The sequence below is a fragment of the Plecotus auritus genome (assembly GCF_963455305.1).
Source record: "Plecotus auritus genome assembly, chromosome: 10".
Classification (NCBI taxonomy): Eukaryota; Metazoa; Chordata; class Mammalia; order Chiroptera; family Vespertilionidae; genus Plecotus; species Plecotus auritus.
Genome location: NC_137785.1, coordinates 12,638,041 through 12,902,001, shown reverse-complemented (window position 1 = coordinate 12,902,001; position 263,961 = coordinate 12,638,041). Strand labels below are relative to the sequence as shown.

At 53.1% G+C, this 263,961-nt stretch overlaps 5 protein-coding genes across 7 annotated transcripts; 4 read left to right on the top strand and 1 right to left on the bottom strand.

Annotated features, from left to right (window-relative positions):
• Positions 1-4,071: 4,071 nt before the first annotated feature.
• Positions 4,072-45,845, bottom strand: ZNF541 (zinc finger protein 541). The gene is made up of 16 exons (XM_080644438.1): positions 45,735-45,845; positions 33,000-33,401; positions 28,731-28,974; positions 24,898-26,761; positions 22,609-22,667; positions 22,186-22,345; positions 21,807-21,974; positions 20,534-20,858; positions 14,324-14,387; positions 13,614-13,756; positions 13,137-13,240; positions 11,690-11,765; positions 11,054-11,142; positions 4,850-4,990; positions 4,516-4,697; positions 4,072-4,401 (listed from the first exon to the last, which is right to left on the bottom strand). The coding sequence occupies exons 2-16, from the start codon at positions 33,304-33,306 to the stop codon at positions 4,233-4,235; spliced, it is 4,095 nt and encodes a 1,364-aa protein (XP_080500564.1). The 5' UTR covers positions 33,307-33,401; positions 45,735-45,845; the 3' UTR covers positions 4,072-4,232.
• A 26,568-nt stretch (positions 45,846-72,413) lies between these two features.
• Positions 72,414-154,155, top strand: BICRA (BRD4 interacting chromatin remodeling complex associated protein). 2 transcript variants are annotated; one of them, XM_080645722.1, is made up of 15 exons: positions 72,414-72,494; positions 129,147-129,247; positions 130,675-130,720; positions 130,811-130,853; positions 132,717-132,782; positions 135,967-137,931; positions 139,197-139,373; positions 147,885-148,523; positions 148,678-148,858; positions 149,077-149,186; positions 150,096-150,157; positions 151,144-151,292; positions 151,410-151,504; positions 151,664-151,766; positions 152,228-154,155. In XM_080645722.1, the coding sequence occupies exons 3-15, from the start codon at positions 130,680-130,682 to the stop codon at positions 153,298-153,300; spliced, it is 4,704 nt and encodes a 1,567-aa protein (XP_080501848.1). In that variant the 5' UTR covers positions 72,414-72,494; positions 129,147-129,247; positions 130,675-130,679; the 3' UTR covers positions 153,301-154,155. The 2 variants fall into 2 exon arrangements, with proteins under 2 accessions (XP_080501848.1, XP_080501849.1); XM_080645723.1 differs by lacking the exon at positions 147,885-148,523.
• Positions 154,156-163,082: 8,927 nt separating this feature from the next.
• EHD2 (EH domain containing 2) lies at positions 163,083-184,223 on the top strand. Its single transcript, XM_080643672.1, has 6 exons — positions 163,083-163,206; positions 165,582-166,074; positions 166,566-166,663; positions 170,358-170,770; positions 179,416-179,580; positions 182,484-184,223. The coding sequence occupies exons 2-6, from the start codon at positions 165,671-165,673 to the stop codon at positions 183,033-183,035; spliced, it is 1,632 nt and encodes a 543-aa protein (XP_080499798.1). The 5' UTR covers positions 163,083-163,206; positions 165,582-165,670; the 3' UTR covers positions 183,036-184,223.
• A 522-nt stretch (positions 184,224-184,745) lies between these two features.
• Positions 184,746-194,223, top strand: NOP53 (NOP53 ribosome biogenesis factor; the record flags this gene model as incomplete). 2 transcript variants are annotated; one of them, XM_080643673.1, is made up of 13 exons in its annotated part: positions 184,746-185,884; positions 186,312-186,376; positions 188,207-188,315; positions 188,970-189,169; positions 189,485-189,555; positions 190,457-190,552; positions 191,686-191,790; positions 191,886-192,095; positions 192,560-192,735; positions 192,944-193,010; positions 193,703-193,779; positions 193,887-193,943; positions 194,165-194,223. In XM_080643673.1, exons 1-13 carry the CDS (start codon positions 185,661-185,663, stop codon positions 194,169-194,171), a joined length of 1,464 nt encoding a protein of 487 aa, XP_080499799.1. In that variant the 5' UTR covers positions 184,746-185,660. The 2 variants fall into 2 exon arrangements, with proteins under 2 accessions (XP_080499799.1, XP_080499800.1); XM_080643674.1 differs by lacking the exon at positions 194,165-194,223 and having other exon boundaries at positions 193,887-193,947.
• Positions 194,224-211,544: 17,321 nt separating this feature from the next.
• Positions 211,545-216,470, top strand: SELENOW (selenoprotein W). The gene is made up of 6 exons (XM_080644537.1): positions 211,545-211,944; positions 213,593-213,617; positions 213,702-213,755; positions 213,928-214,002; positions 214,106-214,202; positions 216,105-216,470. Exons 1-6 carry the CDS (start codon positions 211,898-211,900, stop codon positions 216,110-216,112), a joined length of 306 nt encoding a protein of 101 aa, XP_080500663.1. The 5' UTR covers positions 211,545-211,897; the 3' UTR covers positions 216,113-216,470.
• The last annotated feature ends 47,491 nt before the right edge of the window (positions 216,471-263,961 follow it).

Below are 263,961 nucleotides of genomic sequence, written 5' to 3'. Positions count from 1 at the left end.
ACGGACTGGGCAATGCCTTCCTTCCACAGAGTCCAACATGGAAGGGAAGAGGACTAAGTGTACAGTGGAGAAGCCTGACAAACATTGTCCGCCAGGTGACTGAGGTTAACATCAACAGCGGTTAGTCACACTTACAGCACATACTCTTAATACAATGTGATGAAAATGGCACTTCACCTCTGTGGTCTTTCTTCCAGTCCAATCATGAGAAAAATACCATACAAATGCCAGTTGAGGTACATTTTCCAAAATACCTGATCAGAGTCCTCAAGACTGTCCTCAGAAATAAAAAATAAAAAGTCTGAGACACTGTCATAGCCATGAGGAGCCTCAGCAAGCATGACTACTAAATGTATTGTGGTGTCCCAGTGGGATCCTGGAACAGAAGAGGGACATGCTGTAAAAACTAAGGAAATAGGAATAAAGTATGGGCTTTAGTTAATACATTAAAACAAATATACCATACTAATGGAAGATGCTAGAAATAGGGGAGATTGTGTGGGGGGATTTGGGGAAATTTCTGTACAATTTTCTGTAAATCTAAAAACTATTCTAAGAACACTTTTTTTAGAAAAAAATTCAAGTTCCAGGGCCCTACCTCCAGTGATGCCGATTCTGACCATCAAGAATCTGTATTTTATTTTTACAGCATCCTCTCTCTCTCCCCCACCCCGATAATTAGAAAGCAGATACTCCAGAGGCCACTAGTTGAGAAAACTGTTACCTGGGTGTGAGGATGGGGCTTGGCAGAGAGGGCTAAGGCACACAAAACCTTCACCCGACTCTGTTCTTACATTCGAAGACTCTCCTGGGCCACCCACTGTGGCCGCCACTGGCTTCTGCCCACAGATCAGGTGGGGGTGAATCTGGATGACCACAAGCAGTTTCGGTTCTGTGTCTGTCTCAGCAACACTAGTATAAAAGCTCCCATTTGTTTTAAGCTGTTACATTTCAGGGTAATTTGTTATGTGGCAATAGACAACTAATACCACCCGACCCTGTTAAGCCAGAGTCTTTCACTTCTGGAGACATTGAGCTTAACTTGTGATTTAGGGTGGGATCCAGACAGTAATAGTATAGCCTGAGTGTTCATGAAATAGTAGCTGCTTAGTTATGATGGAGCGCTCTACCAAATACTTAATTTACATTTTCTCATTTAACAGACACATGGGGGTAGGCATTTTTCATCCCATTTCACAGAATGAGGAAACTGAGGCTCAACTAGGGAAAGTGACTTGCTCAGGGTGACAGAGGAGGCGGAGTCAGGATGTAAGTTCTGGTTCACCCGATGCCTGAGCCCTTTCCCTTAACCATAATGCCCCAACTGCTTCAAACTTCACTTCCACCTCTGCTTAGCTCAAACGTGGCCCCTCTGTGAAACCTCCTGACACTATGCTCCACCTTGCTCTCCCAGCCAGCCCCTCAGGACACAGCACTACTGTTAAAGACACAACTGATAGACCAAAGGCAGGTAGACTCTGTAGCAGCAGTAGCCCTACAGAACTGGTGCACTTTAGATATCTTGACAGCAGAAAAAGGGGGTACTTGTGTTTTTCTTGGGGAAGAATGCTGCTACTTTATAAATGAATCAGGAATTGTCAAAGATCACATTAAATCCCTCCAGGAGCTAGAAGCGGGGTATGCCATCTTTCACTCACTCACCCCATGGCTCCTCCCACTATTAGGCCCACTGGTATTTATTCTTTTAATGTTGCTCTTTGGCCCCTGTCTCGTGTGCTGTTTCACTAGTCTTTTGCAGAACAGAATGCAGGCGTTCGCCAACCAGAACGTGGGAGAGATCTGGCCTTGAATTCAGAACCTAGAGACACCTATGTCACCAGAATCCTTGAGACCCCAGGCAGATGCCCCTGACGATGTCCCCTCTCAGCAGGAAGTAGCTACGGAAGATGGACCTTCAACCCCTGACCTTGCCCGAACTCTCAATTTTTAAAAAATATTACCAAAAGCCTGGAATGATAGATCCTCCCTTCCCCCAACTGGTGGTTGGAGTATGACATAACCTGCTCCTGCGGCCTGGACATTCCCGAGCACCTAACCAGGCACCTTATATGGACTGTACATTGAACCACCAATCAGCACCTGCCAAATACCCTAAGCCCTTGATTCCTAAGTACCTAAGTGCCTAATCATGTGCCTTATATGAAACCACCAATCAGCGTGTGCCGAGTACCCTAAGCCCCCTCCCTTCCCATTCCTCCCCTCAGAAGGCGTGTTCACCTCTGCACGTGTTGCTGTTCTCCTCTTGTGAGACAGCCCGACAGGGTCCTTCTCTTCTAATACAGCCTGTGGTCCTGGTTTTCGGACCCCTGTCTCATCTTTCAACAACCACGCTCCACACAGTCAGCCCTCCGATCTGTCCCTCTCCCCATCTGAGTTAATGGCATCTACTCAGCTGCTCAAGCCCAAACCTCCCACACCAGCCTTGATCCATCCTCTCCTTACCACCTCTCCCCAAGATGTGTGACCCACCAACAAGTCGGAGCCTACTCCTGAATGCATCCCGAGTCCCAGCGGCGACCGCCTTCATCTTGCCTTAGGGTCTCTACCTGCTCTCCATGCTTCCAGTCTTGCCTCCTACCACCTCCAGACAGCAGCTGGAGGTTTCTGACCCCCTCCAGCAGTTTCCTGCAGCAGAGCTTGCCCTTCGCCACGCCCGTAGCCTGGAATCCAGACCTCAGCCCAGCAGCCTCCTCAGCAGGGCCTCCCTGGCCACCCACCTAACACCATGGCCACACCTGCCACTCCTAGGCTAGGGCTTGGCCCTGCTTTATTTTCCTCATGTCACTTGGTGTGGTCTGCCTACCCAGCAGTCATTTCTGCTTCCTCTTCTTTTCCTGGCAAACAGAATTGCAGCAGCAAACTCGAGGGAACACACTGGTTTTCCCCAGTCCTGTGGCCATTTCCCTTTCCCATGATTCCCAGGGATCCGTTTAGAAATAAGCATGGGCTACAGTTCTGGCCCATGAGACATGCGGGGCGTGCCGCTGGGGACTGCTACAAGCTTTCCTCACTCTTAAAAGGGGACACAAGTGCCCGGCTGGTGTGGCTCAGTGACAAGCGTGGACCTATGAACCAGGAGGACACAGTTTGATTCCCAGTCAGGGTACATGCCCGGAGTTGCTGGTTCGATCTCATTATCTCTCTCTCTCTCTCTCTCTCTCTCTCTCTCTTCCTCTCTGAAATCAATAAAAAATATATTTAAATAAATTTTTAAAAGGGGACCCAAGGAAGGGAGGGATGCGCTCTCTTCCCCGTGTGCAGAGAGGTGATTCTGGCTCAACGTCTGTGGCTGCCCTCCCCTGGCGGAGCTTGATTTCACGGCTGAGCCGCTGGACCCACCACACGACCTGACTGCTTAAACCTGTGGTGACAGTTCTGTTACTTGCGGCCAAAAGCACAGCTGTGATCCATTTCTAAAGTCTTTTTTTTTGCTTATTTCTGACCTTCCTGCGCCTAAAACGGAAGCTGCATGGGGAGAGGGGCCCTTCCCACTTGTGTCACTGCAGCCTGTCACATGACTGGGCCCTGTCGGGCACACAGTAGGGCCCTGTCGGGCACACACTAGGGCATGTGATTGCTGAATGGATGTACAAGGCCGCAGCTCCTCCAGGGCAGGGGCTCAGCTCACTCATCTCTGGGGCTCCAGCAAGCGGCAGGGGCGCGAAAGCCTCTCAGATCAAAGGTCCAGGGAAGCCAGAAGACAGCCGCTCAAGAACCCAATTTAATAAGATTTACAAGTCGACACGTACAAAAAACCTAACAATGTACAAGTCATTGCAAGACTAGGGGCTGAATCTGGAATGCAGAGAGCCCTGGAGGGGCCCCCACACGGTGCCATCTGAAGGTGTTTTCCCACTGATTCTACATCTTGGCCTTACCCAGCAATGGAACCAAACCTCAAACCGAGGCTAACATTTGAGAGCTCCCAGATCTAGGTGCCCCTCCCCCAGCCGCCCTGCGCCAGGAGTGGAACTGAGAGGAGGGGAGAGACTGTTACCCTAAAGGGACTGGAGCGGGGCACCCTCCGGCAGGGACTTCGCAGCTGCCCGATGACTGTGCGCCTCCTGCCTACTCATGGTCAAATGCCCACCGTGTCTGCAAGCTGGGCGGGCCCCTGGGGAGGGGAGGGGAGGCAGAGGGTGCCCCAAACGCCTTGGAGAGGCTGCAGGAAGAGATGGCAGAGCTGGGGCCCCCAAGCCACCTGCCCGGAATCACCACTGCAGGGGCCCGATGTCAGCCCCCATCTCCTCCTCGTCGTCCTCCTCCTCCTTCAGCTGCAAGGGCTTCGCCGGCCACTTCTCCCTGACGATGGGCTCCACGTGGTCCTGAAGCCGGTGCCGCTTCATGTGGGCATTTCGACTCTTAATCTTATCGAACACCCTGCGGAGGAGTCACCAGAGGACCGGGGTCAGAGCAGGGGGAGGGGTTGCCCCAGGGGCGAGGGTGGGAGGCAGCGCTTTGCGGTTTGCGCGCCCTGCGGGGAAGGGCCGGTACCTCTCACACTCTCTGCAGGGAAACACGCTCGGGCCCTCCGCGCTGCCCGGCCGCTCTGGGGTCCGCTTGGGGCCGGTGTTGGGGCTGGAGTTGAGGATGGACTCCCTCCTGTAGCTCTTGGTCTTTATCTTTAACTCGGGGGTTGGGCGGTGGCTAGGTCTCTCTCGAGGGCTGCACGTGACCTGCAGAGGGGGCAGAAGCCACGTGCGGTGCTGACCCTCCGCCCTTACGAGGGAGGCGCAGGGACACAGGGCACAGACACCCTCTGCAGGGAAACCCTCCCCTACCCCAGCGTGGAGGGCAGCACTGAACTCCCCATGCCCACACCCTCTACCTTTGCCTCTGTCCTGTCTGCTTCATCCGGCTCTCTCCTGAGCCTCTTTTCCAGCCCTGGGGCTCGGCCGCAGTCAAACTTGATCATTTTTTTCCAGATGTAATAATACTCAACACACTGGGCGACGGTCTTGGTCTGGATCTAGGAAAAGCAAACAGAAACTGGCTATGGCCGCCCCCAGCCGCCACTCGGACACGCTCCCTCTCTGTCGGGGCCTGCCCATTCGCTACAGGACAGAGTCCTCCCGGTGATGAAGGGCTTCAGAGTGAAGTGACCACGGCCAAGACCATCTGAGCTCTGCATGCTCTGAGCAGCAAGGCCGCCCCAGAGCGCTTCTCTGTGGGGAGAGGCACACGAAGGTGCAGGACGCTCACCGTGACGTCATGCCTAAGGGCCCCGTTCCCACCAGGGACTAAAGTGAATGCCCTCATGCAGTGGCTCTCACACAGCCTCTGCAAGAACTAGAGGCCCAGGAGGGGAGGAGGAGGTTTGGAGGGCACAGTTGCTCCTCCCTCCACTAAGAAGCGAGCCCACTAACAATAATTCCTGTAGAAAGCAAACAGAATGGGAAAGTTTAACTGCTCTAGGAAGAAAACGTCTCAGGAAAATGAACCTGCTCATCTCATCACACCAGAAAACACTTTCTCCGCGTGGTTTTTTCAGTGCTGTACGCACTCACAAACCAGGGGTCAAGCAGGCATCCTCTGCCTAAAGAATATCCCGACGTTAAGAAAAGGTGGGCGCCCTAACTGGTTTGGCTCAGTGGATAGAGCGTCAGCCTGCGGACTGAAAGGTCCCAGGTTCGATTCTGGTCAACGGCATGTACCTTGGTTGCAGGCACATCCCCAGTGGGGGGTGTTCAGGAGGCAGCTGATCGATGTTTCTCTCTCATTGATGTTTCTAACTCTCTATCCCTCTCTCTTCCTCTCTCTAAAAAAATCAATAAAATATATTTTTTTAAAAATGGTGGGCTTTTGTTTTCAAACAAGATGGGACAACAGGAACCAGATTTATTTCCCATCCGAAACAATGACAACAGTCAAGGTCTATGAAACCATGGTTGACTGTTGGGCTCCACATGGTCCTGAAGCAGGTGCCACATTGGTTGCCATTTTTTTTTTTCTGCGAGAAACTAAAATACCAGAGTCCCAACTTTCTACCTTGAGAGTGTGACCAGGCCACAGCCTGGGCCCGGGGAGGGGGGTGCAGGCAGAGACGGGTGGACTTCCTGAGTTGAGCTGAGGTGCAGTGGAGCATCTGGGGAGACCAAGGTGGCGAGAGTCCACAGGATGAAGTACAGTAGTGGAGAGAGTGCTCCTCGAGTGTTCAGCAAAGTGCTGATCAGCACGTGCATAGGAGGAGACGACCCAAAGTTGGGTAAAGAACCACGGAGGGGATTAGAGGAAAAGGTGCCCATCGCTCACACGGGGCAGGACCAGGGCCTGTCCCCCCAGCCTGGGTGGAAAACCTCGTAATTCATCAGGCATTGATAGTGTCATGAGAAGGGTCTTGCCTCAGTAGTGAGAAATAATGAACTCTAGACAAAATGCTGTTCTGGTCCCATCTAAAAACATTCTGAAAGCAATATTCAAAAGGAACAGTTGTTTCCAAGTTCAAGAATATTTATAGAATGCAACAACATCCAGCACCCAACCAGATAAAATTCACAAAGTCTGGAATCCAATGTAAAATTACTGGGTATGTGAAAAGGAAAATAGGACATGTAATGGGGAGAAAACGTAACCCATCAGAATCAACCCAGAATGAACACAGATGTTAGAATTAGCTGAGACAGACATTAGAAGTTAACGTCAGTGTGTAATGTATATTTAAAAAGTTAATAGAGTCATGGAGGATGTAAAAGAGCCCCACATAGAACTGTCAGAGATGAAAACACTGCATGGGATTAACATCAGATTAGACACTGCAGAAGGTCAGATTAGTGAACTTGAAGATACAAATGTGGAAACCATCCGAAACGAAACACACAGAGGAAAAAATAATCAGTAAAAAGGAAAAGGGATCAGTGCGCTGTGGCTGTGGAACAGCTGCAGGAAGCCCAAGACACACCTCAGTGGAGTGTTCAGAGGAGAAGGGGGGACACAAGCACTATGTGAAGAAATAATGGATGAAGTTTCCCCAAATTCAATGAACACCATAAGCCCACAAAGCCCAAGCACAAGAAAAAAAATGAAGAAAACTGCCAAAACGGGTGTGGCTCAGTGGATAGAGCGTCGGCCTGCGGACTGAAGGGTCCCAGGTTCGATTCCGGTCAAGAGCATGTACCTTGGTTGCGTGCACATCCCCAGTAGGAGGTGTGCAGGAGGCAGCTGATCGATGTTTCTCTCTCATCGATGTTGCTTACTCTCTATCCCTCTCCCTTACTCTCTGTAAAAAATCAATAAAATATATTTTTTTAAAAAAATGAAGAAAACTACTCCAAGCCATGTCATAAAATTGCTCAAAACCAGTGATAATGAGAAATTCCTAAAAGCACCCAGCCACAGAAAAAATACATGTTATATACTCAGAGAACAAAGATAAAAAAGAAGTACATTTATTGTGAGAAATAAAAGCAAGAGGAAAATAGAGCAACATCTTTAAATTACGTAGAGAAAAAAATTGTCAAGGTAGAATTCTATATTTAGCAAAGATATTTTTCAGAAATGAAGGCAAAATAAAGACTTTTTTGGACATACAAAGCTGAAAGAATTTATTATTAGCAAACCTGCACTATAAGAAATGTTAAATGATGTACAATGATTTGCTTCTGGAAAATGCTATCACATGGAAATATAGATCTACACAAAGGAATGAAAATGATAACTACATGGGTAAATATAGGAAACATTATTTAAATCTCTCTAACAACCAATTGACTGTTTTAAAAAATAGCAATGCATTGTGGGGTTTATAACATGTAAAATAAAATGCATAACAACAATAGTATAAAGGCCAGGAGGAGCCCTAGCCAATTTGGCTCAGTGGATAGAGTGTCAGCCTACACACTAAGGGATCCCGGGTTCGATTCCGGTCAAGGGCACATACCTTGGTTGTAGGCTCCTCCCTAGCACAGGGCCTGGTCAGGGCTCGTGCAGGAGGCAACCAATCAATGTGTTTCTCTCACATCAATGTCTCTCTGTCTTTTCCTCTCTCTTCCATTATCCCTAAAAATCAATGGAAAAATATCCTCAGATGAGGATTAACAACAACAAAACAAAACAAAACAAATTAAAAAAAAAAAAAAAGGCCAGCAGGAGAAATGGAAGTATACTACTATAAGGTATTCATTCTGCACATAAAGTTTTATCAAATTATTTGAAGAGAGACTGTGATAAATTGATACAATGTATAAACTCTAAAGCAGTGGTTCTCAACCTTTTAAATGCCGCGACCCTTTAATACAGTTCCTCATGTTGTGGTGACCCCCAACCATAAAATTATTTTCGTTGCTACTTCATAACTGCAATTTTGCTACTGTTATGAATCGTAATGTAAATATCTGTGTTTTCCGATGGTCTTAGGCGACCCTGCTAGCGGTTCTCAACCTGTGGATTGCGACAGAGCCTAAGACCATCGGAAAACACAGATATTTACATTACGATTCATAACAGTAGCAAAATTGCAGTTATGAAGTAGCAACGAAAATAATTTTATGGTTGGGGTCACCACAACATGAGGAACTGTATTAAAGGGTCGCGGCATTAAGAAGGTTGAGAACCACTGCTCTAAAGCAAACACTGAAGTAACAAAATAAAGCTATAGCCAATAAGCCAACAAAGGAGATAAAACAGAATCCTAATATTTAACACATTAATCCTCAAGAAGGCAGAAAAAGTAGAAAGGGGAAATAAAGAACAAATTGGACAATTGGAGAACAAACCAAAAAACCCCCAAGATGATACACTTAAACCAAACCATCTCAATAATTACTTTAAATATAAATGATATAAATACCCCAATTAAAAGGCCAAATATTTTCTATGGAATAAAAAAGCAACACCCAACACACATTGCCTACAAAAATGCACATTAAATATAAAGATACAAATGGGTCAGAAATAAAAGGATGAAAAAGATAACCATGCTTAAACCAATCATAAGAAAGCTAGAGTGGCTGGCTATATTAATATCAGAAAAAGTGTATTTCGGAGCAAAGATTAAGAAAATAATTTAGCCCAACCGGTGTGGCTCAGTGATTGAGCATTGACCTATGAACCAGGAGGTCACAGTTTGATTCCCAGTCAGGGCATATGCCCGGTTGCAGGCTCAATCCCCAGTATGGGGTGTGCAGGAGGTAGCTGATCATTGATTCTCCCTCATCATTGATGTTTCTATCTTTCTCTCCCTCTCCCTGAAATCAATAAAAATATATTTTAAAAAGAAAATAATTTAATTGCAATCACAGGGTCAATTAATCAAGAGAAGGAAAGATTCCTAGATGTTTATGCATCTAAGTCAGAGCTTCAAAATATGTGAAGCAAAAAATGATGTCACTGTCCTAACTGGTTTGGCTCAGTGGATGAGCACTGGCCTGAGGACTGAAGGGTCCCAGGTTTGATTCCTGTTAAGGACATGTACCTCGTTTGCAGGCTCAATCCCCGGCCTGGCCAGGGCATGTGCAGGAGGTAACCAATCGATGTGTCTCTCTCACATTGATGTTCCTCTCTCTCTCCCTCTCGTCTCTCCCCGTCCCTTCCACTTCCTAAAAAATCAATGGGAAAACATCCTCAGGTGAGGATTAACAACAGCAAAAAAGATAGAACTGGAAGGAAAAACACAGACCCCACAATTACACTGAAATATTTTAAATTTTTTAATCCTCACTGAAGGATATTGCTTTTTATTGATTTTAGAGAGAGAGAAAGGGAGGGGGGAGAGATAGATAGATAGATAGAGAAACATCAATGTGAGAGAGAACATTGCTCAATTGCCTCCTGTATGCGCCCCGACTGGGGATTGAACCCACAACCTTTTTGGTGTATGGGACAATGCTCCAAACAACTGAGCCACCAGGCCTGGGCCAAATATTTGGACATCCCATTTTGAGTACTTGCTAGAACAAGTGGACAGGAAATGAATGGAAGACCTGAACCACAATATTAGCCATCCTGAACTGACATTTATAGAACTCCACACAGCTACAGCAAAATACACTTTATTTAAAGGTACTCAGAACATTTACCAAGATGCAGACTACATTCTGGGCCATAACAAATGTTTAATACATTTAAAGGATTCAAGCCATACGAAGTCTTTCGCTGACCTCAATTACATCACATAGGAAATCAGTAACAGGAAAACTCTGGAAAACCCTCAAATATTTGGATACTAAATCAGGCACTTTTCTACATAACTCATAGGTCAAAAAAGAAATCAAGAGAGAAATTAAAAAGTATTTGACCTGAATACAAATGAAAACCCAGCACAGCAAAATTTATCAAAGCAGTACTTGGAAGGAAACGTATAGCACTAAAAATCTGTAACAGGGAAGAAGGATGGTCTCTGCCAAAACCGGTTTGGCTCAGTGGATAGAGCGTCAGCCTGCGGACTGAAAGGTCCCAGGTTCGATTCCGGTCAAGGGCACGTAACTTGGTTGCGGGCACATCCCCAGTAGGAGGTGTGCAGGAGGCAGCTGATTGATGTTTCTCTCTCATCGATGTTTCTAACTCTCTGTCCCTCTTCCTTCCTCTCTGTAAAAAATCAATAAAATATATTAAAAAAAAAAAAAGGATGGTCTCAAATCAGGGGCCTCAGTTTCCACTTATAGAAACAAAAAAAGAGCAAGTTAAACCCAAAGCAAGCAGAAGAAAGGAAATAATAATAGAGCAGAAATCAACTAACTAGAAAACAATCAACAAAACCAAAGGCTAGTTCTTTTTTTATAAAATATATTTTTACTGATTTCAGAGAGGGAGAGGGAGAGAGAGATGGAAGCATCAATGATGAGAGAGAATCATTGATCGCCTTGCCTCCTGCACACCCCACCCTGGGGTTGGAGCCCCCAACCCGGGCATGTGCCGTGACCTCCCGGTTCATAGGTCGATGTTCAACTACTGAGCCACGCTGGCTGGGCAACAATGGCTTTTTAAATTATAAACTGTTTACAAATGAGCAGAGAGGCACCCCTGCCTGGTCTCCTTCAGCTCTGGCTCGGCTGTGTGAGGCGAGGCCTTGTCTCCACAGCCCACCCACGTGCCTTACCGTCTTGTGTATCAGGTAAAAGTCCTTCTTGTGGGCGCAGAACGCCTTCTTAAAAAGCCTCTTCTCCATGGGAGTCCAGATGTCTGAACCTATCGGAGAAACAGTCAAGGAGGGGAAAGACATTTCTCCTCTGGGACCACAGCCGTGGCTGAAATGCTGACCACCCTCCTTTTCAAATTCCTGTCACCGAGCACCAATTATGTGCCAAGCATTCTGCTGAACCCCTGATCTGCTTTCCCTCACACAATCCTCACAAAGCCCTTAGCAGGTAGGGACATTACTATCCCCATTTTGCAGATGTAGCCACTGAGCCTTCCATTGGGTAAGAGACTTGCCACGGGTAGGTGGGGACCCCAGACCGCCTGGCTTCAACCCCTGACCTGAGCCCGCCTCCACCTCTCGGTGGCCAGAAGCATCCCCTTCCTGGCTGGGCAGAGCTTAGGAGGGAGCCACTGGCCAGGGGAAGGTCGAGTCCACCTGGAAGAATACAGTGCCCACTAAGTCGCCCTGCAGAGGGCAGGCCCTTCAGGAAAGGAAGGCAGAGCCACCAAGAGCACAAGCAGAGCTTGCCATCGCAGCTGATTGGTTTCGGGGTCTCAGCCAGGCGGAACCACGCTGGCGCCTCGCTCCAGTCACCTGTGTAGCGATAGTCGGTGAGTGGGTGAGTCTGCGGCTTCTGGGGTCCTCTGAGTAAGAGGGTCTCCAGGGCAACCTGGAACAAGAGGAGTGGCAGGCTACTTACTCACCGTCTCATTCATTCAAAACTGCGTCCAGCCTTCCCCACCCCAGGGCCGCTCAAAGCGTGGATGGTCCACGGACGGGCCACCACCTGCGCGGCGTCTGCGGGCACGTCGACTGGATCCTGAGCACGCTGTGGGGGGCGGCTGACACTATTTTTTCGTAGCAAGATTTTCTTACGGAGGAAACAGTGCGTGGGTTTATTCTGGCTCAAGCTCCTTATTTTCTTCAAGGACCAGCATTTGGGGAGCACCTGCCATGGCCCACGTTATTTGCTTCATAGCACTAATAATTTTTAAAGCACATTTCCTGTTTTGACTCTAAGCCCCATGAAGAGAGGGGTTTTGTCCTGCTCACCAGCACAGCCCTGGTCAGGACTGGCTGTGTAATGTGCAGGGCCCAGTGCGAAATGAAAAAAGGGGGGCCCTTCTATTCAAAAATGAAGTATTTCAAGACGGTGGCACCAGAGCCGTAAACCAAGCGCGGGCGGTGAGTGGCACCGTCATTAGCTAGTCAGTGGGAGCCAACTGCTGTGTGATCACCCTGCTGAGCACCTGCTGTGGCCTCTCTGCTGAGAAGCAGCAGGACTGTGGCTCTGGGTCCCTAACTTGTTAACTTGATTTTCCTCTCCCGCTCCTCGGAGTTGGACTTTTAAAAAATATATATATATATATATATATATATATATATATATATATATATATTGATTTCAGAGAGGAAGGAATAGAGAGAAAGAGTTAGAAACATCAATAATGAGAGAGAACCATTGATTAGCTGCCTCCTGCACGCCCCCCTCTGGGGACTGAGCTGACTGGAATCGAACCTGGGACCCTTCAGTCTATGGGCTGACGCTCTATCCACTGAGCAAACCAGCCAGGGCGAGTTGGACTTTTAATTTATTTTCTAAGCCTCAGGATTGTGGGGAGGGCCTTTGGAGACAGCGGAGGCAGTTCAGTTATACCAGAGGTTTTCACGCATGGGCTTGCGATAAAGAGATACAGCTCAATAAGTAAACCAGATCCGTGCAGGGCCAGGATTGCATCTAATAGGCTCCCCTCCCCATTGCCCCGGAGGGCTCAGAGGAACCCTGGGGCCTTGCTGTTTCCCTAAGTAAATAACTGATTTACTGAGCCCGTGTCTGCTCATTCCCCCTTCGGTGTTCAAGGGCCACACCAATCCCAGAGCCACGTGTGTGTGTGTGTGGGGGGGGGGGGTGAGTAGCCTTCCCTTCAGCTTTCATGGCTGCAACCCCCACGCAGAAAGCACGTGGCAGATTGGTGCAGCCCCAGCGCCAGGAGAGCAGGGAGCTCCCCAGGCTCCTCCCAGCCACCCCTGCCTCCCTCACCTGAACGCTGCCCTGGGCTTCGTGCAGGCAGTGCAGAGCGAGCTCCAGGTTGGTGCCCCCTCCCGGCATTACGCTGGAGCAGGCCACGTTGCAGAGCTCAGTCACTGTTTCCAGAAGTGGCCCCGGCATGGTGCAAGGGAGAGGAGACACAGGGAGTCAGCAAGGGCCAGGGAGGAGGTTCCCTGACAGCACAGATGGGCTCCCTCACATTTCAGCTCAAAGCAGGTTGAGGGAAGGGAGGGCCCAGGAGGAAGGGCAGAAACCCTGCTCCTGGCGCCTGCTTTCGACAGCCTGGCCAGCCACTGTGTGAGAAGAGAGGTGGGGGCAGGAGACAGCGGCATGGGAGAAGCAATACTGGACTGAGGGCTAGTTCTCCTCCCCTCTCCCCCTGCTTCTTGGTCAAGGTGAGAACTGGGAGGAGAAACTCCTTGGAGATGGGGGGAGGCCTTGGGAAACTGGCCCCAAAGCCCCAGCCACCTCTATCCTGCGTTTCCAGGTTGGTCATCACATCTCCCCACGGCTTCCAGACCAGAGAAGCTAAATGCTCATCAATTCCGGCCAGCAATCTGTCCTGGAGCTCCGGGATCTCAGCCTGAAACCGGCTTCCTATGTTGATGTGTCTGCAATGAGGTCACATACACAGACATGCGAGATACGCGTGACTAAGATGGGAACTGAAGATGCAAGGTGTGCCCTGCTCTGTGGAAACCCTCCACCATTTCCGCCGTGCTGAGTGTTGGTCACCCTGACCCACGTGCGGGCATTCCAGAAACCTCTCAAGGGGTATTTCCTTCCTTCCTCCAATTTCTTTTATTGCCAGATTTCTGGCCTCAGGTGTCTCTCTCGGGGTCTAGGACAAGGGACGTACATGCTGATACCTGACATCAACATCCATGGCCACATCCATTTAACCACTGTGCCATCACCAATTCTACCTAGAACCCCAGGGTCTTGGGCATTCTTTCCCGATGGCCCCAACTATGGTATGTCTGGACAAAGGAATATTGAGGGGACTTCCCACAAGTAGCTGAAGAAACCCACCACGCCTCTCCTGGGGAGGCTCCGGAGCTATCCCTGACCCCCCTGGGATGCAGGGGCCCCTGGGAAAAACTGACACTGGAATGCAAGGAGGGTAAAAGCAGCCCCACTTTGGAAGGACCTCAGGTTCTGAGTCAGTCCCAACTCACGGTTCAATGCTGATTTTGGTGTCATCCTTCACCACACAGATGCCGAAAGAACCATCCACTTGATCTAGAAAACACACAACAAAAAGTCTCAAGAAGACACATGAGAAGCGCTCCACAGAGCAGCTGAAAGCAGGCTCTGGAAGCCTGCACAGTAGAAAGGTTCTTCGGAAAATTAAGGATAGAGTTACCACAGGATCTAGCAATCTCTTTCCTGGGTATTTATCCAAAAGAACTGAAATCAGGATCTCGAGAGATACCTGCACACCCATGTTCATTGCAACACTCTCCATAATAGCCAAAATGTGTAAATAATCAAAATGGCCATTGCCAGTGAGTGGATAAAAAAATGTGGTATAGACATACAACAGAATACTATTTAGCCTTAAAAGGGAAATTCTGTAATATGCAACAACATAGATGAACCTTGAGGATATTATACTAAGTGACTAAACTAGTCACAGAAGGATAAATACTATATAAGTCCACTTATATGAAGTACGTAAAATAGTCAAAGCCATATAATCAAAGAGTGCAAGGGTGGTTTCCAGGGCCTGAGGGAGTGGGAAATGAGTAGTTATTAATCAATGGGCATTGAATTTTTAAGTAAGCAAGATGAGTAAGCTTTAGAGATGTGCTGTACAACATAGTCAAAATACTGTATTGCACACTTAAATGTTTTTTAAAAGGGTAAATTTCATGTTAACTATTCTTATCACACAAAAAAATTAACTCTTGAAAAAAGATTGCATGGAAGGTGGATAGGACTTCTGAAAAGTACAGTAAGGAACTCAGCACAACAACAAATTAACTGATAAAAATATTAAAAACAGTAAGTTAAAGTCTCTGGAAGTTGTCTTAAAGGCATACAGCATTTTAAGAAACACACACTCAAGAAAACTGACCAAATCTTAGCAAGAACAATGAGAATCTGTGACATCTGAGCCATGACCCATTCCCTTACCCACCTGGCCTCCAGCTCTGTAACAGACTCTACCCAGAGTACTCTCATCCAGGTAGGTGCAGCCAAGGAGATGGGGCTTACTCTCCCCATCATTCCCATGTTTACATAATTAAAGGGAGGTATAATAGTAAGGTCTCATCAAATAAAGAATACCATCAAGAGGCAGAAATTACAGAACCAAAATGAGGCTCAATGGATTTGAGCAGACAGGAGAAATGATCAATAAACTAACTTGCTGATAAATCAAAGGAGATAGTGGAATCTAAAAACCAGAAAAAAAGAATGAAGGAAAATGAAGAGAGCCTCAGAGAAATGTGAGCTATCATTAACTGCAACAACATATGTGTAATGGGAGGACCAGAAAAAGAGAAAGGGTCAAAAATATTTAAAGTGTTAATGGCTGAAAACTTCCCAAATTTGATGAAAAACAAGATATACATCTAAGAAACTCTATAAACTCCAAGTAGGATAAACACAAAGTGCTCTACATCCAAACACATTGCGGGCAAAATGTTGAAAGCCAAAGATAAAGATCTTAAAAGCCAAAAGAGAAAAATAACTTGTTACATACAAGGGCACCAGTAAGATTAACAGCTGAGCCCTAGCTGGTTTGGCTCAGTTGACAGAGCATTGGCCTGCGGACTGAAGGGTCCCAGGTTCAATTCTGGTCAAGGGCACATGCCTGGGTTGCGGGCTCGATCCCCAATAGGGGTCGTGCAGAGGGCAGCTGGTCAATGATTCTCTCTCATCATTGGTGTTTTATCTCTCCCTCTCCCTTCCTCTCTGAAATCAATAAAAATATATTTTAAAAAAAAGATTAACAGCTGACTTCTCATCAGAAATTACAATGGTCAGAAGGCAGTGGGATAACATATTTAAATTGCTTAAATTAAAAAACTGTCAACCAAGAATCGTATATTCAGCAAATTACCTTTCAAAATGAATGTGAAATAAAGACAATATAATAAAAATAAAAATTGAGAAAATCTATTGCTAGCAGTCCTTTAGTACAAGAAATATTAAAGGTGAATTATGGTGAAGGGATTAAACAAAGAAAAGAAAAAAGAAAAGAAAAGAAAAGAAAAGAAAGACTCATGGATACAGACAACAGCACGGTGAATGCCAGAGGGAAGTGGCTGGAGGTAGAGGAGGGTAAAGGAGGGACAAGTGGTGATGGAAGGAGACTTGGGGTGGTGAACACACAATACAATATACAGATGATGTATTTTAGAAATGTGTATCTGAAACCTATATAATTTTATTAACCAATGTCACCCCAATAAATTCAATAAAAAGAAGTGGAATATTATTCAGCCATTAAAAAGGAATGAGGTACTGATACATACTGCAACATGGGTGAAACCTGAAAACATTATACAAAGTGAAAGAAGGCAATCACAAAGGACTAAATATTGTATGATTCCACTTACATGAAATATTCAGAATAGCCAAGTCTACAGAGGCAGAAAGTAGATTAGTGCTTACCTAGGGCTAGGGGTGGCGGGCAGGGGGAAGAGTGACTGCTAATGACTGTGGGGCTCCTTTCGGGGGTTGTAACAATGTCTGAAAATTGATAATAGTAATGGTTGCACAGCTCTGTGAATATGCTAAAAACCATTGCATTATTTATACGTTAAAGAGATGAACTGTATGGTATGTGAATTATATCTCCATAATGAAAAATAAATACTAAAGAAAGTTCTTCAGACTGAAAGCAAGTGATATCAGATAGAAATTTGAACTTCAAAAAAAAAAAGAGCACTGGTAAAGGTAATTATAAAAGCCAGTGTAATTGCATATTTTTCTCCTTTCTTAATTGACTTAAAAAGCCCTTGCATAGCCCTAACCGGTTTGGCTCAGTGGATAGAGCGTCGGCCTGCAGACTCAAAGGTCCCGGGTTCGATTCTGGTCAAGGGCATGTACTTTGGTTGCGGGCACATACCCAATGGGGAGTGTGCAGGAGGCAGCTGATTGATGTTTCTCTCTCATCTATGTTTCTAACTCTCTATCCCTCTCCCTTCCTCTCTGTAAAAAATCAATAAAATAAGTATTTTTTTTAAAAAAAGCCCTTGCATAAAACAGTATGTAGTGTAAGCCTGTAACATATGGAAATGTAATATATGTGACAATAACAGCACCAAGGAGTGGAGCTGCATTGGAGTAAAGAAGTAACACCCAGATAGTATCTTTGAATCCACAGGAATAAATGAAGAGATCAGAAGTGGTAAATAAGGTTAATATAGCAAATTCTATAAATGGCATTTGCTTTCTTTTCTTTATTCTCTCTGTTTTAAAAATGATAAAAAATTATATGAAGTACTAATTATGACAATGCCTTGTTGGTTTCTAACATAAAGATATGTAATATAACAATAATAAAAGTGTTACAGAAAACAGAGATAGAGGGAGCAATGTTTCTATGTCCCATTCTTAATAGGTTGTGGCACATCTGCAAAGGTTCTCATATTTCATACGTATGTTGTAGGTCCTAGAGCAACCACTAAGAAATGACTAAGAAAAAGTGGAAAATTAATTAAAGGGATTAAAGTGTAACGCTAGAAAATATTCACTTAGTACAAAAGAAAGCAGGAAAGGAAAAACAAAAGGAGAAAAATACATGAGACTTACGGAAAAGAAAAAGAAAAATGACAGCTGTAAATCCAACCACATTAATATGACATTAAATGAGAATGGATTAAACAAACCAATCAAAAGGCAGTTTGTCAGACTGGCTTAGAAAATGTATGCTCCAACTACTGCTCTCTACAGGAGGCATGTTTTATGTTCAAAGACACAAATAGGTTAAAAATAAAGGAGCAGAAAAATACATACCAAGCAAACAACAACCCTAAAAAAGACAGAATGGCTATACTGTCAGACAAATATTGCTAGAGGTAATAAAATTATAGTATGAATGATAAATGATATCACAATCATATCATAATGATATAAGGTCAGCCATCAGGAAGATATGACTATTATAAACATGTATGCACCTAAAAACAGAATCTAAAAATACAGGAAGCAAAACTTGAAAGAACTGAAGGATGAAATATACAACTTAAAAATAATGGTGGGAGATTTCAATACTTTCAATAACAGATAGGACAACTGGAGGGTCAACAAGGAACAACACTATAAACTAACTAGACATGACAGATATCTACAGAGAATTCCACCGAACATCAGAATATACAGTCTTCCCAAATGCACATAGAACATATTCTATCTAGCCCATAATACATGCCTCAGTAAATTTAGAAGTGCTGAATTCATATATGTTCTCTGACCACAATATAATCAAATTAAAAATCAATAAAAGAAGGCAATTTGGCCCAGCCAGTGTGGCTCAGTGGTTGAGCATCAGCCTATGAACCAGGTGGTGACGGTTAGATATCCAGAGCACATGCCCAGGTTGCGGGCTCAATCTCCGGTGGGGGCGTGCAGGAGGCAACGTATCAATGATTCTCTCTCATCATTGATCTCTCTCTCTCTCTCTCTCTCTCTTCCCCCTTCCTCTTCCTTTCTGAAATCAATAAAAATATATTTTTAAAAAGAAGGCAATTTGTAATAATTAAGCAACACTCCTTAATAATAATAAATGTATCAAAGAAGAAATCAAATGAAAAATTAGAAAATACTTTGAGATGAATGGAAATAAGAATACAACAAACTAAAACTTACAAAATGTAGCTAAAGCAATTCTTAGAAGGAAATCTATAGATGTAAATGTATTTAAAAAGAAAGACAAATCTCAAATAATTCATGGTTCATTGACATTCAACAAGGGTGCAACACAATTCAATGGGAAAAGAAAGATCTTTTCAACTAATGGTGCTGGAACAATGTAAACCCACATGCAAAAGAATGAATTTGGATCCTAACCTTACATAGAATATAAAAGTTAACTTAAAATGGATCAAATAACTAAATATAAATTGGATCAAAGAACTAAATTTTATATTAAAATTATACAACTCTTAGAAAAAAAACATGGGAGTAAATCTTTGTGACCTTTGGTCAGGCAAAATCTTAAATACAACACTGAAAGCACAGGTGATGAAAGAAAGAATTGGACTTAATCAAAATGAACTTTTGTACTGCAAACATTGCCATAAATAAACGAAAAGACAACCCACAAAATGAGATAGAGTATTTGTAGGAAAATCATATATCTGATAAAGGACTTGAACTCTCAAAAGTCAATAATTAAAAGATAACAACTCAACATTTAAATGGGTGAAGGATGAATAGACATTTCTCCTGAGAAGATATACATATGGACAATAAGTACATGAAAAGATGCTCAACATCATTAGCTATCAGGAAAATGCAAATCAATACCATAAAGAGAGGACACTTTACACCTAATGTGGTTACAATAAAAACGATAGACAATAGGTCCTGGCAAGGTTGTGGAGAAACTGGATCTTTCATACAGTGCTGGTGGGAATTTAAAATGGCCCAGTCATTTTGCAAAACAGTCTGGCAATTCCTTAAATGATTAAACATAGTTACCATATGACCCAGCAATTCCATTCCTAGGGATCTACCCAAGAGAAATGAACACACATCCACACCAAAACTTGTACATGAATGTTCATAATAGCATTACTTATAGTAGCCCAAACGGGGGAACCTAAATGTTCATCAGCTGATGAATGGATAAATAAAATGTGATCCACCCAGACAGATATTATTCAGCCATATAGAGGAACGAACCACTGATCCACGCTACATGGATGCACCTTGAAAACATGCTAAGTGAATAAACTACACACAAAATGTCATGTATGATTCCACTTATACAAAATGTCCAGAATGGGCAAATCCATGGGGAAAGTAGATCAGTTGTTTCCCGGGGCTGGGGAGATTGGGGCGCTGAGGCTATGGGGGTGACAGTGCTTCTTCTGGGGGTGATGAAATGCTCTCAAATTGACTGTGAGATGAATGCACAGCCCTGTAAATATACTAAAAAACACGGTACATTTTAAATGGTGGTTCATATGGCATGTAAATTATATCTCAACAAAGCTGTTTAAAAAGTTGAGTGCAGGGTAGGCAGAAGGGTACACGGCTAAATGGCTCTATGGTTGTAACACTCTAAGCACCTACAAAGCTGCTGGCCACCGGTGGTCCTGTGATACTTATAATGGGATCCACAGCCATAGGCGGGAGAACCTCTGGACCAAACGCTAAAGGGAGGTCCGTAATGTGAAGGCCAGGAGCTCCAGCCCAGCCTCACTCACCCAGCGCCATGCTGATGAGCTTGTCGGGACTGGCCTGGGCCGACGTGGAACAGAGCGTGTTGAAATACAGCCCAGACCCCTCCCGGATGGGGCTGAGCATTGGGGGGGGCGTGTAGGGAGGGCACTGGAATAACCCCTTCAGGAGGCGGTCCACCAGGAACACCGGAGACCGCAGGCAGCTCTGGTGGCATCTTCCTGGGCCTGGCTCCCCGAACGTGGAGCGGGGTGGAGGGATGAACAGTGCCTTGTGTTGGGGGCGCTTCTTCCGCTTCCTGTGCAGGCCGCTCTCCCTGCTGTCTCTCTCTTCCATGTCTTTCTCTTGCCCCTGGGGAAGAAGAGAGTTCAGACCCACAAAGGGTCACTGAGGCCACCTGCCACACAGCTCAGTCCTCAAGTGGCCTGAGAGTGGGGGAAGGCAACTGACGCCGGGGACAGAGGGAAATGTGCCATGCACACCCCCTGCGTGGCCATGCCGCGAGCCCTTAACAAAGGAGGCTGGGCAGGGCCACCCACCGAGCCAGACCCTATGCTCTGCCTGTGATGTTCAAGGCTGGAGCCTTCTCATGCTCCCACACGCCAAGGAGAGGCCCCGACTCAGAGGATTTGGGAAACGTGTGAGGCCAGTTTCAATTGTTAACATGACTGGCACTTAAATAGCGGGGGCCAGAGACACAGAGTAACTGTGACAAAATGAAAATGTATCCCCCTCCAAGTGATCACAGCGCCTGGGAGATGAACACGGGATCCAGGCTCCCTGTCCCCACATCCAGCATGTGGTGTTCCGGGCAGGACCCTCTAGTGACAGGCTAAAACACGTACTGCCTGAACTTACTATGTCCTCTCACCTCCACACAATCTCCCTTCCTCTCTGCCCGTCTTACTCCCTCTTATCCCCCAGGTCTCAGCTCCCAAACCCCCACCTCCAGGAAGTCCTCCCTGACCTCCTCAGGCTGGCCCTCTGGTGCCCTCTCAGGGCTCCCCCAGCTCCCTCCCCCAGCCTGCCCTGCCCATTCTGGGTCATCGCTGTCTGGGGGTGGGTCTATCTACTCCGCTGAACTGGGAGCCCCAGCAGGCAGGGCAGAGGCCGTCACGGTCACCACGGTGTCACTAGCACTGCCAGCACAGGGCCCGGCACAGAGGAGGCTCAGCAGATGCCGAATGAGTGGATGAACACGCAAACCACACGCTTCCGGAGTCAGGATTTCCTGTGGCGTTTGGGCCAGCGGGTCGGGAGGGAGAGCAGCAGGAAGGACGTGGACTGACCAGCACCCACCTTGGCCGTGCTCCCCAGGACTCGGTGTGTTGGAGCCACAGGCACCGACATGGAGAGCTCCAAAGGGGCCGTGTTGTCCAAGCACTTCTTGGCTCCGGGCGGGCTCTGCCCATCCCCCTCTGGCCTCAGCACCTGTCTCGTTGGCTTGCAAAACTCTGTGCCAAACACCTAGACCACAGGAGACGGCTCTTTAGGAGAGACAGCGCGTGGGGAGCAGAAGAGCTGCTCCAGCCTGCGGTTCCGACTCCTGGCCCCTCCCAGGCTTCCCCCAGACGGTGGAGGACATCTCCATCCTGAGATAAATGGCCCCCAGCCCTTTACTCCCCCAAGCCTGGCAAAGACCCTGAAAGCACCGAATCCACTGCGCGTGCCCCTTCACCTGCTGCTCCTGCTTCCCTCGAGGTGACGGCCACTGGTCGCTGTGAAAGCACATGTGGCTGCTCAGCCCTTTCTCGGTGTAAAACATCTGGCTGCAATTCTTGCAGACGTACGTGCTCCTGGGCTCTGCCCAGTCTGCAGGGCCCCCGTTTTGCTGGTTACTGCGGGAGACATGGCAGGAGGGAAGAATGCGAGAATGGGACTCTGTCCCTGATCACTGATTCCCGTTTTTTTCTTTTTTAAGTCTCATCCACTGACAACTCTAGACGAACCCTAAGAAATGGAGACGACACCCCAATTCTTCAGGGCCTGGTGCACACCTCATCAGGACTGACACATCCAGAGCTCGCTTACCCAGGGCCAGCACATGGAAGAGAAGGGGTTGTGCTCCCCCAGATGTGGGGGGCGGGACTGCTAAACTTACCATCCACCTGCCATGTTCTCCTCCTTCATCAGATGGGGGAGCCGGTAGATATTTCCACCCTGAAGATAAAAATACACCTGAGCCAACATATCAGAAATGAGGTTTGCAAAAGCTAAAACTCTAAGACGCCTAGAAGAAAATACAGGTGTAATTCTTTGTGACCTTGAATCAGGCAGCGGTCTCTTGGGTGACACCAAAACAGAAGCCAGAACAGACAGCCCTGTGGGCTGGCGCAGTTGGTTAGAGCAGTATCCTGGTTTCGGGTTCAACCCCTTGTCAGGGCACATACAAGAAACAACCAATGAACGCATAAATAAATGGAAGGGTCACTGGTTTGATTCCCAGTCAGGGAACATACCCAGTTTGCAGGTCTGATCCTGGTCAGGAGGCAGCTGATTAATGTTTCTCACATCAATGTTTCTTGCTATATATCTCTCCCCCTCCCTTCCTCTCTAAAAAGTTAATAAAAACATATTTTTTAAAAGTGTATAAAAAAAGGAAAGTGAGCCCAGCCGTTGTGGCTCAGTGGTTGCGTGTCGACCCATGCACCCAGAGGCCACTGGTTCAAGTCCCGGTCATGGCACATGCCTGGGTTGCAGGCTCAATCCCCAGCAGGGGGCGTGCAGGAGGCAGCAGTCAATGTTGATCTTTCCCCTCTCATCAATGTTTCTATCTCTCTGTCCCTCTCCCTTCCTGTCTCTAAGAATCAATAAAAACATATTTTTTAAAAAAAGTGAAAAGAAAACCCACAGAATGGGAGAAAATTGTTGGAAGTCATATATGTCTGATAAGGACTTGTATTCATAATACATAACTCTTATAGCTCAATAACAAAAAGTCAAATAGCCCAATTTAAAAATGGTCAAAGACCTGGCTGATGGCTCAGTTGGCTGGAGCATTGTCTTGTATACCAAAAGGTTGCAGGCTCGCCCTAGCTGGTTTGGCTCAGTGGATAGAGTGTCAGCCTGCGGACTGAAGGGTCCCAGGTTTGATTCCGGTCAAGGGCATGTACCTTGGTTGCAGGCACATCCCCAGTAGGGGCTGTGCAGAAGGCAGCTGATCGATGTTTCTCTCTCATCGATGTTTCTAACTCTCTATCCCTCTCCTTTCCTCTCTATAAAAAAATCAATAAAATATTTTTAAAAAAAGATTTAAAAAAAAAAGGTTGCAGGTTTGATTCCTGATCAGGGAACACGGCTGGGTTTTGAGTTCAATCCCTGGTCAGGGAGCATGTGGGAGACAACCAATCAATGTTTCTCACGCACATCAATGTTTTTCTCTCTCTCTCCCTTCCTTTAAAAATCAATACAAAAATAAAAATGGACAGAGAATCTGAATAAACACTGAACCAACAGAGACCTGCGAATGGCCAATAAGCACACAGAGAGAGGCTCGACATCATTAGGCGTCAGAGCAATGCAAATGAGACCTAAGGAGAGGGCACTGCACAGCCATGCGGAAGGCTATGCCAAAACGGGACAACCTGCCCTGACCGGTTTGGCTCAGTGGATAGAGCATCGGCCTGTGGACTGAAGGGTCCCGGGTTCGATTCCGGTCAAGGGCATGTGCCTTGGTTGGTACATCCCCAGTGGGGGGTGTGCAGGAGGCAGCTGATTGATCTTTCTCTCTCATCGATGTTTCTAACTCTCTCTCCCTCTCCCTTCCTCTCTGTAAAAAAATCAATAAAAAATATAAAAATAAAATAAAATAAAACGGACAACCACGTGCTAGAGAGGATCTGGAGAAATCGGAGCCCTCGACTGTTTGTGGGTGGGAACGTAAACTGATGCAGCTGCTTTGGAAAACTGCGGGGCAGCTCCTCACATGGTTAAACATAGAGTTCCCATCTGACCCCACAATTCCACTCCTCGATGGTTCCTAAGTGAAATGCACAAAACATGGACACCCGTGTTCACAGCAGCACGCTTCACAATGACCAAGAAGTGCCCACTGATGAGTGGATGAACGAAATGTGCTGTGCCCGTACAGAGGAATATTACGCAGCCCTAAAAATGAGCACTGACCCGTGCTACAGCATGGACGAACTTGGAAACACTACGCTGAGTGAAAGAAGCCGTCACAAAAGGCCATGCAGTGTATGATTCCAATGATATGAAATGTGCAGAGCAGGCAAATCCAGAGAGAGAGAAGGTAGATTCCTGGTTGCCGGGGGCTGGGGGGATGGGAGATTGGGGGTGACAACTAAGCGGGGGTTCTTTGGGGCTGAAATGTCCTGGCAGAGTGGTGATGGGTGCTCAGCCCTGCGGCTATACTAAACACATGTGGTACCTGGATTCTGTTGAATATGGTCAGCTTGGACTTGGAGTCCCGGGGGGGATCCGCCGGAGGGCCGGCCGAGGAGAAGGAGGCCATGGCCACCTGGCTGGGAGAAGCGGCACAACACATGTCCATCTTCACCTTCTCCTTCCGGAAGCCTGAGAAGCGCTGGGCCCTGGCGTTGCCAGAGAAGAGCCTGTAGCCTCCACCCCGGGTGCAGGCCGAGCCCTTTTCACCTTTCGTGGCTCCTGATGCCGAGCCATTCTCAGCCTGGGTCTGCTTCCCGGGGCCCGGGGCTCCAGGTGGCTGGTCCCCACCCGCCTGGCTCTGCGGTGGGCCGCCGGGGGAGAATATGTCCCCCAGGTCCAGAGTCCCTTTTGCAGATCTCAACTGCTTGGCCAGAGAGGAGAGGTCCGGGTTTTCGGGAGGGTCCAGGGATGATGCTGTGAGGGCCGGTGGGGCGGTGGCCACCCTTGGTCCTCCCTTCGAGTCCCATTTCATGCTGCCAGGAGAGGCTGCTCTGGGGAGAGCAGGTGCGGTTTTTCTCCTTTGGACTGGGGACCCCTCCGGCTCCGGGTTTCCAGGGCCCGCGTGGAGGGAGTCAGCACTGGGTGTCAGTGGCAGGGGCTGCTGCGACCACGGACCGGACTTCAGGGCGGCCTGCTTGCCCTCAGGGCCCGGGAGCTGGGAGGACGCAGCTGCCACCTGGGCGTGGGAGAAGAGCCGCTGGGACTTGGTGATCATCTGGAACACCTGCATCTGCTCGTGGCTCACCAGAGACTCCTGCGACTTCAGGAAGAGCTGCCGGAAGAGCGGGGTAGCGTCCGACGGGAGCCCACCCGGCTTCTGGGCGTCCTGCAGGCCGGGCTCCCTGGGGTTCTGCCACGAGAACGTGTCACAGTCAAACTGGCTCTTTTTGGAAGCCCAGCTGTCATCTTCCCCACTGGCATGTCTGGGGTCCCCCGAGGCCTCCCCAGGCGCCTTCAGGAGTGAGGGCGCGAAGGGCAGCACATCCTCCAGGCCGAGGCCCGAGCTGGGTGAGGGCTGCCTGCTGGGGGAGGCGCTGCTGGGCCCAGGGCCGGGTTCCGGGCCCTCCGGGGACTGCACCGCAGGGGCCTTGTGGACCACAAACACATTGTTCCCTTTGCTCTTGGGGCAGCCGGGCAGGTTCCGGTTCCGGAGCCACTGGAAGTTGTGGCTGGATGGCTGGGAACTCGAGGGGCCCGTCTGGCCTCGGAACAGAGGCAGGCAGGCAGGCAGGGGGCCGCCCTCAGGCCAGCCCTCCAGGGTGGATGGGAGCTGGAGCAGCCAAGGCTCTGGCTCAGATGGGTCGGGGCCCCCGTTCTCTGCTGCCCTTGAGTGGATGGCCGTGAACATGTCAGTGCCAGGCTCCTTCTGCGGGGGATGCGGCTCCTCGGGAGCTTCAGTGCCCAGCGTTCCTGGGGCTGCTGGGGTGCTCACTGGGGTGCAGGAGGAGGACCCGGATGAGGGTGGGCAGGGACAGGCCGTGTTCCTCCCTTCACTGCTGTCTGAAGGCCCTGCCGGGGCCGGGCAGGGAGAAGGGATCTTCTGGTGGACGATGCTGCTCACGATACAGCGCAGGAGGTCTCGGTTGGGCAAGAGAGAGCCAGGGGACCTGGCTTCTGGGGGCATCAGGGACCGCAGGCCACCGGGTGCGGGCGGGCCGGCCACCTCCTGGGCGTGGGGGGAGTCCCCGCAGGCCTCCTCCTCCGCGGGGGCTTCCTTCAGGATGCACAGGCCGTGCTGCACCTCGTAGTGCCGGCGCAGCGAGCGGTAGTCGCAGTAGCTCTTGCTGCAGCCCTGCTCGATGCACACGAAGGGCTTGGTCTTCTGGTGGGTGAGCATGTGCCCGGTCCTGGAGTCACACACGAGAAGGAAGTCAGCACGCTCCACTAGGGCCTGCCACTGAAAGGACCCCAAGGTTGCCCCACGATTCAGAAACTGCCCTCAGCCCCCACTATGGTAGAAGCCATCTGGAAGGGGTGCTCCTCTCCCTCAGCTTTAAGTAAACGCCTTATCTGAGAAAAAAATCAGTGGAAGCCAGGCCAGAGTTCCCCAAAGTGGGTTCCCGAGGAACACCAGTCCTCCAGAGTTGCTCCCCGGGGACTTGGGCTCAGCTGGCAAATAAGTTTTGAAACATTAGATGCTCCTGGGAGGTTGACAACGCACAGGAGCAAAATTGAAAAGCCACACAGCAGAAAGAGAAGCATCTGTTTCACTTTCGATGTCTCACCCTTACTTGCCACAGAACCGTTTTCCCAAGGAGCCTCTTTGAGCATCCCGAGAACCAGAGTTCTGCAGGTGCACGGGGGGCGGGGGGGTGCTAGCCGGGGACACCCTTCCTTTAACCGGCACGTTTGCTTCCCCTTGGATTCCTCTAAGGAGACAGCTACACGGAACCCCCGCAGCAAAAAGAAAAAAGCACAGACGCCCAATCAGAACACTTTCTGGAAAACAGACAAATGTGCCCACAATTTCTGCAATTATCAATGAATACAAATGTGCATTATGTTTATATCATAGTTATATCTACATGAATATATTATAGACATAAACAAATAAGCAAGTCAGCCTCTGGGTTCCGACAGTCCCTGTGGACAGCTGTAAATGTGGCCTGTGAGGCATGTCCAGGGAATAGCAACGCCCCTCCCCACGGGCCGACCCGGGGCTTCCCTCTGAGAGAAGCAGCAGAGAAGGAATCAGGAGACCCCATTTCTAGCCCAATTGTTACCAACTTGTGATATGAGCACATTAACTTTCTTTCCTTTGGGTCTGAGTGGGCAAGAGGATAAAGGAAAAGATAAATGAATCAGCCCTGGGCAGTGTTTCCCAATGGTTAGAGCGTTGGCCTGCACACTGAAAGGTCTCAGGTTCGTTTCCCAGTGAAGGGCATGTACCTGGGTTACAGGTTCAATCCCCAGCCCTGGTTGGGGCGTGTGCGGGAGACAACCAATCTATGTGTCTCTCTCACTTTAATGTTTCTCTCTCCTTCTCTCTCCTTCTCCCTCCCTCCCTTCCACTCACAAAAAATCAATGGGAAAATATCCTCCATTGAGGATTAACAACAACAAAAGGTAAATTAACCAAAGCCTCCTGTAAGGGTTAGGAGTGCTGTACAAATGCAAGGGACTGTACTTCCCACGTGCAAGTCTCTTGGTTTGAGAAAAGCCTGTCTTTCCTTCCTTACTAGCAAGAAAAGCTCATCACTTCCCAGACAGCAAGAACAAAGGACTTCTGCCCCTAACTCTTATCATGGGCTTTCTTTTTAAAAATCAAGAATTAAAAATAAAAAATAAAATCCAGAGTTCTAAAACAAGAAAGGAGTTAAAAAAGAAAAACAAGAGTTAACACTTCATTGTCATGTTCTAGAAACAGGCGTTTCAGACACTCTCATGCCCAGTGTTATCCCAATACATATTCCTCATGGCCTGCAGACCCGTCGCCCCGCCACCCACCAGGGACTTCGAAGGGTACTCAGGGACTCAGAACTGCTTCAGGAGCGAGCCGCTATGTGTCTTTACACCACAAGGGTCCCGGCCACACATTGCAGCAGCAATTTCCTCACTGGTGTGAATTTGGGGGCTCAGAACAGTGACCCTCCCAGGGCAGTGCCAGCCCTGCCCCAGAGCACTGGCAGTGTGAGAAGGGGAGTCTGTGGCCAGGCACAGGTGACATCCACCTGGGGAACACGGAGGTGGGACGCCCCAGGAGCAGGTGGGAAACGTTGATCTGGGAGGGGATGGCCGAGATACAGGAACGCCCCCTGCCCCCTGCCCCCTGCCCCCTGACCCCTGCAGAGCTGTTAGGAGCAGACTCCTACGTACAGGTGGTCCTGCCGCTTAAAGGCCTTGCTGCAGATTTTGCAAACGTGCTTCCTCTCCTGGCTGTGCGTCAGGTAGTGCTTGCTGAGAGAACTGGCGCTGCTGAACACCTTCCCGCAGAGGCTGCAGTCCAGAAGCGGGTTCTGAGGGGAGCTGTGCTGCCGCTTCCCTTTCCTGGCACTCCCAGAGCTGGCCCTGCCTCCATCGTCAGTGTCTTTAGGCGCCTTAAGCGGGCCCAGCCCCAGGTCTAAACGGAGGAGAAAGCACAGGTTACAGACATGGGGCGGTCAAGGAGCAGGCTGGAGGCGCTGCAGCTGAGAGGCACAGCTGGCTTGGGGAGCGTGGGCCGGGAACTCCCCACTTCAGCAGCTTTACTCCAGAGAAAACAGGGTTTAGGACCAGGGGAGGGAGAGAAGGCACCTGGTCGGGCACCTGCAGGAGGGACCCAGTCTTGGTGCCAGGCTCCAGGGGACAGCAGCAGTCTGAGGCTCTCCTTGGGTGACCTGGGTGGGGTTTTATGACCACCCCATCCATTTCACTCTGAGAAAGGCAATCCAGAAATACATACTCCAAAACCTTAAGAGTCTAAATCCTATCTCCCAGCCAATTCTACTTTGGGTTTTTCATTAAGGAAATAAATGCAGACTTGTAGAGTTGCTGCAAGGGACTCAACGGCCACATTGTTTTTCCTGGAGAAATGTTAGAAGTGACCGATACCTGACAGGAGGGCATGCAGGTCACGGCATGGTGGTAAATGGTGTATGACATGCACACTTCAGATAAAACCATAGAAAAATGCTCGATGACACGAAAGGATGTTCATGCTGCACCAAGCCAGAAAAAAAGCAGCCTGTTGCAAAACAGGACTGTCCCAGTTTTAGAAAAAGAAAAAGAAATGTATTCAGAAAACAGAGAGAATCAATTGACTGGCCATTTTTATTTTCTTCTTCTCGTGTATCTGAACTGTCCATGTTTCCTGCATCCCTTGGGTAAAATGATAAAAGGGTATTTTTATGAATTATGTCATTGGAGGAACTGGTGAAGGGGCTGGAAATGTTCCAGGGCGAGAGGGGCGATGTCCTCAGACATCTGAAGGGCCAGCGTGTGGAGGAGGGTGGATGGCTCTGTCTGGCTCCAAGGGACAGAGCGGGGTTTGGTGACTAAAGAGTAAAGGGAGCTGGTTTCACATCACTGGAACTGTTCAGGTCATGGACGCGGGACTCTGCAGGCTCCCTGCTCCAGCTGCTGGACTTCCCGTCCGGGCACTCGTAGGTGCTCAATGACCATCTGCTGAATGGCTGAGTCATGGGAGGTCTTTCTGCCCCTGGGGTGGTCTTCAGGATGGAAAGGCCTGCCTGAGAGGGCGAGTTGAGAACTCACCATTTAGCTAGGAAGCTACAGAGGCAGGATCCGTGAATGTCACAGGCCAGGGCACAGGGAGGGGGTGGGGCGGCACTAAAGGACCCCAGATGGCAAGTCTCTGTGGCTGAGATGCAGTGTGAGAAACACAGCGGGAAGGAGCCAGACTTTTGTCCCAACTGTGTCTCTGGGGTGGACCATCTGTCACTTAACTCGCCTGGTTTACATCTTCTTCATATGAGAATTACTATGATGAGTGATTAAAAGATTCCAACAGTTTCAATGAGGAAAAACAGGCCTCCCTCAGGGGAGAGCCCTGGCCTTGCTGAGTTACTTTTAAAATGCTCATTAAAGCAACTATTAAACTAGAAAACAAAATCTTGTTTTGAAAAATTAGCAAGGACATTGAAAAATAGGCAAACAGAGTCACTGGTCCGGGGAGGCACTTGATCTTCCCAGAGAGTAATTGTTAAAGGAGCTCTACCACTGTATGTTCTCTGACGGGCAAACTGACTTAGAAGAAAATGTTCAGGCCCTGGCCAGGTAGCTCAGTGGATAGAGCATCGTCCCGATACACCAAGGTTGCAGGTTTGATCCCCTGTCAGGGCACATACAAGAAGCTACCAATTAATGCATAAACAAGTGGAATGACAAATGGATGTTTCTCTCTCTCTTCCTCTCTCTATCTAAAATCAATCCATTAACATTTTTTAAAAGATGTCCAAAGAACTAACTAAAAGGAAAACTTGATGTGCAGAGTTGTTCACAAACACTATAGCAGCCTAACGACAAGAATATGGTCAAACAACACAATAGGATAAATGACTGCTACCTGCCTGTAGGAAAGCAGAGATTCTCAGTTTTAAAAAGAGAAGGATACCCGTAATACACTGCTGCAAAACCATGTTCTTCTGAGTGACTTCACTCACATTTTAAAACATTGACATGTGGGAGCCAGAGTGGGGATTTTTCTTGTTATTACATTTCTTTATTTTCTAAGTTTTCTTTAATAAATATGCATTACTTTTCTAATTTTAAAATTCACAGAAGTATATGCATTTATATGGACCTAAATTTATGTTAGAGAAGTGTAAAGAATAAAAATTTAAGTTCAGTAGATCCCTTTTGTAAAAATGAGATGAAAACCTTCAAGTTTAAAACAAATTAGGGCCTAGTTGGTTTGGCTCAGTGGATGGAGTGTTGGCCTGGGGACTGAAGGGTCCCGGGTTTGATTCCGGTCAAGGGCACATGCCCAGGTTGTGGGCTCGATCCCCAGTTGGGGGCGTGCAGGAGGCAGTCGTTCAATGATTCTCTCTCATCATTGATGTTTCTATCTCTCCCTCTCCCTTCCTCTCTGAAATCAATAACATATATATATATATATATATATATATATATATATATATATATACTTAAAACAAATTAGGAAAAGCTGAGTTAGACTAATGATTTGTAACACTGCGGGGGAGGAGGTGCACAGACCCCTGTGAAAATCAGGGGAAAGTTACAGTGTTCCTGCCCAGCATAATGTGCACATGTCTGCACTTACCAGCACTTTTCAGGTGGTTTCTGTGGCCTGGGCTGAAAACCCTCATCACCGTACCCCGGGCCTAGCCTGCTGCCTACAACCCTCAGATGTCCCAGGGATCTAGGACTTCACGTTTAGCCACTGTTCCTACATGGTGCAAGACTAACACCCTGCCTTCTTTTTTTAAAAAAAAAAAAAAAAAAAAAAAATATATATATATATATATATATATATATATATATGTTATTGATTTTTTACAGAGAGGAAGGCAGAGGGATAGAGAGTTAGAAACATTGATGGGAGAGAAACATCAATCAGCTGCCTCCTGCACACCCCCTACTGGGGATGTGCCTGCAACCAAGGTACATGCCCTTGACTGGAATCGAACCTGGGACCCTTCAGTCCGCAGGCCGACGCTCTATCCCCTGAGCCAAACCGGTTAGGGCACGCCCTGCCTTCTACATCGCATGCGGAATGAGGGCTCAGAAGGCTTTCATTTCAGCGAGTCTTCAGGACCCTTTGGGAGCGGCCTGTTCCAATGAAGGTTAACATGTTGGCAGGGCTGCTGTGTCAGATGTGCCCTTCCACGCGCACAGGATGGCTATAAACTTCAAAGAGCTCTGGCTCAGTCAACCCATCTAAGCAACCTACCCGCGACCATAAAGAGGATGGAAAACAAACACGGAATTTATCTTGTGGGGAAGCCTGAAGGCAAAGCAAAAGGAGATTTAATGAAGGCCTGTTTTTCCTCTTAAACTGTCGGGATCTTTTAACCACTCATCACAGTAGTTCTCCCTTTTTCCTCCACCGCTGAAGAGAAAGATTTCGAAACGAACCGATGGACTGTCTGAAATGAATTCTAACCATGTGGGTAAAAATAACAAAATGACTCTCATCTGCCCAGAGCTTTAAAGTCTGCAAAGTGCATTTGCTGCGTTGCTTCTATTGCTTTCTCTTACTGGTACTCTGGGGGAAGAAGATAGGGTATGACTGTCCCCCCACTTTACGGATAACGACACGGGGCGTGGGAAGTTTAGAAGCAGCAGATGGACAGGCTCCCAGCTCATTCCGGAAGTGTGAAAGGGCCTCTGAGAAGTGGTAACGGAGAGGAAAGTCTCCCGTTCACGCAAAGGTCTGCCCACACCACTCACGAGATCAGGATATCCCCAAACAGCCACCTTTCTCAGCATCATTGCCTGACACCAGTGATAAGTTTTCTCGACTAGGAAGTTGGGAACAATTCCCAAGTGGGAACAGGGTAACTGCTCCCTATTCCTCTGTGGAAGAGACATTTCCATAACCAGTCATGCAGAGACAAGCCCCTGGCTGCCGCAGGAACTTCCCCGCAGCCCGCCAGGCCCTGGGACCCAGAGGGACAGCGTTACCTTGTAAGGAAGCCTGCGATTCCGGGTCTGCATACTCCTCCAGCACCTTCACGGAGTCACTGTCCTTCCCTGAGTACAGGGACACTGCATCTAAATTGTCCTCCAGGGCCTCGCTGGGCACGCCGGGCTTTGGGAGGCTGGGGTCCAGGTCCAAGCCACTCAGGCCAGCGTAGAGCAGGTCTCGTGTGCTGGGACCCAGATCCCGGTTGAGGGTGTCACTGCAGTTGAGGCCCTGGCTCTCAGATAAGGAAGGGAGGTGCATCTTTGATGGAAGGGCACCTTCATCCCCAAGGCTGTACTGGTCCATGGTTATCTGCCGCCAGGTTTTGCCCAAGAGTTACTCTCCAGATGAGCAGAGCCGTGTAAGGATTCAGGGAGGAGAGAACTCTTGGTCTCTAATTCCTGAAAATGAACAAGGAGGAATCAAAATTACAAGATGGCAACACAGTGTAGGGGATTGAACTTGGACTTGGAATTCAAACAGACCTGTATTTGGATCTGTTCTCTGACACTTAATAGCCATATGACCCTGGGAGTCACTTAAGAGCCACGAGACCCAGTTTCCTTATCTGTAAGTTGGGCATAAGAATAGCTTCCATCATAAAGTGGTTGTAAGGAGTGAATGGAAGGACTCCCAGAAACATGGTGGGCTGAACTGACCTCTTTTCCAGCTATAAACACATCAAAATGTGAGAAAAGATCATTTTTAATACACAGCCAAGCTCAAGAAACAGTTAAAACCCAAGTGTAGCCCTAACCGGTTTGGCTCAGTGGATAGAGCGTCTGCCTGCGGACTCAAGGGTCCCAGGTTCGATTCCGGTCAAGGGCATGTACCTTGGTTGCGGGCACATCCCCAGTAGGGGGTGTGCAGGAGGCAGCTGATCGATGTTTCTCTCTCATCGATGTTTCTAACTCTCTATCCCTCTCCCTTCCTCTCTGTAAAATATCAATAAAATATATATTTTTTTAAAAAAGTTATGATTCTTGGAAGATATATGGTTAATAATCAAGCATTGCAAGGTCAGAGCAGAATAAATAAAAACGAGTTCACTCCTTGGCACACAGCAGAACTGCAGAACACTAAAGACAACGAGAACACCCTGAAAGCTACCATAAAAAAACAAACAGGCAGACAGTCTACAACGGGTGATGACTAGGTTGATACGGCAAACTTCCCCACAGAAATGAGGCCGGAAGGCAGGGACATACAGCAGCAGAGGAAGTGAGGAGGAGAGTGAGCACAGAACTCAGCGCAGGAAAACTACTGTTCACGAGGGAGCAATACAGACTTTTTCAGACAAAATCTGAGTCTACCTCATAGACCTTGGCTCAAAAACTACTACAAGTTTTGAATCATTTGGATAAAAGAAAGAGATAATGATTAACTTCACACTTTTAAGTATCCATGCTAAGAGAATCTCACTATGGAACATCTAAACTGGCAGAATTTAATCCCAAAAAAGAGAGAGAAAAAAACCCTCAAATTACTAAAATTAGAAATTAAAGAGAAAATATCACTAAATGACCTTACAAAAATAAAAAAGGATTATAAAGGAATATTATGAATAAATACATGCCAACAAATTAGGTAAATTAGATTAGAACAAATTCCTAGAAAGATTCAAATTACCAAAACTGACTCAAGAGGAAATAGACTATCTCAGTGGTTGGCAAACTCATTAGTCAACAGAGCGGCAAACTGCGGCTCGCAAGCCGCATGTGGCTCGCAAGCCGCAGTTTGCCGACCACTGGACTATCTAAATAGACCTATGTAGGAAGCAGAGGAATTGAATTAGTGAATTTAAAACTTCCCAGCTGTGGCATCAAAGAAACATTATTGCAACTCTGGAAAACAGTCAAGGGTTTACAGCAACTAAGTGAACCCTCATTAAGAAAAAGGTGAATGACACCTGGGAGGAGAGCCCTGTGTCATTTTAACTCACCCCTGTCCCACCCCCCTTCCCTAGCACAACAGCGGTTTTGAAGACTGTTCTGGTGTGGGAGGCAGCAGGGAGGACCTTGTTCTCAAAGAACTGAGGTTGTCTGTCTTCCCCTGTGGAATGGCTCCTGAAGGTCTAATGCAAAGGTCTTGCTTTGATCTTGCCCAATTTGGAATTCTCTCAAGGCAGAGAGTAGCTATGGCGGGGCATGGGGTGGGGGTGTGTGGAGGGGGTGCTGAAAACATTAAAAAAAACCATGAACCGTTTGATACAGTTTGGGACAAAGGATATTATCTGGAGCCAACAACAGACCAGCCACAGAAAGCAGGGAGGAAGGGCTGGAGATTGAGATGCTTGGGGAATAAGGGCACCGAAAAGCTTCCACACCGGCAGCTTCTTACCAAGTTAAACATGGTCTTACCGTACGATCCAGCCAGCACACTCCATGAGTTAAAAACCTACATCCACACAAAACCTGCACACAAATGTTTATAGCAGCTTTATTCGTACTGCCCAAACTAGAAGCAACCGAGATGTCCCTCAATAGGAGAATGGATAAACAATTGCTACATCCATACAATGAAAAGCAAGGCGATCTCAAGCCATAAAAAGACACGGAGGAACCATAGATGCATATTGCTGAGTGAAAGAAGCCCGTCCGAAAGTGCTATATAGTGTATGGTTCCAACTATCTGACACTCTGGCAAAGACAGAACTATAGAGACGATAAAAAGATTGGTGACTGCCAGGGTGGGGGGTGGGGGTCGGGGGGAGATGAACAGGTGGAACGTGGAGGGATTTTTAGAGGAGTGAAATTACTCTGTATGATACTATAATGACAGATACATTCACCAAAACCCATAGAACTACACGACACGAAGAGTGAACCCTAATTTAAACTGTAGAATTTAGTTCATTAGCCCTAACCGGTTTGGCTCAGTGGATAGAGCGTCAGCCTGCAGACTGAAAGGTCCCAGGTTCGATTCCGGTCAAGGGCATGTACCTTGGGTTGCGGGCACATCCCCAGTGGGAGGTGTGCAGGAGGCAGCTGATCGATGTTTCTCTCTCATTGATGTTTCTAACTATCCCACTCCCTTCCTCTCTGTAAAAAAATCAATAAAATATATATATTTTTAAAAAAAGAATTTAGTTCATTAAAAAATAAATAAAAATCTACAAACCTTCTCCATATTTCAGGGAACCTAGAAGGCCCAGTGCCCAGGGTGGGCACATGCTCAGAAAAGACCCGCAAAGGCTCTAAGCTCGCACCTCCGGCTGACCTTCGTTCTGTGCAACCGGGAAGTGAAGGTGAAGGTTGTAAACTGCCCACTGAGTATTAAAAGCGTGTCCCGACACCCACAGAGCCCAGCTGCAAAGACTGGGCAATTTCTGTTTCGTTCTGGAACTCTCTGTCAGATCACTGACCCCGCACGGCAAAGAATACAGTCTTTGTTTTAAAAGTCTAGAAAAGTCACTAAACAAATAAGTCATTACAACCCACACGGAGCAGCAACAACAAACCCTGGGGTGGGGGTAGACAATCTACTCCGAGAGTGACATATTTTAATATTCACAATGTTCAGTTTTCCAAGAAAAAATGACGAGGCACGTAAACAAAGTATGGCCGTTCAGAGAGCCATCCACTTCATACAAACGAAATCAAACAGTATGCAGCCCTTTACGTCTGGCTTCTTTCACTAAGCACAGCATTTTCAAGGTCATCCACACTGGCATGTACCATTCATTCCTTTTTATGGCTGAACTAGTGACCCGATGCATGAAATTCGTGCAAGGGGCTCAGCCCTCGTAGCCCCGGCCTCGTCCAGAAGGACATCTGGAAGGTCGTTCGGCTGTCTGATCTAATTAACATATTACACTTTTATTATTATAGATAATATTCCATTGTCTAGTTATACTACATTTTTAAACCATTAATCTGTTGATGGGTATTTGGGTTGTTTCCCTTTTTTGGCTATTATGAATAATTCTGCCTATACCTGGACATTTAAAAAATGCTTGATGACTCCCTGAGAGCAAATCTAGTGGATCCTAGGATAACTGGAGTTTGGGCCTGGATTCCTAGGCTGTCAGTGTCTACTGTTTTTAAACTGTCCATGTTGAGATGTAATAGAACAGCTGAGCCCTCAACACCTGCATTTCACATTATGCACCTGTCTGCCTCTCTGTGTATGTAGCCTACTGAGGTTGCTCAAATGAAAGTTGAATACACGTCCACAATCCCATACCACAACTCTGCGGCCTAAATGAGTTTCAGAATTCAAAATTTGGGGGATTTAGAAAGGTAAATCAATGCATATGCCATCTTTAAATAACCCACATAGGTCTGGGGCAGCACCTCATAACCAAACTATTATTTCCGCTTTGACACCTGTGATTAGAGCAATGGAAAAAAAATAAAGAGCAACGTGTAAGTTCAGATTTGGCTACCAAATGAGGTTTGAGACATCTGGGCACTCAAAGATATTTTGGGGTTTCTAAATTACAGAAAAGGGAATGTGAACTATATAAGTTTATATTCTGAGGCAAAATGAATTTCTTCAATTCTAATGTTCTCCTGGAGCACTGCTATAAACTGGTTGAGTACTCCAAAGTGCAGAACCCATCTCTTTCTTCCTCTCCCAATAAAAACAAGGTAATAAAATATAAAGCATTATTTCCTGGCCAGGTGGCTTAGTTGGTTGGAGCGTCTTCCCATACACCAAGAGCTGCAGGTTCGATTCCCAGGTTTCAGGTTCAATCCCCCAGTCAGGGTGTATGTGGGAGGCACCTGATCCATGTTTCTCTCACATTGATTTTCTCTCTCTCCCCCCCCCCCCCCACTTCTCTCTAAAATCAATAAACATATCCTGCCCTATCTGGTTTGGCTCAATGGATAGAGCGTCGGCCTGCGGACTGAAGGGTCCCGGGTTCGATTCCAGTCAAGGGCACTCGCCCGGGTTGGGCACTCAATCCCCAGTAGGGGGCGTGCAGGAGGCAGCCAATCAATGATTCTCTCTCATCATTGATATTTCAATCTCTCTCTCCCTTTCCCTTCCTCTCTGAAATCAATAAAAATATTCTAAAAAATAAACATATCCTTATGTCCTTGAGTGAGGATTTAAAAATTATATATATGTATATATATAAAGCATTATTTAAAATAAAATATTAAGCCTTTTCTCCTCGTCGGGGATCACGCCAAGTACTTTACATGCATTAATTCACCCCTCACAACAACCCCAAGGTTGGTTCTATTATCACTTCCACTCTGCAGAGCAGGAGAGGGACTAAGTAATGTGTTCAAAGTCACGCACTAACAAGCAGTTGAGCGAGGTCTTAAGCCCAGATACTCTGACCTTAGAGCCTGTGTTCTTACCCACGCACAACACTGACTGCCCATAAATTAAACTGCAGGCCGTCCGGTGTCAGTTAAAAACACAGAAGTGCGGCAGGGAGGGAGGCAGAATGTCTCTGGATTCCCCAAATGCTAATCGCTTGCTTTCCAAGGCACTCCCACAGTCCAGAGGACAAACTGGTCTGGTCACAGCTTCCGCAGGCCAGCCAGAAGTCCAAAGGCCACGCTTTGATATTTACATCCTTTACCAGAGAGTAAAGCAACCCCATCACCCCGTCTCGAACTTGCTCTTATTCTGTCAACAGGTAAATTCAAGTCAACAAGTTTTGGCGCCTTCTGTGTACATAGCTACCTGCTAGCCCTAGTGGGGCTGGGTTTGCGGTCCATGGAACCTTGTAGGCATTCCCAACAGCCCAAATACTCTTTCCAAGAATTTTTTATTTTGTGTTTTCATTTTGAAAATAAGCTAAAAGAAGGAATCAGTATATTTGGATTACTGGGTTGTCACTTTATAATCCAGTACTACCACCTGGCTTCCACGCCCAGGGAATGTTTGTAATTACACGAATGCCAAAAAGGACTATTTGCTTGCCATGGGCCAACGAGAAGAGGAAACAGGTGGACTTAGCTCATAATGAGGCCTTTGGGCTCAACTAAAAGCCAACAGACATCATGGTACAAAGAGAGGTTTTGCTGCAGTTCGGAGAAAAGGGAGGGGAGAAATGAGACATCACAGGGCCTGCTACACCCAAAAGGGCCCAGTGTGACAGTATGAAAAATACTGTCTTAAGGAAGCACTTAAGAGCAACTGTCTCATTAATTTGAATTATATTGGTTTGGCTGCTTTGTTTATATTTAATTTACAAATCGATTTGGGCTTTCTGGAGGCACAAGAACTGTAAGCTTTAGGAACATATGTATCATTTATGCCTCATTTCATAGTTTAAAAACCAATTTAAGTCAACACTGGGGATCCAAAGCCAATTTAATTTTTTTTCTTTTAAAAAAGGCCCATCATTCCAGGACTGGTTGGGGTAGGAGAAGAAAAGGATTCTCCTGGGAAATGCTACAACCTCTTAGGAAAGTAACCTGCCATTCAGCTCTAGACTGTAGCCCTAAGTTCACAATTAGATAAATAATATTTACTGTGGCATTGTTTGGAGGGGAGGGAACAATCTGAAGACACCAGAGCAGTGGTTGGCAAACTCATTAGTCAACAGAGCCAAATATCAACAGTACAATGATTGAAATTTCTTTTGAGAGCCAAATTTTTTAAACTTAAACTTCTTCTAACGCCATTTCTTCAAAATAGACTCGCCCAGGCCATGGTATTTTGTGGAAGGGCCACACTCAAGGGGCCAAAGAGCCGCATGTGGCTCTCGAGCCGTGGTTTGCCCACCACTGCACGAATTTGTACACGGGTGGGGTCCTTCGGGGTGGCCTCCGGAGATCGGGCGCCAGCTTGCACCCCCAGCCTCACAGCCTTGCCTGGCACCCCACCTTGGCCTGGCGCTGCCCCCTCACCTGCTCCACCATCCCACCTGTGGGACGATCTATGGGGGCCAGGCCCCCCACTGCTGCTGCTGGTTGCTGTCTGCAGGGGCAGGGGAGGGAGGCATTGGCAGGGCAATGGGGCCTCTGCTCACACTCGCCTTGGCCTGGCACCTGCTCACCTGCTCCACCATCCTGCCAAAGTCCCACTCTCATTGGGGCCCATCGGGGCTGGCAGCGCCTCCACTGTGGCCCGCTGCCATTGCCATGCCGCCCCCTGGTGGTCAGTGCACGTCATAGTGAGCAGTTGAACTCCTGGTCTAACGACCACCGGAGGGGTCAATTTGCATATTAGGCTTTTTTAAAAATATATTTTATTGATATTTTACAGAGAGGAAGGGAGAGGGATAGAGAGCTAGAAACATTGATCAACTGCCTCCTGAACACCCCCTACTGGGGATGTGCCCGCAACCAAGGTACATGCCCTTGACCGGAATCGAACCCGGGACCCTTCAGTCCGCAGGCTGACACTCTATCCACTGAGCCAAACCGGTTTCGGCTATATTAGGCTTTTATTATATAGGATGTGCCTGTTCTACAAAGCTGTTTTATTTAGCTTACAGTAAATTTAAACATTTTTCAATTCATTATCAGGTTGAAAACCCTGTCAGAGTTCTTTTGGCCAGAGCATCACTGTCCAAAAGAATTTTCCGTGCTGATGGAAATGTTCTAAATCTGTACTGTCTACCGATAGCTACCAGCCACAAATAGCTAATGAGCACCAGAAATACAGTTGGTGTGACTGGGAACGATATTCTTTATTTTATTTTCATTAAATCTGAATTTACATAGCTACAAATGATAGTGGATACCACATTGGACACGGCAGGCTCTAGAGATTTCTTACTAAAATAAGGCTTTCCAGCCCTGGCCAGTATGGCTCTGTTGGTTGGGCGTCATCCAGTGCACTGTAGGGGACCAGGCGGCGTGTTCCCTCACATCAATGTTTCTCTCTCTCTCCCTTCCTCTAAAAATTAAAAAAAAAAAAAAAAAAAAAAACTTTTTAAAAAAAAAAGTAAGGCTTTCCAATTTCTATGTAAAAATGGGGTTGGGGGAAGATATTGAGGATCAGTCAACACTGAGTCCACATTCTTTTTTATTTTTAAAGAAAAATTTTTTTACATATTTTAATTGATTTCAGAGAGGAAGAGAGAGGGAGGGAGGGAGAGATAAAAACATCAATGATGAGAGAGAATCATTGATTGGCTGCCTCCTGCACACCCTACACTGGGGATCGAGCCCACAACCCTGTTATGTGCCCTTGACCAGAATCGAACCCAGGGCCCTTCAGTCCCCAGGCCATCGCTCTATCCACTGAGCCAAACCGGCCAGGGCTGAGTCCACATGCTTGCAAAGCAAGAACTGGCTGGAGCCGAGAAGCTGCAGCTGCCTTGAGACAGAGCACGGACTGTGCAGTTTGCCATAGTCTCCACCGCTCCCTATTCTCTCACACCTTCCCACTTCACTCATTTACGTGCCCTGGAGACATCTGAGTGTAGTTCCCTCATCGGTTTCCCCTGACCCAGCTCTCTTTACTCAGCTTTACCAAACTCTGCCCAATCAGGCCTACATGCCCCCTCTGCCATAGAGAATACTCCCAACATCACAAAGCCTGAGGTTATTTTGCCCTCCTCCGAACTCTGATAAGCACGTGTCTGATAATGCACTTCCCACTTTCTCCAGTGGCCTCAGAAGGACCTTTTGTAAGGTCTGGGGCTGGGAAAGCAGGAACTTTACAAACTTTGCTTTCTAGCCTGCTTGAATAATGAGGAAAATAAACTTAAGCTGTCTGACCTTGTAGGCCAGAGACTAGATATGCCCATAATTTCAATGCCATGCCAGGTGCATTTTTTAATTGGATAGAACTGTGTTGTTTTCAAGGCCAGCAGCGAGATAACCACCAAGTGCACATAGGGCTGGCTCTTTAATAAAAAGGGAAGTTCTGCTTGTAACCTTGCTTAGAATTTGAATTCATTTTCTCTAAGCCCACCGGTGAAGCCCACCGGTGAATAAGTGTGACTCCCCCGGCCTGTGCTCTCGGACCGCGGGACCTCACCCGAGAGCTTTCAATAAACGCGATTTTTCGCTTTTAACCTGCTTGTCTTGGTCAACTTATTGGTTTCGGTCGGGTTAAGTCTTACATCTCTGATTAAACCTTACACCTTTCAGGTTCCTCTATTTTCCCCAGGCCACAGCTCTAGGGTGGCTGTGAATCTGCCTTAGCATTTCTACTTCTCACAACATCTTGCCTGGCACAGAATTCTGATCAAAGGCTCTCCCGCATCCCTCTCATGGACGAGTGACAGGATTCCATTGTGTCACCTCTCTTCCTCTTTGAAAGGCCCCAACCTGCTGTTCTATCAGTCTCCCCGCCCCCACCCCCACCCCCACCCCCAGTGCCACCTTTTCCTGTTCCTCTCTGCATCCATGTTACCAGGGAGAGAGCGAACACGCCTGAGTGACATCAGCTTGTTGGAAACTGGGAGACTTGCAGCTTTTACTCCAGCTGTGCAAATTCTTTCCTTATTTTCCCACTCCAAACATTATTGTAAACTGCTGGCCTGTTTTGTTGGGCCTACACAGTGTTTTTAAAAATGGATTAGTCGCCCTGACCGGTTTGGCTCAGTGGATAGAGCGTCGGCCTGCGGACTGAAGGGTCCCAGGTTTGATTCCAGTCAAGGGCATGTACCTTGGTTGCAGGCACATCCCCAGTAGGGGGTGTGCAGGAGGCAGCTGATCGATGTTTCTCTCTCATCGATGTTTCTAACTCTCTATCTCTCTCCCTTCCTCTCCGTGAAAAAAATCAATAAAATGTATCATTTAAAAAAAAAATGGATTAGTCCATCAACACTTCCTTTAAATGGAGAGAATTCAACTAAATATGTGGATTTCTGGCTTCTCTTGAAAAGTAGTAGATTTGCTATTGCCTGACAGTTATCAATAGATAGAACTGAGGGACAACTGCCATCTCTGGAGAGGGTTATGGCCGTCAGCTCCCATTTTCCTCATTTACCTTCCTGCCTGGCCCCTAGCATAATCATTATAATAATAACAGTGGCAACAGACATGTATTGAGGTTTTATCACATGCCAGGCACTATGCGATCACTTATATATCATTTAATTCCCACAATACCCCTCGAGGCACAAAGAATTTTCTGTGCTGATGGAAATGTTCTAAATCGGCTCTAATGACAGCCACAGCCACAAGGAGCTATCTATTATTAGCCCTACTTTACAGATGAGGTAGATAATGTCCGCAGAAGTTCAGTAACTTGCCCAAAATCAAGGTTAGGATTCAACCCCAGGAAGTCTGACTTCAAAGCCCTCACACTTGCCCTGGCCAGTATTGCTCACTGGTTAGAGCATCGGCTGGTACACCAGAGGGTCCAGGGTTCGATTCCCGGTCAAGGGCACATACTGGGGTTGCAGGTTTGATCCGTGCCCGCCCCCCCGACCCCCCTCCCAGTTGGAGTGCATGTGGGAGGCAACCAATTGATATGTCTCTTTCACACCTCTCTCTCTCACTCTCTCCCCCCCCACACCCCCTCCACTCCCTTCCACTCTCTAAAAAAATATCCTCACTCCTTGGGTGAGGATTTTTTTAAAAAGCCCTCACACTTAACCACTCCACTTTGCTCTGACCTCACACGTGAGAGTGGACTCCTGCCCTAATTCTGCAACTACGTTCTTTTTTTAATTTCAATTAGCAATCACTTTGCCTCAGGTAAACCTAATTGGCTACAATAACTGTCACTGTGCAAATCTTGCACTTACATTCTTAAATTGAACCATCAAGGAAGAGTCCCTTGTCCCACCATGTAACTAATCTACTTCCAACCAGACAGTTGACTCATTTCCTCTGATAGCTCATTATAAGAGCAAATTTAAAGCTTACATTGGGAAAGAGAAAGCCTGGAGGAATGAGAAAGCCACCGTTGTACTGTCCAGGGAAGGTTCTTGCACAGAATTATCTAAATGAGAAAAGAGACACCAAAGTGTCTCACTCCAAAAGCTGATCCTAGCAGGAAATGCAAATAAGCATTAACATCTAGAATAGCGGTTGTCACGGTGCGGTGATGTGGGGCGAGCCGTGGGGTCCTCAAGACTATTTCCATAGTAATATTCAGATGTTATCTGCCTTTTTATTCTGGGTGAAACTTTCCAGAAGCTACAGGACATATCTCAAAGGCTGAGTGCAGAAGAGCTGAGAATCCAGATGACTCTAAACATGTAAAACTATTCTCACAAAATTTTGTGGTTTTATTTTTACTTTTTTGGTCGATTTTTTGTTCTTTTATTCTCATTAATAATTTTTTTGTGTTCTGAAATATACTCTTTTTAAAAATCCTCACTCGAGGATATGTTTATTGATTTTACAGAGAGAGGAAGGGAGAGAGGGAGAGAGGGAGGAAAGGAGAGAGGGAGAGACAGACAGCAATGCAAGAGTGAAACATCTATCAGTTACCTCCCCAAGTACACACCCTGACCAGGGATGGAACCCACAACCTACGTATGTGCCCTGACTGGGAATGGAACCCACAATCTTCTTGGTATAAGGGACAATGCTCCAAGCAAGTTAGCCACCTGGCCTGGGCTGAAATATACTCTCTTTAATAAAAATGTCAATGATCTTACTCTATAATGGACTTACTACTGCTATTTTAAATTAAATTAATAAATATTTTCAAAGCGTATTAAACTTCTAACACAACAAGTATCAGTAGATAGAGTTTGCAAGCACAAAAGCTCCCTGGGGTCTTCAGTGATTTTAAAGTGTAAAGGGGCCCTAAGACCAAAGTTTGAGAACCGCTGTTCTAAAGAGAAAAAGTCCTGCATGTACACAAGCAGGAGTGTATCTGTGTATGTGTGTCTCCCACAGAAAGGAACCCTAAACCAAAAATTCCAAACTGGTGGCCAGCAGGCTTTGTAAGGACCCTACACGATCTCTAAATACTTACTAAATTTGTTGTCAGCATTTAAAGATCAAAAAGTTGCCCTAGTTGGTTTGGCTCAGTGGATAGAGCGTCGGCCTGCGGACTGAAGGGTCCCGGGTTTGATTCCTGTCAAGGTCACATGCCCAGGTTGCAGGCTTGATCCCCAGGAGGGCGCCTGCAGGAGCAGCTGATCAATGAATCTCTCATCATTGACGTTTCTCTCTCTCTCTCCCCCTCTCTGAATTCAGTAAAAATATATTTAGAAAAAATAAAGATCGCCCTAACCGGTTTGGCTCAGTGGATAGAGCGTCTTGCCTGCGACTGAAGGGTCCCAGGTTCGATTCTGGTCAAGGGCATGTACCTTGGTTGTGGGCACATTCCCAGTAGGGGGCATGCAGGAGGCAGCTGATCAATGTTTCTCTCTCATTGATGTTTCTAACTCTCTATCCCTCTCCCTTTCTCTCTGTAAAAAATAAATAAAAATATATTTAAAAAATAAAATAAAGATGAAAAGGTTTCACATAAAGACAGTGTTCTGGTCTCTTCTAAAAAAAAAACAAAAAAAAAAAAAACGAAACACAAAAACATTAAGTTCTAGCAACACTGTCCTGGCATGTCCACACAGCCATTTTCACTGGTTGCCATCACTTGGATGGGACAGGTTCGCCACACTCCGGGTCTTTCGCTGCCTATCCCCTGTAGGTATCTAGGTTGCTTTGCAATAAACAATGAAACAAACACCAATCTAGTAAGTGTCTGCATTGTCCCAGAGAGTCAGCATGCAGGATAAATAACCCTTCTCCTCTGTGACTTCCCAAAGCGTCAACTTGCAACAGTCTCCCCATTGGTACTTAGAATCTCTGGGGTGGATTGGAAATCCTTCGGAGAAAGAAAGGAATCCATCTGAGAAAGGAGGTGGTGTCTCTGGACACGTGCAAAAGGAGGAAACTCACCAAGAGAGGAGCGAAATCTTCGGGGCACAGGAGGGCCCAGGTGAGGCCCCACAGGGAGGGGAGTCCAGGTGACAGTCAGACCATTGGCTATTTCCTCCTCGAACACTGGGTGGTAAATACAGGGCACTCGGCCAACTTCTTTCACCCTGAAAGCAGGTGGTGGGGTGGAAAGGAAGGGGCCGTCAGATCGTGTGTCCCCAAAGAAGCAAAGACACAGGTGTGAAATTGGGGAAAATGGGCAATTGTGAGAAGGAAGAAAGCAATAGTAAACTGGGGTGATCTAGGTGGAAAAGAAGTTTTGTTGTTAAGGGAAAGTCATTTTTTTTCTTTCTTTCCTTATTTTCACTGCCCCCTCCCTGGAGGGAACGGAAAGGTTTTGCTGGGAGAAGCCAGTTGGAGTTGGGAAAGAGGGTTGGAAAAATAAATATTAGATGAGAGAGAAAATGGAAGGTCTGAGTTGGTTTGTTCTCAATGAAAAGATACTCCAAAAGGGGGACTCTTGATGGGAAGAAAGGATTTTTGCTGGAAAGTGATCCTGAATGGAGGAAAAATCTGAGAACGAAAAAATAATCTTTTGCTAGGGGAAGTTCCTAAAAGGAGGGGGAGGGGAATAACCAAGGGAAGATAGGAGAGATATTTGGTTTTGCGGGAAGATCCCAAAAGGAAACAAATCTGGGTCCCCTAAGGTGGGGCTATTAAGGATGAAAGAATTTGTAGCAGAAGGGGCCTGGGAGCGGAGAGCGAATGCAAGGCCGAGATGCAGAAAGTGCGGAGGTCGGGTAGGGCTCGCGGCGCGAGCTGGGGAGCTGCGAGGGAGCAGTTAGGGCCTGGGGGGGCGGGGTAGGAAAAAAGCGGGGTGCAGCGGTTCAGGAGCCCCTGAGGAAAGTCTTCTCCAAGGCGAAGGCGGTTGCGGGGGTGCAGCGGGGCCCGGAGCTGTTGGGGTGCAGAAGATGCGTGCGTGACGCGGGGTAAGGGGCGCCCGCCGCACCCGCTGCGCCCTTCGAAAAGTAGATGGGCCCCCCAAAAAGAAATATATAGACGAATTAGATTTTAAAAGGGAGGAGGCGTTAAAAACCGAGGAAGGGCGGGAAAGGGGAGGTGGGGAGGATGGGGAAGGGATAGGGGCAGCAGCAACCGGGTTTTACCCGCCCCCGGGGGCTCGCGCGCCGGGCCTCGCGCCTCGCGGGCCTCCCAGCGGCCTCCGGCCTCCCACGCGCTGCCCGCCGGCCGGGCGCGCACGCGCAACCCCGCTCGCCCCCGGAGCGTCCCGCTGCCCCGCGGCGCGCGCTCACGTGCGCGGCCTCGGGCTGCCTCGCGCCGCCCAGCGCGGCCACGCGCGCGCCTCGCGCCACCCGGGCTCCCCGCGTGCCGCCCGGCTGCGCAGTCTGGACTCAGGCCGCCGGGGGGCGGGGCCGCGCGAGGGGCGGGGCTTGGCGCGGTCAGGTGACCCGCGGCCGGCGGGAGAGGAGGCGGTTGGTCGCTGTTTGGGAAGGAGGGCGGTTAGGGGCGGGAGCGATGAAGGCGGAGCTGTGGCGGGCGGCTGGGGGACTGGGGGACTGGGAGACAGGGGGCCCTTCCCGACCCACACCGGGGCTGGCGTCGCGGCCCTGGCCATTGTTCTTTGAGGGCCACATTAGAACGCAGCGCGGGGAACCCGGCTCCTGCGGGCCGCGCCGAGCTGCAGGCTCCGCGATGGGGGTGTGAGAGCCGCAGCCGTGCTCACAGAGTCGGGGGCCAGCGAGGCAGCCCTGCGTGTTCCCAGGCAGGGTCCCCAGACCCCTGCCCGGCCGTGGCTGGGAAGATGCGGGGCTGGAGAATCACAAACGGGACATGAGCTGCTCCGCCTTTGTTTAGGCAAACGCGGCCGTGGCCACCGCAGAAGCCGGGAAGAGCAATGGCCCGGGGCGCGGACTGGCCCAGGAATTTGCACCCCGGAACGGGGAATTCATTCCTTAGAAATTGAACACGTGGTAGAAAGCTCATTAGTGGGTTCCCTGGGGGTGAGGCGGGGGAGAAATGGGGGTCGACTGTAAACTGGCAGGAAGGGATCTGATAGGGGTGATGGAAATAGTGTAAAAATAGGTTATGGTGACGGTTACACAGCTAAACGTTGTTGGGCGGTACATTTAAAATGTTTTTATTTATTGAAATTGTACCTCGATAAAGTTGTTTTTGTTTCACTTGAGGTCTTTGTTTTTCATCGATCCCTGGGGTAGACGGTAGAGGAGAAGGACTGGCATCCTACGTTTGGATTCCGTCATTCAGGAAATATTATTTGCTGGGTTTCCAGGGACAGCAGGGTCTGAGTCGACACACATCCCAGCCCTCGCCTCCGTTCAGAGCAGCGCGTCTGATGGAAACATAATACAAGCCCCAAGGGCCAGCCATGTAATTTTACATTTCCTAGTGGCCATTTTTAAGAAAAGGTTAAAAAGCCAAATGAAATTAACTTTAATAATACTGTATTTAACCAAAAATGTCATTTCAACATGTAACCAATGGAAAAAAAATGTTTAATGTGATCATTTACTCTATTTTGGTCTCTTCCAAATCTGGTATCTATTTTACATGCCACCTCTCAAGGGCTCCATAGCCCCATGTAGCTAGTGGCTCAGGAACTGGACAGCATACCTGTACTGGGACATAGGCAAATACATTTATAATGCAAAGTGGTTGTACTTCAATGAAAAATAAAGGGAGCCCTGGCCGGTCGCTCAGTTGATTGGAGGGTCATCCTGTGCATCAAAAAGTTGTGGTTTGGCCGAAACCGGTTTGGCTCAGTGGATAGAGCATCAGCCTGCGGCCGAAACCGGTTTGGCTCAGTGGATAGAGCGTCGGCCTGTGGACTGAAGGGTCCCGGGTTTGATTCCGGTCAAGGGCATGTACCTTGGCTGCGGGCACATCCCCAGTGGGAGGTGTGCAGGAGGCAGCTGATCGATGTTTCTAACTCTCTATCCCTCTCCCTTCCTCTCTGTAAAAAATCAATAAAATATATTAAAAAGAATAAATTAAAAAAAAAAAAGAGCATCAGCCTGCGGACTAAAGGGTCCCGGGTTCGATTCCGGTCAAGGGCATGTACCTTGGTTGCGGGCACATCTCCAGTGGGAGGTGTGCAGGAGGCAGCTGATCGATGTTTCTCTCTCATCGATGTTTCTAGCTCTCTATCCCTCTCCCTTCCTCTCTGTAAAATATCAATAAAATATATTTAAAAAAAAAAAAAAAAAGGTTGTGGTTTGATTCCCAGTCGGGCACATACCTAGGTTGCGAGTTTGATTCCCAGTTGGGGTATGTACGGAGGCAACCCATTGATGTTTCTCTCTTAAATTGCTGTTTCTCTCAAAAAACAAAAATCAATTGAAAAAACATCCTTGAGTGAGGATTAAAAAAAAAAACAAGCTTCTTTAAAATAAATAAAAGGAAGAGGATAGAGAATGTTAGAAGATGCTATTTTAAAAAAAATACAGGTCTCTGGAGAGGAGGTTATACTGAGCAGAGACCTGAAGGAAATGAAGAAGGAACCTACAGAAATACCTGGGAGAAGAGCAAGTATGAATGCCCTGAGGCAGGACGGCGTGTGGGCCCATGTGAACAGGAAAAGCTAGTGTGGCTAGAACCATGTGAGTAAAGGAAAAAGTAAACCAGGGGTAGATCATATAGGTTGTGCCAAAGCAGCAATTATAAACACCTGCCTTCAGTGTAGGAGAAGTTCTTCACTCATTTAGTAAGCATTCAAAAATACTGAGTGTCAGCCTGGCTGATTTGGCTCGGTGGTTGAGCGTGGACCCAGGAAGCAGGAGGTCACGGTTTGATTCCCAGTCAGGGCACATGCTCCGTTGTGGGCTAAATCCCCGGTGGGGAGTGCACAGGGGGCAGCTGATCAATGATCTCTCTCATTATTGATGTTTCTATCTCTCCCTCCCTCTCCCTTCTCTCTGAAATCCATTAAAATATATAACAAAAGAAAGGGCCAAGACTCAGGAAGGAGGTGGTCCTGAACAGGTCACTTAGCAAGATGGGACTGAACCTCTAAGAAGGAATTAACAAGCATTCTTACATTTATTTAACAGACATTAGGAAATATTGAGAGTTTTTTTGTGGCTCAGTGGTTGAGCATTGACAGTAATATGTCGGCAGTAAATCTTATATCTAAGCTCCAAATTTTCATTACTAATACTTTAAAGCATTTTCTTTTTTAAAAAGTTTTATTGTTGCCGAAACCGGTTTGGCTCAGTGGATAGAGCGTCGGCCTGCGGACTGAAAGGTCCCAGGTTCGATTCCGGTCAAGGGCATGTACCTTGGTTGCGGGCATGTCCCCAGTAGGGGGTGTGCAGGAGGCAGCTGATCGATGTTTCTCTCTCATCGATGTTTCTAACTCTCTATCCCTCTCCCTTCCTCTCTGTAAAAAATCAATAAAATATATTTTTAAAAAAAAGTTTTATTGTTGAAAGTATTACATATGTCTCCTTTTTCCCCTCCATTGGCCCCCCTCCAGACCACCCCTGCCCCGTGCCCCTGGCCTTCACCACCCTATTGTCTGTGTCCATGGGTTATACATATATGCATGCAAGGACTTTGTGTTATTAATATTTAAAAGAAAAAAACTTGAATGAGCAAAGAATCATTTTGTTTATGTTCGGTTTTCTGTAAAATGTTCGTTAATGTCAGTCGTACTTGGTGTTACAGATGATCTATTGACAAACCTTCTATCTCATTGTGGCAAGAAAGGCCACCTGCTCAGGCGGGACTTGTCTGGGGGTTGGACCTCCCACCCAGAAACCTGGAAAACTTGTTCACAGAGGAGCAATACCCCACCTCTGCTTGCCAACATATGAAAAAAAAAAAAAAAAAAAAAAAAAGAATCAACCGATGAATGCATAAATAAGTGGAACAGCAAATCAATCTCTCTCTCTCTCTCTCTCTCTCTCTCTCTCTCTCTCTCTCTCTCTCTCCCCCCTTCCTCCCTCCCTCCTCCCCTTCCTCTCTAGAACCAACAAACAAAAAAGAAGAAAGAAAGGTCTGCTTCTTAATATTTGGCCTTTAAACGACAGGCACACAGAAGTGGATACAGTTTCCGTGGCTCGATGAGCACACAGTAACTGGTGATGATGGTGGAGGAGAAAAGGAAATGGACCAGCTGCCCAGCTGGATGATGCTGCGCGCCCACAGCACCGCTCCATTGGTGCCTTGTCGTCTTGCAGGTCATGCAACAGATGCCCTTGGACTGTCTGCTCTGCGCAGAACACTCTTTGGGGCACTGTGTGAAAGTTACAGCACCCTGTCTCCTAGGGCCGTGGTTGGCAAACTGCGGCTCGCGAGCCACATGCAGCTCTTTGGCCCCGTGAGTGTGGCTTTTCCATAAAATACCACGGCCTGGGCGAGTCTATTTTGAAGAAGTGGCGTTAGAAGAAGTTTAAGTTTAAAAAATGTGGCTCTCGCCAAAACCGGTTTGGCTCAGTGGATAGAGCGTCGGCCTGCGGACTGAAGGGTCCCAGGTTCGATTCTGGTGAAGGCACGTAGCTTGGTTGCGGGCACGTCCCCGGTGGGAGGTGTGCAGGAGGCAGCTGATTGATGTTTCTAGCTCTCTATCCCTCTTCCTTCCTCTCTGTAAAAAATCAATAAAATATATTTAAAAAAAAAATGTGGCTCTCAGAAGAAATTTTAATCATTGTACTGTTGATATTTGGCTCTGTTGACAAATGAGTTTGCCGACCACTGTCCTAGGGTATGTATTTGTATTTAGAGTAACGCTTCTAGGTCATATGTTATAAAACATTTTTCATAATTCTATTTTTGGTTATTTTGGTAATTCTTTTGCTTTGCCTACCAGGCTATGTTCTTGAAAGTGTGGTCTGGCCTCATCCAACAGTCTATCTCCCATAGTACTTAACAAGACATCATCATTGATTATAATAATCAACACTATTATTAATAAGATATACTTATATCAGAATGACCAACTTATCCCAATTTGCTCAGAACTTTCCTGATTTTGGCATAAAAATCCCTTTGTCCTTGGAAACCACTCAATTCCAGACAAACAGGGACTACTGGTCAGCTTAATTATAATCCTATATAATAAAAGCCTAATATGCTAACTTGTCTGGTTGCCTGGTCATCTTTTCAACCAATCAAAGTATAATATGCTAATGATATGCTAAGGCCACTCAACTGCTCGCTATGACGTGCACTGACCACCAGGGGGCAGATGCTCCAACTGGTAGGTTAGGTTGCTGCTGGGGTCCAGCCAATTGGGACTGAGCAAGTCGGGCCGGACATGCCCTGGAGGCCTCCCACAGTCCCTTCCCAGCTGGCCAACCTCCCATGTCCCTCCCCAGCCCTGATCGTGCACTGGTGGGGTCCCTCAGCACCGGTGGAGTCCCTCGGCCTGGCCTGCACCCTCTCGAATTCCAGGACCCCTCAGGGGATGTCAGGGAGCCGGTTTCAGCTGGATCCTGCAGGCCAGGCCAAGGGACCCCACCGGTGCACAAATTCATGCACCGGGCCTCTAGTCTATAATATAAACAGAAAACATTTATGGAGCTCTACTTGTATTAACTCACTCCTCACAACATTCTGATAAGATAGGAATATTATGATCATAACTATTTTCTAGATGAGAGAACCAGCTCTGAGAGGCTAAGTGACTTTCCCAAGGCTACACAGCTAGGAATAAGCCTATCCTTTTTACTACCATGGGAGTCGAGTAAATATTTGGTGGTTGAATGAATAGATTAAGAGTCCTCAGTACCTTAGCATTTAACCATAAAATCTAGCAGCACAAGTAAGACACTCTGTCTCATCTTTGATGTCTAGTAACCTGGCAGGGTCTGGCACATAGAAAATCAAAGCTGTGAAATCACACATCCTCAAACACTCAAAAAACACCACCAGCAGCATTTGGTTAACTACCAAAGGAGGTGCTTAGCTTCCATGGGCTGTTGGAGGAAGGAAGAGGTTGTGAGGACTGGAGCAGAGAAAAAGTTTCAGATCCCCCCAGCTGGTGTGGCTCAGTTGGTTGGAGAGTCATCCCATAGACCGGCGGGTCTCAGGTTCAATTCCTGGTCAGGGCACATACCCAGGTTGTGGTTTCGATCCCTGGTAGGGACATACGGGGGGGGGGGGGGGGGGGGGAGGGAGAGATGGACATATTTCTCTCTCTCTTTCCCTTCCTCTCTCTAAAATCAGTAAAAAACATATTTTAAAAGTTTTTTTAAGTTTCAGATCCAAACTGAGCCTTAAAGGTTAAATAGATTATGGATTTAGGTAGTAGAATAGCTAGCTGATCAATTGCTTACCATGTGCCAGACACTTTCCTTAAAAAGTATCACAGGAGTGTGTGTGTGTGAGGAAATGTTCCCCAACAAAGGGTATGAAAGGGGAAGTGAGCCTGGGAAACGCAGACCCGAGGGAGGGGCGTGCGATGGGTCAAGGAGGACTTCAGCATTACCAGTGAGGGTTTTAATTTTCTGCAAAATAAAAAAAAATGTAAATGTATTAAGTAAATTAAAATCTGTTAATTAAAATAAAAACATGATCAAATGAAAACTGATTAACTAAAATTGCATACAAACTTCTTTTACATTAAAACTTAATTAAAAGAAAACGTATTCATTAAAATCACCTTAAAACTTAGTTATTAATTGAGTCTGGACCTTTTGGCTAAGATCAAGGGTAGATATCTGTCCTGATCAGTTTAACCTCTGATACGTCCTCTAATGAAAACAGATTGCCTGGGCTTTGGAGCAGGGAGATGGGACAGGAGCTTGCTCCATCCACGCCGCACATCCACTCGGTATTGCAGTACCTCTGGAATGGCGCTCCCCCTCCAGGACAAACAAAAAACAAACAAAACAAAACAAAAAAACCAAGCCATTAAAATTAAAGCGCATTGATTTAAATATATTGATAAAATTAAAATTTATTGATTGGCCCTGGCTGGTGTGCTAAGTGGTTAGAACGTTGGCCCATATACTGAAGGGCCTTGGGCTTGCGTTTCAGTCAAGGGCATGTACCTGGGTTGCAGGTCCAATCCCCAGTCCTGGTCAGGGCGCATGCGGGAGGCAACCAATTGATGTGTCTCTCTCACAACAAGGTTTCTTTCTCTCTCTCTCTTTTGCTCCCTCCTTTTCCTCCCTCCCTTCTACTCTCTCTAAAAATCAGTGGGAAAAATATCCTCAGGTGAGGATAAACTGAAAACATTTTTATTGATTGGATTAAACTTAAATAATTATATTACAGTTTATTAGTAAACTTAAACTAAAAATTAGTAATTAAAATTAAAATTAAACTAAGCCCTAGCTGGTTAGGCTCAGTGGATAGAGCATTTGACCTTCAGACTGAAGGGTCCCAGGTTCCATTCCAGTCAAGGGCACGTGCCTGGGTTGCGGGCTCGATCCCCAGTAGGGGGCGTGCAGGCAGCAGCCGATCATTGATTCTCTCATCACTGATGTTTCTATCTCTCTCTCCCTTCCTCTCTGAAGTCAATAAAAATATTTAAAAAATAAACTAAAATTTTAATTTTAATTATCTACATATTATGTTTTACAATTATAATTCTACAGTTAAAGGAATTCATGTAACATGTATATGAGTTACCAAACTACGAGGCAGGCACTGTTTGAAGCACTTCATTCACATAAACTCATTGGATCCTTCCAAGCAGCCTGGGAGGCAGCTACTGGTATTACCCCCATGTTTCCGATGAGTAAGTTGAGGTGCAGAAAGACTAACCTAGGCATTGGATGGGTTAGGATCCAAAGACCTGAATTTGAACCTGCCCCCCAACCCACATGCTGCAGGGCATCAGGTGAACTTCAGTGGCTGCACCACAGATTGGGGACCGCAATCCCTCTGGGAAGTCAGGAGGAGAAAAGCCGAAGACCTTCAAGAGAGCCTCCCTCCGTGGGTCAGGAGCTGTCCCACCCGCACGCTGATCTCTTCAGTAGGCGGGAAACGTGCATCTCACACTGGGATCAAGGTTCACAACCGTCACCAAACCCGTGGAAGGGGTGACAGTGCTGAGGAAGCCCGGGCAGCAGAGGAGAGGCAAGGGGGCCCCAAATTATCACACTCTGAAAAGTGCAGGCATTTGAGAAGTCAATCAGTGAGGACACTGAGAAAACAGGAACCAGAGAAGTGGAAGGAAAACCATGAAAAGGGAAGTCCTAGTGGAGCGAGGGGGCAAGGATGCTCCGGAGAGAGCGAGGGAGGGAGGGAGGGAGAGAGCGAGGGAGGGAGGGAGAGAGGGAGGGAGGGAGGGGTCCACCCTGCCACCCGTCCCTCCTCTCCTAGCCTTCTCTTCACTTCTTCACTTACTCAGCTCTACGTTCTGTGATTCCTCCTTTGAATCACTTCCCTCAAGCACCCTCAGTCGCCTCGCCACTCTCGTGCTCCAAGGCACACACCTAGCCAAACTCCAGCCTCCTGCCTCCTGGGTGCCAGCTAAACGCTGCAGAAGGAAACCACCCAGCCAGCCCGACGGGTTTTACCTGAATCCGCAGTCCCAGGCCTCCAAAGGGCATGGGCCCGCTCCCTGCGTCTCTGGCGGCTGCTTTCTGCCGGATGGAGAGAGCACTGTTTCCTTCCAGGCTCCCAGCCCTCACCCACCTGCCCTCCGGCTGAGGATCGTGTTCCAAGCGGTGCTTCCCTGGGCAAACCAAGGCCGTCAGATGGGAAGCCCCTGGCTGCCCATCCCCAGAGCACAAGTTCTCTCATCTTCCATATATATATATTGATTTCAGAGGGGAAGGGAGAGGGAGAGAAACATCAATGATGCGAGAAACTCATTGATCGGCTGCCTCCTGCACGCCCCACACTGGGGATTGAGCCCGAAACTCAGGCATGTGCCCTTGACCGGAATCGAACCGGGACTCTTCAGTCTGTAGGCCGACACTCTTTATCCACTGAGCCAAACTGGCTAGCCCCCCCCCCCCTTTTTTTTTTTTTAAGAATTTTAAAATCCTCACCCAAGGATATGTTTATTGTTTTTAGAAACAGAGGAAAGGGAGGTGGGAGGGGAGGGAGGGAGGGGGAGAGAGAGAGAGAGAGAGAGAGAGAGAGAAGCATCCATATAAGGGAGGAATATCGATGTGAGAGAGAAACATTGGTCGGTTGCCTCCTGTATGCCCCCGTCTGGGGATCGAACCTAAAACCTAGATATGTGCCCTGACTAGGAATTGAACCTGCAACCTTTTCCTGTACAGGACGATGCTCCAAGCAACTGAGCCACCGGCCAGGGCTAGACTCCATCTCTTGATGGAAGGAGCTGCCAAGTCACAAGGCAAGGGTCTGCATCCGGGGGCGGGGGGAGAAGGGTGGGCTGGAGGCAGGCTGGAGGCAGGTAAGAGTGATGCTCACTATAGCTGCTCTCTTTCCCATGAGCTGGCGAAAATTGCCCCACCTGCTCTACATCCCTGTTTTCTGACTTTAACCTGTTCTTCACATCTTTCTGGGGTCCCTGTGATATTTTGGGGGGACTCTCTATCCCGTTCCTTACCCACTCCCCAGCCCAGCCTTCGCCCATCCACAGAGCCTGACGACCCCCTTCCCTTCTGGATCAGGCCTGTCCCAGAGTCTCCGCCTCTTTACTCCTTCCACCTCCTGGGGAAAGGGTTTCTTCTCAAGTGCTCTGTGAGGGTTCCCCCTGGCTCCGCCCACTCTTCCATCCCAGCCTGTTACCAGCCTATCCCCCTGCGGGTGGGTCCTCTGGTTTCCTTCCCCACATCTGCTTGTGGTCCATTCCGCCCGGGAGATGGCCTCTTGCCTAGACTCACAATAACAATCATACGAAAGGGCACGGGGAGGGGGACCTGGGTTTAATCCTGCTCTGCCAGTGACTAGCTAGGTGGCCTCAGGGGCGTGACTTCACCTCTCTGTGCCTCAGTTTCCTCCTGCTAGATACTGAATGTGTGTCCCTCCCCCCCACACACACAAAAAATTCATATATTGAAGCCTAATCTCCAATGTGATGGTAGGAGGTAGGGTTGTTGGGGGGTGATTAGGCGATGACGGTGGAGTCCTCATGAATGGCATTAGTGCCCTTATAAAAGGAACCCCAGAGAGCTCCCTCACCCCTTCCACCAGGTGGAGGACACAGCAAGGAGACAGCTGTCTATGGACCAGGAAGCAGGCTCTCACCAGACACCAGATCTGCCGGCCTCTTGACCTTGGACGTCCAGCCTCCGGAGCCAGGAGCAATGAACTTCTGTTGTTTCTAAGCCACCTCGCCTAAGGTATTCCGTTACAGCAGCCGGGATGGACCAAGGCACTTCCTCTATCAGGGGGATGATAACACCTGCTTCTAAGGCTGCTTGTCGTTAGCAACCAAAAAGCACCCACATCTGAAGGCCCAAAGCACTTGGGACTGTTCGGGGTCCTGGAAGCCGATGGGAATAGTGACGATGACAGGATGTGGGGAACTGGATTCCGTCCCACGTGCCAGGTCTGTGTCCAGCACGTCCCAGCCCTCACGGGGACCCGAGGATTTCGTAACTCCAGGCTGCAGTTACTAAATCAATGGGCTGTGATTTGAACCAAGAGCCATCTGATTCCTCAGTTCCCCTTTCTGACTGTGATCACCAGCTTCTCCCTGGTCTCCTCCCTTCCCCTCTTCTCCCCTCCCCCAATCTCTTCTCCCCACGCCAGCCCCAGGGATGAAGGAAAGGGTAAAGCTGATCAAGTCTCCCCCTTCCTGAGATCCCTCGGGGACACGACTCAGTACAATGATGATCTGGGACCAGATAGGGGTGATGGCTGAAAGGCATTGAGAACATATGAGAAACCATTGAATTGCACACGTTGTTAGTGAGCTTTGTGGTATGTGATTTGTATAGTAATCAAAAGGAACAACAACGGCCCTAACCGGTTTGGCTCAGTGGATAGAGCGTCGGCCTGCGGACTGAGAGGTCCCGGGTTTCATTCCGGTCAAGGGCATGTACCTTGGTTGCAGGCACATCCCCAGTAGGAGGTGTGCAGGAGGCAGCTGATCGATGTGTCTCTCTCATCGATGTTTCTAACTCTCTATCCCTCTTTGTAAAAAAAATCAGTAAAATATATTAAAAAAAAAAAAAAAGGAACAACAACGATGACAACAAAGCCTTCCATGACAGTGCACAGTGCATCACCTTTGGGATCGATCTCCAAATACCTGGTGTGCTTATAAGGCTGCCTGGTCTCCCGGCCTCCTGACCTCTCAGCCTCATCAGCCACACTCCTGACACGCCAGCAGCCTGGCCTGCCTGCTTTCTCAGAAGCTGTGCCTCTGGGCCTGCTCTTCCTGTCCACCTTTTCATACATATTCTAGAGGCCCAGTGCACAAAATTTGTTCACGGGTGGGGTCCCTAGGCCTGGCCTGCGATTATGGCTGATCAGGTTCCCTGCCTCCCCGCCTCCCCGCCTCCCCGCCTCCTCCTTCCCACGCCGCCTGCAAGTGCTGCCACCCACCCCTGGTTCCCCATCCCAGCCCAGGACCTGCCGGCTGCGGGGAGGGACTGGGAGGTTGGCTGGCAGACCCTGATGAGGCGATCGAGGCCTGCCAGCTGGAGGGAGAGGCCAACTGCCACCACGGCAGGTGGGCGGTGGGCGATTGGGGCCTGCCGGCCAGGGAGAAGGACCCAGGAGGTTGGCCGCTGGCCCTGAGGAGGGAGCTGGCCCTTGGACCCCCTGGGAAAGGGGCCGCATCTGCTGCCACCCTCCCCTGGTTCCCATCCCAGCCCAGGGCCTGCTGGCTGAGGGGAGGGACCAGGAGGTTGGCCGGCAGGCCCCATCAGTGATTGGGCCCTGCTGGTTAGGGCAGCTCTTGCATTGAGCATCTGCCCCCTGGTGGTCAGTGTGCATCATAGCAACTGGTCATTCCTGTTGTCTCGTCGTAATGGTCACTTAGGCTTTTATATATACTAGAGACCCAGTGCACAAGATTCATGCACTCGGGGGGGGGGGTGTCCCTCATCCCAGCCTGTGCCCTCACAGTCTGGGAACCCTCGGGGGATGTCCGACTGATGGTTAGGCCGCTCCCTAAGCCAGCAGTCAGACGTCCTTAGTGCTGCTGTGGAGGCGGGAGAGGCTCCCTCCACAGCCGCTGTGCTCGCCAGCTGTGAGCCCAGCTTCTGGCTGAGCAGCACTCCCCCTGTGGGAGCGCACTGACCACCAGGGGGCAGCTCCTGCGGTGAGTGTCTGCCCCTGGTGGTCAGTGAGCATCATAGCGACCAGTTGTTCTGCCGTTTGGTCGATTTGCATATTAGCCTTTTATTATATAGGATAGATATAAATATATATACATATATATGTATTGATTGATTCAGAAAGAAAGGGAGAGGGAGAGATAGAAAGATCAATGATGAGAAAGAATCATTGATTGGCTGCCTCCTGCACACACCTTACTAGGGATTGAACCTACAACCCGGGCATGTGCCCTTGACTGGAATCAAACCCGGGACCCTTCAGTCCACAGGCCGATGCTCTATCCACTGAGCCAAACTAGCTAGGGCCCTGTCCACCTTTGTCTGACTAACTCTATTCACCTTGCAAGTCATAGCTTAAAACTGACTTCCCTCTGGAAGACCTTCCCTAACCCCCAGATTTGGGGTCACAGGTTCCTAAAGTAGCCTTTGAGATAATTTCCAGGTGGCTTCTTTTAATGGTCATGCATTTATTTTTATTTATTTTTGTTAATCTTTACCCAAGGATATTTTTTTCCCATTGATTTTTGGAGCGTGGAAAGGGGTGGAGGGAGAGAGAAACATCAATGTGAGATACATAGATTGGTTGCCTCCCAGGTGCCCGAGGGTAGAATCTTGAAACCAGGTGCATGCCCTTGATAGGGAATCAAACCTGAGACCTTTCGTGTGCAGGCTTACACACTAATCACTGAGCTACACCAGCCAGGGTGGTCATGCATTTATTTAATGCATGTTAGGGGAAAAAGTAAGCAGTCCATCACACCTGTGATTTCATGACTATTTTTGTTTATGGTGAGCCTAAGGGAGCCCCTTGGGAACCCATTTAAGGAAAAAAGAAAAAAAAAAGATTGTAAGAACAAATTAAAGGTACAAAACAGTAGAGAATCAAAACTTGTGAAATAGTCCTTTAGGAATTAAAGAAGTTGGAAAGCCCACAGGGGCTGGGTTACCTCTGCCTGACCTCCCCTAGCAGCCCCAGGCTAATATCTATCAGACCCGGGAAATGTTTTGTTTTATGTCTGTCTCTGCCACTGGGGGGTGAGCCCCATGAGGGGAGGACTGGGCCTGTCTCACCACCACTCTGTCCCCAGCATTGTGCGGGGCACAGAGCAGGTGCTCAGGGAGTGTGTGGAATGAACTGATGCCAAGCTGTGGAGTGTGGACTTTACCCCCAAGGGCACTGGGGAGCCACAGGAAGGTTCAGTCAGGGAAGTGTCAAGGTTGATCTGTGATTTAGAAACTCCAGGCTGTCTCTACTCTAGGCCCAGAATATCAACACTGCTGTCCACAGGAACTTCTGCTATCAAACTCCTCTTTGTCTACTCGTCCTCCTCCCCCTCCTCCCCCCTCCTCCCCCCTCCTCCTCCTTCTCCTCTTCCCCCTCCTCTTCTTCCTCTTCCCCCTCCTCCTCCTCCTCTTTCCCCCTCCTCCTCCTCCTCTTCCCCTCCACCTCTTCTTCTTTTCTTCCTCCTCTTCCTCCTCTTCTCTTCCTCCTCCTCCTCCTCCTCCTCTTCCTCCTCCTCCTTCCTTCTCCAGGAAGCTTTACCAAACCTCAGGCTGGTTTCCGGGGCCTGCTCTGTGCTCCCACAGCCCCCTGGCTCTCCCATCCTAACCCTGTCTATCCTGGGGGGTGGGCTGGGTCTGTATCCCCTATAGACCAGTGAGAGCTCCACGAGGTTGCCCAGCCTTTGAGGAGCCCCTCCCTCGAGTAGGTGCAGTGACTGGACCTCACTTGACTGCCATCTCCCCAGACCTTCCTTCCACCAGCCCTGCCAGCTATTTTTGGCTCCTCTCTTTGTATATGTTGCCATATATATTTTTAAATTTTTAAGTCAAGCCCTAACTGGTTCGGCTTAGTGGATAGAGCATCGGCCTGCGGACTGAAAGGTCCCAGGTTCGATTCCCGTCAAGGGCATGTACCTTGGTGTAGGCACATCAGGGAGGTGCTGGAGGCAGCTGATCGATGTTTCTCTCTCATTGATGTTTCTAACTCTCTATCCCTCTCCCTTTCTCTCTGTAAAAAAAAAAAAATCAATAAAATATATTAAAAAAAAATTTTTAAGTCATGTGTAATCAACACCTCTGCTTTCTCACCGCCTTTTAAAAATTAAAACATGTTTAAATTAAAAGTTTTTAATATCATAACATTTACCATTTTAAAGTACAATTCAGTGACATTAGGGTATTCTAATTCCAGAACTTTTCCATCACCCCGAAAAGTTCCCTGTGCCCATTTAACACTCCTATTCCTTTCTCCTTCCCCAGGCCCTGGTAATGTAACCGGACAATCAATGGGTCCATGCTGCCTGTCACTACTTGAACCAATTAAGCAGAGACAGGGTTGAACATACATGAGCGTTTATTCCAATCCTGCCAGCAGCATGGGAGAGCAGCAGGTCATCCACAAAAATCTGCTCTGCAGCCCCCCATAAACCAGCTGCTCATATAGGGCAGGACAGGATTATGTGGGGAAGCAGGGATTACAGGCGTGGGGAAGGTGGGACTCCATTGTTTGGGCAACAAATTTGTTAATCTTTCCATGATAATAGGCAGTTCTTGAATGAGAATGGACCACATTCCAAGGTTGACTCCCAAGTCCAAGGCTGACTCCCAGGCCTGGGAGCATACAAATCCCAGCCAGGTTAGAATGTCCTTTCTTTAACCAGAACAAGGCAATCATGGCTAACAGAGCATGATTAATATTTCCCATAACCATCGCTAGTCCCCAGCATTCTATTTTTGCCCCTAACAGTAACTACTAATCTGCTTTCTGTCTCTGTGGAGTTGCCTATTCTGGACATTTCATGTAAATGGAATCATACAGCCTGGCCAGCATGGCCCAGTGGTTGAGCATTGACCTATGAATCAGGAGGTCAAGGTTCAATTCCTGATCAGGGCACATGCCTGGGTTGTGGGCTGGGTCCCCAGTAGGGGGCCTGCAGGAGGCAGCCGATCAATGATTCGCTCTCATCATTGATGTTTCTATCTCTCCCTCTCCCTCCCTCTCTGAAATCAATAAAAATGTATTTTTAAAAATAGTAAATGGTCCTAGCTGGTGTGGCTTAGTGGATAGAGTGTCGGCCTGCGGACCAAAGGATCCTGGGTTCGACTCCAGTCAAGGACAGGTACCTTGTTGCAGGCTCCTCCCGGGCCCAGGGCCTGGTCAGGACTCATGCAGGAGGCAACCAATCAATGTGTTTCTCTCACATCAATGTTTTGGTCTGACCCCCTCTCTTCCACTCTCCCTACAAATCAATGGAAAAAATATCCTCCCCCTCCTTCTCCTCTTCCTCCTCCTCCTCCTCTTCCCCTCTCCTGGGTTCGATTCGGGTGAGGATTAAAAATAAATAAATAAATAAATGGAATCATACAATGTGTGGCCTTTTGTATCTGCATCTTACACTTAGCATGTTTTCAAGCTTCCTATAGCATGGATCAGTAGTTCTTTTATGGCTGAATTGTATGGCTCTACCACGTTTTGTTTATTCACTCATCCATTGATGGGTATTTTGCTTGTTTCCACTGATTGCTTATTGTAAATAGTGCTGCTGTGAACATTCGGGTACATGTTATTGTTTGAATACATGTTTACATGTTTTCAATTCTTTTGGGTATATACCTGGGAGCGGTCATATAGTAGCTCTATGTGCATCTTATTGAGGAAACACAAATCTGTTTTCCATCCCTTGCACCAATTCGCCCGCCAGCAGTGTGTGCGGGGTCTGATTTCTCCACATCCTCCCAACACGTGTAATTCCCCCTTTTGGGATTATGGCCACTCTAGTGAGTGGGCAGTTGTCTCTCTCTCCTGTGGTTTTGATTTGCATTTCCCTAATGACTAGTGGACTGACCTCAGCACTGCCACCTCACTACAGCCATTAAGTCACGTTCCCCAGCCCAGTGGTTTAGCTGAATTCCCTTTCTGTGGTTCTCAACTTTACACACCTTCCTCCCTCTCCTGCCATGACCGGCCCATTCTTGGACTTTTTTTTTTTTAAATAAATTTTTATTGATTTCAGAGAGGAAGAGAGAGGGAGAGAGCGATAGAAACATCAACGATGAGAGAGGATCATTGATCAGCTGCCTCCTGCACGCCCCACACTGGGGATCCAGACCTAAAGTTCAGGCATGTGCCCTGACCCGGAATTGAACCGTGACCTCCTGGTTCGGCGGCCGGACCCATTCTTGGACTTCATCTTCTTTTTTGCAAGGAGATGTGGGACCTTGGGCCAGTGATTTAATTTGTCTGTGCTTCAGAGTCTTCATCGGTGAAATGAGAATGATGATTCTGACTTCAGGGCTGTTGTAAGGTTTCACTGAGCTCGCGTCTATGAAAAGCCGAGCAGTGTGCCAGGCACACAGTAAGCACCAGAAACGTGTTCCGTGGTGAGAGGGGTAGGCGGGCCAAGGGCTAACCTTGGCCTTTGTGAAAGGTACTTCACACAATTAAACGTGTCCTGGTGGAGAATACAGGAAAACCACCAGAAATCCTCTTGCCCTGGCCAGGTTGTTCAGTTGGTTCGTGTCCTCCCGATACGCCAATGTTGAGGGTTTGATTCCCTGTCAGGGCACAAACAAGAATCAACCAATGAATCCATAAATGAGTGGAACAGCAAATCAATGTTTCTCTCTCTCTCTCTCTCTCTCTTCCTTCCCCTCTCTCTTTAAAATCAATAAATTTAAAAAAATTCTTCAGCCTTCACACACAAAAAAGAATCTGCATCAAGCTTCATATAGCTTTTTTTTCTTTTGTATTGAATTGATTGGGGTGACATCCTGTCTAATAAAGAGGGAATATGCTAATTGACCATCATGCCTCACAAAGATGGCGGCACCCACAGCCAATAAGGAGGGAATATGCTAATTGACTACCATCCCCTCAAAGATGGAGGCGCCCACAGCCACAAGATGGCAGTGTCTAGTCCCCTCAGCCCCCCAGCAGACCAGGGCTGGCCTGAGGCACAGGTAACCAGGGTGGGCCAAGGCTTGTGCTGCTGGCAGTGGCAGCATCAGAGGTGTGATGGGGGCGTTGCCTTCCCCTGATCGCCGGGTCACCTCCTGCCCTGAGGGCTCCCAGACTGTGAGAGGGGGCAGGCGGGACTGAGGGACTGCCCCCCCCACCCTCCCCACTACTCCCACCCCCCCCCCCCCGCTCCAGTGCACGAATTTTCATGCACCGGGCCTCTAGTTGGTTAATAAAATTATATAGGTTATATAGGTATCTTTTTAAACAAGGCAACAAAAACCAGAAACTTTTTAGGGGCAAGTGTAATATGGTAGTTAAAGTATGAACTTTGGACCAGGGCTGCCCAAGTTCGAATCCTTGTGGCTTCTGATTTGGGCAATTCTGTAACCTCTCTGTGACTCAGTTTCCTCATCTGTAAACCAGGGATGAGATTAGACCCTACTACTTGCTAGGGTCATCAGAGCATTCACTGACTTTATCTATGTACCTGGGCTGGCATAGATAAGTACTACTTGTAACTCCATCATCTCGTGGCCCAGTACATTTTCACTCCAGGCATGTGTGGCTTGCACAGCTATCTAAACCATGTTTCACCAACCCTGTGGCGTACTTACACAGAGAAAGCCCTTACAAGTAATTTCCGTAACAGGCCCAAACTCATTAGCTGCAGGAAGTCCTTTGCATCCTCTTCTGCAGATCTCCTGGAGCAAAGCATAATAATAAACATCAAAGCCAGACAGCCCTCCCTTCTACCTTGGTGTCATTTTCCCCAGGAGTCTGGCTTCCCTTCTTAAAGGGTCCTCTCCCAGGTTTGACTTTTCCCTTCTCTTTCCTAAGAAGACAGGCCTATTTCTCCTCCCCCTCCTCTGCACAAGCATTGCCCAGAAAGTACCCCCCCCCCACCCTGGCATCTGGGATGTTAAAGCAACAAATAAAACCACTCTCGCCGAAACCGGTTTGGCTCAGTGGATAGAGCGTCGGCCTGCGGACTGAAAGGTCCCGGGTTCGATTCCGGTCAAGGGCATGTACCTTGGTTGCGGGCACATCCCCAGTGGGAGGTGTGCAGGAGGCAGCTGATCGATGTTTCTCTCTCATCGATGTTTCTAGCTCTCTATCCCTCTCCCTTCCTCTCTGTGAAATATCAATAAAATATATTTAAAAAAAAAATAAAAAAAAAAAATAAAACCACTCTCTGGATCTGGGCCTGGATATCTGGTGAGCAGGTGAGGAAATTCATTCTCAGCATGCCCCCCCACCCCATGCCATTGCACTTGTTAGGGGCAGAAATAAAATAGTGGGGACTAGCCATAACTATTAGAAACTAGAGGCCCATTGCATGAAGATTCGTGCAATAGGCCTTCCTTCCCCTGGCTTCCAGAATGGGTTTTCCTTCGGCACCTGGGACTCAGGCCTTCACTCTGGCCGCCGCCTTCCGTCTTCACCATCCGGAGCCTTCAGTCTTCTCCGCCCCCCTCCCCCTCATAGCAGGCGCCTGCATATGCAAATCAACACACCATCTTTGTTGGGTTAATTTGCATACACACTCCTGATTGGTTTGTGGGTGTCTCGGAGGTACTGTCAATTTGCATATTTCTCTTTTATTAGTGTAGATATTAATCATGCTCTGTTAACATGATTGTTCTGTTCTGATTAGAGAAAGCACATTCCAACCTGGCTGCGAGTTGTATGCCTCGAGACATGGGAGTTAAACATCCGAATGCAGTTCATTCTACTTTCCTGCTGCCTATCATCATGGAAAGATTAACAACCTGTTGCTGAAGCAATCTGGAGCAATCCTGGAGGCACCCACCCTTTGTGCTCCCACCCCCCAGCCTGAATTGGCTGTAACCTGTAACTGTTCTACCCATTCTTATTCCTTTTGCCCACTTCCCCATGTAATCTTTTTGTTGTTGTTGTTAATCCTCACTCAAGGATATTTTTCCATTGATTTTTTTAGAGAGAGTGGAAGGGAGAGGGAGAGACAGAGAGAAACATTAATGTGAGAGAAACACCTCCATTGGTTGCCGCCTGCATGCACCCAAACCTGGGCCAGGGAACCTGCAACCAAGGTATGTGTCCTTGACAGGAATCGAACCTGGGACCCTTCAGTCCATGGGCCAATGCTCTATCCACTGAGCCTAACTGGACAGGGCTCCCCATGCAATCTTTGTCCTACCCAATATAAGCAGCTGGTTTATGGGAAGGGGAGGTAGAGCAGATTTTCTTGGATGACCTGCTGCTCTTCCATACTGCCAGCATTATGGGAATAAATGCTCATATATGATTCAACCCTATCTCTGCTTAATTGGCTCAAGTAGTGACAAGCAGCTCGGACCCATTGGTTGTTCAGTTTCAAAGTGGAGGGGGTGGGGCCCATGCAGGCCACTGACCTTCATAACCAAGTCCGAGTTTTGAGTTTTCTTAGTGGCAGTAGGGTTAAGGTATGGATGCATAACTTCATATTTTTATTTTTTTAAATGCTCACCCGAGGATATTTTTCCATTGATTTTCAGAGTGGAAGGGAGAGGGAGAGACAGAGAGAGAAACTTCAATGTGAGAGAGACACATCTATTGGTTGCCTCCTGCATGCACCCAACTGGGGGTGGCAGGGGATTGAGCTTGCAACCGAGGCACTTGCCCTTGACCGGAATGGAACCCATGACCCTTTAGTCCTCCTGCAGATGCTCTATCCACTTTATTTACATTGTTATATATTTCTTTGAATGGATGATACAAAGTTCAAACTTACAAAAGTACAATAAGATCTACACTCCACCTACCCTATTTCCTTCCCCACAGACAACTGCTGTTACCATTTTTTTTTCTTTGATATTCTGGGCATTTAATAAGCAAAGCTTGTATTTGTCAACACACCTTCCCCCACTCGGCACCTTTCATATTAATACATACTCTGCGCCTTTCTCTGTTTTTTTCTCCCTTGACTGGATACACAGCTCATTTCGTGTCGGTTCATATGTTGCTTCCTCATATTACGGTTACTTCGTGTCCGATTGTGGGTCGGACCACAACTTACTTGAGAACCCCATCCGCGGACAGCTAGGTTGTTTCCGAGTTTGTTTTGCCTAATGCATTTTTATGAAAACAAAAACCATGCTCCCCACCCCTTGGTTAGTGTTTATCACGTAACGGGCGGAAGCCTCAGCCTGCCGGCCCCCGCTGCTCGCATCGGCCTAGGGTACCCCGATCTGTACGGTCCCAGAGCTTTGGCGGTGCAGGGAGCGCGGGCATTGGCATCCCCGAAGCTGTCAGGCAGGGCCCGGGCCCTCCGAGTCCCGCCCAGTCGGGGCGATTCAAATCCAACCAATGGCGACGTGTAAACAAACCCGGGCCCCGCCCCCGATGAATAATACCTCGGGCCAGCGCGAGGCTCACACGACCCCGCGGGGGATGGGGGAGGGTCTTAGCGGTGGCCACACCCCCAGGCCTGGACCAATGGGTGGACAGACTCCGCCCCCCGCACTTGCCGCGCTGAGGACCCGAGGCCGGGCTGGGCTCGCAGCTGCCTGATTCAGTCGCCTCGCAAGGTCTGGGTTCTCGGAGCGGGCGACCGGGCTGGGAGCCAGGCTGCGCACTCCGGCTCTACCAGTCATGTTTAAAGGGCGCGGTCAGAGGGCGGAGGTCGCCCCGGAATCTGTGCCCTTTGATTCTCTCTTCTTTCCCGCGCCCGGCGCTAAAACTCGGATCACGGAAAAGTCTTGGATGGAAACTTTCTCCTCTCAGGCCCCATTGAAGGAAGCGTGGAAGGGCGCCAGGTGTATTTTAGGGTTGGGCAAGGCTTTTTCTTGTTTTGTTCGCCCTTGTTATTGAACTATTACATGCATACAGAAAAACACACGGATCTTAAGTGTGCTGCTCGACTGAAAACTGCACCCTTCCCAGATCAAGAAACAGAACTTGGGTTGCAGAATTTTCAACTTTGCAGTTGCCGGTGCGAGGGAGGACCGCGACGGGCATTGTTTAAGACTTTCAGAGGCACGACCCATTTATTTAAAAACAAAACAAAACACTCCTCAGTAAAGCCAGGGCGATCAAGCTAGACATTAATCAGGGTCCTGCAGGGTAGGAGCTGGGCTGCTGGGCGGGTAGGAGGTGCGAGGCGCCGTTAAAAGTAAAGGGATCTTGTTGGGTAGCTGGTGGGGTGCGGAGGACCGAAGTGAGAGTGGATAAGACCGGAAATGCTGTGGCACTTGCGGGGAGCGGAGTGCTCCTGGCTGCAGCGTTAACATCCGAAGAGGGACTCGGAGCCAGTGCGTTGGATATGGAAAAAGGCAGGATAGTTCTGCAATGTACTGGGGACCCTTCCACAGCAAATAGGGTTTTCCTGACTCTCCTTTTTAGCGGCACAGTTATAGTTAAAACAGTCTATTAAAGGTTGAGGTGAGGGACCCAGAAATCCAAGGTCATGTTGAGAGCAGGGGGTTTTCATAATCCTAGGTGCAATATCTAGGGCTATGCTTGTTGAGTGGCTGCAAGGGCCTAGAGAGAAGGCATTTGCCTCACAGCAAGCTTTTTTGGAGCCCTTTATTCCATCAGCAAACATTTGTGAGGTGTCCATGACCCACAGTGATTCCTGTGGGATTAAGTCCCAAACTGGCAGGCAAGGATCCTGTGCCAGGAGCCCAGGGTAGCAGCATAATTGCTGGTCTAGGAAGGGTGGATGCATCTTCTTCCATCCTAATCTATGACCTCTTTGAACTTTTTTCCCTTTCACAGAAAGAGGATATAGAATTGAAATTTAAACAAAAGCCAGCACCTGGCCCCCGGGGGTTCTTATTACAGTCCTCAGAGTTTTTCAGAACAGGGAGTTAGGATTACCTGCTTAGTGATGTATTCAGGGGGAGGTAAACAGAAGTCGGCCACTTACTTAAAAAAAAAATGATTTTATTGATTTTAGAGAGAGAGTAAGGAAGAGAGATAGATAGAAACATCAATGACAGAGAAACATAGGTCTGCTCTATCACTGGCCTCCTGCATGCCCCCTACTGGGGATCAACCCCGCCATGTGCTCTGACCGGGAATCCATCTGCCCACCTCTTGGTTCATGGGCCTACGCTCAACCACTGAACCACACCGGTGGTGCCACTTACTTTTAAAGGAATCTAAAAATAAAATGGATTTGATGAATGGATAGATGCACAGATGTGAGGAAGCAAATAATGTAACAGGCACACCTGGATGGTGGGTATTTAGGTTTCATTATATTTCTTTAACTTTTCCATGTTTAAAAATTTCATAATATGGGGTATAAAACTGAAACATATAGACACAGACAACAGTGTGGTGGTTACTAGAGGGAAGGGTATGGGGTGGGATAGTAAAGGGCAAAGGGGCCGAGTACATGGTGGTGGAAGATGATTTGACTTTGGGTGGAGGGCACACAATGTAATATACAGATCATGTATCACAGAAATGTACACTGGAAACCTATATGACCCTATTAACCACTGTTACCCCAATAAATTTCATTTTAAAATTTCATGATAAAATGTTTGGGAGCAGATTTTGTTGTCTGACTATACATTCCCATTGGCTAGGTGAGAAATTGGAGGAGCTGCTGAAGTGATCCGCCCACATAATTCATTTGGTGACTCGGAGACAAAGTTGGTGACAGCTAGGCATACTGGGTTAGACCCTACCCTGGCTGGGCAGTCCTGGGGCAGGTCGATTAACCTGTCTGAGTCAACTGCCAACTCAGTTAACCTGAAACTCACAACTTGCATCTGATTCTCAAAGGGAAGGGGCATGTCACCCCCCAAAGACAGCAGTTCTCTTTCTATTTGAGCCCCTACTGATCCTACACTGGCCTTGGACATTTGATGAGAGAGAACCACACATCGCCCACCTCCCGCAAGCCCCCCGCCAGGATCGAACCCTGACCTCAGGGCTTTGACAGCTGAGGTTTGGGGCTGGCTATTTGTTGGCTTCCTGCATACCCAGCCAGGCCCCTTCCAATTTGTTGGCCCCAAGACCATCTCCCCAAGAGATCAGGTGCGCCTGTGGAAGAGTGGGTATTGTTTATGTCTTTATTCATTGGACCTAGACGTTTCTTGAACAGAATGCCAGGCAGCATTCTAGAGGTGAGGGATACCATAATGCACCAGGAAACCTGGGACCTGCCATGGCGGTGGGGAGAAACCAAGGCTAAGTGACCTATTTACTTCCTTGCTCATGATCTGTGTCCCCTAATACACGGTGTGTGTTGGGGAAGGGGCGGGAACCAGGGTGCTCTTGGTCACTACTATATGGCTGGCACACACTTGAACTATATTTCCTGTATGAATGAATAAAGTTGGACAGTCAAACCCTCCCGCCCCCCCCCCCCCCCAATGCCTCCAAGTCTGTCAATTTTGAGAGAGCCATTCCCCAAGTCCCATGTACCCCAGGGGCTGGCAGCTATGAGAGACAAAGTGCCACCCAGCTGATTTCAGGTCTCTCTTCCCGGTTGTGTGACCTTGGGCAAAACACTTCTCCTCTCAGAGCCAATGCGGTTTTGTGCACTATAAGATGGGAGTAGCTAAAAGCCTCCGGGTGAGGGGTTATCAGAGGTCTCTTCCCTGTAGGCAGTACTGAGGATTGGAAACATTGTACTTGGCACTAGTTAATGAATACTCCAGGTGTAGTTCAATGATAGCCAATGGAAGGGCAAGCTACACAAAAATAAGGTGTAAGTGTATCTATTGCTGTTCCCCCGTAGGGTCACATAGAGCAGTGCATGGCCACTTATAACAGTGGTCTACACCACTCTCTTGTTTGGGGGCAACCCATGCGTTCACTTTTGAAATTGATAGTTTACTTTTTATATAATAATAACAGCCAACACTTTATCTGGCACTTCCTGCGAGGTGCAGCTCTCCCCACAGCTCATTTCCTCCTAATGACCCTATGAAGTGAGGCCTATTATTTAAAGATGAGGAAATGGAGGCAGAGTGAATCTACTCAAGGTCACACAAAAGTGAATTTGCTCAAGGTCACACGCAAGGAAGTGGCAGAGGCAGGATGTGAACTGGGGCTCACTGACTTAGGTCAGGGCCCTTAACCACTGTGGTCTCTCTCTCTCTCTCTCTTTTTTTTTTCTTTCCCAAAACCTTGCTTTCTTCAAGGGGAAGATCTACATTTTTAAAAATATGCTTTTATTTTTTTATTGATTTCAGAGAGGAGAGAACCACACATCGCCTGCCTCCTGCACGCGCCCCCCCCCCCCCCCCCCCCCGCGCCACCGGAATTGAACCCTGACCTCCAGGTTCATAGATTGATGCTCAACCACTGAGTCACACCGGCCGGGCCACTGTGGTCTCTTAAAAATTTTTTAAAGGAAAAAATGTTTAAATACTATGAACAGTGTCACAAAAACACTAGGTAAATGCTAAAGCTTAAAAAACAGAGATATGTTTCAGTCACTGATTTATTGAACACATTTATTAAGCAGCTTCTGTGTGCATGGAGCTGTTCTAGGCACTGGGGAGACAGAAGGTACTGAGGGACCATAAGTTCCCCTGTGCGCCCCAGGAGGGCAGGCCTGGGCTGATCGCGGGGCCCTCAGCCCGGCACAGGGCACACAGCAGGCGCTCATCATGCATTCCCTGGATAAACGTGTGAATCTGTGTCTCGCCCGCGAAGCTTTCACGGCCAGGTGGGGAGGAAACGGACCCAGCACTCTCGCGGCGACCTGGGGCCCTGGGAATCCCACCAGGCCGGCTCTGCAGCAGGACCGACCCGTGTCCCCAGCGCCCTCCGCGAGGCCGTCGCGGCTCGGCAAAGACCGACTGGGATGAGTGATCAGGCAGCCCGGGGTCTCGGCCAGTCGCCCCAAAGCCCCTGCCACCTTCCTCCTTATGGCTAGGACTCCGGGCTCCTTCCCGGTTTCACAGGCGAGACCTTCCTTCCTTCTCCATACGCGACTCCCGCTACCTTTTCAAACCACCGCGTCTTCCCGCCCGGCGACCCTCGCCCGAATCGGGGGCGCGCCCCGGGCGCACGGCGACCCCTTCCCAGCCGGGCTGGGCGCCCGGGATCTGGGGGCCGCAAATCCCTTTAGCTCTTCCGCAACACCAAGCGTCGTTAGAGGCAATCGCCGGACTCCACCGGAGTCTGAGAAGGCGCGCCCCCAAACCCCCGGGACTGGGGCTGAGGAGGGGGCGGTGCTGGAGCAAAGGGCCCCCTCCCTGGGCGGCCGCAGCCTCTCATTCGCTGGCGGGCCCGCCGCTCGGCGCCGGGAGCCGGGGCCGGTTCGCCGGGAGTGGGGCGGGGCTTCCCCAAGCCCCTCCCCCAGCGAGGGCGGAGGGAGGAGGAGGAGGAGGACGAGAAAGGGGGGGCGGAACACAAAACCTGTAAAGGTTTTTTTCTTTTGCATTTAATTAAAAATAATTTTTTTTTTTTTTGCAAACCCGAGGGGTCCTCCCCGGAGCGGGCGCGGGGCCGGGGCGCCCGGGCCGCGGCGCGGGGCGGCGGCGGGGACCCGGCGGAGGGTGCCGGGCGGCCGCCATGCGATCAGGCAGTGCGCTGACCGGCCCGGCCGGTCGGCCCCTTCTGGGTCCTCCCTGTGCAGCCCGTGCGGGGCCGTCTCGGAGACCCCGCGCCGACGGCTGCTCAAACATCAGGGTGAGTTTCTCACAATGTAGCAATTTCTCTTTAAATCTCTTAACTCTCTCTACCTGCGAGTCGGGGCTGTGACAGGGCGCAAAAGCGAGGGGGGAGTGGGGGTTGGAGGCGAGGGTGTGTGTGGGGGGAGCCGGAGCCGGGGCCGAACCCACCCCCCCGACACTCACACACTCAGCCCCCCAACCGGGGCGCAGCGTCCGCTGCCTCCTTTTTTGCTCGGCGCCCACCGCCCCCGGCAGCCCCCACCCCCCGCGACTCTCCTACCATCACCGCCGCCCCGATCCTGCGGGGACCCCCCCACCCGGCTTCCCTGCCCAAACCCGGCGCTCGGTGCCTCCCGGCCCTCCCGCCGGCTGCCGGGGATACAATGGAGCGGCGGAGAGACGAGACCTAACGTTCCACGGGGGGAGGGGCGGGAGACCCCCTCCCCGGCCCGCGGGCTTCCTCCCCTCGCCCTCCCCGGCCTTTCGGGGAAGAGGAGGGCAACGGGGCAGCGGACGGTGATTTCCCGGCTGAAGGCGGCGAGACTTCATCTCCCCTTCTCGCCCGTCCCCTGCGCCCCCTCCCCAAATGTCTCCCGGGGCTGCCGGGGAAAAACGGGGCCCCTGGCCAGCTGGGGAGGGATGGATGTGGAAGGAGGCCACCGGGTCTCCTCCTCCCCATCGCCCCTAAACAATGAAAGGAGTTGACTTGGTCCCCCACCCTCAGCGGGGAAGGGAGCTGACCCCCTCCCCAGCGGGCTGGCTGGTCCCGGAGGGGGGCCGTGGAGGGGGAGTGAGGAGGGAGGTGAGCCTTACCCCTGTCACCTCCCGGGGTTTGGGGCGGCCCCCCACCTCCACCCCCTCGGCCCGGGAAGGGGAGGCACCGGGCCCAGCCCGGGCACCGCGCTCGGGTGGTGACCTTTAGACAAAGGCAGCCCTTTCCCTGGGGTGAGCCCGGGCGAGCCGGGCCCCTGCGGAGGGCCGCCTGGCCGCGGGCACCGGGAGGGAGGGATGGAGGAGGGAGGAGGGATGGAGCCATCTGGTTTTCCCATCCCTGGCTGCCCCTGGGCTGCTTCTCCGGCTGCTGTCACGGGCGGCCGCGGGGAGACAAGGGACCTGGGCTGCCCAGGCCTTGGTCCGCGGCCAGCGGGGAAGCGGGCGAGGAGCCGCGGGAGGGTTCGGGTTGGGGCGCGGGCGCCAGCGGTGATTGGAAGGCACTGTGGCTCCTTCCTCTCCGCGCCCCTTTGTTTTGCTTTGTGGTTCTGAGCAGCTGAGCTTCCAGGGAGGTGGGGTCAGAGGCCGCCGTGTCAGCTCCTTGGGGAGGCGGGGGTGACAGGTCCCGGCCCTCCGGTGTTCCCGGTGTTCCCGGACAGGGGCTGCAGTCCGTGCCCAGCCTTCCGTCCGTCCAGACTGGCAGCCCCTTTTGTCACAGCCCTCCAATAGTATAACAAGGATCTGGGTTTGTACTGAGCGCCTGCACTTCCCTCACATCTTTTCCGAGGGCGCTTGTCTGGGAAACACTTTGTAGAAACACCAAGACACCAAGGCCTGAGATTTGTAAGTTCTGAGTGCTTTCAAACCCTCACCTGGGGCGGGGGTAGGGGTGAGGCTGAGTCAACTCTGACCTCAGGGATGGTGGGAGAACAGGGGAGGTGACAGCTCAGGAACTACTCCCTGCCCATGTGCTGGTGTCAGGTGGGACTTAGGGGGTTCATTGACTTCCCCCGCCCTTCCCCATAGCTCCCCAACTCCTAGGGGTTGGAAATAAGCTCATCTCTCTACACAGGGAGCATTAGGGCTGCTGCAAAGTGGCCACAATGGGAGGAGGAAGTAGGGACTGCTATTAGTCCATTTTGCAGGCAGGCTAATGGAGGCTCAGAGAGGTTAAGTGACTTGCCCAAGGTCACACAGCCCCAATTTGTAACCCTCTCAGGTTTCTCCAACTCCGTTCAAAACTGTTAGGTTCCCCTGTACCCCTCTTTGGCACTTGGTCCCTTTGATTTCAATTGACCTGGGTCTCAAATGTAGTTAATCCCTGGACAGAGCTGTCAGAGGGCACCTGGACGCTGGGCTGAGGGCAGGGTCATCTCACCTGTGGCCCAGCTTGTGCCTGTGGGAGCTGAGAGTTGAAGGTGTGTGAGTCAGGGGAAGGGGGGTGTCCCAGGCCTGGCTGAGGTCACCCAGGAGCCAGCCCCACTGTCATCCTCTTTTCCCCCTGAGCCGGGACTTGCCCTGGCTTGCTGCTCCTCAACCCTGCAGGGCGGGAAGCTGAGCTGTTGGGGACCTGGTTGTCACTCTGCCCTGTGGCCCTCCGTGGCACCTGACGCAGCTGGCAGAGAGCTTTCCTGCCCATTCTCCGCTTGGCCTGGTGTCACTCCTGCTCCCAGTCTGTTACCTTAGGGAGCTCATTTCACTCCCCGTCCTCAGTTTCCTCATCTGTAGATGGGGATAATTACAGTTCCCGCAGCTGTCCTTGCGGGGGGGGGGGGGGGTGAAAGTGTATCCAAACGTTTCATTTTTGTTTCTCATTCAGCAGGTGGGATGTGGCCTGCCTGTAGATAATTCCGCTTTGGTGACATACCCCTTCCCCTGTCTGACCTGGGGCCCTCCCCCTTCAGCATTCACTGGTGCTGAATCCACCTTTGGGGGTCCTGTGTCACCTCCCTCACTAGCTGAAGAAACTGAGTTCCAGGGAAGCCTGGGCCGTGGCTTGGGGTTGTGGCAGGCGGGTTCCATGTTTGTCAGCAGAGCTGGGAAGACCACATTTTGAGGGAGCCCCTGCCCCCCAACTGCTGTCCTCTCCTTGATGTGCAAATGTCTTCCTCCGGAAGATGACAGGCATAAGTAGTAATACTTCTGGGTGGGCAGCAGGAGGGGGCCTGTAGGCCTCTAGGCTGCGTGTTTCCTGAAAGTAGGAATAGATTTACTTTGAGGTGGAAGCAGGAGTAAGCCCCAGAGGGACAGGCCTATGCCCTGCCCCCCTCCCGGCTGACTTCCTTCCCAGAGGCCTCTGGGGCATTCCCTGGGGATGTGGGGTCCTCTTCCCCTTCTCAGCTCTAAGAGTCTGTGGAGGGGCCAAGAGGTCAGCGCCAGCCCTGGGGTGGGGGTGGGGGGCGGGGGAGGGAGGGTGTCCCCCAGGTGTGGGGAGGATTCTCGAGCTCCAGCCACCAGCAGAGTTCCCGCCAGCCTTCCCAGCTCTCCCTGTGGCTGTCTTGACTCCTGGTCTCAAGAATGCAGAGGGCTGCTGGTGGGAAAGTTAATTGGAAACAGGGAAGCATGGCATTCCTTCCCAGCCGGCCTGGGCTTAGAGAGCAACGGAGGGGCTGCCATCCTCCCTCTCCTGCCCTGCAGGGGAGAGGACTGGGGGGCGTGGTTGTCTGGCCCTGGTCTCTTTGGGGCCTTCCCCCCACCAGGCACTCTCACTCTTAGTAGAAATAGTAAGTTCCTGAACTACACATCCACGCGTAGAGTGTTCCCCTCCATCCGAAAGAGCGGCCCCCCACTTATTCCCTGTTCCTACCCGGTTTGTCCCCTCTCTTTGAGGGCGGAGGGCCTGCGTCACACTAGGGACACATGGGAAATGTTTACTTGAATTGTCCCCAAGGAGCCCCTCCTCATTCCTTCTCTAGACGTCGCCCCTGCCTGGAGTCCCCATTAGAGTTTTGTCCCCATTGACTGAAGCCTTTGTGTCTCGGGGGCCACGTGAGTGTCCCCGATGGGGAGAGAATGTTTTCTAAGACTTTTCTAGTTTTGCTGACAATTAGTTTTGTGTAGTTTGTGTATCCATGGTGGTGGGGGATCTGTTGGCAGGACCAGCAGGGGAGACTGCCTTTGTCTTTTGAATTGTTTCCAATGAAACTTCCTGAGGGCCTACTGTGTGCCAGGGTCCTGGGGCTCAGTTAGGTTGTTGGGACCCAGTCCAGGAGGAGGCGAAAGGTAAGTGTTGTTTTCAGGGCTGGATTCGCTATGTGGGATTTGACAACGTCTGTTGGGTAGTCTGTGAGTCCCCAAGGAGGAAGCAACTTTTTTCTCTCCCCCTGCCTCTCTCTTTTTTTTCCTAAGCGATACAGGCACGTGGGACACATTCAAAGTAGTAAATCTCCTTCTCCATTTCCACTGGCGTCCCTGGGACCCCGGCTTGCCTCCCCAAACGCCGCAACTCCTCAATTCTGATGCTCTGTACACACCCATTTACATCCGTGTGTCTACCTTTAAAAATGTTTGCTGTGCACAGACGGTAGCACGCTCCTCCCATCATTCTGCAGGTGGCTTTTTCCACTTCAGCTCCCTGGGAGACACTCCTGTGCTGTACACGGAGGGTTTCCTCGTCTTTTTCTTGGCTGCATGGTATTCCGCGGAGTGGGTGAATCCTCCTTGACTTGACAGACATGGACGTGGAGACGTTTCCAAAAGTTCCTGCGCGCAGAGAGGGAAGGCATGCTTCCTCGTGTCTTATTGGGAAATGGACACGCCTGTGGGATCAACTCCTGGAAGCGGGGTTGCTGGATTCTTAACCTGTCACCTGTCGTTTGGTCACTCCGAGGAGGTCCCGTGGCAGCCGCACCTTGAAGTCATTCCCCTTCCTGCTCAGTTCATCCCACCTGTCCATCCCCGGGGTCTTTGTGTCTTGTGACCTCCTTGCCTCTTCCTCCTGCCTGTGGCCTGCTTCATGTGCTTGCAGGTTGGTGTGGAGGTCAAGAGCGTGGGCTTGGGAAGCCAACTGTCTGTTGGTTCGAATCTTAGCTGTGCCACTTGCTAGCTGAATGGTTGCAGCCAAGAGGCTTGCTTACCCTAGGCCTCGGTTTTCCCCTCTATTAAATGGGTTCATCTCAGTACCTACTTTTGGAAGGTTGTTGTGAGGGTTTACTAACATCCATAAGAAGTTCATAGGTAGCCCGGCCAGCGTGGCTCAGTGGTTGAGCATCAACCTATGAACCAGGAGGTCACGGTTCGATTCCGGGTCTGGGCATACACCTGGGTTGCGGGCTCGACCCCAGTGTGGGGGTGTAGGAGGCAGCCAATCAATGATTCTCTCTCATCATTGATGTTTCTATCTCTCTTCTTCTCCCTTCCCCTCTGAAATCAATAAAAAAAATACATATTTTTTAAAAGTTCATAGGTAGCCATACAGCCGGTGGTGGTGTTGTCTGTCATTCTTTGTCAGTTCTTTCTCCTGGGGCCTTTTCAACTCAGCTGCAGCGTGAACCCCCTAAACTGGCAGGCATGGGAGGGAACGCTGGCTCTTCCACCTAATCACAGCACGACTCTGGGCAAGTGATGCCTTTTCTGAGTCTCAGTTTCCTTGTCTGTAGAATGGACTCAGGCCGGCTCCCTGGTAGGGTCTGCTGGGTGGGAGGGCCTAATGAGGCAGAGTCCTCCCAGGCCGGGCATGCAATTGAGGTTGCTGCTGTTTTCACTGTGATTGCTGTTCTCCCATGGGACCCAGGCTGACTTCTCCACTCTGAAAGGTCCCCATTGTCTTCCCCAAAGGCACATGGGAACAATGTTGGCATTCTGAACTGGACGACACATAGCAGGCTGCTCTGGCGTGACTCTGGAAACAGGCTGGGCTTCCCTGCTCTGTGCCTCAGTTTCCTCATCTGGAAAACATGGGAACAACAGGGGACCCACCTCAGACCTGCTCACGGGTGTGCAATGCCTGGCATATAGCAAGGGCTCAAAAACTGTTAGTGGGATTATTATTATTGTTGTTATTATTAAGAGAAGTAGCAAAGTCTCCCGGAGATCAGACCCACGTTTTTATTGCCTTCCCCCCCAAAACCCTAGGCAATCAATGTTGGCATTTTATTTATTTATTCTTAATGATTTTGAGCGCGTGAGAGAGAAACATTGATTTGTTGCTCCACTTATTTATGCATTCATTGGTTGGTTCTTGTATGTGCCCTGACTGGGATGAAACCCACAAGTTCGATGCATCCGGACGATGCTCTGACCAACTGAGCTACCCAGCAAGGGCTCAGTGTTGGCATTTTAAATGGAGGCAAGGTCCCAGGCAATCAAATACCCTTCGGGTCTCAGTTTCCTCATCTGTAACAGAATTCCCCCCGCCCTCCCGGGGTTGTTATGAGATTTAAGTGAGGCAAGATGTGGAAAGCTTTCTATTTTTAAAGATAACTTTTTCAAAATTGATTTTTTGAGAGAGAGAGATCAATTTGTTTTTCCACTTAAATAGACATTCATCGGTTGATTCTTGTATGCGCCCTGACCAGGGATCGAACCTGCAATGTTGGACAATGCTCTAACCACTGAGCTAGCCGGCCAGGGCCCAGCCAGGCTCCTCTTGCTCCCTCCATCCCTCAATAATTCCCCTTCAAAGTGCCTCTCGTGTTTGGCACTTTGTTGACTTTAGGTGACACCTGCCCCTCCCCCCGCCCCCCATCCCAGCCTGCAGTGTTTCCTGGGTTCCAGCCTGGCAGCCTTGGAGCAGAGTGAGGGGGGATGTCTGTGGCTGCAGGACCCTGGTGAAAGACCCCCGGGCCCTGGACGATAAGGGGGGCCCCTTCCCCCAGGACCCCTGCGCAGGTGGAAGCTTCCCGAGCCCCTTTACCAGCCCGTGGTGCTGCTTGGTGTCCCCTGTGAAGTGCTGGTCAGGGGGACACCGGAGCTCCTGCCTCACAGGGTGGTTGCCACTGTAACTTCCTTCGTGCTCTTCACGGCACCTCCCCCATCCTTGAGTGTGGACCCCCAGGCTGGGTGAGGGGGGGGGACCCTCTGGAAGAGCTCTTAGCTCTTAACCTCCAGGCCAGACTCCCCTCGGCGTAGCAACCTCTTGCCACAGAGTCCTTACTTCTATCCCCAGAATGTGCCCGTGACCTCCCGCTTTCGTGCACATGCGCCCCCTTTCGCAGAGCGTTTTGTACGTCTGTGCTCCCCACAGCTCTCTCCTGGAAGTAAGTTCACAGACCGTAAAACGCAGAGTCTATACGTGCATCTGCATGGGTCTCGCTCTACAAACGTGGCCACCTTTGTGGCCCACCCCCCTCCCAATCTAGAACATTCACCTATATACTGGTACATATGCACTTACATGTAAGTGTGTAACATTCCCTGTGTTCCCACCTCCCCCGGCAACCTGCTCAACCTGCTCGCGTATTTAAGTGCATCTTTTTGTTCTTCTGTGCCATGGCAGTTGCTGGCTTTGTGTGATGGGTTCTTACTTTATATAGAGGATCCTACTTTATTTTTCCCTCTGGGTCTTTCCCATCCAGCTCCTTGCTTTTAGGGCCTCATGTTGCCACTTTTCCATGTTGTCTGTTGCTTGGCCCAGCCAGCTATGGTGCAGTATGGGGTGCAGTCATCATAGTTTGCTTACAAACCAGGGCCAGACTCCCAGGTGGCCAGCATCTCCCTGTTACAGAGAGGTAAAGTGACTTGTCCAAGGTCACCCAGCTAGCGGCTGATAGAGCAAGGATTTGAATCCAGGTGGAGTCTCCTGGTTAATTCAGACCTACACAGCGGGCCTTCTGTGTGCCTGGCCTTAGAGCTCTGCCCTCAGGGACAGGGCAGGAGGTACACCGAGTACACACCCATCCTCCCTGCAGTGTGAGATCAGTATCTTGATCAGCTGGGCTGGTGGATGCTGGGAGGAGACATGACTTCTGGGGTATGTTGGGGCATCAGGGCAGGCTTCCTGGAGGAGGGAGCTTCTGGGGCAGGCTTTGGATTCAAGGCCATTCCCAGCAGAGAAGCGTGGGATGCACTGCACAAGCCAGTCGAAGCTTCATGGGGAAGGAGGGTCTGAGACATGGAGGCTGGGAACTGGGGTGCCGTGGTTTTGTTGATGGGAGGAAAGAGAAAGGAGTCTAGGATGGCCCAAGGTCATTGGCCTGAACAACTGGGTGGATGCAGCTGCCCTGTCTTGGGACGTGATAGAGCGCTGGTAGTTTGGGGAACTCAAACCCCAGAGAGCAAAGCTCTAACACCCTCTTGGCTGGTGGAGCAATGCGGAGAGGAGAGAGACGGAGAGTGAGTGAGTGAACTGAAGGGGTCTCAAGTGAGAGACGGGGGCACTGAGTGAAACTGAGCCCCAGGGATGGGGATGAGTCCCCAAGGAGAGGACGGGAGAGGGCTGAGGATCAGCCTAGGTGGCCGCCCAGGGGAAGAGCGGGAGCATCTTTGACCCAAACAGAGAAAGAGAGGGAGGAGGGTCAGGGTCAGGCACGGTCAGCGTCTCAGGAACAGCGTAGGGAGTTCTAGGAAGGTTGCAGCTTAAATGGACTTGAGGTCGGGCTTCCTGGGTTGGAAGCAGCTGTTCTGGAAGCAAAGATGTCCTGGGTTAGATGGGTAGTGGGGGCAGGAGCCAGACTGGACCATAATGAAGAGCCATGAGAAGGGGAAGGATGGCCCATGGAAGGAAGGAAGGAAGGGAGGGAGGGAGGGAGGGAAGGAGGGAGGGAGGGAGGGAAGGAGGGAGATACCTTGCTATCCTCTATAGCTCCTTCATGCTCAGGTAAACATCTAACCTTCACCTCTCAGACAGCACCCCTCCAGTCTGGCCTGGGCTTATCTCCTTGACCTCACCTCTCACCTTTAACCTTGCCTTCTCCATGCACCAAGCTTGGTCCTTCCTCCCCACGTTTGTCCTTGCTGTGCCCTCTGCCTGCAGAGATCTCCCCCAACTCCTTCCTGTCTCACAGGCCTCTGCGAGGGCAGCCTTCCTCATTGACCCTGTCCAGCTTCCTTCGCGTCCCTTAGTTTATTCCCGAGACAGAATTCCTCCCCAGGACCTGACTCGGAATAAGCTCGTAATCGGCAATGTAGTGCATAAATGAGGGGCCAGGCGGCCTTTGCACAGGTGGGGAGGAGACGAGCACATGAGATTGGTTTTTCAGGATCTGAGCAGGCTTACAAGCTCAGGAGAGAAAAGGAAAGGAGTGAAGGAAAGTTCTGGAAGAGGCAGTACCAGGTTGGCCCCAGGAGTGTGAGGAGGTGAGGAGGCGAGGAGAGAGAGGCATGAAGGTAGAGGAAAGATGTTCGTGTGGTTGGGAAGGAGTTCAGGAGCCAGCGTGGACCCGCTTGGAGACAGGAAGAGAGGGGACTGAGGGGGGCCTGACGGTGGGGGCAGGGGAGCTTGCAGCCCACCCTCTTTCGGCCTGAGGGTAAGAGTATGCTGGGGTTCACAGTTTGAGGAAAAGAGGTGTCAGGTCCTTTGAGGAATCTGATCAGAGACTACAGACCTTCTTTTTTTTTTTAATATATTTTATTGATTTTTTCAGAGAGGAAGGTTGAGGGAGAGAGAGTTAGAAACATCGATGAGAGAGAAACATCGATCAGCTGCCTCCTGCACACCCCCTACTGGGGATGTGCCCGCAACCAAGGTACATGCCCTTGACCGGAATCGAACCTGGGACCCTTCAGTCCGCAGGCTGATGCTCTATCCACTGAGCCAAACCGGTTTCGGTGACTACAGACCTTCTTCCTGGAGAAATACACACTTGGCTCTCCCCAAATCTGGCAAAGGATCTCGGGGCGCTTGTGGATCCGGTTGAGCTTGACATAGATTGTGACCATAGCGATGATAATAATAACAACAGCTAGCACTGCCCCAACCCTGGTCTAAGCATTTCCTAAGCACTGACTCATCTACTCACAGAAGGGCCCTAGGAGGTAGGTGCAGGGAGCACCCCCGTTTTACAGATGAACAAACTGAGGCCCAGAGCTGTTAAGTGACTTGCCCAGAACCGCACAGCTGCTAAATGGTGGTCAGGCCGCAGAACCTATAAAACCTCTACACTTCCTTGTTACTGGAGCCACAATGAGAAAGCCCACAATCTGGAAGCTGCCCTCACCCTTCTGCCCCCACTTTGGTTTGGGATCCAGCTTGGGTCTCAGCTGAGCCTTTGGAAGCCCCGGCTCAGCAGGGTGCAGTCCCTCCTTCCTTTCTCTTTCACCCTCCTTTGTGTCTTCATTAACATAACCGTGGCCGCCCCAGCTTCCCCCAGACCGAGGCTGTGTGTGAGCTTGTGAGCGCCTGGGTGGGTGACAAGCTGGTATGAGTCAGCAAGACCTAAGGGATGGGGTGGAGGGGTCAGGACTCCCAAGGCACATCTGGCTTGCAGCCGGCTGAGGGACTTGGAGCAAGGGCCCCCACCTCTCTCAGCCTCAGTGTCCCCGTCAGTGAGAGGGGCCTAATCCCTTCCTCTTGCAGGTCAGCTAGGGGACGTCGCGTGTTAACACAAGTGCTGCATGTATGGCACTAACCGGGACCGTGTTTCAAAATTCAGAATATTTCGGCACATGATGGTGGGGAATACCTAGCAAGCTCCCTGGCCAAGGATTTCTGCAGCAGCGAGTATTTCTGCTGCCGACGGGCCTGTGGCTGTTGACGCTGAGAGGGATACATAAGGATGGTCATTGCAGGCTGGGTCTGTCCCCGAGTGATTTTTTTAAAGACTGAGGGAAAAGGATGGTTTTTAGAGATTTTTGGAGATTGGGACGGCAGATATGATGTCTTAGATTTATCTAAATTATCTAATAATGGGAATGTTGTGGGATCTTATTTGAGATAATGTGTTGTCAAGATGCCTGGCATATAAGCACGTTATAAATGCTAGTTGAGCCCTAGCCGGTTTGGCTCAGTGGATAGAGCGTCAGCCTGTGGACTGAAAGGTCCGGGGTTCGATTCCGGTGAAGGGCACATGCTTGGGTTGTGGGCTTGATTCCCAGTAGGGGGCATGCAGGAGGCAGCCGGTCGATGATTCTCTCTCATCATTGATGTTTCTATCTCTCCCTCTCCCTTCCTCTCTGAAATCAGTAAAAATATATTAAAAAAAGACAACAACACACTTAAAAAAATAAATGGTAGTTGATCACGCTCACTGTCATTGCTATTATTTTCACTAACCAGCTTTTAGTCTGTACCCACTGGTGCAGACAGCAACCAACCGTTTCTCAAACTTGACCTGGCCACAGATTCCTTGGGGGCCTGTTAAAGTGTGGGTTCTGATTCAGTAGATCTGTGGCTCAGCGCTTCTAAAAGGCTCCCAGGTGAGGCCCCTGCCACTCCCGGACCACACATTTGAATTGCAAACGTGATTTCCCCAGGGTTTCCATTTGCTTCAGGCTCTCTGCAAGTCTGAGACGTTGGGTGCCCAGGCTAAAATAAGATTCCTCAGCTCTTAGCTTCCGGTTTGCTAATTTGAGGGAAGGTCTGTATTAATTATTACACAGGAAAAAGAGTCATAGGACACTATAATTCTTTTCACTGTCCCCCCTCCCTTCGTAGAGGGGACCTCTGTGGGAAGTTTGTGCTGTATTCTTTTTTTTTTTTTTTTTAATTGCCTTGAGAGAGAGAGACATCAATTTGTTGTTCCACTTATTGATACATTCGTTGGTGGCTTTTAAAAATATATATATTTTTATTGATGTCAGAGAGGAAGGGAGAGGGAGAGAGAGATAGAAACATCAATGATGAGAGAAAATCATTGATCGGCTGCCTCCTGCACGTCCCCCCACTGGGGATCAAGCCCACAACCCAGGCACATGCCCTTGACTGAAATTGAACCTGGGACCCTTCAGTCCACAGGCTGATGCTTTATCCACTGAGCCAAACGAGCTAGGGCATTGGTGGATTTTTGTATGTGCCCTGACGGGGGATCAAACCTGCAACCTTGGTGTATTGGGATTACACGCTAACGAACTGAGCTACCTGGCCAGGGCCAATTGCACTGTATTCTTTCAACCCCCTTTTCTAGGCATACATTTTTATTTTCCTTTGAGCATATATACCATATGAATTCTTGTATCCTTACTTTTTAACTTGAACAAATGTCTTCAAATTATTTCCATGTCAACAACCTAGAACGTTTCGGTATATGGGACAACGCTTCAACCAACTGAGCCACCCAGCCGGGGCAGTCGTTCATAATTTATTTACCCTCTACCTTATGGATATTTTTTTATTTCCAGTATTTGCTGTGAGCCTATATGTGTCTTTATATACATATATATGTTTTTTAAAAATATATTTTATTGATTTTTACAGAGAGGAAGGGAGAGGGATAGAGAGTTAGGAACATTGATGAGAGAGAAACATCGATCAGCTGCCTCCTGCACACCTCCCACTGGGGATGTGCCCGCTACCAAGGTACATGCCCTTGACCGGAATCGAACCCGGGACCCTTCAGTCCGCAGGCCGACGCTCTATCCATTGAGCCAAACTGGTTAAGGCGTGTCTTTATATTTAGTGTGTCTCTTGCAGATAGCATATAGTCTGACAGTCTCCATCTGATGATTAGCATGTTAATATTAAGATCATTGCTGTCCAGTAGAAATAAAATGCTAACCATTTATGTTATTTGAAATCTTTTAGTAGTCACAGTAGAAGCAGGGGAAATTAATGTGAATCTATTTTATGTACTCTACGCAAAATACTATCACATCATTTCAACCTGTGTTCAATATAAAAATCATTAATGAGATGTCTTATAGTTGGTTAAATACACATAACATGAAGTTCACCAGTGTCACCCTTTTCCAGGGTACGATGCAGTGACAGGTATCTTTGCAATGCTGTGTAAGTAGCGCCGCGATCCACTTCTAGAGCTTGTTCGTCGTTCCAAACGGAAACTCGACCCACTAAACATACCCTCTCAGGCCCTCCTCTGATAGTAACCATATTCTGCTTTCTGTCCTTATAGATGCTCTAGGTGCCTCGTATAAGTGGTACCCTACAGTATCCATCCTTCCGTGCCTGGCTTAATTCACTGAGTGTCATGTCTTCAAGGCTCATCCGTGTGGGAGCATGTATCCATGCTTCATTCCTTCTCGTGACCGAGGAATATTACATTGTCTGTACAACCACATTTTGTTCATCCGCTTGTTCGTTGGTGGACGCTGGGGTTGTTTCCACCTTTTGGCTGTTGCGAGTAGTGCTGCTTTGAACATTGGCATCGAGTCTGTCCAGGCCCCTGCTTTCAGTTCTTTCTTTTTTCCTCCCCGCATGTTTTTATTAATTTTACAGAGCGGAAGGGAGAGGGAGAGAGAAAGAAACATCGATGAGAGAGAAACATTGATCGGCTGCCTCCTGCGCACCCCGTACTGAGGATGGACGCCAGAACCCAGGCATATGTCCTGAATGGGAATCGAACCGGGGACTTCCCGGTGCCTGGGAGGAAGCGCAACCAGTTGAGCCACACGGGCCAGGACTCCGTTCTTTTGGATATAAACTAGGAGTAGAATGGCTGGGTCATATGGTAATTCTGTGTTTAACTCTTTGAAGAACTGCTGTTTTGCACAGTGGCTGCACCATTTCACATTCCCATCGAGCAATACACAAGGGCTCCCATTCTCCACACCCTCACTAACACTTGGTATACAGTCGTTGTTTTTCCTACTCGTAAGTTTTCAAAATTTGTTGTTCATTTCACACTCACAGCACATCTCAGTTGGACCAGCTGTGTTAAAAGTGCTCGGGAGCCCTAGTTGGTTTGGCTCAGTGGATAGAGCGTTGGCCTGCGGACTGAAGGATCCCGGGTTCAATTCCCATCAAGGGCACATGCCTGGGTTGTGGGCTCAATCTCCAGTAGGAGGCGTGCAGGAGGCAGCCGATCAATGATTTTCTCTCATCATTGATGTTTCTATCTCTCTTTCCTCTCCGAAATCAATAAAATTATATTTTTAAAAGTAAGTGCTCGTGAGTGGAACTACTTGGTGGAGAGTCTGGCTCAGACCATTAGCTGTTCACGGTGTTATTGATGCAGCTGGATTTAAACCTTGCCTCTTGCTGTTTGTTTGCTGCTTATGACCCATGCTCTTTGTTCCTTTTTTCTCATTTCCTGCCTCCCTTAGATGAATTGAGTAATATAGTGTTCCCTCTTACCCCCACTGTTAGCTGATTCACACTACCTCTTTGTTGCTCTAGAGCAGGGGTGGGAACCCTTTATTCTGCTAAGGGCCATGTGAACATTTATAACATCATTTGTGGGCCATACAAAATTATCAACTTAAAAATCAGCTGCTGTTTGTGGTTAAACCTTTAATTAACTCACCCCTAATGCCTTGGCAGGGCCAGACCACATGATTTCTCGGGCCTTATAGGGCCTTTGGGCCGGACGTTCCCCACCCCTGTCCTAGCGGTTCCATCCTGCATCTTGGACTAGAATTTGGGCGTGGAGTCCACGGGGAGATGGGAGCCATGGGGGGCTTTTGAGCTGGGGAGTGGCACTACCTGACATTCTTGCAGCCACACCTTCAGTGGCTTGTGCAAGAGTGCTTCTACCAGCCAGATTCCTGGAAGAGGACTTGCTAAGGCAAAGAGAAGCTTCATGGAGATGTGGGTGGGCCCTGCCAAATTGCATTCCACAAAGGCTTCACCATTCTCACCCCTTGCAAACAGCAGCCAGGATATATTGAGTGACTGCTTCGTGCCAGGCCCTAGGGACACTGGCCAGAGTCAGCCCGGCTCCTGCTTCAATAACTCTCCGTCCTCGAGGCCCAGGGCAGCCTCTGGAGCTGCCTGTGAGCTCGAAGGAAGGCCAAGGTTTCAGGGGAACTGAAAAAGGAGAGGCGAGGGGACACTCAGGTGGCGGAAGGAGGGTGGCAGCTCCGGGTGGCGTGAGAGTGGCTGGATCAGGAGGCGGACAGCATTGGTCTGGAGGCCGCACGTGTGGGCTCCCTGTCCGTGCAGGACATGTGCGTGCGTGCGGCGGAGTAAAGTAACTCCCGCCCTCTGGGCTTGTTTGGGGAGGAACACAGCGCTGGGGTTGTTTACATTATCTCCACGGCGGGAGGGGATCAGCATCGGGAACGGGTCAGCCTGACCTAGGGGCTGCTTGACCCAAGTTTTGGACTGTGTTTCAGGCCTGTGTCAGATAAACTTCCTGGGCGAGCTACTCTAGGCCTTGGGTGACAGAGGGAAACTAACAGCAGGGCTGCCTCCCAGGAGTGTGCCGGGGCTCCAGTCAGCAACTCGATGGCAGCACAGAACTTAGGACCCGCCTGGCCCATAGGGAGGCTCCGGAAAGGTTAGCTGCCATTATGGCTACTGCTGCTGTTCTCTTTGTCGTCTTTTTTTTTTTTTTTTAAATATATTTCTTTATTGATTTCAGAGAGGAAGGGAGAGGGAGAGAGAGATAGAAACATCAATGATGAGAGAGAATCATTGATTGGCTGCCTCCTGCATGCCCCCCACTGGGGATCGAGCCTGCAACCCAGGCATGTGCCCTTGGCCGGAATCGAACCTGGGACCCCTTGGTCCGCAGACTGACGCTCCATCCACTGAGCCAAGCCGGGTAGGGCTGTCGTCATTTTTTTAAAAATATATATTTTATTGATTTTTTACAGAGAGAAAGGGAGATGGCACTAAGACATCCGTAATGTGTAACTATCACCTGTGTCCATTGCCAGATAGAGAGTTAGAAACATCGATGAGAGAGAAACATCCATCAGCTGCCTCCTGCACGCCCCCTAACTGGGGATGTGCCGGCAACCAAGGTACATGCCCCTGACCGGAATCGAACCTGGGACCCTTCAGTCTGTAGGCCGATGCTCTAGCCACTGAGCAAAACCAAATAGGCCCTCTTTGTCATCATTATTATTTAAGTTCTCCAGGCAACAGCCAGATCCTTCTTTATCCCCAGGGCCGAGACCCCGGAGGTATGAAGTCAATTGCTCAGGCTCAGAAAATTGCAGAGCCGGGATTTGAAGCAGGGTTTGTCTGATCAAAACACCACCGCCACCATCAGTAATGGTCCCGCCGTGACTGGCAGCAGGGCCAGACCTGAAGCCAGGCTATTTATAGTCTGTGTGTGTCACTCTGCAAGTGAATATTCATGTGTTTGGCTGTAGAAATATTAGGGTTTGATTACAGGGTGCCGCCTCCGAGCCTCTTGTGGGTGTTCTGTAATAGACGCGGGCACGCCATTCCCTTGCACAGTGTGGGGAAAGGCTGCGTTCGGCACACATCTGAGCTCGAGGGATTTGAATAAAAGATCGTGGACCTGTATGCATGCAGATCCCGTCTTCCCTTCCCCACATCCCCGGTTGCATATTGCACACACCGGTTAGCATCCTCACGGGCTGTGCGGACTCCTCAGGTTCTCCGCTCCCTGCTGGACGGTTCAGAATGAGCAGCCTCGTCAACCCTTGATGGGATTGAAGGCGGGGATGCTGGGTGGGCGGTGGGAGTGGGCAGTGGGGCTTCCGGAAATCTGGTCTCCAAAAGCTGGGAGCCTGGAGTCTGTGCCGGGCCGAGCCTGGTGATGAGGGAGGAAGGGGGAATGGGATGATGGGCCAGGAGCAGTGTCATGGAACCAAAGAGAGGCCAGGCCCTGTAGATGGTCAGGCAGGGGAATTAGGGCGAGCAGGCCGAGGAGATTGTACTCACGCCCCCGGCACAGGCATGTTGTCTCTGGCCTGTACCCCGGTGCTGAACTCTCCAGGGTGGTCTCCGAGGCACCCAAACAGTGTGTCCAACACGGAGCTCCCCTCCCCCAAAACCAAACCAAAGCACAGCACAGCCTGCGCCTCTCCAGGTTGTCACCGTCTCTGTTAATGGCAGCTCCCGCCTCCCCCCGGGACCAGGGCTAGACACTTTTACATCATCCTTGACTCCTCTCTCTCTCAATTTTTTTAAAAAATATATTTTTTATTGATTTTTAACAGAGAAGAAGGGAGAAGGATAGAGAGTTAGAAACATCGATGAGAGAGAAACATCGATCAGCTGCCTCCTGCACACCTCCTACTGGGGATGTGCCCGCAACCAAGGTACGTGCCCTTGGCCAGAATCAAACCTGGGACCCTTGAGTCCGCAGGCCAACGCTCTATCCACTGAGCCAAACCAGTTAGGGCTCAATTTTGTTTTTATTTTTAAAATTTTATTTATTATTTTTAAATTCTCACCTGAGGACATGCTTATTGATTTTAGAAGGGAAGAAAGAGAGAGAGGAGAGAGAAAAAGAGAGGTGAGAGAGGAACATCGATTGGTTGTCTCCTGTGTGCACCAACCAGGGATCAAACCTTTCAGTGTACGGGACGACGCTCCAGCTAACTAAGCCACATTGGTCAGGGCGCTTTCTCTGAATTTAAACTCAAATTTTTTAAATATGGTAAATAGCACAAACATAGGAGTTACCATCTTAGCCCTTTGGACATGTACAGCTCCATAGTGTTGAGTAGATTCACATTGTCGTGTTGGCCACCTCTTCCTCTCTCTTGTGCACCTGTCGCCTCTGCCTAGGGAACGTCTCCAGAACCTGGCCTCATGTCCCCACCTCCACTGCCCCCTACCCTGGTCCAGCCACTGCCTGGACCGTTGCCATCTCCTCCTCCTGGGACACAATCTTCTCCTCTCACAAAGCCGGAGGGACCCTCCTGTAACCGGAGCCAGCTCCTGATCCCTCCTCTGCTCGGAGCCCTCCCGAGGCTCCTGTCGCTCAGAGTAAAAGCTAAGTCCTTACCGCGGCCCGGAACGCTGCTGTCCTCAGAGCAGTAGCCACTGGCCACATGTGGCGCCTGGGCACTGAATGAGCTGTGAGTGAAAATTGCACACTGGATTTCAAAGGCGTAGAACGAAGGGGCGGGAATGTAAACTAACCTCAATAGTATTTTTTAAAAAAATATATTTTATTGATTTTTTTACAGAGAGGAAGGGAGAGGGGTAGAGAGTTAGAAACATTGATCAGCCACCTCCTGCACACCCCCCACTGGGGATGTACCCGCAACCAAGGTACATGCCCTTGACTGGAACCGAGCCTAGGACCCTTCAGTCCATAGTCCCATGCTCTATCCACTGAGCCAAACCAGTCAGGGCAATAGTATTTTTTAAAATGTATTTTTATTGATTTCAGAGAGGAAGGAAGAGGGAGAGAGATAGAAACATCCGTGATGAGAGAGAATCATGGATCAGCTGCCTCTTGCAAGTCCCACTGGGGATCGAGCCCACAACCCGGGCATGTGCCCTTGACCGGAATCGAAGCTGGGACCTTTCAGTTCGCAGGCTGACGCTCTATCCACAGAGCCAAACCAGCTAGGGCAATAGTATTTTTATATTAAGAAAAATATTAACATTTTATAATACTGATCGCATGTTGAAATGATCGTGTTTACATATATCAGGTTACATAAAATATGTTATTAAAGTTATATTACATATATATAATAGAGAAATATGCTAATTAACTGGGACGCTGGGACGGGTCCACTGGACAGGAGCGGGTTGCTCGTGCAGTGTCAGGGGCAGTTGGGGGCGGGGTAGCTGGGGGAGGGCCTGATCAGCAGCCCCCTCGGCTGCTTCAAGGGCCGGAGAGGGAGGCAGGGCCAGACCGGGACTCTAGGGTGGGCGGCGCTGGGCTCCTAGTATAATATAGATGAAGTCACCTATTCTTTACACTAGAAATATGACAATGCTCGTGGCATATTCCTTTTGGACAGCACTGATTTAGAAGGTTCCTCCTCTGTGGGCTGGTTGGAGCAGCAAATGAATTAACATAGCTAAAGCTTTCGAACACTTCCTGAAACATCAAAGGCAACCCAAGTGTTAGCTGTGATTTTTTTATCGCCATAAAATGTGCATTACATAAAATGTACCATTTTTACCACTTCTGAGTGTACAGTTCAGTGGCACTAAGACATCCGTAATGTGCAACTATCACCTGTGTCCATTGCCAGAATTCTGTCATCACCCCCCACACAAACTCTGTACCCATTAAATAATAACCACCTATTCTCCTCCCACCAGCCCCTGTAACCTCTAGCTACTTTCTGTTTCTATGAATTTGCCTATTGTAGCTACCTAGTATAAGTGGGATCATACAGTAATTGTTCTTTTGTATCTGGATTACTTCACTGAGCACAGTTTTCAAGGCTCATTAATTTTGTAGCATGTCTCAGAATTCCAGTTCTTTCTAAGGGTGAATGACACACCACTGTATGGATATAGTACATTTTGTTCAATCACTCATCAGCTAATGGACAGTTGGGTTGTTTCTACCTTTTAGCTTTTTTTTTCTTTTTTAAAATTTATTGTTGTAAGTATTACAGATGTCCCCCACTGACCCCCTCTTCCCCGCTGCGGCCCCCTCCCCAGGCCTTCACCACACTACTAGTATTGTCTGTCCATGGGTTGGTTATGCATATATGCATGTAAGTTTTTTGGTAAATCTCTTCTCACCCACCCCTACCCCCTTCCCTCTGATGAGATTCATCAGTCTGTTCCATGGTTCCATGCGTCTGGATCTATTTTGTTTGTCAGTTTATTTTGTTCATTGGATTCCATATATAAGTGAGATCGTGTGATATTTGTCTTTCTCTGACTGGCTTATTTCACTTAGCATAAAACTCTCCAGGTCCCTCCATGCTGTTGCAAAAGGTAAAAGTTCCCTCTTTTTTACAACTGCATGGTATTCCAGGGTGTAAATATGTCACAGCTTTAAAAAATATGTATTTTTTAATTGATTTCAGAGAAGAAGGGAGAGGGAGAGAGATACAGAAACATCAATGGTGAGAGAGAATCAGTGATCAGCTGCCTCCTGCACGCGCCCTACTGGGGTTCAAGCCTGCAACCCGGCCATGTGCCCTGATTGGGAATTGAACCGTGACCTTCTGGTTCATAGGTTGATGGTCAACCACGGAGCCACACCAGCCGGGCCACCACAGCTTTTTATCCACTCATCTACTGATGGGCACTTGGGCTGTTTCTAGATCAGAGGTATTGTACATTGTGCTGCTATGAACATAGGGGTGCATATATTCTTTATGATTGGTGTTTCAGGCTTCCTGGAAGTGGGATCACTGGGTCAAATGGCAGTTCCATTTTTAATTTTTTGAGGAAACGCCATACGGTTTTCCATAGTGGTTGCACCAGTCTGCACTCCCACCAGCAGTGTACTAGGGTTCCTTTTTCTCCGCATCCTCACCAGCACTTGTTTGTTGTTTTATTGATGGTAGCCATTCTGACAGGTGTGAAGTGGTTCCTCCTTGTTATTTTAATTTGCATCGCTCTGATGATTAGTGACTTTGAGCATTTTTTCATGTCTCTTGGCCATCTGTTTGTCCTCTTTGGAGAAGTGCATATTTAGGTCCTCTGTCCATCTTTAAATTGGATTGTCTTCCTTTTGTTGAGTTGCATGAGTACTTTATATATTTTGGAAATTAACCCCTTGTCAGATATATCATTGGCAAACCTGTTCTCCCACACTGTGGGTTCCCTTTTCGTTTTGATGCTGGTTTCTTTTGCTGTGCAAAAGCTTTTTATTTTGATGTAATCCCAGTTGTTTATTTTTTCCTTTGTTTCTCTTGCCCTAGGGCCTAGGGCCTAGGCTATGTATCCGTGAAAATTCTGCTACGTGACATGTCTGATATTTTGCTGCCTACATTCTCTTCTAGGATTTTTATGGTTTCATGACTTACGTTTCAGTCTTTTATCCAATCTGAGCTTATTCTTGTGTATGGTGTAACTTGGTGGTCTAGTTTCATTTTTTTTGCGTGTACCTGTCCAGTTTTTCTAACACCGTTTATTAAAGACACTGTCTTTACTCCATTGTATGCTCTTGCCTCCTTTATCAAATTTAATTGAGTGTAATGGTTTGGGGTGATTTCTGGGTTCTGCTGTGCCATTGTCTGTATGCTGTTCTGGTGCCAGTACCAGGCTGTTTTGATTACGACAGTGGCTTTGTAGTGTAGCTTGAAATCCGGTGTTGTGATCCTTCCAACTTTGTTCTTCTTTAAGTTTGCTGTGGCTCTTCGGGGTCTTTTTGGTTCCATATAAATTTTTGGAGTATTTGTTCTATATCTGTGAAATATGCTGTGGGTATTTTAATAGAACTGCATTGAGTCTGTAGATTGCTTTGGGGAGTATGGACATTTTAATGATGCGAATTCTACCAATCCACGCACACAGTATATTCTTCCATTTGTTTATATCTTCCTCTATCTCTTTTTTCAATGTTCTGTCTTTTACCTCCTTGGTTAAGTTTATTCCTAAGTATCTTAAATTTTTTTTATTGCGATGGTAAATGGGATTATTTTTTTAGTTTCTCTGAGAGTTCATCATTGGTGTGTAAAAATGCCATCAATTTCTGGGTATTAATTTTGTATCTGCTACATCGCTGAATTCATTTATTAAATCTAGGAGCTTCTTCGTGGAGTCTTTAGGGCTTTCTATGTACAGTATCATGTCATCAGTAAAATTGCAAATGACCGTTTTACTTCCTCCTTTCCAATTTGGATGCCTTTTATCTCTACTTCTTGTCTGATCACTGTGGCCAGGTCTTCCAGTATTAGGTTGAATAAGATAAGAGTGGTGAAAGGGGACATCCCTGTCTTGTTCCTTTTCTTAGGGGAAATGGTTTTAGTTTTTGCTTATTGAATATGATGTTGGCCGTAGGTTTGTCATATATGGCCTTTATCATGTTGACGTATGATCTCTCTCTTCCCACTTTGCTGAGAGTTTTTATCAAAAATGGGTATTGGATTTTGTTGACTGCTTTTTCTGTGTCTATTGATCATTTTTTTTTTTAATCTTTCCGTTTGTGTATGTGATGTATCACATTTATCGATTGGCGAGTGTTGACCCAGCCTTGCAGCCCTGGAATAAATCCCACTTGGTCATGGTGTAGGATCTTTTTCATATATTGCTGGATTGGATTTGCTAAGATTTTGTTGAGGATTTTAGCATCAATGTTCATCAGGGATATTGGCCTGTAATTCTCTTCCTTTGTAGTGTTGTTCTCTGGTTTTGGAATTAGGATAATGCTGACCTTGTAAAAAGAGCTTGGAAGTGTTTCCTTCCTCTTGGATTTTTTGGAATAGTTTGAGGATAGCTTATTATTTTATTACATGATGTGGTCCCTAGCTTTTTACCTAACCTCATCTCCCACTGACTACTCTCCCCCTCGCTGCTCCAGCCACTGCTCCAGCCACGCTGGCTTCCTCACCTCGGACAAACAAGCACCTCAGGGCCTTTGCACTTGCGGCTCCCCTTCCCCATGGCTCCCTCCCTCCCCTCTTCCATCACGCCTGGCCTTTTCACTCTATTTAAAATTGCAGACCCCTTGCCCTTCTTCCCTGCTTTTCCTCCATGGCACTTACCAACTTCTGACATACCACTTATTTTATAGTTATATTGACTTTATGTAAATATTTTATATTGCAAATATATATTTTTTTTCTTTTGAATTTTCTCTGGTGCTATGACTTACCACACATCCCTTGTGGAATCAGACCGGATAATAAATAATTAATAAGCAAGTAGGGTAGGGATGGAAAACAGCTCTATTCATAGCCTAGTACAGGGAGAAGCTGTCATGCTGCCATGAAGCCTGTCGTGTGGGGTGGGGACAAAGATCATCTTATGAGTCCAGCGTCCATGTTGCTGGGACCAAGGTGCCCGCTGGCCTGATTCACCCGGTGTTGGAATTAGAGCTCTTCCCCGTGTGCCTTTGGCCGGAGGAGCCTGGAAGACGCCTGGGCAGCTTGCTCCCTGCCAGCTCTTGTCCACCAAAGCCAGACGGTCTGTGTCGGGTGAGGTGACTGGTCGAAAGGAAGGACATCTCCCACTTGGGTCAGGGTCACCTGCCGCCGAGGGGCCTGGTGCAGAGTCAGTGACAGCGACTGGACACCGACTCCATCCTGTCTCCTTGGGGCAATAGCAGCCGTCCACGTGGGCCGCCCTGGGCTGGCAGGAGGCGGGGCAGCAGCGATGCTGTGGGTGTAGGGTAGGCACAGGCCTTCTCCTCACAGTGCATGGCCTGGGAGGCAAGGAGCAGTATCTCTAAGTATTTTTAATATTTATGAATAATTCTATATATAACATAGCATTTCTACTTGAACATTTATAAATGTCATTTACAAAGTACATGAACGTTTAGTCACTCAGTATAAATAAAATGCATGCGAATGAAACACCTGTGAATACTTAGTGTGATATTATTTCTTGTCTCCATCCTTACGCGCTTCAGGAACGTAAGCTCTAAGTGAACAGGGGTCTTTGTTTTGTTGCCGGCCCTCCCCCCAGCATCTAGAACAGGGGCACAAGGCATGTGTCTCTTGCTAAATGCATGAATATTTAGTGAACGAGGAACTCAGGAGGTTGTGAATAAGCCAAAAGAAAGTGTAAGGGGGGGCGGGGGGGGGGAGAAAATTGGGAAGAACAGAAAAAGGGCCTAAGGCTTAAAAGGTGGCGTGATTGGGCCCTGGGTGGGTGTGGTGGGCACTAGGAGCAGGCTGGCAGAGAGGCAGGGTGGTGCTTTGGGGTCCTCTCTTGACCCGAAACCCGGTTCCCTCCCTCATTTGCTGGGTGACCTTGAGTCAGTGACATGCCCTCTTTGAACCTCATGGTTTCATTTGTAAAAAGGGAAAAAAGCAGCTGCTCATTTATTCCACAGATATTTCGTGCAGGCAGTGATGGCAGCGTCCTTGCCCTCTCGGATCTATTCTGGGCTCCCACCTTGGGGGCTCATGTGTGAATTAAGCACTCACACAGCTGGTAGCACCCGGGGAACCACCGTTCCTGTTGTCAGGGTAGCCGCCGGCTTCAGCTTTCCCCGTCTGTCGGGGGCGGGGGAGATAAAGTACCTGCTGTGCAGGGTTGTCCCGGAAGCCCAGTACCTCATGTATGATAACGGTGATTTATAAATGGAGGCTCTTGTCATTGGCGTGGGGTTAGGCTGGAGATGCAGCTTGGCCCCGATCCTGGAGCTTAAGTTTCTTTTCCAAACACGAACTTGATACGGCTTAGAACATTTTGTGGGCACTAAATCTCTGGCCTTGGACGCGGCCCTCCTGCTTTGTTGTAAGCTCTTCTGATTGGGCACACCCGTTGTACCCTGAGGTATCAGAGACTTCGATCCCTCTCCTCTCTTCTCTTTCTGGAACTTCTGCAAGAGGTTTTTCGTTCATCAGGCTGCTTAGTCGACCAGCTTTCATCTGGTGGGAGTGTGAGTTAGCAGGGGTCATGCTAGCTACTGTAACAAATAAGCCCTTTATTCTCAGTGGCTTAACACCATAAAAATATCTTGCTTGCATATGTCATTGACCCGTGAGGGTGTTTCTGGTTGAGCAGCCTCTTGTGAACTCACTGAGGAAACCCTCTTGTGGCTCTGCCCTCCCCCAAGTCTGGAGTCCATGGAGATGAAAAATAGCAGAGGAATATTTTAGGTGACAGGCCTGGAACCGAGTGTCACTCCACTTACATTCAGTCACATGGTGACACCTAGCTGCAAGGGATGCTGGGAAATGTAGTCCAGCCTAGGAGGAAAAGAAAATAGTTTTGGGGGTACACACGACAGTCCTTGCCACAGTAAGTGTTTGTTCATAGATGCTGGCATGGCCAGTGGAGTGGGTGGGAAGGATCCAGTTCTGGAGGAAGGGGCATCTGGATTAACTGCTTTCCTCATTTTTAACTTGCAATTCCCAATAAGACATATATTTTACACCATGGCCCAGGACGGATGGACAGACGGACACACACACACACACACACACACACATACACACATCTGAAACCAAAGTTTTGTGGAAACTTGACTACCTGTGAGTCATTCAGTAATACATTGTAAAATTCTCGTTTCCTTCATTTGTTTAAGTGGTGGTTGATCCCCATTACATTGATTTCGTTACTGCTCAAATATTGCAACCCACGATTTGAAAACCATTGACAATGAAAACGGAAATGTGAGAAAATTTGAACTGCAGTGGGCCACTCCTGGACCTCTCCGAGTACCACCTCAGCTCCCCCCGTGTCCCAACCCCAGTTTGAGAAGCACACTGGAGGCCTGGAAGCAATGCTGCAGGGTAGAACACTTAGGACAAAACCCGCTCGCCTCCCATGCCCCCCACTCCCTTAACTACCCCTCTGACGTCACTCCCCACGCCCCCCACCCACCTCACAATGGTCTGGTTGTTCTCGGAGCCAGCCAGATACATTCCTGCCTCAGGGCCTTTGTGCTTCCTGTTCCCACCGCCTGGCTTCCCCCCACCGTTTGCTTGACTCCAGTCTCTGCTTCAGTGTCACCTCTACTGACCACTGTTTTAATACTGAAACCTCCGCTTCCCCGTCCTTCCTCACCCTGTGAATGGTCACCTCCTAGCCGCTTAGCACCATTATTACTGACCACACCGTCGTAGGTTAATGTGTTTTCTGATCATGGTGTGCTCCTTCTAGGAGAATTCACCTCCACGTGGGGCCTCCCAGGGCCTGTGGCACATAGTAGGTGCGCAGGAAATATCTGCTGAGTGAATGAAAGTGTTTTTGGTTTTGTTTTTTCCCTCCCCAGCGGGAAAGCTGTTTCCTCAGCTCTAAGACTGGATGTTGTATTCCAGGGCAGGGTGAGGGTCGGGTGGGCGAGAAACTGGAGGCAGAAAGCCATTCCCAGGAAATCTGTGGCATCAGCGTGGTTGCTTGAAGCAAGAGCATATGTCTGTAGATCTTTTTTCATAAATGAATTGCTTAAAACAATGCAGGGTTTCCCCTCCTCCCTGCTTCATGCCAGTCCTAAATCTCACCTCTTTTTTTGTTTTATTTTATTATTATTTTTTTATTTTTTAAATCTCACCTCTTAACGTAACCTCCGGAGGCACCACAAGGCGTGGGCATCCCGCTGGGCCCTTCCTCAGGTCCCTCAGTCTGGTTTTCTGTGTGTGTGTGTGTGTGTGTTTAATCTTTACTGAAGTATAAAGGTTTCTATGCTTTTGTTTGTCTTAATAAATTTGTTGGGGTCACTGGTTAAGAACCTTATATAAATTTCAGCCGGACAACTTTTATGATGTCTGTGTTAGGACGTCTGTTTAGTCCATCGTGTGCTCCCCAATGGAAGTCGTCTCCTTCCATCACCACATCACCGTATATGTGACCCCCTTTACCCTCTCCGTCCTCCCCGTCACCATTAGGGGACCCCCTTTACCCTCTCCGTCCTCCCCGTCAGCGTTAGGGGACCCCCTTTACCCTCTCCGTCCTCCCCGTCAGCGTTAGGGGACCCCCTTTACCCTGTCCGTCCTCCCCGTCAGCGTTAGGGGACCCCCTTTACCCTGTCCGTCCTCCCCAGCCCCTAAAGGTTTCTATGTTTTATTTTGTTTGAAGTATAAAGGAATTGATGCTTCTGAAGGCAGCGCTACGCACACTTAGGAAATCCTACAAACCCAGCACATTTTACATGCCTTTGTGGTTTCTGTGTCTCCTTGCCCAGTTGTTACTGGGGGGGTTGGCATGTGAGGCCAAAGCCTTGTACCCATCCTCATGGGGGCGGCCTCTGTGCTTGGGGAGTGGGGGTCATGCGGAGGGAATGTGCATCCCGGGAGGTGAGGTTGGAAGGGTGGGGAGAGGGCCCCCTGCACTGTCACCAGTTTTTTTTATTTCTTGCTTAAAATTTTAAACAGCTTTATTGAGATATAATTCACATGCCACCAAAACTGCCCATGTGACGTGTGCATTTCAGTGGGTTTTGGTATATTCACAGAGCCTTGCAACCATCACCTCCATCTACTGTCAGAACACTTTCATCCACCCGAATAGAAGCCTTGCACCCATTAGCAGCCACTCCCCACCCCTCCTCCCACCCTTGGCAGCCACTGACGGCTTCCTGTCCCTGTAGATCCGTCGATTCTGCACGTTCTATGGAAACGGGTCCTACAGTGTGTGACTCTTGGTGTCTGGCTGCTTTCACTCACCTCATGTTCTTTTTTTTTTTTTTTTTTTTAAATATATTTTATTGGTTTTTTACAGAGAGGAAGGGAGAGGGATAGAGAGTTAGAAACATTGATGAGAGAGAAACATCAATCAGCTGCCTCCTGCACACCCCCTACTGGGGATGTGCCCGCAACCAAGGTACGTGCCCTTGACCGGAATCAAACCTGGGACCCCTCAGTCCACAGGCCGACGCTCTATCCACTGAGCCAAACCGGTTTCGGCACCTCATGTTCTCAAGGTTCATCTATGTGGCAGCATCTGTCACCACTTCATTCCTTTCCTTTTTCTTCTCTTCTAAATCAAGATAATTTACATACCACAAACTTCTCCCTCTAAAAGTATCCAGTTCAGTGGTTTTTAGTATATTCACAATGTTGGGTATCCATCACTTCAGTCTAGTTCTAGAACATTTTCATCACCCCAAAAGGAAACCCTGTACTTATTCCCCCCAGCCCCTGGGAACCATTCATCTACTTTCTTAGTCTGCGGATTTGCCTGTTCTGGACATCTATATATATAAAAGCTTACACGACCATTATGACCTGACAACCGGATGACCGGCCCGTAGCTATGACGCGCACTGACCGCCAGGGGGCGGATGCTCAACTCAGGAGCTGCCCCCCCTGGTGGTCAGTGTACTCCCACAGCCAACCTCCCATGGCTGGCCAACCTCCTGCGGTCCCTCCCCCCGCCTGGCCAGCCCGATCGGCCCTGATCAGGATTGCGCGAGATGGCCTCAATCGGCCCTGATCACTGGCCAGGCCAAGGGACCCCACCCGTGCACAAATTCGTGCACCAGGCCTCTAGTTTCATATAAATGGACTCATACAATATGGGGTCTTTTGTGTCTGGCTTCTTTCACTTAATGTTTTCAAGCTTCACCCTGTGGTAGCGTGTGTCAGTGCTTCATTCCTTTTTATGGCTGAGCAGTACTCCAGTGCACAGATGTGCCATGTTTGGTTTATCCGTTCATTAGTTGATGGACATTTGGGTGGTTTCCACTTTTTGTCAGTTATGGATAAAGCTGCTTGGTGGCCATTTCTTCAGCTAGAGAGGCGTTTCCAGCCACTCCCTGCTCAGACCTGTTCTTCTTTTGTTCCCATAACACACAGTCCTCCTCCTCCCCTCCCCCTCCTCCCCCTTCTTTTCTCCCTTCTCTTCCTCCCGCCTGTTCTTTCTGTGCTGTATCTCCCCCTCCCCCAGCCTCAGCCGAGGGAGTGGGAGTCTGGAAATCATTCCCAGGGAGGCCCGTGGGGTGGCTCTGCTCTCCCTGCAGGGAGGCCTCAGCCGGGCGCTTGGCTGCCCACCGCGGGGAACCGACAACCTGATGCTTCTAATCCAGCCCCAGGAGAGACGTGCTGGACAGGGCCACACTTAGAAAACAGCTTTTTAGAATGTGCAGGAGGCAGCTGATCAATGTTTCTCTCTCATGGATGTTTCTAACTCTCTATCCCTCTCCCTTCCTCTCTGTAAAAAATCAATAAAATATATTTTTTAAAAAATGGTATATATTTAGCCCAGCCGATGTGGCTCCATGGTTGCGTGTTGACATATGAACCAGGAGATCACGGTTTGATTCCTGGTCAGGGCACATGCCCAGGTTTAGGGCTCGATCCCCATTGTGGGGCTGCACGCCGATCAATGATTTTCCCATTGATGTTTCTCTCTCTCCCTCTCCCTTCCTCTCTAAAGTCAGTAAACATTTAAAAATTTTTATTTTTTATTTTTTGGAATAGAAAGCACATTTTAAAACTCAAATGGTATCAGAGACTTCCTCCCTCCCTCCCCCGACTCCTAGCCGTCTACACGCAGGTCTTTTCCCAGAGGTAAAACAGTTACAGTTCTTGGACCTCCTCCAAAGCGCTGTTCTATGCATGTGTAAGCACACGCAGACTTCATAAGGCACTAATAACAGGATATGCTCACACCATCCTGCCCTTTGCCTTTGCCTTTGCCTTTTAACAGTGTATCCAGGAGGTTCTAGCTTACCACGTTCAGCATCTTTCACAGCTGCGTAGACTGGACAGTAGTCCGTTGGCGGACCCTAACTTACTGAACCAGTCCCCCTTCCGTGGACTCTTGGGTTAGCTTCAGGCTATTTGCAAGCAAGGCTACCCTGAGGAGCCAAGTACAGCTGTTGGTTTGTGTGAACGTAAGTGGAGCTGCAAGTTAAAATCCCAGAGGTGGGTTTGCTGGGACAAAGGGTGCGTGTGTTAAAAAAAAAAAAAATTATGACAATTTCCAGATGTACACAAAAGTAGGGAGAACAGCAGAATGACCCCCTTAGTTATCCCCGTGTTCCATGTAGATGAACATTAGGACATGCGTGCTTTATTGATCTCATTTTTGTTGTTATTGAAGTATTTTAAAGAAAATCCCAGATCTCTCATCATTTTAATTCTACATATTTCAGTATGTATTAAAAAACAAATACAAGTGTTTTTTTATCTGACAATGAGTTTATCAAACCTGATACCAGCTGTTTGATGTGCTCGTTCATTACATTTTGTATTGATATGTAATTCACATATAACTTTTTTTAAATCTATATTTTTATTGATTTCAGAGAGGAAGGGAGAAGGAGATGGAAACATCAGTAATGAGAGAGAATAATTATTGGCTGCCTCCTGCATATCCCACAATGGGGGATGGAGCTCACAACCTGGGCATGTGCCCTGACCAGGAATCCAACCATGACCTACTGGTTCATAGGTCGATGCTCAACCAGTGATCCACGCCAGCCGGGTAACATGTCTTAATATTTTTATTTTTATTTATTTATTTATTTTTTTAGAGAGAGAGGAAGGGAGAGGGAGAAAGAGGAAAACATCCATATGAGAGTGAGACATCGGCCATCTCCTGCATGCCCCCTACGGGGATTGAGCCTGAAACGGGAATTGAACCGGCAAACTTGCCCTCTTAAAATGTACAGTTCAGCCGAAACCGGTTTGGCTCAGTGGATAGAGCGTCGGCCTGCGGACTGAAGGGTCCCGAGTTCGATTCCGGTCAAGGGCATGTACCTTGGTTGCGGGCACATCCCCAGTGGGGGGTGTGCAGGAGGCAGCTGATCGATGTTTCTCTCTCATCGATGTTTCTAGCTCTCTATCCCTCTCCCTTCCTCTCTGTAAAATATCAATAAAATATATTAAAAAAAAATGTACAGTTCAGAGGTTTTAGTATACGCACAGGGTTGTGCAACCATCACCGCTATCTCATTCCAGAATATCGTCGCCACCCCACAAAGAAGTCCCGTACCCATTCGCACCCTCATTTCCCCCAGCCCTCCTTCGCACGGCAAGCCCCTGGCAGCCACCAATCTGCCCTCTGTCTCTACAGATTTGCCTGCTCGGAACATTTCATACAAATGGATCCCACAATGTGTGGCCTTTTGTGTCTGGCTTCTTTCAGCATGTTTCAGGGTTCACCCGTGTTGTAGCATGGATCGGTGCTTCATAACTTTTGTGGCTGAATTGTCCATGCCATTGCGTGGACGGGCCACATTTTGTTTGTCCATTCTTCAGTTAATGAACATTTACGTTATTTCCACTTCTTGGCTCTTATGAATAATGCTGCTGTGGACAGGGATGAGCAAGCTTTTGTGGGGACATGCATTTTTAAAATTATATATTTTATTGATTTTTTACAGAGAGGGATAGATAGTTAGAAACATCGACGAGAGAGAAACATCGATCAGCTGCCTCCTGCACACCCCCCACTGGGGATGTGTCCGCAACCAAGGTACATGCCCTTGACCGGAATCGAACCTGGGACCCTTCAGTCCGCAGGCCGATGCTCTATCCACTGAGCCAAACCGGTTAGGGCTGGACATGCATTTTTATTTCTTTTGTGTATGTACCTGGGCAGGGCATTGCTGGGTCGGATGGTAACGTATTGGGGAACCGCCAGACAATAGCAGTTTCCACAGTGGCTGCATCATTGTACATTCCCACCAGCAATGCACGAGGACCCGTTTCTCCCGTTTATTGTAACCATACTGCTAGGTGTGCAGCCGTCTCTCCTTATGGTTCTGGGTTGCCTTTCCCGAATGGCTCACGATGTGGAGCATCTTTCCCTGGGGGCTGTGTGATTTCAGTTCTAATCTGTTTCCAAATAGGAGCCAGGACCACTGTTTTTGACTGCCCTGTCTTTACTTTGTGCCCCAAATACTCTCCTGCCCTGACTTCTCTGGCCCTGGTTTCTCAGTCTCGTGATTCTCAGATTCTCAGTTCAACCACGTTGTCTTCCTACACAGAGACCTCCAACCCCTCTTCCGTTAGCCAAGGGTCCCCTGGTGGCCCTCAGCCCATGCCCTTCCCTGGGACAGCGTAGTTGATGGTGTCAGACGGCCCAGAGGGAACCCCAGCTCCGCTCCTGACTTGCTGGGTGACCTGTGGCCCGTGCCTTCACCTCTCGGAGCCTCAGTTCCCTCACAGGGAGGTTGTGAAGCCCATTTCATCCCGTCTTCCCGTGGGCGTTCTCTTTATTTTCCTTATTAGACACTTACTGAGTGTCTGCAGTTCACATCCCCAAATGGGAGTGACATGAATCCCTTTGTTCACTTATTCCACAGTTACTTCGTATGTATTGTGTGCCAGGCAGGTTCTAGGAGGAGGAATAGGACAAGAACAAGACAAAAACCTCCGCCCTCAGGGAGCTGCTCTGCTGGTGGGGGAGACCCAGACAGGACTGAGTGCTGAACGCTGCGGAGAAGCAGAAAGAGGGAACGTGGGTGGAGAGGGCTGGTGGGCGTGTGGCCGTTTTAACCAGCCCTCACTGAAAAGATGACACTTGAGCAAAGACCGGAAGCAGGTGGGGGGCAAGCCCTGTTGCTCTGTGCAGAAGGATGTTCCTGGCAGAGAGACCAGCTAGGGCAGTGGTCGGCAAACTCATTAGGCAACAGAGCCAAATATCAACAGTACAACGATTGAAATTTCTTTCGAGAGCCGAAAACCGACTTCTGCGCATGGGCCACGAAGTTTCAGTCGCACTGTACGTGCGCGCTGCACGTGGTATTTTGTGGAAGAGCCACACTCAAGGGGCCAAAGAGCCGCATGTGGCTCGCGAGCCGCAGTTTGCCGACCACTGAGCTAGTGCAAAGGCCCTGAGGCAGGAAAATGAAGACACTCACCCTGTAAGTCATAGCCAGTAAGTGCTGGAGCCACCGTTTGAACCCGGAGGCCTTTTTCTATGATGAACTTTATGGAGGTGTAATTTATTCACAATGTGATACATCCATCTTAAGAGTACTGTTGGGTGTGTTTTGACAAATGTGTAACATTGTGTAACCACCACCTTAGTTCAAGGCGTAAAACATTTCCATCACCCAAACAAGGATAAATGGAATCACACAGCATGTGCTGTTTTTGCATCTGGCTTCTGCCACTTGGCATACCGATTTTGACGTTCATCTACACTGAGTGGCCAGATTATTACGATCTCTGAACGCGTAATAATCTGGCCACTCAGTGTGTGTGTATGGGTGTGTGTGTGTGTGTGTGTGTGTGTGTGTTAGAGGCCCAGGGCATGAATTCGTGCATGGGTGGGGTCCGGCCAGCCTGACCAGGGGGAGGGGACATGGGCGGTTGGCCGGCCTGCCTGCTGGACGAACTCCTGGTTGAGGGGACAATTTGCATATTAGCCTTTTATTATATAGGATATACACTGAGTGGCCAGATTATTATGTGTTCAGAGATCATCATAATCTGGCCACTCAGTATATGTTGCATGCATCAGTGGTTCGTTTCTTTCTTTCCTTTTTTTTTTTAATGGTGATTTCAGAGTGGAAAGGAGAGGGAGAGAGAGATGGAAACATCAATGATGAGAGAGAATCATCGATCAGTTGCCTCCTGCACGCCCCCTACTGGGGATTAAGCCTGCAACCCCGGCATGTGCCCTGACCAGGATTTGAACTGTGACCTTCTGGTTCATAGGTCAGTGCTCAACCCCTGAGCCACACCGGCCGGGCGACATTGGCCTTTTAGAGGGGTCCCCGCCCGTTATTCTGTGGCACGTCCCTCAGTGTGGGTTTGGCTGCTGTTTCCTCTCAGCGAGAGTCAGTTATTCAGGTGACACATCCCGCCTGGCATTTTCAGGTCCCTCGCTCTTGACCCTGTGAGGTTCTTCCTTCCAAAGGCACCCTCGGGCGGGCGGGTCATCTTGTTCCCGTTCCGGCAGCTGGCGTGTTGTTTGTGACAATGTGTTGCACTTATGTGCATTTGGGGAGGCACGTGATTTCGATAAAAAGTTAAAGAAAAACTGTCTCTTAACATAAAAATGTAACACGAGATCATTAGGAGGAACAAGAAGGAAAGGGCGGGGGTGAAGCTGAAATATTCAAAGTCCCAGAACTGCTGAGAACACACAGGTCACGCGGCCTTATTCGCGTGGTGGCACAGGTCCTCTCAATCGATCTGCCCTTCCTCTTGCCCTCTGGGCATCTAGCCCCAGTTGACAAGACATGTATTTTGAGAGCTGAAGACGAGGAAAATCCACGAGGTCCAGCTCGGCCCAAGGGCCTTAGGGAAACTGGCCCGCGGGTGCGTCGTGAGCGAGGAATGTCCACAGAGGATTGTGCCCTGGAGCTGGGGTTCCTACCCCACTGTGGACACCAGTGTCCCCCACTGGCCTGGGGAAGGACGCAGAGCCCGGGTCCCGGGCGTGTGCAGGGCTGGCTCCATCCCCAGAGCTCCAGAGCTCCAAACCGAGGGGTCGGCTCAGCCCAACACATACCAGGCTGGCGCGCTTTGTGCTTGGAAACATTCCCCCTGTGTTCTGTTTTTTGAAGCCTGAGCCTGGGGATTTGGAAACAATAGCTACTTCTGATAATAGCGCTGGCTTCTCTGGCACCTCCTGTGAGCCCCAGAGCGTGTACTTCACACGCACGAATTCATTTAATCCCCGAGAAGTGGGAACGGAGAAGTAACCTGTCCGGGGTCAGACAGCGCTTGCTTAGCATCAGAGCGGGGCGTGGACCCTGGCCATCGGGGGGCATGTGGCGGACTTTCTGGCTGCATCTGAAGAAACAGTTTGCCTCTGTATTTAACTGCGGCCTCCACGCTTAAATAAGTGTGGCACTTTTGTGGAACTAAAAACAGATGTCCTTTTCTCGAGAGCCTTTAATGCCACCTGCCAGAAAATTGTGGTCCTGTAGAGTCCGTACCCAAGTCTGCAGTGTCGTAGCTGGGAATGGCTCCCCCCAGGGCTGCGCGGTTAGAACTGCGCAGCTGTCCACGGTTACCCAATGTTTAGTAAACATTTCTCAAGCAGCTACTTCAGAGACAGACAATAAATACGATGCGTCAGTAAAATATTTACTGTGTCAGATAATGGTGGGTGTGCTTAACCACAAAGAAAGCAGGATAAAGGGGATCAGGGTGCCGGCGTTGGCCCTGCACTTTTGGAGGTGACGTTTGAGTAGAGACTTGAAGCGGGTGAAGGGTAGGCCATGTGGGCGTTTGGGGAAGAGCGTTGGACAGAGGGAGCAGCCAGCCCCAAGGCCCGGAGGCAGGGCCATGCTGGTGTGTTTGAAGACTGTTGAGAAGGAGCGAAGGGGAGAGGGTGGGGCTGAAGGCAGAAGGAACAGTGGCCCATCTTATGGGGCCTTGAGGGCAGCAGTGAGGCCTTGGCTTCTACTGTGAGTGAGCTAGGAACCTGGTTAGGGCTCTGAGCCCAGAGGGACAGGAGCTGCCTCAGTTCTGACCAGATCCCTGTGAAGACTAGACTGGGGTGGGGGCGGGGAGACCAGTGAGGAGGCTGCTGGAGAGTCGGGCATAATGTAGGTTCAGGAAATCATTCATTTTGAATGAATGCACGAGTGATTTTGTCGAAGCAGAAGGAGGCGTTTCCTGCAGCAAAGGCACAGGGAGAGGGCTGGGAGGTCTGTCCCTGCTCCCCGCCTCGCAGAAGGAAGCAGGCAGCGGGAGGGCCCAGCCGCAGGAGGGCTGAGAGCCGGGCTCTGGACACACCTGCTCTGTTACCTCCGGCAAGCTCAGGGCAGGTGTTGCCTCAGTTTTCACTCTGTAAAATGGGGATAATCAAGTGTCTTGGTGTGGTCAGTACATATTCGCTGCTTTTTTTTTTTTTTTTTTTTTGCAGAGAGGAAGGGAGAGGGATAGAGAATTAGAAACATCGATGAAAGAGAAACATCAATCAGCTGCCTCCTGCACACCCCCCATTGGGGATGTGCCCGCAACCAAGGTACATGCCCTTGACCAGAATCGAACCTGGGACCTTTCAGTCCGCAGGCCGACACTCTATCCACTGAGCCAAACCAGTCAGGGATATTCGCTGCTTTTTAAAAGTACAAAGCACATATATTCCATCTGGCAGGTATAAAACAACATTCTCAGTCTTTTTCAAACCGCTTTATTGAGATACTAGAGGCCCGGAGCATGAAAATTCATGCACTGGCGGAGGGGTCCCTCAGCCCGGCCTGGCCCCTCTCACAGTCCGGGAGCCCTCAGGGGCGGGAGGCGACCCGGCGACCAGGGGAAGGTGACGCCCCATCACACCTCTGCTGCTGCCACTGCCGGCATTGGGGTGTCGGCTGGGCAGCCGCCATCAAAGGCTTGCCTGTGCCTGGGGCCGGCCCTGGGCGGCTGGGGGGCTGAGAGGACTGGGGGACTCTGGAGGCAGGTGCCCCGGCGGGGCTGAGGGGACTGGGCGCCGCCATCTTGTGACTGTGGGCGCTGCCATCTTTGAGGGTGGGGCAGTCAATTAGCATATTCCCTCCTTATTGGCTGTAGGCACTTCCATCTTTGTGATGGCGTGAGGGTCAATTAGCACATTCCCTCTTTATTAGATAGGACTGGGGGCCAGTGCACGAAATTAGTGCCTGGGGGAGGGGTCCCTCAGCCCAGCCTGCCCCCTCTCACATACTGGGAGCCCTCAGGGGATGTCCTGCTGATGGCTTAGGCCCGCTCCCTGTTGGAGCAGTCTGTCCTCCCTTTGTGGGAGGTGACCGGGCTGATCAGGGGAAGGCGCCAGCCCCATCACCCCACTACTGCAGCCACTGCCAGTCACCACAGCCACCAAGATACTTTCATCAACATGGACTCCAGTCCCTTCACCATGAAAAAATGACAACTTTCTTTAAGCATTTTCAAGATGTGCCTTTCATAAGATATGACATTTCTGTCTTTATTTTTCTTTTTATCCTCACCTGAGGATATGTTTCCATTGATTTTTTTCCCCACCTCTCCGATCGCAGGCTCGGCCACTTCCCAGGCCTACAGCCTCCCACCCCAGGCTGTAGGCTTGGGAAGCGGGCACCCCCCGCCCCTCCGATGGCAGGCTCCGCCCCAGGCTGTAGGCTTGGGAGCGGGCACCCCCTGCCCCTCTGATCCCAGGCTTGGGAAGCGGGTACCCCCATCCCCCAAGCTTAAAGCCTCCGTGGGATGGCGGCTGGGAGTGACCTGGGTGCCGAGGAGGTTCTTGGGACCCAGGTATGTATGCAAATTAACCACTATCTTTATTGGGTTGATTTGCATACTCACTCTGATTGGCTGTGGGCATAGCAGAGGTACGGTCAATTTACATGTTTCTCTATTATTAGGAAAAATAATTCACATACCGTGCAACCCACCTATGTAAATGTACCGTTCTGTGGTTTGTAGGACATTCGCAGATGTGTAACCATCACTGCCATCAGTTTCAGGACATTTAATCACCTGTGCCCCTTAGTCATCACCCACCATCCGTCCCATCCATCCCAGCCCTGGCGACCACTGACCTACTTTCTGTCTCTATTGATTTGTCTATTCTGGACATTTCACGTAAACAGTACCATGTGGCCGTGAGTGGCTGGCTTCTTGCACTCAGCGTGTTTTCAAGGCCGTGTACCTGTTTTTATGGGGACATATGTTTTCATTTATCTTGGGTATCACAGGGTAAAACTATGTTTAACTTTTTTAAAAAAACATCTCATTCTTTTTATTTTTTAATATTTTTACTGATTTCAGAGAGGAAGGGAGAGGAAGAGAGAGACAGAAACATCACTGATGAGAGAGAGTCACTGGTTGGCCACCTCCTGCACGCCCCCTCACTGAGGATCGAGCCCCGCCACCTGGGCCTGTGCCCTCACCCAGAATCGAACTGCAGCCTCCTGGTTCATGGGTTGACGAACACGGAGCCACACCAGCCGAGCTCCGTGGTTCACTTTTGAGGAACTGCTGGACGACTTCCCGCACGGTTACACCGTTTCACATTCTAGCAGCCGTAGCCGAGGGTGACAGTTACTCTTTTTTATTGTTTCTTCCCCTTTTGATCACGTTTGGTTGAATTACAACACACACAGAAGTGCACACACCAGAAGCCTCTGGCTGGGGGTTTTTCACACTTTGGACACACCCATCGGACCAGCTCTTAGATAAGGAAACAGAACATGACCAGTTCCCTAAAGATGCCTGTGCCCTTCCTAACCCCCTCCCCCCACAAACACCCCCACCCAGGGGGCTGCCACCCTGATTCTAACTCGGCAGGTTAGCCTTGCCTGGCTGGTGCCTGGCGTGTGAGACCTGCAGCCGGGTTTTCTGTCCCTCAGCATCCCGGTTTTGAGCTTCTTGCACGTTGCATGTATCAGTGCTCGGCTTGCTCCCTTTTCATTGCTGTGTAGTATTCCATTCTCCTGTTGACGGGCATCTGGGTTGTTTCCAGTCAGGGTTGCAGTGAACATTCTAGAACAGCAGTCGCCAACCTTTCAGACCTTACGGACCCCCTGTGGTCCACAGACCACCGGTTGGCGACCGCTGTTCTAGACTATGTCCTTGGGTCCACGTCTGTCCCGCTATTCGTAAGGGTGGAAGTAATAGAGAGTAGCCCCAGGCTGTGTATGATGCCAGATAGAAATGGAGGGAGGCGTGCCCCACATAGAATGTTCTAGAATCCTAGTCCCTGCTGCTGGTTTTAGCTCTTTAACTCTTGCTGTGTGGTCTTGAGAAATGTTGGTTTGCACGGCGCCCGTGAGCTAGATGTCCGCATTGTCCATGCAGAGGTGGAGGTGGCTGCCTCAGGGTCCTGTCCCCTGTGTGGGGGTGTCCTGTTGGGTTTGACGGGGCTCACAAAGGTGGTGCCACCCCCAGGGCGTGTTCTGCACCTCTGCCTGGAGTTTTGGTTGTCTTGTAATTGGGTGGCTCCTGGCACTGAGTGGGCAGGACCACTGGTGTAGGCTGACTGGATGCATTTGCCTCTCAGGTTGGTGCACGGGGGTGGGGCAGGGAAGGTAGGTCCTGTGGAGATGCGCCACCCCCTCTCTGCCCCCCTTCCTCTCGTGCCCCGTCTCTCTCTGAACTGCTCTTTCCCACGCGGCGTCTGCCCCGTCAGCACTTCTGCTCAGTTCTCCCTTCTCTGAGCAGCTTTCTGTGCTGAGGCCCCACTTCATCCCCACCCCGTGACCTTTCACCTCCTCCTCCTCCTCCTCTCCCACCTCCAGGTTTTCTCTGGGTTCCTGTGTCAGGTGCCCCGTTTTGAGCCCAGCCCCATGGCCCTCTGTCAGCCTGTGGATGTGTCCCCCCACCATGGACCCGCCCTCTCCCGTCCCTGTGTTGGGTCTGGGGTCGAGCACCTACGCTGTTCAGCATCAGCTGTGGTCGGAGAAGCAGCCGGCAGCCATCCAGTCAGTGTTTACACAGAATCCGGCCGGGCCCCTCCTGGTGGAGACAGGCCGCAGATAAGATAAATCAGGTTTACAGCGTGTCAGATAGTCATCAGCCTTTTGAAGAAAAGGAAAACAAGAGCAGGAGGTGGAAGTGCTGGTGGGGGGCGGGGGTTGCCCTTGTAAACGCAGCCCGGAGTCTCACTGGCCTGGGGACAATGGAGAACAGGGGATAAAGGCAAAAGCCTGCAGACATGGCGCGGGGTTCTTACATCCCCTGCACCCAGTTTTCCCTAAGGTGCACATTTCATTCATTTCTTCATTTCTTTTCATTTTGTTAATCCTCACCGAGGACATTTTTCCCATTGATTTTTAGAGAGAGTGGAAGGGAGGGAGGGAGAGAGAGAGAGATTGGGGGGGGGTGCGCATGTGGGGAGAAACATAGATGTGAGAATGACCTGGGCCAGGGTGGAACCCGACCCTTTGGTGCCTGGGCCAGCACTCTAACCACTGAGCCACCCTGGCCAGGGCTAATGTTAGCATTTTACAGCACTAGGGTCTTCAGGTCACACCCGAGAAACCAGCATGGCGCCTTCTCTCTCGGTCCTTCCCGAATTTACTCCGTCTCCTTAGCTCTTCCCTGATGTCCTTTCTCCTCCGGGACCCCTTTACAGCGAGTTCCCTGTGGTCTCCTTGGCTCCTCGTGGCTGTGACAGGGTCTCAGGCTCCTTCCCTGTGAGGATCTGGACAGCTTGGAAGAGTTCCACCAGAGGTTGTGGAGACCGCGCCTCACTTGGGACTTAGCTGCTGTTTTTTTCATGACCGGACAGGGGCTCGGGGTTTTGGCAGGAAGAGCATAGGGGACAAGAGCCCTTGTCATCGTATAACATCAAAGGTAACACGGTTGGCATGCCTCGTTACCCTTGGCGTTACCCGTGGTCACCTGGCCCATGGTGAGCATGTGCCTTGGTGTGTGTGAGTGTGTGTGTGTGTGTGAGTGTGTGTGTGTGTGTGTGTGTATCGGTTGGATGACACTCAACCAACTGAGCCACACTGCCCGGCTCTGCTTTCTCTCTTTATAAATATACCTTTTCTGGACATTTCATATCAATGGAATCCTACGACATGTGAGTTTTTGTGTCTGTACAATTATTACCTACGAGAGGCCCAGTGCACAAAATTCGTGCACTGGTAGGGTCCCTAGCAGCTGGCAGCGAACAGCCAGGTACTCCTTCCCTTCCCCCGGCCACCTGCTGCCGCCAGGGCCTCCCTCCCTTCCCCCGGCCGGCCCTGCCCCTTGGACGAACCCCCGGAAGAACTCCCACTTAAGGGGACAATTTGCACACTATGCTTTTATTATATAGGATAATCATTTGGTTTCTTTGTGAACGATTTTTTATACACTCTGTCTCTTTTGGGAGGGTTAACTTAGTTAAAAAGTTGATAATACAGCCCGGCTGGCGTGGCCCAGTGGTTGAGTGTTGACCTATGAACCAGGACGTCAAGGTTTGATTCCTTGTCAGGGCACATGCCTGGGGTGCGGGCTCGATCCCCAGTAGGGGGCGTACAGGAGACAGCCGATCAATGATTCTCTCTCATCGCTGATGTTTCTCTCTCTCTCTCTCTCCCTCTCCCTTCCTCTCTGAAATCAATTTAAAAAATTTTTTAAAATTAATAATCTATAAGTCAACTTACTTAGATACTGAAAAACAGGACTTTACCGTCACGTAGAGGGACATCACGGTCCCTGACCTTGTGCCTTTCGAAGACAGCTCACTTTCTTGACCACCAGTCACCTTCTGCAGCTTCAAAGCCTAGATTAATTACCTGTCCAGTTGAATCTGTTCTTTTTCTAAAATTGGGGACTAAATGGAAATTGACGTTTTCCCCATGGAATAGAACAGAGAGCCCAGGACAGGAGCCAGGGACAGGTCTGGAGGTCTGGTATGAGGCCGAGTGGCCACTGGCCAGAGTGGGGGGAAAGGAGAGAGACTTAATAAATGGAGCTGGTGCCCAAAGTGTCATTCCTATGGAAAGAGATGAAATTAGATCCCTGCCTCAAACCACGTGCCCATGGAGGGTCCTGAGAAGGGGAATGGCACAACCTTAAATAACATGGGTCACTTGGGCTGCCTCGTGGGACTAGGGTAAGGGACTGGGGAGGAGGCAGTTGACCAGCTCGCGACTCCCCTGCGGCCCTCCGTGCACAGAGAGGGGTAGCCGGACAGTGCTGGCTGCACCACCTCGAGAAGACGGAAGAATGCGAAATGAGAGGAGGAGCCTTGTGCTGGAGACAGCCAGAGTTAGCTGATCCCAGCAGGTGGAGACTGTAAGCCCCCAGCTGATGGGAATGCGGAGCCGCACGGGGCGCATCTTCAGGCGAATGGGGTGGAATCCGGGCAGAAAGCTTTCCCACCACACAAGGGTGGAGGGAAGGAAGCTTGGCCCCATCCCGCAGGCGCTCCGTTTCCCAGAGTTCTCGTGGGCATTAGGAAGGAGGCCACGGGATGTCTTGGGAAGCAGCCCAGGCTTCGGTGTCCAGGAAACCTGGGTTCAAATCCCAGCCTTCCTTTCACCCGAGTAGCTTTTTAGTTGTGTGTTTGGCTGCAAGTAACGTTTTAGCCAACTAGTGATGGCTTAAATAATACTCTTACTTTTTTCCAACCGATTTTTTAAAATGTAGCTTTTGGAATGGTTAGTGCATTCACACGACTTAAAAGCCCAAAGTCATTTTGAAAAATGTGCAGTGACATGTCTCCCTCTCACAGTTGTTCCCATCTTCAAGGTCGCCATCCCAGCCGTGGGCAAACTACGGCCCGCGGGCCGGATCCGGCTGTTCTATCCGGTTCTCTTGCTCTCCCCTCCGCTCCTTTACTTTGAATTTATATTAGTTCACACAAACACTCCATCTATGCTTTTGTTCCGGCCCTCCGGTCCAGTTTAAGAACCCATTGTGGCCCTCGAGTCAAAAAGTTTGCCCACCCCTAGTCAGTGTTCAGTGCTGTATAGATTCTTAGAGGTCTTCAGACATACAAAGGCACTTAGAATATATACTCTTTATTTTATTTATTTTAAAATATAATTTTATTGATTTCAGAGAGGAAGGGAGAGGGAGAGAGAGTTAGAAACATCAATGATGAGGGAGTCATTGATTGGCACAACCCCAGCATGTGCCCTTGACCGGAATCGAACCGTGACCTCCTGGTTCATAGGTAGACGCTCAACCACTGAGCCATGCCCGCTGGGCTTATTTTTGTGTCTTTTTGTTGGTGATTTAGCTGTTTGAAATGCACTTCCCTAAGCATAACGCTGAAGTGTGGGCTGGCCGTCCTGAGCTGGATGTGTCTCATGGAGAAAATGTGTTCAAGGAGCTTCCCTCAGGTGTGAGTCATAGTGCCGTTGGCTGTGTTCTTGTGAACAGATCAGCAATATACATCACGTATGGTGTCTTTAAACAGAAGCACACATAAAACATCATGACCTATTGGTCGGTGGATAAAATGTTGTGACAGGAGGCTCACAGCAACCTGTGTTTCCTGCAGGGTCAAGCCAACTCCTTAGTCCCTGACTCTGTTCATGGGACTTTATGGAATACTAGAGGCCCGGTGCACAAAATTTGTGCACGGGTGCGGTCCCTAGGCCTGACCGGCGATTGCAGCACAAGTGTCTGGTGTGGAAGGGCAGGTCCCAGCTGACCCCTGGGCCCTGGGCAGCACCTGGGCCCCACACCCCACTTCTGCCTGAGTCACAGCGCCTGAGTCTCCACGTGGAGATGTGGTGAGCGCAGCCAGGTGCCACGGGCTGGGGCGCAGTGTGGCCTCTGGGCCGCGCAGTGGCACTGCACGGAAGCTGGGCGGGCAGCGCGCTCTCTCCCGGCCGGCCTCGCAGACTGGCTCCTGCACGAACCCATGGGGAGCCTGGCCGGCCCCTGTGGTGCCGGCAGCTGTGGCCCGGCTCACCCGAAAGAGGCCGCATGGGTGAGCCAGGCCGCACCTGAGTGCGGGGGCTTCCCCAGCACGAGCCCTGGCGTCCTGGGGGAGGGTAGCAAGGGGAGTGAGAGTGACCTTGGTGGACACCCTGCATTCTCACCACACCTCTGTACCAGTCACCCCCCTCCCCAGGTAGCCAGTGAGGTCACAGTGCATCTCTGCGCCCGCCATGTTCCGCGCTGCCCCATGGTGGTCAGCGAACCTCATAGTGAGCCATCCAACGACCACCTGAGGGGGACAGTTTGCATATTAGGCTTTTATTATTATGGGATATAACTGCCGCTAATAACAAGAATTGATCGTGTAGGCTTTTTTTTTTTTTTTAAATACTAGTTGTGCTTTTCTGAGATAGACTTATGTACAGTAAACGCACAGGTCTTGCCCTGGCCCATTTGCTCAGTGGTTAGAGCGTCAGCCCCTGTATCAAAGGGTCACGGGTTCAATTCCCAGTTAAGGGCACATATCTGGTTGCAGGTTCAATCCCAGGCCCCATGTGGAAGGCAAGCATCGATGTATATCTCTCCCAACATCGATGTCTCTCTCTCTCTCTCTCTCTCCCTCCTCCTCTCCCCCCAACCCTTTTCCTCTCTCCCTTCCACTCTCTAAAAATCAATGGAAAAAGTATCCTTGGGTGAGAATTAACACAACAAAAGTGCACAGATCTTACACCGCTTAATGAACTTGACACATTGCCTACAGAACAGCCACCCAAGAGCACTTTCATCATCCAGAAGGACCTTCCTAGTCAGCACTGACAGCCCTCCTCCCCTCCTCCACCTCTGACTTTTTCCCCACCGGTTCACTAGAACTTTACCTAAAGGGACCACACGGTGGGTAGTCTTTTATGTCTGGCTTCCTTTGCTCAGCGTGATTCATTTCAGATTCATCACGTCCGTTCCACGTATTAGTTTATTTCCTTTTATTGTTAAGCTGTGTTCCATTGTGTGGCTGGAACACAGTTTACTTACCCATTTACCTGGCAGGGGACACCTGTGCTGTGCCGTTTCCAGTTGGGGCGTTTGTGAATAAGGCTGCCGTGGGAATTTTTGTACAGTGTTTTTGTGGATATACTTTTCACTCCCGCTAAGTCAATACCAGGGATGGAAGAGCTGGGTCGTAGAGTTAGGTGTGTGTTTAACCTTGGTTAACCCAGGCTTTTCATTCTCCTCCGGAATGAGACCTTCTAGTAAAAGGCCATTGCGGGGTGTCGGGCAGCTCAGCGTGGCCAGACCGTCAGAGCTCTCTCTCGTTGTCTTGACCTTCCCCCTCAGGAGCGCAAAACGGCTGCTGTGGCACCGGCCATTGCCATCAAGCTTCACATCTGTCTCCCCTGCAGAAAGAAGGGGCGGGGACAGATCTTCCTGAGTTAAGGCTCTGTCTTCTGTCCAAATGTAAAAATCTTTCCCGTGTCTACACTTGGCTGCAAAGGACGCTGAGAAAATACGATTCTGGCAAAAGGGCCAAGGCCTGCCCTCGTGATTCATCCTCCTGGGAGGCTCTGTTGCCGAATGAAGCAAATCCAAGTCCTGTTTACCCTTCTGAGCCGTGGAGATGACCCTCTGAGGCCACTCTGTCAGGGGCCTGGACACCAGCTGGGAACTGTGGCTTGTGTTCGATCTGAGAGCAAGAGCCCCCAAAGGAAGACTAAAGAGACAGAAGCTTCTAGAGCAGCGGGCTCTCCAAGTGTGGTGCCTGGACCAGCATATCGGCACCGCCTGGGAGCTTGTTAGAAAGGCACACACTCTGGCCCCGCCCCAGACCTGCTGCTTCTGGCTCAGGTTTCGGACCGAGGGGTCCAAGGCCCATGCAGGGTGCAGCCACGGCTTTTCTTTCCCCTTTGCTTCTCTTCGCTCATTTCCTCCTGAACTTGGCGCTTTCTCTGTGGCCTGACGCCTGGAAGGCCCTGGGTCTATTCCTTTCATTCCCCTACCCCACCCCCTTGCCTGTTTCAGTCCTTCTCAGAGTTTCCCTGGTTTTTATAAACTGGTATTAAAAAAAAAATCTAGCCCGGCCGGTGTGGCTTAGTGGTTGAGTGTCAGCCTATGAACAGGAGGTCACGGTTTGATTCTGGGTCAGGGCAAGTGCCCGGTTGCAGGTTCGATCCCCACTGTGGGGCGTGCAGGAGGCAGCCGAGCAATGATTCTCATCATTGATGATTCTATCTCTCCCTCGCCTTTCCTCTCCCTTCCTGTCTCTGAAATCAATAAAAATATATTTAAAGAAGAAAAAAATCTAGTCTGGTCGGATAGCTCAGTTGGTTAGAGCATTGCTTGAGGGTTCAATCCCTGGTCAGGGCACATGCAAGAATCAACCAACGAATACATAAATAAGTGGAACAACAGATCTCTCTCTCTCTTTCCTCTAAAAAAAAAAAAAGGAGGAAAAAATCTAAACCTCTTGAGGTACCTGGATTTCTTGGCAGGCCTGCAGCTATAGCTGCGTTTAGAACACCCAAAGAACACACAAAACATTTCTAGTGTGTAACCATAAACTGGGCTTTTAGGAGCCAGACGCCAGGCCCTTTCTGAGCAGTGCAGGTTTTATAGGGCACACTTTTCTGTTGTAAGGAATTCAGTGATTTTAGAGCTCTAAAGGTCGCTCAGAATAAAGATGGGGTAGATTTTAATTGCATTTCAAATTGCTCTTTCTCTCCCTTCCCCTAAAGGGGTAGGAGCGGGCAAGCAGCCAACATTTCTTGCCTGTTTTCCTTTTCTGGCTTTGAAATAGACACAGCATGCTAGTGGCTACATATCCCGGTGCTGGCAGCTCTTGGCCTTTGCACGGAATTGCAAAAGGTGCCTCCACGGAGAGGCCCCGTCCCAGTAGAGTCTCCTTTGTGTGGACTGGAGAAGGGGGTCCTTTCTCTTGGTGGGTGTTGCCCTTATCTGGGTCTCGAGGGTGTCAGCACCTCACTGGATTTGAGGCCCCTCTGGTCCCCTGGCTGGGTTCCTTTGTGTGTATATATTATGTACCCAGCACAGGTTGACATGTATCGACCTTATAACTTACATCCTGCGTTCATTTATTTATTTTTATTATTTTAAAAAAACCTTCACCTGAAGCAATGTTTATTTTTTTATTTTATTTTTTGTTGATAATCCTCACCTGAGGATATTTTTTCCATTGATTTTTAGAGAGAATGGAAGGCGAGAGAGAGAGAGACATAGAGAGACATCTATGTGAGAAAGAGACATTGATTGATGGCCTCCCACACGTGCCCTGACTAGGGGCCAGGAATGAACCTGCAATCCAGGTACGTGCCCTTGACCGGGAATAGAACCCATGAGCCTTCGGTGTGCAGGCCAGCGCTCTATCACTGAGCCACACCGGCCAGGGCCATAACAATTATAACCAATGTGGTGGCTTAAAATCATAGACATGTAATCTCTCAGCCCTGGAGGCCAGAAGCCCAACGGCAAAGCGCGGGCAGGCCCGCAGGGCAGCCAGCCTTGCTCGCCGAGGAGTTGGGGAAGGACCCTTGGTGGCCTCTCGTGGCATCTCGTGGCTCCAGGCGTTCCTCGGGTTGTGGCCGCATCAGTCTGATCTCTGCCTCTGTCTTCACATGCCTTGTGTCCTTTGTGTCCTCTGGTAAAAGGTCATCAGTCACTGCGCTCCTGGAGATAATTTAGGATGATCTCATCTCCTCTCAATTATACTAATATATGCAAAGATCCCTCCCCCCCCCAAATAAGGAAGGCCACATTCAGATTCTGGTTGGTGGACATATCTTTTTGGGAGGCCATCATTCAGCGCACTACAGACGCCTTAGAAATAAGCACATCACCAGGGGGCGAAACTTGTAAGCATCATGGTTGGCGAGTCCACTCCACAGCGCCTCGCCTGATTCGCCCTTCTGGCTGAGCCGTGTGGGAAGTGAACTGATTCTCGGTGGCATTTCATGACAGTGTAAGGGGAAGAGGGTCCAAGTGGGTTATTAGAGGGCAGGATGGTGGGGACCTGTAGGGGCATTGCAGAAAGTCACTGGTTGGGGTTTGGCCTGGAAGCCAGCCAGGCGGCTGCCGCTGTGCAGTTAGTTCCCATGAGTTTGGGAGCCTGTCGGCCTGGGTTCAAATCCCACCTCTGCCATTCTTCTAACTGGTGGCCTTGGGCCACTTACCTCGCCCTTTTCTCTGCCTCAGTTTTCTCATCTGTGAAATGGGTGTGAGGGTAAAGGCACCTGCCACATCGGATTGTTACGAATGCAATGAAATAGGAAGACGCACTTAGAACAGGACCCGGCACTGCGGAGCTTGGCAAGCCTTGGCTATGGTGACAAAGAAGATAACGAAGCAGGAAATGATGGCAGCTGAAGGCGCAGGGCACAGACAGATCACCCGGAACGCCTGGCCTTCCCGACTCCAGCCACCCTGGGGGTGCTCCTAAGCAGGGGTCAGCCTTGTGCGCGGGCAGGTCAGCTGGTGGCCAGTGAGGAAGTGGGTTGGCACAGAGGAGCAGAGGCCACAGGGAGCCTGGCGGGCTTTACTTGGTCGTTTGTGCCTGGTATGACTGATGTCCTTACTGGTGGACTTGAGCTCCGGGAAGGTATGACCATGTTTGGCCATCACATGTCTCGGCGCCCAGCCCGGAGCGGGATTACAGTGACACTCGCAGATCCATGGCTGCAGCGGAGGCAATATTTCAAATTCATAACAAGCAGCCGCTCGTGGGCACCCATCAGCCATGCCTGGCGTGGTGCGGAAGGAGGGCCGAGGGCTCCCTGCTCTGCCAGGTGGTTCCCTTCAGTTGCTGGGTCTTGGGAGGCCTCAGGGGGTCCTGAGCGGGCCAGCGGGTGCTGGGGTTTGGAGCAACCTTTATTTACCAGTCGGTAAGGAAGTGCTTGAGTGTTTTAACAACGGGTGCGGCCCGTTATGAGCAAGCTGAGTGTTAGCACAGGCTAGGTGGCTGGGTGGAGGGGTGACTGGGTGGATGGGTAGGTGGCGAGGGAAATGGTGAGGTGTCATTTGGGCAGGAGTGGTGGTCGGGGAAAGGAGGCGAGAGCGCGGAGAGGTGAGGGAGGCGGAATGGCTAAGACTTGGGCGCGTCAGGATTTGGCCCTTAGTCTCAGGAGGGCTGTATCAGCTACCGCTACATTACAGCTCCCAAATTTAGAGGCCGGTCTGGTTACTATTGCTGTTTAACAAATTACCCCAAATATAGTAGCTTAAAGCAACAATTGTATTGTGCTCATGGTTTAATGGGTCAAGAATTTCACATGGGCCCTAGCCGGTTTTGCTCAGTGGATAGAGCATCGGGCTGTAGGCCAAAGGATCCCGGGTTCGATTCTGGGTCAAGGACACGTACATTGGTTGCAGGCTCCTCCCTGGCCCTGGCCCTGGTCAGGGCTGGTGCAGGAGGCAACCAATGGATGTGTTTCTCTCACATCGATGTTTCTCTCTGTCTGTCCCTCTCTCTTCCACGCTCCCTAAAAATCAGTGGGAAAATATCCCCAGGTGAGGATTAACAAAACAAAAAAAAAAGATTTTCACATGGAATTCACCCTGGCGGGTGTGCTCAGTGGTTAGATCGTCAGCCCATGCACTGAAGGATTATCGGTTGGATTCCTGGCCCCAACCGAGGAGCGTGCAGGAGGCAACCAATCGATGTGTCTCACATGGATGTTTCTCTCGCTCTCTCCCTGTCTCCCCCTCACTGCCTTCCACTTGTTCTTAAAAATATATATATATATATATCCTTGGGGAAATATCCTTGGATGAGGATTAACCAACAAAAAAAGAAGAAAAAGAATTTCACCTGGAATTTGACCCAGTGGGTCTCTGCTCCACGATGTTGGGTCTGGGCTGGGAAGACTCAGAGGCGGGGGCAGAGGCCTGTCCGCACACTCGCCTGGCTCTGGGCTGGGGGGACTTAAGATACGACCGTCAGCCAGAGTGCCTGCTTGTGGTCTCTTCAGGTGACACGCTTTGGCGTCCCCCTCGCATGGTGGCCTCAGGGTAGTCAGGCTCCTTTCTGATGACTTTCAGGTCCGACGTCCCAGTGGGCAAGGCAGAGACTGCATTGCCCGTTGCGACCTCGCTCCGAAGTCGCCTCGTGGCACGTCTGTGCACTGCCCTGGGTGAAGCAGGCACCACTTCCCTCCATTCCAGGGCAGCGGCAAGGTCGCCTGGGGAAGGTCTGGGTGATGGAGACGTGGTTGCAGCATCTTTGGAAAACAAGATGCTCCCCCGTGGCGGGGATTTGGACTGGGCACGTCTGGCCTTACCTGGGTGCCTGTGGTCAGCTGTAGGTCAGCTGAGTTGGTGGCTCTGCGTCCAGGCCTGGGTGGCTGTGAGCGGTGATGATGGCGGTGACGGGCATGTGTCCCTTGCCCTCCGACAGGCTAGCCCGGCCTCTTCACATGGCAGCTGGGCAGAGTCAAGGCCGCCAGGTCTCCTTCGGCGGAGCCTCGGGAACGCACACATCACTTCTGCCACGTTGTTGGCCAAGGCAGGTCCAAAGGCCAGCCCAAGTTCAAGGGTTGGTGACAGGCCTCTTGTCTTTTTTTTTTTTTTTTTTTTTTTTTAAATATATTTTATTGATTTTTTACAGAGAGGAAGGAAGAGGGATAGATAGTCAGAAACATCGATGAGAGAGAAACATCGATCAGCTGCCTCCTGCACACCTCCCACTGGGGATGTGGCCACAACCAAGTTACATGCCCCTGACCGGAATCGAACCTGGGACCTCTCAGTCCGCAGGCCATCGCTCTATCCACTGAGCCAAACCGGTTTTTGGCAGGCCTCTTGTCTTGATAGTGGAGCTGCAAAGAGCATGTGGGATGAGGGAGGAAAGAGTTTGGGCTCCTTTGCGGTCACCTTGATGGTCCTTTTTTTCAGATTCCCTCACCATCAGCTCTCCTCCATTCGCCGGGCCTCTGCCCAGTGGGTTCACAGAGTCCCGTCCTTGCCCCGGGGAAGGGTCCTTGGGATGGGTTGCAAAGTTACCAGAGGTGTGAGCTCATTTATGTCAGGTTGTATCTGACTGTAAATAAAGGAACACCTAGTAGGAACTTAAATGGTCCCAGTGAAGAATCTCCAGGAAGGTAGCCCATGAGGAGTAGTTAAGAACCCAGCCTTTTTCTCTCCTCTCAGTAGTCATCCTTTGGAAGGGACTGTGTCAGCCTCGGGTTTGTTGCCTCACGGTTGCAAATCGGCTGCCACAGCTCCCGTCATCACAACTATGTTCAAAGCTGATAGCGAGGAGCCAAAGCGTCTCTTTCTGAGCAGTTCTGTCTTTATACTCCGGAAGGAAAACGTTCCCAATGTCTGCCAGAGCCTCCCCCAAAGTCTCGCTGAGTAGAACCCAACCCTGCACCCTTTGGCTTTTCCTGTGTGCAGACAGCTACGCCTAACCGAGCTGCAGGGAAGCCTGGGAACGTCGATGACTGATTAAGGGGTAGGCATGACACTGGCTTAGTCTAATTGTTTTAAAGCCGTTCTGACGACAGCTCACAGTAGGAAATATGTACCCGTACAGGCGCTCATAATTGAAACCGGTGTCACAAGCTGATCCTTAACATGTGTTGCCTTTTAATCTTTTCTATTCTATCCCATTCCATTTTATATTCTATATCATTTAATTAAAAAAAGGAATCTGGCCCTGACTGGGTAGGTCAATTGGCTAGGCGAGAGCATCGTGTTGATCCCCAGTCAGAGCACATGCAAGAATCAATCAGTGAATGCATAAATCCATGGCTCTCCCTCCTTTCTTCTCTCTCTCTAAAATCAATCAGTAAATTAAAAAAAAAAAAAAAAATCCTGGTCACAGCCTGCTGATTTGATTTCACAGCCCTCGGCGGCCTGGCCCATTGTTTGAAAAAGACGGACTCAGAACCACGGCTTTTTGTTTACATCGTGGACTTGGCAAGTGTCACCCTGAGCAGCATCCGGCTGCTTGGGAGGGAGAGGAGAAGGGCTGGGGACATGTGTTTGGAAAGCAGCAGCCAGACCTGGCCACTTATCTTCTCATCCTGACATTCCCATCAGCCAGTGATACAGTCCTGTCGACTTGCTTTTTATGACTTGCAAGTGACCCGAGGGTCACTCACATGCGTATTGGGGAGTTGCAGTCGGCCTGTTTCTGGAGCTAACGGGGCCTTTAATTCCTGTCCTGTAAGCTTTCTGGCTTCTGCACAGCTCCCGATGACAACGCAGAACTCCCATGGCATTACAAGTGCCGGAGGAATTCACACGAGTTTCTGGAAGGACACTTTGTCATTGTTGCGTCACAGCTGTTCTCCGGAACTGCCTGTGGTTTCCAGGCTGGCGTTTCCTGCTTTTTATAGCTGGTGGTGAGGAGGGAGGCGCTGCAGAATCTCAGGGTCTGAGTTCGAATTCCGCCCCATGGCGTGGTCCTGGTTCCTCTGCGACTCTGTTTCCCGAGCTGTGAAACGTGAGTCAGCGTTCTTCCCGCCTCACTGGGGCCTGAGAGGGATCAGTGGGTATAGAGTTAGCAAAGGCCTGAGACGGAGGAATCAGCGGGCGCCTGTGGGCTTTTCAAGGTGCAGCAGTCAGGTTTGACTGAGTGATGTGCAGTAACAAGTGAGCCCCGAAGCTCAGTGGCTTACAATAGCAAAATCTCATTCACGCTTGTGTGTGTGCCCTTTGTAGGTTGGCTGTGGCTCTGTCCATGTGCCCACTCCATTCTGGGAGTCAGGCGGGAACCACGCGATGGCTCTGCTCCAGTGTGAACAATTTAGGGTTGGCAGCTTTGCACACCGATTGTGTCCCCGGGAGTCACTTTTCCGGAAGCTTTTGAGGATGTGTGTGTCGAGGAGAGGGGCATCTAATGCCATCCCTGGTTGAGACCACTGGCTGTGCTCCCCAGGGTCAAGGACTGCATCTGCTTTTGCTCATTTCAGCGTCCTCAGCTCTCCCGACGCTGACACAGAGTGGGTGCTTCATAAATGCCCTTTCCACCAGGCTGCCCCTCGAATGAATGAATGAATGAATGAATGAACGAACGAACGGGTTTGTTTTACTTCTGCAGATTCATTTCACAAATATTTATTGAGCTCCTACTCTGTGCCGTGCACTGTGCAGGCCCCACAGGGGACAAAACAGGCACAAATCCCTGCTCTCGGGGCGTGTTGATGTTTTGTTGGGGGAGGCGCAATAAACAACCAAACAAACAGAGATATGATGTTGGATAATAAACTATGTTTGTAGTTAAAATGTTTCATTATGGAAAATTTCAAGTGTGTACAAAGTAGAGAGAATGGTAAAACGGGGACAACCTCCCCCAAATCAACCAACTCCACCAATTTTCACTTTTCCACCCTTCTTACCGACCGGCACTGTCCAGTGGGGCTTTCTGCCATGTGGAAGGGTTCTGTATCCAGTGGCAGATGGGAGCCACCAGCCACACGTGGCTGCTGTTGAGCACTTGCCTTGTGGCTTCCATGGCTGACAACGTTTAATTTCATTTAGTTTTTATATAAATATTTTTATTTAAAACTTTGATAGTCCTAATTATCCTTATTTTCAGTTGTGGTAAAATACATGTAACAGGATTTACCACTTTAGCCACTTAAAATTTTTTTTCTTATTAATTGGATGGAGAAGAATATAGAAACATCAATGATGAGAGAGAATCGTTGATTGGCTGCCTCCCGCACGCCGCCAGGAATCGAACCGTGACCACCTGGTTCATGGGTTGATGCTCAACCACTGAGCCACACCGGCCGGGCATCTCAGCAGTTTCTAAGTGTACAGTTCAGGGGCATTAAGTTGTGCAGCCGTCCCCACCATCCCTCTCCAGAGCTGTTTTCATTTTGTGGAACTGAAACCCTGCACCCATTAAATAACCCCCAATCCAAGCCCCCCAATTCCCCCCCCCATCCCCCACCCCCGGCAGCCACCATCCTGCTTCCTCTGTGTGTGTGTGGACCTCAGAAGAAGAATCAGTAGCACTTCTCTTTTTGTAACTGGCGCGTTTCACTTAGCGCGTTGTACCCCGTGTCAGAATTCCCTCTCTGAATGGTGTCCCATCGTCTGTACACACCCCATCTTGCTCATCCGTTCATCGGTGGGTGGACACGGGTTGTTTCTGCGTCTGGGCTGCTGTGAATAGCGCTGCTGTGAACAGGGGCGTGCACATACCTCCTCGAGGCCCTAGTGCCTTTGGATGTGTACCCAGAAGCGGGATTGCTGGGCCATGTGGTGATTCTATTTTTAATTTTCTGAGGAGCCGCCAGACGGTCCTGCACAGCAGCTGTGCCGCTTTGCGTTCCCACCAGCAGTGCACAGGGTTCCATGCCTCCTCATTCTCGCCACCTCTTGCGATTTTCTGTTTTATTGACAGTAGCCATCCTAATGGGTGTGAGGAGGTGTCTGTGGTTTTTAAAATCTATTTTTATTTTCTATTTTTCTTTATTTATTGATTTGAGAGAAACATCAATTTGTTGTTCGCTTATTTACGCATTCATTGGTTGATTCTTGTAAGCGCCCTGACGGGGGGTCGAACCTGCAGCCTTGGCGTATTGGGACGATGCTCTAACCAACTGAGCTACTAGCCAGGGCCAGTGTCTGTGGTTTTGATTGCATTTTCCCTAATGACGAGTGACGTTGGTCATATTTTCATGTCCTTATAGCCATTTGTGTATCTTCTTGGGAGGTCTGTTCAAGTCCTTTGCCCTAATTTCACTTAATTAATTTGAACTTTAATGTATATAGCCACCTGTGGCTACCGTCTTGGCCAGCATACATCTACATGCCCCCTGCACACCCACAACTGGGCTATTTTGCAGTAAATCACAGGCATTCTATCATTTTACCCCTACATATTTCAGGATGTATTTGTACATCTGAAGAGGGGAAAAAGAACAGTTTCATTACTACACCTAGAATCTTAATCCCAATTCCTTAGTATCAGAAATATCCAGGCAGTGTTCACGTTCTCTTTTTCACCATTTGGGTTTGTTTGTGTCCTTAAAGGATCCCTCTGCCTGCTGGCCGCGAGCACAGGGGCGCGGGCACATTTCATCCCTGTGTGTGGCCCCTGGCTTCCCCATACCCGCTCTGTTTAGCCTTCATTATCTCACCTGAGAAATGGGGTAGTACTAGGGGGTTGGAAGGCTTCAAGGAGACTTGGTGTCGGCAGCTTAAGTCGGACCGTGTGCATAAGCCACGGCTGAAGCAGATGACAGGTCAACCCTCCCAGTTGTGCTCAAGGGTGACACGTGGCAAAGGGCACCAGGACTTTTGTCCCCAACACCGGGCCCAGCCAGAAAGCTTTAGGATGGCCACACTGCGTCATACTCACAGTGGCAGTTAAGTCCAGGCATGCCTCATTGTATCGCGCCTCACAGATGTTGCTCCCCCCGCTTTTTTTTTTTTTTTAACAAATCAGAGGCAAGATTTTCCACCAGCAAAAACATTATGACTCATGTGCTTTATTGCCATATTTCATTTTGGTGGTCTGGAACCAAACCCGCAATGTTTCCAATGTAGGCCTGTATAACGAGTATATATCACTTACAAAATACGTGAGGTTTTACAGAGTTCACGTGAAACGGGTGGGGAGCTGGGGAGCCTTTTTTTTTTTTTTTTGCCAAGGGCCATTTGGATATTTAGAACATCATTCAAAGGCCATACAAAATTACCAATTTAAAAATTAGCCTTGCTAGCTCAGCCGGTGTGGCTCCATGGTTGAGCATCGACTGATGAACCAGGAGGTCACGGTTCAAATCCCGGTCAGGGCACATGCCCGGGTTGGGGGCTGGATCCCCAGTGTGGGGCATGCAGGAGGCAGCCGATCAATGAGTCTCTCTCATCTTTGATCTTTCTATCGCTCTCTCCCTCTCCTTTCCTCTCTGAAATCAATAAATATATATATTTTTTTAAAAATTAGCCTGCTATATTTGGTCAAACATTTAATTAACTCACTCCGAATGCCTTGGGAGGGCCAGACCAAATGATTTCACAGGCCTTATGTAACCCGAGGGCTGGACATTCCCCACCCCTGGTATAAAACAATCCTGTGGGGGAACATACTATTATCACAGTTTTCCAGATGGGGAAACTGAGGACACAGGCCCAGAGAGGCAAAGTCAGCTGCCCAAGGTCACCCAGCCTGTGCGTGGGGGAGCAGGGAGTTGAGCCCCCCTGACTCTAACCCCAGAACCATCACCCCACGCTGGACCTCTTGGCATCAACCCAATAGGAGACAGATGCCAACCTGGGTACCCAGTTGACAGGGGGACATCTGAGAGAAGCCCAGGCCTGCTAATCATTACATATTGTCCTCTTTATTATGGAACGTTTAAAAAATATACAAAGTAGCCCTGGCTGGTGTGGCTCAGTTGGTTGAGCGTCGTCCCATCACCAAAGTTGCCAGCTCGACTCCTGACCAGGGCACTGCCTGGGTTACAGGCTCGATCCCCAGTGGGATGTTTCCCTTTCACATGGATGTTTTTCTTTCTCTCCCCCTCTCCCCCTCTCTCTCTAAAGTCAATAAAAACCTATTTGAATACACATATTCCACTAACTAGAATGTATGATGAAGCCCCAGGTATGTCCTTGTCATCATGCTCCAACAGTTATCAACATTTTGCCATTCATGCCTCACCTGTCCCCCACCCACTACCACTTGATGATGGTGACTTTTTTTTTTCTTTCCAGTTTTTAAAGGTGAAATTTCATGCGTTCCAGGGCACAAATCCAGCTGTTAAATTTAGGTCCTTGCCACCCACACCGCATCACAGTGGAGATCGGGCCCCTCCCCCCATTCATTTCTCTGTGTTACCACTGGGATAAAAACACACCGATAAAATGTTCTCGAAGTCTGGAGCCTCCTGCGACGTTCCCCCGTGGGTTTGGAGAGGCTGCTGGGATAACAGCCCCTCCTGGCTTACCCCAAAGCGCTGGCCTCGCCTCAGACTGGAGGCAGGGAGGAGGGAAGATTTTGGAACCCGGCTGCTCCCTTGAAATGCCCTTGAGTGCCTGTGAGAGCCTCCGGGCCAGGGGCGTGCACCTGGAATCCAGGTGGGACACTGGCCTTGTGACAGCTGCTTTCTAGACCTTCCTGGGTGAGGAGGAGGGGGGGAATCGGGCTCACGTTCCCGTGCCACTCTCCTGTCTTATCGCTGGGAATCTGACTATCAGCAGGCATTCCTAAAGCGATAACAAAAGCCTGCGGGAGCGAGTCACCAGCCCCTCTTATCTTGACATTTTTGCCATATTTGCGTCAGATCTTAAAAGAGAACCGATGCAAGAGCATCTTCTGTGTCACAGCGGCTGAGTGGGGCTGCTTGGGGGACTCCGGTTCCCATGGCCGCTGGCCGCTGACCGGGGAGGGCTCTTGGGGGTTTTGCTAGGTGCTCTGAGCCTCAGTCTCTCATCTATGGAGTGGGGCTAACAAAAGCCCCACCCGTAGGGATTTAGAGGAGGGGAAATGGGTTAATACGCAGAGTGGTTTGCTTAAAACCCGTGCCAGCACACAGTGGGCCCGCATCAGTGACTCAGCGTCCCTTACAGCGGAACCTCATGATTCACGGATTCTGCGTTTATGAGTTTGCCTGCTCGCTACCATTGGTAACCCCCAGCTCTTCAATACACATGCTTCTTTCCAGGTCCCTTGCAGACGTGTGCAGAGCCGTGAAAAACGCAAACCACGCGTGTATCCAGCTGAGGGCGCTGCTGTGGCCACCGGCGTAGGGTTGAGGCCCTGCCTAGTGTTCCTAAGACCAGGGAGGCGGGATGTGCCCTGCAGGAAAGACTGTATCAGCGAAGCTACGCTCAGGCCCGAGTTAGAGTGCTGTGGGCTGCGTGTTCAGTGTAAACGACCGACAATGTATATGAAATCAGGCTTCCTTAGGGGTCACAAGGAAACCGTGGATTGGTGGATGAAAGTGTGACAGGCTTGTAGGAACCTAGTTCCTCGTGTTTCCTGGGAGTGGGGATTTGGGATTCACTGTTCAGTGTTCCCGGCGGCGTTAGAACAGAAGTCCCGTGGACGCCAGAATTGGCTGGATGTTGTTAGACTGATGTGCCAGTAAATGCTGTTGTACAGTGTTCTATACCACTAGAGGCCGGTGCACGAAATTCGTGCAAGAATAGGCCTTCCTTCCCCCGGCTGCCGGCACCGGCTTCCCTCTGGCACCCGGGACCCGGGCTTCCCTCGCAGCGCCCCCCCCCCCCACTTCGTCTGGAAGGTTGTCCGGAAGGACGTCCGGTCTAATTAGCATATTACACTTCTATTGTTATAGATTATGTGCCAGGTGTATATATCCTGTCCTGTGCATATGTACATACGGCACAGTATGTGTGTATATGTGATCATGTATAGTGCTGGTTTACGTGGTTATAAAGTGGATTTGACCTCTCCTTTAACCTCGTATCTTCAACCATTCCGCTCTCTCTCCTGTCCCCAATCCCATCACTCCCCTCCCAGCTACATCTTTCTCCTTTTGCTGACTTTCTCACTCACAGTCTCTGTCTCATTCTCTCTCCACAGCTGGCTCCCGAAAGGACACTCCCCAAGTCCCCTGCTGGGGGCCCCGCGTAGACCTGGAGTGGACACCCCCTCCTTCCCTTCATGATTCGTTTGTAGCACAGGTAACCAGCGGGGAGGGGTCCCCATGCATCCCTAGCTCACCCTCCTGGGCCCACGTAGGCCCCTGGGCTGGGAAGGAACATTCCATCTTGGCAGAGCCTGCAGCCCCTCGTCTTCAGCCGGGCCGCTGGGACATGTGGGCATCTCCCCGCCTCCACCCCGCTACTGGCAGGCTCTCCCTCCCCCCTTTCTCCAGCTTCTTTGCAGACTCGCCTTTCTATCCCCTGCCGGGCCTTGTCCCCCCTCCTGTGGCTGGTAGAGAAGGGCAGGGGCTTGTAGGCCACAGACCTGGCGACACGGGGGGAGGGACGGACAGGTAGGGCTGGGACTTGGAGTCAGAGATAAGCCGCTAAATGCAGCAAAGCCGAGGAAGGGCCTTCCTGGGGTGGTCCCAGGGCCCGCTCTGGGAGGGAGAGTGATTGGCACGTGGGGCTCATGGGAGCTGAGTGGGATTGGGAGGTCTCAGTGAGGGTTGTTCAGAGCATGCTGTGTGGGTGAGGGGTGGGGACCAGCTGAGCGAGCGTGTGAGGTTAGGTATGTGGGTCCACGACAGTCTAAGAAGAGAGGGCCCTGGGCTGCAGCACGGAGGGACTGGGTGTGGCTTCTCTGTCCTCTGAGCATCACTGGGAAGAAAAGATGGGCAGGGAAGGCTGGGGCGAGTGTGCTGGAAGGAGAGAATGATGGGTGTTGGAGTGGCAGTTTGGCCAGATGGACAGGTGGAAGCTTGGAGGGAGGGAGGGTGATAGGAAAGATGGAAGGTTGGGTGGGCTGGGGGTGGATGGGCAGATGCAGAGAACTTCCTGTCCCTGACCTGTAGGACGGGGCTGGCGACATCCCTCCCTGTCCCGGGGGTTGGACAAGCTAACGTTTGTGCAGCACTTGGGACGGGGCCTGGAGCAGTGCAAGTGCTCGGCACGTGTTAGCCGCCTGCATCCTCATCCTCATCCTCATCCTCATCCTCATCCTCATCCTCATCCCCATCCCCATCCCCATCCCCATCCCCAACCCCATCCCCATCCCCATCCCCATCCCCATCCCCATCATGCTGACGGGCTCAGCCTCCATTTACTCATCTGCAGCGTGGGAGTGACAGGACCCCCCTGAGGGATGCTGGGAGGATGAGCTAAGAGAGTGTGAAGGGCTTAGCACCGGGCTGGGCTGCGCAGGGTCAGGCTCGCTTAGTCTTGGGTGATGTCATCATCATCATTATCAGATTCTGGGGACAGAGAGGGAGAGGGGAGGAAGAAAAGGCGGTTCTGCAGGGAGGGCACCCCCACCCCTCCCATGCCCATGGGAACAGAACCCTGACCCCCTACCCCCACCCAGGACTACCCTGACCCCGGAATGGTCCTTGACGGGAAGTCCTGGTATGCTGCTGAAGTCTAACCTCTCTCCCTTGCCCTCTTCCCGCCCCGCCCGCCCCACCCAGTGGCGATGGATGATGAGGATGGGAGATGCTTACTAGACGTGATTTGGTGAGTAACTGGCTCCTCCCACCCTCCTTTCCCCTCCCCTCCCCCACCCGCCCCTTGCCTCCTCAGTGCCTCTTCCCTTCTCTCTTTCAGTGACCCTCAGGCCCTCAATGACTTCTTACATGGATCCGAGAAGGTGAGTGTCGGGCAGGAGGTGTCCGGGGCAGGGGCTGTGGAATGGGGAACTGACATGTTCCCTGAGGCAGTAGACATCTGCCCCTTGACCTCTGTCAGCCGGGCAGTGTGGCTGCGGAGGAGAGCAAAAGAGATGGCAAATCCCTGACCTCACGCCGTCCACATTTCCTTGGTCAACAGAATAGCCAATAACCAGTAAAAGTGACAGTGGAAAGCACCGTGCAGAATAGGACGGGAAAGAATAGTGTCACTTGCACAACAAAAGAGGTTTGAAAGGAAATGAATGGGGGTGGGGGCAGGGGCTTCTTTAGCCAGTGTGGTCAGGGAGGGTCCCTCTAAGGAGGTGACATTGAAAGTGGACCTGAAGGGTCAAAGGGAGGTGCCACGGTGCTCCGGGCAGGCCAGGAGCAGGTACAAAGGGGGGAAAGTTGGCATGGTTGAGGAACAGAAAGAAGGCTGGTGGGACTGGACCGAAGGGGAGACTGGTAGGAGGTGAGACGAGGTGAGAAAAGTCACCTGGTCGTGCAGAGCCCGGAAGACCTGGATCCAGGAGTTGAGGTTTTATTTTGAAGCGACAGGCAGCTCTGACGTGTTATCAAGCAGGAGAAAGCCATTATCTCGGATTATCACCCGAGAGAGTGGGACAGAGCAGGGGAGAGAGGAAGTCTGTTGATCCACGAGGAGTTGTATCAGTCATCTAGGGCTGCGTAACAAGTTGTCCCACCGCTTGGTGACTTAAACCAACACGTTAGAGCTCGCGCAGTTCGTGGGGGTCAGGCTTAGCTGGGGGTCTGGCTCAGGGTCTCTCTGGGGTTGCAGTCAGGTGTCTGCTGGGGCTGCTGTCGTCTGAGGGCTTGTCTGGGGCTGGAAGATATGCTTCAACAACGTATCCCCATGGCTTTAGCTGGGGCCGCAGCTCCTCACCACGGACGGGGACATCTCCTTGGGGCTGCTACTTAAGTGTCCTCACGACTCGGCAGGTGGCTCCCCCAGAGTGAGTGACCCAAGGGCCAAAGCTCAGTGCCTTTTATGACCTCGTCTTCAGTCCCACATTGTCACTTCTGTCAGTTTGTATTCACTGGAAGCAAGTCACCGAGCCAGCCTACACCTGTAGGGAGGGAAAGGAGAAGTATTGGCGGGTGGAGTGGAGGCGAGTGCAATGCGATGACTAGGGCCTGGGCCCCAGGGCAGGGGTGAGGAGGGGCCAGGCGCTGGTGGGGTCTGGGTGGGAGGCAGCTACTAGACTTGATGTCAAGGAAGAGAGGTGTCTAGAATGACTCCTGGATTTTGGCCTGAGCAACTGAGTGGGCTGTGATACGGGTTTCTGTGATTGGGAGGTTGGCGTGGATTCCAGGAACCCATGGAGGGCTGTTGGAAATAGCCTGTGGCTCTGGAGAGACATCCGCTGGAGAGATTGGCAAGGCCACCTCGGCCATGGACAGTCACTGGGCGCTTATGGACACAGGCTCTGTCCTAGGTCCTGAAGGCGCTCCTGGAAATCAGCCTGTCCCTGCCTCCCAGAGACAGTGCTGTGCAGAGAGTGGGGCCGGCTGGGGGGACGTGCCGGGTACTTGGAGTGACTTAGTGGGAAGGGACCGAGAGCTGATGGGAGGAGGTGGCATATATGGCAAGCCCTGAAGGATGTGTTACCAGGAGGAAAGGCAGGACACAGCGTGGGCAAAGGAGGAGGCAGGATTCTCTCGTCACGGCGGCCATGATGTCAGGACAGCCTTGGAAGCCAGGCTGAGGGACTGTGTTGGGGTCATCTTGCCCCCCACTTCGTCTTTGTCTTTTTGTTCTTGATCAGGGCTGGTTTACCGTCCAGCTGACCTCTGACCTTGGGTGGGGGCGGGTCTTGTTACAGCTCGATGGTGACGACCTCCTGGATAATCCTGGGGAGGCCCAAAGTGCCTTCTATGAAGGTCCTGGGGTAAGTGCCTCCCCGGCTGGGGGAGAGCTGCCGGCTCCCAGACATCTCCCAAGCTGTCCACAGCAGCAGCCGGTGGGAGGGAGGCCCCGAAGGCAGGAGGGAGGGGTCACATGACACTCATCCCCATGATGCACTGTGCTGGACGGAGGGTGGGAGGCAATCAGCAGGGTTGGGGGGGTGGGACCTCTGCTGCTGGAGGACCCTGGCTGGGTCCTGGCTTTGGGGGAGACCTTGGGGGTCAGTGATGCAGAGCTGTTCTGGGGAGTTGAGGCAGATGCTGGCTCTGGGGTTCACCGGGGAATACTTCTCTGGGAACAGGTCCTGGAGGCCTGTCCCTGCTCAGCTCTTGGGGGGTGACCCGGTGGGGGAAAGGGATCAACTGACACGGACCTCAGTCTCCATCTGAAAAGTGAATGTGGGGTGATGGACAAAGCCCAGAGGGGGCACCACAGTGGTCATTTATTGAGCACCTACTGTATGCCTGGCTATGCTGGACCCATTACTGAATGTCCTTGTCTTCCTCTTCTTCCTCTCCTGCTGCTTCCCTCCTCCTCTCCCCTCCCCCGTTTTTCCTCCTCTCTCTTCATCATCATAACTATCATTCACTGAACATGTATTCTATGCCATACCCTTTAAGTAATTTTCATTTAGTTCTCACAACTATAATAATATATTCTGAATAAGTTACCTTTCGTAATATAAATGATTACATCCAGAACCCAACAAATAAACATCATTTCATGTTATTGCCTTTATAGACCTGGAACTATGAGCCTATATTCTTATTCCATGATCATTATTCTCATCACTGCTCTCATTGTTTAATGCCCACACGGTCCCCGGTTGGGCTCCAAGCACCTCCCATACTTGATGTCAGTGAATGTCACGACCACCCTGGGAAGCTCTCTGGTCAAATAGCCACTCACCCCAGGACCTTCATATCTGGATTTCATGCCATGAGCATAATTATTGCCTGTGGAATATTTGTTCAAATACTCATACACGTATTTATACCCACATGTCCTGGATTGTGCATGGAAAGTATTTAAGAAATGTCAGAGTCCAACCAGTGGGGCTCAGTGGTTGAGCATCGACCCATGAACCAGGAGGTTACGGTTCGATTCCCAGTCAGGGCACATGCACGGGTTGTGGGCTCGATCCCCAGTAGGGAGGTGTGCAGAAGGCAGCTGATCAGTGATTCTCACCATTATGTTGCTATCTCTCTCCCTCTCCCTTCTTTTCTCTGAAATCAATAAAAAAACATATTTTTTAAAAAATTAAAAAGAAATGTGAGACTCACAGTGCACGTGGCACAAACTAAGGTTTGTGTGCAGTGGCAGCTGCTGCTGTTATGTTTATGGTTGTTATTATTTTTGTTTTTTAATCCTCACCCGAGGGTATGTTTATTGAATTTTAGGGAGAGGGGAAGGGAGAGAGAAAAACATCAATGTTAGAGTAAAACATCGATCAGTTGCCTCCTATATGCGCCCCGACTGGAGATCGAACCTGAAACCCAGGTACGTGCCCTGAACGGGAACGGAATCCAAAACCTTTTGGTGCACGGGACAGCGCTCCAGCCAACTGACCCTCCCCGCCAGGGCTGCTGCTGTTGTGTTTAATAGAGACACAATCTTTTCCTTTTTCTTTTTTGTCAATCCTCACCCGAGGATATTTTTTCCATTGCTATATACACTGAGTGGCCAGATTATTATGATCTCTGAACACATAATAATCTGGCCACTCAGTGTATATCCTATATAATAAAAGGCTAATATGCAAATTGTCCCCTGGACCAGGAGTTCAACCAGCAGGCAGGCCGGCCAACCGCCCATGTCCCCTCCCCCTGGCCAGGCTGGCCGGACCCCACTCATGCATGAATTCATGCACCGGGCCTCTAATATACACTGGGTGGCCAGATTATTATGATCTCTGAACGCATAATAATCTGGCCACTCAGTGTGTGTGTGTGTGTGTGTGTGTGTGTATGTATATACATATTAATTGATTCCAGAGAGGAAGGGAGAGGGAGAGAGAGAGAGATAGAAACATCAATGATGAGAGAGAATCATTGATCGTCTGCCTCCTGCATGCCCCACACTGGAGATCAAGCCTGCAACCCAAGCATTTGCCCCAACCGAGAATTGAACTGTGATCTCCTGGTTCATAGGTTGACGCTCAACCAGTGAGCCACTCTAGCTGGGCTCCATTGCTTTTTAGAGAGAGTGGAAGGGAGGGAGAGAGGTGGAGAGAGAGAGGGAGAGAAAGAGAAACATTGATGTGAGAAGAGAGAGAGACATCAACTGGTTGCCTCCCAGGCATGCCCTGACCAGAGGTGGGGAGTGAACTGGGAATCGAACCTGCGACCCTTTGGTGCTTGAGCCAGCGCTCTAACCATTGAGTCACACCAGCCAGGGTGAACCATGATCTTTTTTTTTTTTTTTTTTTTTTTTTTTTTTTTTAAATATATTTTTATTGATATTTTACAGAGAGGAAGGGAGAGGGATAGAGAGCTAGAAACATCGATGAGAGAGAAACATCGACCAGCTGCCTCCTGCACACCCCCTACTGGGGATATGCCCGCAACCAAGGTACGTGCCCCTGACCGGAATCGAACCCGGGACCCTTCAGTCCGCAGGCCGATGCTCTATCCACTGAGCCAAACCGGTTTTGGCATGAACCATGATCTTTTATCCGAAACCTGCGGGGCAGGTGTTTTTCAGATGCTGGAAAGGTGATGCAGGGGTGTGTGTGCTGCACACAGCAGCAGGCTCGTTCACCTTTCTGAGCCAGACTTCAGAAGGGTCCCGTCACGTGGGTAAATGATGCCTTTCCCCCAGAACGCCCATCAGTGCTGGTCAGGTTTTGCTTCTGCCGTGTTATAAAAGCATCCATGGTTTTCAGAGCCTCTGGGGTTTGGGAGTTGCAGGTGAGAATCAAGGGCCTCGTAGGACGGTTTAGTAAATGGTTTTTGTTCTACTGATGTGTGCAGTGGGGATAGAGGCCAGGTTAAGCAGGCTCCCAGCTAAGCCCTGGGGAGCTGGGCGCCAACCCAGGTCCAGCCACTTCCAGAAGGAATGTTCTCTCTGACTGTGCCCCCCAGGCAGGCACTGCGTGTCCGTTTCAGCTGTGCCCTGAGCCGGCCCTTTGCTCATCTCAGGCCTTTCCCATCTTCTCTGGCCTCCAGCTCCACGTGCAGGAAGCTTCTGGCAACCACTTGAACCCAGAGCCTAGCCAGCCAGCCCCCAGCGTGGACCTAGACTTCCTGGAGGATGACATCCTGGGCTCACCCTCCGCAGGGGGCGGCAGCGGTGGCGGCGGCGGGGGTGGGGGCGCCGACCAGCCCTGCGACATCCTGCAGCAGAGCCTCCAGGAGGCCAACATCACCGAGCAGACCCTCGAAGCCGAGGCCGAGCTGGACCTGGGCCCCTTCCAGCTGCCCACGCTGCAGCCTGCCGATGGCGGGGCCGGTCAGGCGGGTGCTGCAGGGGCTGCTGCCGTGGCCTCGGGGACCCAGGCCCTCTTCCCGGGGGGCACAGACCTGCTGGGACTACAGGCCCCGCCCACCGTGCTGACCCACCAGGCCCTGGTGCCGCCCCAGGATGTGGTCAACAAAGCCCTGAGCGTCCAGCCCTTCCTGCAGCCTGTGGGCCTGGGCAACGTGACCTTGCAGCCTATCCCGGGCCTCCAGGGCCTGCCCAATGGCAGCCCCGGGGGCGCCACGGCTGCCACCCTCGGCCTGGCACCCATCCAGGTAGTGGGCCAGCCAGTCATGGCGCTCAACCCGCCCACCTCCCAGCTCCTGGCCAAGCAGGTGCCTGTCAGTGGCTATCTGGCCTCGGCGGCCGGCCCCTCGGAACCAGTGACCTTGGCGTCGGCGGGTGTTTCGCCCCAGGGCGCCGGCCTGGTCATCCAGAAGAACCTCCCGGCCGCCGTGGCCACCACGCTCAATGGGAACTCGGTGTTCGGAGGAGCGGGAGCTGCCACTGCGGCCGCCACCGGGGCCCCCTCAGGGCAGCCGCTGGCTGTGGCCCCCGGCCTCGGCACGTCGCCACTGGTCCCCGCGCCCAACGTGATCCTGCACCGCACGCCCACGCCCATCCAGCCCAAGCCGGCCGGCGTGCTGCCCCCCAAGCTCTACCAGCTGACACCCAAGCCTTTCGCCCCCGCGGGCGCCACACTCACCATCCAGGGCGAGGCGGGGGGCCTCCCACAGCAGCCCAAGGCCCCCCAGAACCTGACTTTCATGGCGGCCGGCAAGGCTGGCCAGAACGTGGTGCTTTCCGGCTTCCCGGCCCCTGCCCTGCAGGCGAATGTCTTCAAGCAGCCTCCTGCCACCACCACAGGGGCCGCCCCGCCACAGCCCCCTGGGGCCCTGAGCAAGCCCATGAGCGTCCACCTCCTGAATCAAGGCAGCAGCATCGTCATCCCCGCCCAGCACATGCTGCCCGGCCAGAACCAGTTCCTGCTGCCCGGCACCTCGGCCGTCCAGCTCCCCCAGTCGCTCTCGGCCCTGCCGGCCAACGTGGGGGGGCAGATCCTGGCGGCCGCGGCCCCGCACGCAGGGGGACAGCTCATCGCAAACCCCATCCTCACCAACCAGAACTTGGCGGGACCGCTGAGCCTGGGCCCCGTGCTGGCCCCCCCATCGGGGGCCCACAGTGCCGCCCACATCCTCTCGGGCCCCATCCAGGTGGGCCAGCCGGCGCTCTTCCAGATGCCCGTGTCCCTGGCTGCGGGCAGCCTGCCCACGCAGAGCCAGCCGGCGCCCACTGGCCCCACTGCCACAACCGTCCTCCAGGGCGTCACTCTGCCCCCCAGCGCCGTGGCCATGCTCAATGCCCCCGACGGCCTGGTGCAGCCCGCCACCCCCGCCCCCGCCGGGGAGGCCGCGCCTGTCCTCACCGTGCAGGCGGCCCCCCAGGCGCCCCCCACGGTCAGCACCCCACTGCCTTTGGGCCTCCAGCAGCCTCAGGCACAGCAGCAGCCCCCCTCACAGGCCCCCACGCCCCAGCCCGCCAACCCGCCTCAGGCTACCACCCCTCAGCCCAGCCCGGTCCTGGCATCCAGCCCGGAAAAGATCGTGCTGCCCCCGTCCGCCACTGCCACGGCCATCCTCACTCAGGACTCCCTGCAGATGTTCCTGCCCCAGGTACCCAGGCTGGGGGGGTTGGCGGGGGGGTGGCTGTGGGCATGGGGAGTGAGGGACAGAGGAAGGGGTAGTGAGGGCAGGGCCTCTGCTGTGGAGAGGGGCTGAGGGCAGCGAGGTGGCTGGGGAGGTCTGTAGTCTAGGAGAGCATCTCAGAGATGGCACCCCTGCTCTGGGCACCAGTGTCCCCAAGGAGGCCCCAGGGTGACAGGGGCCTACTGACTGACAGGAAGATGGACAGACAAGGAGGGGCCAACTGACAGATAGTGGACAAGAGAGGGGCCGACTGACAGATGAAGGACAAGGAGAAGGACCGACTGACAGATGGTGGACAAGGAGAGGGGCTGACAGGTGAAGGACAAGGAGAGGGACTGACTAACAGATGAAGGACAAGAAGGACCGAATGACAGATGGTGGACAAGAGAGGGGCTGACTGACAGATGAAGGACAAGGAGAGGGGCTGACTGACAGATGAAGGACAAGGAGAAGGGCTGACTGACAGATGAAGGACAAGGAGAAGGACCGACTGACAGATGCTGGACAAGAGAGGGGCCGACTGACAGATGAAGGACAAGAGAGGGGCTGACTGACAGATGAAGGACAAGAGAGGGGCTGACTGACAGATGAAGGACAAGAGAGGGCTGACTGACAGATGAAGGACAAGGAGAAGGACCGACTGACAGATGCTGGACAAGAGAGGGGCCGACTGACAGATGAAGGACAAGAGAGGGGCTGACTGACAGATGAAGGACAAGAGAGGGGCTGACTGACAGATGAAGGACAAGAGAGGGCTGACTGACAGATGAAGGACAAGGAGAAGGACCGACTGACAGATGGTGGACAAGAGAGGGGCCGACTGACATGATGGACAAGGAGAGGGGCTGACTGACAGATGGTGGACAAGAGAGGGGCCGACTGAGATGGTGGACAGGAAGAGGGACAGGCAGACAAGGAGAGCTACTGGTTGACAGAAAGACAGGGTTGGAGAGCGAGTGACTGGCTGACAGACAGGCTGCCCTGCTGGAGTGCTGGGGCGAGATCACAGGAACATAGGGCAGGTCGGGGACAGACAAGGGAGGGAGGGCGGGGAGGGGACTGACCTCCAGGGACTCAGTGGGAGGAGCTGCCGGGGCTGCGGCCTCTTGGTGCCTTCGTACCCGGTTCCCACCACCCCCTTCTCTGGGGTGTCAGTGGGGGCGGGGGCGGGGGCGGGGTGGCTGCAGGTCCGCGGGGCAGCCTGGTGACCCTGTGTGGGCTGCCCGTTTCAGGAGAGGAGCCAGCAGCCCCTCTCCGCGGAGGGCCCCCACCTGTCCGTGCCCGCCTCGGTCATAGTCAGCGCCCCAGCTCCTGCCCAAGACCCAGCCCCGACCACCCCCGTCGCCAAAGGAGCTGGCCTTGGCCCTCAGACCCCCGACGGCCAGGCTTCCCCGGCGCCAGCCCCCCAGGTAGATGAACCCCAGCAGCCTCTGTCCTTGCCCGGACCAGCCTTGCCCGCGCCCTCCTCGCTCCCCACCCCCTCTGGCTGTCCTGCCTGCTGCTCTGTCTCGCTGGCTCCTTCGCTTCTCAGATACTTCCTCGGGGCTCCACGGACCCCGAGACCAGGGCCGCCCGCGGAGCCCACACACGAGGCAGGAGGTTGATACACACAGCAGGACGTGGCTGACTTCTTAACATTCTCATTTTCCTATCTGGGTTGATAAAACATTCCGATTGCTCCCATTTCAAAAGACACGGACGAGAAGCCCTTCCTGAACTTGGCCTCCTCTGTCCCTGCGTTTCCACGCACGGGCAGCAGGATGGCCTCTGGATCCTCTTCCTTCCGTTTTTATAAAAATGGGAGCGTGCTCCGCGCGCCCGTGTGAGCCCTGCTCTTATCACCTAAAGTTTTGTCGCGGAGACGGCTGCTTCGCTCTTTGTAGAACTGCGCGGGCTCCGTTGTGTGTGTGTGGGTGTCCTGCTGTTTATCTCACGGCAGTCCTGTGGCACTGCGGTCACCTCTGGCTTCACCTGCTATGAGCAAGGCTGCGAGGAGTGACAGCGCAGCCATCGCTGTAGGCTAAGTTCTTAGAAAGGACATTGCTGCCTCTGAGCATTTGTATTTATAGTTTGACAGGTATTGTCTCGGGGAGTGTAAATCCGTTTCTCCTTTATCTGTGCCTGCTTTCCCACACCTCGGCAATATATTCAACTTGGCCAGTCTGGTAGGGGGAAAATTGTATCTTGTGGGGTTTTTGTTTTGTTTTGTTTTCAAAAGTTTTTTTCTGTATTTGCCTAGGAAGCAAAGGTTTTATTTTGTTTATTTATTTTTTTTTAATATTTTTATTGATTTCAGAGAGGAAGGGAGAGGGGAGAGATAGAAATATCAATGATGAGAGAGAATCATTGATCGGCTGCCTCCTGCATGCCCCCCACTAGGGATCCAGCCCACAACACAGGCATGTGCCCTTGACCGGAATCGAACCCGGGACCCCCCCAGTCCGCAGGCTGATGCTCCATCCGCTGAGCCAAACCAGCCAGGGCTGTTTTGTTTTGTTTTATGATTTTATTGATTTCAGACAGGTGGGGAGAGGGAGTGAGTAATAGAAACATCAATGATGAGAGAGAATAATTGATCGGCTGTTTCCTGCAGGCCCCCCTCTTGGGGATTGAGCCCACAACCCTGGCATGTGCCCTGACCGGGAGTCGAACCATGACCTCCTGCTTCATAGGTTGATGCTCAACCACTGAGCCATGTTGGCTAGGCTGTATCTTGTTTGCTTTTTTAAAAAGCTCACCTGAGGATATTTTTTCCATTGGTTTTCAGAGAGAGTGGAAGAGAGGGAGGGGGAGAGAGAGAGAAAAAGAGAAGCGTCAGTGTGAGAGAGACACATTGATTGGTTGCTTTCCACACTTGCGTTCCCCAACCGGGGTCAGGGGAACCTGCAACCCAGGTACATGCCCTGGGACTGGGAACTGAACCCACCACCCTTAGGTCCGCAGGCTGACATTGACCACTAAGCACCGGCCAGGGCTGTGTCTTGTTCTAACTTGCCGTTCTTTTACTGTGAATGAGGCTGGGCAGGCTGTCGTAGATTTAGAATTGTTTGTGTTTTCCTTCCTGTGGAATTGTCTATTCGTACCCTTTGCCATTTTGACATTTGGGTTATTGGTCATTTTCTTGTTGAGTTGTCAAAACTCTTTACATATTAGGAAATTTAGCTTTTGTCTCTTATGGGTCACAAGCACAGGAGAGGTTAGGGAGAGCCAGCCATCTTTTACTCTGGAGGGGTGGATGTTGTACTCATTCAAAAGGGACCCGGGGATGGGTAGGTTGTATCGGAAGGAAGAGGAGGGAATGGCATCAGCGAGGTCCAGGATGGCAGCAAGCTGGGCTTGGGCCTCCAACAGCCAGGATTTCATTCGTGATTTCAGTGCCTGTGACTTTTTTTTTTTTTATAATATATTTTATTGATATTTTACAGAGAGGAAAGGAGAGGGATAGAGAGTTAGAAACATCGATCAGCTGCCTCCTGCACACCTCCTACTGGGGATGTGCCCGCAACCAAGGTACATGCCCTTGACCGGAATCGAACCCGGGACCCTTCAGTCCGCAGGCCGACGCTCTATCCACTGAGCCAAACCGGTTTCGGCTCAGTGCCTGTGACTTTAAGCAGCCCATTTCTTCATTCACCAGCAGGTGTTTGGGGAGAGACATTTAACATGAGCCAGGCCTTGGGCTGACCTTGGTACGTCCCTGGGACTGATGGACCTTGATGTCCTCATCTGGAAAATGGGAATGATAGTTGCTTACAGATCTAGGCGTGAACGAGTTCACGGGTGCCTCGCACAGAGCGAGCGCTTGATACACATTTGCTGTTATTATTACCACCTTTGTCGTATGGGGTAGAGCAGGGTCCTGTCCGGAGGGACCATGGGGCCATGATGGCACCAGATCATCTCTCCACAGGAAGGAAAAGCAGGCGGGAAGGAGTGGGGGAGGGGCAGGGCGCCTGGCCTGTGCGAGACCCAAGTCGGAAGCACTGTTCCTAGAAGGGTCACATGCAGACAAGCACCTCCCCGCTTTGAGCCTCCCTCCGTAGCGTGACGGCGGGCGGAGTCCCTTCCTCGAGGCTGTGCGGGGAGCTGGGCCAGCACGTCTGTCCCGCACTTCAGTGTGTTACCTGCTGTGCCCCTGCCTGTCTAGGCTCCCTCCTCGGGTGCCCGACATCCCAGTTCACCCGGAGGAGGATCTCGGGATAAAGGGCTTTCCATTTTAAACAGAGACAGTATAGCCCTAGCCGGTTTGGCTCAGCGGATAGAGCGCTGGCCTGCGGACTGAAGGGTCCTGGGTTCAATTCTGGCCAAGGGAACGTGCCTCTGTTGCAGGATCAATCCCCAGCCCTGGTCTGGGCATGTGCGGGAGGCAATCAATTGATGTGTCTCTCTCATATTGATGTTTCTCTCTCTCTGTATCTCCCCCTCCCTTCCACTCTAAAAATCAATGGAAAAATATCCTCGGGTGGGGATTAACAAAAAACATCTATTTTTTTAAGAAAAGAGACAGAATAAACTCCACGAGGGCAGGGTTTGTCTGTTTCGTCTCGGCTGTGTCCCCAGCACCCAGCACAGTGCCAGGCAGCAGTGCGCCCTCGGTGGCATTCTCTATAATAAATTGCTAATATGCAAATTGTCCCCTCCACTGGGAGTCTGACCAGGGGGTGGGGCTGGCTGGCCAACTGCCCACGGCCCCTCCCCCCAGCCAGCTCAGCCCGACCACCTGATCGGGGTGGGCCAGCTGGACCCCACCTGTGCATGGATTTGTGCACCGGGCCTCTAGTTGATTAAATCAGTGCACGGGGAGGGAGCCAGCCGCGAGCACCGCTCTGTGCTGAGTGCATGAGATCAAAGGGAGGGCGTGATACAGGGCACCTCCCCGAGGCGTGTGTCTGTGGGGGCTTCTCCCCCAGTGGCTTCATCAACCCCAGGTTTTTGGTTGCTTGCTCCCGCCAGGGCGAAACCCTCCCCCGCTCCCTGCACGGCTCTCTAATTCTGTGGGAAGTGGTGCGTTTGGCATCTACACATGGACAGTTGGGATCTCGTGGTAAACAGTCCACTTGTGTGGTGGTTTAAGAAAATGATTATAAAAATGATGCTTATTTAGAAAACACACAAAAGAACAGAAAAGAAAAAGAAATAACCTGTAACCCCACTGGGGGTGTGTGTGTGTATGTATGTGTGTGTGTGTGTGTGTGTGTGTGTGTGTGTTTTATCCTCATCTGAGGAAATGTTCACTGATTTTTAGAGAGAGAGAGAGAGAGAAACATCCATCAGTTGCCTGCCCTGACCAGGATATTGAACTTGCAACCTTTTTTTTTTTTTTTTTTGGTGCAAGGGTTGACACTTCAACCAATTGGTAATATTTTTGATACGAAGTTTTCTTTCAGACTTTTTTCTTCTCATTCATTGCAAATGTTTTTATTTATTATTTATTGGTTTTTAGAGAGGGGGGAGAGAGAAACATCAATGTGTTGTTCCACTCATTTATGCATTCATTGGTTGATTCTTGCACGTGCCCTGACGAGGGATCGAACCCACATCCTTGGTGTATCGGGGACGATGCTCAAACCAACTGAGCTACATGGCCAGGGTGAAAATATTTTTCATTTTTTAAATTAGGTATTATTTCATATGATTCAACCATCAGAAAGCATTTTGAAAGTATGGTGTTTGGGGGGTGGGGGGTGCGTGAAATGGGCCTGGCTGGTGCTGCTCAGTGGTTGAGCATGGACCTATGAACCAGGAGGTCGGGGTTCGTTCGATTCCTGGTCAGGGCACATCGGGTTGCAGGTTCGATCCCCAGTGGGGGCGTGTAGGAGGCAGCCCATCAATGATTCTCTCTCATCATTGGTGTTTCTATCTTTCTCTCCCTCTCCCTTCCTCTCTGAAATCAATAAAAACATATTTTTAAATATATTTTATTGATTTTTTACAGAGAAGAAGGGAGAGGGATAGAGAGTTAGAAACATCCATGAAAGAGAAACATCGACCAACTGCCTCCTGCACACCCCCTACTGGGGGTGTGCCCGCAACCAAGGTACATGCCCTTGACCGGAATCGAACCTGGGACCCCTCAGTCCGCAGGCCGACACTCTATCCACTGAGCCAAACTAGCCAGGGCTAGGGCATATATTTTTTAAAAAAGTAAATAAAGTACAGGGGAAAGTGTCCTCCATGCCTACATGCCTAGCCCACGTTCCCTCCAGATAACCAGGGCAACTCATTTTTGTAAATACTGACAGTTCCTTGAGCACAGGTAGCCTAGAGCGCATATGGGTTCACATTATCTCCCATTTCTCTCTGCCCAGAAGCTAGCACATGACAGTGGGCCCTCCATACCCGCAGGCCCTGCATCCACGAATTCAATCAACTGCAGACGGAAGATATTCAGGGGAGGAAGTTTCCAGAAAGTTGATCCTTACATGACACAGTGTAACAACTGTTTACATAGCATTTACATTGTAGCAGGCAGTATAGGTAATCTAGAGATGATTTAAAGTATACGGGACGCCGAAACCGGTTTGGCTCAGTGGATAGAGCGTCGGCCTGCGGACTGAAAGGTCCCGGGTTCGATTCCGGTCAAGGGCATGTACCTTGGTTGCGGGCACATCCCCAGTGGGAGGTGTGCAGGAGGCAGCTGGTCGATGTTTCTCTCTCATCGATATTTCTAGCTCTCTATCCCTCTCCCTTCCTCTCTGTGAAATAGCAATAAAATATATTTTAAAAAATAAATAAATAAATAAAGTATACGGGAGGATGTGCGTAGGTTATATACAAATACTACGACATTTTATGTAAGGGACTTGAGCATCTGAGGGTTTTGGTGACTGTGTGTGTGTGTGTGTGTGTGTGTGTGTGTGTGTGTGTGTGTGTGTGAGTGATGGGGGGGGGGCCCTGAAACGAATCCCATTTCCCCAGTAAATGCTGTATTGATTCCCATTAGACCATGGCCAGGCTTTGGCGCTCCACACACAGCTGCAGCAAAAAACTTCTTCACGAGTCATTTCCCACAGACAAGTGTGTGGTCTGGTCACTTCCCAGGAGCCTGTGTGCTGGAACAGAGCGAATGTGCACTTATAATTTGGTAGCTGCTGCCGAATTGCCTTCCTCTGGAGCGGTAGCACGGCGTGCCAGTGTAGACACCCACGGGCAGTGTATGGGAGTGTCTGTATGAGAGGTCTGGCTTTTTCCTAACATGATGAGTGAAGATGGTTCCATAGGGTGCTTTCGATATGCACTTCTCTTATTACAGATGAACTTGGGCATCTCTCGAAATACTTAAGCCTGTTGTGTTTTCCTTCTTATGCATTGTCGGGTCACATCCTTTGCCCCCTTTTTCTCACTGGTTGTTATTCTTAGTGATTTCTAGATGCTCTTTACATATGAGAGAGATGAAGTTTGTGCTGTGAGTTGCAGATGTTTCCCTCAGTATATCATTTGTTTTTTTTACTTTGTTTGTGGTGGAGTGTGTGTGTGTGTGTGTGTGTGTGTGTGTGTTTGTCTCTGCATTTTTAATGAGAACAGGTTTTTTTAAAAAAATTAAATTTTGGTATTTTTAGATTTCAGTTTAAAATCCTTTCAAATCTAGGCAAAGTTGCAAGAATAGTACAAAGAATGCATGAGAGTCCTTTACTCTTTAACCAGATGTATTGGTTAGGAATTGCTGTGTAACAAATGATCCCAAAACTTAGCTACTTAAAACATCCCACATTAACTTATCTCAGACCGTTTCTAAGGAGCAAGAATGTGGAAGGAGCCCGGGAGGTTTCTGGCTTCCCACCGCTCAGGAGCTCAGGGTGTGAAGCAGGGCTGGAGGCTCGACTGGCCTGGCGAACGGGCTTCCACGGTGGCTTGCTCGTGTGGCGGTGGCGGCGGCCTCGGCTCCTCTCCGTGGGGCCTCCCTAAGGGGAGCTCATAACACACTGCTCAGTGGTTTCCACCAAAGCAAACAATCCAACAGGAAGCGGGGAGACTGTGCCCCGCATGGAAGCCACAGTCTTTCAGACCTAGCCTGGGAAGCAGCCTGTGGTCACTGGCTGAATTCTGTTGGTCGTGGAGACAGACCAGCCCCGGCCCAGTGTCAGAGGAGACAGGACATGAGGAGGTGGGATCGTGGAGGCCGGCTCAGAAGCTGGCTGTCACACCAGACAAACCCATTATAAACACTTTGTTCCCCCCCCCTTTTTTTAAAAAATACTTTCCTTGGCTCTCTCAATAGCATTTTTTTCCCAAGTCACTTGAGAATCATTTGCAGACATCAGGCTCCTTCTTCACCTTTAATATTTTAGTAGAGTATTTCAGCCCTCAGAACAAAAACATTCTCTTTCGATTGTGGTAGATACTATTCAAACTCAGCAAGTTTAGCACGGAGACAATACCGTTATCTCATCCAGCCATCGCCAACCTTTCGGACCTCACGGACCACCTTGTGAGTGGTCCTCGGACCACCGGTTGGCGACCGCTGATCTAATGCCCTGTCCGTAATGCAGTTTAGCCAGTTACCCAGCGTCATGTAACGCGTTACTCTCATTTCACTCGGCGTTCTGGCGCGCTGTGCTGGCCACGCGTTCAGGGAGGTGTGGAAGGGGCCAGCTCTTCCGACTCACTTAGCCGCACACCTGTTTTGGGCCATTTGGGTTGGTTTCCTATTTTCTCTTACAAATGCTCCCACAGTGGATAGCCCTGTGAACAAGGGCCTGATTGCTCCTCATGACAGATGCCTGGTGGGGGACCGCCAGGTCAAAGGTCACCAGAACAAACTGCCTTCGGGGGCGGGGGCTGGGGGGCGGTTATCCAGGCGACAGTCTCATCAGCCCCTTGTGAGAGCCAGGCTGCCCCTCCAACCTCTCCCCGGGCGGCAGGCCCCTGGGAGGGGGGGTGTGGAGGGAGCTGGTGATGAATTGGATTTTGTTTTGGATAGCCGCTTATCCAGGCCCAGGCTTGGAGGGCGTGCTGGGAGGGTCAGAGCGCTGGTGCCTTGAAGCAGGTCATGACTCTGAAGTCACGAGCCAGACCACCTTGGGGGCTCGAAGCCCAGAGCCCCGGCTTTGGAGGAGGCAACGTGGGGTGACCCCGAGCGAGTGCCCGAGTCCTCGGCCAGCTCTGAAGTCCTGGGTGGGGGTAAGACAGGGAGTCTCTGGACCAGTCATTTCCGCTCCTGGCTTCAGTGTCTCCCCCGTGAATCGGTCCAACGTGGTCACAGCTCTCGGGGCCGTGGAAGGCCACACGGTGGGCGCAGGTGCCAGCGTACGCCAGGCCCGCAGCCCTGACAGCAGGCACGCGGAGGCCTTAGAATGGGGTGCAGGAGTCACAGCCCGCCCCTCAGCTGCCCTCCTCAGCGCCCTGGGTCCCCCACCCCGCCCTGGTCCGCAGCGAAGGCATCCGCACTGGCGTCTGTTTTCCTTGGTTAGCTAGGCAGTCGGGCGGGTGGGCTGCTGGGACGCGGCGCCTCCTCCCCCCTTGCTGCTTGTGCTCCGCTCCCTGGCCTGCCCTCCCCGCTGGCAGCTGGTGTGGTGTCCCTGCTGCTGCCCCTGCTGCTGCCCCACCCTGCAGAGCTGCCTTCCTCCGGGGAACTGGGGAGGCGGGGCATATAGGGAGACCAGAGGGCAGAGGTCTGGAGGGGATGAGGGGGAAGGTGCAGGGATAAGGGGTACAGGTGCAGGAGTGAGGGGGGCACAGGAGCAGGGGTGAGGGGGAGAGACCAGAGGGCAGGGGTGTGGAGGGGATGAGGGGGGCACAGGTGCAGGGGGAGGTGGGGAGGTGGGAAGGATAGCCGCTGTCATGGAGGAGGCATTCCAGGACAAGGGGTTGCTAAGAAGGGTAGAGTCGGGGGAGTGGCTGGGGTCTCCGGTGTGTGGGGCAGTGGGAGCCAAGGTTGGTTCTGACCCTGCCCCTTGCCTCTCCCTCCCTGTCCTGCCCAGATCCCAGCAGCGGCTCCACTGAAGGGCCCAGGCCCCTCCTCGTCCCCGTCACTACCTCACCAGGCCCCTCTGGGAGACAGCCCCCACCTGCCCTCCCCGCACCCCACCAGGCCCCCTTCCCGCCCTCCCTCCCGACCCCACTCCCGGCCGCCCTCCCAGCCCCAGAGCTTGTCCCGCCCACCCTCAGAGCCCGCTCTGCACCCTTGTCCCCCACCCCAGGCTCCCCCCACCCTGCCTGGCATCTTTGTCATCCAGAACCAGCTGGGCGTCCCCCCACCTGTCAGCACCCCTGCCCCCACTGCCCCAGGCCCCCCCCAGCCCCAGCCCCCTCTGCATCCCCCCTCCCAGCCCCCCGAGGGGCCGCTGCCTCCAGCCCCCCACCTCCCACCTGCCTCCACCTCCTCCGTGGTGGCTTCCTCCGAGACATCCACCAGACTGCCAGCCCCCACGCCCCCCGACTTCCAGCTCCAGTTCCCACCCGGCCAGGGGCCCCACAAGTCCCCCACGCCCCCTCCAACCCTCCATCTGGTCCCCGAGCCCTCAGTCCCCCCTCCACCGCCTCCTCGGACCTTCCAGATGGTGACCGCCCCCTTCCCGGCGCTGCCCCAGCCGAAGGCTCTTCTGGAGAGATTTCACCAGGTAAAGAGGCAGGAGCTGGCCCGCCGCACGCTCACAAGCCCCTGGCCCTCCCCTTTAGTCTGACCGGAGCCCCTCCCCTCACCCCAGCCCTGGTGCCTGGCCACCCCATTTCTGGTTTGTGCCCCCCACCCCTCAACCACTGTCCCCTCCTCAGGTGCCGTCCGGAATCATTCTCCAGAGCAAGGCCGGGGGACCCCCCGCCGCCCCGCAGACCTCCACCAGCCTGGGGCCCCTCGCCAGCCCCACTGCCTCCGTGCTGGTCAGCGGGCAGGCCCCATCCGGGACCCCCGCCGCCCCCAGCCACCCCCCTGCCCCGGCACCCATGGCCACCACAGGTAGGGGACAGGTTGCCCACGAAGGAGATCTGGGGCCTGAAGGTGGGTGGGGGCTGAGCTGGGGGTGTGAACCCGAGGGGTCCCTCAGATCCGAGGGCTGGCGGGGCCACCGAGGCCAAAGGACCGCGGCAGCGAGGTGCAGGCTTGGGGGTCACGTGTGAGGACGGGACCTCTGTGCCAGTGACCTCTGAGCCCTGTTCGCCCCCACCTGCCCCCAGGCCTCCCTCCTCTGCTTCCTGCCGAGAACAAAGCTTTTGCCAGCAACCTCCCGACCCTGAGTGTCGCCAAGGCCACTGCATCGGGGCCCGGGAAGCCCTCTGGGGTGCAGGTAAGGGGCACCGGAGTGGAGGGCGGGGGCCCGAGCATGTCACCAGCGAACCGGGAAGGTCCAGCGGGGCCGGGAGGCTGGTGGGCGGGCGGATGAGACACACCCAGCCGGTGGGTGAGACAGCAGGACAGTCTGGGCAGGGGGCATGTGAGACCCGCAGACACCAAGACGACAGGGCGACCGTAGGAGAGATGGCCCGAGTGAGACCCGGTGTGGTCCCTGGGGGGTGTGGTCCCTGGGGGGTGTGGTCCCTGGGGCGGGAGCAGGGGAGAGGTTGAGAGGGAGGAGGAGGGACGTGAGACTCAGGTGGCCGCTCAGGACAGGTGGGTGAGAAACTCCAGAGAGGATCTGGAGAGACGGGGCGGGGGGGGGGGGGGTGGTACTGAGGCAGGGACCACCTCTTGGAAATGGGTGGGTCCAGGAAGACAAGGACACATCTATAGAAATGAGAGGGACGGGTGGAGGGACCCGGCTGGAGAGACTTGGAGACAAGACCCACCACAGCCGTGCAGGAGGCCGGGACATGGCCGGGGGAGCTGAAGGCCTGAGGCAGAGTGAGGACTCGGGTGGGAAGAAGGTCTGCAAATCAGAGGCCACGGGAGGGCAGGGAGGGAGATGCCGGGAGTGTTCCTGGGGTCCAGACAGCAGGCAGGCGGAGGCCACTCAGGGGAGGGGGCTGCAGGGTCCCTGGCTGGGGGTGCCAGGGCTCGCGCCTGCGTGTCACCCTCTCCTCTCCATGTCCCCCACCAGAGCCCAGCCCAGGTCTTCCCTGGAGTGGAGTGTGAGGGGCAGGGCAGGACCCCTGGGGGAGATGGGCCTTGTCTTTGCCCCAGGCTGGGGGGGGGGGTCAGGGAGCAGAGGGAGGGCAGGCTTCCCCGTGGGATCCCCCACTCGCCTTTCTGCCCGCAGTATGACAGCAAGTTGAGTGGCCTGAAGAAACCACCCCCACTTCAGCCCAGCAAAGAAGCCTGGTGAGTGGCAGCGTGCCCGCGTGTTCCCACCCCGTGCCTTCCAGAGGCCTGCCCTGCAGAAGGGCCGGGCAGCCCGGGTGCAGAGTCCCGCGCCACCTCCTCTCAGCCCCGCGGGTTCCCTCACAGACCCCCAGTCTCCCCCTCTGGAAAATGGGGTGGTGTAGTCACGAGAATAGGCGGACAGGTGAGGATCCGATGCGACTGTGCTACAAGCATTCACGTGGCACCAGAGGGAGGCACTGGTGTGCCCTGGGCACCTCGGACAGGGCGGGTGGGCAGTGGAGGGGTGGTGGGTAGATGGATGTTGGGGTGGGTGTTGGGGTGGATGCTTGCCTGCGCACTCCCCCTGTCTTCTGCCCTCCTTCCACCAAGATGTTGGTCAGGTGCTCGCTCCTTGCCCGTCCTGTGCTGGGTTCTGGAAACAAGACAGACCAAATCCTGCCCCATGGTGTGTGGGCACCGCTGGTCTTCAGCACAGGGTGGGGACCAGCGTGCTGGTGGGGGAGACCATCACACGATAGAGACATAACTCACTAACTTGAGCTCAGGCGGAAGCCTTGTGAGAGAAGAATAGGATTTTACCCACTCATCAGCCTCCCTGCGCTCCTGAGGTTGCAGTTGGGCCACTGGCAGCGTGGGTGCGTGCTGCCCCCTGGTGGCGGAAGACGGCATAGCATGGAGGATGCGGTTCAGGCTCTGCCGCTGACTCCCAGCTCTGCCTCTTTCTTCCTCACCGTATGTTTTGAATGGAGGCACTTCCCCTTTCTGGGCCTCAGTTTTCTCATCTGTGAAATGGAGATAAAGAGAGCACCTTCTTCCTTTGGTTGTCACCAGAGACGCAGGGAGACAGATCAGGACAGTCCGCGCCTGTGTCCTAAGTGTCCTCTTGCACCTGCTGTTGTTTGCCTCGGGGCCTGGGCTGGGGTCCTGCTTTCTCCTGGCCTCACCACCAGCTCTGCGTGTGTGGTCTCTCCCCCCCACCCCAGCTTCCTGGAGCATTTGCACAAACATCAGGGCTCCGTCCTGCACCCGGACTACAAGACAGCCTTCCCCTCCTTTGAGGACGCCCTGCACCGCCTCCTGCCCTACCACGTCTACCAGGGCGCCCTCCCCTCCCCCAGTGACTACCACCGAGGTGAGGCCTCCCGGGACTGCCCCCAGCCGGGCCCTGCTTTGCGGAGGGGTGGCAGGCACGCTTCCCCGTCAGTCCCCCCCAACGTCTGGGCCCCTGGGCCTCTGCTCTTTCTCGCAGTGGACGAGGAGTTCGAGACGGTCTCCACACAGCTGCTGAAACGCACCCAGGCCATGCTCAACAAGTACCGCCTCCTGCTCCTGGAGGAGTCCCGGGTAAGGTGGCCTCACCTTCCCCCGCCCCCCGGGACCCTACCCTTCCCTCGCGGAGGGAGACAGGGAGGGAGGGAGGCTGGCTGTTAGGTCACAGCCCTGTCACTCGCATCCCCTCCCTCGGTCCTGGCTTCTTCACTTGCCCATTTTCTCTCCCTTCAGAGGGTGAGCCCTTCAGCGGAGATGGTGATGATCGACCGGATGTTCATTCAGGAGGAGAAGACCACCCTCGCCTTGGACAAGCAGCTGGCCAAGGAGAAGCCTGGTGAGGGAGGTGGGGGAGGACGAGGTGTGCCCCCTCCTTCTCGCACCCTAATTAGACTGGGGCGGGGGGCGCGGCCTCACCTTACTTGGCCGCTAGGTGGCGCCTTAGCCCCGCCTTCCGGCGGTGGCTGGTCTCCCCGGGAACTGAGTGCCTATTCACCCCTCGGCCTGGCCTGGAGGGACCATTCTTCCCGGGGATAGAAAAGCAGGGGAGCACAGCCAGACCGGGGGGGGGGGGGGGAAGCAAGCAAGGTACCCCGATTGCAAAATGTGAGGTGGTATCCAGTCCCGGGTTCCGCATGCCTCCCCACCCGCACAGTGCTGGGCTGTGGGGATTGATGGGAAGGGCCCCCCGGGGGGGGCGGGGGGAGTAGTTGCTCAGTGCACACGCCCCCTCAGCGCGTCTGCGCAGGCGCCGGGCACTCCCTCACCGGGGGTTTCCTTGGCCCCCTCGTTCTACAGATGAGTACGTGTCTTCCTCGCGCTCTCTCGGCCTCCCTGTCGCAGTCTCTTCGGAGGGACATCGGGTTCCCAGCCACTGCCCACCACCACCCTCAGCGTCTGGGGCGCCCGCCCAGCCCCCCCTGCACCTGCCCACCAAGCTGGTGATCCGGCATGGGGGGGGCTCGCCCTCCGTGACCTGGGCCCGCGCGTCCTCCTCCCTGTCCGCCTCATCCTCCGCCGCCTCCTCCCTGGACGCGGACGAGGACGGCCCCATGCCCTCGCGCAATCGCCCCCCCATAAAGACCTACGAGGCCCGAAGCCGCATCGGCCTCAAGCTCAAGATCAAGCAGGAGGCGGGGCTCAGCAAGGTCGTCCACAACACGGCCCTGGATCCGGTGCACCAGCCCCCGCCGCCTCCCCCCGCCCCCCTCAAGGCGGCCGAGCCCCCGCCCCGGCCCCCACCTCCGCCCCAGCCCACGGGCCAGATGAACGGCACCGTGGACCACCCACCCCCGGCCACGGACCACAAGCCGCCGGCCCAGGCCCCGCACTGCCCCCGCCTGCCCCTGCGGAAGACATACCGCGAGAACGTGGAGGCCCTGGGCGGCGAGGGGCCCGGGGCGGGCAGGGCCCGGGGCGGCAGTCCCGCGGCCACCAAAGTGGACGAGGCCACCAGCGGCCTGATCCGCGAGCTGGCCGCCGTGGAGGACGAGCTGTACCAGCGCATGCTGAAGGCAGCACCGCCCGAGGCCGCGGCCAGCGCGGGGCAGGGCGGCGGCAGCAGGGACCCCGGCTGGGAGGCGCCCCCGCTGCCCCCCACAAAGCGGCGCAAGTCGGAGTCCCCCGACGTGGACCAGGCCAGCTTCTCCAGCGACAGCCCGCAGGACGACACGCTCACCGAGCACCTGCAGAGCGCCATCGACAGCATCCTGAACCTGCAGCAGGCCCCGGGCCGGACTCCCGCACCCCCGTACCCCCACGCCCCGCCGGCGGCGGTCCCGCCCGCCTCCCGGTCTCCCCTGCACAGGCCGGAGGCCTACCCGCCCTCCAGTCACAACGGTGGCCTAGGCGCCAGGACGTTGAACAGATAACACCGGGCTGGTCTCCCCTCCCTCTCCTCGCCCCTGTGGACACCCGGCAGCTGGGAATCTGACCTCAGTCTCCTGGGGGCACGAGCCGGGGGTCCCCTGAGTTTTTCTTGCCTAAGTTATTTGAGTCACAAAAGCCTCTCTTCCCACCACCCGCTTCGGCTGGGTCGTTGGGTGGGGTTGTGGATTTAGGGGAGGGGGCTGTACATGTAAAATGTCCCCCAAAGTGGGGTAAACCTGGTGTGTCACTTCCCGTTTCCCCCCACCCCCGCTACACTCCACCCCCGCGTCCCGGGACATGCGTGTGTCTGCCAGGGATGGGGCACTCCGATTGCTCCCATTGCTCACGCGTGTCTGGGACCAGGCTTGTCTGTGGCTTTACCCATCCAAGCCTGGAGGGCGCTCAGCTGGGAGGGAGGATCCTGGGGGCCGCTCTCAGCCTTGCAACACCGCCCCCAACGGGCCGTAAAAGGAAACGCAGGGAAGGGGCGGCGTGAGCCCGCACTGCAGGATCCCCTGTGGGGCACCTGCCACTTCCCTGTGTGCGCGTCCGACTCCTTGTGCTGTGTCCCTGTGTGCGCTCGCTCGAGTGAGCAAGAGAGAGATTTCTAATCCTCCCGTCCCTCCACTGAAATCCGAGCACCTCCAAACAGGAAACCGGGCTCCCCCTCCCAACCAGTCTTCCCTCTGTTCTTCCTGCCGCCAGCCACCCGCGCCAGATTTTGAAATCTCGGAGACAAAACTAGTACTGTAAGATAAATTTTTGTACTGTATTTATTGTGTATAACGATTTTTTTAATGGAGAATTCTGTACATTTAGAACTCTTGTAAATTAAAAACCAATCTTTTTTTTTAAAACTACCGACGCCCCCTCAGCCCTTTGCTTTTGTGTCTTTGGGGTTGGAGTCTGGAGGTTGGGGTGAGACCTGGGAAGGGAGGGGGGAGGGGACGGCTTATCCCACATGTATTTGTTGAGCACCTACTGGGTGCCAGGCAGCATGAACCAGGCACACAGGAATCCTGCCCTGAGGGTATCGGGGGGCGGGGAGCAGGTTGGGGACAGACTTAGTGAAGAAGGAAGACTGAACAGCTCAACCAAACAGGCGTGATTTTCCTTTTAATTTTTTATTTTATTTATTTATTTTTTTATTATTTTTTTATTTTTTTTTTCCTTTTAATTTTTTAAAAAATATATTTCAGAGAGGAATGGAAAGGGAGAGAGAGATGGAAACATCAGTGATGAGAGTCATTGATCGGCTGCCGCCTGCATGCCCCACACTGGGGATCAAGCCCACAACCTGGGCATGTGCCCTGACTGGGAATTGAACCATGACCTCCCGGTTCATAGGTCGACACTCAACCCCTGAGCCACACTGGCTGGGCCAGGCAGTTTTTTTTGTTTGTTTTGTTTTTTAAGAATACTTTGTTGATTTTTAGAGACAGGAAGAGAGAACATTGAACGGCTGCCTCCTCATGCCCCCTATGGGGGTCAAGCCCGAAACCAGGCATGTTCCCTGACTGGGAATCAACGCCCAACCCACTGAGCCACACCGGCCAGGTCAGGGCCAGGCGATTTCTTTTTTCTAAATATATTTTTACTGATTTCATAGAGGAAGGGAGAGGGAGAAACAGAAACATCAATGATGAGAGAGAGTCATTGATCGGCTGCCTTTTGCACACCCCCTACTGGGGATCAAGCCCGCAACCTGGGCATGTGCCCTTGACGGGAATCGAACGTGGGACCCTTCAGTCCGCAGGCTGTCGCTCTATCCACTGAGCCAAATCGGCTAGGGCAGATTTTTATTTTAATTCCCATCTCCCCACCCCCTGTCCTTTGGTAACCATCAGCTTGTTCTCTGTGTTCACTGATCTGTTTCTGTTCTGTTCTGTTTATTCATTTATTTTGTTTTCTCCGAGATCCTGATTCATGTTAATGTTTCGTGGTCTCCTGAAACATGAAATTAACGAATACTTCAAGCCTCTGGTCACAACATTTTTTGCCAAATGATCAGAGTGTCACCTTGTTTTATGTGTGTTTCTGTTGAAAGACAATTTACTAATCTATATTGTTGATTCATTAACACGGCCAACAGCACTCCAACTCACACCCCAGGAGGCTCATCCAACCCGTATTTTCTCCGCGAGGCGCCTCGCAGCCTTTCTGTGCGTGTGCTCAGGAACACGCCCGGGGGCAGGGGCGTGGGGTGAGAGGCAAGGTCAGAGGGAACAACGGGGGGCTGTGGTGTAGGACCTTGGGGTCCAGGAAGGACTCTGCCCTTCCTCTGAGTGAGGCGGCAGCCTCAGCACAATTCTGAGCAGAGGGCTGGGAGCTGACAGGGTTCCCCGGCGCCCTCGGGTGGCCGCATGGGGAACAGACGCGAGGGAGGAATCGGCCCAGCCGGGTCCCTGCAGGAATACAGGTGGCTGAGGGCTGCGGCCGGACTGTAGTTCTCCGCAAGCCCCTGGGGGTGTTTGTGGTGGGGAAGCTGATCCATGGGGCCCCCCGGGGTGACCCCGCCCTGCCGGGCTGTACACCTACTTCCCCCACGTGCAGAATAAAGCGCTGAAGGAGAGCGCAGTTCCCCCACGCTCCAGGATGACCCCACGTGGTCACGCAAAAAAGTTTGCCAGTGATTTCCACGGGCTCCAGGCTGCACGCACCCCGAGCAGAGGAACATGACTAACATGTGCGGAGCACTGCCCGTGCGCGGCGCCAAGCCCTCCACCTGTATCTTACTTTGTCCTCGTGTGTGGGAGTCCACATCCCCACCGTGCAGTGAGGAAACTGAGGCCTGAGGGATGCAGTAAGTGGCGGGCTGCGCTTCATGCCGGGCGGCCTGGCTGTGAGCCCACCATCTTCACCTCTGGGAACCAGCTGGGGGGGGGGGGGGCCCGAGGGTGGCAATAGAGAGACCCCCCTCACCCCCTTGACCCTTACCCCCAGCCCTGGGGAGGGGGCCCAAACTGATCTCCGTTCCTTAAAGTGAGCCTTGGGGACCAAAGTTGTTAGATAAGTTCCCAGATGCTGGGAACAGCCTGGTGGGTGTCTGTGGGGTCCCACTATCCCCCATCTGGGAAAAGGCCTCAAAGTTGACCTCGGGACCCAAGTAACCAGGGCCCGGAGCAGGACTGGAGCCCACGACTAGAGAGTCCACAATTCATTGAGTAACTCCGAGGCTCACTGGCTGCTGTCTCCATTTTTTTAAAAACTTTTTAAAAAAATTATTGATTTCAGAGAGGAAGGGAGAGGGAGAGAGAGATAGAAACATCAGTGATGAGAGAGAATCATCCATCGGCTGCCTCCTGCACGCCCCCCTTGGGGAATCAAGCCTGCATGTGCCCTGACTGGGAATCGAACCGTGACCTTCTGGTTCATGGGTTGACGCTCAACCACTGAGCCACGCCAGCCAGGCTCCATTTTTTAAAAAATTGTGATCAAATATACGTAACATAAAATTTACTGCCCCCGCCTGTTTGGCTCAGTGGATAGAGCGTCAGCCTGAGGACTGAAGGGTCCTGGGTTCGATTCCTGTCGAGGGCATGTGCTGCAGGAGGCAGCTGACCAATGATTCTCTCATCATTGACGTTTCTATCTTCCCCCCCCCTCCCTTCCTCTCTGAAATCAATATATAATTCTACCATTTCGCACGTTTGCGTAAGCAGTTCAGTAGCATTAAGTACACTCACACCGTGTAACCATCGCCACCATCCACCCTCGGGACTTGTTTCATCTTGCAAAAAGCAAAGTCTCGCCCTGACCGGTTTGGCTCAGTGGATAGAGCGTCGGCCTGCGGACTGAAGGGTCCCAGGTTCGATTCCGGTCAAGGGCATGTAACTTGGTTGCGGGCACATCCCCAGTAGGAGGTGTGCAGGAGGCAGCTGATCGATGTTTCTCTCTCATCGATGTTTCTAACTCTCTATCCCTCTCCCTTCCTCTCTGTAAAAAATCAATAAAATATATTAAAAAAATATATATATATATATATTTTTTTTTTTAAAAAAAGGCAAAGTCTGTCCCATGAAACACGGCCGCCCCTTCCTCCACCCCGGCCCTGGCAACCACTTTCTGTCTGTGTGCGTGTCACTGCTCTAAGCGCCTCACATGCGTGAAGCCACGCAGTATTTGGTCTTTGGGGCTGGCTTATTGCACTTGGCACAATGTCTCCAAGGTCCATCCATGTTGTAGAATGTGCCAGAATTTCCCCATCCAGTTTTGACAGATGGGGAAAGAGGGAGGGGGCTCCAGAGGCTGTGAGGGCGTTGGGGAAGCTGTAGGCACTGGGGGGGGGGGCAGGTCTCCGAGAGCCCCTGGTGCAGGCAGCAGGCAGGGAGCACGAGGAGACAGCAGCCCCTTATTAAGGCTCAGAGAATGTCTGATGAGGCAGGGCTTTCACTCCACGGACCCTTCCCAGAATCATGTCTTTACATTTTTGTTGTTGTTAATCGTCATCCGAGGATAGTTTTCCTATTGATTTTTAGAGAGAGTGGAAGGGAGGGAAGAGGGGTGGGGGGAGAGAGAGAGAGAAAGAGAGAGACACATCAATTGGCTGCCTCCCACACTTGCCCCGGGATTGAACCTGCAATCTAGGTACATGCCAGGAATCAAACCCTCAACCCTTTGATGCAAGGGCCGATGCTCTAACCACTTAGCAACACTGGCCAGGGCTAGAATAATGTCTTTAAATGCGTGAAATAACACCCACGGGATTACAAGAGAAGCAATTCCACTGAAATACAGTTATCTGTTTATTAAGAACCCCATGACCTGTGACACGCTAGTAGGGGCTGCTATGAATGACACATTAAATAGACAGAGCGAGCAGTGGGCTGGGTGGTGATGAGGAAACAGTTACCGGGAATCTTTGAAGCAACCGCAAAGCGCTAGAAACCGGGCTTCCTCCCGGGGCCCTGGTCCAGGGCTGCTGAGGCTGCTGGCTCGTGGCTCACACTGAACTTCAGCGTCCAGTCCAGAGGTCGCTGTTTCCTAGGCCAAGTTCACGGACCCTTCTGGATTTCACCTGAGGACAGAGGGGGAAACTGAGGCTGGGAAGTCTCCGGTAGAAATGAAAGCAGAGCTCTGCCGCCCGGCAACCTGGCTCAACTCCTCGGACCAGAGAGACTCCCTTTCTTGTATCTCAACTTCCCCATCTGAGAAATCGGATTAATAACAACAATAAATATAGGAACAGGACCTCGCCTCCTGGGGGAAAGGAGATGGCCCATGACAAGCTTTCCAAATAGACCTGGGCCCTGGCTGACCAGCTCAGTAGGTTAGAGTGCCATCCCATACGCCAAGGTTGTGGGTTCGATCCCTGGTCAGGGCACATACAAGAAGCAACCACCAATGAATGCACAGATAAGTGGAACAACAAATCGATGTTCCTCTCTCTCTCTCCCTCCCTCTAAAAATCCTATGTAATAAAGAGGTAATATGCAAATTAACCCTCACACCCTCTGTGCTTGCCCATAGGAAACACAAGATGGCTACCTACGACCAAGCCGGCACGGGATTAGTGAGGGACGACCAAACGACTGAACAGCAGGCTGTGTGGGGTGACCAGGCTGGCGGGGGGGCCATGAGGGGCGACTGGGCCAGCAGGGAGGGGGCAGTTAGGGGCGATCAGGCCAGCAGGGGGGGGGCAGTTAGGGGCGATCAGGCCAGCAGGGGGGAGCAGCTAGGAGTGACCAGGCAGGCAGGTGAGTGATTAGGAGCCAGTGGTCCAGGATTGTGAGAGGGATGTCTGACTGCTGGTTTAGGGGATCGGGCCTAAACTGGCAGTTGGATATCCCCTGAGGGGTCCCAGATTGGAGAGGGTACAGGCTGGGCTGAGGGGCACCCCCCTATGCATGAATTTTGTGCACTGGGCCTCTAGTCAATAACAAAACTAAGAGAAAGTAATAGGGCCTGCCTCTTAGTGGTAATATTGTTAGTTACTGCTAAGTTCCACTTATTTACATATATGGCCATTGCTGCATTTAGCCAATTAGGTATTTCCTGAGAGCCTGCTGTGTGCCAGGCACTGTTCTAGAAGCAACAAGAGTGAACACAACAGACCCAAATCCCTGCCCTCGGGGAGATGACTTTCTTGTGGGTTGGGGCGGGGGAGATTAAAAATAAATAACAGCCCTGACCAGTTTGGCTCAGTGGATGGAGCATCGGCCTGCGGACTGAAGGGTCCCAGGTTCAATTCCGGTCGGGGGCATGTACCTTGGTTGCGGGCACATACCCAGTGGGGAGTGTGCAGGAGGCAGCTGATCGATGTTTCTCTCTCATCGATGTTTCTAACTCTCTGTCCCTCTCCCTTCCTCTCTGTAAAAATAAAATCAATAAAATATATATATTTTTTAAAAAAGTAACATAGCCCTAGCTGGTGTGGCTCAGTGGATAGAGCGTTAGCCTTCGGACTGAAGGGTCTGGTCAAAGGCATGTACCTTAGTTGCAGGCTTGATCCCCGGCCCTGGTCTGGGCATGTGCAAAAGGCAACCAATCGATGTTTCTTTCTCTGTGCTTCTCCCTCTCCCTTCCACTCTCTCTAAAAATCAGTGGAGAAATATCCACAGGTGAGGATTAACAACAACAACAAATAACATTAAAAATAAAAGTCCATTTTAGAAAAGAAGTAAGCCCTAACCGATTTGGCTCAGCGGACTGAAGGAGGGTTTCAAGGTTAGATTCCAGTCAAGGGCATGTACCTTAGTTGTGGGCTTGATCCCCAATAGGGGGCATGCAGGAGGCAGCTGATCGATGTTTCTCTCTCATCGATGTTCCTCTCTATCCCTCTCCCTTTCTCTCTGTAAAAATTAATAATATATATATATGTATATATGTATGTGTGTGTGTGTGTGTGTGTATATATATATACATACATATATATATATATATATATATATGTATATATATATATATATATATATTTAAAGAAAAGAAGTAAAATAAGTAACAGACATAGTCTGGCCCATGTTGATAAGAGCTAAGAAGGAATAGGAGGTGGGGACTGGGGAGGGGTGGGGACAGGCAGGGCCAGCAGGGCAGGGTACACGGAGGAGGTGCCTTGGGCGCCAGGGAAGAGGTCCTGTGAAGGAAGACAGAGCGGGAACTGGGCTCAGGGAGGCAGGCCCCGCCCTGCGGTTGCCCAGCAAGCAGGCATGAGGGTGGGGCTTTGACTGGGGCCCCCTGCGCTCTGAGCCCCGCCCGCCCCCCCCCCCCCCCCCTCTGCTGGGAGGAAACCGGAGCTGGGGACCTGCATTAGGAGAGCGCTGTTTTCTAAGCACCTGCCACGGAGCTCAGCCCTGAGCCGTCGCTCTGGGTTTTCTGAATCCACTTCTCCCGGACTCAGTTGTCTCATCTGTAAAATGGGGATAATCATCCCTACTTCTCAGGGATATTCTGAGAAAAAGAGCTTAGAGCGGTGCTTGCCAGTAGGAAACGCATCATAAATGTAAGGGATTTACTCAACAAATACCTACCAAGCCCCTCCCTCCCGTGCCCGGCACTGGGCTAGGGTGGGACGCAGCGTTGAGCCACCCAGTTGGGAGACAGTCCACTTAAGGGGAGAAACAGGCAGAGAGGTGAACAGGTAGAGAGGTGAACAGGCAGAGTGGTGGACAGGTAGAGAGGTGAATAGGTGGAGAGGTGAACAGGCAGAGAGGTGAACAGGTAGAGTGGTGAACAGGCGGAGAGGTGAACAGGCAGAGAGGTGAACAGGTAGAGAGGTGAACAGGTAGAGAGGTGAACAGGTAGAGTGGTGAACAGGCAGAGTGGTGAACAGGTAGAGTGGTGAACAGGCAGAGAGGTGAACAGGTAGAGTGATGAACAGGTAGAGAGGTGAACAGGTAGAGAGGTGAACAGGTGGAGAGGTGAACAGGTGGAGAGGTGAACAGGTGGAGAGGTGAACAGGTAGAGAGGTGAACAGGCGGAGAGGTGAACAGGCAGAGTGGTGAACAGGCAGAGTGGTGAACAGGTAGAGAGGTGAACAGGTAGAGAGGTGAACAGGCAGAGAGGTGAACAGGTAGAGAGGTGAACAGGCAGAGTGGTGAACAGGCAGAGAGGTGAACAGGCAGAGTGATGAACAGGTAGAGAGGTGAACAGGTAGAGAGGTGAATAGGTGGAGAGGTGAACAGGCGGAGAGGTGAACAGGTAGAGAGGTGAACAGGCGGAGAGGTGAACAGGTAGAGAGGTGAACAGGCGGAGAGGTGAACAGGCAGAGAGGTGAACAGGTAGAGAAGTGAATAGGTGGAGAGGTGAACAGGCGGAGAGGTGAACAGGTGGAGAGGTGAACAGGCAGAGTGGTGAACAGGTAGAGTGGTGAACAGGTAGAGAGGTGAACAGGTAGAGAGGTGAACAGGCAGAGTGGTGAACAGGCAGAGTGGTGAACAGGTAGAGAGGTGAACAGGCAGAGTGGTGAACAGGTAGAGAGGTGAACAGGCAGAGAGGTGAACAGGTAAGTGGTGAACAGGCAGAGTGGTGAACAGGTAGAGAGGTGAACAGGTAGAGTGGTGAACAGGCAGAGAGGTGAACAGGTGGAGAGGTGAACAGGCGGAGAGGTGAACAGGCAGAGTGGTGACCTGGAGAGAAACAGCAGCCACGGGGGCCAGATGATGGTGCGCCAGTAAGCAGAGGGATGAGGGAGGGCTTCTCTCAGGGGGTGGCATCTGAGCAGAGGCCTGAAGGAGAGGTGGGAGCAGCCATTCCTCCCAGGTGGAGGGAGCAGCCAGTGCCAAGGCCCTCGGGTCGGAGGGTTGCTGGTGTGTTGGAGGAACGGCCAGGAGGCCAGAGTGACTGGATGGGAGTGAGCAGAGGAGTTTCCTGAACTCACTTAAGGCTCTTTTTTTTTTTTAGTTTTTTCAATCCTCACCTGAGGATATGTTTTTAGTGATTTTAGAGAGGAAGGGGCGGAGGAAGAAAGACAGAGAGAGAGAGAGATACTGATGTGAGAAACATCTATCCGTTGCCTCCGATGCACCCGGACTGGGGATCAACCCGCAACCTCGGGATGTGTCCTGGCCGGGTTCCCTCAACCTTTGGTGCACAGGGCGCCGCTCCAACCAGCGAGCCACGCGGCCAGGGTCGCTTAAGCCTTTTAATCACCATTATTGTCGCTGCTGTTGTGATTGTTCTTGTTATTCCCACGTTAAGAGGGTGGCAGAGCCCTAGCTGGTTTGGCTCAGTGGAAAGAGCATCAGCCTGCGGACTGAAGGGTCCCGGGTTTGAGTCCGGTCAAGGGCATGTACCTTGGTTGCGGGCACATCCCCAGTAGGGGGTGTGCAGGAGGCAGCTGATCGATGTTTCTCTCTCAATGATGTTTCTGACTCTCTATCTCTCTCCCTTCCTCTCTGTAAAAAATCAATAAAATATATTAAATTCCAGCTATTCTTTAAAAAAAAAAAAAAAAGAAGAAGAGGGTGGCAGAGCCCAGCCGGTGTGGTTCAGTGGTTGAGTGTGGACCTATGAACCAGGAGCCCAGCATCCCGCGGGGGGCGTGCAGGAGGCAGCCAATCCATGATTCTCTCTCATCATTGATGTTTCTCTCTCTCTCTCTCCCTCTCCCTTCCTCTCTGAAATCAGTAAAAATATGTTTCTAAAAGTTTGGCTGAGATCAGGGAGTGGCCCAGAGCCCGCGGTGGAGGTAGAATTTGAACCCGAATTTGAACGGGAATGAAAACCTCAGCTCCTACCCACCTCGCGAAGGCGCCCTCCCGCTCCCCACCAGGGGGCGCCAGAGGCCGGGCGCCGGGTTTGGGGAGGGGGGGCGCCTCGTCCCGCCCCCCCGCCCCTCCCTTCCCTCCTCCTGGCTGCAGGCCCCACCCGGCTCAGACGGCTCCAGACGGGACCGCGAGCACAGGCCGCTCTGCGAGCGCCTCCGATCCCCGCGGGACCCTCGCCCAGCCCAGCCGCCTGCGCGCCCATCGGTGAGTGGCCCCCGACCGCGGCGGTCACCTCCCAGCCTCCGCGACGCGACACCCAGCCCCGAGCCCGCCCTGGCTCCCAATGAGCCCCTGCTCGTCCAAGACCCTCAGTCCCCGCCCTGACAATGTACGGTCTCCCGCGGCCCCAGGCCCTCCAGTCTGTAACAATGTCCCCAACTCTTGCGTCCCTCCCAGTCTTGCCCAGTCTCCCCACCGACCCCCGTCTCCACCAGTCGCTCTCAATTCCCCTCCCTGTCCTCTCAGCGGGGGAGATCCCATCTCTGGGTCTCCCTCCGCCGCCCTCATCCTTCTTGGTCCTACCCGGTCCTCCTCCCACCCAAAAGTTCCTCTCCCACCTCACCAACTCCATCGCCCTTCCAGCCGCCCCAGCACCCTTGCAGCCACGTCCCCGGGCCCCACCCTCCCTAGGACACCACCCCAGCCCTCTCCCTCGGCGGACAGCCCGTTCCCAGCTCCTGCCTCTTCTTTACCTCTCCTCCCGAGTGACTCCTCCTTAAAAAAAATCGTTATGACTTTATGGATTTTTAAACATATTTGATTTGCAATTATTTTTAAAATGTGTGTTGCTTCTCAGAGAGAAGACGGCAGAGGGAGGGAGAGAGAGAAACGTCGATGAGAGAGAAACATCGATTGGTTGCCTCCTGCACACACCCTACTGGGGATCAAGCTTGACTGGGATTCGAATTGGCAGCCTCACTGGTGCATGGATGATGCTCAATCAACAGAGCCACTCCGGCCGGGCTGATTTGCAATTATTTTTGATGCTCAAACTGCCAATCTTTAGCCAGTGGGAGTCCCTTCAGGCGGGGTCCTGTGTCCCTGTGACATGCCCCATCCGTCTCTGAGCACCTCCCCACCATCTGATCGAGGCTCACTTCTTGCCCTGCTCTGGCCCCAGGATCAGCCATGCCTCTAAGGAGCCCTGGTTTCTTCTGGTGGGAAATAATATTTAGAGGCTCCAATATGACGAAAATCTGGTTGTGTGAAAAGATCAGTAAAATTATAAGCATCTACTCAGACTGATCAAGGAGAGGGGAGGAAGCAAAGACACAAATGACTGAGATTGGGAATGAAAGAAGGGACATCACTACAGATCCTACAGAGAGTGAGAGGCTGGAGGGGAATACAGAGAACACAGTCTGGGGGCGAGGGGGGGGCGTGCTCGTTGCTGCGGGGTTGGTAATTATTTCTCTTCCTAGTTTTTTAGACCTATGATGAGAGTGCAGGCTCTGAGGTCAGGTTGCCTGGAGTCCCAGCTGGAGCACTTTCTAGCTTATTCGGCAAGTTACTGCTACCGTTCTAAGCCTCCATTTCCTGGTCAGAAAAGTGAGGGTAATAACAGCCCTCCCTGACAAAGGTGTTATGAAGATGAGAGTAGAGCAGCGTCTGGCATGCAGTGATCATACATGTTGAGTTATTCTTCTGAACGCCCAAGGCCCCTCATGCCCTGGGCACACCTGGGCAATGGCTCAGCTTTCTCTCTCACCCCTCCTCCTTGTGCCCGTGTCCAGCCACCCGGTTCATGCATGCCACAGCTTCAGGCCTCTTCACACACCATCCTCTCTGCCTAGATGCCCGTGTCAGGCCCACTCTGCAGGGAGCAGCTCAAAAATCAACCCAGCCCTGACTGGTTTGGCTCAGCGGATAGAGCGTCGGCCTGTGGACTGAAGGGTCCCAGGTTCGATTCCGGTCAAGGGCATGTACCTTGGTTGAGAGCACATCCCCAGTAGGAGGTGTGCAGGAGGCGGCTGATCAATGTTCTCTCCCATCGATGTTTCTAACTCTCTCTCCCTCTCCCTTCCTCTCTGTAAAAAATCAATAAAATACATTTTTTAAAAATCAGCCCAGCCAGAGCTGGCGGGTCCGTGGCCGGTTTGTCACGTCCCCCTCCGGGGCCCACATGTCCACTGCCTGGCATTTCCCCGGCATCACTCCTCACTTGAGTTCTGAGGAAGCGGGGGGTGGGGAGGCTGGGGGGAACTGGTCTCTGGCCGGTTTCTGGGTCCATCATTCTTGACACATGAAGGGATTTCAGTGTCGATGTTGAGGTGATGGGAGGGGAGAAGGGAGAAGAAAAGGGCGAAGGGATATATTTCTTCTGGGCCACCTCTGCACCCTTCCCTTGTCCATTCCTTGGACTCCCACACCAGCCCCCCTTCTCCGTCATTCCGCCGTTAGAATGGAGCAGTCACATTCATCCTCCTTCAGCCATCACCTGCCGCCATGCCTCATCCATGCTCGCTGCTCCTCCCTCTGCCCATTCCACCATCCTCCCCTTCCCGGTCCGCCTCTCGGCTCCCTTCCTTCCCCTCCTCCACCAGGCAGTCCCCCATCAACCCCCTCTCCTTCTCCCGCAGGCAGCTCTCCCCCTGCGCATCTCCCTCAGCCGGCGAGCCCAGTGGGTAGTGCTCAGCGGGTAGCGCCCCGTGGGGAGCGTGCGGCCACCATGTTCAGCTGGTTGAAGCGCGGCGGGGCGCGGGGCCAGCGGCCCGAGGCCATCTGCACGGTGACCTCGGCGCTCAAGGAGCTGTACCGCAACAAGCTGCTGCCGCTGGAGGAGCACTACCGCTTTGGCGACTTCCACTCGCCCGCCCTGGACGACGCCGACTTCGACTGCAAGCCCATGGTGCTGGTGGCCGGCCAGTACAGCACGGGCAAGACCAGCTTCATCCAGTACCTGCTGGAGCAGGAGGTGCCCGGCTCCCGCGTGGGGCCCGAGCCCACCACCGACTGCTTCGTGGCCGTCATGCACGGCGAGACCGAGGGCACCGTGCCGGGCAACGCCCTCATCGTGGACCCGGAGAAGCCCTTCCGCAAACTCAACCCCTTCGGAAACACCTTCCTCAACAGGTGTGCACCCGAGGGGGCGCCTCTCCCTGTCCCGGCCCTCCCCCCCCTTTCTGTCCCTTCCCCGCCTGTGTTTCTCCCCTTTTCAGCCCCAATTCCTTTCTCTCTTCCTGGACCTTCCCAGTCCGGTCTCTGCTCTTCACCAGGAGAGCCAGCCTGCCCAGCTGGGTTGCCTTGGGCAAGTGACTTGACCTCTCTGTGCCTCCCTTACCCTCCTCTGGAAAACGGGGACAACCGCAGGCCCCGTACCACAGGGCTGTTTGAATTACAATACAGGAAAGTGCTGAGAACAGCCCCCGGCACAAAGTCCGTGCTCAGTAAACATCAGCTCTGATTTTTTTTTTCGTTTTTATTCTCTGTCCCATCTCCCTCTTCGATTTAGGTCTCCCCTTCCCTGAACCTGATTTAAGCTCGGTGCAACCCTGGCTTCCCCTCTTTTATATCCTCCCTCCTGTCACTCCCTGAGTTGACCCCTGCCCTTCCTTCCACCCCAGGTTCATGTGCGCCCACCTCCCCAACCAGGTCCTGGAGAGCATTAGTATCATCGACACCCCAGGCATCCTGTCGGGTGCCAAACAGAGAGTGAGCCGCGGTGAGTGAGGCTGGACCCCTGGGTCTGAGGGAGGAGGGGCTGGGGGCCTGGACCCCTGGGTCTGAGGGAGGAGGGGCTGGGGGCCTGGACCCCTGAGTCTGAGGGAGGAGGGGCTGGGGGCCTGGACCCCTGAGTCTGAGGGAGGAGGGGCTGGGGGCCTGGACCCCTGGGTCTGAGGGAGGAGGGGCTGGGGGCCTGGACCCCTGGGGCTGAGGGAGGAGGAGGAGCTGGGGGCCTGGACCCCTGGGTCTGAGGGAGGAGGGGCTGGGGGCCTGGACCCCTGGGGCTGAGGGAGGAGGAGGAGCTGGGGGCCTGGACCCCTGGGTCTGAGGGAGGAGGGGCTGGGGCCCTGGACCCCTGAGTCTGAGGGAGGAGGGGTTGGGGGCCTGGACCCCTGGGTCTGAGGGAGGAGGGCGCTGACTACGGGGACTCCCAGGTCCGAGGGAGGAGGGCCGGGTCCCTGCTAGGACTTGCCCTGTGTCAGCTGCCCGGAATGGAAGGGAGCTGGTGGAGAGAGGCTGAGTCTCCCGCGTTGGCACACGTTGCCGGTGGGGGAGGCGGTGGGTGAACACGTGTGAACAGGCCTCAGCTGCACGTCCGGGCCCGAAGGACTGAGAGGGAGAGATCAAGAGAGAGCGGCAGGGAGAGATACACAACGTCAGAGACAGAGAGGTTCAGAGAGCGAGGCAGGGAGGCAGGCACGAGGCCCAGAGGGGAGGCCGAGCCGGCCGGGAGGCCGTTGGCCCTGGGAGCTCCTGGCTGGCCTGGGCCGCAGATGGGGCTGGGAAGGGGCTGGGAGGGAACCTGGGCGGGGGCCAAGGGTGGCCTGGAATTTATAAACAGCTGTGCAGGGGGAGCGGCGGGGGGCGAATTCCAGCGGGGCCTCCAGAGCCCGCCCCACCGCTGCCCGGAGCGTTCCGCATCTGCGCCCCGCACCCCCGCCCAGCGTTCCTGTCCCCCGCCCGGAGCCCCGGAGGCCAGGAATTGGGGCAAAGGAGGCTACAGTGTGGGCCAGAGGGGACCGGGAGGCTGGGCGCAGGGCGGGGCGAGGGCGCGGAGGGTTACGGCGTCCCTGGCGGCGGCCCAGCGCGCGCGCTTCCCCGGGGAGAAGGCCGGGGCAGCTGCGGGAGCGATCGGGAGGGCGCGCCGCCAGCCCCGGGGGGAGGCAGGGGGCGGGGTCCCTGGGAGAATGGAACCTAGCGGGTCTGCAACCAGAGCAGGGGGGCCCAAAGGCCTTGGGGGGCGGGGGGAGGAGAAGCAGGGTCTCCTTCCCTGGCAGGGGGTGGAGTGCGCGCGCGCGCCTGGGAGTCTGTGCCTGTGCCTGTGCCTGGCTGACGCTGTGTGCCTCCGGAGAACCGTAGGGGGCTGTGGGGACTGGGTGTGATGGTTCTCTGTGCAGTGTGAGCTTGTGTGTGCAAGTGAGAGTGTGTGAGCGGTGTGCCTCTGTGAGACTGCGTGATTGTGTCTGTGTGGGCGCCTTTGCGTCTGGGAGGTGGCGGGGCTGTGTGTGCATCGTGGGTGTGAAGTGCTTCTCTGCGTGTGCGTCACTGTGTGGCCACGGATAGCTGTGTGGGTCCCAGGTTGTGGGCAAGAGTGTGTCTGGGCGTCTGCAACTTGTAGCGTGTGGCCGGTGTGTGCTGGGTGGGCGCCTGTGTGTGAGCACACGTGTGTGAGCATTGGCCGAGTGCGTGGCTGCCCGTGTGTGTAATATCTGTGAATGTGTCTGTGTGTGATTGTAGCATAATGGAGCGCTCTGACCGGGTTCAAATCTGGACTCTGCTATTTTTAAACTGTGGGACCTTGGGCAAGCTACTTAACCTCCCCGTGCCTCAGTTTCCTCATCTGTAAAATGGGAATAATAATAATAGTATCAGCCTCATAGATGCACTGAGGGTTAAAATTAAATGTCAGAGTGCCTGGCCGGTGGCTCAGTTGGTTGAGCGCGTGCAGGTTGGATTCCCTGGTCAGGGCACATACCCGGGTTTCGGGTTTGATCCCCAGATCAATGTTTCTCTCTCACATCAGTGTTTCTGTCTCTCTCCCTCTTCCCTTCCTCTCTCTCTAAAATCAATAAAAATATGTTTTAAAAACACTGTGCAGAGCACTGAAAGCAGTGTGTGGCGCACAGTAGGTGCCACGGAGGTGCTAATGCGACTGTTTTTCCTGGGTGAGTGCGCAGGCGCCCGGCCTGCCTCTGCCACGTCTCCCATTCCCACGCTGACTCAATCTCCCTCCCGCCTTCCCTCCTGCATGAGACACACTTTCCAAATCCGGGCTGTGTGTGTGTTTGTGTAGAAACGGGAGGGAGGGGGCCCCAGCTGCCGTCCCTCTGGTGACCCGGCCCTTCCTCCCCCCAAACAATGTCCCCCACCCGTCCCTCCAGGCCCCAGCTGCCACAAGGAGCCGGCTTCCTCCTTGGGAGGCTGGGCCCGGCACCAGCTCCCCAGCTGGGCATGGAGGCCCGTGGAGACGCCTGCTCTGCGGCCTCCTATCCGGTGTGTTTGAGGAAATCCCTTAATCTCTCTGTGCTGCCATGTTCTCATCTGGAAAGTGGGGGGCATAAAGTGTGGGTCTTCCTGGGGTTGTTTGGAGGTTCAGTGAGGTATTGAGCAGAGCATGAAGTGATGTCAGAGCATCAGCTGTGGCTCCCTGTTCTGCCAGTTAACGCCTCGTCCCCCAGGGGGCCACTCCGCAGCCCCTCCTCTGAGAAGCCCTCCCGGACTCCCCAGGCAGGCTCAGGCATCCCCTCGGGGCTTCCCCACCCCAGCCTGACCACTGTGGGGACAGGTCTGTGTCCCAGTGGACCGTGAGCCCGGTAAGGGCGAGACTGGGCTGCCTGAGTAAGCCGTGTCCCCGCACAGAGCAGGCGTGAATGATGCCCACCAGGTCTGGCGTGCTTCCTGACTCATCCCATGCACTCAGCGCTGTTGTGGGTTTTTTGTTTTGTTTTGTTTTGTTTTGTTTTATTGATTTCAGAGAGGAAGAGAGAGAGATAGAAACATCAGTGCGGAGCCAAAACCGGTTTGGCTCAGTGGATAGAGCGTCGGCCTGCGGACTGAAAGGTCCCAGGTTCGATTCCAGTCAAGGGCATGTACCTTGGTTGCGTGCACATCCCCAGTGGGAGGTGTGCAGGAGGCAGCTGATCAATGTTTCTCTCTCATCGATGTTTCTAACTCTCTTTTCCTCTCCCTTTCTCTCTGTAAAAAATCAATAAAATATATTTAAAAAAAAAAAAGAAACATCAATGAGGAGAGAGAATCATTGATCGGCTCCTGCACGCCCCCTACTGGGGATGGAGCCCACAACCTGGGCATGTGCCCTTGGCTGGAATCGAACCCAGGATCCTTCAGTCCACAGGCGGATGCTCTATCCACTGAGCCACACCAGCTAGGGCAACGCTGCAGTATTTTAACAACCTGTACACCCGAACCAAGGCATACCACTAGCATCTGCTGAATGAATGAATGAGGCATGAATGAATGAATGAATGAATGAAAGAAAAAGGGAAGGGCTGATTGTCCCTGTAGCTAGATGGCTTGAGGGACTGGGGCCAGAGTGATGGGGGCTGCGCGAAGCAGGGGCAGTGGGGTACTCTGAGGTCCTTGGCTATTCTGATAGTCAACCCAAAGGGATGGACGCCTCCGATGGCTGGAGGGGAGCTGACCTTTGCCCCTCCCGCCCCCCCGCCCCCCAGGCTATGACTTCCCGGCGGTGCTGCGCTGGTTCGCCGAGCGCGTGGACCTCATCATCCTGCTGTTCGACGCGCACAAGCTGGAGATCTCCGACGAGTTCTCCGAGGCCATCGGCGCCCTGCGCGGCCACGAGGACAAGATCCGCGTGGTGCTCAACAAGGCCGACATGGTGGAGACGCAGCAGCTGATGCGCGTGTACGGGGCGCTCATGTGGGCGCTGGGCAAGGTGGTGGGCACGCCCGAGGTGCTGCGCGTCTACATCGGCTCCTTCTGGTCCCAGCCGCTCCTCGTGCCCGACAACCGGCGCCTCTTCGAGCTGGAGGAGCAGGACCTGTTCCGGGACATCCAGGGCCTGCCGCGCCACGCCGCGCTGCGCAAGCTCAACGACATGGTGAAGAGGGCCCGGCTGGTGCGGGTGAGCAGGCCTGGAGCGGCGGGCAGGGAGCGGCGGGCAGGGGCGTCTCCAGCCTTTCCTCTGACCCTCTTCTTGGCTGCTAGTCGTAGACTGATCAGCTCTCTGAGTAGTGAGCTGTCCGATCTAAGAGAGTTCGCCAGGCTGGGCCTCTGGCGCACAGAGGACTGGCGGGAGCAGGACTGCGTGGAGAATTGTTCCTCTACCATTGCGTTCCTGTCTCTGTCTCTTTCCATGTCTCCCTGTTTCTTCTCTGTCCTGTTATCTCTTCATTTATCACCTGCAACCAGTCAGATGGTACCGTGTCCCGCCCAGGACTTCTGTCTCTGCAAAAACCAAGCCCTCCCTGTGGTCCACGGCGATCCCTTCCACCCGGCACCTGCTTTTCCTCTGTCATCTTCCACTCCCTTCCGTTATTCATTGCATGCCACACTGGCCTCCTCAGCCCTACCTCAGGGCCTTTGCACTTGCTGTTTCCTCTTCCTTCCCATCATTCATTGCATGTCACATTGGCATCCTCAGTCCTACCTCAGGGCCTTTGCACATGCTGTTTCCTCTTCCTTCCCATCATTCATTGCATGTCACACTGGCCTCCTCAGCCCTACCTCAGGGCCTTTGCACATGCTGTTTCCTCTTCCTGGAGACCTCCCCCTACTCACCCCTCTCCCACCTGGTACACCTGGCTCACTTGTCACCTACCTCCATCTCATCTTTACTCAAGTGTCACCTCTCAAGGAAGCTTCCCTGCCTGTCCTCCCTTTTTATGAAAATAACGCCCCCCTCGTCCTTCTCCCCCCGCCCGCCCTGCAAGTTCTGCTTTATTCCTCTTGCAGTCTTCTTCATAGGGTCATACTACCTGGTCCTAAGTTACCCATTCAGTGGGTTTTGGTGTTTACTGCTGTCTCCGCTGCTCACATTTAAGCACCACAGAGCAGGGATCTTTCTCCGAACTGGTTCCCTGCTGCACCCCCAGTGCCTGGAACACAGCTGGTGCTCAGTAAACATTTACACTGAGCGGCCTGATTATTATGATCTCTGAACTCACCTGCATATAGATATAGATATAGATATAGATATAGATATAGATATATAGTATATAGATATAGATATAGATATATAGATATAGATGTAGATGTAGATGTAGATGTAGATATAGATATAGATATAGATATATAGATATAGATGTAGATATAGATATAGATATAGATATAGATATAGATATAGATATGTAGATGTAGATGTAGATGTAGATGTAGATATAGAGATAGAGATGTAGATGTAGATATAGATATAGATATAGATATAGATATAGATATAGATATAGATATAGATATAGATATAGATATTAGAGGCCCAGTGCATGAATTCGTATATGGGTGGGGTCCGGCCAGCCTGGTCAGGGGGAGGGGACATGGGCGGTTGGCCGGCCTGCCTGCTGGTTGAACTCCTGGTCGAGGGGACAATTTGCATATTAGCCTTTTATTATATAGGATATACACTGAGTGGCCAGATTATTATGCGTTCAGAGATCATAATAATCTGGCCACTCAGTGTATTGAACGAATGATGCTGAACAAATGCATTTAACAAAATCTCTTCTGTGCCTGGCCCTGTGCCTGCCGGGTGGTGCAGGGCAGTCCCATCCCCAGACCGTGAAGACCCAGCATGGTCAGGGGAACCCAGGAAGGCTTCTTGGAGGAGGAGGCACCTGAGCTGCAAACTGGAGGATGAGGACCAGGCAGGGAAGGGGTTCTAGACAGTGGGAGTGGCGAGCACTTGGGCTGGAGATGAGAACATGGCAAGCTCAGGGACGAGGAAAATGTCCGTTGAACCCGGTGTAGGCGGTACTGACTCTGAGGCTGGGAGGCATGGGAGTCAGAGCACCCAGGGCTTGGCCAGGAATGTGTGCTTTGTCCCAAGACCCTGGGGAGCCACGGAGGGTGCAGTCTAAGGGAGGGACAGCGTCAGACTAGCTGCCTTTGGCAGGGTGGATTCCGGGCAGTGAGACCCGGGCACAGACCAGGGAGGGGGCTGGGTGCCGAGGAGCTAGGAGGAGCCTGGATCAGGACGGGGCTATGGAGGGGGGGAGCACTGGTTTCAGGGCGATTTTGGAGGCCAAATGGAACATTCGTGGGGGCGGCTGCCAGGATGGAGGTGGGGCAGGAAGCTGGGCAAGCAGGGAGGCTGGGGAGGTGAAGGAGCCAGAGGTTTAAGGAGCAGCTTGGAGGGGGTGAGTCAGAACCCCCACCCCAGGAATCCTCTTCGGGAGGGAGGGGCGCGGTGTGGACTGGAGCCTCAGGACCCACCTTTCTTCCCTGCTCTGCCCAGGCTCTGGACTCTCTTCTGTCTCTGTCTATATCCTTATTTCTCTTTTTCAGCCTCTCTCTTGGTCTTTCTCTTCCTCTCTCCTTCCCTCATTCTTTCTCCCTTTCTCTCTCTGCGTCTCTCATTCATTCTCTTCCCCTCTTTCCTCCTCTCTTTCTTTTTATTTATTTATACTCTTTATTGATTTCAGAGAGGAAGGGAGAGGGAGAGAGATAGAAACATCAATGATGAGAGAGAATAATCGATTGGCTGCCTCCTGCACACCCCACCGTGGGGATCGAGCCAGCAACCTGGGCATGTGTCCTGACCAGAATCGAACCGTAACCTCCTGGTTCATAGATTGACACTCAACCACTGAGCCACGCCGGCCGGGCTCCCCCTCTCTTTCTTATTATCGCTCACTCCTTTGGTCTCTCTCCTCTTCCTCCCTCATTCTATCTATCTATCTATCTATCTATCTATCTATCTATCTATCTAGTGTCTAATCTACCACCATCTGCTCCCTCCTTCTCTGTCTTCCTCCCAGTCTCAGTCTCCCTGGGGCTCGCCCTCGCCCCTCATGGATCCCAGGACCCAGGCCCCTTCAGGGAGGCAGAGCGGCAGGAGCTGGAGCCCAGGCCGCAGGACCGAGGGACAGGGTCGGGCCGGACACCTGGAGCCCCGCCGGACAGGAGGCGGCTCCGGAAACCGGGACAAACCCCGGAGTCCGGGACCCGCGCCCTGGCCCACCCCGCCCTCCCACCTTATCTCTTCCTGGCACCTTCCCCCGCTTCCTCTCTGGAAAAGCCATCAGCGTCCCACCACCTCCTCGCTTCTGGGTCCCCCAGGAGCCGCCCCTGGGCCCCGCCCCCTCGCCCCATTGGCCCGCTCCACAGGACACGCCCACGCCGAGCCACACCCCTGCCCTGATTGGCCCCTCTCACCTACAAACACCTCCTTCCCCTCCCTCCTGCAGATCCATCCATCCGTGGCTCCCCAGTGCTGTTCCAGGCCCAGGGTCACTGACCAAGCCCCGCCCCTGCCCCATGTCACCTGCTCACGCCCCACGTGTGATTCTGCCGCAGTCAGTCCCATCATCAAACATGCTGTCGCCTGCCAGGTAGCTCAGTCAGTGAGAACTTCCTCCTGGTACACCAAGGGTGCGGGTGCCATCTCCGGTCAGGACACAGACAAGCATCAGCCAATGAATGCATGAAACGATCTCTCTCTAAACAGCAAATCGATCTCTCTCTCTCTCCCTTCCTCTCTCTCTCTAAAATCAATCAAATCAAATCAAATCAAATGCTCTCGTCCTAGCCAGTGTGGCTCAGTGGATAGAGCATTGGCCTGTGGGCCGAAGGGTCCCGGGTTCAATTCCGATCAAGGGGACATACCTTGGTTGCAGGCTGTTCCCCGGTTAGGGCTCTCGTGGGGTGGCGTGCAGGAGACAACCAATCAATGTGTTTATCTCACATCGAAGTTTCTCTCTGTCTTTCCCTGTCTCTAAAAATCAATGGGAAAATATCCTTGGGTGCAGATTTAAAAAAAAAAAAGTTCTCCCCCAAGGGCACAAAGCCCTTCTGGACTCTTTTTGGCAGCGCCCCCTCTTCAGGGTAGGGTGCGGATGAGTCCTTGGCTCTGCCCTTCCACCGAGGGCGAGCTGCGCTGTGGCACTTGAGGCCAAGGTCTTGGGAGGGTCTGAGTCTAGAGAGGCCCTGAACCTTCATACTGCGCTATTCTGAGCCGCCCAGTGACATGCACTTAACAAACAGTTGCCGCCTGTTACTGAACTGCCGCTGCACTGTTCTCGGCCCGGAGACACAGCGGGGAGCAAGCCAGACAGTCTTTCCTTGTAGAATTACTTTTTTTTTAATATATATATTTTTATTGATTTCAGAGAGGAAGGGAGAGGGAGAGAGAGAAACATCAGTGATGAGAGAGAATCATGGATCAGCTGCCTCCTGCACGCCCCATACCAGGGATCAAGCCTGCAACCCAGACATGTGCCCTTGACCGGAATCAAACCCGGGACCCTTCAGTCCGCAGGCCGACGCTCTATCCATTGAGCCAGACCAGCCAGGGCTAGAATTACTTTTAATGAGGAGGTGGTTATGAAATGAATCTGTAATATCATATGCGATAAGGATTTTGAAGAAAAATGAGGCGGAGGAAAGAGACTGGTGAGGGACTATTTCAGGGGCGTTAGGGAAGGGCTCCCGGAGGAGGTGATATTTGAGCAGGGGCCTAAGGGAGGGGAAGGGGAGCTGAGTGGAGATCTGGGGGGACTATACCAGGCAGAGGGAACAGCAAGTGCAAAGGCCCTGAGGAAGGAACCTGCTTGAACAGGAGCCCAGGGTGGCTGGAGGACACGGGGCAGCGGGGGGGGGAGGAGGGGGGCGCGGGGTGAGGGTGCAGAACCAGCCAGACTCACCAGAATTGTTAGCATTCTAAACGTATGATTCACTTAATAAGTGTTTTTAAGCCAACAGTTGAGACCAGCTCATGGTAAAGCATTCACGTTTGTCAGACACGCTCCCTCCCACCCCTGCCCCCAGCTCTCAGGGCTCCGCCCGCCCCAGACTGGTTTCTGTGCCTTTTCCTAGATGCATTGTTTCCATGTAAGCACATACATGTCATTCTTTAGCTTCCTATTTAAAATAGGATGTAGTGTGCCCATTATTCTGCCCTCCTTGTTTGCTTTTTGATAACGTACGAGCCTGCGGCTCAGAGGTCCCCCAGCGCATTGGCTGGGCCTCCAAATATTTCTTGAGTGTTTGTGTGCACGTTGTGCCAGCGTGGAGGACAGAGGCCCAGGCAAGGCCCCGGCCTGCCTGGAGCTCCCAGTCTGATGGAAAGGGACGTAATAAGGAATTGTGATAAGTGTTGTGAACAGAACGATAAAGGCGAAGACAGAAAATAACTGGATGGTGGTGGTGGGGGGGGCCACCTGCTTCCCAGAGGATGGCCTGTGTGAGGGGGTGAGGGAGCCCAGGCCGAGTTCCAGGCAGGGAGTGGCATGTGCAAAGGCCCTGGGGTGGGGGGTGAGTGGCATCTGGTAAAGCCAGGAAGGCAGCCAAGGAAGCTGGAGCAGCGACCAGGGGGAGATACTGTTGGGTGAAGCGGCAGGAGCCAAGCCAGGGAGAACAGCGCTTCTCAAGCCTTCCATTCTCAGGACGCCATCACACTCTTAGAAATTACTGAGCTCCCCAAAGAAGTTGTCTGTACATGGACTGTGGCTGTGCTGACCATGTTAGAATTCAAAACGGAGACAATGTTTATCACATGATATTAACGAACCAGTAACGAATGGTTACAGAATTATTAAGTAGTCATTTATTAGAAATGTTACCGGTAGGTTATTGATCATGTTTAATTTATATTAATAAATATCAATAATTAATATTACACGATCATTTAAAGTAACACACATCAGGCAACCTAAGTAACATGTTTCATGAAAATTAACTATTTTCGAAACAAAAAAGTCAGGGAGGACAGGGTGCCTGTCCTACATTTAAAAAAAATATATATATTTTATTGATTTTTTACAGAGAGGAAGGGAGAGGGAGAGAGAGTTAGAAACATCGATGGGAGAGAAACATCGATCAGCCGCCTCTTGCACACCTCCTACAGGGGATGTGCCTGCAACCAAGGTACATGCCCTTGACCGGAATCGAACCTGGGACCTTTCAGTCCGCAGGCTGACGCTCTATCCACTGAGCCAAACCGGTTAGGGCTGTACTACATTTAAAAAAAATATATATTTTTATTGATTTCAGAGAGGAAAGGGAGAGAGAAGAAGAAGAGAGAGAGAGAGACATTAATGATGAGAGAGAATCATCGATCGGCTGCCTCCTGCATGGCCCCCAATGGGGACCAAGCCCACAACTCGGGCATGTGCCCTTGACCGGAATCGAACTGGGGACCCTTCAGTCCACAGGCTAATGCTCTATCCACTGAGCCAAACCGGCCAGGGCACATGTCCTACATTTTTGCAAATCTCTTTGCTGTCTGGCTTCCCCTATCTTGTAGCCTTAAAAAAAATCTCCACCGTCCACTCGGGAGGAAATGAAAAGTAAAAAAAGAAAAAAGCGTCTTATTATTATTATTCAAATACAGTCACACCTCGGCTCCACCCTCCGAGGCCTCCCATCTGAACAGCTTGCTTCTCACCCCAGTGCCCCTTTCATGCTGGTACCTGTGAGATCAGTCACGTCTCCCAGGCAACAAACAAACGAGAGAACGCACGACTACCAGCCAGGAAATTGTATTGTGAATATTTTCGTGGGGTTTTTTGGCTCTTGTTGCTACTTTTTATTGGATTTTCCCTTTTCACTGTGCATTTCCTTTCCTTTCCGTTAAATGCTCATTTACATTTCATGTCTTTTCGTTTTTGAAGTGTTTATTTATCAGTTAACCAGGACATTAGACACGTACTGTGGGTAAGAAAGGTTAAGACAGGGACTCATTTGGGGTCTGGAACTAATTCAATGTACATTGTTTCTAATGGGAAGAACCACTCGGCTTTCAAACCGCCTTCTGGAACGAATTAACTTTGGTTTTTTTTTGTGTGTGTGTTTTTTTTTTAATATTTTATTTTATTTTATGTATTTATTTTTTAAATATATTTTATTGATATTTTACAGAGAGGAAGGGAGAGGGATAGAGAGCTAGAAACATCGATGAGAGAGAAACATCGATCAGCTGCCTCCTGCACACCCCCTACTGGGGATGTGCCTGCAACCAAGGTACATGCCCTTGACTGGAATCGAACCTGGGACCCTTCAGTCCACAGGCCGACGCTCTATCCACTGAGCCAAACCGGTTTTGGCAGGAACGAATTAACTTTGAGAGCTGAGGTTCCACTGCACTTTTGATTGGCTGAACTCCTAAAGGGTCTCGAGACCCCCTGGGGTTCCCCGGCCCACACTTTGACAATTGCTGCTGTAGGGCCTTGTAGGAATTTTGAACTTGGATGGAAAGCAAATTGAGCCTTTGGAGCATCTCGTGGTCTGGTGTTTGCTCCTTAAAAAAAACAAACAGCCAAGCCCGTGGTTGAGCATCTACCTATGAATCGCGAGGTCCAGGTTCAATTCCCAGTTAGGTCACATGCCCACGGTGCAGGCTCGATCCCCAGTGGGGGGCGTGCAAGAGACAAAGGATCAATGATTCTCTCTCATCATTGATGTTTCTATCTCTCACTCTCCCTTCCTCTCTGAAATCAATAAAAGTATGTTAAAAACAAACAAAAAAAACCCCAAACTTCCCGCGGCTGCTTCATGGAGAAGGGTTTGCAGGGACAAGAGAAGCCAGGAGGCCATGGGGTGACTGGTGTGTCCCCCCAGGCAAGAGATGGTGATGGCAGGCGACAAGGAAAGGACTCGCTGGGGTTGGAGGAGGCCAGGGAGCCGTAAGAAGATTGAAATCAGGACTGATTTCCCAACTTCTGGCCTCCGCTGGGGAGGGGTAGGTGGGGGTGCCATTTGCTCCCCAAGATGGGCACAGCTGAGGGGGACACAGCTCTGGGGGCTGGGCCCGAATTCCACAGAGGGCGCCCTAAGACAGAGCGTCCCCAGGAATGCTGACCGGCCTCAGCCCTGGGCCGGAGGGGCAGGGAGAGGCTGGGCTGTGTGTGGGTCTGGGAGTGGACGGTGCTGAGGGTGCTTCAGCCCGGGAGGGACCCAGGTTGCCCCCCCCCCAGAGAGGTGGGGCCCTTCTACCTGTGACGGCAGTGGCGCAGCAGCTCCCGGTAACAGTTGGACATGCAAAGATCTCAGGCCCCGCCCTGCACCTAGCGTATCAGCAACTCCAACAGGAGGCCTGGGAACCTTTAAAAAAAGATTTTTATTTTATTTTATTTTATTTTTTATTTATTTTTAAAATATATTTTATTGATATTTTACAGAGAGGAAGGGAGAGGGATAGAGAGCTAGAAACATCGATGAGAGAGAAACATCAATCAGCTGCCTCCTGCACACCTCCCACTGGGGATGTGCCTGCAACCAAGGTACATGCCCTTGACCGGAATCGAACCCGGGACCCTTCAGTCCACAGGCCGACGCTCTATCCACTGAGCCAAACCGGTTTCGGCTAAAAAAAGATTTTTAGAGAGAGAGAGGAAGGGAGAGAGGGAGAAGGAGAGGGAGAAGGAGAGGGGGAGGGAGAGAGAGAAACATCGATTGGCTGCCCAGGGATCTAGACCGCAGCCCAGGCATGCATCTAGATGGGAAATCGAACCGGCAACCTTTCGGTACATGGGAGGACACTGAGCCCGCCGGCCTGGGCACCCGCAGTGAGCCGCCGGGTGGCCTGAGGCAGGCTCAGGCGGGAACTGTCCTCCGCAGGTCCACGCGTACATCATCAGCTACCTGAAGAAGGAGATGCCCTCCGTGTTTGGGAAGGACAACAAGAAGAAGCAGCTGATCCTGAAGCTGCCCGTCATCTTTGCTAAGATCCAGCTGGAGCACCACATCTCGCCGGGCGACTTTCCGGACTGCCAGAAGATGCAGGTGGGTGGCCGCCCTGCAGAGAGACTGGGGGGGGGGGGGGGGGGGGCAGGATTCTGTGGGCTCCGGGATGGGGCCTTGGAGTGGCAGGTTCTGGAAGCACCTCCTGCAAATGGTTCCGTAGGAGCGTGGTTTGATGAGGTAGGAAAAGGGAGTGAAGAAAAAAATCCCCAATAATTATGGCTTAATTAGGATAGAAGTTTATTTCTCTCCTTCGTAAATGAAAGTCCTGGAAGATGATTTAGGGCTGGTTTGTGCTTCACAGAGCCAGGGGCTCAAGCCCTTCCTTAGTTCCCCTCCATTCCTGGCCTCCAGGCCCAAGAACCCCTCATGGCACAAAAGGGCTGTGGAGACTCCAGCCCTTGCGTCTGCATTCCAGCCAGCAAGGAGTGAGGGGGGGAGGGGAGAGGAGGGGAGGGGAGCGGGGGAAGCTAATGGGACAGTCTCTCTCTTTATAAAACAGTGCTGTCCCATGTACGTTCTACGATGATGGAAGTGCTTTATGCTGCCACCTCCAAAATGGTAACCACTAGCCACATCAGAACTGACATTTTAGATTGTATTTAATTTTAACTCATTTACACTTAAAGAATCACATGTGGCTACTGTATTGAACAGGGCGAGTCCACTAACGTTGCGCTTGTAACTCGTGCTAACATCCAGTTGGTCAGAACTTGGTCATGGCCTTGGCCAACCGCAAGGGAAGCTGGGAAGTGGAGTCTTTCCTCCAGGTGGCCAGGAACGCGCGTAACATTCAGGGATTCCAGTGCTGATCTTGGGGGATGAGTGAGCGGCTCCACACATATCCAGGCCTGGGATTAACTGGTGCTGGGAAAGCCGTGGGTCCGGATAGATGGAGAGGAGGTGGGCAGGTCAGGAGTGACCGAATGAACGTGGGGACCGAGTCCAGGCGCAGGCCTGGGGCAGGGGGTGGCCTTGCCCAGGCTGAGCCTGTCCTGAGGGCTGACACGCAAAGCCTGTGACCGTTGGGTCTGAGATGTCTCCAGCCCACGACGGAGGAATCCTGGTGGAGTGCGTTTGCCTTGGCCGCTGACCAGCTCCGTGAACTTGGGCAAGTGGCTTCGTTTCCTGAGCCTCCGTTTCTTCAACTGGTGCAGTGTCTACCCGCTGCCGCGAGCACCGGGTGCCGATGCTTTCAAACCCCTCAGCACAGGGGCTGGCACTGGGTTTGGACGTGCTCAAGGCCTTTCAGCCTCAGCACTGCTGACATCCGGGGCCAGAGAACTCTGTCACAGCATAGTGGCATCCTGGTCTCTACTCACCAGTAGTAGCCACACACCCACCCTCCCCCCAGCTGTGATCATCAAAAATATCTCCAGAGCTTGCCAACTGTGAACTGCTGGGCTAAACAGCAGCTGCTAATATTGTTACAGTATTTTTTATTTCGCTCCTCACTCGAGGATATGTTTATTGATTTGAGATAGAGAGAGAGAGAGAGAACCCTGATGTCAGAAACATCGATCGGCTGCCTCCCATATGTGCCCCAACTGGGGATTGAACCGCAGCCTTTTCTGGTGCATGGACGACACTCCAACCGAGCCACCGTTAATATGACGTTGACATTTTTATCCAGACGAATTAATTTAGCCGTTTTCGCCCCGCCCACCCCAAATGAGGGCACTGCTTGTCAGCCACCTGTTTTACAAAGGTGGAAATGAGGCCCAGAGAGGTACATCCCTTGCCTGAGGACACACAGCCCCGCAGCCTGGCCTTGGAGTCCTGCCCCTGCTTCATCATCTCACACCCATCACCTTTTTTGGGAAAAAATATTTTTATTGATTTCAGAGGGAGAGGGAGAGGGAGATAGAAACGTCAATGATGAGAGAGAATCCTTGATCAGCTGCCTCCTGCATGCCCCCCACTGGGGATCAAGCCTGCAGCCCGAGCATGTGCCCTGACCAGGAATCGAACCTCGACCTTCTGGTTCATAGGTTGATACTCAACCACTGAGCCTCGCCGGCCAGGCACACGGTCACGGTCACGGTCACAATCAGTGGGTCTCTGCGCCTCGGCTTTGGAAGTTACTGTGTTGCCGTTGTTATGGGTCAGTGTCAGTGACTTGGAGCTGCCTGAGTGAGAAGCAGTGTGGCCTCAAATCCAGCCCCACAGCTGCTCCAGCAAAAGAAGAAAGACTTCTTGGGGGTTGTGAGTCCCCAGGGTCTCTTAATGATCCCAAAGCGAACTCCCACACTGGCAGCAAGCCCTTAGCCCTTCCCGTGCTGTGGGTAACAGAGCGGCAGGAATTGCATTCTTTTTTCTTTTTTTAAAATATATTTCTTTATTGATTTCAGAGAGGAAGAGAGAAGGAGAGAGAGAGATAGAAGCATCAATGATGAGAGAGAATCATTGATCGGCTGCCTCCTTCACACCCCCCACTGGGGATTGAGCCACAACCCAGGCATGTGCCCTTGGCCAGAATTGAACCTGGGACCCCTTCAGTCCGCAGGCTGACGCTCTATCCACTGAGCCAAGCCGGCTAGAGCAGGAATTGCATTCTTTAACTTGCATCATGGTGGGGTGCTGGCCGGTCAGCTGGGGTGCCAAGGGGGTGGGCAGGGCTGAGAGCCGACTCTTGAGTGCTCTGGAGCTGATGTCAAAATGTTGAAATGTTCCTCCGCCAGCTGCCAGGCTGCTGCCTGAGTCACCGGAGGTCCCCCGAGCCCCCTACTGTCCAGTGATCCCAGGGCCCGCCCCACACAGGGGGCGGCCGCCGGGACCCTGCCCCCCAGTCCCTTCCGAGTGGTGGGTACCAAGCGGATATCCAAACATGTCTGCACCGCTGGCTCAAGAGCTGCTGCCCGGGTTGCTCAACCCCGTGCCACCCAGGGGCTGGGGGCCTTGAGACGGGGCCCCTGACTTCTGGCTCCCCTCCCCCTTCCCCACAGGAGCTGCTGATGGCTCACGACTTCACCAAGTTCCACTCCTTGAAGCCAAAGCTGATGGAGACTCTGGACGAGCTGCTGACTCACGACATCGCCAAGCTCATGCCTCTGCTGCGGCAGGAGGAGCTGGAGAGCGTGGAGGTGGGCGTGCAGGGCGGCGCCTTCGAGGGCACCCACATGGGCCCGTTCGTGGAGCGGGGGCCCGACGAGGCCCTGGAGAACGGCGAGGAGGGCTCGGACGACGAGGCCGAGTGGGTGGTGACCAAGGACAAGTCCAAATACGACGAGATCTTCTACAACCTGGCGCCGGCCGACGGCAAGCTGAGCGGCACCAAGGCCAAGACCTGGATGGTGGGCACCAAGCTCCCCAACTCGGTGCTGGGGCGCATCTGGAAGCTGAGCGACGTCGACCGGGATGGCATGCTGGACGACGAGGAGTTCGCCCTGGCCAGCCACCTCATCGAGGCCAAGCTCGAGGGCCACGGGCTGCCCGCCAACCTGCCCCGTCGCCTCGTGCCACCCTCCAAGCGGCGCCACAAGGGCTCCGCGGAGTGAGCCCGCACTGCCTGTGGGTCCTCCCTCCCACCTGCCCTGCTGTGGCTCCCCAGCTTTGGTCAGCTGCACGCACATCCCTACCCTGGCCACACGCACCCTGCCTGCCGCCTTCCCAGCTGAAAGGAGGGGGGTCTCTCTACCCCCCACCGCCAGACAGAGGGCACCAGGGGAGGGGCAAGACTTCTCTGCTCACCTCCACCCCCACGTACATTGAGGCACACCACACCCACACTAACACACAGGCATCCGTCCAGGCATCATTCTTGCGAGTATTTATTGAGCACCTACTACGTTATGAGTTTGGGGCTCGTTCTAGGCACTGGGGATCCCAGCAGAGAGCAGAAGGGACACAGATAAGTGTCCTCCCGGAGCTGACATTCTCAGGAGAGAGCACGACCTGTCACTCACACACACACAGACACACACACCAGCCCTAACCAGGCCGCCCCGCATTCTGGGCAGGGCCCCCTGCCTCGCCCCATAAAAGAGCAGCCACTTGGTTGAAATGACTAATGGACAGGCCCCTGCCCCCCCTTCCTCTTGCCCATCCAGGCAAGGACCCCCCCTCCCCCATGTCCTCAGGCCTTAGGACCACTGGGGACTCCCAGAGGAGACACAACCTCCTACTTCCTCACATGGACCCCTCTTAGCCCCTCCCTGAACTCGTCACACCCTACTTTCATGAGCATGTTCAGGGGACCCACAGCCCCCTGATCCTTGCTCCTCCCAGACTGTGGGGCATTTATGTCCTCCGCCCACTCAGCCTGGCTCTCCACGCCCCCCCCCCCCCCCGCAGCTGGTGGTCCGAATTTGAGACCCTTGGGGCCCAGCCTGGCTGCCCACCATCAGTTCATATTTAAGTGGCGCCCCTACCAAACAGAAAAGACCCCAGGGCTTAACTTTAGTCCCCTTTTCAGGGATGTCTTGGGGGGACAGGCTCTTGGTGCTACAGCCCCCTCCCCTTCCCTGCAGGGACCTCACACACCCCCTTTCCTGCCATCGCCCCATATTAGTGCTTGACGCTGGTGGGGACCCCATGGAAAAGACGGGGGAAATAAAAATAGCTGGGGACGAGGCCCCGCCGGGGCGCTGGCTGGGATTCCCACGCTCACCACCCCCCACCCCGTGCCTGGGAGGGGCCTGGGATCGGAACGGCGGCCCCACAGCAATAAAGCCAAGGCTTCTCCACGCGGGAGTCGGCTGTCTTGGGACGGGCAGGGGGCGATCGCCCTGCTCCCGACCCCGGGAGAGGAGGGCGGGCAGGACTTGCGAGGGGTCCCCTCCGAGCTCTCAGGGGCGAGGGTGGAGGCCATGACTCAACGCTGCGGAGCCTGATGACTCAGTCTGGGCTGGGGGCCAGAGCGACATATTTTCCGTAGAAAAGTTACTCCGGGGCCCTCCCTCCGGGACATCCCTCCCTGCGCCGCCCGCCGCGGGGGCCTGGGAACCGGGCCTGGGCGTGGGGCGGTGAGCGCGCGAGCTCGGGCACAGCCTGCCCCGCCCGCCAACACCCAGCCGCCCGGCGCACAGCTCCGGACACGTCACTCCGGGGACACGGGCTCCTGGGGGGTCAGGGGGGCGGTGCTCCCGCCGGACCCCGTGTGCGCGCTCACGCCCGGGGACCCGGACCTCGCTGGGCGGCGGACACACGCCCAAGGCCACACCCACGGCGCCCGGGACACGGCTCCCCGCGCCCCCTGGCGGCCACTCGGGAGCGGGGCGGGCTGCGGGCCGAGGTGGCGGGCGCCCGCGTTCCCGGGGCCCGGCTCCTTCCCGAGGCTCCGCTGTGCGACTCCGCGGGCTCCTCCCCTCTCTGCGCCTCTGCCTTTCTGAGCCCAGAGCGGCCTTCACGAGGCCCCGGACCCCGTGGATGGGTGCCAGGGCCGCTGAGCTTCCTTCCTTATTTGTAAACAGTGAAGACTTAGTTGAGTCCAAGACGAAGCGCAGGGGTGAGGCAGCGGCAAGAGCTAACGTTTAGATGCCAGGCACAATCGTAAGCGCTTCGCAGGAATATATTACCTCGTTTGTTCTTCAGGAAAGTCTATGAGACAGATGTACTGTTAGCATCCCCATTTTACAGACGGGGAAACTGAGGCAGAGCTCCGCAGCTTGCCAAGATGAACGCCTCTGCGTGTGCGCCTGCAGAGTCCTGACAGTGTGTTTCTCACATTCCTCGCATGTGCATTCCTATGCTTCCAACCTCCACATTCCGAAAGCTCTTGGATTTCCAGGATTCCAGGGTTGGTACATTGACCGGCCAAGCGTTCTGAGATTGGAACGTGTCTTGCCCCGAATCTGCCAGTAATGGTTCCGATTTTCCTTTTCTAAGAAGACTATTTTAAAAAATAATACTCAGATTTAAAAATATTCCTGGGCATCTGGGAATGATGTTTGGCTGGGGCGAGAGCCAAGTACCTAACGCCCGCGGCGGACGGGAATCCGCAGAGGAGGGAGGAGCCATTTACCCTTTCTCAAGATGGCTGCCTCCCTGCCCCTTGGCTCCTCCCATCCACTTTACCAAGATGGCGGCCACCGAATTGAGTCCCGGAAGTGAGCGGGAGATCTGCGCGCGCATGCCCCATACCGGATTTCCGCCGCCGGCAGCTGGAGTCTTCCTTTAACAAGATGGCGGCAGGAAGCAGTGGCGGTAGCGGCAAGCTCCGCTCGAAAAGCGAGGCCGATTCCGGCTTCCTGGGGCTGCGGCCCACTTCGGTGGACCCAGCGCTGAGGCGGCGGCGGCGAGGCCCAAGAAATAAGAAGCGGGGCTGGCGGCGGCTTGCGCAGGAGCCGCTGGGGCTGGAAATCGATCAATTCCTAGAGGACGTGCGGCTACAGGAGCGCACGAGCGGGTGTGTGGGGCGGGACTTCCGGCTGTTGGGCCACGGTCTGTATGATCCGGGGAGACCGAGAGAGCGGGGGACTCCTAGGGTGCCGGGAGCGTCTGTGCTGGGGACACTGGGTGGGCGGCTGAGGGACTTGGTAGGGTTACCAGGTACGGGACTCCCAGTTAATTTAGAATTCAGGTAAACCTGTACTGTAATTTTCTAGAGTCTTTATGACCCATGCACCCAGCCTGGCGTAGTGGACTTTAAGTATTGCGTTCTGTAAACCGCCGGGAAAAGCCTTAGCCTGAAGGGGTCCCACCCCAGCTAGACGATGCTTAAATGAGCATAAGCGGAAGCTGGGCCCTCCCTGCGAGGCGAAACCTACTCCTTCCGCAGCACCTTGCTCCCTCCCGGACATCTGTGGCTGACATTCTGTATTTCCATCTCCCAGTGGCTTGGTATCGGAGGCCCCCGATGATAAACTCTTCTTCGTGGATACTGGCCCCAAGGACAGAGGTGAGGAAGGGCTTTGTGGCGTTGCTAGGCAATGATTGGTGTTGTCTAGCCCACCTCAGCCTCTGAGAGTCTGCGCGGATGACTTGGCTTGGATGGCAGAGACTTCCTAAGAGGGGCTTCACTGTAAACTGGAAGGTTTGGAGTGGGCCCGGGTCGCGCACCTCTGACATGAGGCCATCATGTATCAAAAAAGACTTACTCCCGGCACCTGGGTGCAGGGGGGCTGAGCCCGAGAAAGGCATCAGCGAAGAGAGCAGGGAGAGAGGTTTTTATTACTCCTTGCTGGCTCCGTCCTTGGTTCCTCCCATGCCAGGTGTCTTCTGGTTATCTGAGCTATGTGGTGCTCAGGGCTGCAAGCTTCCTGCAAGATCTCTGCTGAGCACAATAAGTCTTTCTCTGCCCCGTTTTGTTCTCTTTAACCCTTTCACAAACAAGAGGACCTGGGATGAGCAGAAAGCAGGCCAGGCCCTCACTTAAAGGAGTCGGGTTTCCTTTTTGAGGTATCAGATCTCAGTGCACAGACGAGCCAGCGGGGGTCTGTCTGGATGAGTAGATTAGACGTAAAATAGTGGGGCTCATCACTTTGCCGAAAAGCAAGTCAAGGACCTGCAGTAAAGGAATCAGACCAATTTTAGTTAATAAAACGTGCTTTCAATAAAATATATATAAAAAAAATAAAACGTGCTTTAATAAGAAGTAGAGGGCCCACTAGAAGGAGTAGGTGAGAAACTGGTCTCAACCCGCTGGTTATAATTTGCCGGAATGCAGGGCCCGGAGGTGCTGAGACAGGTGGGGAAGTGAGTGAGGGATAGTGGGGGTGTCTGTCGGCACCTGGAAACCCCTGGAAACCGACCGAGGACAGCACCTGCTGTAACGGGGGGGACGGAGCAGGCGAAGGGGTCTGCTTTCATGGGAACGCTGACAGCCGTGTCGAGCAAGTGGCAAGCGGCTTTAGCAGCAGGACACCCTTCCCGGTCATGTTGGAGATCAGTCAAGGGACCTGTTCTCACCAAAGCGAGCGGACCCCTGTCAGTGAGAGGGGCCGGGCCCGCTTTCAGGCAGAGGAGACCTTCAGCGAGGGAAGGGTGGCTGCTGACGAGGTGGGTTTCACAAGGGTGGATGTGGGCTCAGGCAGGGCAGTCGGGACCTGCCCCGTGGCCGGGTGAGGAAGCAGGGAAGGCTGCGCCGGTGGGAAGGTCTCGGGAGCAGGAGGGGTGTGTGCAGGTTCTGCTTTAGGTTAAAAAGAAGGCAGAGAGGCGGCAGTGGCTGCGAGCTCACGGGCTGTCAGTGCTTGACGCCCACACCGCCCTGCGAGGTCGGCGTTAACATCTCATTTTGGAGCGCAGAGGAGCAAAGTCGTTTTCCCGCGGTCCCACAGTGAACGGGAGGGAACGGGTTTTGTCCTGGAGTTCTTGCTTCTCACTGTGAGGTTTTAGAAGTAAAAGGCTGTTGTGCTGAGAATCGGCCATGTCGGGTCCTGAGCCCAGCGTCCTGGCCTCGTCACTTTGTCACCTGGCCACCTGCTCCCTTCCTTGGTCTTACTGGTTCTGTGGCCATGTCCCCGCTGTGACCGGAAGCCTCTTGTGTGTGGGGCTGTGGGGCTGACTCCCTCTGCGCCCAGCACAGGGTGGTCTAGCTGGCCCCGGGGGAATGTGTGTGGTGGGGGGCAGAGCCTTGGGGGCGTCCTTCCCCAGGCAGGGGCCGGAGTCAGCCCGGGGCCCCCAAGTCTGCTGGGACGCAGGTCCCATGGAATGGCACTGTGGTGGGTGAGGAGCTGGTCTTGGGACAGGTGGAGGCCTAGGCCTGATTCCTCTCCTTCTCCACGCCCAGAGCGCGACAGGAAGAGGACCAAAGGCCAGAAGAGGCCACTGCTCCTCAAGAAACCCCTGCGGGTCGACCTGGTGTTAGAGAACACATCCAAGATCCCTGCCCCCAAAGAGTGAGTGCCCCACACTCTGGGCCCTGCTTTCCCGCTGGGCGTGGGCCTCCTGCCATTGTAGCAGCCCCTCTCACTTCCTGGCCCTGAAGGAGCTCCTGGGGAGGGAGGGGGGGAGGGTGGGTCACTTGGAGTGCCGGGATGGGGTCAGATTTGGCCTTTGGAGAACGATTGGAGGGAGTGAGGCAGGGCCCGGGGGCTGTGGCTGGAGCAGACATGGATGGGACCTGGACCTGCCAGGGACTCTGGATGGGGGTGGTGGGGGGGCGGGGGCGGAGGTGGGTCAGGCCAGGCTTAGTGACTGACCCCTGGAGGAGGGGCAGGCGGTGGGTGGACAGTGGGTGGAGGGTGGGGCCGGCCCTGAGATGGGAGTGTGGCAGGAGGAGGGGCAGTGCTGAGGTTGGTGTTGTGTGGTGTGAGGTGCCTGGGAGACATGGGGCAAGGGCCCCAGAGGCGTTGCTTTTTGGGTCTCAGGCTCAGAGAGGCCTGGGCTGGAGACAGACTGGGGAGATGCTCCCTAAAGCTGCTGGGAGGAAGCTGGCCTGGGGAGGGTGCCTGGAGGCGGGGTGCTGAGTGGTGGTGGGGAGCCCGACTCGGGGAGCCGGGCCCTTCCCAGGCTCCCCTCACCCACTTTGCCTGTGTGCTTCCCTTGCCCAGCATCCTTGCCCACCAGGTCCCCAACGCCAAGAAGCTCAAGCGGAAGGAGCAGCTATGGGAGAGGCTGGCAAAGCAGGGCGAGCTGCCCCGAGAGGTGCGCAGGGCACAGGCCCGGCTCCGCAGCCCTCCTGTGGCCAAAGCCAGGCCCGGGCCCCAGGACACCGTGGAGCGGCCCTTCTACGACCTCTGGGCCACAGACAGTGAGTGCCGCTGTCACCTGTGGGCAGGCGCAGGCCGTGCGTGATGTCTAAGGAGTGCCCTGCGGGTGTTCTCCACCCTCCGCGGCAGAGTCTGGAAGTGGCGCCCTGAGGGCCGGCTCCCACTCTCAGCCCCACGCTCTCCTGCCTTCGGGAGCCCGCCAGCTGCTTTTTGCCTGGCTTTCGAGGCCCCTCAGGGTCTGAGAGTCAGTTCTTCCCTTGCCCGGGCTTCAGAGCCATCTTTGTGAAAAGGGAGGGTCAGAGGGGGTCATGGCGGTTCCCCACACGGGCCAGCCCCCAGCACCTCTGTCTCCGCAGACCCTCTGGAGCGGCCGCTGGCTGGCCAGGACCCCTTCTTCCTGGAGCAGACCAAGAAGAAAGGAGTGAAGGTGAGGCTGCGCCCAAGTGGCGTTCCACTTAGGGGTGAGGGGCTGGGGAGCGGGGGACGGCTCTGCATTTGGGCCGCAGAGCTCGGGGCTCAGACACACCTGGCTAGTTGCCTTGAAGGGAGAGAGCAGGTGCTTCAGGGAAGCCCTTGCTGCAGAGAAGATGGTACTGAGTGTTAGGGACCTGGGGAGTCTCCAGGCCAGATTGTGTGTGTGTGTGCCGGGGAGGGGGGGGGCGGGGGAGGGTTCTGCAGGAGTCCTCTGCGGGGTGGGGAGAGGTGGGGGGAAGGCAGAGGGAGCAGCTCAGGATTCAGAGTTTTATTCTGCTGATGTTTAGTTGCAAAGGAGAAGGTGGGATCTGGGCTCTGAGGAGAGGGGCTTGAGGTGGGAGGGGAACGAGGGCAGGGTATCCAGAGTGACCCCCAGCTTCTGCTGGGGCGGCCAGACGGGCAGGGGGCAGGGACGAGGAAAGGCCGCAAGTGGAGGTGCTGTGAGGGTGCTGCTCAGCCCGGAGGGAGACTCGCATCACTGGGGTCTGGTTCAGATGCAGAGGGTCCGAGTGGGCCCGGGATTGTGTGGCTCTCACAGGTCCCCGGGGGGTGGAGGGCTGCACTGTGAGTCTCCGCAGGCGCTGCTCTGACAGGCACTGCTGCAGGGTCAGTGACAGACCGTGGAGACCAAGTCAGGTGTCACCCACCCCTGCCCACCCTGGGGGTCACAGGGACTGGTCTCGGAAAGGTGGGCAGAGCCCCCGCAGGGAGCTGGCTGGTCCTGGGGATGCCACTCCCGGGGAACCAGGTGGCCATTGTCCCAGACACAGGCTCCCACGGCACCTCCCAGCCCGGAGCTCGTGAGGAGGGAGTCCTGGTACTCCCAGGCCTCACCTGCTTTGCGTTTTGTCCAGCGGCCGCCGCGTCTCCACGCCAAGCCGTCCCAGGTGCCTGCTGTGGAGGTGACACCCTCCGGAGCCTCCTACAACCCGTCCTTTGAGGACCACCAGGTACACAGCCCTCTCCTCAGCCGGCGCCTAAGCCGCGGGGTCGGCGTTCCCTTGCCTGGCACGTTCTCCGTGCCCACCCAGAGCTGGGGCTCAGAGTGACCCCGTTAGTCCCAGGCCTGTCCTCCTGGGGCTTGCAGTCCAGCGGAGGAGACAGTGACGACCCAAAGGCGGGGCTGGGAAGGGGAACCCAGAGGGGCCACCACACCGAGCCTTGGGGGTCAGGAGGGCTTCGTGGAGGAGGGGACACAGCTGAGGATGGGGCAGTGTGCTGTGGGAAGAGGAGAGCGGGCGTCTCAGGCCGGCACAGTGGGTACAGCTTTGGGGAAGCTCACGGCACGTCGGTGCAGAGCCTTAGTAAACGGTTAACAGGCTCCCTGTGACCAAGTGAGGTTTGTCTGAGGCCGAGGGCAGTTTAGCAACAAGAAACCTGGCTGTGGAGTCACTGTTCGTCTCACAGACGTTTGTTGAGCACAGGTGTGAACAGTGGGGACACTCCCTTGGGGAGCACATGTTCCGGAGAGAAATGAGGTCATGAGTAGATGCAGGACACGCGTGAATGCTGTTCCACATCGTGCATTAGAGGGTGTCTGAGCAGCAGGAGTGGAGGGCGGGCCCCACATGGTAGCGGCGTGGTGTCTGCAGAAACAGATGCCGCGCCCAGGTGGTGGGAGGAGGAGCCTGGCCGCAGTCTGCTCCCCTCGGACAGGAGGGGCGGCGTGGGTGCTGGGGAGGAGGAGGGAAGATCAGTCATTTTTTAAAAGTATAATGCTTTGCAGAGATGTGATTCCTGTGCCATAGGATTTGCCCGCTTAGGGGCACATGTCGGTGGGGCCGGGTATATGCGCTGAGCGCTATAGACCTCACCGCAATGCTCATCGCCCCCGTCCTGTCCTCCCGTCTTAGGCACCACCACGCTCTTTCCTGCTCACGGATTTGCCGTGTCTGGGTGTTTCATGTAAATGAAACCACGGTGTGTGCAGCCCAGACTGTCCTTTATGGGAACTGGCAGGGAAGCCAGGAGCCCCCTCTGGCCGCTGCGGGGAGGGCGGGTGAGGCTGTAACTGGGGAACCAGGTCTGTAACTCCCGGAGAGGCCCCGGGGGCTCCGCCCTTACTCTACCCCGTCCCTCCCAGACGCTGCTCTGGGAAGCCCACGAGGTCGAGCTGCAGCGGCAGAGGGAGGTGGAGAAGCTGGAGCGGCAGCTGGCCCTGCCCCCCGCCGAGCAGGCCGCCACCCAGGTGAGCCCACACCTGCCCACCCTCCCCTCCTCCGAGTCTCCCCCTCGGCTGTCCCCTGACACCCTTCCTGTCCACTGACACCCTCTCTCCCCCAGGAGTCTACATTTGAGGAGATGTGCCAGGGTCTGCTGGAGGAGTCGGATGGGGAAGGGGAGCCAGGCCAGGGCCAGGGGCCCGAGGGGGCTGGAGACCAGGCCAGAGATGACCAGTTCGGAGGAGCCGAGGCCGCCACACCTGCCCGCCTGGCCGCTGTGGAGAAGAAGACGGAGCAGCAGCGTCGGCGGGAAAAGGCCGCCCGGATGCTGGTGAGCACCGTGGGCTCGGGTCTGCTCTCTCTGCTCCCGCAGCCTGATTTCTTTTGTCTTCAGCCCACTTTCTATCGTGTCCGCAGCCCGCCCTCTCTGGTCCCTGCAGCCCGCCCTCTGGTCCCACACCCCGCTTCTTAATCCCCGAAGCTTTCCATTTGGGATCTTCGCAGCTGCTCTGCCACTGAATGAGACTATTTCCCAGCGCCCTCCAGACACCACTCTGGGTTCAGGGGGTGCTGGGGGACAGGCTAGACCCAGGTCCTCCTGCCCATTTGGGGCATTGGGGTTGATGGGTGAGGAGGGTTCGGGGAGACCACAGCTGTGAGGACACGAGCAGCTGGCTTGTTGTGACCTGGGCTCAGGTGGCCAGGAGCGCCATCCTGTGGGAGGTGGCGGAGGGCCCAGGTGGCGACCAGAGGGGCAGAGGGCGCTGCGCTGAGGCCTGACTCCGCCTCCTGCAGCGGGTACAGCAGGCCGCGGTGCGGGCCGCCCGGCTGCGGCACCAGGAGCTCTTCAGGCTGCGCGGGATTAAGGCCCAGGTGGCACAGCGGCTGGCGGAGCTGGCGCGGCGGCGGGAACGACGGAGGGCACAGCGGCTGGCCGAGGCCGACAAGCCCCGCAGGCTGGGGCGGCTCAAGTGAGGCCCGGGGGGATCCTCGGGGAGGCCGGCAGGGGTCCTGATCCCCCATCCCAGTGCCCTGCCTGTGCTCAGCCTGGCCCTCCTGCGAGACCATGTCTCCCCCGAAGCCCCGTGTCCTCAGAGGCCCACTGCCCAGCCCACTCCCCAAGAGGGGTCTTTGGACTCTGCCTGTCCCGGCCCCTGAACGCCCTGCCCTGCTCTCCAGGTACCAGGCCCCCGACATCGACGTGCAGCTCAGCTCGGAGCTGGCCGACTCGCTCCGGACCCTGAAGGTACTGGCCCAGCTGGGGGTGCTGAGGGCTGTGCGGGAGAGCCCGTGCCCGGTGATGACATCATCCTTGCTCCCCGTGCCCCCCAGGGGCTGTGGGCGACACTATGGCTGCCCCCAGGCTGGGCCAGTGGGGCTGATGCCTGGGGGCTGAGGGCACGGGTGAGGTTGCGGTCCCCAGGGTTGAGGGGCAGCTGATGTGATGGGTTCAGAGGCCTTTCGTCCCAGCCAGGCCCTGTCGCAGCCCCTGGTCTGCCGCCCTTGTCCTCTCCAGTCCCAGAGGGTCACTCTGAAGCGCAGAAGGGACCGTGTTCCTCCCCCACTTGGAACTTCCATGGCTCCCCAGTGCCCCGGGAGGGAGCCCAGTGTCCACCCGGCCACTGGCCTGCAGCCCCGTGCTGCCTCAGGGGCCTGCTGTGCCCTTTGACCCCTGGCCTGGCCTCGCCGCTCCCTCTGCCTGTGCACCCCCTTCCATCGCACCGGCCTCCTTCCTATGATCTTCCAAACCCAGCTCAGGCAGTGGGAGGTCAGTACCGTCACCCCGGGAGCTCAGGGCCAGCTGAGCCCTGGTGCCCGAGGCTCTGCTGGCGGGAAACCTGTAGTGAGCCTCCCCTGAGCCCTGGCTGGACCCTCAGGGAGAGGTCAGAGGCCTTGGGTTCTGCCAGCGCCCAGTGACACCTCCTCTGTCTCCCGCAGCCCGAGGGCAACATCCTCCGTGACCGGTTCAAGAGCTTCCAGAGGAGAAACATGATCGAGCCCCGGGAGAGAGCCAAGTGAGGGCCGCTGCCTGGGAGGCGGGGGCCTCGGAGGCTGCCTGTGGGGGCCCCCCAGCGTTTGGTGGGCCTGCGCCACCGACCAACTCTCTCTCCTTGTTTTCCAGGTTCAAGCGCAAGTACAAAGTGAAGCTCGTGGAGAAGCGGGCGTTCCGGGAGATCCAGTGAGTGATGCCCCCTTCTCCTTCCTGTGGCATCCACGGGGTCTCCAGGCCTGTCCCAAACCTGGTAACTGTGCACCAGATGCACCTGAACCCAGAGTTGGGGGGCAGGAGGGTCCCCAAAAGGAAATGGAAGAGCCCAAACCAGAGGGGGGTGTCAAGTGGGTGAGAACATGGGGCCCCCACTGCCCTCGTCCACCCTCAGCCCCCTCCTCTGTCCCCAGGTTGTAGCTGATGCTGGATGCGGAGCCTCACCCTTCAATAAAGCACCTTCGGACCAACACTTGGGCCTCGTGTGTTACTCCCCCTGCTGTGGGCAGCTTCTCTGTTCCCCCACTAGCTCACAGGGATGTAGGTTCCAGAACCTTCATGTCCTCTAACCCTGGTGAGAACCCAGGGCTAGCAGAGGGCCTGTCCCTTGGGAACAAAGTGGGCCATCCTTTCCCAAGAGGAGGGTCTGAGAGGAGACGCGCTGGCAGGCTGGGCAGGAGCGGAGGTCCACACCTGGGTTTCTGGCTTGGGGAGCCCCCTGCCCTGGCCCAGACGGTGAGGGGCGGGTCTTGATGACAGGCCTGTCACAGTGGGAGTGGCTTTCAGGCAGAGCCCTCACACCCACCCAGTTAAGGGCGCTAGACTTACCCATTTTACAGGCAAGGGAACAGCATGGAAAGAGACTTTTCCTTCCCCCACACACCTATGTAATACTTTTCGAAACCTTAATTCTCCAAGTACCAACGGACTGTTGTCACTGTTAGTCATGGATACGGTGCACGAACACCAAAACCCGTGGCTGTCATCCGTGACCTGCCCTCCACCCTCTCTGCAGAGCTGGCTGTCACTGCAGTTGGGGCAAAGGGAGCCATTATGTCCCGTGTGCCACTATTAAAAACCGTACATGTCCGTGTGAAAATAAAATTATTTTTGATTTTTCTTGGGTAGAATCATACCATGCGTGGTTTCTAACTTGCCTTGTAGTGCATAGTAGAGAACAAGCGGGGTCTACAAGGCGCTTCCTGTTCTTTCTCACAGTTCATGGACTTCTGCAATAGAGCGTGTCCCGATTCCACTCAGCCGCCCATATTGCCCCTAGTGGCGCTGGAACGAATAGCTGCACTTGCCATGTCACGTGTCTAGGACAAGAGCCTGGAGTGAGTCTGGGCTGAAGGGAAGTGTATCTAAGGGGTCATTTGCCGAGTGAGCCAAATTGTTCTCTGTAGGCTGTGCTGACCATTACCCTCCAGCCGCATAGAGTCCACTTGTTCCCTGGTGGCTTCACGACCACATGATCCTGCTGTTTACCTTGTGCCCCTGAGGTCGAGCATCTCTGTAGGATCACTGGCAAGTTCCTCTTCTGTGCACGTTCAAACCTTTTGACCATTTTCTTCCTAGGCCGTTTGTCATTTTCTTGCTTATTTGTAGTGGCTCTTTATTTATTACAGATCTGAAGTCTGGCATACATACTCCAAACATTTCTTCTGGGCTATTCCTTTTGACTTTGTCTAGGGTATCTTTTGTAAGAAACAAGTGTTCAGTATGTTTAGTTTTCTGTTAAAACATTTTTTATTGCGGCTGCTTGTAAAGGTTTTTCCGGGACAAGATACTTATAAAAATAGAGCAAGCAATTTAGAAAATAAATTGGTGAAGGGGGAGACTTTCAGAGCCACCCCCACCCCCCCTCAACATCCTGTAAAACATCATGACTAAGGAACTGTTCCCCTCTCCTGTCTTAAAAATAAGAGGGAACGTTGTACAGACAAAACAGCTTGGTGGGGGCAGTTTGGGTGCGGGAAAGGTAGGATGGTAGGTTGAGGTGAAAATGAAAGCTTCCAGGTGCCTGCTAAAGAGCCACAACCTATGTAAAACTCAACAATAAAGATTTTTTTTTAAAGCCTTAAGCCCTGGCCTCTGACCCAGTAAACATCCTGGGGAATGAATCTGAGGAACCTGCTGGGAGAAGGGAGGAAACTCTTAATGTCCAGAGGTGGCCATCAGCGCATCCGCCGAATTCATGGATGGGGTGAGGTGGTCACAGCTGCTCAAGGTCAAATCCTGCAGCCTGGACGTGAGGCCGAGTCTGCAGGAGATTCACGCTGTTTCATGGCCTGGGGAAACGTGCCCGTGTGCAAAAACAGTTCTGTGGCAAAGGCATGTGCGTGCTTCACTGCACATCAATTACATTTCACATCTGAATTTTACGGCAAAAGGAAAAGACTTGGGGATGCTGAACTCTAGTTAAACGATTTGCAAGCTGAACTGATGCCTGTGGCTTCCTTGGAAGTGCATAAAACAATCGGGATGAATGGGCGGATGCAGAAAAACCCGTGTGGCTCTGGTTGAGGGTCGACTTAGGAACCAAGGGTCACAGTTCGATTCCCCGTCAGAGCACATGCCCGGGTTGTGGGCTTGATCCCCTGTGGGAGGAATGTAGGAGTGGCCAATTGATTGATGATTCTCTCATTATTGATGTTTCTCTCCTTCTTTGAAATCAATAAAAATACTTTTAAAAAACAAAACCAGAGTACAGTGAACTATGAATGGCAGGATCTCGGTGGTAGGGTATATGGAAAGCTTGACTGCTGTTTGAAAATACCCCTAATAATTTGGGAGACAGGCACATGGGCTTGAGTGAGATGCCAAGGGAGCTTGTTTTGGCCACTTATTTGCGCTGGTTCCTTCCAAGGCCCTGCGTCGCCTTTTTTTTTTTTTTTTTTAAATATATTTTATTGATTTTTTACAGAAAGGAAGGGAGAGGGATAGAGAGTTAGAAACATCGATCAGCTGCCTCCTGCACACCCCCTACTGGGGACGTGCCTGCAACCAAGGTACATGCCCTTGACCGGAATCGAACCTGGGACCTTTCAGTCCGCAGGCTGACGCTCTATCCATTGAGCCAAACTGGTTTCGGCTCTGCGTCGCCTTTTGAATTTGTAACTTTTCCTAAAGGGGTTCCCCAAACTGGAAAGCTTCAGGCGTCACAAAACCTGGACCTGCCTCTGTGCTATAAAACAGCTGGGAAGGCCTACCCACTAACGGGGTAATCTACATCGCAGAATGAGGACGACCTGACTCTTTCAGAGGACGGAGGTCCCCTGTAGGCGGCAGCCTAGAATGGTTAAGAGCTGGGGTTTGGGGTCCAGAGTCCTGATTTCAAATCCCAGCTCAGTTGCATATCCGCTGTGTGACCTTGTGAAGGTTACCCACCCTCTCTGTGCTTCAGGGTTCCTATTCGCAAAATGGACATCATGATATTACCCACCTCACTGGTTTATCGCAAGGACAAACAGTCGGCATCTGAAAGCGCTTGGAACGGGGCCTGGCACAGGGTAAATCCTAGATGAGTGTTCACTATTAAAACAATGTTAGGGAAAAAACAAAAATGTCTTTAAAAAAAAAAAAAAGCATGGAAACTTGCAATCTGTGCCAAAGACCCCTCACAAAGACTTTACCTTTTGGCCCACTGATTGCACTCTTGGGAACGTGCCCTAAGGAAGTGGCCGGAAACTTGGGGAAAAGCATAATGCAGAGGCAGGTCCCCCAGAGCGCGGTGTAGAATGGAAGGAAATGTGGTCATGGACTCAGGCAGCCCTGGCCAGGGAGGGAGACTCTGTGGCCGCTAACCCAGGGGTAGGATGCACGCGCAATAACGGATTTGTTTATGTTCTGATGCTTTGTGGACAAACAGGTCCGCACGGGCTCATCAGCCTGACCCTGCCCACGGTCTCTGTGGGGATCCCAGGGGCTGCTTTCTCCTTCCTGTGACTTTTCCCAGTGTCTCTAACTTTTCTATCACAGAGAAAAGTTAAAAAAAAAAAAAGGAATTAGAAATGTGGACAGAGATTCCTTGATGTACGCCAAGATGCCTGCTGCTGTGCTATCTGCAAGATCAGAAAGAGAAAGTCCCAGTGTAGAGCAATAAGAAATGGGCTTTGACAAGTGGGATGCCTACACTTGGGGTATTTCCCTACCATTTAGGAAAGATCAGCTTTTGGAAGGATTTTTAACGATCTGGGGGGAAACTTACGATCTGTCCCAGAGAACTGTTAAATGGGGAAAGGGCACAATATGACCCCGACTAGTTTACAACGTTATAAACACACAGGCAGAGAAGGCCCGGGAGGACGGACGCTGGGGCTGCGGGCCACACTTGGAAGGGGAATGATGGGGATTGTTACTGTGAATGCTGAGAAAGAAGACACCCACTAAGAAGGACTCCTGGTGGCTAACTGGGCTCAAATTAAAACAAACAGACTAACCAGCCATTTCCACACAGAGGCCTCTCATGTAAATTGCATTTCAGGGAGAAAACTGCATTGGGCTACCTGCCTCTGCACTGAACTGCCTGCCCGTTCTGTTTCTGCCATGTGGTCCATAAAGCAGTTCCGGGAATCCTATTTCAACCAATAGGATGGAGGCTTTCCCCATTCGTTCGGGAGCTGTGCAACTCGACCAGCTAGAGCAACTCCATTCTGACCAATCAGGACAGTGCTTTTTGGACCAATCAAATCGCAAGGACTTGGAGTCCTCATTTGCATGAGGAGAAACTACTCAGGGACCAGGGTTGGGAACTTCTATGTAAGCCAGCTCCCCTGGGCTCCGGGAGCAGTTTCCCTTTCCACCTAACATCGACCGGCCGTGTCTCGCTGGAGCAGAGCGGACAAGTGCAGCGGCGCAAAGCCGACCAAGCAGACCCGCCAGAGGGGCCTGGCCCCGGGCTGCCTCCCTGCGTCATAATTGAGCTGTTTTGCACTGAATAAAATTCCCTTTGTCACCGCACCCCAAATTGGGGGTTCCTGTTGGTGCTGAACTGGTGCCAACGATCATCTGTTGACACTCTCTTCCTCACATCTGCTTTTCTGTGTCTCGGCTTCCTCCCTGTTCTTTTTTGTTTTGTTTTGTTAATCCTCATACGAGGATATTTTCCCATTGACTTAAAAATATATTTTTATTGGTTTCAGAGAAGAAGGTAGAGGGAGAGAGAGAGAAGCATCAGTAATGACAGAGAATCACGGATCGGCAGCTCTTGCATGCCCCCTTCTGGGGGTTAAGCCCACAACCCGGGCATGTGCCTTTGACTGGAATGGAACCAGCTCAGGCCCCACTGACTTTAGAGAGTGGAGAAGGGACGGAGGGAGAGAGAGAGAAACACCAATGCGAGAGAGACACAGTGATTGTTTGCCTCCCACATGCGCTCCAACCCAAGGCCTGGATCCAACCTGCAACCCAGGTACTTGCCCTTGACCGGGAATCAAACCTGAGACCATTCCATGTGCGGGACAATGCTCTAACCATTGAGCACACCAGCCAGGGCTCCCTGCTCTTTATTTTGGGGGACACTGTGGGCTTGGCTGGCCTCCACCACCCGCCTCACTGCCGCCTCACTGCCGAGGCTGGAGCAGGCACTGCATTTCCCAGACACACTTGTCACTGGATTCTGGACACAGATCAGTCCCCGCAGTTACAGTCCCTCCAGAGAGGTGGACGGCAGAAGTGATCCAGGTCACAGGACAATGATCTTGAACCAGGGGTGCCAGTGGTAGCCTCAGAGGAGCATCCCTGGCCTGTGGGTTCTGTGCTGTCTGCCATCCTGGGCATCATCCCCGAGGCCGGGCCCAGAGCCCACTGCTCCACCTCCCAGGGTTCTGTAAGCACCCGGTTCCTTGTATTCAATATCTTCCTGTTTAAAACACCTGGGGTGGTTTCTGTGTATGTTTCAATTCCTGCTGTGACAAGCATGAGCTACTTTTATGTTAAAGAAAATCATTTAAAAATATACATATATGTATACACTAGAGGCCCAGTGCATGAAAATTCATGCACTGGAGGGGGGGTCCCTCAGCCTGGCCTGCCCCCTCTCACAGTCCAGGAGCCCTCAGGGGTGGGAGGCGACCCTGCAATCAGGGGGAAGGAGACACCCTCATCTTTGAGGGAATGACAGTCAATTAGCATATTCCCTCCTTATAGGCTGTGGGCGCTGCCATTTGTGAGGGCATGATGGTCAATTAGCATATTCCCTCTTTATTAGATAGGATATTTTTTATTGATTTCTGAGAGGAAGGGAGAGGGTCAGAGAGTCAGAAACATCAATGATGAGAGAGAATCATTGATTGGCGGCTTCCTGCATGACCCCTACTGGGGATTAAGCCCACAACCCGGGCATGTGCCCTTGATCAGAATCTAACCTGGGACCCTTCAGTCTGCAGGCTGATGCTCTATCCACTGAGCCAAACCAGTTAGGGCAGGGAAAATCATTTAAAAAATTCTAAGAGGTAAGCATGAAACAAAACCGAGTGAAAAGCGGACCTTTTTGCTGTGTTGATTTGCCAACAAAAGAGATGATGGTTCAGAGAAGGCATGGGACTAACCCAAGGCCACATAGACTTGCCAAGAGTCAGGGCCCAGCCAGGACTTCCTTCCTCCGCTTGGAGAGCCTAGCCTTCCACCGAGGCAGGAGCACACAGAGATGGCTGAGGCCTCCACCCCTCGGTGCCTTTCCTGCCCAACATGCTCAGGGTGGGGGGTAGCTGATGGTCTAACAGCCTGTGACCCAAACTCTGGAATGCCACTCACATAAGTCCCCAGACCAGAACCCGGCAACATCACGGATCCCTCCCTTTCACTTATTTATTTATTTAAAAAACATATTTGTATTGATTTCAGAGAGCAAGGAAGAGGGAGAGAGAGATAGAAACATCAAGGATGAGAGAGAACCATTGATCGGCTGCCTCCTGCACGCCTCCCACTGGGGACCGAGCCCGCAATCCGGGCATGTGCCCTTGATCGGAATTGAACCCGGGACCCTCCGGTCCGCAGGCCGATGCTCTATCCACTGAGCCACACCAACCAGGGCTCCTTTCTTTTATTGATGATGTGTCATTTAAGTCTTTAATACTTGTTCCAAATGGACAGAGCTGTTTCTGTCCCAGGTCCTTGTTCTGGTCCCAGTGAGATGATGCTATTGTGACCCTCTTTTTACAGCCCAGGAACTTGAAGCACAGACGAGGGGAGTGGCTTGTTGGGATCTGAGTTCCACCCAAGCCACGTCTATTCTCCCTTTAAAATAGTCCTGCCATTTGGCCCCACACCCTCACCCACCCAGCTACCAAGCCAAAATTCTGAGCCTTCTCCTGATAGCTGACATTTGAGCAGAGACTGGAATAAAACAAGAGAGGCAGCCATACGGACAACACAGGGAAAGCCTTTCCCGTGCAAAGGCCCTGGGGTCGGGAACCTCAGGCAGGGCAAGGAGACCTGGGTGCCTGCAGCCAGGGAGAGAATGAGGCCCATGATGCAACCTGGGACCAGACAGAGTCCCTCTGGCTGCGGGTGGGAAACAGATCGTAGGGGCAAGAGACGAAGCAGGAATAACAGCGAGAAAACAATTGCAATAGTGCAGGGGGTGGTGATGGTGCTGGGTCAGGGTGGAATCAGTGGAGGCGAGAAATGATCAGATTCTGGATCTTTAAAAAAAATATATAGCTATTGCTGGTTTGGCTCAGTGGATAGAGCGTCAGCCTGCAGACTGAAAGGTCCCGGGTTCAATTCCAGTCAAGGGCACATGCCTGGCGGGTTGCGTGCAGGATGCAGCCAATCAATGATTCTCTCTCATCATTGATGTTTCTATCTCTCTCGTCCTCTCTGACATCAATATAAATAAATAAATAAATAAATATATATATATATATATATATATATATATATTGTCAATGATGAGACAGAATCGGCTGCCTCCTGCAGGCCCCACACTGGGGATTGAGTCCACAACCTGGGCATGTGCCCTGGCCGGGAATGGAATCATGACCTCCTGGTCCCTAGGTCGACGCTTAATTCCTCAGCTACACTGGCTGGGCTTTTTTTTTTTAATCCTCAGCCAAGGATATGTTTTTATTGAGAGAGAGAGAGAGAGAGAGAGAGAGAGAGAGAGAGAGAGAGAGAGGGAGAGAGAGAGAGAGAAACATCGATGTGAGAGAGAAACATCAATCAGTTGCCTCTCAGCAGGGATCAACCTGAAACCCAGGTGTGTGCCCTGACCGGGAATCGAACTCACAGCCTTTTCCGTGTACAGCATGACACTCCATCCAACCGGGCCACCCGGCCGGGGCTCCGGGTCGTTTTGAAGGTGGAATGACCAATTGGCCAAGAGGCTGCGTGTGGGTGTGAGAGGGAGGGAGGGAGGCCAAGGATGGCCCAAGGGCGTTCTGGTGGAACATCTGGGTGGATGGGGGGCCTCTGCCGAGATGGGACATGGACGGTGCTGGGAACACAGTTCCAGAAAGTGAGGCTCTAACACCCTCCTGGCTGCTGGGGAGATGCAGCGGGAGACAGAGAATGAGTGGAAAGTGAGTGAGTGAATGGATGATTGAATGAAGGGGCATGAGTTAAAAGCCGGTGAGCTGAGATGGGGACAGCTGGTGAGAGTGGGTTTGGGGCCGAGAAACCCGACGGTGGCTGTACTGTGCTTGTCAGTGGGGAGGTAGGGGGAGTGAGTGGGCACAGGGGTTGGAGCTCAGGGACTGGTCTGGGAGAGACGGTGCTGGCGTGGGGATGGGGCCTCTGAGGCAGTGGAGTGGGTACTAAAAGGTGCTGTGGACAAAAGGAGGGAGGAGGGGCTGGGCTGGTGTGGCTCAGAGGTTGAGCGTCAACCTATGAAGCAGGAGGTCGTGGTTTGATTCCTGGTCAGGGCACATGCCTTCCCCAGTGTGGGGCGTGCAGGAGGCAGCCAATCAATGATTCTCTCTCATCATTGATGTTCCTATCTCTCTCTCCCTCTCCCTTCCTCTCTGAAATGAATTAAAATATATATATATATTTTTTTTTTAAAAAAAATATATTTTATTGATTTTTTACAGAGAGGAAAGGAGAGGGATAGAGAGTTAGAAACATCGATGAGATAGAAACATCGATCAGCTGCCTCCTGCACACCTCCCACCGGGGATGTGCCCGCAACCAAGTTACATGCCCTTGACCGGAATCGAACCTGGGACCTTTCAGTCCGCAGGCCGACGCTCTATCCACTGAGCCAAACCGGTTTCGGCTATTTTTTTTTAAAAGAGAGAAGTGGGAGAGGAAGATCAAGTTAAGGGGTGGGAGGAATGAGTGGAACTGAATGAATGAAGAGAGACAGCAAAAAGGACGCAGAGGAAGCAGCCAGAGAGGTGGGGAGAGGGGACCAGGGCGCAGATGAGTCACCATCCCCAGCCCACAAGGCTGGAAGTACCCTCAGGAAGGAGGAGGGTGGTCAGGGGTGAATTTCTGGGAACTGAGCTGCTGGAGGTTGGGGGAGTGGGGTAGTTATGAGGGGGTGGGAGCACCCATGGCGGGGACCCTAGGTGACCACCCCAGGAGCGGTCTCATGGCGCCGCCTGTGGTCCTGAGTGAACATTAACAGCCCTTCTCTCTGAGTGTCCCTTTGTGGACGGTCAAATGCAGGATCTCCCAAGTTCAAGGGGAAGCGATACAGATGCGAGACAGTGGCCGCCAGGGGGCGCCGAGAGCCCACATGGACCGGGCCTGGGAGGTTGCTGCCCGGGTTTCAATTTCATCAGCCCTGTCAGTTCCCCCACAGGGTCACAAGGATCCTGACCTCTGTCACCATCACGAGCTTAGCCTGTTCCAGAACCTCAGAGAAACGGAATCATGCAGCATCACCACACATGAGCCTGGCCCATTCTAGAATCTAGGATTCCTGTCCTCAAAGGAGAGCGAGAAAGCCTCCAGACCAGCCGTGGGCAAACTACGGCCTGTGGGCCGGATCCGGCCCGTTCGGCTGTTCTATCCGGCCCGCGGAGCTGAAAGAGCGGAGGGTTCTCTTGCTCTCCCCTCCGCTCCTTTACTTTGAATTTATATTAGTTCACACAAACACTCCATCCATGCTTTTGTTCCGGCCCTCCGGTCCAGTTTAAGAACCCATTGTGGCCCTCGAGTCAAAAAGTTTGCCCATCCCTGCTCCAGACAAAGAACCCAGAGCTGCCCTCCCTCTACAGCGCGCCCACGCGTCCTCCCTCAGCTGTGATCTCCGCCCTCTCCCTCCCCAGCTCTCAGGGCCTCCGAAGACTTGCAGCCAGGGGAGCAATGACTTGTCCCCGGGCCCCCTTGTTTCTGACTCCCCAGTGAGCCACAGCAGCCCCATGTCCTGCAGCTCCTTCTCCCCGAAGCCCTTCCTGTGTCCTGTCCCTGCTTTAATGAACACACTCTCACAACCACCTGGACTCATGCTGTGAAATCCTTCCCGCGCAAAGTCAAGAACCCACACACTGCCCTGGCTGGTGTCGCTCAGTGGATAGAGCATTGGCCTGTGGACTGAAGGGTCCCCGGTTCGATTCTGGTCAAGGGCACATGCCCAGGTTGCGGGTTTGATTCCCGGTGGGGGGCGTGCAGGAGGCAGCCGATCAATAATTCTCATCATTGATGTTTCTATCTCTCTGTCCCTCTCCCTTCCTCTCTGAAATCAATAAAAATATATTAAAAAAAGAACAACAACAACAACAAAAAGAACCCACATGCTGCAGGCCGGCCCGAGGCAGACTCACTGCAGGCCTGGGCCCATCTGGTAGGTAACACATCTACCCACCCATTCACCCATCCACCCACCCACCCACCGATCCATAAAGAGTGGATGCTATAATGATTCTGTTTCTCTGAGATTGTAGAACAGCTCAAGGAAATTTGAAGAAGAAGAAGAAGAAGAAGAAGAAGAAGAACCGACTGGAAAGGCCTGAGGAGGTGACATCTGAGCAGCAGCCCATGTCACCGGTACCCCGAATGCTTTGGGGCCCCTGCAGGTGCCATATTCCTTGGTGTAGCTCGCACCCAGATACCTGCCCTGGCTCCTGCAGGTCCCATATTCACCAGAGTAGCTCACACCAGGTTCCTGCCACCCACACAGGTATGCACCCTGGCAGGGCACAGTGGGTCCTGTGCAAACTGGAGCGGCCTGGCGGGAACTCGGGGGACTTTGGACAAATCTGCCCCCCTCAGAGAAGAGCCCGTGAGCCCTCCTTTTCGATCAGAAAGATGCCTTTCCCTTTAAGGAAGCCGAGGACAGTCGGAAGAAAAGGAGCCCCCACCTCCACCCCAGCTTGCGGGCATTCTCACCACTCGTGGTGCTTTCCTAGAGAGATAAGGCTTATCGCCGAGAGGAAGATAAGAATTCGCCTGGCGCTGACAAGTGCTTTAGGTCGCTTTCCTGTCTCACAGACGGGGTTTACATGATTCAATTGTTCCCAAGGTTTGTGAACATTCAAATACATGGCCTGTTGTCTGAAAGGTGGTTTTGGTGAAAATTAATGATGCCAGGGACTATTTGCTTAACGTTGCAGTTGTATGACAGATACTTCCCGAGTGTCTGTTGTGTGCCACTCACCAACTGCTCGGCACATTCCAGGGAGGGGACAAAGCAGAAAACCACAGAGGGCGCATTCCGGCCGGGAGACAGCTAAATGCATAAAAAATCCCAGTCAGCAGGCCCTGCTGGTGTTGCTCTGTGGGGAGAGTGTCGGCCTGAGCACCCAAGTGTCACGAGTTTGATTCCTGGTCAAAGGCATGTACCCGGGTGGTGAGTGCTGTCCGTGGCCCTGGTCGCAGCGTGTGCGGGAGACAGCCAATCGATGTGTCTCTCACATCAATGTTCCTCTCCCCCCTCCCTCCCTTCCACGCTCTCTAAAAACCAATGGAAAAGGCTGTGTGTGTGTGTGTGTGTGTGTGTGTGTGTGTGTAGCCATGCTGTTGTGTGTCAATGTCTATCTCCAAGCATAGCAGTGTGGCTGTACTAGTATAGTCTCATAGTGTGTCTTCCCAGGCATGACGGTGTGTGATATTGTTACTGTATTGTTGCAGCTGTGTCTCCTGGGGCGGGTAGGGGTGTGTGTTGGTGTGTGTGTGTCTCCTGGGGCGGGTAGGGGTGTGTGTTGGTGTGTGTATGTCTCTTGGGGCAGGTAGAGGTGTGTGTTAGTGTGTGTGTGTCTCCTGGGGCAGGTAGGGGTGTGTGTTGTGGTGTGTGTGTCTCTTGGGGCGGGTAGGGGTGTGTGTTGGAGTGTGTGTGTCTCCTAGGGCAGGTAGGGGTGTGTGTTGGGGTGTGTGTGTCTCCTGGGGCAAGTAGGGGTGTGTGTTGTGGTGTGTGTGTCTCATGGGGCAGTTAGGGGTGTGTGTTGGTGTGTGTGTGTCTTCTGGGGCGGTTAGGGGTGTGTGTTGGTGTGTGTGTGTCTCCTGGGGCAGGTAGAGGTGTGTGTTGGGGTGTGTGTGTCTCCTGGGGCAGGTAGAGGTGTATGTTGGGGTGTGTGTGTCTCCTGGGGCGGGTAGGGGTGTGTGTGTGTCTCCTGGGGCAGGTAGGGGTGTGTGTTGGGGTGTGTGTGTCTTCTGGGGCATGTAAGGGTGTGTGTTAGTGTGTGTGTGTCCCCTGGGGCAGGTAGGGGTGTGTGTGGGTGTGTGTATGTCTCCTGGGGCGGGTAGAGGTGGGAGTTGGTGTGTGTGTGTCTCCTGGGGCAGGTAGGGGTGTGTGTTGGTGTGTGTGTCTCCTGGAGCAGGTAGGGGTGTGTGTTGGTGTGTGTGTCTCCTGGAGCAGGTAGGGGTGTGTGTTGGTGTGTGTATGTCTTCTGGGGCAGGTAGGGGTGTGTGTTGGTGTGTGTGTCTCCTGGAGCAGGTAGGGGTGTGTGTTGGTGTGTGTGTCTTCTGGAGCAGGTAGGGGTGTGTGTTGGTGTGTGTGTCTCCTGGGGCAGGTAGGGGTGTGTGTTGGTGTGTGTGTCTCCTGGGGCAGGTAGGGGTGTGTGTTGGTGTGTGTGTCTTCTGGAGCAGGTAGGGGTGTGTGTTGGTGTGTGTGTCTCCTGGGGCAGGTAGGGGTGTGTGTTGGTGTGTTTGTGTGTGTGTCCTGGGTGTGTAAGGGTGTGTGTTGGTGTGTGTGTCTCCTGGAGCAGGTAGGGGTGTGTGTTGGTGTGTGTATCTCCTGGGGCAGGTAGGGGTGTGTGTTGGTGTGTGGGGGACATGCCGATGGCATTAGTGATCACATCTGTGGCTGCAGCCGCGCTGCTGTGTATCGGAGCCGCTGACTGGTTTCGGCAGTGTGTCTTGTCTGTAACTGAGTCCCAGCGAGAGCTTGATCTCAGGTGAGCTGTCCTGCCCCTGGCTGTGTGTGTGTGTGTGTGTGTGTGTGTGTGTGTGTGAGAGAGAGAGAGAGAGAGAGAGAGGAGAGACCCACCCAGGAGTCATTACTAATGCCTCCAGCCTCCCCACTTCTGGACAGACAACAGAGACCCCTTTGTTCTCAGCGTTGGAAGAGGTGCCTCTCTTCTCTCGAGGCCCCTGGCAAGTTCTCAGCTGGTCAACAAAACACCCATTGAGCCTCTGCCCAGTGCCTGGACGTGCTGGGAACGTCAGTGGGGCCGCAGACCTGTGACGGCCCGTGACCTGTGACAGCCTGTGACCTGTGACGGCCCGTGACCTGTGACGGCCAATGACCTGTGACGGCCAGTGACCTGTGACGGCCCGTGACCTGTGACGGCCCGTGACCAGCGTGGTTGGGCCAGTGATGTGAGAGCCCAGAGGGGGCACTGGCCCAGCTTGTAATGGTTTTGTTACAAAATACTTTTGGGGGAAAAAGGGAAAACACGATGCACACAGATCTAAAAGTAAACGTTGGTAAAGGTAAGGTGTTACAATCCATTCAAGGGAGATCAAAGAACCGGTACGTTGGTGGATCAAGGGTATTGATCAGTGGTTGAGCATCGACCCATGAACCAAGAGGTCCACAGTTCGATTCCCGGTCAGGGCATGTTCCCCGGGGTCTCGGGCTGGATCCCCAGTAGGGGGCGTGCAGGAGGCGGCCGATGGATGTTTCTCTCTCATTGATGTTTCCATCGCTCTATCCTTCTCCCTTCCTCTCTAAAAATTCAATAAAAACATATTTTTAAAAAGTAAAAACAATATTGAAACAAATGGTGGAAAACATTTGTGGGGGTGTCTTGTGGTCTGAAGGTTTGTGCCCCCAAATCCATATGTTGAGTCCTAACCTCCAAAGGCGATGGTATCAGGCGGTGGGGCCTTTGGTGGTGATCAGGTCAGGAGAGTGGAGGCCTGGTGGATGGAATTAGTGCGCTTAGAAAGAGGCCCAGGGAGGGGGGCCGTTAGAGATCAACCAAAGGACTTGTATGCATGCATATTAGCATAACCAATGGACACAGACACTGGGGGGGGGCGATGGGGGCTTGCCCTTGGGGGTGGGAGTGGTGGGGGGGGGAGGTCAATTGGGGAAAAAGGAGACATATGTAATACTTTAAACAATAAAAAAGGGAAAAAAAAAGAGACCCCCAATTTAAAAATATATATATTTTATTGATTTTTTACAGAGAGGAAGGGAGCGGTATAGGGATAGTTAGAAACATAGATGAGAGGAAAACATCGATCAGCTGCCTTCTGCACACCCCCTACTGGGAATGTGCCCACAACCAAGGTACATGCCCTTGACCGGAATCGAACCTGGGACCCTTCAGTCCACAGGCCGACGCTCTATCCACTGAGCCAAACCGGTTAGGGCGTCCCCAATTTTTTAAAAATATATTTTTATTGATTTCAGAGAGGAAGGGAGATGGAGAGAGAGATAGAAACATCAATGATGGAAGAGAAACATAGATAGGCTGCCTCCTGCATGCCCCACACTGGGCATCGAGCCCACAACCCGGGCATATGGCCTGACTGGGAATCAAACTGTGACCTCCCGGTTCATAGGTCAACGCTCAACCACTGAGCACACACCTGCCGGGCAGGGGGCCCCAGACTGATCCCTCACCCCCCACCCCCGCCCTTGGAGGACACAGCGGGAGGTGCTGGCTGTGAACCTCATAGAGAGCCCCACACCCTCATGCTGCCTGGCACCTTGGCCTTGGGCTTCCAGCCTCCAGAGCTGGGAGAAATCACTTTCTGTTGTTCACGAGTCGCCCAGCCTCTGGTTTGTTTTGTTACAGCAGCTCAAGTGGACTAAGACGGGGAAAGGGTTGTCTCCCCGACGGACGATTCCTTTGCGTGTCTGTAGAGAAGAATTATTTTGCGCTGCCATCGCTTAGCTACAAGGGATGGAGCTGTCGGACAGGTGCCATAGAACCAGGTACATCTGAATGATGTCATGGGTTGGGTTGTGTCCGACCCAGAATTCACATGTTCAAGTCCTAGCCCCCAGGACCTCAGAATGTGGCCTTATTTGGAAATAGGGTCATTGCAGATGGAAAAAGTTAAGACGAGCCAAAACCGGTTTGGCTCAGTGGATAGAGCGTCAGCCTGCGGACTGAAAGGTCCCAGGTTTGATTCCGGTCAAGGGCATGTACCTTGGTTGCAGGCAAATCCCCAGTGGGGGTTGTGCAGGAGGCAGCTGATCGATGTTTCTCTCTCATCGATGTTTCTAACTCTCTGTCCCTCTCCTTCCTCTCTGTAAAATATCAATAAAATATATATAAAAAAAAAAAGAAAAAAAAAAGAAAAAGTTAAGACGAGGTCCTACTGGGGAAGGGTGGGCCGAAGTCTGACATGACTCATGTCCTTATAAAATGGGGAACTTTGCCCCTGGCTTATTTGGCTCAGTGGATAGAGCGTCAGTCTGTGGACTGAAGGGTCTCAGGTTCCCAGGTTCGATTCTGATCGAGGGCACATGCCCGGGTTGCGGGCTCCATCCCCAGTAGGGGGCGTGCAGGAGGCAGCCGAACAATGATCCAACATCTCATCATTGATATTTCTATCTCTCTCTCCCTCTCCCTTGCTCTCTGAAATCAATAAAATAAATTTTTTTTTTTTTTAAAAAGTGGAACTTGGGACGCAGTGACTCGCATGGGGAGAACGTGTGTGAAGATGAAGTGAGAGATTGGCGTGACGCCTCCACCCGCCAGGGAACAAGATTCCCAGCAAAACACCAGGAGCTGGGAGAGACGCGTGGAGAAGACTTCTTCTCACAGCCCCCCAAGGAACCTTGATCTTGGAGTTCAGGACTCTGCACCTGTGATATCAACGTCTGTGGTTTAGCCCTGGCTGGTTGGGCCCTGTCCTGCGCCCCGAAAGGTTGCCGGTTCAATTCTCAGTCAGGGCACATGCCTGGGTTTCAGGCTCAATCCCGGGTGGCGGGTATGCCAGAGGTGGCTCATGGATGTTTCACTCTCACATGGATGTTTCTCTCTCTCCCTGCCTCCCTAAAAATCAATTTAAAAAAAATAAGGAAGCATGCTTCAGCAAAAGTTTCTTTCTTTCATAAATTTCGGTGGTTTAGGCCACTCAGTTTCGAGTGCTTTGTGACCACAGCCCTAGCAAACAGATACAGATGTGCTATAGACAAGGCATAGTTTCCCACCGAAGACAGCGTTTTCCCTACAATGTGTCGGAGCTGATGACTTGGGGGATGAGCAAGAAGCAAACAGGAGAGGGTAGGAACAGCGTGTGCAAAGGCCCGGAGGCAGAAAAATGGGTGAGGTCCCTGGTGAGACGGCAGGGTCTCCGTGTGGCTTGGGCTCTGAGAGAAGGAGCAAGAAGCGACCGATGCCACCAGGCAGGGGCAGACACCTGGTCCGGGGTGACACCTGGTCCCCGTGGCACCCCCTCTTTCTGTGCCTCCAGCTCTCAGGCAAGGGGTTCCTGGGAAGAGCTGGGAGCTGAATGAAGGGGTTCGTGTGGGGGCGCCTCTTTCTGGCCTCAGTTTCCCCACCTGTGTTCAGGTTTGGGGTTTTGTTCTGAGGGGAGGGCCCCGGAAGCCACGGAAAGAGACCGTGCCCAGGACACGGAGGGTAGCCAGCCCTGCGTTAAGTGCTCTTCGCCACAGGCCGGTCACCTCTTTCCAAGACCACCAGGGTCAGAGGTCACACAGCAAAAGAGGTGGAGCGGCACTGGAAACCGGTCTGCCACCTGCCCTGGGAGGTGAGGGTCATAGCAGGTGAGGACCCGGGAGGCGCAGTGGAAACTGGGGCGGGAAGGCCTCCCAGCGGAGCCCATCTCTGCAGAGCTGTCCCCAGGCGCCCGACACGGTTCCAGTTCCTCCCGTCTCTGAGCTCATTGGACGCGCGTCAACCCCAGGAGAGAAGTGCCATTTTCAGGTTTTCTCTCCTGTGTCCACTTTGTCTGCTCTGTATCCCCAGAACTGGGACTGCAGGTAGGTCGGCTGTATAGTCCCTGGAGGCAATCACGCCCCTCTTCCAGGTGGGGAAACTGAGGCTCAGAGAGAGGCGCCCCCACACGAACCCCTTCATTCAGCTCCCGGCTCTTCCCAGGAACCCCTCGCCTGAGAGCTGGAGGCACAGAAAGAGGGGATGCCACGGGGACCAGGTGTCACCCCGGAGGGGGGCTGGCCGGCTCCTGGGAACCTCGGTTTCCCCGGGGCCCCTGTGTGCCTCCGGCCCGCTCCTGGGAAGAGAGGGGCCGAAGAGCCCACCCTCCCAATGGCTCAGCTGGTTAGAGGTCATTCATACACGCCAAGGTCATGGGTTCAATACCAGGTCAGGGCACATGCAAGCATCAACCAATGGATGCATTCATAAGTGGGACAAAGCGGTGTTTCCTCGCGCTGTCCCTCAGATCAATGACTAAAAATTAAAAAACGAACAGCCGATCCCTCCCAGCCCAGATGTGAGTCAGCCCCGATGTGAGTCAGCCCCGCTTCTCAGCTACTCCCTTCGCAGCGGGAGCGGTTGGCCCTGAGCCCCGCCCTGGGACGAACCACTCAGACCCCGAGGGGGGGACCCTGGAGGGTCGTGCAGGGCTCCTCCCGGGAACCTCAGTGTCCAACGCTCCCTGATCCACCAGGGGGTCGGGTGGGAGGGAGGCTTGAGCGAGGGGCTCAGAGCGGCGGGCGGAGGGGCCCCGCCCCCCGCTGCAGGCACTTCTCCCTCCCGGTCCCCCCGCCCCGCGTTGGTTCGCGCCGGGACCGCGAGGCAGGTCCTGGCGGCGCGGGTCCTCACGGGCGCACATCCCGAGTCCGCACCCGGGAGGTGGCGTCGCCCGCGATGCAGCGATCCCGGGCCGCGGCTCTGGCCGTCAGAGTCGTTTACTGGTGAGCGCGTCGCCCGGGCCCCGCCTGGGTCCAGCCTCGGCCCAAAGGAGCCGGGTGCTGGGGGCGCCGGGGCGGGATCACGGGCCCCTTCCCCAGAGCCGGACCCGCGCGGGTGGGGTGCGCGCGGGCGGGGTTGGGGGGTGGAGAACGAGGACCTTGCCCCCTCGGGCTTGTGACCGTCTGCACAGCTCAGGCTGCAAAGGCCGCCCGGTGGCCATGGGGAACCTCGGACTCGGGAGTCAGTTTGGGGGGCGGTGAAGTCAGCTTGGTAAGGGGAGCGCCCCCCCTCTCCGTCAGAGCTCTGGTGTCCCCTCCCCCAGCACCAGGAACAGCCTTGGGGTGGGGGCGGAGGGTTGAGAAGGTTCGAGAAGGTTCCGCGTAGGTTTGGAAAGGAATGAATACGATGGGTGGATCTTTTCTGGCCTCAGTTTCCCCGCCCGTAGAGGGAGAGAGAGCTGATCGTACTAGGCCCCAGGGATGGAGCCGCGTGTGGGTGTCTGTCTGTCCCAGTCCCCGCTGGAGTGGGAAGCCCCCGCGGGCAGGCACCTGGCACCCACAGGCACCGCCCTGTGGCACGGAGTAAATGCACCATCTGTGAATTTCCCCGCCCAGGAACCCCTTGAGGGTGGGGAACTTCAGCTCCCATTTTACAGGAGAGGAAACTGAGGCTGCGCGTGGGGCGGCAGGTCAGTAACTTGAGGTCCAGGCTGCAGGTCCCAGGGGTAACTGGGGTCTGGGTCCGCTGGCTGGCCTGTCCGAGATCTGCCCACCAGGACAGCTCACGTGTATTTTTCTTTTTCGTGTGTGTTGTTGTTAATCCTCACCCAAGGATGTTTTTTCTATTGATTTTTAGAGAGAGTGGGAGGGAGGGAGGGTGGGTCAGAGAGAAAAAGGGATGTGAGAAAGACACCTCAATTGTTTGCCTCCCACACGCCCCCCCCCCCCCACCAACCCCAGGGCCTCCATAGAACCTACAACCAGGTGTGTCCCCTTGAGCCGGAATTGCCCTCCACAGGGAATCGAACCCGTGACCCTTATGTGCACAGGCTGATGCTCTAACCACTTGCCAACACGGCCCGGGAAGCCAGGGTTTTGAGAGGATCAGATCTCAGTTAGAAATGCTCTAACGGAGCATTGGTCTGGGAAATGGGGAGGGCAAGCACAGGCTGAGTGCCCCAGGCCTGGTCCCGAAATAGCCTGCAGCAGCGAGGCTTAGGTTTCATCTCAGAGCTGGAAGGCCTGGGGGGGGGGGGGGGGAGGGCAGGGGCAGGGGGGGCTGGCTGGGGGCGGTGTGTGGGATGGGCTGGGGTGCTGTTTCTGCAGTTCTCATCCTAACCCAGTTCTCCCCTATTCCCTCCCGCCCTTCCCTTCCTCATGCTTGTGGTCTTGTCGCCCCCTTTTCCTGCGCCTCTCTGTCTTGTCTCCCTGGCTCTGTGGGTTTCCTTTGTGTGGGTGTCCCTGCCTCCCCATCTCTGTGCCGCTCCCCAACCCTCTCTGTGTGTCTTTTGTCTCTCTCTCTCTCTCTCTCTCTCTCTCTCTCTCTCTCTCTCTCTCTCTTTCTCTCTCTCCCATCTCCCCCCAACCCCTGCCTCTTCCTGGATTCCTGCCTTCTCCCTCTCTACCGGAATCCCGGACTCTCTCCCGCCAGTGGTGCCTGAGGCTACAAGCCCAAGGTAAGCTAGTGGCTGATGGGGGGCGGGGGAAGGGCTGGGGGGGTTGGCCCCCGTTGACCCCTATTGTGACCCCTCCCCCTACAGTATCTTCAACTCAAGAAGAAGTTAGAAGATGAGTTCCCTGGCCGCCTGGACATCGTGAGTCTTGGGGGCAGGGGAAGGACACACACGTGGTTCACGCTGTCTGTCCCTCAGCCCTGATGTCAGTGGGTGGTAGGGGCAACCCAGCCTTCACCATGTTCGTCACCCCTGGGAAGGGTTGGGTGTCCCCAAAGGGGTGTCTCAGCCCCTCCCACATCTCTCTCCCCAGTGCGGCGAGGGGACTCCCCAGGTCACCGGGTTCTTTGAAGTAATGGTAGCGGGGAAGTTGGTTCACTCTAAGAAGGTATGTCTGTCTGTCCATTCTGCCTCATTTTGGGGCTGGGGGTTGGGGGTGGGCTTGGCATCTTGGTCCCAGCTCACCCCTTTCCTCTTCCTCCCACCCCCAGGGAGGCGATGGCTACGTGGACACAGAGAGCAAGTTTCTGAAGCTGGTGGCCGCCATCAAAGCCGCCTTGGCTCAGGCGGTGTGCCCTGAAGGCGGAGGTGAGGGGGCCCCGCTCCTAGACCCTAGAGTGGACTCCTAGTTCCTAATGTGCTCCCAGCCCTGGTGCTGCTTCCCGCCCAGTGCGCTCCCGGCCCAGCGGCCATTTCCACGCTCTTCTCGGGGCCATACCACTGCCTTTCAGCACCTTCTGAGCCTGATTTCCAATTTCCAAGCCAACAGGTTCCAGACAAGCCCCAAACCCCACCTCCTCTAGGACAGGGCCCCGTCCGGAACCCTGGAGAGCCTAGAGCAGGGGTGGGCAAACTTTTTGACTCGAGGGCCACAATGGGTTCTTAAACTGGACCGGAGGGCCGGAACAAAAGCATGGATGGAGTGTTTGTGTGAACTAATATAAATTCAAAGTAAAGGAGCGGAGGGGAGAGCAAGAGAACCGGATAGAACAGCCGGATCCGGCCCGCGGGCCGTAGTTTGCCCACGGCTGGCCTAGAGGCATTTCTGTCACCCTCCAAACTCAGGTGCCAGGCTCCCCCACCCGGTATCTAGCACTGAGTTCCCTACCCCAGTGCACTGTGGGCTCAGATACCTGTGCCAGGCGCTTCAGCTCGAGTTCTGATCTTAGAGAGCTCTGCTGGGTCAGAGTGAGGTCACCAAAGTGGAGGTGGACGTGGACATTTCAGTTAGTGCGATGCCAAAGTGCAAAGGTCATGCCCTGTGTGGCTCTGAAATGAAGGGAGCCTCCGCTGATTAAAAAACAACAACCAAGAGCGGTGTCATTTCACAGCTGCAGGAGCAGAGTAGGTGTGGGCTGTTGCCGACAGGAGGGTGGGACTTGAATATGTAATGACTCGAATGGAGCGCCTCCCGTTGCGCAATCACCATTTATCGCTTCCAAACTGTCAGTAGCTCAAAGGTGTTGGCTGTGTCGGCCGGGTTCCCTCGGATCCCAGAGAGGGCCGTCAGTGGGCGATTTCAGCCCACAGAAGCAGCAACGGGATTGACGTAAAGAAAGGGGAGAGGGAAAGAGCGATTCTCGTTTGCTTCGTTTGTGAGTGCAAGGGGCCCCAGACCAGCCTCAGGTGTGGCGATGTGCTAGAAGGACTCAGAACTTGGCGAAGCTGATCTACCCCGGTTACGGTTCATTACAGGGGAGGGATAGAGGCTGTCAGCCCAGGGAAGAGGTGTGGGGGGCCGGTCCAGGAGACACCAGGCGTGAGCCCCAGTGAGGTCAGGCGGACGACACTTAGTCCTCCCAGCAGAGGTGTGTGGCCACAGGCATGCAGTGCTGCAGCCAGGGGAGGTCACCTGATCCTTAGGGGCCAGGGTTTTTATTGGGGGCCAGTCAGACAGACATAGCGGAGTGCGGCGTGGCTAGCCTTAGTTTCCGCCCCTCCGGAGGTCAAGGCCCCACCACCAATCACATTGCGAGCACAGCTGAGCCGGTGTGGCCTCAGGCACCAGGTAAACCAAGGCACCAGGCAGGCATTCCGGGGAGACTCCAGTGAGCCCGTCTTGGGGCAGGGTGGGCCCTACCTAATCAGGTGGTGACTGGTGAGGAGGTCTGAGCGCAGTGGGCTGGTTGGGGGGCGGGGTCAAAGAAAACAGTTTGTTGTGCTGTTTTCTCTGGAAACTGCCTTAAGGGAGGAGGTGGGGGGAGGAGTGTGTGGGGCTTTCTATGTCTGCTGGGGGCCAGCCACCAGACCTTCCACAGCGGGCCCTCCGCTTGCCTCCTGAGAGTTCCTCAGGAAACTCCAGTGAGAAGGAGGTCTGGGCCCACCTTGCCTTGTGGCTTAGGGCGGTCCCTCATGGCCGGCCCACTCCTTGTGCCTGATTTTCTCCCTGGGGTTGCATCTCCGTCTCCCTCTCATCGCTCGTCCCTTATTATGGGTCCCAGCCCGGCCTCTCTCCCTGCAAGCTGACCTCCCCCACCTCTTCTCTCTCAGCCCCGTGACCTTGGCCCAGCCCCTCTCGGCAGACGCTTCATGATGGGATGGACTGAAATGTCTCCAGACGCCGGTCTTTTCCTGATGTCCTGCGGCTGCCGGGCAGACAGCGCCCTGGTCTTTCCCTGTGTGTGTGTATGTGCACGCGCACATGTGTTTCCCCGGAATCTAGCGTTGCACACTGGCCCTGTCCCCCCACTTGGGCCCTCTCCCTGCCCGCACTCCCCAGGTCTCCCTGTCCCCCCTCTGGTGTTCGGGCCGGTCCAGCTCCAGCTTTCTTTCCCAAGGAGGAGCCAAGAGGGGGATCCGGTTTCAGCCGTGTTTGCAACGTTCACAGTTCAATAAATATTGAATGAGTTTAGCAGACGTGCCTGTGTCCCTGCGTGTCTGTTTTACTCCGGGAAACCCCCCTCCGTCTCCATTCCAGGGGTTCCAGAGAAGTAGCCCCCAGGTATCGAGGGCTCAGGATCCAGGCGCCTTGCTCATTAATACGCACTTTAGAGCAGCTCTGAGCTTACGCAGCAGCTGGGACAGGAATTTAAACGCCACAGACTCCCAGGTCCTTTCTCCAAATAAGTCATGCCAGTGACCCAAAGTCTCGAACACTAGTGTTAGTTTGCCAGGGTTTCCATGGCAACATACCACACAGACCAGGCGGCCCCAACAACTTCCTTCCTCACCGTCCGGAGGCTGCAAGGCTGAGGTCAAGGTGTCCACCGCTCTGCTTCTGAGGCCTCCGTCCTGCAAATGGTCACCTTCTCGCTGTGTCCTCACATGATCTCTGCATGTGTACCGTGTGTCCAAATTTCCTTTCCAAGACCCATCAGATTGGAAAAGGACCCACTTTAACAGCCTCTTTAAAGACCCCATCTCCACACAGTTCTTGGCAGTTAGGGCTTCAATATGTGAATTCGGTGGTGGGGGGGGTTGGGGGTGGGGGAGCTTATTAGTCCCATAATGACGGCTCCCAGGGAGAGTGGGGTGGCGATTCCATGAACAGAACATGGCAGGAGGCTCTGGGAGAATCTCGGCTAGAGACCAGCCCCGCAGCTCTGCCCAGGCCCCCTGGGGCCACCAGGCGTGGTTGGGCGTGTTCCCACGTTGATAGACACACAACAGCCTTCCACCTGCGGTTCAAGCAAGTCACGTGGTTGAAGCCAAAGTCCAGGGACCTGGATCCTGGAAGAGGCTTTGGACCTTGATGGCTAAGTTAGGCCTTGCTTGGGTTTGACCATCCCCTAGAGCAGGGTCAGGGCATGTGGTCCATGCATGCAGCTTGAGGACCTGCGTCATCAGCCATCGCATTGCATCACTGTCCTGGGGCAGCTGCTGGGCCGGTCATGCTGAGGATGGGGTGCTGTGTGGTAGGCAGACATGAGCAGAGCAAGGGTGAGGGTCCAGGGTGGAAAGTCCTGGGTGCCTAGCAACGGACAATTGTGGATGGGACCTCACCCCCGGAGTGACCTGTCCTCCCCTAGCACATCGCCGGTCATGCGGTTTGGACCGCCTGGCCTTTCCTCCTGGAGAGAACATCCAGGCCTCAGTTGCATTTCAGCTCCAGGCCCAGAAAAGCAGCAAAACCAGAGGAGGAACACCACGGCCACAGCTGCCCTCAGGGTCAGCTGCACTGCATAATGACCCTGCGCTGGGCGACCAGTCAGTCAGTGGAGACCCCACCCTGACAGGACACACCTGGAAAGCCGCTGAATAATCTGTTGAGATCTTACCCTGGGACCTCCCCCAAAATCTCCACCCTTAAAACCACCCAGGGGGTGCTCCTTCCTGCGAGCACACCTTCACCCCCTCCCCCCGCATCCCGCCAGGGGCCTTACTATTACCTTCCTCACTGCCAAGCTCCAAGGGCCCTTCACCTTTATAACTGGTTTCCTGAGCCCATTTCTTCTATGACTTACTTCTTCTACCTCTGTGGTTTTCCAAATAAATGTCCTCTAATAGTTTGGGAATCAGCTCTGAATTCTTTCCCAGCCAGAATGCAGGTACCGAGGCTGCTAAACCCAGGTCCGGTCTGACTCCACCAGCCTAACACCAGATCCATTCCTACCACCCAACACTCAGGTGCCCTCCATCACTGAGTCGGAGTCATCTAAGGTAACACCAGCTACCACGTTGATATTCTGGACTAGAAGTCTCACAGGCCTGTATATATAACCATTAACTATATATATTAAAAATCAATATTAATATCAATTAAAATCATATATAAAATATATTTTAATTGATTTTTAGAGAGGAGGGGAGAGGGAGAGAGAGAAACATCCATGTGAGAGTGGAACATCCATCAGCTGCTTCCTGCACACCTCCTATCAGGGATCAAGTCCAAAACTCAGGCATATGCCCTGACCGGGAATCGAACCAGCAACCTTTTGGTGCATGAATGACACCCAACCAATTGAGCCCCACCAGCCACTTATTAATATTTCATGTGGCAGACTGTGAGAGCCATGGGAGTCTGGCCACTTTTTCCTGCTCTGTTTAAACATACCTCAGCCAGTTAATATTTTTAGAATGCCATTCTGATATTTCTCTACCAGGGAAGGTGTAATCCACTTAAAAAATATTTGTATTGATTTCCGAGAGGGAGAGAGAAACATCAATGATGAGAGAGAATCATTGATCAGCTGCCTTCTGCATGCCTCACCCTGCAGGGGATTGGGCCAGCAACCCAGGCATGTGCCCTGACCAGGAGTCAAACCATAATCATGACCTCCTGGTTCGTAGGTCGACGCTTAACCGCTGAGCCACACCCGCCGGAGGGCCTTTTGTATCTTAAATGCACCTACCTATCCTGAAAAAATCCATTCAAATCACTAAAACATATAATATTGTATTTGTATCAAATCCTGTGTTCAGGAAGGAGAAGAGAGCCTTAGAAACAGCTACCAACGTTTTTAATTTACCTTATGCGTGTGGAGGAGAAAGAGAAAGTGCTACAATTGATCCTATTTTGACTCACCCAATTCACACCTTCAGGCTAAGATAATTCAGCCAGATCTTCACTTACTGCCTGAACCTGGTCACACAGGGAATTCTTTTTGAACAGTGTCACCACGTGGCCAACTTGTGAACTGCATCTTCTCGGATCACCTCCAATCACCAGGAAGACACATGGGGTCCCAGCGCATCCCCAGGGATTGAGATATAGCATAGTCAAAGGAGTCACCACCTTTGACTTGGTGACATGATGATTTTCAAAAAAATAAGGAAGAGGGAAAAATACATCTCTCTTCTCAAATTATTTCACTCCTTCCTGGCCGTGAGACCTCCGAGGAGTGAACTCGACTCTCTGGGTGAAGGTTTGGTGGCGGGAAGAAGCAAGGGAATGAGGGTGTGGGATCAAGGCTACCTCACCCTGGGGCCGGGCATGGCCAAGGCCATGTGCAAAATGCCTTTGGGACCCCTCGCTTGTTGGGGTACCTCTGCAGCCAATATATCTTTCTGGAGTCTTAACCAACATACCTGGGTGTGAGAACGGCCTGTTTCAGGTCTATCCTTAGGTATAGACCTGTTCAGCTACTTTCCAGATGGTTCTCCGGGGTGATTGTTCTGTGAATTTAGTTGTAATTTTGATGTGGTTATGGGAGGAGGCAAGTGCAGTTTTTATTTTTTTTAAATACACTGAGTGGCCAGGTTATTATGACCACCTAATGTTTGTAGGCAAATTAGCCACACACTGCATCGTATGGGATATGGAAGCCGAAGGCCTGTTCGAACACCTTTGCTGTCTGCAGTTACCAAGATAAAACGTCTCCAATTCGCACAGGAACACAAGGATTGGGCAGTTGAGCATTGGAAAAAAGTCATGTGGTTCGATGAATCATGTTTCCAGTTGCATCATGCAGATGGCAGAGTGAGAATTTGGCGGAAAAAGCATGAAAGCATGCACCCCACATGCATGAGTACAACCCTTCAAGCTGGTGGGGGCAGTGTTATGGTTTGGGACATGTTTTCCTGGCATGATTTGGGCCCTTTAATTTGTGTGGAACAACGTCTGAATAGCACAACATACCTAAGTATCGTTGCTGATCAAGTTCATCCTATCATGTTGATGGCGTATCCCAATGGAGATGGCTTCTTCCAACAAGACAATGCTCCATGCCACGGTGCTCGTATTGTGCAGGAGTGGTTTCAAGAACATGAGGGAGACTTTACCTTGCTTAGGTGGCCCCCACAATCACCAGATCGCAATCCAATTGAGCGTTTGTGGGACGAAGTTAAAAGAGCCATCAGGCAGCTGGTTCCACAACCATCACATCTCACAGAACTGGACAGTGCTATTCATCAGGCATGGTGTCAAATTCCTCGCATCACCTTTCAGCATCTCGTGGAGTCAGTGCCAAGAAGAATCGCCGCAGTATTGAAGGCAAAAGGTGGCCCAACGAAGTACTGATGGGGTGGTCATTATAATCTGGCCACTCAGTGTATATTTTTATTGATTTCAGAGAGGAAGGGATCGGGAGAGAGAAACATCAAGGATGAGAATCATTGATCGGCTGCCTCCTGCACACCCTCTACTGGTGATCTAGCCCCAACCCGGGCATGTGACCAGAATCGAACCTGGGACCCTTCAGTTTGCAGGCGGACACTCTATCCACTGAGCCAAACCAGCCAGGGCACAAGCACAGTTTTTACCGATTCCTGCCTCAATGTCTTTGTAGCATCAAGACATCTTCCCTTCTTGATTCAGAAACCTGCTTTCTCTGCTTCCCTGCTTTTCCTGGCTTCCCCCGCTCAGGGAAAAGACCCAGCTCTCCCCTCCCCTTAGCTCAACCCCTCAGCGGCTCCACTTTGCAGAACCTCATGATAGGTGCTCCTCCCACTTTACAAAGAATTTAAACTTCAAGGACATTTATTGTTAAGAATCTCCAGGTCGGGCCCTAGCTGGTTTGGCTCAGTGGATAGAGCATCGGCCTGTGGACAGAAGGGTCCCGGGTTCAATTCTGGTCAAGGGCACATGCCCAAGTTGCAGGCTTGATCCCCAGGGGGAGGCGTGCAAGAGGCAACCAGTTGTTGATTATCTGTCATCATTGATGTTTCTTTCTCTCCCTCTCCCTTCCTCTCTGAAGCCAATAAAAATATATTAAAAAAAAACCTCCAAGTCGGTAGTCAGCTCAACAGTGTAATCAAAATTTTAGAATTTTTCTGTCTTTTCATTCTCTCACCTTCCTTTAGCTTGCTGGGCTTCTATCTGCTTGGCGTTTGCCTCCTGGTCCAACGTGGCCCCTTAGTGCCCCCTTTGCTGGCCTGATTGCCCCTCACTTCCCCCCTCTGCCGGCTTGGTCACCCCTCACTGCCCCCCCCCTGCTGGCCTGGTCGCCCCACGCAGCCTGCTGGTCACTCGTTTGGTCATCCCTCGCTAACGCCCCTGCTGGCCTGGTCGCCCCACGCAGCCTGCTGGTGAGTCATTTGGTCGTCCCTCACTAACCTCCCTGCTGGCCTTGTCCCCCCGTGCAGCCTGCTGTTCAGTTGTTACTGTGAAGGTGTCGTGACCAATTTGCATATTACCCTTTTATTAGTATAGATACCTGTCTCAGAAGGTTGTTATACTGCCTGTTTATGAAGCTCTCCAACAGCCATAAATTCAGAGGGGCTTAACCTGGGCCACACATGGAATAACCCAGGGAGAGAGTTGAAATCTCAGTGCTTGCCCTCGCCTGGCAGCTCAGTTGGTTGAGCATTGTCCTGTACATCAAAAGGTTTTGTGTTCGATCCCTGGTTGCAGCAAGTAAAGGAGACACCTGATCTCTCTTCTCTCTCTCTCTCAAATAGCTCCCCCCCATTTGTTAGGGTATGATAGACATATAAAGCTGCATATATTTAATGAATACAAATAGATGAGTTTGGAGATAAATAGACTTTAACATTTTTTGTTTTGTTTTTAATCCTCACTGGAAGATAATTTTGCTAATGATTTTTAGAAAGAATGGAAGGGGAGAGAGAAACATTGATTTGCTGTCTCCTGCATACCCCCAACTGGGGATTGAGGCAGAAACCTGGGCATGTGCTCTGACCAGGAATCAAACCAGGGCCCCCTTGGTGCATGGGTTTATGCTCAACCACTGAGCAACACCAGGCAGGCCCATGACTATTTCATAACTGCCAATTTGTACATCTCAATCTTTTCATCATTCTCACCCAGATCCGCAAACCACCTTCCATCTGGAAATCATCAATTTGTACTCTGTATCTGAGTTTGGTTGTTTTGTTTGATAATTTATTTTGTTTTTTAGATTCCACTATATAAGTGGAATATCATGTGGTATTTGTCTTTCTCTGTCTGCCTGATGCTGTATCCCTAATGCACGTTCCTGTTAGCCTATAGTCTAGTCACTGCCCCTTCCTTAATTATCTGGTCTTGCAAGACCTGTTTACCTAAGTATTCCCATTTTACAGAGGCTATCAACCATGAACAGTACACAACCCCTGGAGGGGGTTATCAGCTCTGGCACCAGGCCAGGCCTTTAGGTGTGGTCTCATGGCCCCCACCCAATACACGGGGCTGTTTACAAGGCCCACGAAAGGTCCGGAAGTCCCACCCATATTTGGGGGACAAAGAAACCAAAGAGTATAAAGGGAGAGCTTCCTCCATATTGGTTTGCTCAGGATTTGGAGAAACAGTCTCCCCTGAGTCACTGTACTAGTACATGTGAAACATCCCAAAACAAATGGGTTGTTCCTGTATGTCCAGGTACTCCTGTGTATTTTTCGGTCACCTGGTAAATTCTGTAACATAAAATTGGTTCCCTGACCGGGAACACGCAGCCAAAGTTGCCCCTTTGAGGCACTGCTGCGCAAGAGCAGGAGGGTGGGCCCCCGATGACGGGAAGGCGGCCTCCAGTGATTTACTGAGTCTCAGTCCTCATCAGATCCGGGTGACCAGGGCCCCCGCTACTGCTCCAGTGGACTCCAAGAAGGACAGGAAATTCCTTTTGTGGAACTAGACATCTGACTGGTGAGTTTTCCCCCCGGGGGACCAGTCCAAGTTCAGGCCTGCCTTTAGGGGCAGAAGAAGTAGCTGATCACTACTTAGGCAAATTATTTGCCTCAATTCAGGACTTCCCATGGGTGGAAGTCACAACTCGGACTGACTGGTGTGTGAATGTGAGTGTGAGAGCCTGCATGAAGTGGAAGTTACCTTGTGTTGTCCTGTGTCTCTGTTAACTGGGAGGGGAAAGAAAAAAAAAGTCCGAAGTTTCCAAGCTGCAGAATGGAACTCGGCAGGGCGGTGAAATTTGCAAAACCCCACCCAGAATCATATCCATTAAACATCCAGTTGTCAGCATTGGTATTAACCGGATGGGACTGGACAGGACCAAATGGGACTGGGATGGGAAGCGGGTGGCCTGTGCCTGCTTGTGATGTCACAAACCTGCACAGGCCAGCTGAGGTGGAACTGAGGCTGGCTGTGAAGCAGTCACAACTTTGTGGCTTCTGTGCCCTTGAGGGTAGGGAGACAAGGAAATGGGCGGGTGGTAAGAGTGTCTTCCCAGTGTTTTCTCTGAGACATTCAAAGTATATTGTATCCGTGACGTTACTAAAATATGCAAATTTAATAGCCAAATTGAAAATAATTAATTCTGTGGTCAAGACCAAATCTTTAATATTACAACTGGTTTAAGTTTTAATAATATTTAAATTGGGTATATTTGACAGCTTTTCCAAATGTCATATTTTAAGAATCTGAGAGACAGCTTTGTGACATCTCAAGGGCCCTGAGGTGACACAAAGATCTACTCTCTCCCTAAAAAGAAGTAGTTTTGAACTAAATTAGACCAATACAATATACTTGAAATTACATAGGGAAGTAAGCTATGCAGGCTGGATTGGGTAACAAGATTAATGCTTCCATGATAATGGGCGGTTCTTGCTCAGGGGCATATGACTCCCAGCCAGATTAGGGTGTCCTTTCCTTGAACAGAAATGGCAATCATGGTTATTGGTCAAGAAAATGCTTTAGGTAATAATTGGCTTTAAAACCTCAAAGTTGTTAAGATATAATAAATAGATGTAACTAAAATAAAGAATTTGGATAAAGCCTTTTCAGTAATAATTACAAATATGTTATAATGAAAGTCCAGTCACTCAAGAGGAGACTGACCATGCTCTCTGTTGGAGGAAGAGACCAGCCTGTAAAAGTAAAAAAAAAAAAAAAAAAAAAAAAAAAGAAGCCTGAAAGAGAACAAGGGCAGACAGAAATGAAATGCTATGGCTAACTGAGAAAGGGAGCACCTGTCTGGCCCTGGTGTGCTTCTAGCAGATGTAAGATTTCCAAACCTGGGAGCCCCAGTGGGACTCAGAACCTAAGTAAAGCCTTCAACATTCAGCAAGGCAAAGAAGAAGGGCTTCCGAATTTACCAAGACTAAAAGATCAAATGAGGAAGTACTCTGGGCCAGACCCTGAGGACCTGTTGGGCCAAGAAATATTATAAATTACATTTTGTCACCAATAGTTGGCCTGACATCCCAAGAAAAATAATGTTTACAATTGTAGATCAGGTAGCCTAGGGACGGACTGGCCCAGAGGGCCAGCAACAGAAGCCATAGAAATAACTTTAGATGTTATCTTGAAGGAAGAATGTAGCAGTTTAAATACAAGTGGCTAGGGCAGCCGTGGGCAAACTACGGCCCGCGGCCGGATCCAGCCCGTTCGGCTGTTCTATCCGGCCTGCAGAGCCGAAAGAGCGGAGAGTTCTCTTGCTCTCCCCTCTGCTCCTTTACTCTGAATTTATATTAGTTCACACAAACACTCCATCCATGCTTTTGTTCTGGCCCTCCAGTCCAGTTTAAGAACCCATTGTGGCCCTCGAGTCAAAAAGTTTGCCCACCCCTGGGCTAGGGCCTGCTCCCTCTTTCTCTAGCTTCATTTGCATATACATAATTTTCCAAGGTCTTTATTTACTTAAAGACTTTGGAACATTGCTGGGTTAAATGATAAACATCTAAATATTAAAAAACAAAAACAAAAAACTGAAACATTAACTGCTAGACAAGTTTTAATTTGCCTGCTCTTAGTTTTTATTACAGAGGGTCTCTTATACTTTGTTGAAGGCATATTTTCTTGAAAATAAGAGTGTGTTTAAAGTGTGTTCATAAATATTAATCTAAGAAATGCTGGCTGTTTACTTTTTGGTAATCATTGAAAATTAAGGTTTCTGAGAGTGAAGAATTCTAATACATTCTAAAGAAAAAAAGAAAGAAAAGGTCTGTACAAGTTACTGATGGTATGACAGAAAGAAAATTAGAGTAGAAATACTTAATGGAAGGTCCAAGGCACAGTTATGCATTTTTGAAGGATATAGAAAGAAGGTTTGAAGGCTAATTTGAAAGTGTGAAATTTGAGACAGTTGTGATGTGATGAGAGGGAAAGAGAAATGTCAAAAGAGAGAAATGAGTTCAAAGTTAACTATTTGCAAGAATTTTAAAAGGGTCATAAAATCTCAGGGAAATTTAAACAAAGGCTAGACCACTACCCTTATCTCCCCTGCCAAGGACAGAGTAAATGGTTAATACAGAAAGGGAGGGCAGGAAAAGGTTGCTGAATACTTCTTAGGCAAAACCAGAATATTCAGCAGCAGAATTTTAAGACAGGAGCATACATAATGCCTCAGACCGCCACCCAGCCTGCTCTTCAGACTGCCTGGGGGGTGAGGCGGCATCTGTACTCATGGGTCAAATGTATAAGTTTGCTTGCTTTACTTTTTCAATAAAGGTGCCTACTTTAATTACTTAATAAGTTAGCTTTTCACAATACAATCAAGGTCTCATATAAACTCATTTACATGAGAAGCCAATATTTTATGAGTAGTTGGTTCTAAGAAAGTCCAAAGTAAAATTTGCATGCGTATGCAAATAAGCACTCGCCAAAAAGAATGCTGCTTAAAAGTAAATTTAAGCTCAATAAAAAGGAGAAATTTTAAAATATCTTCTGCTACTATTTACAAAGTAAACTAAAAATTATTCTGTAAGCATCAAATCTCACTATTAATGAGATACCATAAGTTAAAAGAAAGGTACTTTTACTTGAAATATATGCATTGCAGCATTGGCCAGCATGTCTCTCTCCTACCTGTTTTTCTGAAAGGCAACCAAGTTGGTTGTTCTGTTTAGAAGTAAAAGTCTTTAATATAGTGGTATATGGCAAGCCCACAGGAAAAGCAGACTTTAGCAATGCTTACCCAATTAGAAAAGAAAATCCCTAAATGGGACTTAAAGATTGCTCTGGAAAAAATACAGAGGGAGATGCCTTTCAAATATCTAGGAACTGTAATTAAAAATCAATGTATTAGGCCTCAGAAGGTAGAAATACAAAAAAAATTGCCTTAAGACCTTAAATGACTTTTAGAAATTATTAGAGAACATTAATTAAGACCTTATCTAAAAATCTCTATGGGAAAAATGACAAATTTATTCAATATACTTAGGGAGTCCTAAGGAATCTTTTATTAAGTCTATGCAAAGACCTACCGAATCATTTTCTAATTTCGTGGCTCACCTCACTCGAGCAGTTTGCAACTATCTAGAAATCTCTGTCTTCCCTATACCAAGGACACGTAAGAGTCAATAATTTGCATTTTGCCCCCATAAACAGAAGGTAAATAGCTTATGCCAAAGTACTTAGGGAGACTGATGGGAGAAATCCAATTAGTGTCATTTGCTGTCCACACCAAGGACAAATGAAGTTAGAAAATAAGCCTTATTTTGGTCAGTTCTTTTCTAATAAAATAATTATGTTATATTAATCAGGTATTTAATAAAAAAGACCATCTTTTAATCATAGGAACTGAAGTTTGCTGGCCTATGTTCCTGTCTAATACACTTTAATATTTAATCTTTTGGTAAAATCAAGTTTGACAATTCTTAAAGAGTTTGAATTAAAACAACAACAACAAAACTTTCTCTTGATCTAGAATTGGCTTTAGATCGTCCCAATAGGCTCTGAAATGCCTCAAATGTTTGTTTTCTCTTTCATGAAGGAAAGTTTTATACTGAAGGTACATAGGAACCTTTGTCAAATACAGTTATAACTAATAGTTATTAGTTACTAGAGGCCCGTTACATGAAGATTTGTGCAATAGGCCTTCCTTCCCATGGCTGCCAGCACCGGTTTTCCTCCTGCACTTGGGACCCAGGCCTTCGCTCTGGCTGCAGCGGAGAAGCCAAGCCTCTTCAGTCTTCAGTCTTCTTCAGTCTTCAGTCTGCACCTGTGTATGCAAATTAACCTTCCATCTTTGTTGGGTTAATTTGCATACTCACTCCTGATTGGCCGGTGGGTGTCGCAGAGGTATGGCCTTTTTCTTTTGTTAGTGTAGATAATATTATAGAATGTTGGGTTTTACAGAATGGACAACGTTCCATGTCATCTGCATTATAATGAAATCCATAACCGTGTTATTTTGAATTTCTTCTTGTCATTTGGAGACAGTAACTATTTTGTTATAATGCATTTGGAAAAATATTACTCTGAAGAGTCCGTGGAAAGGACTGGCAAGGAAAATCAGAAGATCTTAAAACAGGTCAGTGTATTTTTCTTCCTATATTATCCCTCCAACATTTGGTAATTCTTAATAAATAAATCATGGCAATGCATTCCTTTGCATAAATTTGATAAGACCGGTTTCCGATGGTGGTTTTATTGACCAAAAACTTTGACTGGAGTGTCATGTTTTAAAGAGCCCCGTCTGAACTCTGAAGACTTGAAGCCAATAAGAGTGCCATGGAGAAAGCTTGGTATCCTGCTTGGTAGCTCTGAAAATGGATAGCGCTGGAGCATCAGGCCCATGCCCTACCATCACTGGCGGTTGGTCAGAGTGGAAGGGGAGCAACAAGGACACCTCTGTGTCTCTGCAGAACCCCCACGCACACTAGGCCACGACGAGTAGGAGGGCTGCTGAGATGGGCCTTGAATCCTAGGGCGCGGCCCAGTTGGAGTCACTGCAGGTGAGGAATTCAGCTAACCCAGCAGATACTGCAGGCAGGCCTGATGGCAGCTGGATGGCTTGGCTTCTCTGCCTTACGGGGCACATTGAGACTCAATCATGAAATTCCGGCAAAGGCGGCCAGTTACCATTTTTGTTGTGTTTATGCAAACAATCAGGCCAAATTGAATGCAAGAGATAAAGTGGTCTTAATTTGGCTCATTAATAAACATAAGGGTGATTTCAAGGAGAAGAATTCTATTTCAATAGGAGTCATTAGAACTGAAATGTTTTCTTTCCCTTCCACCAGACCATTTGTTGTAACTCTTACTGTTCTAATTGCTCAATAATACTATATTTTATAATACAGTTTGTCTCTGCCAGGTCACAAGCCCACCTCCTTCAGGCCTCATCATCCCTCTAACAGAGAGCAAGGATCCCTTGGCCCTGAAAGAAAACTTCATCCCTCCTCAGCATAGAAGTAGCCAGAGGAACCCACCGACATCCATTTTCCCTGAAAGGATTCAGAGCCAGGATCCTTGAGGGGTATGTTAGGCAGTTAGACAGACATGAGCAGAGCAAGGACGATGGGCCAACTGGAGGAGAAATAGATGGGCCCTGAGACGTGCTTCTCACCACTCCCACTGCTCTGAAGCCGGAAATGAAGAAACCTGTGCAGACTCCCTCTCTCTTCCTCTAAGAAAGCCAACAGATTTAGAACAGCTAATAGAGAAAGAATCAGTAAGCCCTGAAGCCCCAGATGTTACCCCAAACCAGGTCTCTAGACTTCCATCACAATCCCTTGGGTGTTGAAGATGAAAAAAGACTCCAGCTGCTGAACACCCTACTCCCTAGCTTTGAGTCTTCTATTGAATCCCAAAGGCTGATAATCAGATTGAGAATCAAGAGGGGGAGGGGGATGATGATTAAAATAAGACATTTGGGATCGGGGGTGCTAGCAGCCTGACTCTGTATCCCTAATGCACCTTCCTGTTAGTCTATTGTCTAGTCACTGCCCCTTCCTTAATTATCTGGTCTTGCAGGACCTGTTTACCTAAGTACTCCCATTTTACAGAGGCCAACCAACAACAATACACAACCCCCGGGGGAGGTTATCAGTGCTGGTGCCAGGCCAAGCCTTTAGGTGTGGTCTCACGGCCCCCACCCAACATACGGGGCTTTTTGCACAGCCCGAGAAAGGCCCAGAAGTCCCACCCATATTTGGAGGACAAAGAAACCAAAGGGTATAAAGGGAGAGCTTCCTCCATATTGGTTTGCTCAGGACTTGGAGAGAAACAGTCTCCCCTGAGTAACTGTACTAGTACATGCAAAACATCTGAAAATAAATAGTTTTTTTTCCTGTATATCCAAGAACTCCTGTGTATTTTTCAGTAGCCTGGTAAATTGTGTAACACCACTGAGCCACACCAGCAGGCTTTCAATTGGAGCATGTCATCCATTTATATTTAAAGGGATTATTGCTAGTGATGTGTTCTTGCCATTTTATGTTTTTCTGATTGTTTCAGAGTCCGCTGTTCCTTTTTTATGTTACTGCTCTCTTTTCCTGTATGTAGAGGACTTTCTGTAGTGCTATGTTTGAATTCCTTTCTCTCATTTTTTGTGTACCTCCTGGAGACTTTTGATGTGTGGTTCCCTGGACCCTTGACTTTTGACAAATTATCAGCCTCTCCATAAATTGGAGGTTGAAAATCCAGAAGAAAAGAAGACACACACACACACACACACACACACACACACACACACACCAAACTACCCTGAAGCTGAACCTCGACCTCACACTGCACACGATCACTGCTAGAAGTATTAAAGGACAGTTTACAATCAGGAAAGCAGAGACAGTGGACAGGGCTTCTATAAAGTTTTGTGTCAATTTGAAAATGAACCACCTTGTCCAAGTCATTTTTAACTTTTATTAATCAACCAGAGTACTGGTGCACGAATTCGTGCACGGGTGGGGTCCCTCTGGGTGGCCTGCAGGGATTGGGCTGAAATCCACAGGCCCAATCAGTCCCAATCGAGAGAGGCTCCTGCTGCTGCCACAGTGCTTGCCAACCATGAGCCCTCTGTCTGGTGCCCTCCCAAGGGGAGGGGCCTGCTGAATTGGGCTGAAACCTGCTCTCCAACATTCCCCCAGGGGTCACGGATTGCAAGAGGGTGCAGGCGAGATCAAGGGACCCAACCAGTGCTACATCAGGGCCAGAGAGGGACCCGGGAGGTTGGCCAGCCGGGGAGGGACCTCAGGAGGGCTACAGGGTGAGTCTGGATGGTCTTGCTCAGTCCCGGATCGGCCGGACCCCAGGAGCAAGCTAACCTATTGGTTGGAACATCTGCCCCTTGGTGGTCAGTGCGCGTCAAGCCAGCGGTTGAGAAGCCTTAGCATATGATTAGCATATTACACTTGGATTGGTTGTTAGGTTCTGCCTTTGGTCTATTTGAATATTATCCTTTTATTATATAGGATTTATTAGGTTTTACAGCTTCAGTTTGCCACCGATGGAAAGGACAAACAGATATATAACAGGCAATGAGAAGCACTGAAATAGTCATTAAAATCCAGAAATTCTACTGATAAAAAATACAAAAGGGACAAATGTTTGTAACACTTCATTGCCGAAAAATAGAATCAATTCCAGATAATGCAAAAAAAAAAAGAGCAAAAAAAAAAAAATTAAAATATAACCCCAAAACACGTGGTGAGTCTTCCTGGTGTCCACTTATGCGGCGAGAAGGGGGCCTCAAACCCACCCAGGCTTCCCCTCCCGCGGCCCTCACCCCGACGGTGTCACTCCACCCCCCAAAATGCACTAAGCCTCCCAGAGAAGCTGGCCCTGGTCTGCACGCCCAGCGGCCTCCAGCCCCAGCCACAGGATCCCACCTACGGTCCCCAAGCCCTCAGGGCGGGCCCAGACTCACCGCTGGGAAACCCGGGTTCTTGCATCCTGCATGCTGCTGGGCCCTCTGCGCTGGAAGATCTGGCCACCAGCCCTGCGAGTGCCGCCTTAAATACCTGGTAGGCACTCCCCACCCACCCATCACACCCTATGGGGCTCTAGGCCGCCCTATTCTCAGGCCCGCCCCATTTGCAGGTGTGTGTGTGTGTGGGGGGGGGGGTGGGGAGGAAGGGGGCAGGGGCCAGGGGGCAGGGTGCGCCGGGAGGCGCAATCATTGATCAGTCCTTTGATGGAGCGGCTATGCACCCGGTGCCTGTCCCAGGGGCTGGGACACCTCAGTGGCCAGACGGCCTTGGTCCTGCCTTCTGGAGGACTGCCCCCAGGGGACTTTTATTAGAATCCATGGGAGAGACAATGACCTGGGTGATGGAACGCAAAAGGCAAGGAAACGATGAGATCTCCTTGCTAGATTCAGCTCACCGTCTGAACTGCCTCTTCCTGTCTCAGGGTGCGGTCTCCCCTAAGTGCACATGATTTCTGCTTCCTGGGAGCACGTTGGTCACCACGACAGTGGACGGCCCTGATGTCCACAAGGGACAACCCAACCGATTCCTTGTTGTAATTAATTGTGACTAGAGGCCCCCTTCTCCAGGACGTCTGAAGGAAAAACAGGGTGTAACGAGCAAAACAGTAGGTGTCACCTGCTGCTGATTGGATGGGCAAAGCTGAGAAGAGGGCCAAGTTTGGGGTTGGGGGAGGGGATGGGGAACCGGGCCTTATATTTTAAGAGATTATTGCCAGTTCCGTGTTCTTGCCATTGTTTGGTTTTCTGATTGGTTTTTGAGTCCTCTGTTCTTTTGTTTTATGTTACTGTGCTCTTGTCCTGTATATTGAGGACCTTCTGTAGTGCTATGTTTGAATTCCTTTCTCTCATTTTTTGTGTACCTCGTGGAGACTTTTGGTGTGTGGTTACCTGGACCCTTGACTTAAGACCAATTAGCAGCCTCTCCATAAATTGGAGGTTGAGGATCCAGAAGAAAAGAAGAAACACACACACACACATACACACCACAAACCACCCCAAAGCTGAACCCCTACCTCACACCCCACACGATCACTGGTAGAAGTATTAAAGGACAGTTTACAACCTGGAAAGCAGAGAAAGTGGACAGGGCTTCTCTACTGTTTTATGTCAATTTGAAAATAAACCACCTTGTCCAAGTCATTTATAATTTTTATTAATAAATTCATTATGTTTTACGGCACCAGTTTCCCACGGACGGAAGGGACAAACGGACATACAACAGGGAAGGGGAAGCACTGAAACAGTCATTAAAATCCAGAAATTCTACTGAAAAAAAAAATACAAACGGGAAAAATGTTTGTAACACTTCATTGCCGAGAAATAGAATCAATTCCAATTAATGAAGAAAAATGAGCAAAATTTATACATTATTAAAATAAAACCCCCAAACACCTGATGAGTCTTCCCGGTGTCCAGTTATGCCGCGAGAAGGGGGTCAGTTCTCCGAGTCCAGGGAACGCCTTAGGAAAAGCACAAGGCAGCCACGAGTCACAGATGTGCAGACAGGAGAAGCTCTCCCGGTCCTCCCGGTGCCAGAGCGCGCCGCCAGGAGGAGCATGGAGGCGGGGCTGGGTCCCTTGGAAAGTTCTGGGCAGCAGCTCCCCAGTGGATCCTGCACCACCAGCAGAGCAGCTACCAAGCTCCCAGCCCTGAGAACTCACAGCGACGTCACGTGCTCCCTACTGGGGGCAGCCCGGACCGCGGAGCAGCCCCACGAGACGCGCATGCGCGGTGGCCACGGAAGGGGGCAGAGCAAATGCTACCTCCGCCAGGTGGATGCTTAGACGCGCGCTGAGGCTGCACAGGAGCAAGTGGCGGCCAAGGCGCACTGATCGGCGCTTCTGGCACCCGCGTGGGCACACACCCGGGTCCCCTCTGGTGCCGCGGCATCTGCAGGACATGGCGGGGACGGACTCCCTTGGACATCCAGTAACTGGAAGAGGTCCACGTCGCTGTCACCCACAAAGTCGTACCAGGCCCTAGGGGAGGAGAAGGACTTCTCCAAGCCGCGTAGGGGTGAGAGCAGCTCTGTGAAATCAGGGTCTGGGGAGAAATTCCCGGCGTCGGGGACCTGAGGCGAGGCTGTGGCCTCGGCCGGATCTGGACCTGGAGCTGGAGCTGGAGCTGGATTTGGATCTGGATCAGGATCTGGATCTGGAGCTGGATCTGGAACTGAAGCTGCAGCTGGAGCTGGAGCAGGAGCAGGTGCAGCGGGGACTGCGCCCTGGTCGCCCTGCGCAGGATCCCACCAGGCCTGGCTGTAGCTGTAGGCGCTGGGACCTGCTGCTGAGAAGACGTGCAAGGCGCTGTGCGAGGGAGGCTGCAGAAACTTGGGCCCCCGTGGTGCAGGGGGGCGGTGCGAAGAAGCACAGGGCCTCCTGGGAAGCCAGGGTCCTGGCGGAGCACAGGGCCTGCTGGGTGCACAGGGCCGGTGGGGAACACAGGTATGGCGGGCAGTACGAGGCTGGCAGGGAGCACAGGGTCCTCCTGGAAGGCAGGGTCCGCAGGCTCAGGCGCAGGCGCTGGCGCAGGCTGAGGGGCGCAGACTCCCGGTTCCTGGGGCGCAGCGGGGGCTCCCGGGCCTTGCTGCCCGCGCAGTCTCTGCAGCCTGCGCTCTTTGGCCCTGCGGTTCTTGAGCCACACCTGGGGAGAGAGGGGACAGGGCGCAAGTGTAAGATGGGAGAAGCTGAGCGCACCCACCTGCGACAAGGGGTGAGGAGGCTCAGGGAAGAAGGGACGGCCTACCCCGCTCCCTCGGCCCCCAGACCCAACTCTTGACCCCGGGTTGGCGTGGGCTCCCGGGAAGGCGCAAAGAGCAGGAGGGGCAGGGCTTGGGCACCCAGGAACCAGGAAGGGGTCTGCGTGAGAGAGTCCCCGTGTTCCCAGAGGTCCGAGGGTCTGGGGACGAGCCTGGGGAGAACCAAGGGGCTGCATCGTGTTGGCCAGTTTGTCCCACACATGGCTGAGGTGGACTAGGGGGCCAGCCCCGGGACCATACGGGTGACCCTGGGCAGCACTTGGTCCTTCTGGCCTGGTCTCCCCCTTCCCACCCCCTCCTCCCCTTCTGCATCGCGGTAGGGCATGGATTGGGCCCGTGGGCAGCGGGCAGAGGGAGCGGATGGGGTGATTCCTGGGGTGGGGGTGGGGGCTGTACCTGCACTTGGTACTCTTGCAGATTCAGCATGGCCGCCAGGGTCTCGCGTTCCCCATAGGTGCCGTAGTGTTTGCCCTCAAAGAATTTCTCCAGGACCCGCAGCTGTTGTGCGCTGAACACGGTGCGCCGCCGCCGCGTCCTCTTCCTAGGAGCGCTTGGGGCCAGCCAGGAGCCTGGCAGAGGGGGGGAGGCAGGGGGCAGGGGCCAGGGGGCAGGGTGCGCGGGGAGGCGCAATCATTGATCAGTACTTTGATGGAGCGGCTATGCACCCGGTGCCTGTCCCAGGGGCTGGGACACCTCAGTGGCCAGATAGCCTTGGTCCTGCCTTCTGGAGGACTGCCCCCAGGGGACTTTTATTAGAATCCGCGGGAGAGACAATGACCTGGGTGATGGAACGCAAAAGGCAAGGAAGCTATGAGATCTCCTTGCTAGATTGAGCTCACCGTGTGAACTGCCTCTTCCTGTCTCAGGGTGCGGTCTCCCCTAAGTGCCCATGATGTCTGCTTCCTGGGAGCACGTTGGTCACCACGACAGTGGACGGCCCTGATGTCCACCAGGGACAACCCAACCGATTCCTTGTTTTATTAATTGTGACTAGAGGCCCCCTTCTCCAGGACGTCTGAAGGAAAAACAGGGTGTAACAAGCAAAACAGGTGTCACCTGCTGCTGATTGGATGGGCAAAGCTGAGAAGAGGGGCCAAGCCTGGGGTTGGGGGTGGGGCTGGGGAACCGGGCCTTATATTTTAAGAGATTATTGCCAGTTCCGTGTTCTTGCCATTGTTTGGTTTTCTGATTGGTTTTTGAGTCCTCTGTTCTTTTTTTTTATGTTACTGCGCTCTTGTCCTGTATGTTGAGGACTTTCTGTAGTGCTATGTTTGAATTCCTTTCTCTCATTTTTTGTGTACCTCGTGGAGACTTTTGGTGTGTGGTTACCTGGACCTTGACTTAAGACAAATTAGCAGCCTCTCCATAAATTGGAGGTTGAGGATCCAGAAGAAAAGAAGAAACACACACACACAAATACACAACACAAACCACCCCGAAGCTGAACCCCTACCTCACACCCCACACGATCACTGCTAGAAGTATTAAAGGACAGCTTACAACCTGGAAAGCAGAGAAAGTGGACAGGGCTTCTCTACTGTTTTATGTCAATTTGAAAATAAACCACCTTGTCCAAGTCATTTATAATTTTTATTAATAAATTCATTAGGTTTTACGGCACCAGTTTCGCACGGATGGAAGGGACAAACGGACAAGGAACAGGGAAGGGGAAGCACTGAAATAGTCATTAAAATCCAGAAATTCTACTGAAAAAAAAATACAAACGGGACAAATGTTTGTAACACTTCATTGCCGAGAAATAGAATCAATCCCAGTTAATGAAGAAAAATGAGCAAAATCTATACATTATTAAAATATAACCCCCCAAGCCCCTGATGAGTCTTCCCGGTGTCCACTTATGCCGCGAGAAGGGGGTCAGTTCTCCGAGTCCAGGGAACGCCGTAGGAAAAGCACAAGGCAGCCACGAGTCACAGATGTGCAGACACGAGAAGCTCTCCCGGTCCTCCCGGTGCCAGAGCGCGCCGCCAGGAGGTGCATGGAGGCTGGGCTGGGTCCCTTGGAAAGTTCTGGGCAGCAGCTCCCCAGTGGATCCCGCACCACCAGCAGAGCAGCTACTGAGCTCCCAGGCCTGGGAACTCACAGCGAGGTCACGTGCTCCCTACTGGGGGCAGCCCGGACCGCGGAGCAGCCCCACGAGACGCGCATGCGCGGTGGCCACGGAAGGGGGCAGAGCAAATGCTACCTCCGCCAGGTGGATGCTTAGACGCGCGCTGAGGCTGCACAGGAGCAAGTGGCGGCCAAGGCGCACTGATCGGCGCTTCTGGCACCCGCGTGGGCGCACACCCGGGTCCCCTCTGGTGCCGCGGCATCTGCAGGACATGGCGGGGACGGACTCCCTTGGACATCCAGTAACTGGAAGAGGTCCACGTCGCTGTCACCCACAAAGTCGTACCAGGGCCTAGGGGAGGAGAAGGGCTTCTCCAAGCCGCGTAGGGGTGAGAGCAGCTCTGTGAAATCAGGGTCTGGGGTGAAATTCCCGGCGTCGGGGACCTGAGGCGAGGCTGTGGCCTCGGCCGGACCTGGAGCTGGAGCTGGAGCTGGAGCTGGAGCTGGAGCTGGAGCAGGGGCAGGTGCAGCGGGGACTGCGCCCTGGTCGCCCTGCGCAGGATCCCACCAGGCCTGGCTGTAGATGTAGGCGCTGGGATCTGCTGCTGAGAAGAAGTGCAAGGCGCTGTGCGGAGGGAGGCTGCAGAAACCTGGGCCCCCGTGGTGCAGGGGGGCGGCGCGAAGAAGCACAGGGCCTCCTGGGAAGCCAGGGTCCTGGCGGAGCACAGGGCCTGCTGGGTGCACAGGGCCAGTGGGGAACACAGGTGTGGCGGGCAGCACGAGGCTGGCAGGGAGCACAGGGTCCTCCTGGAAGGCAGAGTCCGCAGGCGCAGGCGCAGGCGCAGGCGCTGGCGCAGGCTGAGGGGCGCAGACTCCCGGTTCCGGGGGCGCAGCGGGGGCTCCCGGGCCTTGCTGCCCACGCACTCTCTGCAGCCTGCGCTCTTTGGCCCTGCGGTTCTTGTGCCACACCTGGGGAGAGAGGGGACAGGCGCAAGTGTAAGAGGGGAGAAGCTGGGCGCACCCACCTGCGACCAGGGGTGAGGAGGCTCAGGGAAGAAGGGCCGGCCTAGCCCTCTCCCTCGGCCCCCAGACCCAACTCTTGGCCCCGGGTTGGCGTGGGCTCCCGGGAAGGCGCAAAGAGCAGGAGGGGCAGGGCTTGGGCACCCAGGAACCAGGAAGGGGTCTGCGTGAGAGGGTCCCCGTGTTCCCAGAGGTCTGAGGGTCTGGGGACGAGCCTGGGGAGAACCGAGGGGCTGCATCGTGTTGGCCAGTTTGTCCCACACATGGCTGAGGTGGACTAGGGGGCCAGCCCCGGGACCACACGGGTGACCCTGGGCAGCACTTGGCTCTTCTGGCCTGGTCTCCCCCTTCCCACCCCCTCCTCCCCTTCTGCATCGCGGTAGGGCATGGATTGGGCCCGTGGGCAGCGGGCAGAGGGAGCGGATGGGGTGATTCCTGGGTGGGGGTGGGGGCTGTACCTGCACTTGGTACTCCTGCAGATTCAGCATGGCCGCCAGGGTCTCGCGTTCCCCATAGGTGCCGTAGTGTTTGCCCTAAGAATTTCTCCAGGACCCGCAGCTGTTGTGCGCTGAACACGGTGCGCCGCCGCCGCGTTCTCTTCCTCGGAGCGCTTGGGGCCAGCCAGGAGCCTGGCAGAGGGGGAAAACGGGGTCAGAGGAGCTCCAAGGGCTGTCTGCAGCCCACCAGGCCCGGGCCACACCCCTGTGAGCAGGTGGCGGCCTCGGGCCTGAGGGCGCGGGACAGCGCTTGTGCATGAGAGCGTGGCATGTGGCGCAGCGGCCCTGACCCGGCACCTGCCCGCCCCGGCCACCGACCTCTCTAGGCCTCGGCGTCCACATGACCGAGATGGGCCTGGGACCGGCGCCTGTGTTCTTCTTGCGGGGCCCACAGTCAGGCATGGCAGGGCCCTCAAACCCACCCAGGCTTCCCCTCCCGCGGCCCTCACCCCGAAGGTGTCATTCCACCCCCCAAAACGCACTACGCCTCCCAGAGAAGCTGGCCCTGGTCTGCACGCCCAGCGGCCTCCAGCCCCAGCCACAGGATCCCACCTACGGTCCCCAAGCCCTCAGGGCGGGCCCAGACTCACCGCTGGGAAACCCGGGTTCTTGCATCCTGGATGCTGCTGGGCCCTCTGCGCTGGAAGATCTGGCCACCAGCCCTGCGAGTGCCGCCTTAAATACCTGGTAGGCACGCCCCACCCACCCGTCACACCCTATGGGGCTCTAGGCCGCCCTATTCTCGGGCCCCGCCCCTTTTGCAGGTGTGTGTGTGTGTGTGGGGGGGAGGCAGGGGGCAGGGGCCAGGGGGCAGGGTGCGCCGGGAGGCGCAATCCTTGATCAGTCCTTTGATGGAGCGGCTATGCACCCGGTGCCTGTCCCAGGGGCTGGGAGACCTCAGTGGCCAGACGGCCTTGGTCCTGCCTTCAGGAGGACTGCCCCCAGGGGACTTTTATTAGAATCCATGGGAGAGACAACGACCTGGGTGATGGAACGCAAAAGGCAAGGAAACGATGAGATCTCCTTGCTAGATTCAGCTCACCGTCTGAACTGCCTCTTCCTGTCTCAGGGTGCGGTCTCCCCTAAGTGCCCATGATGTCTGCTTCCTGGGAGCACGTTGGTCACCACGAGAGTGGACGGCCCTGATGTCCACCAGGGACAACCCAACCGATTCCTTGTTTTATTAATTGTGACTAGAGGCCCCCTTCTCCAGGACGTCCGAAAGAAAAACAGGGTGTAACAAGCAAACTAGTAGGTGTCACCTGCTGCTGATTGGATGGGCAAAGCTGAGAAGAGGGCCAAGCCTGGGGTTGGGGGAGGGGATGGGGAACCCGGCCTTATATTTTAAGAGATTATTGCCAGTTCCGTTTTCTTGCCATTGTTTGGTTTTCTGATTGGTTTTTGAGTCCTCTGTTCTTTTGTTTTATGTTACTGCGCTCTTGTCCTGTATATTGAGGACTTTCTGTAGTGCTATGTTTGAATTCCTTTCTCTCATTTTTTGTGTACCTCGTGGAGCATTTTGGTGTGTGGTTACCTGGACCCTTGACTTAAGACCAATTAGCAGCCTCTCCATAAATTGGAGGTTGAGGATCCAAAAGAAAAGAAGAAACACACACACACACATACACACCACAAACCACCCCAAAGCTGAACCCCTACCTCACACCCCACAGGATCACTGCTAGAAGTATTAAAGGACAGTTTACAACCTGGAAAGCAGAGAAAGTGGACAGGGCTTCTCTACTGTTTTATGTCAATTTGAAAATAAACCACCTTGTCCAAGTCATTTATAATTTTTATTAATAAATGCATTAGGTTTTACGGCACCAGTTTCCCACGGATGGAAGGGACAAACGGACATAGAACAGGGAAGGGGAAGCACTGAAATGGTCATTAAAATCCAGAAATTCTACTGAAAAAAAAAAATACAAACGGGACAAATGTTTGTAACACTTCATTGCCGAGAAATAGAATCAATTCCAGTTAATGAAGAAAAATGAGCACAATCTATACATTATTCAAATAAAACCCCCCAAACCCCTGATGAGTCTTCCCGGTGTCCACTTATGCCGCGAGAAGGGGGTCAGTTCTCCGAGTCCAGGGAACGCCGTAGGAAAAGCACAAGGCAGCCACGAGTCACAGATGTGCAGACACGAGAAGCTCTCCCGGTCCTCCCGGTGCCAGAGCGCGCCGCCAGGAGGTGCATGGAGGCGGGGCTGGGTCCCTTGGAAAGTTCTGGGCAGCATCTCCCCAGTGGATCCTGCACCACCAGCAGAGCAGCTACTGAGCTCCCAGCCCTGAGAACTCACAGCGACGTCACGTGAGCCCTACTGGGGGCAGTCCGGAGCGCGGAGCAGCCCCACGAGACGCGCATGCGCTGTGGCCACGGAAGGGGGCAGAGCAAATGCTACCTCCGCCAGGTGGTTGCTTAGATGCGCGCTGAGGCTGCACAGGAGCAAGTGGCGGCCAAGGCGCACTGATCGGCGCTTCTGGCACCCGCGTGGGCGCACACCCGGGTCCCCTCTGGTGCCGCGGCATCTGCAGGACATGGCGCGGCCGGACTCCCTTGGACATCCAGTAACTGGAAGAGGTCCACGTCGCTGTCACCCACAAAGTCGTACCAGGCCCTAGGGGAGGAGAAGGGCTTCTCCAAGCCGCGTAGGGGTGCGAGCAGCTCTGTGAAATCAGGGTCTGGGGAGAAATTCCCGGCGTCGGGGACCTGAGGCGAGGCTGTGGCCTCGGCCGGACCTGGAGCTGGAGCTGGAGCTGGAGCTGGATCTGGAGCTGGAGCTGGATCTGAAGCTGCAGCTGGAGCTGGAGCTGGAGCTGGAGCTGGAGCTGGAGCAGGAGCAGGTGCAGCGGGGACTGCGCCCTGGTCGCCCTGCGCAGGATCCCACCAGGCCTGGCTGTAGCTGTAGGCGCTGGGATCTGCTGCTGAGAAGACGTGCAAGGCGCTGTGCGGAGGGAGGCTGCAGAAACCTGGGCCCCCGTGGTGCAGGGGGGCGGCGCGAAGAAGCACAGGGCCTCCTGGGAAGCCAGGGTCCTGGCGGAGAACAGGGCCTGCTGGGTGCACAGGGCCGGTGGGGAACACAGGTGTGGCGGGCAGCACGAGGCTGGCAGGGAGCACAGGGTCCTCCTGGAAGGCAGTGTCCGCAGGAGCAGGCGCAGGCGCAGGCGCTGGCGCAGGCGCTGGCGCAGGTTGAGGGGCACAGACTCCCGGTTCCTGGGGCGCAGCGGGGGCTCCCGGGCCTTGCTGCCCCCGCAGTCTCTGCAGCCTGCGCTCTTTGGCCCTGCGGTTCTTGAGCCACACCTGGGGAGAGAGGGGACAGGCGCAAGTGTAAGAGGGGAGAAGCTGGGCGCACCCACCTGCGACCAGGGGTGAGGAGGCTCAGGGAAGAAGGGCCGGCCTAGCCCTCTCCCTCGGCCCCCAGACCCAACTCTTGGCCCCGGGTTGGCGTGGGCTCCCGGGAAGGCGCAAAGAGCAGGAGGGGCAGGGCTTGGGCACCCAGGAACCAGGAAGGGGTCTGCGTGAGAGGGTCCCCGTGTTCCCAGAGGTCCGAGTGTCTGGGGGCGAGCCTGGGGAGAACCGAGGGGCTGCATCGTGTTGGCCAGTTTGTCCCACACATGGCTTTGGTGGACTAGGGGGCCAGCCCCGGGACCACACGGGTGACCCCTGGCAGCACTTGGTCCTTCTGGCCTGGTCTCCCCCTTCCCACCCCCTCCTCCCCTTCTGCATCGCGGTAGGGCATGGATTGGGCCCGTGGGCAGCGGGCAGAGGGAGCGGATGGGGTGATTCCTGGGTGGGGGTGGGGGCTGTACCTGCACTTGGTACTCCTGCAGATTCAGCATGGCCGCCAGGGTCTCGCGTTCCCCATAGGTGCCGTAGTGTTTGCCCTCAAAGAATTTCTCCAGGACCCGCAGCTGTTGTGCGCTGAACACCGTGCGCCGCCTCCGCGTCCTCTTCCTCGGAGCGCTTGGGGCCGGCCAGGAGCCTGGCAGAGGGGGAAAACGGGGTCAGAGGAGCTCCAAGGGCTGTCTGCAGCCCACCAGGCCCGTGCCACACCCCTGTGAGCAGGTGGCGGCCGCGGGCCTGAGGGCGCGGGACAGCGCTTGTGCATGAGAGCGCGGCATGTGGCGCAGCGGCCCTGACCCGGCACCTGCCCGACCCGGCCACCGACCTCTCTAGTCCTGGGCGGTCCAAGTGACCGAGATGGGCCTGGGACCGGCGCCCGTGTTCTTCTTGCGGGGCCCACTGCCAGGCATGGCGGGGGCCTCAAACCCACCCAGGCTTCCCCTCCCGCGGCCCTCACCCCGAAGGTGTCATTCCACCCCCCAAAACGCACTACGCCTCCCAGAGAAGCTGGCCCTGGTCTGCACGCCCAGCGGCCTCCAGCGCCAGCCACAGGATCCCACCTACGGACCCCAAGCCCTCAGGGCGGGCCCAGACTCACCGCTGGGAAACCCGGGTTCTTCCATCCTGGATGCTGCTGGGCCCTCTGCGCTGGAAGCTCTGGCCACCAGACCTGCGAGTGCCGCCTTAAATACCTGGTAGGCACGCCACACCCACCCGTCACACCCTATGGGGCTCTAGGCCGCCCTATTCTCCGGCCCCACCGCTTTTGCAGGTGTGTGTGTGTGTGGGGTGGGGAGGCAGGGGGCAGGGGCCAGGGGGCAGGGTGCGCCGGGAGGCGCAATCCTTGATCAGTCCTTTGATGGAGCGGCTATGCACCCGGTGCCTGTCCCAGGGGCTGGGAGACCTCAGTGGCCAGACGGCCTTGGTCCTGCCTTCAGGAGGACTGCCCCCAGGGGACTTTTATTAGAATCCATGGGAGAGACAATGACGTGGGTGATGGAACGCAAAAGGCAAGGATACGATGAGATCTCCTTGCTAGATTCAGCTCACCGTCTGAACTGCCTCTTCCTGTCTCAGGGTGCGGTCCCCCTAAGTGCCCATGATGTCTGCTTCCTGGGAGCACGTTGGTCACCACGACAGTGGACGGCCCTGATGTCCACAAGGGACAACCCAACCGATTCCTTGTTTTATTAATTGTGACTAGAGGCCCCCTTCTCCAGGACGTCTGAAACAAAAACAGGGTGTAACGAGCAAAACAGTAGGTGTCACCTGCTGCTGATTGGATGGGCAAAGCTGAGAAGAGGGCCAAGTTTGGGGTTGGGGGAGGGGCTGGGGAACCGGGCCTTATATTTTAAGAGATTATTGCCAGTTCCGTGTTCTTGCCATTGTTTGGTTTTCTGATTGGTTTTTAGTCCTCTGTTCTTTTTTTTTTTTTTTTTTTTTATGTTACTGGGCTCTTGTCCTGTATGTTGAGGACTTTCTGTAGTGCTATGTTTGAATTCCTTTCTCTCATTTTTTGTGTACCTCGTGGAGACTTTTGGTGTGTGGTTACCTGGACCCTTGACTTAAGACCAATTAGCAGCCTCTCCATAAATTGGAGGTTGAGGATCCAGAAGAAAAGAAGAAACACACACACACACACACATACACACCACAAACCACCCCGAAGCTGAACCCCTAACTCACACCCCACACGATCCCTGCTAGAAGTATTAAAGGACAGTTTACAACCTGGAAAGCAGAGAAAGTGGACCGGGCTTCTCTACTGTTTTATGTCAATTTGAAAATAAACCACCTTCTCCAAGTCATTTATAATTTTTATGAATATATTCATTAGGTTTTACGGCACCAGTTTCCCACGGATGGAAGGGACAAACGGACATAGGACAGGGAAGGAAAAGCACTGAAATAGTCATTAAAATCCAGAAATTCTACTGAAAAAAAAAAAAAATACAAACGGGACAAATGTTTGTAACACTTCATTGCCGAGAAATAGAATCAATTCCAATTAATGAAGAAAAATGAGCAAAATCTATACATTATTAAAATAAAACCCCCCAAACCCCTGATGAGTCTTCCCGGTGTCCACTTATGCCGCGAGAAGGGGGTCAGTTCTCCGAGTCCAGGGAACGCCTTAGGAAAAGCACAAGGCAGCCACGAGTCACAGATGTGCAGACAGGAGAAGCTCTCCCGGTCCTCCCGGTGCCAGAGCGCGCCGCCAGGAGGTGCATGGAGGCGGGGCTGGGTCCCTTGGAAAGTTCTGGGCAGCATCTCCCCAGTGGATCCTGCACCACCAGCAGAGCAGCTACCGCGCTCCCAGCCCTGAGAACTCACAGCGAGGTCACATGCTCCCTACTGGGGGCAGCCCGGACCGCGGAGCAGCCCCACGAGACGCGCATGCGCGGTGGCCACGGAAGGGGGCAGAGCAAATGCTACCTCCGCCAGGTGGATGCTTAGACGCGCGCTGAGGCTGCACAGGAGCAAGTGGCGGCCAAGGCGCACTGATCGGCGCTTCTGGCACCGGCGTGGGCGCACACCCGGGTCCCCTCTGGTGCCGCGGCATCTGCAGGACATGGCGGGGCCGGACTCCCTTGGACATCCAGTAACTGGAAGAGGTCCAAGTCGCTGTCACCCACAAAGTCGTACCAGGGCCTAGGGGAGGAGAAGGGCTTCTCCAAGCCACGTAGGGGCGAGAGCAGCTCTGTGAAATCCGGGTCTGGGGTGAAATTCCCGGCGTCGGGGACCTGAGGCGAGGCTGTGGCCTCGGCCGGACCTGGAGCTGGAGCTGGAGCTGGAGCTGAAGCTGGAGCTGGAGCTGGAGCTGGAGCTGGATCTGGATCTGAAGCTGCAGCTGGAGCTGGAGCAGGAGCAGGTGCAGCGGGGACTGCGCCCTGGTCTCCCTGCGCAGGATCCCTCCAGGCCTGGCTGTAGCTGTAGGCGCTGGGACCTGCTGCTGAGAAGACGTGCAAGGCGCTGTGCGGAGGGGGGCTGCAGAAACCTGGGCCCCCGTGGTGCAGGGGGGCGGCGCGAAGAAGCACAGGGCCTCCTGGGAAGCCAGGGTCCTGGCTGAGCACAGGGCCTGCTGGGTGCACAGGGCTGGTGGGGGACACAGGTGTGGCGGGCAGCACGAGGCTGGCAGGGAGCACAGGGTCCTCCTGGAAGGCAGGGTCCGCAGGAGCAGGCGCAGGCGCAGGCGCTGGCGCAGGCTGAGGGGCGCAGACTCCCGGTTCCTGGGGCGCAGCGGGGGCTCCCGGGCCTTGCTGCCCGCGCAGTCTCTGCAGCCTGCGCTCTTTGGCCCTGCGGTTCTTGAGCCACACCTGGGGAGAGAGGGGACAGGGCGCAAGTGTAAGATGGGAGAAGCTGGGCACACCCACCTGCGACCAGGGGTGAGGAGGCTCAGGGAAGAAGGGCCGGCCTACGCCTCTCCCTCGGCTCCCAGACCCAACTCTTGGCCCCGGGTTGGCGTGGGCTCCCGGGAAGGCGCAAAGAGCAGGAGGGGCAGGGCTTGGGCACCCAGGAACCCGGATGGGGTCTGCGTGAGAGGGTCCCCGTGTTCCCAGAGGTCCGAGGGTCTGGGGACGAGCCTGGGGAGAACCGAGGGGCTGCATCGTGTTGGCCAGTTTGTCCCACACATGGCTGAGGTGGACTAGGGGGCCAGCCCCGGGACCACACGGGTGACCCTGGGCAGCACTTGGTCCTTCTGGCCTGGTCTCCCCCTTCCCACCCCCTCCTCCCCTTCTGCATCGCGGTAGGGCATGGATTGGGCCCGTGGGTAGCGGGCAGAGGGAGCGGATGGGGTGATTCCTGGGGTGGGGGTTGGGATGGGGGTGGGGGCTGTACCTGCACTTGGTACTCCTGCAGATTCAGCATGGCCGCCAGGGTCTCGCGTTTCCGATAGGTGCCATAGTGTTTGCCCTAAGAATTTCTCCAGGACCCGCAGCTGTTGTGCGCAGAACACCGTGCGCCGCCGCCGCGTCCTCTTCCTCGGAGCGCTTGGGGCCAGCCAGGAGCCTGGCAGAGGGGGAAAACGGGGTCCGAGGAGCTCCAAGGGCTGTCTGCAGCCCACCAGGCCCGGGCCACACCCCTGTGAGCAGGTGGCGGCCTCGGGCCTGAGGGCGCGGGACAGCGCTTGTGCATGAGAGCGTGGCATGTGGCGCAGCGGCCCTGACCCGGCACCTGCCCGCCCCGGCCACCGACCTCTCTAGGCCTCGGCGTCCACATGACCGAGATGGGCCTGGGACCGGCGCCTGTGTTCTTCTTGCGGGGCCCACAGTCAGGCATGGCAGGGCCCTCAAACCCACCCAGGCTTCCCCTCCCGCGGCCCTCACCCCGAAGGTGTCATTCCACCCCCCAAAACGCACTACGCCTCCCAGAGAAGCTGGCCCTGGTCTGCACGCCCAGCGGCCTCCAGCGCCAGCCACAGGATCCCACCTACGGACCCCAAGCCCTCAGGGCGGGCCCAGACTCACCGCTGGGAAACCCGGGTTCTTGCATCCTGGATGCTGCTGGGCCCTCTGCGCTGGAAGCTCTGGCCACCAGCCCTGCGAGTGCCGCCTTAAATACCTGGTAGGCACGCCCCACCCACCCGTCACACCCTATGGGGCTCTAGGCCGCCCTATTCTCCGGCCCCGCCGCTTTTGCAGGTGTGTGTGTGTGGGGGGGGGGGGAGGCAGGGGGCAGGGGCCAGGGGGCAGGGTGCGCCGGGAGGCGCAATCCTTGATCAGTCCTTTGATGGAGCGGCTATGCACCCGGTGCCTGTCCCAGGGGCTGGGAGACCTCAGTGGCCAGACGGCCTTGGTCCTGCCTTCAGGAGGACTGCCCCCAGGGGACTTTTATTAGAATCCATGGGAGAGACAATGACGTGGGTGATGGAACGCAAAAGGCAAGGATACGATGAGATCTCCTTGCTAGATTCAGCTCACCGTCTGAACTGCCTCTTCCTGTCTCAGGGTGCGGTCCCCCTAAGTGCCCATGATGTCTGCTTCCTGGGAGCACGTTGGTCACCACGACAGTGGACGGCCCTGATGTCCACAAGGGACAACCCAACCGATTCCTTGTTTTATTAATTGTGACTAGAGGCCCCCTTCTCCAGGACGTCTGAAACAAAAACAGGGTGTAACGAGCAAAACAGTAGGTGTCACCTGCTGCTGATTGGATGGGCAAAGCTGAGAAGAGGGCCAAGTTTGGGGTTGGGGGAGGGGCTGGGGAACCGGGCCTTATATTTTAAGAGATTATTGCCAGTTCCGTGTTCTTGCCATTGTTTGGTTTTCTGATTGGTTTTTAGTCCTCTGTTCTTTTTTTTTTTTTTTTTTATGTTACTGGGCTCTTGTCCTGTATGTTGAGGACTTTCTGTAGTGCTATGTTTGAATTCCTTTCTCTCATTTTTTGTGTACCTCGTGGAGACTTTTGGTGTGTGGTTTCCTGGACCCTTGACTTAAGACAAATTAGCAGCCTCTCCATAAATTGGAGGTTGAGGATCCAGAAGAAAAGAAGAAACACACACACACACACACACACATAAACACCACAAACCACCCCGAAGCTGAACCCCTACCTCACACCCCACACGATCACTGCTAGAAGTATTAAAGGACAGTTTACAACCTGGAAAGCAGAGAAAGTGGACAGGGCTTCTCTACTGTTTTAGGTCAATTTGAAAATAAACCACCTTGTCCAAGTCATTTATAATTTTTATTAATAAATGCATTAGGTTTTACGGCACCAGTTTCGCACGGATGGAAGGGACAAACGGACAAGGAACAGGGAAGGGGAAGCACTGAAATAGTCATTAAAATCCAGAAATTCTACTGAAAAAAAAATACAAACGGGACAAATGTTTGTAACACTTCATTGCCGAGAAATAGAATCAATCCCAGTTAATGAAGAAAAATGAGCAAAATCTATACATTATTAAAATATAACCCCCCAAGCCCCTGATGAGTCTTCCCGGTGTCCACTTATGCCGCGAGAAGGGGGTCAGTTCTCCGAGTCCAGGGAACGCCGTAGGAAAAGCACAAGGCAGCCACGAGTCACAGATGTGCAGACACGAGAAGCTCTCCCGGTCCTCCCGGTGCCAGAGCGCGCCGCCAGGAGGTGCATGGAGGCTGGGCTGCGTCCCTTGGAAAGTTCTGGGCAGCATCTCCCCAGTGGATCCTGCACCACCAGCAGAGCAGCTACCGCGCTCCCAGCCCTGAGAACTCACAGCGAGGTCACGTGCGCCCTTCTGGGGGCAGCCCCGACCGCGGAGCAGCCCCACGAGACGCGCATGCGCGGTGGCCACGGAAGGGGGCAGAGCAAATGCTACCTCCGCCAGGTGGATGCTTAGACGCGCGCTGAGGCTGCACAGGAGCAAGTGGCGGCCAAGGCGCACTGATCGGCGCTTCTGGCACCCGCGTGGGCGCACACCCGGGTCCCCTCTGGTGCCGCGGCATCTGCAGGACATGGCGGGGACGGACTCCCTTGGACATCCAGTAACTGGAAGAGGTCCACGTCGCTGTCACCCACAAAGTCGTACCAGGGCCTAGGGGAGGAGAAGGGCTTCTCCAAGCCGCGTAGGGGTGAGAGCAGCTCTGTGAAATCAGGGTCTGGGGAGAAATTCCCGGCGTCGGGGACCTGAGGCGAGGCTGTGGCCTCGGCCGGACCTGGAGCTGGAGCTGAAGCTGGAACTGGAGCTGGAGATGGAGCTGGAGCTGGAGCTGGAGATGGAGCTGGATCTGGAGCTGGAGCTGGAGCTGGAGCAGGGGCAGGTGCAGCGGGGACTGCGCCCTGGTCGCCCTGCGCAGGATCCCACCAGGCCTGGCTGTAGCTGTAGGCGCTGGGATCTGCTGCTGAGAAGACGTGCAAGGCGCTGTGCGGAGGGAGGCTGCAGAAACCTGGGCCCCCGTGGTGCAGGGGGGCGGCGCGAAGAAGCACAGGGCCTCCTGGGAAGCCAGGGTCCTGGCGGAGCACAGGGCCTGCTGGGTGCACAGGGCTGGTGGGGAACACAGGTGTGGCGGGCAGCACGAGGCTGGCAGGGAGCACAGGGTCCTCCTGGAAGGCAGGGCCCGCAGGCGCAGGCGCAGGCGCAGGCGCTGGCGCAGGCTGAGGGGCGCAGACTCCCGGTTCCTGGGGCGCAGCGGGGGCTCCCGGGCCTTGCTGCCCACGCAGTCTCTGCAGCCTGCGGTCTTTGGCCCTGCGGTTCTTGAGCCACACCTGGGGAGAGAGGGGACAGGGCGCAAGTGTAGGAGGGGAGAAGCTGGGCACACCCCCCTGCGACCAGGGGTGAGGAGGCTCAGGGAAGAAGGGCCGGCCTACCCCTCTCCCTCGGCCCCCAGACCCAACTCTTGGCCCCGGGTTGGCATTGGCTCCCGGGAAGGCGCAAAGAGCAGGAGGGGCAGGGCTTGGGCACCCACGAACCAGGAAGTGGTCTGCGTGAGAGGGTCCCCGTGTTCCCAGAGGTCCGAGTGTCTGGGGACGAGCCTGGGGAGAACCGAGGGGCTGCATCGTGTTGGCCAGTTTGTCCCACACATGGCTGAGGTGGACTAGGGGGCCAGCCCCGGGCCCACACGGGTGACCCTGGGCAGCACTTGCACTTGGTCCTTCTGGCCTGGTCTCCCCCTTCCCACCCTCTCCTCCCCTTCTGCATCGCGGTAGGGCATGGATTGGGGCCGTGGGCAGCGGGCAGAGGGAGCGGATGGGGTGATTCCTGGGGTGGGGGTTGGGGTAGGGGTGGGGGCTGTACCTGCACTTGGTACTCCTGCAGATTCAGCATGGCCGCCAGGGTCTCGCGTTCCCCATAGGTGCCGTAGTGCTTGCCCTCAAAGAATTTCTCCAGGACCCGCAGCTGTTGTGCGCTGAACACCGTGCGCCGCCGCCGCGTCCTCTTCCTCGGAGCGCTTGGGGCCAGCCAGGAGCCTGGCAGAGGGGGAAAACGGGGTCAGAGGAGCTCCAAGGGCTGTCTGCAGCCCACCAGGCCCGGGCCACACCCCTGTGAGCAGGTGGCGGCCGCGGGCCTGAGGGCGCGCGCGGGACAGCGCTTGTGCATGAGAGCGTGGCATGTGGCGCAGCGGCCCTGACCCGGCACCTGCCCGCCCCGGCCACCGACCTCTCTAGGCCTCGGCGTCCACATGACCGAGATGGGCCTGGGACCGGCGCCCGTGTTCTTCTTGCGGGGCCCACAGCCAGGCATGGCGGGGGCCTCAAACCCACCCAGGCTTCCCCTCCCGTGGCCCTCACCCCGACGGTGTCACTCCACCCCCCAAAATGCACTACGCCTCCCAGAGAAGCTGGCCCTGGTCTGGATGCTCAGCAGCCTCCAGCCCCAGCCACAGGATCCCACCTACCGTCCCCAAGCCCTCAGGGCGGGCCCAGACTCACCGCTGGGAAACCCGGGTTCTTGCATCCTGGATGCTGCTGGGCCCTCTGCGCTGGAAGATCTGGCCACCAGCCCTGCGAGTGCCGCCTTAAATACCTGGTAGGCACGCCCCACCCACCCGTCACACCCTATGGGGCTCTAGGCCGCCCTATTCTCAGGCCCCGCCCCTTTGCAGGTATGTGTGTGTGTGTGGGGAGGGGGTAGGCAGGGGGCAGGGGCGAGGGGGCAGGGTGCGCGGGGAGGCGCAATCACTGATCAGTCCTTTGATGGAGCGGCTATGCACCCGGTGCCTGTCCCAGGGGCTGGGACACCTCAGTGGCCAGACAGCCTTGGTCCTGCCTTCAGGAGGACTGCCCCCAGGGGACTTTTATTAGAATCCATGGGAGAGACAATGACGTGGGTGATGGAACGCAAAAGGCAAGGAAACGATGAGATCTCCTTGCTAGATTCAGCTCACCGTCTGAACTGCCTCTTCCTGTCTCAGGGTGCGGTCTCCCCTAAGTGCCCATGATTTCTGCTTCCTGGGAGCACGTTGGTCACCACGACAGTGGACGGCCCTGATGTCCACCAGGGACAACCCAACCGATTCCTTGTTTTATGAATTGTGACTAGAGGCCCCCTTCTCCAGGACGTCCGAAAGAAAAACAGGGTGTAACAAGCAAAACAGTAGGTGTCACCTGCTGCTGATTGGATGGGCAAAGCTGAGAAGAGGGCCAAGTTTGGGGTTGGGGGAGGGGCTGGGGAACCCGGCCTTATATTTTAAGAGATTATTGCCAGTTCCGTGTTCTTGCCATTGTTTGGTTTTCTGATTGGTTTTTGAGTCCTCTGTTCTTTTGTTTTATGTTACTTTGCTCTTGTCCTGTATATTGAGGACTTTCTGTAGTGCTATGTTTGAATTCCTTCGTCTCATTTTTTGTGTACCTCGTGGAGACTTTTGGTGTGTGGTTTCCTGGACCCTTGACTTAAGACAAATTAGCAGCCTCTCCATAAATTGGAGGTTGAGGATCCAGAAGAAAAGAAGAAACACACACACACACACACACACATAAACACCACAAACCACCCCGAAGCTGAACCCCTACCTCACACCCCACACGATCACTGCTAGAAGTATTAAAGGACAGTTTACAACCTGGAAAGCAGAGAAAGTGGACAGGGCTTCTCTACTGTTTTAGGTCAATTTGAAAATAAACCACCTTGTCCAAGTCATTTATAATTTTTATTAATAAATGCATTAGGTTTTACGGCACCAGTTTCGCACGGATGGAAGGGACAAACGGACAAGGAACAGGGAAGGGGAAGCACTGAAATAGTCATTAAAATCCAGAAATTCTACTGAAAAAAAAATACAAACGGGACAAATGTTTGTAACACTTCATTGCCGAGAAATAGAATCAATCCCAGTTAATGAAGAAAAATGAGCAAAATCTATACATTATTAAAATATAACCCCCCAAGCCCCTGATGAGTCTTCCCGGTGTCCACTTATGCCGCGAGAAGGGGGTCAGTTCTCCGAGTCCAGGGAACGCCGTAGGAAAAGCACAAGGCAGCCACGAGTCACAGATGTGCAGACACGAGAAGCTCTCCTGGTCCTCCCGGTGCCAGAGCGCGCCGCCAGGAGGTGCATGGAGGCTGGGCTGCGTCCCTTGGAAAGTTCTGGGCAGCATCTCCCCAGTGGATCCTGCACCACCAGCAGAGCAGCTACCGCGCTCCCAGCCCTGAGAACTCACAGCGAGGTCACGTGCGCCCTTCTGGGGGCAGCCCCGACCACGGAGCAGCCCCACGAGACGCGCATGCGCGGTGGCCACGGAAGGGGGCAGAGCAAATGCTACCTCCGCCAGGTGGATGCTTAGACGCGCGCTGAGGCTGCACAGGAGCAAGTGGCGGCCAAGGCGCACTGATCGGCGCTTCTGGCACCCGCGTGGGCGCACACCCGGGTCCCCTCTGGTGCCGCGGCATCTGCAGGACATGGCGGGGACGGACTCCCTTGGACATCCAGTAACTGGAAGAGGTCCACGTCGCTGTCACCCACAAAGTCGTACCAGGGCCTAGGGGAGGAGAAGGGCTTCTCCAAGCCGCGTAGGGGTGAGAGCAGCTCTGTGAAATCAGGGTCTGGGGAGAAATTCCTGGCGTCGGGGACCTTAGGCGAGGCTGTGGCCTCGGCCGGACCTGGAGCTGGAGCTGGAGCTGGATCTGAAGCTGCAGCTGGAGCTGGAGCAGGAGCAGGTGCAGCGGGGACTGCGCCCTGGTCGCCCTGCGCAGGATCCCACCAGGCCTGGCTGTAGCTGTAGGCGCTGGTATCTGCTGCTGAGAAGACGTGCAAGGCGCTGTGCGGAGGGAGGCTGCAGAAACCCGGGCCCCCATGGTGCAGGGGGGCGGCGGGAAGAAGCACAGGGCCTTCTGGGAAGCCAGGGTCCTCGCGGAGCACACGGCCTGCTGGGCGCACAGGGCCGGTGGGGAACACAGGTGTGGCGGGCAGCACGAGGCTGGCAGGGAGCACAGGGTCCTCCTGGAAGGCAGGGTCCGCAGGCGCAGGCGCTGGCGCAGGCTGAGGGGCGCAGACTCCCGGTTCCTGGGGCGCAGCGGGGGCTCCCGGGCCTTGCTGCCCGCGCAGTCTCTGCAGCCTGCGCTCTTTGGCCCTGCGGTTCTTGAGCCACACCTGTGGAGAGAGGGGACAGGGCGCTAGTGTAAGAGGGGAGAAGCTGGGCGCACCCACCTGCGACCAGGGGTTAGGAGGCTCAGGGAAGAAGGGCCGGCCTACCCCTCTCCCTCGGCCCCCAGACCCAACTCTTGGCCCCGGGTTGGCGTGGGCTCCCGGGAAGGCGTAGAGAGCAGGAGGGGCAGGGCTTGGGTACCCAGGAACCAGGAAGGGGTCTGCGTGAGAGGGTCCCCGTGTTCCCAGAGGTCCGAGGGTCTGGGGGCGAGCCTGGGGAGAACCGAGGGGCTGCATCGTGTTGGCCAGTTTGTCCCACACATGGCTGAGGTGGACTAGGGGGCCAGCCCCGGGACCACACGGGTGACCCTGGGCAGCACTTGGTCCTTCTGGCCTGGTCTCCCCCTTCCCACCCCCTCCTCCCCTTCTGCATCGCGGTAGGGCATGGATTGGGCCCGTGGGCAGCGGGCAGAGGGAGCGGATGGGGTGATTCCTGGGGTGGGGGTGGGGGCTGTACCTGCACTTGGTACTCCTGCAGATTCAGCATGGCCGCCAGGGTCTCGCGTTCCCCATAGGTGCCGTAGTGTTTGCCCTCAAAGAATTTCTCCAGGACCCGCAGCTGTTGTGCGCTGAACACCGTGCGCCGCCGCCGCGTCCTCTTCCTCGGAGCGCTTGGGGCCAGCCAGGAGCCTGGCAGAGGGGGAAAACGGGGTCAGAGGAGCTCCAAGGGCTGTCTGCAGCCCACCAGGCCTGGGACACACCCCTGTGAGCAGGTGGCGGCCGCGGGCCTGAGGGCGCGGGACAGCGCTTGTGCATGAGAGCGTGGCATGTGGCGCAGCGGCCCTGACCCGGCACCTGCCCGCCCCGGCCACCGACCTCTCTAGTCCTCGGCGGTCCACATGACCCAGATGGGCCTGGGACCGGCGCCCGTGTTCTTCCTGCGGGGCTCACTGCCAGGCATGGCAGGGGCCTCAAACCCACCCAGGCTTCCCCTCCCGCGGCCCTCACCCCGAAGGTGTCATTCCACCCCCCAAAACGCACTACGCCTCCCAGAGAAGCTGGCCCTGGTCTGCACGCCCAGCGGCCTCCAGCCCCAGCCACAGGATCCCACCTACAGTCCCCAAGCCCTCAGGGCGGGCCCAGACTCACCTCTGGGGAACCCGGGTTCTTGCATCCTGGATGCTGCTGGGCCCTCTGCGCTGGAAGATCTGGCCACCAGCCCTGCGAGTGCCGCCTTAAATACCTGGTAGGCACGCCCCACCCACCCGTCACACCCTATGGGGCTCTAGGCCGCCCTATTCTCAGGCCCCGCCCCTTTTGCAGGTGTGTGTGTGTGTTGGGGGGGGGAGGCAGGGGGCAGGGGCCAGGGGGCAGGGTGCGCGGGGAGGCGCAATCATTGATCAGTCCTTTGATGGAGCGGCTATGCACCCGGTTCTTGTCCCAGGGGCTGGGACACCTCAGTGGCCAGACAGCCTTGGTCCTGCCTTCAGGAGGACTGCCCCCAGGGGACTTTTATTAGAATCCTTGGGAGAGACAATGACCTGGGTGATGGAACGCAAAAGGCAAGGAAACTATGAGATCTCCTTGCTAGATTCAGCTCACCGTCTGAACTGCCTCTTCCTGTCTCAGGGTGCGGTCTCCCCTAAGTGCCCATGATTTCTGCTTCCTGGGAGCACGTTGGTCACCACGACAGTGGACGGCCCTGATGTCCACCAGGGACAACCCAACCGATTCCTTGTTTTATTAATTGTGACTAGAGGCCCCCTTCTCCAGGACGTCTGAAAGAAAAACAGGGTGTAACAAGCCAACTAGTAGGTGTCACCTGCTGCTGATTGGATGGGCAAAGGTGAGAAGAGGGCCAAGTTTGGGGTTGGGGGAGGGGATGGGGAACCGGGCCTTATATTTTAAGAGATTATTGCCAGTTCCGTGTTCTTGCCATTGTTTGGTTTTCTGATTGGTTTTTGAGTCCTCTGTTCTTTTGTTTTATGTTACTGCGCTCTTGTCCTGTATATTGAGGACCTTCTGTAGTGCTATGTTTGAATTCCTTTCTCTCATTTTTTGTGTACCTCGTTGAGAATTTTGGTGTGTGGTTACCTGGACCCTTGACTTAAGACAAATTAGCAGCCTCTCCATAAATTGGAGGTTGAGGACCCAGAAGAAAAGAAGAAACATACACACACACAAATACACAACACAAACCACCCCGAAGCTGAACCCCTACCTCACACCCCACACGATCACTGCTAGAAGTATTAAAGGACAGCTTACAACCTGGAAAGCAGAGAAAGTGGACAGGGCTTCTCTACTGTTTTATGTCAATTTGAAAATAAACCACCTTGTCCAAGTCATTTATAATTTTTATTAATAAATTCATTAGGTTTTACGGCACCAGTTTCGCACGGATGGAAGGGAGAAACGGACAAGGAACAGGGAAGGGGAAGGACTGAAATAGTCATTAAAATCCAGAAATTCTACTGAAAAAAAAAATACAAACGGGACAAATGTTTGTAACACTTCATTGCCGAGAAATAGAATCAATCCCAGTTAATGAAGAAAAATGAGCAAAATCTATACATTATTAAAATATAACCCCCCAAGCCCCTGATGAGTCTTCCCGGTGTCCACTTATGCCGCGAGAAGGGGGTCAGTTCTCCGAGTCCAGGGAACGCCGTAGGAAAAGCACAAGGCAGCCACGAGTCACAGATGTGCAGACACGAGAAGCTCTCCCGGTCCTCCCGGTGCCAGAGCGCGCCGCCAGGAGGTGCATGGAGGCTGGGCTGCGTCCCTTGGAAAGTTCTGGGCAGCATCTCCCCAGTGGATCCTGCACCACCAGCAGAGCAGCTACCGCGCTCCCAGCCCTGAGAACTCACAGCGAGGTCACGTGCGCCCTTCTGGGGGCAGCCCCGACCGCGGAGCAGCCCCACGAGACGCGCATGCGCGGTGGCCACGGAAGGGGGCAGAGCAAATGCTACCTCCGCCAGGTGGATGCTTAGACGCGCGCTGAGGCTGCACAGGAGCAAGTGGCGGCCAAGGCGCACTGATCGGCGCTTCTGGCACCCGCGTGGGCGCACACCCGGGTCCCCTCTGGTGCCGCGGCATCTGCAGGACATGGCGGGGACGGACTCCCTTGGACATCCAGTAACTGGAAGAGGTCCACGTCGCTGTCACCCACAAAGTCGTACCAGGGCCTAGGGGAGGAGAAGGGCTTCTCCAAGCCGCGTAGGGGTGAGAGCAGCTCTGTGAAATCAGGGTCTGGGGAGAAATTCCCGGCGTCGGGGACCTGAGGCGAGGCTGTGGCCTCGGCCGGACCTGGAGCTGGAGCTGAAGCTGGAACTGGAGCTGGAGATGGAGCTGGAGCTGAAGCTGGAACTGGAGCTGGAGATGGAGCTGGAGCTGGAGCTGGAGCTGGAGATGGAGCTGGATCTGGAGCTGGAGCTGGAGCTGGAGCAGGGGCAGGTGCAGCGGGGACTGCGCCCTGGTCGCCCTGCGCAGGATCCCACCAGGCCTGGCTGTAGCTGTAGGCGCTGGGATCTGCTGCTGAGAAGACGTGCAAGGCGCTGTGCGGAGGGAGGCTGCAGAAACCTGGGCCCCCGTGGTGCAGGGGGGCGGCGCGAAGAAGCACAGGGCCTCCTGGGAAGCCAGGGTCCTGGCGGAGCACAGGGCCTGCTGGGTGCACAGGGCTGGTGGGGAACACAGGTGTGGCGGGCAGCACGAGGCTGGCAGGGAGCACAGGGTCCTCCTGGAAGGCAGGGCCCGCAGGCGCAGGCGCAGGCGCAGGCGCTGGCGCAGGCTGAGGGGCGCAGACTCCCGGTTCCTGGGGCGCAGCGGGGGCTCCCGGGCCTTGCTGCCCACGCAGTCTCTGCAGCCTGCGGTCTTTGGCCCTGCGGTTCTTGAGCCACACCTGGGGAGAGAGGGGACAGGGCGCAAGTGTAGGAGGGGAGAAGCTGGGCACACCCCCCTGCGACCAGGGGTGAGGAGGCTCAGGGAAGAAGGGCCGGCCTACCCCTCTCCCTCGGCCCCCAGACCCAACTCTTGGCCCCGGGTTGGCATTGGCTCCCGGGAAGGCGCAAAGAGCAGGAGGGGCAGGGCTTGGGCACCCAGGAACCAGGAAGTGGTCTGCGTGAGAGGGTCCCCGTGTTCCCAGAGGTCCGAGTGTCTGGGGACGAGCCTGGGGAGAACCGAGGGGCTGCATCGTGTTGGCCAGTTTGTCCCACACATGGCTGAGGTGGACTAGGGGGCCAGCCCCGGGCCCACACGGGTGACCCTGGGCAGCACTTGCACTTGGTCCTTCTGGCCTGGTCTCCCCCTTCCCACCCTCTCCTCCCCTTCTGCATCGCGGTAGGGCATGGATTGGGGCCGTGGGCAGCGGGCAGAGGGAGCGGATGGGGTGATTCCTGGGGTGGGGGTTGGGGTAGGGGTGGGGGCTGTACCTGCACTTGGTACTCCTGCAGATTCAGCATGGTCGCCAGGGTCTCGCGTTCCCCATAGGTGCCGTAGTGTTTGCCCTCAAAGAATTTCTCCAGGACCCGCAGCTGTTGTGCGCTGAACACCGTGCGCCGCCGCCGCGTCCTCTTCCTCGGAGCGCTTGGGGCCAGCCAGGAGCCTGGCAGAGGGGGAAAACGGGGTCAGAGGAGCTCCAAGGGCTGTCTGCAGCCCACCAGGCCCGGGCCACACCCCTGTGAGCAGGTGGCGGCCGCGGGCCTGAGGGCGCGCGCGGGACAGCGCTTGTGCATGAGAGCGTGGCATGTGGCGCAGCGGCCCTGACCCGGCACCTGCCCGCCCCGGCCACCGACCTCTCTAGGCCTCGGCGTCCACATGACCGAGATGGGCCTGGGACCGGCGCCCGTGTTCTTCTTGCGGGGCCCACAGCCAGGCATGGCGGGGGCCTCAAACCCACCCAGGCTTCCCCTCCCGTGGCCCTCACCCCGACGGTGTCACTCCACCCCCCAAAATGCACTACGCCTCCCAGAGAAGCTGGCCCTGGTCTGGATGCTCAGCAGCCTCCAGCCCCAGCCACAGGATCCCACCTACCGTCCCCAAGCCCTCAGGGCGGGCCCAGACTCACCGCTGGGAAACCCGGGTTCTTGCATCCTGGATGCTGCTGGGCCCTCTGCGCTGGAAGATCTGGCCACCAGCCCTGCGAGTGCCGCCTTAAATACCTGGTAGGCACGCCCCACCCACCCGTCACACCCTATGGGGCTCTACGCCACCCTATTCTCAGGCCCCGCCCCTTTTGCAGGTATGTTTTTGTGTGTGTGTGTGGGGGGAGGCAGGGGGCAGGGGCCAGCGGCAGGGTGCGCCGGGAGGCGCAATCATTGATCAGTCCTTTGATGGAGCGGCTATGCACCCGGTGCCTGTCCCAGGGGCTGGGAGACCTCAGTGGCCAGACAGCCTTGGTCCTGCCTTCAGGAGGACTGCCCCCAGGGGACTTTTATTAGAATCCACGGGAGAGACAATGACCTGGGTGATGGAACGCAAAAGGCAAGGAAACTATGAGATCTCCTTGCTAGATTCAGCTCACCGTCTGAACTGCCTCTTCCTGTCTCAGGGTGCGGTCTCCCCTAAGTGCACATGATTTCTGCTTCCTGGGAGCACGTTGGTCACCACGACAGTGGACGGCCCTGATGTCCACCAGGGACAACCCAACCGATTCCTTGTTTTATGAATTGTGACTAGAGGCCCCCTTCTCCAGGACGTCCGAAAGAAAAACAGGGTGTAACAAGCAAAACAGTAGGTGTCACCTGCTGCTGATTGGATGGGCAAAGCTGAGAAGAGGGCCAAGTTTGGGGTTGGGGGAGGGGCTGGGGAACCCGGCCTTATATTTTAAGAGATTATTGCCAGTTCCGTGTTCTTGCCATTGTTTGGTTTTCTGATTGGTTTTTGAGTCCTCTGTTCTTTTGTTTTATGTTACTTTGCTCTTGTCCTGTATATTGAGGACTTTCTGTAGTGCTATGTTTGAATTCCTTCGTCTCATTTTTTGTGTACCTCGTGGAGACTTTTGGTGTGTGGTTTCCTGGACCCTTGACTTAAGACAAATTAGCAGCCTCTCCATAAATTGGAGGTTGAGGATCCAGAAGAAAAGAAGAAACACACACACACACACACACACACACACACATAAACACCACAAACCACCCCGAAGCTGAACCCCTACCTCACACCCCACACGATCACTGCTAGAAGTATTAAAGGACAGTTTACAACCTGGAAAGCAGAGAAAGTGGACAGGGCTTCTCTACTGTTTTAGGTCAATTTGAAAATAAACCACCTTGTCCAAGTCATTTATAATTTTTATTAATAAATGCATTAGGTTTTACGGCACCAGTTTCGCACGGATGGAAGGGACAAACGGACAAGGAACAGGGAAGGGGAAGCACTGAAATAGTCATTAAAATCCAGAAATTCTACTGAAAAAAAAATACAAACGGGACAAATGTTTGTAACACTTCATTGCCGAGAAATAGAATCAATCCCAGTTAATGAAGAAAAATGAGCAAAATCTATACATTATTAAAATATAACCCCCCAAGCCCCTGATGAGTCTTCCCGGTGTCCACTTATGCCGCGAGAAGGGGGTCAGTTCTCCGAGTCCAGGGAACGCCGTAGGAAAAGCACAAGGCAGCCACGAGTCACAGATGTGCAGACACGAGAAGCTCTCCCGGTCCTCCCGGTGCCAGAGCGCGCCGCCAGGAGGTGCATGGAGGCTGGGCTGCGTCCCTTGGAAAGTTCTGGGCAGCATCTCCCCAGTGGATCCTGCACCACCAGCAGAGCAGCTACCGCGCTCCCAGCCCTGAGAACTCACAGCGAGGTCACGTGCGCCCTTCTGGGGGCAGCCCCGACCGCGGAGCAGCCCCACGAGACGCGCATGCGCGGTGGCCACGGAAGGGGGCAGAGCAAATGCTACCTCCGCCAGGTGGATGCTTAGACGCGCGCTGAGGCTGCACAGGAGCAAGTGGCGGCCAAGGCGCACTGATCGGCGCTTCTGGCACCCGCGTGGGCGCACACCCGGGTCCCCTCTGGTGCCGCGGCATCTGCAGGACATGGCGGGGACGGACTCCCTTGGACATCCAGTAACTGGAAGAGGTCCACGTCGCTGTCACCCACAAAGTCGTACCAGGGCCTAGGGGAGGAGAAGGGCTTCTCCAAGCCGCGTAGGGGTGAGAGCAGCTCTGTGAAATCAGGGTCTGGGGAGAAATTCCCGGCGTCGGGGACCTGAGGCGAGGCTGTGGCCTCGGCCGGACCTGGAGCTGGAGCTGAAGCTGGAACTGGAGCTGGAGATGGAGCTGGAGCTGAAGCTGGAACTGGAGCTGGAGATGGAGCTGGAGCTGGAGCTGGAGCTGGAGATGGAGCTGGATCTGGAGCTGGAGCTGGAGCTGGAGCAGGGGCAGGTGCAGCGGGGACTGCGCCCTGGTCGCCCTGCGCAGGATCCCACCAGGCCTGGCTGTAGCTGTAGGCGCTGGGATCTGCTGCTGAGAAGACGTGCAAGGCGCTGTGCGGAGGGAGGCTGCAGAAACCTGGGCCCCCGTGGTGCAGGGGGGCGGCGCGAAGAAGCACAGGGCCTCCTGGGAAGCCAGGGTCCTGGCGGAGCACAGGGCCTGCTGGGTGCACAGGGCTGGTGGGGAACACAGGTGTGGCGGGCAGCACGAGGCTGGCAGGGAGCACAGGGTCCTCCTGGAAGGCAGGGCCCGCAGGCGCAGGCGCAGGCGCAGGCGCTGGCGCAGGCTGAGGGGCGCAGACTCCCGGTTCCTGGGGCGCAGCGGGGGCTCCCGGGCCTTGCTGCCCACGCAGTCTCTGCAGCCTGCGGTCTTTGGCCCTGCGGTTCTTGAGCCACACCTGGGGAGAGAGGGGACAGGGCGCAAGTGTAGGAGGGGAGAAGCTGGGCACACCCCCCTGCGACCAGGGGTGAGGAGGCTCAGGGAAGAAGGGCCGGCCTACCCCTCTCCCTCGGCCCCCAGACCCAACTCTTGGCCCCGGGTTGGCATTGGCTCCCGGGAAGGCGCAAAGAGCAGGAGGGGCAGGGCTTGGGCACCCAGGAACCAGGAAGTGGTCTGCGTGAGAGGGTCCCCGTGTTCCCAGAGGTCCGAGTGTCTGGGGACGAGCCTGGGGAGAACCGAGGGGCTGCATCGTGTTGGCCAGTTTGTCCCACACATGGCTGAGGTGGACTAGGGGGCCAGCCCCGGGCCCACACGGGTGACCCTGGGCAGCACTTGCACTTGGTCCTTCTGGCCTGGTCTCCCCCTTCCCACCCTCTCCTCCCCTTCTGCATCGCGGTAGGGCATGGATTGGGGCCGTGGGCAGCGGGCAGAGGGAGCGGATGGGGTGATTCCTGGGGTGGGGGTTGGGGTAGGGGTGGGGGCTGTACCTGCACTTGGTACTCCTGCAGATTCAGCATGGTCGCCAGGGTCTCGCGTTCCCCATAGGTGCCGTAGTGTTTGCCCTCAAAGAATTTCTCCAGGACCCGCAGCTGTTGTGCGCTGAACACCGTGCGCCGCCGCCGCGTCCTCTTCCTCGGAGCGCTTGGGGCCAGCCAGGAGCCTGGCAGAGGGGGAAAACGGGGTCAGAGGAGCTCCAAGGGCTGTCTGCAGCCCACCAGGCCCGGGCCACACCCCTGTGAGCAGGTGGCGGCCGCGGGCCTGAGGGCGCGCGCGGGACAGCGCTTGTGCATGAGAGCGTGGCATGTGGCGCAGCGGCCCTGACCCGGCACCTGCCCGCCCCGGCCACCGACCTCTCTAGGCCTCGGCGTCCACATGACCGAGATGGGCCTGGGACCGGCGCCCGTGTTCTTCTTGCGGGGCCCACAGCCAGGCATGGCGGGGGCCTCAAACCCACCCAGGCTTCCCCTCCCGTGGCCCTCACCCCGACGGTGTCACTCCACCCCCCAAAATGCACTACGCCTCCCAGAGAAGCTGGCCCTGGTCTGGATGCTCAGCAGCCTCCAGCCCCAGCCACAGGATCCCACCTACCGTCCCCAAGCCCTCAGGGCGGGCCCAGACTCACCGCTGGGAAACCCGGGTTCTTGCATCCTGGATGCTGCTGGGCCCTCTGCGCTGGAAGATCTGGCCACCAGCCCTGCGAGTGCCGCCTTAAATACCTGGTAGGCACGCCCCACCCACCCGTCACACCCTATGGGGCTCTACGCCACCCTATTCTCAGGCCCCGCCCCTTTTGCAGGTATGTTTTTGTGTGTGTGTGTGGGGGGAGGCAGGGGGCAGGGGCCAGCGGCAGGGTGCGCCGGGAGGCGCAATCATTGATCAGTCCTTTGATGGAGCGGCTATGCACCCGGTGCCTGTCCCAGGGGCTGGGAGACCTCAGTGGCCAGACAGCCTTGGTCCTGCCTTCAGGAGGACTGCCCCCAGGGGACTTTTATTAGAATCCACGGGAGAGACAATGACCTGGGTGATGGAACGCAAAAGGCAAGGAAACTATGAGATCTCCTTGCTAGATTCAGCTCACCGTCTGAACTGCCTCTTCCTGTCTCAGGGTGCGGTCTCCCCTAAGTGCACATGATTTCTGCTTCCTGGGAGCACGTTGGTCACCACGACAGTGGACGGCCCTGATGTCCACCAGGGACAACCCAACCGATTCCTTGTTTTATGAATTGTGACTAGAGGCCCCCTTCTCCAGGACGTCCGAAAGAAAAACAGGGTGTAACAAGCAAAACAGTAGGTGTCACCTGCTGCTGATTGGATGGGCAAAGCTGAGAAGAGGGCCAAGTTTGGGGTTGGGGGAGGGGCTGGGGAACCCGGCCTTATATTTTAAGAGATTATTGCCAGTTCCGTGTTCTTGCCATTGTTTGGTTTTCTGATTGGTTTTTGAGTCCTCTGTTCTTTTGTTTTATGTTACTTTGCTCTTGTCCTGTATATTGAGGACTTTCTGTAGTGCTATGTTTGAATTCCTTCGTCTCATTTTTTGTGTACCTCGTGGAGACTTTTGGTGTGTGGTTTCCTGGACCCTTGACTTAAGACAAATTAGCAGCCTCTCCATAAATTGGAGGTTGAGGATCCAGAAGAAAAGAAGAAACACACACACACACACACACACACACACACATAAACACCACAAACCACCCCGAAGCTGAACCCCTACCTCACACCCCACACGATCACTGCTAGAAGTATTAAAGGACAGTTTACAACCTGGAAAGCAGAGAAAGTGGACAGGGCTTCTCTACTGTTTTAGGTCAATTTGAAAATAAACCACCTTGTCCAAGTCATTTATAATTTTTATTAATAAATGCATTAGGTTTTACGGCACCAGTTTCGCACGGATGGAAGGGACAAACGGACAAGGAACAGGGAAGGGGAAGCACTGAAATAGTCATTAAAATCCAGAAATTCTACTGAAAAAAAAATACAAACGGGACAAATGTTTGTAACACTTCATTGCCGAGAAATAGAATCAATCCCAGTTAATGAAGAAAAATGAGCAAAATCTATACATTATTAAAATATAACCCCCCAAGCCCCTGATGAGTCTTCCCGGTGTCCACTTATGCCGCGAGAAGGGGGTCAGTTCTCCGAGTCCAGGGAACGCCGTAGGAAAAGCACAAGGCAGCCACGAGTCACAGATGTGCAGACACGAGAAGCTCTCCCGGTCCTCCCGGTGCCAGAGCGCGCCGCCAGGAGGTGCATGGAGGCTGGGCTGCGTCCCTTGGAAAGTTCTGGGCAGCATCTCCCCAGTGGATCCTGCACCACCAGCAGAGCAGCTACCGCGCTCCCAGCCCTGAGAACTCACAGCGAGGTCACGTGCGCCCTTCTGGGGGCAGCCCCGACCGCGGAGCAGCCCCACGAGACGCGCATGCGCGGTGGCCACGGAAGGGGGCAGAGCAAATGCTACCTCCGCCAGGTGGATGCTTAGACGCGCGCTGAGGCTGCACAGGAGCAAGTGGCGGCCAAGGCGCACTGATCGGCGCTTCTGGCACCCGCGTGGGCGCACACCCGGGTCCCCTCTGGTGCCGCGGCATCTGCAGGACATGGCGGGGACGGACTCCCTTGGACATCCAGTAACTGGAAGAGGTCCACGTCGCTGTCACCCACAAAGTCGTACCAGGGCCTAGGGGAGGAGAAGGGCTTCTCCAAGCCGCGTAGGGGTGAGAGCAGCTCTGTGAAATCAGGGTCTGGGGAGAAATTCCCGGCGTCGGGGACCTGAGGCGAGGCTGTGGCCTCGGCCGGACCTGGAGCTGGAGCTGAAGCTGGAACTGGAGCTGGAGATGGAGCTGGAGCTGAAGCTGGAACTGGAGCTGGAGATGGAGCTGGAGCTGGAGCTGGAGCTGGAGATGGAGCTGGATCTGGAGCTGGAGCTGGAGCTGGAGCAGGGGCAGGTGCAGCGGGGACTGCGCCCTGGTCGCCCTGCGCAGGATCCCACCAGGCCTGGCTGTAGCTGTAGGCGCTGGGATCTGCTGCTGAGAAGACGTGCAAGGCGCTGTGCGGAGGGAGGCTGCAGAAACCTGGGCCCCCGTGGTGCAGGGGGGCGGCGCGAAGAAGCACAGGGCCTCCTGGGAAGCCAGGGTCCTGGCGGAGCACAGGGCCTGCTGGGTGCACAGGGCTGGTGGGGAACACAGGTGTGGCGGGCAGCACGAGGCTGGCAGGGAGCACAGGGTCCTCCTGGAAGGCAGGGCCCGCAGGCGCAGGCGCAGGCGCAGGCGCTGGCGCAGGCTGAGGGGCGCAGACTCCCGGTTCCTGGGGCGCAGCGGGGGCTCCCGGGCCTTGCTGCCCACGCAGTCTCTG

Excerpts from the sequence above, each read along its gene's own strand:
- EHD2 (XM_080643672.1), top strand. The coding sequence starts at position 165,671 with ATGTTCAGCTGGTTGAAGCGCGGCGGGGCGCGGGGCCAGCGGCCCGAG. Across the intron at positions 166,664-170,357 it reads CAAACAGAGAGTGAGCCGCG|GCTATGACTTCCCGGCGGTG; the intron begins GTGAGTGAGGCT and ends CCCGCCCCCCAG. Across the intron at positions 170,771-179,415 it reads AGAGGGCCCGGCTGGTGCGG|GTCCACGCGTACATCATCAG; the intron begins GTGAGCAGGCCT and ends TGTCCTCCGCAG.
- ZNF541 (XM_080644438.1), bottom strand. The coding sequence starts at position 33,306 with ATGGACCAGTACAGCCTTGGGGATGAAGGTGCCCTTCCATCAAAGATG. Across the intron at positions 11,143-11,689 it reads CACCGACTATCGCTACACAG|GTTCAGACATCTGGACTCCC; the intron begins GTGACTGGAGCG and ends TTTCTCCGATAG. Across the intron at positions 4,402-4,515 it reads CCCTGCAGAGAGTGTGAGAG|GGTGTTCGATAAGATTAAGA; the intron begins GTACCGGCCCTT and ends ACTCCTCCGCAG.
- BICRA (XM_080645722.1), top strand. The coding sequence starts at position 130,680 with ATGGATGATGAGGATGGGAGATGCTTACTAGACGTGATTTG. Across the intron at positions 130,854-132,716 it reads TCTTACATGGATCCGAGAAG|CTCGATGGTGACGACCTCCT; the intron begins GTGAGTGTCGGG and ends GTCTTGTTACAG. Across the intron at positions 137,932-139,196 it reads TGCAGATGTTCCTGCCCCAG|GAGAGGAGCCAGCAGCCCCT; the intron begins GTACCCAGGCTG and ends TGCCCGTTTCAG.